This window comes from Artibeus jamaicensis, unplaced genomic scaffold (assembly GCF_021234435.1).
Source record: "Artibeus jamaicensis isolate MK-2021 breed Jamaican fruit bat unplaced genomic scaffold, CSHL_Jam_final scaffold_474, whole genome shotgun sequence".
NCBI lineage: Eukaryota > Metazoa > Chordata > Mammalia > Chiroptera > Phyllostomidae > Artibeus > Artibeus jamaicensis.
Window position 1 is genome coordinate 4,944,308 of NW_026522046.1, and position 209,040 is coordinate 5,153,347.

General features: G+C 43.1%; 3 protein-coding genes and 1 long non-coding RNA gene across 14 annotated transcripts; 3 read left to right on the forward strand and 1 right to left on the reverse strand.

Annotated features, from left to right (window-relative positions):
- The first annotated feature begins 5,357 nt into the window (after positions 1–5,357).
- Positions 5,358–9,058, forward strand: LOC128626254 (putative uncharacterized protein ENSP00000383309). The gene is made up of 3 exons (XM_053657726.1): positions 5,358–5,369; positions 7,868–8,459; positions 8,556–9,058. Exons 1-3 carry the CDS (start codon positions 5,358–5,360, stop codon positions 9,056–9,058), a joined length of 1,107 nt encoding a protein of 368 aa, XP_053513701.1.
- Positions 9,059–9,278: 220 nt separating this feature from the next.
- IGF2BP2 (insulin like growth factor 2 mRNA binding protein 2) lies at positions 9,279–158,053 on the forward strand. Of its 7 annotated transcripts, XM_053657989.1 has the most exons (18): positions 9,279–9,527; positions 11,059–11,119; positions 118,287–118,335; positions 119,336–119,387; positions 123,551–123,614; positions 125,651–125,723; positions 125,856–125,923; positions 127,801–127,935; positions 134,467–134,547; positions 136,365–136,487; positions 136,814–136,949; positions 139,888–140,016; positions 147,873–147,941; positions 148,770–148,886; positions 151,759–151,833; positions 153,188–153,319; positions 154,845–154,958; positions 156,172–158,053. In XM_053657989.1, exons 1-18 carry the CDS (start codon positions 9,350–9,352, stop codon positions 156,262–156,264), a joined length of 1,749 nt encoding a protein of 582 aa, XP_053513964.1. In that variant the 5' UTR covers positions 9,279–9,349; the 3' UTR covers positions 156,265–158,053. The 7 variants fall into 7 exon arrangements, with proteins under 7 accessions (XP_053513964.1, XP_036987204.1, XP_036987205.1 ...); XM_037131309.2 differs by having other exon boundaries at positions 125,651–125,923; XM_037131310.2 differs by having other exon boundaries at positions 125,651–125,923; positions 134,470–134,547.
- Positions 158,054–158,324: 271 nt separating this feature from the next.
- On the forward strand, positions 158,325–159,388 carry LOC128626242 (uncharacterized). Its single transcript, XR_008390163.1, has 3 exons — positions 158,325–158,409; positions 159,025–159,137; positions 159,325–159,388. It is a non-coding gene; the product is annotated as an uncharacterized LOC128626242 (long non-coding RNA).
- Positions 159,389–172,046: 12,658 nt separating this feature from the next.
- On the reverse strand, positions 172,047–208,815 carry SENP2 (SUMO specific peptidase 2). Of its 5 annotated transcripts, none has more exons than XM_037131290.2 (17): positions 208,567–208,755; positions 206,013–206,068; positions 199,741–199,874; positions 199,261–199,327; positions 197,210–197,300; positions 192,955–193,123; positions 191,122–191,225; positions 189,358–189,452; positions 188,751–188,802; positions 188,027–188,090; positions 186,007–186,225; positions 183,921–184,052; positions 181,956–182,159; positions 181,047–181,126; positions 179,019–179,103; positions 174,832–174,927; positions 172,047–173,161 (listed from the first exon to the last, which is right to left on the reverse strand). In XM_037131290.2, exons 1-17 carry the CDS (start codon positions 208,665–208,667, stop codon positions 173,042–173,044), a joined length of 1,869 nt encoding a protein of 622 aa, XP_036987185.2. In that variant the 5' UTR covers positions 208,668–208,755; the 3' UTR covers positions 172,047–173,041. The 5 variants fall into 5 exon arrangements, with proteins under 5 accessions (XP_036987185.2, XP_036987189.2, XP_036987190.2 ...); XM_037131293.2 differs by having other exon boundaries at positions 173,069–173,335; positions 186,007–186,183; positions 208,567–208,815; XM_037131294.2 differs by lacking the exon at positions 183,921–184,052.
- Between the last annotated feature and the right edge of the window lie 225 nt (positions 208,816–209,040).

Sequence of the window (209,040 nt, forward strand, 5' to 3'; positions counted from 1 at the left end):
TATGAAAAAAAGAATAAAATTTCTATGTGATATGGAGTGATTTTCAGGATATATTGTTAAGTGAAGAAATAAAAATACGAAAGAGTACCTGCAATATGCTACCTTTTTTTTTGTGAAAAGGGGGACATAATAAAAACCATACAAGCATACATTCATTTATACAAAAAGAAACACAGGAAAGATAAACTAGAAACTAATAAAACTGGCTACCCTCAGGGGTTGGTTGGGAACGAGTTGGACAAAACCACAGGAGGGGATAGAAATTGTCTGGCTATACCATGTTTTGAAACCATGTTAGTGTTTTATAGACTCAACAACAAGAAAAAGAGAAAAATAAATAAAATCAACAAAGATGAGAGAAAAACTAAAATTTAAAAAGCAAACATGAACTAATCAAATTTCAAGTGAATAACATGACCGACACTAAAGGGGGAAGTAGAACTCAAATAACTTTTGAACAGTATATTTGGATCATGTGCCTCAGGCTAAATACAAAAGAACTCAAAACTAATATTAGGTAATAGTAAGAAGTCTGGTTGAGAGTCTTCTGTTTTTGCAGAAGCATAGGTTAGCAATTCTGTGTATTCTGGGATTGAGCAAGTAAGTCCATATACTGGGGATGATGGGAGCCGGGTCTCTCAGTGTTGGAGGGAAGCTGCAAACATGACGGTGGGAAGGAGGAAAGAATGAACTCCCAGTGTTTCACTGCAGTCGAGTGTTAGTGCGAACTTGTGATTTTGAATGTAGTAATAGATAAGTACAGACAGGTATTAATCTTCATATATTTACAGACATAATCTATTTCCCAGCTCTTAATGATCATAAAAGTTTGTAACATTTTGAATCGAATAAGAATTCATTAATCCACATTGGTATAATAAATGAAGGAGAAGGAGAAGCTCTTCCTTACAGTAGAAAGCAAACTAATATGAAAGGAATAGCAACATTAGAACCACCATTTGGCAAACATAACAATAATAATCTCTGCAAGAGTCAACAGTAGATACTAAAACTAATGATTGAAATTTTGAGGAGTAACAGTGTTTACATAATTTCAAAGTAGCTCTCTGAGAGATACTTAGTAACTTTGTAATAGAGAAAACCCTGGCACACACCACCCGTTAGCAAGTGAGCCAAGTTAGTATCACCAGAGTTGGTAACAGGACAAATCAGCGTTGGTGCCTCCGAATACACTGCACAATCTCACTTCTGTGGTATTCCTACTGGAAAATCTGTAACCTAAATCTAATCAGGAGAAAACATCAAACAAACTCAAACTGAGGGGCATTCTACCAAATACGTATTGTGCTTTCATCAGCAATGTCAATGCCGTGAAAACAAGACCAGCTAAGGAACTGTCTGGACTAAAGGGGAGTAGAGACCAAACAAAAGCCAAAAACTGATTTGGGGTTTCCTTTTGCTATGACACTGACACAATTGGTGAAATCTGAGTAAGTTTGCAGATTAGGTAGTAGCGTTTATGTTTATTTCCTAGTTTTGATCATTATACTGGGATTATATAAAGTTCTCTCTCTCTTTTTTACCACACATTAACTGAAGTACTTAGGCATAAAGGGCATCCTGTCTTCAGTTTACTTTTAAACTGATGAAAGAAGCAGTGAAATGGATAAAACAAATATGGCAAAATGTCATCAGTTAGGGGGTCTGGGTAAACATTATAAAGGACTTCTTTATACTATTTTTGCAACCTTCCTATAAGTCTAACATTTTATAGGTATATATTCTATACAAAATATGTTATGTATAAGACATAGTTATATGTAATCTATATATTATATATTTACACTTAAGTGTAAATATACTTATATATTATATATAAATATATATGCATAAATATAAGTATGTACACACAAATATGAACTTTAAAATACTTTGTTTTTCTTTTAAAAAGTTCAGATTCTTGGGTTCTAGCTCTGAAGTTTGGGGTTCAGGAGTCCTACAGGTAGTCCTTGAGAAATTTGTATTTTTAAAGTTCTTTTGGTGGTTATGATACTCAATCTCATTTAGAATCATCCCCTGCCAGATACAGTAATAAAAATGCTGCTACTGAGAAGGGGGAAAAAACAACAGTTAACACCTACCACCCAGCTTTAAAAACAAAAACAAGTAGTTAGAATGAAAAATCCAGGTGTGCCTCTCCAACTCCCATTCCCTTCTCTCTCATCCTGGAGGTGACCATGACCTGAAATTTGGGGCTTTCCCATGATGACCATGATCTCAGATCTGAGGTTTGTGATTCCCATGCATGTCTTTACGCATTTATACCACACAAATATGTCCGTATCAGCCACACAATTGTTTTGCATGTTTTCAGACTTTATACAAATGGTATTGTAACACATCCTTCTACAATGTAACTTGTCATTCATAATGATGTGTTGGTTTTTAACACTGACATATGTAGCCTATTTCATGCAGAAGGGAAGAAGTGATGACTCTAGAGAACATGAATAATGTGCATACTCTGACCTGATGTATATTCAATTTGTGACTATTACACAATTTATTTTTACTTATTCTCTTGCTGATGGACATTAAGGTTCCACTTTTCGCTATCCTAGTGCCACCACGAACCTTGTCTGTTTCCTTGTACAAATGTAGAATTTCTTCAGAGGGGAAACTGCCAGGTCACAGGGGGTATGTGTTCCTTCATTTTCTCTGAAGCCATCATTTTTTTTTCCTGTATGGGATCACCCGACATCACAGGAAACAAGGCAGAGTCTATGGGTACAGATGCAGGTACGTGGCCAGATAAAGTTGGGATTTGTTGAAGTGCTCTTCTGATTGCTTCTGTTTTCTCGGTGAACCTTGTAAGGCAAGGTTATGAGCTGGCCTCTCAGATGGATGACGAGCAATAGAAGGGTGTGAGGAGAGATGGCATGATGAGAGAAGGTCATCCACAAGAAGTGAGAATGATGGCCAGGGAGCGCTAAGGGCCTCTATCTTCAATTTTACTTGATATTGACAAGTCACTCCTCAGAGTAATGGTACCTGCGTACTCTCACCAGCAGCGGATGGCTGTTTCTGATGCTCCACACCTTCTTCACCAATTCCTTTGTATTAACAGAATTTTAAATGTTTTTTTGCTGATCTGTAAATGATTCTAATTTCCCCAATTCCTCATGAGCGAAGCTTGCTGTCCACGAGTTTCATCTTCGGTGAATTAGCCCATTCATTTCCCCCCATTTTTCCAATGATTTTTTTTTTCTGGTTGATTGAAGTTCTCTTTATGCAGGTTGTATAACACATGTTTACGTTATAACTGTTCGAGTATTTTTATGGCTGCATTTATGACCATTGCTACTTTCTTATACGACCTAGAGTGTTTTTCCTAGAGTTAATGATTTCTTTGTTTTTCCATTTGCCTAGTTTTTCCTATACCTGTGATTTCCCTCCCAATTTCCAAGATGCCTGCCATTCTCTCAGAAATAATTACTATGCATGTATGTGTGTTCCCCTCCCCTTTTTGTTTCTTGAAGTTGTCCCTTTCCAAGCCAGCTGTTCTTTTCTAATCTGTGCTGGTTGCTCTCTGGATGGAGGCCCTGCTGGCATCCTGGACCTCACCTCACGTCTTCCTCGTCCCCAGCTCTGCTGGCATTTATCCTCCAGTAGTTTCCCTGAAATGGGGAAATGTTTAAACCCTTCATCTTTTGTTGTTGCTGTTGTTCTCCAGTATATTTGCTTTTTACAGAGGCATGGGTTAGTTATTCTAAAAATACACATATTCCAGGGTTGAGCAAATAAATAAACATATTGTGAATAATGGGGGGGGGAAAGGCAAAGGATTGGAGGTTTGAAATGGGCTGTATGGTACAGAGTAAGAAATGGTGCAAAAGACACTGGCCAGCAGAGGCCTGTGACTTACCCAGGGATCCACAAACCCTTGCTCTGGAACCTTTAGTTTCAGTGACTCAAAAGAATAACAGGTGACAGGAGGAGAAGGCTGTTCCACGGGGACAGGGCCCTTCTCATCTTCTTAACTGATGGTCTAGCCAGGTTTAGAATTCTAGCTTGAAAATAATTTCCATTCAGTTTTGAAGGCATTGCTCTACTACCTCCCAGATTCCTTTATGTTTTAGAAAAATACATTCCCATTCGCTTTCCAAATCATTTTTATGTGACCTATTTTCTCCTAGGTGCTTTTATAATTTGATTGAATTCTAAATTTCATCATGATATGCTTTTGCTCTGGATCTTTTGTTCTGGAACTTCAATAAACCACCTCAATCTGGAGATCCATTTTTTAATTCTGAAATTTTTTGCATTATTTTCTTAGTTCCCTTTTTCTCAAACTTTTATTTCTGAACCCACATTTGGATTGGATTTGATTTGATTATGAAGCCTATGCTATTTGATGCCACAGTATCTTTGCATGTGCTGTTCTTTCTGCCTAGGATGTATTTTCCTCTCCTATCTGAGCAAACCCTGATTTATCCTTCAAAACCCACTTCCAGCATCATTTCTTCCAGGATCCCCTCCCTGACCTTAGATTGAATGAGGTGGCCTCTCCTCTGTTCACAGTCTACTGTGGCACCTCTAAAGCTATAATTGTTCATTCATCTGCCTCCCCCACTGATCATAAACTCATTGAGAGCAGGATCATATTTATCCACTTCTGTAACCTCAGTGCCTAACATTACAAAACACCAGGAATAAATGAATGAATTCAACAGGTGAGAAAAGTAAAAATTTCCTCCTGCTGCATGTCAAGCATTGTGCAAAATAGGTACCATCATATAACAGCTTTGTTTAGTCCTTATAGCAAACCTCACATGATCATTGTTTAATCAACAACTACTACCTGAGCCCCTATTATTATGCCAGGTTTGATACTGGCCAAAGGATAAAAAAGATAAGACCCTATTTCTCCAGAAATTTACCATATAGTAGGGAAGACTTTCTTTTCTCATAGTTTCTAAAAATCAACATTTAATTCATCCATGTAAATAAAATTCATCCATGTAAATGTACACTTCAGTAGTTTTGAGTATATTCACAAAGTCATGCAACCTTCACCACTAGGCAAAATATTTTTTATCTGTACAAGTAAAGGGCTGTGTGTATCCTGGGGCCAAATCAGAGGAGGAGGCAGGAGTTTATCAGGGGAAGAAACACAGTCAAGGGAAAGGGAGCAGCACGTGTAATAGGGCAGAGCTCTGAGATGGCCCAGTATTTGGAAAACACGTAAAGTGCTTTTGCGTTAGGGGCACAGATACTGTTTACTGAATAGCAGACACAGGAAGGGTAGCTGGCTCCTGCGGAGAAGCAGAGGTGGCAGGTCACGCCGGGGTGCTGTGTGCATCTGGCAGCCAGGGTCATGTCCCCCCTCCTACGGGATGGGGTTCACAGTGAGTAAGTTGGCTGGGCTTTTGCAAACGAGGACTCTGAAGCTCAGAGAGCTGAATAAACTCAGCTAAAGTCAATTTCTCTTTTGCCAACTCAAGAAAAGGTGGCAAGGAGGTAACCCTACCACTGAATCATTTGCAGTGAGCAGGTAGCAGCTGACAACACTCAATACTGTTTTTCCAGCTCTGGCTGGTGTAGCTCAGTGGATTGAGCGCGAGCCTGCGAACCAGAGTATCGCGGTTCGATTCCCAGTCAGGGCATATGCCTAGGTTGCAGGCCAGTTCCCAGCAGGGGACACACGAGAGGCAACCACACATTGATATTTCCCTATCTCCTTCCCTTCCCCTCTAAAGATAAATAAATTAAAAAAAATACTGTTTTTTCCTGAACAGCTCTGCAAATAAGCTTCATTTTCCTTACCGTACCTTATATTACCTAGAAAGACTGGCCATAATGACCGCTAGCATTAGTTCAACAAAGACATTTCCACCATGATTTTGCAGATTCGAGAGGTTATGTTCTCGGGAGTTGCTCTGGCCAGACAGAAATGTCTTGGTCATGAAAGTCCAAGATGAAGCCTTACTATTTCATCGGCTTTTGGTTACCTAAAATGTGTTTGCTGGTCATATTTCAAGCCCTCTGTATAACCATGAGAAAACTGTTCTACTTTCCTAGGCCTCAGTCTTAGTCTTCCTACCTGCAAAGTGACATTAACAAATCTCTCCCCAGCTACCTTTCCACCATTCTGCTGAGAAGAATCATTGGGAAACCAAGAGGAACCTACTACCTTTGAAACTCTGGAGGAAAAGGTCAGTTAATATACGCTTTAAAAAGTAATATGCCTACTACAAGATTTTCTGCAAAACCTGACCTCTGTTGAACATTTATAAAATCTTGGTTCATTAGGTTTAAATTCGGTCTGGATCAAATCTCCATTTCATCTTTGGAACAGAGATCAGAGTTAGGGGAATGCAAGAGAAAGCAGGTAGAAAAATAAAGTTTCATCTGGCAGGGGGAATGACCTCTTGATTTCTGGCTTTGATTTTGAAGGTTGTCCCTACCCTCTTCTCTGTTCTAGGAGAAGGAACCGTGTGGCTGCTGCTACACAGCGGAAACTTGGGGAAACTTGTCACCCATCACCTTCACCGTTCAAACCCTTCTGCAGCACCACAGTCCGCACACCACCAGCAGGGCAAAATACACAACTTACAGCAAAGAGCAGTTATTTCTTAGGGAAAACGTTTGAAAGTAGCCTGGTGAAACAGGGTAGAAGGGTTCACCAGAGGCCACCGCTGCCAAGAAACCTGAGGTGCTTGCTGTTCACCAGAGAACCCATGCTGTCTGTGGCCTTGCAGCAGAACCAAGAAACTGACATATCTGAAAACATTTTACAACGAACACAGTTCTACCAACCTTTCAGAGAAGAAAGAGATCAATGATCCCCACCACTGTTTCTTTTAAAACTCTGAATTAGTGGAAATAAAATGAGCAAACATAAAGGTGACCATTCCAAGTAGGGTGTTTGTGTAAGAACTATTATGATAGTTACCTCCCAGCATAGTGAAATTTATGCACACATAGTAATTTTCATTTGTGATTCTCCCCTATGTTTTGGTAGGAAAGCATAATACCTAGTTTATCTATCAGTTTGGGGAGCAATGGCCATTCCCCACTTCAGGAACAGTAAAATCCAATTCCTTTTCTGGAACGAGTAAGTATGTGAATGTTGGAGACCAAACCCAGAATTCAAGCAACTGCAAATATCTAGGTGAGAATAAATACAATGTTTTCTTGTCCGGATACGTAATTATTTAAGGAGTCTCCCCCCCCCCCCCCCCGGGCCAAACTACTTTAAAGCTCATGAGTTTCTGGGGGAAGGAAAACGAACAAAACAAAGACCAAGCACTAAGCGTGTGTCCATTGTGTCTCAAAACACTGTTCAGTTATCCTTCGGGTAACCCTTACGACAATCCCGCCAGGGTTTGGTTTTTACCCTGTGTTTGTAGATAAAGATACTTAGGCTCAGAAATGCTAGAACATTCCAGGCCACACAGCTGGGGGCAGAAGGGAGGACGACCCGAGCCCTAAGCCGGTGGGCCGTGCACCTGCCCGTGTTTCCTCACGAGAATCACCTGTGGGTATTTGTGGACAATAAAATCCAGGCTCACAGGGTCGGTCTTGAAGAGATGGGGAGTGTGTTTTTCTCTCGCTTTCTTTCTTTCTTTCAAAACAGACACACAAAAACCTTACAAAAACAAAACAAAACAAAAAGTGCTCCCTCCACCCCTTCTTCAAGAAAGCCTGGGAAAGGGAGTACTTCTCAACCCAGCCAGGAGACTCGAACCTGTTCCATCACTACATTTGTGGCTTCTCCACTAACAGACGCTCCCCCCATGTCTCCCGTCAAACTCTCTCTCTCCTAAGCTCCCCCCACCAAGTCCAGATGTGGGAATCTTCCTCTGCCCCCTTCACCTCTGAATCCTGCCAATCTTTCCTGTAGTATTTCATTTCCTGGCTGGGACTAGGCTCTAACCAGCAGACTTCCAGCCGAGCCCCGGAACTCGCAAACGGTCCCCAGACTGTCTGGCTCCTTCCCTCTCCCCTCAGCTCGGGCAGCTCTCGTCCCAACCCAGCCTCTTCCGTCGGTCACGTTGTTTCCTCCGCTAGCAAGGACCTCTTTCCTCTGCGGGCCCTTCCCAACGCTCCGGGAACTTCTACACAGCCGGAGCGCCTCGGCTTCCAGCCACCCTTGCCTCCTGACGCGCTGGCTTTGGGACCGAACCCAGCCTTGCAGCGAGCGCCCGTTCTCCGGGGCGCAGCCCCTGTCCGCACCCCACCGCCACCTGGCTCCACCGCGGCCGCTCGGGAAGCCTCAGGCGCTTCCCAGAATAGAGAGCAGCGGCTCACGTCAGGCTGCAGCCCGCCGCGGAGTTCTCGGCGCACCGGGTGCGGGCGGAGGGGATGTGACTCTGCTCTGGCCTTCCGTCTCCCTACACGGGCCGGGAAACTGAGGCCCAGGACCGGAGAACCTCGGCGGGGTGCAGAGTACGCGCGGGCCCGACCAGTCCCGGGCCCCGAGCGTCCCGACTCCCGTCTGCGATCCCTCGACCACCCGCGCCGCTGAGTGGCTCGGGAGAGCTGGGCGGGGAGCGGGTCTCGGAACAGGCGCTCCGCCCGGGAACGCGCAGGGCGCCAGACCCGACTAACTCGCCGCGAGAAAGTTGTTGTCTCCCAGCCCGTCCTCGCCTCTCACCTCCGAGACACACCTTCCCGCTGGCCCTGGCGGCCGCGCTCTCACATCCGGTCCACCTTGCGCACACCCCTTTCCACGCTCTCTCGCAGCCCGTCTCCCTCCCACGCCAGTGGCTCCCAGCCGCTCCCCCGCGCCCCCTCGCGCACTCCCACCCGCGCCCCGGGCGCGCCTTCCCCGCCGCGCCCGCCGGGGAGCTGGCGCTCGGGAGCCCCGGTCCCGGGCCGCGACCCGCTTCCGCCCGCCCGGCGCAGGGCAGGAGCCCGGGGAGGCGCGCGGAGCGCTCGCAGCGCGAGGCCAGGGGCGCACAGCGCGGGGCGGGGAGGGGGCGCTCGCTCGCTCACTCTCAGCTGCGCACACGCCGGTACAAACTCTCACACAGACACGAGCGGGGTGCGCTGCCGCCGCCCGCCGCTGCTCCTCCTCCCGCCACCGCCTTGAGAGGGAGAGAGAGGGAGGCAGAGAGAGCGCTTTGTCCGCGCACCGCCGCCCGGCCCGGGACTCTGCCCCGAGGAGGGAGCCGCGCTGAGTCCCCGCCTCCGCCTGTGCCTCTGCCCCCGGGCGGGCCGGGCGGCCGCGGTGGGGGGAGCCAGGCTGAGGGTGGGGGTGGGTGGCGGGCGGGCGGAGGGCGGGGAGGGGGGGCGGAGGAGGAGGAGAGACGAGGGCAGCGGCGGAGGCGAGGAGCGCCGGGTACCGGGCCGGGGGAGCCGCGGGCTCTCGGGGAAGACGCGGATGATGAACAAGCTTTACATCGGGAACCTGAGCCCCGCCGTCACCGCCGACGACCTCCGGCAGCTCTTCGGGGACAGGAAGCTGCCCCTGGCGGGACAGGTCCTGCTCAAGTCCGGCTACGCCTTCGTGGACTACCCCGACCAGAACTGGGCCATCCGCGCCATCGAGACCCTCTCGGGTAAGCACTCCGCGCTGTCCCCCTCCCCCCGCCTCTCCCCGCTCAGGCCGGGACGGCGCCCGGAGGGAGGCCGAGCCCGCCGGGCGGCGCCCGCCGGGGGCTCCCGTGCCCGCATGCTCACTTCCACGCACCAGACCCTCAACTCCGACCGCCGCTCCCCTCCCCCCACAGCTCCGACTCACCCCTTGCCCTCGGAGCCGCAGCCCGAGGGCGACCCCTGTGCGGCTCCGAGGGTCCCCAAGGCTCGCTTGCTCTTTGGGAAGTACCCTGGGCTCTCCGAGCTGCTCTCCAGAGTTCCCCCACCCCCCATCTTTAGAGAGCCCCGTCCCCCCTCTTCACTGACCTTCCTGTTACCCCCTTTATCAGGGACCCCCAAATCCTGCCTCTCCTCGCTTGATCGGACCTCATCCCTTACCGCGCCTCGTGCTCAAGACCTCTCGCCCTCTGCAGTCCCCAGAGCCGCACTCTCCTTTCGAGCCCCCTCCCCACCTAGTCCCGCGGCCCCCCACTTTCGGCACCCCCTTGACGCCACCACTATGTGCCCCTCCGAGGTTTCGAGGCTCCCCAAACCCCATCCCCTGTACGACGGCACATTTCTCTCGGTCCTCTCCCGAACCTCAGTTCCTTCTCGCTCGTCTCTCAAGCGCTCCTATTTTTCTCTGAATTTTTTGTCCGATTTTATTGAGAAGAACTCGAGGCTGGGGGCTTTCCGCCGCCTGTCCCCCCGCCTCCCGCTCGGCCAGAAGCACCTTTTTACGAGGTGCCCTGTCTCAACTCGGTGGGGGCCCGGGCTGAGAACCGGGAAAGAGGAGACCGGGGGGCCCCGCGAGCGCGCTGGAGCCCAGACGGGAGACGGAGAGCGACACACACCCGCGCGCGCGCGCGCGCGCGCACTCACCAACTCTCCCTCTAGCACACGCACAGCCCGGAGCCGCGCTCGCCCCCAGACCACGAGCCTGCACCCCCGGAACTCCTGCCCCAGCCCCTTCCCCACCAGTGCGCGGAGTGGGGGCGGGGCGGCGGCGAGGCCAAGGTGACACCCAGAAGCCGGCGGGGACTAGGTTCTGCAGCGAACCCCAGGGGGCTTCTGCGCGTCTTCTAGGGGCCGCGGGGAGGAGAGGGCTGGGAGGGGAGCGCAGCAGAGGCTTCGGGACCCGGGTTAGCGGAATGGAGAGGTGGGGGGCCGAAAGAAGCGGGGCCGCGCCAGCCCTGCAGCTGGAGTTTCAAATGAGCTCATCCTTTCAAATTGGCGCCGCTCTTTATTAAATTTGTTTTTCCGGTAATGCCACCCACAGCTATACCTGGGGTCGGGTCCGGGCTCACACCCTTTCTTTTCCACTTCGCCCGAGACTCGGGACTCCTGTGTTTCTTCCCACTGGGAACCTAGTTGGCCCAGCTGGAGCCTGGTGGGAGACCCCTTGAGGGCACCCGAAGGCGGAGCCCGGAGCGTGGAGTTCAGTGCCCGCCGCTGCTAGACCCCCGCGGGTTTCACACCAGGAAGGTTCTGAGTGCTTTAATTTCTGTTTTAAAGGTAAAGTGGAATTGCATGGGAAAATCATGGAAGTTGATTACTCAGTCTCTAAAAAGCTCAGGTAAATACATTTTGCTTAGTTATTTTGTGATTGGGTTTACATATAAGTAAAATAATACACTCAAGTTTTTAAAAATGTGCTTTTGTAGTTTTGTAAAAATTGTTTGTTTTGTTAGTGGAGATAACAGTTTAGAAAGTTAAATATATATGTTTTACTTTCATTATATAAGGTGTTTACTGGCCTTGGAAAATAATCTGGTGCCTTATTGGGGTGGGGGGCGGGGGCTCGAATGCTAGCTGTGTTAAATTCGCAGGGGCTGTTTCACTTGTTTATCAAAACCTGCCTCCCACCCCTAGCCCCAGCACAATGGCAACGCACGCTCGTCAAGACTTCCTGTGAGCTGTTGAGAGTAAATATTTACTGTGTCAGCTAAATTGCTTAACTAAACTCCGCGATTAATTAGTTTTCTTTTTTAAGATAGCTTAATGTTGAATAATAAAATAATTTAGTAAGGGGTCAATATTTTGCATAGCACTCTAAAGAAAGAGGGTTGTTTGGATTGGATGGCAGCTAAAAGCCAGAGTTTTGTAGTCGCTCGGTCTGCTGATTGTTGCTTCTGAGCGTTTTTTGTTGTTGCTGCTGTTGCTTTTCAGATGTGTTTGGGGCTAAACAAATATCACCGTGAACTCTGTAGTTATATTTAAGTGCACTGTTGTTAATGAAGGAGTGGAAAAGGTTTGTGGAGGTTGGAATTCTCCTGTGATATGCTTACATGAGAAATATCTGTCCATGAGGAGAGAGTGAAGGAGAACATCTTTGTTTTAAAGTTTATTGTGGACTTTAAATTTGGGCCCTTTATTACTCATTCTAGATATTTTTTTCCTCCTATGTGTTGTAACTTAGTTTATATCCCAGTCACTTACATTTCTTCACCATTAGTCATGAAGTAGCTGAATTGAAGAGAGACTAAGTGAAGCCTTTGATTTACCACCTTTAAAATCTCTGATACTCAAGAGTGTTTAACCACTTACATGATTTTTTGCCAGGGTTTGAATAGATTTTAAAACAAACTATCTAAATGTAATAAATACTTAAAGGTTTGTTAAAAGGTTTTTAAAAATTGTGTGCACATTTATGGATACGTTTTATCTGAAGTAGGCAACAGAATATCTTTTGTTTGCAAATGGTTCTGTGGCATATCAGAAAACTTAGTATCTTTTTCAAAAGGTAAAAGTTATGATTTGCAGTTTCATGTGCAATATTAAGCTAGTTCTCTCTAGGAAAAGATGTAATTGTAACTGATTCGTTTTTCAATTAAGTATTCTAAATTTGCATACTTTATGTATTTTCTTTTGCTTGAGAAATTCAGGTTGTAGCTTTCTGATATCTAAAGTATTGGTTTTAAATTTAAATTATTAACCTTACAACACTTGAAAATTTGAATATATTTAACAAAGTTTGAAAAAAACCCCAAAATATTTGATGGACTATGTTTCTATAAATGCCTAATTCTGTTGGTTATATAGCTGCTTTGAGTCCTTTTAGGGGGTTATAATTAGTAAAACTCACTGCTATTTTAACTTTTGTGAGTTGGTGTCTCATTTCATGTTGTAATATAAGTGAAATACTCGTTTATCTAAAGTTATTAACATCTCTTACAACTTCACACAAACATACTACTTTTTCATTCAAAAGGCAGAGGTTATTTGTTAGCTGGAGTGTCATTTAAATAATTTTGTGATGCTTTTAGAAGAGATCAGAATTAAGAGCATGTCCCAGGTTTTTAGTGTTAATTAAATAAAGAGCAATCTAGGACTTATACAGCCCTAATAGTACATGACTTCTGTGAACACGTGGGCGATATGAAATACCTAGGAGGCAGATGAAAGTGCGCTGTGCATGATTCACTACGAGGAAGATGTCTGACATACCAAATGTATGCATAAGCTGTTGCTGTAGGGGGTTACATCATTTCTGATTGGATGGTTTTAATCTTTTTTTCCCTTTCCTTTACCAGTTTAAAATGCAGAAATTAGTTACTTGTACTGCAGGCTAAGAAGGGAGAGATAGCTAATGCCTGGTGCTGTGTGCTGAGCTCAGACCCCTGGGATGAAGCAGCTTTGTGTCCTCACGAGCAGGGCACTGCCACCGTGGTGGCTTTCAGAAAGTAGGGTGCTGCTGTGGCATCTGGAACCAAAGCTTTTACGTTACATAGTGACTGTTTGGGTGTTCGTTTGTTGCATTTCTATGAGAATTAACAAGTTAGGAGTAAATTTGTCAGTGTCAAGTCATTTCTATATGTGGTTTCTGTGTTAGTTGAAGTGAAAATGTGAAGAAAACAATTTATCTTCCTTGCTTGCTTACTTAAATAATCATTCAACTGAGTGCTCATTTTCTTTATATGGTTCTGATTTCTTTGTGTTCTCCAGAATCAGTTTTAATGTCTGCATTCTGAATAGAGTTTTTAAAAAGCCAGTGGTACTTTGGGAGGAGATGTTTTTATCTAAAGTTACGAAATTATTGGCATGACATTTACCTGCCAATTGGATCTTTTGTTAAGTGATCATTTCTAGCATCATTTTCTGTGTGCTGTTGTTGTAGTAGACAGACTACATGCCATTGTTTTCTCAGGTCACTCAGAAACAAAACTTTTTTTCTTTTGCCATATCTGTTTCATGCTTATTAAATCCAAATCATTATAATGTATGCCATGTACACACCATCTGTTTCTCTTTCTAAGTTGGTTTCAGGGTCTGTTGAATAAAAATCTTTGGATCTTTCTTTTGTATTCATATTTCTTGGTACTATATATATGAAACAAAGATTTCTTAACGAGGGACAAACTGGTAAGGTCTTTAAAGTTCTGCTGAAAGTCACGGAAATTTCCTTGATAGGAATTTCATTTCTGATGTTGATGAGAGTATAGTTTTGTATGTGTGTAGATATCTGCATCTACACACACGTGCACACACATACTGCGTAAATTGTTTGCAGCTAAGACGTTTGCTGACCCGAATGTGCTTTGTAACTAAAGTTGAATGATTCTGTGAGAAACAAAACTCTGAAAAATGCAGTTTCAGCCCACTTCTAGGAAGTAACTAAGCGGTGCTAGACATGCCTTCACTGAGATAGTGTGAACACTGCGAGGTCGTGTAGGAAAAAGCTATGAATTTGTCTTTCATGACTTAAAAATCAGTAATTGTGTTCTCTCCAATGCAAATGAATTTGGTCTCCTATAGGAATGTTAAAGGAAACAGTATCTCAATTGTATTTTGCTTGTATGTACTACATTGTGTATAGTTGAATTAAATACCAAAAAAGAAAAAAAAAGCCACCCAACCTCAAGCCTTGCAACAAAGGCTTTTGCTACATCAATTTTTGATTTTGTAGCAACAGAAAAGACTTTAAGAGGTTAAAATCACATGGTAGTCTCCTATATCAAGAATTTATTGAATTAGATGTTAATGCTTGGATTTAATTATATAGGTTCCATGTATGGATATGCCATATAGTAAGGTAAAATTTTTTCAAACTGCCAGGTTACTTTTGATTTGGCTTTGAGTTGGATATTTAGTTTCCCATTTTAAAAAAGGCAATTTTTTTCATGTGGGTCTAGGTAATGTTAGAATTACACATTTTTGTGACCTTTAAGATGTAAGTATTAAAGTTAAAATAGAAGCAATAAAGAAAAAATTACTTGATAACTCAAGTAATAGCATAGGTTTAAAATTGCACTTTATGCTTTTCAAATGACTGGTGTTTTGATGTTTTTACATTATTTAGTTAAGTATTAAAAACCATTGAAATCTACAAATAAAAATAGATTTATATACTGCCTGGTTTTTCGATTTTCCAAATTCATATCAATTTAAAACTGTTTTATAGCAGTTTATAAAAGTGTTAAATGACTAAACATGTAAACATGAGTTCTAAACGGTGATTTGGTGGTATATAATACATTTGCCAAATTGTGTTTTCAAAAGCAATAATTATTTTTGTGATTATGCCTGAGTGTAAGATGACCAGTAAAGGATGGTCTCAGAGTTGTTTTTTATGTTATCCTGTTACTATCATTTATATAGAGAAGATGAGAAGATTAGTGTATTTGTTTAATGCCTTTTATACATAATGATCTAAAATACAATATACTATCAAAGAAGAAGAAAGTTTTAAAAGGACATGAGGAAATTTATAAGTAATTGCATATCCAAATTAAATAAGTAATAAATTTATAAGTAATTGCATATCCATATTTCACTATTGTTTTGAGTAAATGTTTGTTTTTTTTTTATGGAGGTTGCTCTGATTTTTAAGCTGGGGCATATAAATAATGTTGAAATGTGCATAAAAGGAAAGCAACTTGGGCACATTTATTAAAAGTCCCAAAAGCTATGAAAGTCAGAGTTCTACAGGAACTATTTATACATATTTGATACTTTTCAACTTTATAAATACTTGCTGTTGACTGCTGAATCACTCTTCCAAGTCTGCTAATGAAATCCTCAAAAGTAGATGAGCAATCGGCCAGAGTTGTTAGAGGACATTATTTGAGCTGAGTGTGTCATCTCTGATTCAGTGGGGTGTGTGGTGGGGGATAGATGGTATTGAGAGGGGAGGGGGGGGGAGGAAATCTTTAATTGAGCAACAACAGCTCTGGATTTTAGTCCCGAATAGGCCAATGAAAATCAATAGGTGTTTGAACCTTGTGGCAAAGGGAACCAGATCCAATGATACATGCTTTGGGTGATTCATACCTTGTAGGAGGTGAACCTCGTGGAAGCCAGGGCACTGGGATCGTGGTGGCTTCCTCAGTGAGCCTGCTGCTGGAAGGACAGTCCAGTGTGAAATGGACTCTCCTTCCTTTCTGCGTGGGTGTCCCCGCTCACTAATAGAATTAGCCATATGAGCCTGTGAAGGCTCTGATAATCTCTAAGCCATTTTTTAAGTGTTAGAAAATTCAGGATTTGAAAGAACATTTTTATTTAGAAATTCTGTACTGGGGAAGGTAATATATTATTTTGCAAAACAAAAGTACTCAGAAAAATCAATTTCATTAGAAGAAGCATAGTATTAATGGTTTCTTTGATTTTAAAACAGTTAAACAATACATTTCAAAAAATTTTTAAAAATTTTATATACATACTATCAAAGTGTCTTCAGTATTCTTTTTGGTGTTAAAGAAGAGCATGTGGGGCTTGGCTAAGCCAACTTTTTAAACCAATTTCCTAAAACTTTTAGTCAAAAGCATAATCTCTTGAAAGTTACAGTTAATTTCTTAATTTGAAGGATGAGACAGTTCTGAATAAAACATGCCCAAATAATTTATTAGTTAAGGTTTATCCTTTTTACACTTAAATTCAAGTTCAAATTAGTTTGGGCAGTCCTTTAAAACACTATCATTGAAGGAAACATAATAGCAAGTAAACAGGCAATACCCACCAGTTAATAGTCTTTTCTCTCATTATCACCATTAAAATAAAAAAATCTTTTACTTTATAATTTGACTTCATGCTTACAGACTTATAATTTTCATTTGGTGACACGGACTGTATGGGTTCTATTTTGGGCAGCAAAATTGCAGAGTGCTCAAAGCATTATTTTTAAGGTTTTACTTTTCCTGTTTGGATGATGGACTTTAGTCTGGTCTTTCCATAAAATAGTGAAGAAAAATTATTTTCTTTCCGAGAAAGATTCTGTTGCTTTGGATTCCAAAGAGGAGGGGGACTATAGTAACTGCTTCCTCAGTTTGGCTTCAGTTTAATGGCATATTGAGGTGTGGAGTAAGTTGACCAGAGAAAATGAGTACTTTTGTGCTAATAGCAGACAGTGAAGTCCAAAAGCTCAGCAGCCATCCATCACTTAATGGACAAGCCTCTGGTTCTCAGTAAATAATAAGCTTGCAGTTTTGAGATATATTGTTTATTTCTGGATTCCCTGATTATTGGTCTGTTCTACACTTTATTTCTTAAAATAAGAACATTTAGTTAGAGTTTTTCCATTATGAAAACAAAGAGTTCTGATATAGGCTTTAGACTTTCTAATACTTACCTATAAGAAATGCTGTACCTAGTGACCAGGAAAATATATATGGGACCGTTGCAATAAGAATTATATCTTCAGTTTTTCTTATTATCATATAAAAAAATGAAATGTGTACAAACATGGGAGAATTTGCCTTAGGGGGGAGCTTGGATTTTAATTTTTTGTTTTAAATGTGATCAGAAAGGTGGTTTCATGATTCCATGTGTTGATGGATAGTAGCATCATCTCAGGGAGGTAGATGTATTTTTAAGTACCTGCTGCATTTTATATTTATTTATATAGTACTAATGATGTCCCAGCCTTTTCCACCCATTACTTCATTTATTTCAAATACTAATTATGTGAAGAAGATGGGACAATTAATATTACCTCCCCTTTTTCAGATGAGGAAACTCATTCTCAGAGAAATGTAATAATTCGCCTAAGACCACGTGGACTTAAGTGGTAGAAGTAGGGCTAGAACTTGGTCTTCTGCATTTCAGCCGTTTTTCACCTACATTTACTTTTCTTAAATTAAGTAAATCACCTGAAAGTGTTGTAAGATTCAAAGGGGGCCATTCAAGAGTTATGGAAATAGGTTTGTTTGTGAATGGCCCTTTGCAATGATTTTATTCTTACATCAATCTGCATGATCTGTACTTTGCTACAGTTTTTTTTAGGAAAAAAAGTAATTGGAAACAGAGGTAACTTAAAAGTTACCAGTAGTATCACCTGCTCCCATCGCCACAGCTGCCCTTAGGAGTTGAGGGTGTGCCTAACTAAGCAGGCTGGGCTTTGTTTTTACGTTGTTTTTTCAGGGTGGCTTTCCTTGTGTTATGAAATAGGACATTGCCAAGAAAGATGTTTCTTTCAACACCTGAGCCGCATGGATCACCCAGGTAGTGCTGGTAAATGAAAGTGCCACGTGGTAAATGAAAGTTTAGGGTGGGTTCTTCAGAGGTTTCACCCAGCCCATTGCCAGAGGGCAGAACTGTGTTTCGGTTGAAGTGGTTTCCTGGTGGCTACCAAGTCTTTTCTCTAGATTTGGTATCTCTCTCTGCTTTACTCTCCAGATAGAATGTAGCCTTTGGCCTCTCCTGTGGGGGACAGATGGGATAGGTATTAACAGGATAGCATCCATGAAGTTTTCTCAGAGTTCCTCATTAATGAGAGGATCACTCAAAACATAGTAAATAACTAAGCGTGTGAAGTACATTCCATTTCCCCTTAATTGTAAGCTTTTTCTGCATTTATCCTGCTGTTTCCTTTAACTTTGGTATACATTCCTCTTTATGGTAGTGGTGAGGAGAGGAAGGAAGGAATTATCAAGGGAAAAAATAGGTGAAAGAAGATTATGTCCAACACCCCATGCATTTCACTTCTTTAAGTTCCTACAGTTCAGAGTGGGGTATTGCATGTTCTTTGGGACTCTGGCTCAGGAGATGGGGAGAAGGAAGAAGGGTAACTGGCGTACGGGGCACTGCACAAGGCCTGCTACATATTTTAGCCTCACAACAGCCTGGAGGAGAGACCTGACTGTAAAGCTTCAAACTCCAAAGCCACTCCTTCCACCTGACTGAACCTGCTTTGGAGAAGCAGTGGTCGTATTACTCTGGCTGCCCACCTGTTTGGAATGCATTAGCAGCACCCTGGCAGTGAAGGAGGAAGTTTGCTAATCTGTACGTACAGTCACTCTGTATATTTTTCCTGACTCCAGTAAGAGATGAAACTTACATATATACTATCAGTATGCAGAGGAAGATAGGGCACTGAAGTTTAGTGTATTTTTAATGCAGTGTAATGGAAAGACAACTAAAAGTGCTAGTCATAATTTGAAGAACCTTTTTTGTTTAGGACCTAGAATGATACACAAAGGTTGACATGCTTTCATCTTTATCTGTGTGTTTTAAAAATGACTAGGGTTTAGAGAAGGAAAATAAGGGAGTCTTGCAAATTACCTTTAATAAAGTGGTTCATCTTACTGATATTAGAAAATTTAAAATCGTTTTGACACATGAAAAAGCGACAACACAGAAAGATTTATGTATTCCTTTTGACATAATACTAAAACATATAATGCATTGATGACCTTTAATTAGTAAATAGGATTTAAGATACAATATTAAAAATGAAACGAGTTATACAAAAGTTTTGCTTCTAAGTATAGAGGTGGTGCTTTTTTGGTAAGAAAATAATTTTATGAAATTTATTATGAGTTTAAAAATAAGGGCTTTTCTCAGTCAAGAACCTCTAATAGAGTTTAAAATATTATCAGAAAAGATACCCTCGTTACCATGTTATATCTTCTGTTCACTCTTTCTTTTCAAAAAACCAAACAAAAAATACGGATGCGAATGGTGATTGTGTGGATGGGTTAGCCTCCAACCGATTCATGAAACAGATGATAATTTGCAAAGCTCATCTGAGGATAGGCTGTTTAGTTTTTATGTATATCAAGGAGACCTTTTACTTTAGTCCCTCCTGATCTTTATGGTTTTAATAATACATATTTGAAAATGGGTGTTTTTCTTTATTATATGGATAAGGTTTTGGAGTACAATGTTTATGCATCTTTTTTCAGTCAGGGGTGGATGATGAAACAGTTTCACACTGAAAAAAATTCAGTTTAGCCTCTTCAGTTATTAAGGAAGGAAGGAGGAAGGGAAGGAGGGAAGGAGAGAGAGAGGGAAGGGGAAGGAGGCAGGCTGCCGTGGAAGCTAGGAGCCCAGGTGGCTGGCTGGGTTCGGCATGCAGCTCCAGCATTCTCTCTCAATTCCAGAGCACATGGGAAAGACTGGTACTCACTGGTGGTGTGTAGAAGCCAGTCAGGGAAACCAGTGGTGGCAGCAGGACTGGGAATCTTACACAACTTGTTCTTTTCTTTGAAATGTGAAAACTCTAGGAGTGTGTGGCTGGCCTGCCCCACAGAAGGTTTTGCATTTCTTTCTACGAGGTGCCACATTGGCCACTTCCCCTCTGTTATTCTCCTTCCCCTTTGCAGTTGGATGGTGGCGGGGCAGGGATAGAAGGTGCCTGGTGTGCAGGCCTGCCTCCGCCCCATGCCCCCTGGCTGGCTGAGTTTGGGGAAGCCTGGAGGCTTGTGTGTGCTTGCTCAGTGTGTTGGAATGTATGGGTTCTGTGGCGTACGTACGTACACTCCGCATGGGAAGCGGACATGCGCTCCTTAATGGTTGTGGGGTTGAGCTTCATAGGTTTTTGTGAATGATTGAAAATTTTGGATTTTGGATTTTTGCAGTGCTGAGGGGCTTTTGTTCTCCCTGCAGTGCAATTTGTATTTACTCTTTGTGAAGGGAAAACAAATTTTTTTCATTTTTTTTAATCATTGAAGGATAGAAAAAAATACTGTGGATGTGTAAATGATCTGGCCTCTTGCTCCTGGATTCAGCTGTACTCTTTCCCCTTTCTTTTCAAACTGATACTGATGTCTTCACATCATGGACACTGAATTTGTAAGCTTAGCTTTTTAAAAGTCCCTGAGTTGTGGCCTTGTCAGAGATGATGAACTCGAGGCTCTTTAGAAACCAAGTTTTAAGTTTGGATATTTAAACATGTTGGACTTCATCTTCCCTTTAAGAAATAAAGAACAAACTACTAGTTGATTAATATTCTTTAAATTTTTTAGTTAGCATCTTTTAAATTTACTTTTTTTTTCCACAAAAGATTTGAGATAACAAAGGTTCTGGTGGCTGAAGTGTTTGCCATGATGTCAGGGATTTAGTTTTATAAGGTACATACGTTTAAAGTGGGCTTTGTTTTAAGGGTTATTAAAGACTGGGAATAGGTGGTTGGTTCTAATATAATTCTTTATACATCTTAAGAGGTTTTCCAGGGAAGAGTTAGCTCTTTGGTTCATTGGTTTTTGTATTAATGGTTTGTATTAATGGTGTCTACTCCAACAGTGATTTCAAAACAATAATTTTGATACTAAAAATGATTTCTGGCTTTAGTTCATATATAACAATTATGGTCAAGGTATTAATATCTGCCTTAAAAATTTCCAGGCCCAAATTCTATCTTTTATTTGCCATGGTAGTGCTTTTAACAATATGTTCACATAAAGCCTTAGGATTCTGAGGAGACGCCAGATTTACGGAAAGAAGAGTGTGGACGCAGTCCGTCCAGGGGGTCCTGGCTTCTTATCCACCTTTTGGCCAGAAGACAGCTGCATTCATTCATTGCTGTTTTCTATTTTGGAGTTTGTTCTAGAATTTGGGGTTTGCTGCTTTGAAGAACAGTTTGAAACCATAACTCCTAAAGTGTGATTCTAGGCCTTGAGTCCATTCCTGGTCGTTTTCACAGATCCGAAACTCCCTCTTGAGGAAGGTTTAGACCCTGCCTCTGTTACTCCTGAACCTGCGTTCTTCGAATGGCTTTCCGTCTCCTTGGCTTCTCACTTCAGTAACAAATGTTTGCTTTGCCAACTGCACCTCAGACCACCAAATCTATGGATTTTTCTACAGTCAGCAGCATGGAGAATATTTGTGTCTCGAACTTTCCAGGGAAGGTCCTTGGCCTGTGGTTGTGCTCCAGCTCCTGCCAGAGCCAGTGAGTCAACTGCCTTTGTAGGGCGATGGGACTTCTGTTGCGGTTTCACAGGGGGAATCTTTAAAATACGGGGTCTGGCACAAATAACGCAGCTTTTTTATTGCAAAATCTTTTGTTACAAAATCATAAGCATGCAATTCTGTAACATAACACTATCATACTCAAGCACACCAAGTGACATTTTAGGTGAAATGTTCAAATTAAAATGATAAATTATTACACTCATATTATTACTCTAGCAACCATATTCAAGCAGGTGTTACATCTGCTGGACCCTGTATTTTCAACTGGTTATTATGGATGCCCAACACATCAGAAGGGGCGTGAGCCGTGATACTGTAACACACACTTGTTCAGTATCAGTCCCACATGCATGAGTCTTGCATGATACATGCATGCAGTCCCGCATGCATGATACATTCAGAAATGTATCAGTGATTTCCTAACTTGTGGCCAAGGACTCTTGGGTCCAGTCCTTAAGTTCCTTGGACTTTGGCTTCTGTATTGTTTAAAAAGTCTCTTAGGTGGTTCTAATGTAGAAGGAGGGAAGAAGGGAGGTGGGGGGTGGGAAGAGAGAGAGAGAAGGAATAAACCTCCCCCCTTAGTTCTGCTCCATGCTCCTGGGCACTCCGCTCTAGCTTCCTGCAGACCAGTCTTCAGAGACTGGTGATGTCATGTTGTGGACCCACATTCTGTAGTTAGACTGTTATAAGAGACCACCATGTTTTTACAGGGGTCCACACTCAGGTGTCTGTAGATTACATGAGTGTGGTGAGGGGGTTCTGTGGAGTATAGGACGGGGTAGCTGTCAGTCAGGGCCAGCCAGCTATTGCCAGGTGGAAATGTAAGGTCACTGTTCCCAAATCTGATTTTTCAAAAGAAGCCAAAACTCAGAGTTCTCGTGTTAAATATTGGCAACAATTCAGAGAATTTTAGGGACCCTGTGAATGCATGCCAAAGAAAATGGGTTGAATCTGGACCATGGGTTTCCAATTTGCAGTCTCTGCCACATAAGAGTGCATCTCCTACAAAATACTGATGAAGATACTCTCCATTATGTTTAGTATCATTTCCGCCTAAGGCTTCTCTCTGAGCGAGAGGGAGCAGTCCTCTTGATAAGCTGGATAAACTAGCCATGATAGCTTTCAGGTCTCAGGTGCAGCAACCATCGTTGGTCTAGTTTTCTGGAATAGTTGTTTCTCCATTCTGAAGTGCCCATAGTTTCATCTTCATGTCATGGTCTTCCTGTGTTTTTGTTATATTCCGATATCTGAAATCCTTTTGTAAAATAGAATGTACATTTACTGAATATGTGACGATCTTAAAAGTTTGTATATAGTGTTACTATTTCGTGGTATGTGTTCATGAGAAAAAAGTAAGTCCCTATTATCATAGGCATGGATATGATATAAGTCAGGTAGTCTTAAAAGCATAGAGTATACTTGGTGGGAAATTCAGTGGTGAAAAACTGCTTTTTAAACATGTTTGGAAAGTGTTTTGGTTATTGTTATACATTTTTTGTATTTAAGTTGAGGAAATTGAAGAACATACAGACTTCACTGCTTGGCTTTTGGGTTCAGTTACTACTGAACCCAAATGAAATAGTTTATTAGTAACTGCTGTAAGCACGTGTCTACAAGAGGGTAAGCTAGCAGAGCATCTTTGGAAAGGCACAGTTGCGTGGCGCACCAGAGTGCAGCGATTCCGGTTTTCTGTTGGCGCCCTTTGTGTGTGATGGATCTAAATGGTTATTGGTTCTACAGAAGTAGCCAGCTCTTTTCTTTGGACTCGCATGCCTTGAATAGTAGACATAGCTGTTCATTAAATATTTTTGAATGAATTAAGATTCAGGCCATAATAAGGTCTTAATTTACTTTTATTTCTTTCCCTCTTTTTCTCTCTTTTTTTTATTTTCAAATGGGGCAGGCAGTGGGAAGGATACTTACTAATTCAAAGATTTGGCTCCTTTATGGATGGGTTTTTTCAAACTTTTCACTAAATCTTTGGCCTCTGTGGAATAAAACCTTCATGGGCATGTTGGGTGTGAAGGTTCTTTAAACCGTGAGCTGAGCTGCGCAGAGCAGTTGCTTCGGGCTGCAAAGTGAGTTCGGAAAGCAGGGATTCAAATTTGGGGGAACCAGAATAGGTTTTGTAAGTTGGTCATTTTTAAAAATTTAAGGGTAGGTTAATCTTAGTAGGTTAATCTAATTATTAGATTCAGTATGATTACATGAAAATAAAATTTTCCCTCTAGATATTTCTTTCTGTAATCCAAATTGTATTAAAAATCTGGGAACCACAGCAGAAAAACCTATTGAAATAAACAAAAACAGCTATCCCTATTGCAAGATAATGGGTGACCACAAGAATCAGACTCAAGGTGTGTTTTTTTACATAGTAAATTAAATGTGACCAGTTTAAGCAGACAGCACTGGTAGTTATTATAAAAAGAAATGCAAGTGTAAAAATGACAGGGTTGACCAATGGATAAGATATTTTATAACCAAGGAAGTGTGACTGATCTGAAGTGTCAGTTGCAAAGCAAGATGCTGTCAGATGTTTTGTATTAGTAATCTGTTGCTGCATCGTGATCGACCTGGAACGTAGCCATTTAAAACAACAAGCCTTTATTATCTCACACATTTTCTGAGGGTCAGGTACGTGCCAGTAGTTCAGCTGGGTTGTTGTAGCTCACCATCTTTTATGACATTGTAGTCAGGTCACCATCTGGGACTGCGGTCATCTGAAGGTTCAGCTGGGGCTGGAAGATCTGTTATCAGGCTCGCTCAGGTGATTATTGGAAGGCCTCAGTTTCTCTCTCTGGCTATTGGCTGGAGGTCCCAGTGCCTCACACGTGGGCTTCGCCATAGGTCTGCTCACAGCATGACAGCACGTGTCCCTGGGAATCCCAGTGAGTGTGACACTGCTTTGCCTTGTACAACCTGGTCACCGAGTTGCACACTGGCCTTATTTTATTTCTCAGACATGAGACATTCAGTGGGAAGGGAGTAGTCAAAAGATGAGTATCAGGAGGATGGGAATCATCGGAGCCATCTAGAGTTTAAGTCAATAGGAAAAGTCAGCAAACCAGAGACTTGGTTGATTTGGGCTTATACTGAAAAGAATAATCTTCTACTAATATTTATGATCAGCACATTTGGAGTAAAACTGGAATTCCTTATAAAACTATAGTAATAACAATTATGGGTTACCAAATCCTTTTATAATCCTTACTTAATTTTCACAACCTTTTGCAGGGTGAGTAGTGCAGGTACTACTGTCCTCATTCATAGATTAGGGAGCTGAGGCCCAGATTGTTCAAAGCCCTTCCATAGGGTAGCATATTCGGCATTTAACCCAAGTTCCATTTTTATTTTTCTTGTTCACCTCTTTCCGTTCTTTCCCCTAAAGAATGACTTCAGTTACTTCCCCTTTTATAAAACACAGTTAAATTTTTTACCTTTCAGCCTTATCTGAAAGAGCTGGGTTTTTTAATTTCTAATGAAAAACTTAGAAGATTGTTCTTGTTGTATCAGTAAAGATGTTCGTCACTTTTCTGCCAGCAGCAAGAGTGCTTTTTGCTATTTTTGTAACTGGGTGAGGTCTGATTTCCCCAGAATTGTGCCATACTGTGGTTAGCAATGGTCTACAAGAGGAAAATATATTTACTTTTCTTTAAAATTACTGGTTTTCTAAGAAATATGCTATTTACTGTAGTAACTCTTTCTCAGGCAAAATGCAATGTCACTTTGATATCAAACAAGGTGAATTTTTTCCCCTATTAAAAATGTAAAAACATCAGGACCCCAGACCTTTATTCATTTATTTATTGAAGAAATTTGATAGCATGTTATAGTTTTCGATGTTAGGCATATCCATGTTGATGTTGAGTGATTCATTCTGTACAAGCATTTTGCCAAACTCTTACAAACCTATGGACTTTTTGCCTATAGGGTGTCATAAATTACTTTGACTTAAGTCAAACACAGCATTTTAATAGTCACATCTTTAAATTTTTTTGAACCTAAGTTCTTGGCTTACTTGCGTTACATATTCCCATAACCCATTGAACTTTTTCTCTTAAAGGTTCTGATAATAGCATAGTTTAGGGAAACGAAAAGTTATTTTGCTTGTTTCTTTTTGAACATGTATAGATGAGACTTATACTATGTTAGACTCTGTTAGGAATGCCTGCTTTTTAAGAAAGATAGATGCTTTTTACATTGCTTAAAAAACAGCGGGGTAGATATAGTATTAAGATTTCTCTCATCAATCAGAATGTAATGTGGATGATCTCGCTCCCACCCTCTCTCTTTCTGGGCGCTCAGAGGATAGTTGACCTCTCCATAGTGAAACATTTTGCTGTATTTTCTCACAAAATAATCAAATGGCTATATTTTATTCTTTTAAGTAGTTAAAATTTACCTCTTATGATATTGTGTATATTGACTCCTTTGTTGAATAATCAAGTACCCCTCTCCCCTTTTAAAGAAAAGGTAAATTTTAGTTCTGGTCTATTACAGTTAGCATTAATGATATTTCACTATTCAGAGAGCTGTAATCTTGATACCTTTTGGGTTTCCAGTGCCATTGACATGCAAATCATTAATAACTGGGTACTGTCCCATTATATAAGAATTTAGGATGATACCTTCATAACTTTCCCATGATAGAAAGTGGTTAGAAATTCATCCATTCAAAGGAGAGAGTTCAATTTAAGTCATGGCAGTTCAGGATTACATAACTGACAGAAAACAAAGACAGTGTTAATCAGATTAATCACAGTATAATAAAGTAGAGATACATATTTTCTTAGTACCTTTTTTTGGGGTATATATTCACCAAGAAGAATCTAATAATAAAGAGCACTGTAATTGGGGGCTGTTTTAATTTTTGATAATTAGATACTTGATTGTGTACTCGTCTCTCTTTTTTTAAGATTTTATTTATTTTTAGAGAGAGGGGAAGGGAGGAGAGGAGAGAAACATCAATGTGTGGTTGCCTCTTGTGCGCCCCCTCCTGGAGACCTGGCCCACAAACCAGGCATGTGCCCTGACTGGGAATCCAACTGGCAACCCTTTGGTTCACAGGCTGGTGCTCAATCCACTGAGCCACACCAGCCCGGGCTGATTGATTCTGTACTATTCTTTAAGGTAAAATTTAATTATGTTTTAGTTGTAAAAGAAGTAATTGTGGATGACTTATAAGATTGAGCCTAGCAAACTAAAACTGCATTTGTCAGAAATGAGATGATAATTCTAGTCTCCAGCGATTAAGTGGAAGAGGCCGCCTGGGAGCTGTGTTCCAGTGGGAGGCGCGGGGCCTGCAGTCTGCTGTCCCTGCTACATCGGCACTTCACAGGGTGCTTTCAGCGTGTCCCTTTCTGCATTTATTTCAGTTCTTCTAGCAACAACAGTGTTTTAGGTGTTTTCATCTTGAGAAAGGCTTTGACTTGTACTAATTCTCTCTGTCAGGGGTCTGTAGAGAGCTAAGCTTCACTGATTGTGCTTCAGTCTGGTTGGTGGGGTGTGTAAGCGGGATTCTCTACCTAGTTGATACCAGAATGTTGCATCTGGATTTTGAAATTAACTGCTTTGCCAGCTCTCAATTAATTACCTCAGCTGTATCAACTGCCGAATGTCAAATAAAGTCCAGATAATTTAAGAAATGTTTTTGAGACTCAGAAGGAACTCAGGTTCTATTTCAGCTTGGAAGGGCATTACTTGTGCACTTACTATTTGACTGCCCCAGTGTAGGGTACAGTAGGGTGTCTGCAGTAAGGAGCTAGCCTCTGAGAAGTCTTCTCTTCCTACTCTTTCCAAATCTGGAGAAACAAACCATAAGAAAACTGCTGCTTCTCACTCCTGCTGTCTCAGCACCAGCTTGATGTGTTACCATATTCTGGTTACTCAAGATCACTTATATGCCTGTGGTGCCTTAAGCCTGGAATGGGGTTGCTACTTAGGGAGCAAGAAACTGGTGGTCTGATCCTGACCCCCAGGGGTGCATTAGGTTTACCTTCCAGGTATATTTTTTACTCCTACCTAAGTGTTCAGCAACGCCTGTGTGTGAGGCATTGGGCTAATTGTTGTAAAGTTCAAAGGTAGATAAACCACAGAACCTGCCTTCAGCCTAAAAGTTATGTTTGTCTGTATTTCCTGATCACTCTCATAATGCCCTGGGGCAAGGTGCAGATACACCCTTGTGGGGCAGGGAGTGTGCTGCACTGGTATTGTAGAATTTGTTGTGGACAGTGGGAAAGTGGCAGCTGTGTGGTCCCCTTGAAGATCCTGCTGAAAGGCCCCTCCTGTGTGAGCTCCCCTGAAGTCCTTCTGACCTCCCCCCACCCCACCTGCCCCCAGGTTCTCATAGTTACTTCAGCTGTCATGGTCTGGCTCCATAGTCACTGTGTGCACAGCAGTCCTGTCTGATAGTCTATCTGTTCATTGTTCTAGGAAGGAAAGAAAAACTTCCTTGTGGTGTGTGCCCAGCTGTTATGTGGGAGGGGCTTACTAATGGCTGTAACTACAGTTCTCAGGGAGGGATGCATTCTGGCAGACTACATTACCTGTTTTAATTGATGGTTAAGCAGAAAATCCTTTTCTTTGGCTCACACTGTTGAAAATTGTTCCAAAAATCTTAGAGCACTCCATATCAAGGAGTAATCTAATATATTTTTAATGAAATTACTTTAGAATAACTCAGTATTCAGCCAGAGAAAGTGCAGGGCAGTGGTTCTCAGGGTGGCCCTTGGGCCATCAGCATCACCGGGCAACTTGTTAGAAATGCAGACTTTTTAAAATCCTGCCTCAGACTTAGTGAATCAGAAATCCCAGCTGGGACCCAACAATTTGTGTTTTAACAGGACCTTTAGATGATTCTAATATACTCTCAAGTTCAAGAGCCACTGGTATAGGGCAACTGTTCTGAATCCTAGATGCACATTATAATTATTTGGAGAACTTCAAAAAAGATGCAGAACCTGAGTGCACCTCCAGAAATTCTGATTCGGTCGGTCTAGGGTGGGTCCGGGGTGGGTCTAGGGTGGGTCCGGGGTGGGCCTAGGGTGGGGCCTAGTGTAGCTATTTAAGTTCCCTCATGTGGTGCTGATGTGCAGCCAGAGTTGAGAACCACTGATGGAGGGGGTAGAACAGGAATTTGGGACTTACGCCACATTATTCTCTGCAGCTCGCTCAAGAAAATAAATCCAAAATAATGCTTCTTTCTCCTACAAGTTGGATAAAGAAAAACTTATTTTTATATTTTGCTTAATCAGGTTTTACTGAGTAGGCAGTTCCCACTTTTTGTGGCATTGCATTAATAAAACCTCTCCCAAAAAGTAGGTGTTTCAAAGCCAGTGGTATTTCCCACAGGAACAATGTCATATTTGTGTGTTAACTTCCTGATCAAGGTCTTGGCATCACATAGATCATAGATGGGACACAATATAGTGTCATAAAATCAACAACAACAAATATTCTAAGTCTCCAGGGCGATTAAAATAATAAAGTTATGGCCCTGGCTGTTGTAGCTCAGTGGCTTGAGCTCGGGCCTGCGAACCACACGATCGCAGTTCGAATCCCAGTCAGGGCACATGCCTGGGTTGCAGGCCAGTTCCCAGCAGGGCACACACAAGAGACAACCATACATTGATATTTCTCTCCTTCTCTCCTTCCCTTCCCCTCTAAAGATAAATAAATAAAATATTTTTTAAAAAGATGAAAAAAAATAGTTATGCTCCAAGTCCAATAAAATCAGCATAAATGTAGTCTACAACTTAATACCTCCCCAAGGGGTCTCTGTGCTGTATAAAAAAATGCATGTGGTCATAGGAAACACAGTGTCCTGAATCTTATATAATTAGTATTAATTAACACTCTTTGCACTCAGAATTTGGAGAGGAACAGATTTGGATAGTGTAAGTCTTTTAAAATGTCCAAGGAGGTATTGAATGGAGGAAGCCTCCCCCCCCCCCCCCGCAGTAGGCTTCTTAGGAGTAAGCCTGGAGGTGAATGGAACACTGGACCCAGTCACTGTCTGCAGGTGTCAGAGGTGGTGGTAATATGGGTGTGTCTGTTGTGGAAAAGCATCTTTTGTTGAAAAGACTAATCTAAGATTTCTCCTTTTGGCTTTAGTTTTTTCAAAATTCTGCCTATCAGCAGAAATAAAGGTAAGAGAATGTGTGATCTGTATACTTCACACTTGACAAAAACCCTTAAATTAATTGTTAAATTATTAGGGCCTGCTTTTATTCTTATTATTTTATTTATTTGCTTTTAGAGAGGGGGAAGAAGGGAGGGGAAAAGAGAGGGAGAGAAGAAACATCAATGTGTGATTGCCTCTCCTTCGCACAACAGGTGACCCTTTGGTTCACAGGCCAGCACTCAATCCACTGAGCCACACCAGCTTGGGCAGAGCCTGCTTTTAAGGAGAGGGACTTCAGTTGTTTTCTTTGGAGCGGCAAAGTTGTCATAGACTTGTGAGAGCGTGGGCAAATGGTATAATGGAAGGAGCAAGGTGGACTTGTGGTCAGAAGACCCAGTCTACCTGTCTGGGTTCCTAACCTCCAGTGTGGTTCTTGACAGCATAGTTCTCTGAGCTTCCATCTCCTTTCCTGACATGAGCCTGAACACACCTAACTCACCGGGTTGTAAGGATTGGATAGGCTAATATAGATCATTGTACCCTGCATGGGAATCTTTCCATAGAAGTTTCTTTAAGTAGTTGAAATACTGCTTGGTGAAACAGACACGAGGAATTCTTTCTGTGTTTTGCCCTTCTTGCCCCAGGAGTAGAAAGCCTGCTTCGTGGTGGGTACTAAAGCACATAGAGTTCTGGGAAGCTGGGGGAGACAGGCTGGGAGTGTTGCTCACCCAGCAAATCCTTCCTGGGAAACAGATTAGTATCTGCAGTCCTGGTTGTTAGGAAAGGCCCAAGAGTGGCTGGGGTTTAGAGTGTGGTGTTGTTGCCTCACCTGTAGCCAGGCCTGCATTTGGACCCAGAATGCATTGTCAGTTGGGGATCTTGGTATGTTGCTGAGTAACTGAAGTGTTATTAGGACCAAACTATTGCAGCAAACTTTTCTTGGCAGGGATGTCCTGTTGATACTGAGCTCAGTGTGCATATAATAGTTTTATATCAGGTGCCATAAAATAACCGCAAGTTCACAGTGATTCAGATCATACTGGTACTGCACTAGAAATTCTAAGGCAATTACCATATAAATGTACTACTAGAGAAAATTATTGCCTATTATATTAAATTAGTCTCTGTGATTTTTTTTCCTAGCTTAGGAGTTCTTCACATTGCCCTCAACTCTTGTCTCAAAAATACGCTGAATTCTTTTAACTAGAAACAGTTCTTTAAGCTCTAATATGCTTGGTAATTCAAACAGAAATCAAATGAGGAATGATTAAGGAATATAGTAATCCGCTAAGAAAGTTTTTCCATAGATTCGTAGAACCCCCAGAAACCTAGATAATCCTTTAAGGATTATCTAGATCATTCTCTCCCCTGTGGAAATTCGTGCCCGGAGAAGTCAAAAGGCTCGTCCCCTGTTACACTGGACGTTAATACAGAGTCGTCCTCGTCGTTCATTGCTTTGCTTTTTCCTCACATGGCCTCTAAAATATTTCTCATAAAATTTGTTTGTTTTTTTTTAAGAGTTAAGCTTTTTTATTTTTATTTTTTTTTTAAGACAGAGAGGGAAGGAGGGATAAAGAGAGGGAGAGAATACCAATATGTAGTTGCCTCTCACATGCCCCCTACTGAGAACCTGGCCCACCAGCCAGGCATGCACCCTGACTGGGAATCGAACTGCTGACCCCTTAGTTCTTAGGCTGGTGCTCAGTCCACTGAGCCATACCAGCCAGGGCTCATAAAATTTGTTTTTAAGGGAAGCTAAGTTCAGGAACAAAACATTAAAAATTTTTCATTATTTTTAGAATTAACCAGGATGATTTTTTAATTTACTTTAAGACACATTTCGAAATTGCGCTGATATACCCTATGATCAAGCAGTTTCCTTCTGGGTATATTTGTATACTCAAAATTAATGAAATAAAGATTCAAAAAGGTATTTGTATGCACATTTTCATAGCAGCAGTATTCACAATAGTAAAAATGTGGAAGCAACTCAATTGTTCATCATCGGGAGTGATACAAACAAAATGTGGTGTATTCATACAGTGGAATATATTTATTCATCCCTTAAAAGTAAAGCTCCCTGGCTGGTGTGGCTCAGTTGGTTGGAGTGTTGTCCCATAACCTAAAGGTTGCTGGATCGATTCCCGGTCAGGGCACATTCCTAGGCTGTGGTTTCAGTCGCTGTACAGGGTGCCTATGGGAGGTGAGTAATCGATGCTCTTCTTTCGTATCAATGATTCTCTCTCTCCCTTCCTCTCGCTCTCTAAAAGCAATAAAAAAATGTCCTCAGGTGAGGATAAAAGTAAATAAAAGAAAATGAAGGAAATTCTGAAACATGCTGCAATATGGGTGAACTTTAAAGACTATGCTAAGTAAGACAAGCCAGTCAAAAAGAAAAACTGCGTGACTTCACGTGTATGAAGCACCTGGAGTAGTCAGGTTTGTGGAGGCAGAAAGTAGAATGGCGCCGCCAGGGCTTGGGGACTTGGTGTGCAGCAGGCACAGAGTTTCGGTTTGGGACGATGAAAAGTCCTGCAGATGATGGATGGCGGTGACGGTGGCACCCAGTGTGACTGTACTTACGATTACTGAGCTATATACTTAAAAGTAGTTAAATTGGTAAATTTTATGTTATTTATATTTTATAATAAAAGAGCTAGAAAAAAAGAAGTGATTTCCAAATAAAGCCAAGACTTTAAACAAAAACACCCCAGTAGGAAGGGAACTCTGGCTGCTCATTGAGGCGGGTGAGCCTGTCAGGTCTGATGGAGGGAGTGCTGACCAGGGCTCCAGTTCTGGCCCTGACAGCCAGCTCTGTGACCCTCCCCCCCCATCTGAACATTAGCTTTCGCCTCAGTGAAGTGAGGATGTTGATGGGTTCATCTTCAGTCTTCCTGCCTGCTCTAGAAGTCCGAGTCTTCAAGTCCTTAGCAGGGAAGTACGTTTTTAGGAACCACTGCCTGTGTGAGGATAAGGAGCCAGGCACATCTGCAGCGTGAGGGCAGACCAGTTCTGTAGAACGTGTTCTGACCAACGCTGGTCTGGGGCTTGTCCGAAGGTCTAGTGAGCGTTTTAACCTGTCTGCTTTGCCTGCTGCTCTCTGTGCTGGACTGGAACTCCCCAGAGCTGTTGGGCTGCGGAGCTATATGTTAGGGCCCTGAACCTGCTTTGACATCAGGCCCAGAGAAAGGAATTGTTCCTTGTAGTGCTTTTGACTGAACGATTGTGGCGTCACAAATCAGTTTCTTTATCACTGTTTCGAGGATGGGACTGTTCCTTCCAAGTTATTTTTATTTTCAGTAATCTGTTGAAAAGGTTCTCTCTTACCCGAGCTATATTTAAAAGTTGTTTCTTTTTTGGCTTTGGAGCAAGTAGTTTGGTACCACGTTAATCCTTCCCCTTCGGTTTCACAAGTAGGCTCGTGTTCACAGAGTTTTGCTTTTATTAAGCACACAGACTGATTGACAGGCTGAGGCTTACCTTTACCACACTCTGAATGCCATGTGTGGGCAGCAGCAGATACATGGGGTGAGAGGCGATATAGAGAGCCTGGCATGAAACATAGAGGCTGTTAACTAGGCTAGTTGCTCTATATGGATTATTGCCCATCTCTCAACGGCCCTGTGAGGCAAGTGGTGGCAACTTCATTCCTCATGAGAGGAGAATGAAGTTCAGGGAGATTTCCACTCTCCCAAGGCCACCAGCAGGAAAGGAAACAAACCTTAGATCCAAACTTAACATCCGTCTTACTACAACGCTTGTCTGTAGTCCTGTCTGCCATACCACTCTTCTTAATATAGTAATGCATGTAACCATGCTGTTTGAAAATTTAGAACAACTGAAAGATTATCTCTAATTCAGGAAGACTGTAATAGGATCACTAGCTGACCTGGTTTATAATTTTCCCCCCTATACTGCTGAGATCTGAACAATTTGGTAATGTTTGAGCCATGTTTGTGATAACCCTGACTAAAGAGCCAAACAGTTCCTCTTTGCTCTTGTGAGTTGGGACAATAGAATGTTCTAGCTGGGATTGAGGAGGAAGAGCTGTGAGCTACAACAAGAGGGTCTTAGGTGGTTCGGGATCTGCCCATTGGAGAGTAATGCTGCTAGTGCTTCAGGAATGCTGTGGTGTGACCAGATACTCTCCTCATTTTGTTTGCACCTATGTGGTCCGAAGTGGCAGTGGCTCTTAATCTATCTTTAACTTCTACTCCAACTCCAGTTCATTATGGGATAGGACTGGGAGTGTATTGTGTCTTCTTATTCCACTCAGACATTCAGTTAGACTTGAACAAGCCCAGAGATGAAACAAAGAGTATCACTTGGTCTTACTAAGGGAGGGTGTGTCCTCTTTGTGTGTCCCTTTCCTTCGATTATTTCCTGAGTCGAATGTGGTATCTGAGACGTAAATGGTGTTCCCCGTGTGAATGAATGGAAAGATGGAGGAACTTACAGTTTTGTTTACATTCTTTGATAACATCTGTGCTAAAAGAATGCATATGCAGTCTCTCTTCTTTTTTTTAACTTGTATTGGGGAGAATACCAAATTGAGTATTCAGGTACTCAATTCCAAAATTAGGCTTTTTTTTTCTCTACATCAGCTGTGTCAGGAGGGGATCATAATTTGATATTGTCTGAAACCGATAAAGTGATGACTTGCTTTTTAATAGGGTTGACTATAATTTGATGAGTGATTTGTCCGTGTTCATATATTCAAGCAGATGTGGAAACAGCAGTATCTTCACTAAGGTGAAATTCAGTGTGAGAAGATGCATCTGGGTTTAATGAGGTTCAAAATGAAAGAGGCAGCCATTCCCGTCTTCAAATGCTCTAATGATCCCTAGCACCTGTAGGAATACCACACCTTCCCTTATTTTCCCATCCCGGGAGAATGAACCCCCATTCTCAGAGCCTCTCTTCTCTTTCCCTCTACGTCTGCCTGTGCAAAGCTCTGAGGGGGATAAGGAGAGTTAGGAACGTGGATGCTTGTTCCTGGAACTGTTGCGTCCCTGTTAGAATTTCTGTAGAAACAGTGTTATTGGACTAATAAGTTGAATGATACTGTCAGCTTTAATGTCTAATTAGGATACTTAAGTGCATTTAAAAGTCGCCATTTTATTAAGTTTTCCATGGTTTTCTCCTCTCCCTTCTTCCTACTTTTACAGTCCTACTGGTGATGAACCTCCAGGTGGGCAAGTAGGTCCTAGCCGAGCCGGGCCCCCAGGTGATGCCGGTTCACTGTGATACACATCGGGTAGAGGCTCTGTTGTCTTTGTGTGACAGCAGCTACCAGTCCAGAGCCTGGCACAGAGCGCGTGTGTCCCCCACAGACTTGCCGGATTAGTGTGAGTTTAAGGAGGAGAAAGAGGAACTTCTACATTCCCTATTTTAATTCTTGTCAGCTTCTTGAGAACTTTCATCAGCGCCGGAAGTAGGATGTGTAATTGGATTTATTTACTGGTCTCTTTATTTACTCATTCACCAAACATGTATTGCTCACGTGTGATGTGCCAGACACTAGCAAGTCCTGAAAGCATAGCGGAGCACCGGTCCAGTTCCACCGCCTGCTCCCCTGGAGCTTACAGCCCTGTAGGAAAAAGGACTGTCGCCAGGAGAGTGCTTACCACCAGGTCTGGGGTGGAGCTGTGCTCTGGAAACTGCTGCTGCTTTAGAAATGTGTAGACTGGCTTTGAATTAACCTGTGTCTCGTGGCAGAATCTCTTCTTTCTTTGCCTTAACTATCAGTGATGAAAAAGGGACTTTTACAGTTACTCAGAATTGTCCTGCCCTGGCTGGTATAGCTCCGTGGATTGAGCACGGGCCTGTGAAGCAAAGGGTCGCTGGTTCAATTCCCAGTCAGGGCACATGCCTGGGTTGCAGGCCAGGTCCCCAGTAAGGGACACATGAGAGGCAACCACACATTGTTGTTTTTCTCCCACTCTTTCTCCTTCCCTTCCCTTCTCTGTAAAAATAAGTAAAAAAATATTTAAAAAAAAAGAACTGTCCTTAAAAATAAAATAGTGAAAAACGTTATGTGGGCAGTTTGTTTTTACACAGTCTTTGGTTAGAGAGTAATTTTTATTTACTTTCTTTTTAAATAAAGTCTGAAATAACCTTAGATATATAAAAATAACCTTTTTCAAATATACTGCTTGTATATAAATTTTCTGAGTTTTAAGGCAAACCATCAGTTTTTCTTGTGCCTGGTGATTGATTTAGTTGCATATTGCTTCTGTTCATATATCCACAATCCCCAATCTTAGATAAAATTGAGCAGATTTACTGGTGAATGATTCAGCTAGTTTCACATGGGAAAAAAATCATTAAAATCATAGGAAGAGGGTCTGGAATGAAACCTGCGATATCTCGAAGGTGTGCCTGTAGAGATAACTAGGATCAGCAAGAAGAGAAAACCCGGGTGTCTACCTCTCCACCATCACACAGAAAGATTTTTGCACAGCAAAGGAAATCATCAACAAAATGAAAAGACGGCCCATTGAATGGGAGAATGTATTTGCCAATAATACCTCTGATAAGGAGTTAATATCCAAAATTTATGAAGAACTTGAAAACTACCCCCCCCCAAAAAAAGAGAAAACAATCCAATTAAGAAATGGGCAAAGGGCCTGAGTAGACAGACATATGAGAGGATGCTCCACATCACTGGTCATCGGGGAAGGCAAGGTTACCTCACAGCTGTCAGAATGACCATCCTCACTAGATCAGCAAACAGCAAGTGCTGGTGAGGATGTGGAGAAAGGGGAACCCTACGAGTGCACTGTTGGTGGGAGTGCAGACTGGTGTAGCCACTGTGGGAAAGCATCAGGAGATACATCAAAGAATTAAAAATGGAGCTGCCTTAGGACTCAATGGTTCTGCTTCTGGGAATCTGTCTGAAGAGACCCCAAAACACTCATTTGAAAGAACATTAGCATTTCTATTGTCATTGCAGCATTACTTACAATAGCTGAGTTTTGGGAACAGCCAAGTGCCCATCAGTAGATGAGTAGATAAAAAAAAAGCTGTGGTACAGCCCTGGCTGGTGTGCTGAGTGGATCGAGCACTGGCCTGGGAACCAAAGGTTGCTGGTCCGATGCCCAGTCAGGGCACATGCCTGGGTTGCTGGCCAGGATCCCAGTAAGGGGGCACATGAGGGACGACCACACACTGATGTTTCTCTCCTCTTTCTCCCTTCCCCTCTCTCTCCCTTCCCCTCTCTCTAAAAGAAATATTTTTTAAGGGCTGTGGTACACTTACACAATGGAATACTATTTGGCTGTAAAAAAAGAAGAAGAAGAAGGAAATCTTACTTTTTGCAACTGTGGATGGACCTGGAGAGTATTATGCTAAGTGAAATAAGCCAGTCAGAGAAAGACAAACACCATATGATTTCACTTCTATGTGGAATCTAATGAACAAAGTAAACTAATAAACAAAATAGAAATAGACTCATAGACACAGAGAACAGACTGACACCCCTCTAACAATGAGTTAGAGGGGTGGGGGTGGGGGGCTGGATGAAAATGGTGAAGGGATTAGCAAAAAAAATTTATTTAAAAACTCAACTCCCAACACAGACAACGGTACGGTGACTACCAGAGGGACAGGGAGTGAGGGGAGATAGAAGAAGATGATAATGGGGGGAGAGGAAATAGTGATGGAGACTTTACTTTCGGTGGTGAACATGATATACTATACAGATGATGTGTTATAGAATTATACACCTGAAACCTATATGATTTTATTAACTAATGTCACACCAATAAATTCAATTAAAAAAATCATAGGAGGAAGAGGTAAGAAAATGATGATACAGAATCAGCAAGATAAAGGGTGATTGGGCTGGCAGCTGGGTTGGAGGAAAGTGGAATTTTTCTTCTTGATACCCTCTTTGTGATGTAAGATTTTACTTGAGCTGTTTGAAGGGATTATGTTCTTACCCATTCTCTCGAAGCTCTTTGTTATGTGTAGCCTGAATTCCTGTCAGTTTTCCACACCTGTTGCTGGCTGCTCTATAAAATGTCAAGGGGGGGGTTCATGATAAAAATAATTCTACTTAGTGGTTTTGGGGAAGCTCACTTTTGTCTGGAAACAAAAATGCTTTAAAAGTATCAAACCTGCCTGTTTAAGGGATGGGAACACACCTGGTGCGCAGAGGTTTAACCTCGATTCTCAGATGACAGCTTGAGGTGGAGGAGGGGTGAGGAGCCCGTCCAGGGTGAGCTGAGGGGCTGCTGACCTTCAGTTTGCTTTCTCTGGGTGACACAATCATTTTATCCTTCCAGGTCAGTCAACAGCCGCAGCCCTGCATTAAGATTTTTGGTCACAAGTAACAGAAGCTCACTTCATCTAGCTTAAGCAAAGGCTGGGGTGGGGCGGGAAGTGATGGCTTTTTTTCTTTCCTTTTCTTACTAAATTGCGGGATGACGTGGAAAGAGTGGGCTAGGGAGACGTTTAGAACCAGGGGCTTGAACGCAGTGGTTTGGCTCCTCCACTCTTCTTCTCCACCCGTTTGTCCTTGAGTGCTGGTTTCATGGACTTTCTTTCCATGGACAGTAGGGCCATGGTCAGTGCCAGTCTGTGGATGTCTTTACCACCTGAGGTCTGGTAGAAACCGGGTCCTCTGCCCTTCCACCATCCCTGCCCCCAGTTAAGTTAGAAAAGTCCCAGGGAAGACATCTAGTTGGCCTGGCCTAGGTCGTGTGGCTGTGACAGTTGAGATGGCCAAGGCGATGAGGTGCTCTAGGCTTGGCCTGTGTCGCAAGCCCAGGGAGGTCACTGGTGTTGCCCTGAGGGGATGGCTGTAAACTGGCAGCCATAGCAGGTTTCTGCTTTTGCAGGCCTTGTGGGGACTCCGTTTCAACAACTGGTTGCGATTCTTTCCCTAACTCATTGAAAATCTTTTGAAGTCTCTTTTTGTGGTTTTGCCAAGTTGTGGACTTTATATCCCACTAAACTTTAGGTTCCTCTTTCATTTTACTCTGTGTTTTTGTAGAACAGCACACTAGCATCCTGTGCTGTAGTGTGATCTTGAGAATTGTGGTTGGTTGACTGAATGAATACCACTGGAATAACTATATTGAGTCACGAAATCCTAAAACTGGAGCAATGAAGGAGAATCTGGATTCTATCTGCCTTCAGTAGTTTTCCAGATATTTTGGGGTCTCCTCAACACAACCCAGAAGGTGAGTAGTTCTTTGCATTTCTAAATATTGGGCCCTGTTTTAGAAATAGACATCAGTGGTCCTTGGACCTCACATTTATCTAAAGAAAAAGCTTAACTGTAATCCAAATTTCTTTGCTGTTTGGCTGAAATTATATCAGTTTAGAGTTTATCTTTTAAGAATGGGCCCATCTGTGGAGGGATCTGAAGCTCTGTCTGTCAGTATTTATCTTTGAATAATTGTTTAAGAAGCAAAATAAATTATTTGTAAGTGATGCTTGTTAAGCAGATACAATCTTTGGCAGTGTGGCATCTGTTGAAGGAAAAAAATAAAAGGAGCGCTTGGTGGTGAGAAGGACGAAGAGCTCGGTCCTGCAAACCCACAGACTAGGACTGCAGTCTCTAGCTTTGTAGCTTGGGCACGTGGCAAAAGCTCTTGTGGACTCCCATTCTTCAGCTATAAAATGTCTTAATTTGTCTACTTTATATGGTTTTTTACTGAGTATTATATGAAAGTTAAACAGTTAACCTAACAAATTTTATTGTGATAAAATACACGTAACATAAAATTTGTCACCTGAATGTCTGTAAGTGCACATACAGTTCCACGGTATTAAGTCCATTCGTGTCCTTGTGCCGCCATCACCACCGTCCCCTCCAGCTTTATCTTGCAAAACTGAAACTCTGTGCCCATTAAACAGTAACTCCCCCTTCCTCTCCACTCGGGGTCTGGCAGCCACCGTTCTACAAACAATTACCTTTTTGTAAATGGTAAGATCTCAAAAAATGTTAGCTGTTAACCCTCTAGAGCAGGGTTAGAGCAAACTCTAACCCACAGGCCAACTTTGGCCAGTAGCCTGTTTTGGTACAGGGTGCCTTTGAACTAAGAAAGGTTTTTGTATTTCTAAAGGGGTATAAAACAAAACAAAAAATAAAGAAGAAGCGACACTGTGTAGCACATAAAACCTAAAATATTTATTACAGAGTCCTTCAAGAATTTGATTTCAAAAAGTGTGTGTGTGTGCACGCACATGTGTGTACGTAATATCTATGGGACTTACATGAACATCTGCCCTAGACCATGAATCCTCAGGGGGCCATGTTGCCCCTAAGGGAGTGAAATTTGTTCTTAGTGGGTGGGGAGCAGTATGACATCTTGGATCAGGGGTGTCAAACCCATTTTCACCCGGGGCCACATCAGCCTCACGGTTGCCTTCAAAGGGCTAAATGTAATTGCAGCTCCTTAAAGTTAAGGAGTAGCTACATTTATACAGTCCTAAAATTATTTCGGCCCTTTGAAGGCAACCATGAAGCTGATGTGGCCCCTGGTGAAAATGAGTTTGACACCCCTGTCTAAGATATTACAATGATTTGGAGCCTTTCAAAGGGCCATAGTACGTAAACAGATTATGTAGTATGTCTCAGGTGTTAAAATTTCTTGGAGTGTGGCAATTAGAACAAATAATCCAGTTAGGCTTGTTAGGAGCAATAATGGAAAAAATACTTGAGAACCACAGTGCTGCCCAAGATTGAATTCTGGAAGGCAGGGCATGTGTCTTACTAGTCTCTGAATACACTAGCATTTAGGAGAGGATCTAGAACATTTTCTTCAGTGGTCGAATTTGTTATGGCGTAGTTGAATAAAAGAAACCTCTGACCTAGTTCAGTGACCCATTCAATCTAGAAATTGCTTTCACAGCAGACTCTACAGCCCTGGGAAATTGTTTTTAAATTCTTTTTTTTACCTTTAAGAAGTTTGCTTGTTAGACTCGGATTCTTTCTTTTTCTTACACTTGTTATTGACACAGTAAAATGAGTGTAGGTGTTGGAGTGCAAAGACCTTTAATCCTAAGCCTCCGTGTGATGCTCCTCACAGTCATGTCTGTGGTAAATTGAAAGCACAGGTGTATCATTACTTTACCTATAAAAATAAAGTCAGATTTAGAATATACACATTTTGATAGCAGGCCACTGAAATGTCAGGACCTTAGGTCATCCTGGTGTCACCTCACAGGCAAGGCTTGTGTCTTACGTACCTGTGTGCCCCCAAGCACATAGCAGGTGGTTAGTGACGTGTTTGTGGTACCGGCTGCACTGGTGATATTTCTGCATGTCTCATTGTACCCTGGAGTTCTTTCTCCTGGCAGTTTTTCTTTACTCCAACTTGTTCTCACTCAAAGACTCACTCTTGTAGTTACACCACCTCACTTTAGTCCCTAGTACCAGTCATCCTCCCCACTACTGTGGCAGGGTTTGATGTCGCTAAATAACAGGGGACTGTTTGAGCAACATTCACAGCATAGGGAAAGTCTCCGGGAGGTGCCTAGGGATCCAGCAGGCCAGTGTTCCTCGAACAGTTCCTGCAGCATTTCCCTAGGGATGGGGAAATGCCTAGCAAAGTGGACATAAAACTCTCTGAACATAAAACTTGTCTTCTGTTAACATATCTGTGTTTCTGGCGATGCACCCCACCATATAGTTGTTTGCTGTAATATTCAAAATATTTTAAAACTTTACATGGAATTGCTATTCCTTGAGAAGGAACTGCATTCATTCTGTACCCTGAGCCCACTAGTGTGAATCCCTGGAAGACTTATGCATGCATCATAGACAGGGGAGCATAGCTGGGCTATTGTTTGGGCACAAACAGATATTAGTCACTTTGGTCAATCAGATCTTGGAAGTTGAGATGTTTTTACATAAAGTGATAAAAACCAAGAACCAGGTGCAGAAGCAGTAGCCTATAGTTACAGGGACAAAGTGATGGGTATATGTCCTCGAGTTTCCAATCATCTGCTGGGTTGAATCTCTGGGAACTCTTTGTCCTACCCTCAAAGATGAGAACTCCATTTGCTGACCTTGGCAATCACAGCGGCCCCAGGGCTCCCCACCACCCCTCCCCTCGCCTTAAGTTCTCCCCTCTGCAGAGCCCTGTGCAGCCCTGGAAAGGCCCATCACATGTTCCTTGCTGAGGCCCAGGGGGAAACTGGGCCCTCCATGTCCATTCCAAAAAGAGGCATCAGTCTGTTTTCAGTGAGAGTCCAAATGTTCAGAAACCTACATATGTGAGGGGGCACATGTACTTGCTGTTCGTGGAGCTACAGGGTCCTCTCTTGGTTTACAACTCTCACGTGTTTCAGATCTGAATCACATATATAACAACCTTTAAGCTGACCATTTATCCTTTTATCCATAAACCTCCCTAAGTGGCCTAATTTTGCCATGACATTTTAGTGGAATTAAACTTGAACCAAAAATTATGTAATTAATTACAAGTACTAATTGAGTCAAGCCTGTAACCTGATGACAAGACCCAGAGCTGACAGGTGGTTAATCCCTACTGCGTAACTTCTTCATACGTGTCCCTTAAGATAGGATTTAGAACAACAGTCACAACCAAACTTTTGGTAAAAATCTCAAGTGAGTGCTTTTTGGTGACGGAGCTGGAAAGCCAGTGACTTCCATCTCCCACGCAACAACCTGGGGTCCTGGTCCGCCTCCATGGGGGCTGCCCTGCAGCCCACAAGTCCTGTGCTCTGACATGTTCTAGTCACCGCGTGGACACAGTTAGTCATGCAGCTATTTTCAGACAAGACCAGTAGCTCTGCCCATTAATTTACATTCTGAGCTTCTGGTGATGGAATAAAATTACTAGGAATAACCATTTTTTGATGACAACCTCCTAAGTGCCACAGGGTAGTGGAGGCTTTTTCAAAATTAATGGGTAGTCATATAACTTTCTATATAAATGAATGTGAACTTTTAAAACATGGCCCATTCTAAAAAGCCATGATGAAAAGGTTAATTCCCAGCAGAGATGGTCAATAAAATGTATTTCAAAACTGTCTGAAGCAAACACTCGGTGCCCCTGGCCTCACTGAGCGTCAGTGTGGTCAAGCAGAGAAGGAGTCGATTTGGGAGTCACGCAGACCAGTGCTGGAAATTAGCTGGGACCGTAAGCAGATTTTAAACATCTTCAACTGATTTTTTACTCATCAGAAAGAAAGGGGGGGGCTAATAATTCTCTACATCATTAAAAAGTTCTTGGCACGTGAAGGTTCTGGCACACAGAGGCGTGCTTCTAGCAGTCCTGTCCGGTAGGGCAGCACTTCCACTCTTCCCTCCCCTCAAGAGGGAAGGACTTGTCTTAACTCTACTGAGTCAGGGTTTAAATTTAGCAAGATCCCAGAGTTAGTACATATATGTTTTCAGTGGTTATGGGAAATATGTCTAATATTTGAAATGAGCTGTGCTTGATTCATATTTTTTAACAATATGTACATTCTGCCCAGTTCTAAAAAAAATTTCCGTTTGGCAGCTAATTCATTTCTTAGTCATGCGATGAACACCCAGGACCTCACCCCACAATTGCAGCCCTGGTCGGAGCTCTTCATAGAGTCCTTCCTGCTTCAAGCCCACTTTGACACGCCTCCCCCAAACAGGCACAGATGAGTGTGTGCGTGCACACGCACGATTTATGGCCCAAGTTTTGGGAACAATGTTAAAACAAACAAACAAAATTCTTAGAAAGTTGTGAGATGCCTAAAATAGTTTGATTTTTAAATGGTCTAAGAGCTTTTTCCCATAAGACTTGGTGCTTGCTGCTATAAATAGAGGCATGCAAGTGGGTCCAGAGGGTTGCTCTCTAGTCACAGCACTTAAAGGGATCATGAAGTCCTTTGTGTTAGAAATCCAAGGACTACTGTGAGCTTTTAACCTCGTTAACTCCAAACTTAAAAAACTTGAACTTCACAGAGTCAGATTGAGAACACTGGATTTTGCCTGCCGTGTACAATGTACACCCATATTGTGGGCCCGGACTTTCAGGAGAAGAAACACCTTTCGTTTTAATTTTTAAATTCATTTATTTATTTATTTATATTCAGATACTTGTTTTTTGCATTATAAAGAAATTTCAGCATTTCTTTTTTTTTAAACATATTATGGTGCAAGAAATTCCATGTAACAAATAATTACAAACCACAAGAACAGATACAAGGTATTTCAGGAACTACCCAAGATAATGTACATCCTTATTTTTCCCTCAAAAATTTGGGCCAAAAAGCATACATGGCAAAACACGGTATTTTATATGAAGAGCTTCCTAGTATCTTGTCACCTCAAACAGCCTCCCTTCATTAGGGACAGACAGATTCTCCTTTTCCCCCCAACTCCATAACACTGTTTGCATTGCTGCTAGGATTTTCCTAATGGGCTGTGATAATTGTTACAAGGGAGAGACGGGCGCATATTATCCATCTACTTTTATATTGTGTGTTTTTCCATATAAATTAGAACAGCCACATTTAAAAAAAAAACAATTGTAAGCAGCTGGAATTCATCGTTTTTCTACTTTGTGTTTGGAATAAGGTAGTATAATTTTTTTTTTAGTCTCATCTCCTTGGGCTGTTCAAGGCAACGTATGGGAAAAGAAACTCAAAATAAATAGACATGAGATTCCAAAAGTGTATACATTATTTGAATTCTAAGATTTCTCCTGAGAGTTTTCAGCCTGCACCTATCTAAAAAATTGCCTAAACATGTAGGTAAGTATCATATTTAAGCATGACAAATACGGTATAACTGAAAGGGCAGAGGACTTAGAATCCCAAAGTGAGAGCTAAGGTCTGATTTTGCCACTTACTAACTAAAGAGCCCTGAGCACAATTATCTACCTTATGAGCCTGTTTCTTCAGCTTTATAATGAAGACAGTGCATGCTCTGCCTACCTCTTAGGGAAATTTTTTTAAGCTATTATTATACATAGGTTGGTAAGTTACTCATTTAGCTAGAGTACATCATCATTCGTTGAACTAGGAACCCGGAATGCACAGCAACAGAAACAATCACATATAGAACTTGTTCTCACTTAGCTCATAGACAAATGAAGGGAATACAAAAATACACAGAAACGCAAGCATCCCACTTTGAAGACATTTTTAAATAGTGCAAAATATGCCTAGTACCAGCTGAATGCATGTGTTGAAAATGAAAATGACCTATACAGTGTGTCAAAGGTCCTTAAACTTTTTATCCATCTTTCTGTAACCTTACTCTAACCATATTTACTCTACTTAAAGAAAAAATTTGTCCCACAAGTGCTACATGAATTCACTCTTCTTTTGCTAAATAGGCAAATAGATAAAACATGATAATCCCAGTCCCCTTCATCCAGTCCCAGATGTAGCCACTTTCCCTTCCGATAGCTGTCTTTCCAATCTCTTCTCTTCCTTGACACATCCATATATAGAGAGGTATGTGTGTGTGGTGGGGCGGGGGGGGGGGGGGGAGAATACATATATTGTGTGTGTTTTTCTTTTGTCCTAAACAAATGTTGTTCTGCTAGATGGAACATTCTGCAGCTTGCTTTTTGAACTTCAGTACATCTAGGAGAACTTTGCATGACGTGGTACATTCCCTCTAAGCTCTGCTTGCTGTTCTGTACTGGTTGGCTTCACCATTCATCTATTGGTAGACAGGTTGTTTTCAGTCCCAAACAGTGCAGTGATAGACATCTTAGTATTATTCTACTTAAGCATCCATCCATATGACTGTCAGTGTTGAAAAGTGGAAGTGCTAGGTCATAAAGTACATACCTTTAAGTTTGACTGGTTAGTGGCAAATTGTCCTATCAAGTAAAATGACACTGCTTTTCACACCTCAGTTTCTTCTTCACCTCCTTGGAACCAGTTAAGCAAGGCTTTGATGAGGATGGTTATGGTGGTCTAGAGTGGACTAGTGCTTCTTAAACCTCAGCGTGTATCGGGGCGTCCAACCTTTCGCCATCTCTGGGCCACGGTAGAAGAAGAAGAGTTGTATTGGGCCACACGTTAAATACATTGTGACATATAATCACAAAAAAACCCTCATAATGGTTTAAGTAAGTTTACGACTTTGTGTTTGGCTGTACTCATAGCCATCCTGAGCTGCATGTGCCTGCAGGCTGCAGGTTGACCCTGGTAGACTAATTACCTGGGGATTTTGTTAAAGTGCAAATTATGACTCAGTACATTTGGAATGGGGCCTGAAACTTTGCAGTGAGAACAGGCTCCCAGGTGACACTGATGCTGCTGAGCAGGGACCCGCTCTGAGTAGCCAGAGGCTAAGTGGACAGACCTCACTCCAGCTTGTTTCTCCACATTGCCTGGAAGTTCCTGTTTGTGTGGGTGTGTGTGTCCACACCTTGTTTCTCGTACAGGAGTGTGTTTTCAGGGGATTCTGTATTGAGCTGTAGCCCTATAAGACTCACTCTGTAAAGTTCTATCCTGTGAACACAAATGGCAAAATGTGGATGGTTGTAGAAACTGGGTGATGGGTGGCTGTAGGTTTGTTGTACTATTTATTCTCTCTACTGTTGTGGAAATGCTCGTACCCAAATTTTGAAGGAAAACAAAAGAAAAATCCTTAGAAATTTAAGTTGCTTCTAAAGATTTTCAGTCTGGTACTGGCTGCTGTGCCTTTCCTAGATTTCGTCTGGTAGATCATTTGGCAGTATTTAATTTTAATCAGGAGTGTATTTTGACTTGTGTGAGTTTTAATGTTAATATATCCACATATTTTTAGATGTTTAAAAGTAACTGCAAAAAGAGCTTTGTTCCATATCTGCCCACCTTAGCAGCTGCAGCCAAATCCCCCATCCCAGCCTTTCTCACTCACAGAGGATCCACTGAATACGACAGGCACCGAGACTACAGCATGGTGGTGTGTGCGAGAGCGTGATAGCACCGGGGGCCGCATCAGCTTCGAGGTTGCCTTCAGAGGGCTGAAATAATTTTAGAACTGTATAAATGTAACTCCTCTTTAACTGTTAAGGAGTTGAAATTGCATTTGGCCCTTTGAAGGCAAACTTAAGGCTGATGTGGCCCCCGTTGAAAATGAATTTGACATCCCTGCTCTGGGGTTAGAATGCCCATGTTGGTTGGTTGGTGGTTAGTTACTTGAAACAGTGCTGAGCAGGATTTCGAGGTCTTCTCAGGATTCAGCAGAAGAAAAGTGCTGTGATTAATTAGCTGGCAATATCTGTCATGGCGTGCTGTATTGGAGAGCAATAGCACACATACTATGTTTTGGTTGACCCTGGTTCAATGAAAGCATTATTTTATTTTTTTTGTTATATTGATTATGCTATTACAGTTGTCCCAATCCCCCGCCAGCACACCCCTCGTCCCTCAGGCAATCCCCACTCCATTGCTCATGTCCGTAGGTCACACATAAGTTCTTTTGCTATTTTATTACCTTTACTGTCCTTCACATCCCCATTGGCTATTCTGTAACTAGTTATTTGTACTCTTTAATCCTCTCACCTCTTCTTCACCCATTCTCCCACACCCTCCTCTCATCTGTCAACCATCAAAACACTCTTTGCATCCATGATTCTGTCTTTCTTCTTCTTGTTTGGTTAGTTTGTTTTTAGATTAAGTTCTTCATATATATGCATTTATTGCCATTTTATTGTTCATAGTCTTGATCTTCTTTTCTTAAATAAGTTCTTTTACATTTGATATAATAATGGTTTAGTGATGAAGAACTTTAGTTTTTTTCTTGTTTGGGAAGTTCTTTTTCTGTCCTTTGATTCTAAATTATATTTTTGCTGGGTACAAAAATCTTGGCTGTAGATCCCTGCTTTTTACAACTCTGAATATTTCTTGCCAATCCTCCTAGCCTGCAAAGTTTCTTTTGAGAAATCAGCTGACAGTCTTATGGGAACTTCCCTGTAGGTAACTAACTGCTCTTCTTTTGCTGTTTTTAAGATTCTCTCTTTATCTTTAACCTTTTGCAATGGAATTATGATGGATATGGGCATAGGCCTGTTTGCATCCATCTTGTTTGGGACTCTCTGTCCTTTCTGGATTGCATATTAGGAAGTTTTCTTTCATTATTTTTTCAAATTGATTTCCAGTTTCTTGCCTTTTCTCTTCTTCAGGCATCCCATATGATGCAAATGTTGGAATGCTTGAAGTTGTCCCAGGAGGTTTTTTGTATTCTCTTTTCTTGTTTTTCTGATTGGTTGTTTTTTGCTTCCTTATGTTCCAAGTCATTGATTTGATTCTCAGCTTCATCCACTCTACTGTTGTTTCACTGTAAATTGTTCTTTATTTTAGTATATCTTTTAATTCCGACTCAATCTTTTTAATGCTTTTTATACTTTTTTTATGCCATCCGTATAACCAGTGTTTGAACTCTGTATCTGGTAGGTTGCTTGTCTCTATTTTGTTTATCTCTTTTTCTGGAGTTTTGATCTTTCTTTCATTTGGGCCATGTTTTGTTGTCTCCTCAATTTTGGGATCCTCCCTGTGTTTGTTTCTATATATTAGGCAGAGTTGCCATCCTCCCTGTCTTGATATTGTGGCCTAATGTAATAGGTGTTCTGTAAGGTCAAGTGGCACAGCCTGGCCTATCACCCATGCTGGGTACTCAAGGTGCACCCTTTGTGTGGGCTGAGTAAACCCTCCTCTTGTCGTTGAGTCTTGATTGCTATTAGCAGGTCAATGGGAGAAATCTACCTGGGCCAGTCAGCTGCGAGGACTGGCTGCCTTGACCACTAACCACCAGCCTCTGCCCTCTGTTGGAGGATCAGCTGTGCAGGAGCAGGGTGGTGGCGTTCCACTGTGGTCTCTCGCTGTCCACTGGGCGCGCAGGCTCTGGGGTTTCCCATGTGGTGCAGGCCAAGGTCAGCCCCCACCTGTGTTTTGCCCAGGACCACCCTGTCTGAGCTATCAACAGTTTGAAATGGCTGCTGCTAGTGCCAGGAGTGCAGCCACTTAACAAGAGGTACAGGGGCTGCACCTCTGTAGCAGGCCTGTGGCTACTTAACAAGAAGTATATAGACTCACTGAGGCAGGCTGTTGCTTGAGAGGATTTAACAAGTTGTGAAGCATGAGCCAAGATCAACTATTCATATGGAAAAGGAGCTTGGGTGGGCCCATAAATTGAGTGGGACAGAGTCTCTGGGGATCTCCAGGGTGGGGCAAACAGTGTTCATGCCCTGATGATGGAGTCTCAAACATGGTACCAGCCTGCTGCCTCTCTGGTGGCAGGGTTCAGAGTAGGGACAGTGGCCTCTTCTCTCCTTTCTCTCTGGGAGAAAACTGTTCCCCAGCTCTTGTCTTGATACCAGGCACTTCAGTTATTCCCTTTATGCCACTGGTGACTTTCAAGCTGCTACCCTGGTGTTAGAGTTCAGAGGGAGTGAGTCTGAGTAAGTCTGTATGTGGGTTCTTTAGGAGGAACTGCTTGGGACTGCAGCTGTTTTTTCCACCAACTCAATCCCCACTGGTTTTGGCAGCCAGAAGTTGTGGGGACTGATCTTCCTGGCACTGGAACCCTGGACTGGGGGTTCAGCTATGAAGCTGGGACTCCTTGCTCCTGAGATATACCTCCCGAATTTTTGTCCAGCACACATGGATGTGGCACCAGCCTGTTTCACAAGTCTGTCCCTCCTACTAGTCTGGATGGATGTGGTTTTTTAAATTCCGTAGTTGTGAGACTTTCATTCAACTCAATTTCTGATGGTTCTGAGTGATGGTTCTATATTTTAGGTGTAATTTTGATGTGGTTGTGCAAGGAGGCGAGCTGTGTTTACCCATGCCGCCATCTTGAAGTTTCTATTTAACTGATGAATGTGTCTTTTTCTCTTTTATGTTCAGAAAATTGTGGCTCTTTTATAGATTTCTTCTGCAGTCCCCATTGTTCTTTATGTAATTTCAGTAGATTTTTCTCTTTTTCTCCTTTCATGTCTGTTAATATTTGCTGAAGAATCAGAATGTGACATCAAAACAAAACAGCAAGTGAAAGGAGTTACTATATAGTAGAGAAAATGAGGCACAAAGAATGTAAATGATCTGCTTTAGGTCTGCAATCAGTGGGAGAGTTAGTACTATAATCATGAGGTATCCTGAGTCCTAGTCCAGTTCTCTTTCTACCACTCCACCCTGATAATGGGGATCTAATTATGCAGAACATTTGCATGTTGAAGCAGCTTGGGAGAGTGGGATTTATTCACCTTCTAACTGGATGTTCTTGGCCAAATCAGTTAATCCTGATGAAGAGTATAGTTTCTTCTTATGGAGGTAATTGACTATCTGTATTGACTATCTCTATTTTTACTGTGGCCACTAGGCAGCTCAGAGCCAAACTAGCAAGTCTACTGTAGCAACTCTGAAGTCCCCTTTGGCTTGCATAATTGTATCCTAATTCTATTCTCCCCCAACCTGCTGTCTTGACCTCCTAACCTGATTTCCTGTTTTCTTGCTCTGATTTTTTTTGTTTTATTGCTTTTTTTGTTTGTGTTTACTATAGCTGCAACAAATATTTATGAAACAGGTGGTATATAAATAAAGAACACCAGGATGTTTGAAAAAGTTGATATTGACCATCCCGATGAGGATGAAAATAGTGTCACAGTTCTGAGAAAATGTTGGTGGCCGTGGTACTTGCTTTCTTTTCCTCCCTGGTCCTCCTGTCTCCCTAACCAATTCATCATAGTCACCTCAAACCCCTCTCTCTGTGACTTTGACTGCACTGAGCAGTGATGGCTCATCTCTGTCTCCAGCCTCACCCAAACTCACAGATGCATGTCCTTATTTCTGCCTCCTCTCTTATTGGATGGCTCCATCTGAATGCTCAGCAGGTACCTCAACTCAACGTGTTCAAAACTGAGCATGGGCCCTTGCCAGGTAGGTCAGCTGGTTAGGCTTTGTCCTGATATGTCGAGGTTGCAGGTTTGATCCAGGTGAGGGCATATAGAAGAATCAACCAACAAATGCATAAATAAGTGGAACAACAAATTGATGTCTCTTAGTTTCTCTTTCTTCTTCTTTCTTCTTCTTCTTCTTTCTTCTTTCTTCTTTCTTCTTCTTCTCTCTCAAATCAATTTTTTAAAAAACCGAGCACAGACAGCTTCCTGGATCCCAGTTGCACCACCATCCTCCCCCTTGTGCCAGTCAGTAACCTGGTACTCACTTTCCTTTTTCCACCTCCAATCCTCTGTCTCTAATCAGTAACTAAGACCTGTTGTTTTAATTTCTCAATATTTTGGGGGGGAATCTATTCTCTCTACTCCATGACTGGATGACTCTTTGGAGTTTTTCACTTATCTTTGGCCACTTTGGGGTTTTTTACTACTGCAATAATTGCCAGTCAGCCTCCTCCTCCTTTTCTTCCCTCACTCCAGTCCATCCCTCGTCCTGTAGTCAAGGGTCCACATTTATCTTAGGCTAAGGTTCAGTTTAGTTAGGCCTTTCATACGCTCGACTTTGCTAAGCTTGTTAGTCTTGCATTTTGCTCTTCCCCAACCTTGCCTGGACTGACTGTCCCTGTCCTCTTCCTTCGGTGCACTCCAGTCTGTCTTGTGAGATCTGGCTCGTTGTCCCTTTCCCACCATCTTCAGGCTTCTTGCTTCTCAAGATCCTATACACATTCTCTATAATAGGTCTTACCATTCTGTGATGTATTGTCCCATTTCATTGGATGCTGTTGGAGGGTACAGATCATATCTGTATCTCCAGTGTGCAGCATCATATACATGACAGACATGGTACATGCTCATTAAAATGTTCGTTGAATGAAAGCATTGCAATTCTTAGAACTCCTTTAGAAACAGCATTGTTAATAGCAATCATATCAACAGCTATTACTACCATCATTTATTGATCTCCTGCATGCCCAGTACTGTTCTAAATGCTTTACATGTTTATCTCATGTAACAGCTACACAATTCTTTGCAGTAAGGACTGTTATTATGCTATTTTACAGATGGAGAAACTGAGGCATAGAACTTAACTAACTTGCTAGAGTTGACTCAGGTAATAAGTGGTGGAGCCAAGATTTCAACCCAAGCTCCCTCTTAGCCATCACATATTCTGTGTGTGAGACTTAGGTATTCATCTGTGGGAAGTTAGGACTTTGCCCAGTAGTTACTCCTTGAAGTCACTTTTACTTTCTAAGTTTGTGATTCTGCAGTGTGGAGGAAAACAAGAGGACATTTGCAACCTGGTGAATAGCATTGATATCACGTGAGCCTCATGTAACAGTCTACCTGTTTGCCTCCCTTCTGCCCTGGACCCTCCACTCTCCTCAGCTGTGCAAACTGGAATAAGGATGCTGCCATAATTCTTTACTCCTCTAGAAAGCACACCTTCTGGAACTCCTCCAGAAAATTGTGTTCAGCACTGTACGAAGGAGAGATGGAGAGTAGCAAGGAGCTCTCACCCCGGCGTATCAAAAGAGATTTGTTTTTCCCCTTAATCAGCACAGTCAGGGCTTCCTGGAAGGGAGGGCCAGAAGTGAGAAGAATTCTGAGACGGTCAATGGAGCTGAGAAAGGATTCGCCCTTGTCAGACCACTGGCAAGAGTGTGCTCCACACCGTAAATGTATGACAAAGCGCTTGTTTTTAGAGTGCTCAGTCTGCTCATTGAGTTAATGAGCAGTCACAATGTGAAAAAAATTGTAAATATTTAAGTCTAAGGAGTTACATTAAAAAATTAAGAAAGAGAATGTGGCATGAGAACATGAGGTAATAAAATGAATTGTAAGAAATTGTTGAGATGAGGCCAGTTACTTGGTGATCCATCTGTAATGATATTCGGTGTTTATTTCTGCCTTATAAATAAGCCCCTCCCTGGCCTAACTTGGTTTTTGTGTTGGGAATTTAAACTTAGCTAAAGACTGTTTTGTTTGGTTTTAACTAATTGATTTTTAGATATAAACATTGACTTTAAAATGCCTATGTTTGGTGAAATTTTCTACTTTGAAAAATTATCTTCAATATGTCTCCATTTGAGTATGTGATCTGGATTTGAACTTTACATGGGAGTAATTTATTTTATTTCCTACTTCTGCTTTTTAAATTACTTGGAAATAAAGTAGATCATTTTAGCCAAACACTCAAGTTGGCGTTACAATAGGGATGGTTCTCCCTTAACAATATAGAGAAATGGGCCTGACGTCTCTTACTAATCACAGAGCAGTAAAGGGCTCAGTTACAGGAGCTGGAGCAGCATCTGGGAGGTATAAAGATTTGGCCAGCTGTGTATGCTCCCCAGGTCCCCAGAGAAGGGATTTGGAGGTGTCTTGACATTGTCTTGCCCCTGGGTAGCAGTCCCATGTTTTGGTGCTCTTGGGAACCTGACCGGTACTGTGATGGGGCCATCAGGCCTCTTTATTCCCTGGCTGGCATTGTTTAAATCCTGGAGCGAGTGAAGCAGGAACGAGACCTTCTGCCCATTTGTGAATAGCTGGCTTGGCCAGTGACATTATTGAGAGCAGACATTTGGAAGGATAAAAGAGAAGGGAAGAAAAGGAAATGTAGGGATTACACCATTATGATGACAGTAACACCGTACACTATATAGAACAGATGTAGTACTAAAGTGCTGATGTAAGGAGAAGATAAGAATCTTTCAGAGTCAAAGGCGTGGGGAATAGATATTTGGGAAAAAAATGAATTTGAAAATCTTTCAGATACTGTGTGGAAGCATGGGGAAGACCAAACTCTGCAGGGCTGAGCCTTCTCTTTTAAGCAAATTGAATGCGTACACTGCATAAAACTCATGATGGGGGAAGTGAAGAAACACACAATATTCCTTATTCAGCAAACATTTTTGAGTATCTGCTATGAGCCAGGCATTGTTGCAGGCACTTGGGATATGACAGTGAATAAAATAGACAAAGATCTCTGCCCTTGTAGAGCAAACAATTTAGTATAGGGAAGCACAAAATAAATATGATGGAGAACCTTTTGGTTCCAAGTAATAGAAACAGAATCAGGCTAGCTTAAGCAAAAGGAATTGCTGCGGGGATGCCTCTGCTTGGCTCTGTTTGGAACAGATGCCTACTTCTGATCAATCTGTTCCGGCCACAGGGACAGGGCCCCCAGAGCCCACCCCAGGGAAGAGGAGGCATTTCCTGAGGGTCTGGGGTGCAATGTGAGCAGCTAAGCGTCTCAAAAATACGTCTATTGTAAGCTATATTTTCAGTTCTATTGTTTGTTTGTTTTCATTACCAAGAATGAGTTTTGCAATGCAAATAAACTTACAGTATTTGAAATGTACCATCTTAAAAACTCCGACTACAAAACCTATGCAAACCATAAGTAAACAGAAGGAAAAAATAAGAGCACAGGAAGAAGAGAAGTTTGAGTAATGGATTGAAATTGTTGAGAAAGAGACTCAAGCTGGAACCTTGGTTATCCAGAAGGTTTTGGGAAAGTGGAAACTTCATGTCCTTAAGCAAATGTTCTAGCAGTTTGGGGTTGCAGGCTTTCTCAAATGGATTTCTCACTTTCTGCTTCTTAAACAGAATACAGTGTATTTAATTGTAACACAGTGGTTACCTTAGGCTCTTTTCAAGCTTTGTAGGCTTGTTTGTTGCTAATTCTATGTGGCCTCAGGCTTCTTTGCTTTTTAATTTCTGTGATGCTTTTGTGGATTTTGAAAAGTCTTTCTACATTGTCATCTGTGCCGGTCTCTTTCTGCTGCTGTGACTGTGCCTGCCTCTAGGAGCTCCTCTTCCTCTCCTAATTTCTATTTGCTACTAATTAAGCCACCTCCCCTCGGGTGCCACAGGTATGGGGCAGACAGAAAACTTGAGGGTGAGTCTTGAGTCAGTTAAGTTGCCAGGTAATACAGACAAGCCACTTAACTTCTCAGAGTCTTCTTTAATCTGTAACCTTGGAATAAAGGTCCTTTTCTACAGGATCCTATCCAAAGGAGCAAATGAAGTATTTGTGAACATATTTTGCAAATATAAACCACTACTACTGCCCACACCAACATGATGGTCTCTGTTCTCTGGTTTTGCCTCTCTTACCACATCCCATTTTCCCTGAGAGAACCAGAGTGTTTCCTGTAAATCACTAGATATGTTCCCTGGGGTTGGCTGGTCCTCCTTGACCAGTCCCGAATCCTAACTCTGTGGGTGGCTGTGCTCCTGCAGAACAAAGATATAAGCTTCATTCTCGGATGTTAATTATACACCCACTGCCACATCCCTTCTTACGAGACATGGATTCTCTTGGCATTTGAGCCCAAGAGGGATACAGTCTCCCTATTCTACTTACTGAGGGATGTGGAGAAGAGAGTCATTCCCCTTCTGGGCGTGGCTGGACCTTCCGCAGTTTGTGTGGGCCTCTGCTCCACAGGGCTGACCTTTGCGGGGGTGGGGGAGTGCGGGGGTGGGAATGTCGTGGCTGCTGCTATAGGCAGTTGCACTGTGTTAGAGAGAAAATGTAAAACGGTGGCCTGTTCATTCTTGGCATGTGGGTTTTGCCGTGGCAGAGACATAGTCCTCTGGGCTCGTTCGGTTTTGTGACTGAAACAAAGTAATTTCTAATCTTTTGAGGCCCTGGTTTCTCTATCTGTAAAATGGACTTGAGAGCAAATCAAATAGTGGCCATAAAACTGAATACCCTTGTTTGGTCATGGCCTTTGTATTGACGACTTACTGGTTCTATTTTTTTTTTTTTTAAGATTTTGTTTATTTATTTTTAGAGAGAGAGGACAGGAGAGGGAAAGAGAGAGAGACAACATACATGTGTGGTTGCTTCTCACATGCCCTCAACTGGAGACCCAGCCAGGCGTGCGTCCCAACTGGGAATCGAACCAGCCACCCTTTGGTTTGCAGGCCGGTGCTCAGTCGGCTGAGCCACACCAGCCAAGGCAAGAGTCACTGGTTCTTTAGAAATGTTTGCTGTCTCTTGATAACTTTATTTTTATGGGTTCAGCCTTTTACAGATGCTTATTGATCTATCAAAAGCCTGAAAGTGGAAGTGTGATGCTCCACCACGAGGGGGCGTTGCTGCCTTAGTCACATGATCTGAACCTACAAATTGCAAATTTGAAGCTCCCTTCAATCTTCCACTTAAAATTTCTGTTATTTATTTATATATGTTAAATAAAACAAAAATACAAACACAGTAAATCACTGTAGTTAGCTAATATTAAATGTTTTTTTTTTAAGGATTTAAATTAACTTTAAAAAGTAAATACTTAACATACAGTTATCATCATTGTCTTGGTGTTTATCAAGTTAACTCGAATCGTGGAGTGAAAAGTCCGTCCTGGAGGTTTGTGGTTTGCCATCCTCCTCTCAGCGGTCTGGGCTTCGCGCCTGTGCCGGCCAGGTCTCCTCTCCCTGCTTCGTTTATGGGGGTGCCGTGGGTCTGGCCTGGGATGTTTTCATTAACAATAGAGATACTCTTGGGGAAGTTTTCCATTTTCCTCCTTCCGTTTTCTGCAGAAGGTAGAGAGCTAAATAAACATTTAGATAGTGTCATGATACCACTGAGAACATAAAAGCGACTTTGTCTCTTTCCCCTCAGCCACCAGGAAGTCCTTTCCCCATCACCTGGGGGTAAAGACAGAGCAGCCCCTTATGTGTTTTTTTTTTCACATCAGAGCATATGGATTTTCTTTTTCATAAATGACAAAAGTGTACATAAGAACTGAGGATCTGGCATTTGTCCATGTTTCAAATGATTTTTTTTTTTGTATAAATTTCTAGAAGTGGAATTACTGAGTCAAAGAATATAGATACTAGGACACTTTCTAATTATTGACAAATTGCTTTCCAAAAAGGTTGTGATAATATATACCAGCTCCAGAAGTATATGAAAGTCTTTTTTGTTTTTTGTAGTAACACTCTCCAGAATTGGATTCCATGTTGTGGCAGCCTTATTTTTTTCATATTTTAGAACTATATTTTTTTCTAGGTAGAGAATATGTTAATTGTTATTTATCAAAATGTGTTACCATCTCAGTGAGATATTATATTAGAAAATGGCTCAGCGGCCCAACAAATTTTTTAAATGTTGCATACTTGTGCCTTTCTTGGAGATTTATGTAGCACACACACATATCAAGGCTCTGAGAAGTCCTGCAGTAAAGAAGTGTTTAATTCGTGTTTCCTAATTTTATTTATTTAATTACATAATCCTTTTTCTAAAGAGTGACATCTGGTGATATCTTAGGGAAATCAGATTGTTTTGGAAGATGGTGAAGGTGGTGGGAAGTGGTCTCAGGAATTTTTTAGGGACCACTATAGTATTATAAGGATTTCATCTGAACTTTTAAGTTCTGTTGGTTTGTGATCTTAATTCTGGAAAGTAGAACCACAGTCACTTAATCAAGCAGAAGAGGCTGCCTCCGGGTATGTCTATAGAGCCCAGGACTGTTAGGCGGGCCGAAGAAGCAGGCCCTGAGCCGAGCTTCCAGGAATCCCATAGAACTGGTTGGCCAAGTGAGCCGCTGCCTCTGCCATCATCAGGTAGCTTCTGCCAAGATGGGAAACCACTGAGTCCACTCCTGTGTCTCTCGCCTAGCAGGAAGTGGGGCCGAGAAGTACAGTGTTTGGGTTCCTATTTTAGGAGGGAGGAATTTTACACCATGGTGAACTCTCACATATGGAGAGAATGTTCAAAGACTTGGGTAGCCACAACTGGCAGACCTCCAAAGGACAGGGTCGTGTGATGTGGACACCTCTGGGTATGGGTCAGAAGACTGGATTCTAACCCCGGCCTAGCCACTTATCAGTAATGTGACCTTGGGCAAATCCGTTTTCAAACTTTGGTGTCCTCATCTGTAAAGAGGGGATAGTAAATAATTCTTGTGTATACAGTCTTAGGATTGGAGTAAAGATAGAAAGAAGTAGTGAGTGTGAATGCAGCTGGAAAAACTGTAAAGTACGAAACAAGTGAACAATATTTTTCACACTCCATTTATGTCTCTAGACCAGGGGTGTGCAAAATTTTTATGTAAAGGGTCAGACAGTAACTTTTTTTTCTTTGGTCTTTGTAGGCCATCTAGACTCCTTCATACCTACTTAGCTCTCTGCAAAAGCATCCATAGGCAATATGTAAATGAATGAGCGGGGCTCATTCATTTCAGTAAAATGTCACTTATGGACATTGAAATTTGAATTTCATATATTTTTCTGTGTCATAGAATAGTTTTCTTCTGATTTTTTTTTAACCATTTAAAAAATGGAGCCTGGCTGGGTAGCTCAGTTGTGTAGTATCATCCCGATATACTAAGGTTGGGGGTTCGATCCCTGGTCAGGACACATACAAGAATCAAGCAATGAGTGTATAAATGGGTAGAACAACAAAAATCAGTGTTTTTCTGTATCATTCTTGCTCTCAAATCAATAAATTTTTAAAAATTAAATAAAAAGTAAGTGGAAAACATTCTTAGCTTGTAGACTGTATAAAAAAGGGTGGTAGGCTGGATTTGGCCTGTGGGCCACAGTTTGCTAACTCCTGTTTTAGAACATTACACTTAAAATATTTTTAAATGTAGAATTGTTTTGCCTTAATGTAGTAGCAAATACACTTTTTTCTAACTATATTATGTAAATAGAGAGTGTGCTGTCTTTATCGTTCTTCCGCTCACACTCGATAGTAGCTTCCTTGTGGATGGTGAAATAGACTTAGTGTAGTGGTCGTGACTGGGTACGTTTAGGTGAGAACTCTGGGAAGGACCGCTGCGCTGCCCAGCCAGTAGGTTCTTAGAACCTCTGTCCTCACTTCTATGCCTTTGGTTTGGGGCCCACAATCTGTGCTTCATAATCCCACCCTCATCCCTCCTTCGGAATGTTCCGATTTTAGGTTTATTGCTGCCTTGTGGACATGTTTTTCTCAAAAACCTCATTGCCACCATAGAGTCGTTACCCCATCAGAAAACCAGAACGTTTCCCTTGTCCTTGAGTCCCATAGAATTTCCTGCAGTTGACGAGCCTAAGGCCAGTTTTAACTAAACCAGCTGAGGTAAAATGTAGACAGCACAGCAGTGACAGTAGTGTGCTTCTGACCATTGACATCTAGAGACAGAGAGCAGGGAGGTGGGGGTGGCAGTGAACGTGGGGAGTGAGAAAATGTGGGAGCAAGAGGGGAAAGGAGTGATCAGAGACCGAGGAAGGGGAGGCGGTGCGTTCGCCCCCCTGGGTGCCGCATAGCAGGCGGGGATGCGGGTCACCTTTGGAGGACGGTGCATCTCCTGCGTGTGTTCATACGAGCTCTGCTTTCTTGACTGCTGCCATATAGACTAACTCCACGGTTTACCCATTCAAAGATACTATATTTAATTTTGCTTTGCCTGTATCCCTTTTATTTGGGCTTTACTAAATATAGCTGGACAGGAGGGAGGGAGAGAAGGAGAAAACAGTGTGTAGAGCAGAAGTTAAAGCACGCCAAAGCTTTGGCAGCTTTGGGACAGAAAAATAAAACTTTAAACCTGCTTTCTATTTTGAGGCCATCACGAGATGTTTTGTGCTCATGTTCATTCCTAAGTCATAAACAGGAGCAGGAGGGACTGGGACTTCAGTAAGTTATCTCTTGAAAAATATTAATTTGAAATTGAGTTAAAATTAGCAAGGGGAAGAAGGGGAAGGGAGGACTCAGCCTATTTGGAAGCAAAGTAATAAACACCTCGTGGGGGTAGAAGAGGCATGCAAATTTCCTTCCAGTTTTTGGCCTCTGCTCCTGCACAGAGCCCCATTGTCTGCAAGGAGGGGGCATGGCCGAGTGCTGTGAGAACCAGCTCGGCAAGTAAAGCCTGACATAGGTCAGCCTCTTCTTGAGCCCGTAATCTCAGAGTCAACATGATTTCTGACTAATAGGCAGTAGCCGTCATAGCCTGAACTGTTTTATCATAATCTAGTTATCACATACTGCATGCGGTAATGGCCTATTTTTGGGTGTTACCCCTACTGGGAATTGTGCAGGTGAGGATGGTCTCTAGGAAAGCTTTCTCCAGTCCTAGGAAACAATCCCCCTTCCTGAGATAAGACCTCCTTTCCAGGAAATCTGCTGGTGCTTTGCAGATCAGTGTCTCCACTTCCATCAAGGTCTTCTGACCTTTGGTGAATATTACTAGGAATGCTGACCCCTACACTTTGGCCTTCCAGGTTAGAAGCCCCTTGCCCCATAGGCTCTGTCTGTGGGTCTGCCCTAAATAGCCAGACTGTTCTGCTTCTGCCTCATGCAGGTGCAGAAACAGCAGGAGAAGCTGTCAATGTGTGTGAGGAAGCCTCAGCTGGTCGCTTCCGTTTCCGGACGCTCCACCTCGTATTAACGTTTAGGCCGTCTTGCAGCCCCGCCTTCCTAAAGCACAGCCCTGATGATGCTGCTCAAAAATCTTCCATAACCGTACACACAGAGCAAAGATCAAAAGGAAATGTGCTGAAATAGTCACCGTGGTTTTCTCCTTCAGATGAGCTGCTTCCTGGTGATAACGTTTATTTACTTTGTGGTTTTTAGTCTTTTACAATTATTTTTTACAATAAGTGTATAATAGGATTTTTTGAGAAAAAAATGTTATTTTTATAATGATTTAAAAAATAACACTTGAAAGCCGTCAGGGGCTCCCAGTGGCTCATTCTAAATCCCCACCCCCTCCACCCCTGGCATTCAAGGCCTTTGCCCTTATTGCTCCAGTCTCTCCCATCTTCCCTGCTCCTCTCTCTGTCCTGCACGCCAAGTTAAAGCAACACGAAGCTGCTCACATTCTCAGGTACATTTGCTGCTTTGTCTTTGCTTATGCCCCTTCTCCACCTATCACTCTGCCAATCTTCAACCTGATTTTACCTGCTGTAGAGAGTATTTTTCATCATGTGCTCCTTGAACAAGACTTGGGAAAACAGAAAAACCTAACAAAAATTTTAATCTCACTTCCTGAGATAACCTCTGTTAATTGTTTAATATATGTCTTTCAGAAATAGTATATTTTTGAGCTCTACAGCTGAGAGTGGTCAGTACGTTCCTAAATGTCTGTTACAATTTCATATTCTAACTTGTTGTATTTGTACCTGCCTTATCTCCATTTTGTCTTTCAAGTTTTCTTTTTTACCTAGAGGTCAGTGCCCCTGACTAAATAGTCAGGTTTTTAAAAATGTAAATTTTATTTATTTATTTTTAGACAGAGGGGACGGGAAGGAGAAAGAGTGGGAGAGAAACATCAATGTGTAGTTGCCTCTCATGTGTCTCCTACTGGGGACCTGGCCTGCAACCCAGGCATGTGCCCTGACTGGGAATTGAACCAGCGACCCTTTGCTTCACAGGCCCGTGCTCAATTCACTGATCTACACCAGCCAGGGCTTAAAGTTCTTGACTGCAGGCATAGCGATGAGAGTGACTCTTCATCTTTACAGTCTCCACAGGCTTTGAACATACTGACTCTCACATGATAAGCAGTCCAAAATCATCTAATAAATGAAACAAGGGAAGTTAACACAAGCATGCAGCCTCTTAGGCACAGCCATAGTAACAAACACACACATGATAGTGACATTATGGATATAATGCTGAATAGAACCATAAATACTAAGTCATAGGGAAAATTCAGTATGTTGGAGGTGTATCGGCAGTGGTTAAATGACCAGGGTTTTACTAAAGTAGAAGCACTTTGGCACATTATATGGGGGAGACTCAGCCTTGAAGGAAGGAAAAGCTTATTTTGAGGCATCTGTATAGACCACTGACTCTCAACCCCGGCCCACGATACAGTCACTGGAGAGCTTTTTAAACATATCTGTCAGTGCCTGGGCACATTCTTAGATCAGTTAAATTGCAGTCTAGAGTGGTGCAGAGAGGGCTTAGCTGGCTGTAAAAGCTGTTCAGGTGATTTTGTGTGCATCCAAAACTAAGAACCATATCAAGGAAGAGAAGTCTTTCTTTAAAAAAAAAACAAAACAGTGAATGTCTTGCCATGACGTTGTTGGAGAAACCAGGAGGTTGTCGTTTCGAAGATGGGAGAGTTCTGGTGGTGGCGAGAAGAGCTGGCGCAGATAAGTCTGTGTTCTCTAAAGGACTTGGATAAAATCCATCTCATCGCTTTTATTATGAAAATAGCTTTTGTGCATCTCAAATTGCCCCGACTTTGTCCTCCTCCCAGAGGCTGCTGTCTCCTAGAGCACTAACTGAAATAGAATACAGCTCATACGAGTTAGGTTATCACATTCACCTCTCTTACTAGATCAGAGCTTTTTCCAGGGACTCGACCCCTATGCAAATACTATGAAAAACATGCTTACTCTCAGATGTGGTATTTCCCACATTTGTGTCTCTCTGTCATATGTTAAAACCTAATATCTGTCCCCCCCCCAAACAAAACAGACACGTGACATTTTTTTCACGCAAGGTCTTGTGAAACCACAGAACAGGGTGGGATAGGTACCACCGGCTGTCTCATGGGAAAGGAAACCCCAGCCCCTTGCTGTAGCTGTCAAGTAGCCATGTCCCCTAGAACACACTTTCCACTGTTTGCCCCCTTAGATTTAATGCAGGAAATGTTATTTTGCTGAGTTGTGCCTTCATGTTCTGAAACATGCTTATGTGTTATGATACAGTAGGGCTTAAATCCCAACCAGAATGATTTAGTTGCAATGGAAATGTTTGAATTAATGTTTATGGTTAAAACATATAAACAAAACTTGCATAGAAATTAGTTCATTAATCGTTGCATTCCTGGGTGCAGGAAGAGTTTTGTTGAACTCTGTCAAGGGAAGGATTAATATCCGCTGCCTGTGAGGTCCTCCCAGACAACTTTTCCTTGGGAAAGCCTGGATCTTAGTGTTACTTGGTACAGGATATTTTTCTTTTGGCAAGAGCAAAACAACCAACACCACCAAGTAAAATGTGCGAAGTAGCCAGCACTTGGAATAAGGAGAGTATGTCACACTTCTTGCAGTAAAGCCGCAGTTCTTGTTCTCCGCAGTATGACACACACACCCTCCCAGTAAATGCAGTAATACGCTATCGAGGCACCGGCCTGGGATCTCAGAGTCTGCCTGCCAGGGCTCTTTTCCTCTTCCTCTTCATTTCCTCTGACACCCAACTCTGTTATGTTTAGTTCTCAACACCATTGGCTGACCAATGTTTCTTCATAGATTCTGCCCCCACCCACAAGTACGCCTTTTTGTGTGTGTACATAACCTCACTCAAAGTCACTTTTTCTGCATTTGTGTCCTTTAATAGGAATCCTAGGACCATATTTTTGGAACACCAGCCTAAGTTTCCATCATCAAAAAGAAAATACCATATTTTTCCATGTGTAATGCACACATTTGCCTAAATTTTAGATGGAAAAATAAGGGTGCGCGTTATACATGGGCAGCACTAAATTGTGGGTGTGCGTTATACATGGCGAAATACGGTAATAGTGGCCAAATGGGACAGATTTTCCTAGGATTTTAAGACAAGCTACGATAGTACCGAAATGTTTGGAGAGAAATATTATGCATTTAAATCTTTTCTTGTTCCAGAAAAATATTTGAGGTAAAGCGTAAAAATTCTTGAAATATAAGGGGGAAATATGAACAAGCCAAAAGGAAAATTAAGGTAGATTGCCAGAGTGAGGACAGATGGAAAGTTTGGTCAGAGGGATGTATATAGCATGCCACACGTTCAAAAGGTTGCATCACAAATTCAACTCTGAGCTTTCCAACAGCTAAAGGAAAAGAAACAGCTGATCCTTCTGCTCCCAAATTAGGGGAGGAAGGGAATCTTGTTCTGAGTGTTGGGTACCCCTAGTATCCTCCCAGGACAGTTTCTGTCTTGGTTGGGGTGGGGGTCTGGGAGCAGCCCCCCAGACAATTTTGAAACAGCCTGGAAGTGGAGTAACAATGTCTAGAAAAGGCAAAACCCACAGAGATAGAAAGCAGACTGGTAGTTTCCCGGGGCTCGGGAAGGGAAGGTGAGGAGTGACTGCTCATGGCACAGGGTTTCTTGTCAGGGCGGCGAAAGGGTCCTAAAGTTAGATATGATAATGGTCCCACGACCTTGTGATTATGTTAAAAAGCATTGAATTGTACACTTTAAATGGGCAAATGTTATGGTATGTCTCATAACATTTTTATTGAGATATATGGAATTACATCTCAATAAAAATGCTAAAAAAATTTTAAATTGCGATGATAAAAGATGGTAAAATAACATGCCGGAAAAAAATCAGCTCGCGAGACCAAGATTCCTGTCTCCCACAAGACGAGCCCTGAGGAGCATCGCAGCCGAGCTGCTGCTCTCGAGGGGACCGGTCATACTGGGGAGAGGTTGGACTTCAAGTTCACTACGTTTCTTTCCATTGTGAGCATTCGGTGTTTTTGACCAACTGGAAGAAGATGATGAAGTTACGAGGCGGTTGGGACAGGTATAAACACTGATAGCATATTAATAAGGCCAAGGAATTTTCGTTGTTAATATATGATATTTGTGATTTTTTAAAAAGTTTTTATGTTTTAGAGATACCTACTTGAAATACTTCTAAATAAAATGCTATTATCTCTGGGGTTAGCTTGAAAATAATGCAGTGGATAGAGTATAAACGAAACAAGATTGTCCATGTGTTGGTAACTATTAAAGGTAGGTTCATCACACTCTCTCTACTTCTGTGCAAGTTTGAAGATTTCATAATATGTTAAAACAGATTTTGTCTTATTCTGTTAACTACAAAAAAATCATTCTAGTGTTATCGCCAGGGTTCTTGCTCATGAGAAGTGGTATTACAGCCCTTGTCTCGCTTGCTGGTTTACGGGTGACCTCTGGTTGGAAGCCTGGGTGCCGGCTCGGAGTCACAGGTAGAAGTGAGCATGAAACACTAGTTGGGTTGTCTGCAGCCTTTTCAGCCTTCCCTGTGCTTCTCAGGTCCTGCTGCAGGCGTCCTGGAAGGGACAGTTACCACTCTTCAGAAAGGTGGGGGAGAATGTTCTTACCTCTTGTCTGTCTGATTTTGCCCTTTACATTTCTTTGTCTTCTAATTCCTGCTGCTCTTCAGTGGGGTTTGAGTGCTAAAGTACTTAAATTTAATCTCATCTTGAGAGGGGAACAGTTTTTTTTTTTTTTAGCAAGGTACAAAGGAATAGCATTTGTCCTTGACTTCCTATATGAACTTGAAACCCACACAGGCATAACATGCACCCACCCACCCACCTGAGACAGTGGAGAAAGGGGTGATTTTCACACTGGCACATGTTTGTGAGGAAATGCCAGCTTCTCTTTCAATACTTTTTTCAGGCACTGTTTGTTGTGGGGAGAGATCGAAACTGGGCATTTGTATTTCCTTCTCTGATTCTGAAGACTGGAACTCTCATTCTTAGAAACATTTATTGTAATGACATCCCAGGTGTTACCTTACACTGGACGTACAGGTTCATTGTGATGGAAACTCCTGTTCAGCAAACTGTGCGTCTCCTGTTTGCTGGGTGTGTCTTCTTTACAGTGGCTTGCGTGGGAGCTGAGTTCTTACACCGGGTTTGGTTCTCCCCATTACTTTACCGAAAGAACCAGCTTTGGATTTGGGGAACAAGCATGGCTTTCTTTTTTTTTAATTTTATTTATTTTATTTTTTAAAAGATTTTATTTATTTATCTTTAGAGAGGAAGGGAAGGAGAGAGGGAAAGAACGGCTTTTTTGGTGTTTACAAGCTGTTTAGGTCAAGGCAAAATAGGTGAAAGTGCTCTGAAGTGCAGTCAAGTGTTTCACCACCACAGTTTGGGGGTTTCACCTGAAACCCCCAAAGTGGTTTGAGCTGTAGAAAGTGCCAGGTGATTATGACATGGGAGTGGTTGGAGATAGGTGTTTTGCTTCATCAATGCTGTATGATACTGTTGCTGATGATGTCAAGAAAGCAACCGAGTCCCCACATAACTTAGACTTCAGTGATATAGAGTTTCAGGGCATAAGGTAGTTTTATATATTTATTATTGTGTTATTTTCCTTGTGAAAGACTGTAAACATACTTTTGCCCCACCCCATATATTTATCTTAGTTCTCCAAGTCAGGGTCTCCCTTGATCTTGTCTTGTTGGAGGTGCAGCAGTGCTTGCTAATTAAGCACAATGCCCAGGTCTACGAATGCCGCTGCCTGCTGTTCTTCAACCACGGCAGCAGCTTACCACCTACTACTGCTGCCTGTTCTGGGTACTTGGTAGCATTATCTCATTTAATCCTCAAAGCAACCCTGTGAGGTAGGTTGCCTTGTGCTCTTTTTACGGAGAAGGAAACCCAAGCTGAGCAAAGTCGGATGCCTTTTCACACAGCTAGTTAGAGGTAAATCTCAGAATCAAACCCAGGTTTTTTTTTTATTTCCAAAGCCCGTGCATTTCCTAGTAAAGCCTGTTGCTGCTTCTTGGTGTTTGGAAAATATTTGCTGAATTAATGCATCTTTTGGATGCTTGACAGATCTTTTACATATCTTCTACATTTTTGTGAATAAAATGGTTTCGAATCTGTAAAGAATATTGAAAGCATGAGAAGAGTGGAAATTTTGGACCAAACTCATGTTCTGTTGCCCAAGCACAGAAGGCCAAGGCCACCGGGCCACCATCTCCTGTTGCCATTCGGAAGCGTGTGCCTTTGCTGTTGCGTCAGGGTTTCACAAAAGCACTCTTAGTGCTTAAGGGAACTGCTCGCTTTCTCTGTGGGAATGAAAATTATTGTTCTTGGTCAGGAGGCCAGTTAGCCCAGTGGTTTTTGGAGCGTAGTGTTAATAGAGGTTAGCCCCTTCAGATACGAGCCAGTTAGCTGGGATGCACAAGTAGCTGCTGTCACAGGCAGGACCAGAGTGTGTATACGTGGATAGATCGGATCTATAAACACTAATTAAAAATTAATCAGCAAACATTTACTTAGCATTTGCCATGTGCCTGGCACTATGCTAGGAGTGCTCACGGGTTTTTTTTTTTTTTTTTAATGTGTGAGATACAGCTTCTCAGAGGTTCACACATAATTGATGAAGACATGACTCATGGAGAGAGGAAAGTATAAAAACAGGAGCCATGTCTGTGGTGGTTTTTTAATCTCCTTATACTCAGCACCTGGATTATTCCTGGCACTTCATTAGAACTTGATAAGTATTTTTTAAGTGACCGAAAATGTAGAGAAGAGAAATTAGTAGTTTTCTGGATGGTCTCATAGAAGTACTTAGTTTTGCACTAGATGCTTAAGTCTGAGTAAAATTCAGGGAAGAGGAGAGTGGGAAGCTGGGAAGGACATTTCAAGTGCAGGAAGTAGGTTGGCAATATGAGCGTGATTTACAAGCTTGCTCCAGGGATAGAGCAGACCCATTTTGCTAGGCCAGAGATATGGCTGGAGCCACGGAGTGTCATGAGTGCTGGATGGAGACATTCAGGTTTTCACCTGTAGCCGCCTGAGTGTCTGACCAGCAGAGAGATTTGATCAAAACAGGTGGTCAGGGATTGAATGGACTCATGGGTGGGGAGACTGTTTAAGAGACTGATGTTTAGGTGTTTGGGTAATGAAGACCTGAACTGGGATATTGGCTGAGGAAGCTGAAAGAAAGAGGCAGATAGATGCAAGAGGTACTGTGCAGAGAGAGCAAACAGGGCTTGGTGAGATCGTGGCTGGATGTGCAAGCCTAGCGAAGGTGAGGAGGAGGAGGAACCATCTGAGGCGGCCAGGCGATCCTGAACTGCGGAGAGAAGGGTGGCGCTCTTGTTTTATTAAGTATCCTATGGAAATCAAAAGAGGGAGATGGTTTTGAGAAGATAAAGTTTTACATTTGAGGTCTCGGGACATCAAGAGGAAATGTCTGCTTAGCAGAGGGAGAGGATCGGCTGTGTCCCTCTGTTCTATGTAGGTTGGGCGATTGCCTTCTCTGCGTACAACACAGTGGCAGAGCCCCTTAGGACCTCCCCGGGAAGTGCTGAATAATTTAATATTCCATAAGGGTTATATGAGGCTCCTCTTTCTAGATAATGTATATAATCTTTTCTTGATCTTTTCTAGTAATGTCCATCTTCCCAAGCTGGGAAGGAAGACATATACTTTGAAGCAGTTAGTGAGCTATGAGAAGCAAAAGGCACAGGGCTGGGTAGCGGGGCAGATGGTCCCTTTCCGGCACAGTGCGCCCCTGTGGGCCCTTGTCAGCCCCCCGGAGTGTCCGTGACTCAGAGCTGGCTGTGGGGACCTCGTCTCTCTGTGCTCCCTGAGGTGAGTGCTCCTGTTGGAAAGGCGATGCCAGCGACACCCGCAGCCATCAGTTTTCGAAGATGCTCTGAGAGGCACAGCATAAACAGAAAGAGGTGGAATTCCCCTCCCACGGGGTCTTTGATGCTTCAGCAGCATTTACTGATTAAAATGTACAGTGTAAGGTCTGGATTTGTCTTCTGCCACCTCTCTCAGCCCCTGCCCTCTCCCTATAGTGAATACAGAATTGAAGTGTAGTAAATAGTTTATGTAAGTCTTAGTTCTCCCTCTTTTTTAGTTTAGAAAAAGTTTTAAATGTTCTTATTATCCTTGGACTCTGGGAAATGTAACATTTTTTGAACCATAAGACGCACCTAGGTTTTAGAGGAAAATAGGGGGAAATTTTTGAAGCAAAAAAATGTAAATGTTTAATAACATAAATATCATGATATTTCACCAGTGTAAGTGTAAACAGAACTCAATAGCAGCATTAACAATCATTATTCCTCCCAAATGGACTAGGGGGGTGCATCTTATAGTCCAAAAATACAGTATATAAAGCATATTCTGATTTAATATCATTGACGAGGTTAAATTTCTCATTAAAACAAAAAATGTTTCAGCTACATTTGTGGACCACCTGCTCTCCAATATTAGAATGTGCAGAAAATGAATAGACACATTTTTAATTAATTAATTTAACTGGTTTTCTTAAGAAAGTCAGTCTACAAGTTTATTGATAGTGTTATAATTTCTTTCTTTTTATTTTTTGAATCCTCACCTGAGGACATGTTTGTTGATTTGAGAGAGACCAAGGGAAAGGATAAGGGTGGCGGGGGAGGGGGGACATCGATGTGAGAGAAAAACACTCCCCAACTGGGGATTGACCCCGCAACCTTTTGGTGTATGGGACCATCCTGCAACCACCTGAACCTCCCAGCCAGGGCTGGGTAGTAATTTCTTGAGCTTTATCAGCCCAACAGTCCTCTCCCCTGGCCCATGGCCTAGTGGTGGAGAGCAGCAGTGGTCAGATACCTTTTCATTTTCATTCTGTGGGGTCCTAAACATACACAGCATGTGTGAGAGAAAAAAGGCTCCAGGGGTTACGTAAATTATTGCCCAGCCAGGCCATGAAACCCTTCGCAGCCATTAAAATTAATGTTGTAAAAGAATCTTTAGTGTTGTGCAATATGCTAATGAAAAAGATTGCAGAACAGAAACAAACAGTGTGACCCCACTTTATAAATCTGTACAGAACTGTAATCTCATTGAATTGTTAACAGTGGTTATCTTGTCATAAAATCACTTCTGGTCTTAATTATCTCATTTTTTCCTATATTTTATAACAAAAATGTTATAAAAATGAATCAGAATTTCAAAGGGGGAAGAGTATGCACCGAATTATATGAATTTCAAAGGAAAAAGCATGCGTTCAGGTGGTGTGATAGTTTGCTTATCTTTGTTTTGGTTGGCCGAATTATTGATGGCCCACACCTTTCTCCTCTTTATTCAAAAACATTGTTTTTTTGAACAGTGGTGAAAGAATTTAAAGGCCTGGAGGACTTTAGGTGAAAGGACACCAGGTGGAATTCATGCACCAGTATCTGCGGAGGGTCTGGGTTGGAGCAGAGGGATAAGGAAGGCGGGAGGACCAGGAGATCCAGGACTGTGAGTGATGTTTCCTGAGGAGGATGCTCTCTTTCCTGTCTTGGCATCTGGTTGAAAAGTCTGGGTAGGTTGGACTTGGCAGTGGAGGAAGAGTTCCTGGATTATAAATGATCTGGGTAGAAAATTCTAGAAACCACCAGAGAGGACTAGATGCGAGAGCATGGACATTTACTGAGTTTTCTGTTAGACTTTGGCCTAAGAGCTATAGATGTGTTACTAATTCATTGAATTCTCACAACTACACTATGACTTATAGGTATTCTAGTGATTCCCATTTTATAGATGGGGAAACGGTATCTTAGAGATTTACTTGCCAAGGGCTCACGGTGTAGTAAGTGAAAGAGCCCAGACTCGAACCCAGGTGTGTCTTATTCTAAAACTTGAACCTCTAGGAGACAGCATACATGTTATGGCAGGTGGTATGGTTCCTAGGCTGGAGGAATTTTTCAGAGTGTCTCAACGTCCAGAGAGGATTATAATACATGGATTAAGGCTCAGCAGATAATAAACTCCCAGTGTCAAAGGCCAAGAGAAGTGTGGTCCCCTTATCATCAATAAGGAGCTTGGTTAGACAACGTAGTCTCTAAGGCCTCACCCTAGAGCTGCTGTATCAGAAAATCTGGAAGCGGGTCCTGCAGTCTGTGTGTTAAGTCCTCCAGGGAGCGCTGATGTGGGCTGCAGTTTCAAACACCTGGCCTAGGATATCATCCCTACTTTTAAAGAGTTTCTAGTGACATACTAAATCAGCAGAAGGACCAAAAGCCAAGATGCCAGTGTTGCTTTTGGTGTACTTTTCGTTTTTGTGGAAGATGTGTGCGTGCCTGATTCATCTCAGGAACAGGCTCTTTCCTATCTGAGCCAGGCTAGTTCATGTTCTCGGCTTGGGACCAGGGACCTTTTTGCCACATTGCAGCTTTGCTATTTGTAATAGTGCTTTTGCCTTTCAGTGAGAGATTATATCCTGACTAATTACAAGTCCAATTATAAGTCCTTTTTTTTTCTACGCTGTTTAGTAAAACAACCTTAAGGTTTTTTTTTTTTTCTCTCAGAGTTACCGGGAGAAAGAAGTAACAGTCATAAAAAAAAATGAACCTGTGTTTAGAGTGTTACTAATTTTCAGAGCTTTTCAGTAATGCACCTGGGAGTGGGGGAGTGGCCCAAGGGTCACCACAGAGATTCCGGGATGGACGATCCCAGGGTCTGAGGAGCAGGGACCCGTCTTCATCTAAAGTGATGAGCCCATTCACTAAGTGTCTGTACTTCTTGTATTGACCCTAATTGCCTGTTTGAACCATAGACTCCAGCATTCATTATAATCATTAGTGTCTAATCAGTAATTGATTATGCATTTCAATATTGCTAAGTGAATTGGATTTTCAAGTGATGACCCCCAACTTCTTGGGGTTTCTTTCCCTCCTGGCATTTCTTTGTTTTAAGGCCAAGAGTCTAATAAATAAACTAGCAGGTAATTAACCATTTACAACACAAGCTTGGCATGTACACGTTTAAGTTACATCACCATTCCCAATACAATCAAGCAGGAAATGGGAGAAGTTCTTAAATTACTATACATATTTAAAAACAACTTTCATGGCTGTAGGAGAGGTAAGAGGATCTTAAGGAATTTCGGAGATTATCAGTGACATTGGAGTTCTTTGTGTCAGGAACTTGAGGAACAGTTTTCACAAAGTGGGACTTACCAGGCTGGTTTTTCAGTTACGTCAGGACAGCCAGGCCCTCTGGCAGGGTTGCCACGGCGCAGGCTACATGGGGAGGTTGAGATGAGCGTCACAGTGTATCTCTTTTTCCAGAGTTCAGCTTTTTATCAGTGTTTTACCAAAAAGGTTCAATCAAAAAAGACCATAGCCCATGCCATCAGCAGACCCTCAGATTCTTTCCTTGCTTCTACTTTCTTCTCAGCCGGGGGACAGCTGGGATATTCTAGATCGGCTTCCAACGATTGTTACATGTTATGTCTTACTACTTCATACTGCTGGTCTAGAATTTGCTGGTTAGGAGTTTCGGGAAATGAAACAAATTCTCTACCTTGAAGGAGAGCTTCTATGTAACCTGTTATTGGAAGGAAAGTGAACTGGTATTTGAAAAGGTTGCTGTTTGACTTCCTGCAATAGTAACAGCTGCAGGCTTTGTGACATATTTTCCGTTGGCCAGTTGCTGCTTCTGGTGTTGGGGCGCAATAGTACCTGCTCACAGTCACACTGAACACAGGCAGGCAGTCACCATACACCGGGCAGTGTGTCTGTTGTGCCGGCCCATTATTCTTTCTTCTGCTTTTTTTTGCTTCTGCCAAGGACAGACTGAATAGGACCCCCTAAAAAAGTGATAGCCAGGGAACTTTTGTCAACACCTTTGGAACATCCCAACCTATTAAAGAAACTAGTCATTGTCCACATATTTTTAAATTTTAGTTTTTTAATTTTTTATTTTAGAGGGAGGGTGAAGGGGGAGAGAGAAAGGGAGAGAAACACTGATATGAGAGAGGAACATCAGTTGGCTGCTTTCCATACTTGCCCTGACCAGGGACCCAACCCGCAACCAGGCATGTGCCCCAATCAGGAATCAAACCGGTGACCTTTCGGTTTGTGAGACGATGCCCAACCAACTGAGCCACACTGGCTGGAGCTGTCCACATATTATTTTTTTAAATCCTGTAAAAACAGAGAACCTAGAACAGCGAACCTCCAAGCCCGGAGTTGGTGGCTGAACCAAAACTTAAGGAGAGTGAGAAGTGATGTCAGAATATTACTCATTACCATAGCTTTTAGATATGTTAACATCTTAAAATCCGAATTTCTTCAAAGTCAAAGAGTACCTATTTATAAATTCTTAGAAGTTTGTAAAAATTTAGAAGCTATAAGTAAGTGGGTAATTAATTTTGGAAAAATGAGAATCCTAGAAAATTCAAACGTAGTAATGCCATTGATTTGCAACTAGATAATTATTTTCAATCCTTCGTGACTAGGAAATTTTTCATTTTGCTCTTTTCTAGGTCTCTGGCCTATTTCTTGGTTTTACCTGGTTTTTGCTCTTGTTTGTTTTCGGTTTTGATTTTTTGCCCAGTCACACTTCCGAGAGAAGGCAGGCCAGGCATGAAAAAGAGCCTGCACTTGAACTGAGCACGGTCAGATGGGGCTTCTCAACTGCACACATCAGAGAGATCCTTTTCTGGTCCAGCTTCCAAACATAAGAGTCTTTTCTCTTTTTCTATAAATTATTTCAGGTAATATCACTGGGAATCCCTAGCTTCAAGAATTGATCATTTAAATAAAGGTTATGAATAGGTATCTTACCAGCATAATATGATATGTACTTTTTGTTGACTTTATCTCTACTCCTGCTGTATCTCACAGAAGTGCCACAAGGCTTATAAATCAAATTATACCTCATATCCATATTTGTGGGAGCTGGCTTTTTTTAATCCAGAAGGAAGGGACATTCAGTGCGAGTTTGGATTCTAGTGCTAGAAAGGCTAGAAACCATATCCTAGACGGTTTCTCCAGTGTCGCTCGGGAAAATAATGAGTCATCTTCAAGTAGATTGGTCCTGCTGTTACTGGGAGGATGTGGAGCTGCCCAGGTGAGAAGCAGCTCCCCCTGGGGCAGAGCAGTGCCTGCCCTTGGGCACGCAGGTGCTTGGGACCAGCAGGTTTTATGTCCGCAATGAGCAGCCAGGCGTGCTGTGGTTTCAGCAGCTCTGGAGGGTGACTTCCTATTTCTTTGGATGCCCCTCAGTGACTCAGGATGTCCTCAAGCAAAATTTGTCACACAGACTATATTTTAAGTTAAATGAAAAGTGGGCTTATTTTGGGGGGTCGGGGGTTAGATTTCTCAGTAAAGTGTCAACATTATTGTGTTTTCCAGTAGGTTTTGGAATCACTGTTTCTGAGGTCCTTAGATGGTAGGATTGATTCTCTTAAGCCTGGGGTGGTTCAGCTGTGGTTCTGCCTGAAGGAAAGTCATCGTCTCAGACCTAGGCTCTTGGCTACCTCGGGGAGCAAGGAATAGAAAGAATGGACATGGTCTTGCCAGAAAGAGAACTTTCAGGCTACCCACAGGTAGGCTGGGACATTTTCTCTGTGCACAGCCTCCCCACAGCTCATGATTTTTGTTTCCACAGAGTGGCTTTTGCAGTATTAAATGATGCCAGTGATATTTCAACCTGTTGGGAAACAGCTAAACTGTGTACTGCGGCCAGAGCCATTTGTTTGGCCAGCAACTCCAGGCTCTCATTTTTGTGGCCAGTGTTTTGTTTATGAGCGTCTTCTCCTCTATGGTTTCCGGCCTCGGTGACTAGGGGCGGGAGTTGTGGGGGCTCAGGGGGAGAGGACAGAAGCTGTTTGGACTCATTTCCTGAATCATATTAGGCATTCTTGTGTCTCTCGGTTCCATCTTGGCTGGGCAGCATTTCCCACTGGTTTGTCAGACCAGCTTTCCCAGCCGTCTCCGGGGGCGGGAAGGAAAACCACACCTTGCTCTGTCACCAGTTAACAGGCAGAGTTTTGTTCAGTAAATATTTATAGAACCTCCCTCCTAACCTCGAACCCCGCAACCTTTGTACCTCTGACAAGTGAATCCCACCCCCGCCCTCCCAAGTCTCTGGGCCTGTCTGCACACCTCAGGGGGACAGCCAGGGGGCTCTTCCGCCCACACCGGGCACCCCAGAAGCACATCCTTCCTGAACTGAGTGGATCGTGACCCTCTTTTTAGGGTTAAGAGCTAGATCGTGGGAAAGGGCTGGGGTGGATTGTCTCTCACTGTTTTCCCCTTTGATTTGTCAAGTGAAACCCTCGTGATCCGAGGAAGCGCAGAGCAGCCCACGGAGAGGAACGAGCCTCCCAACCCAGTGAGCCGCCGCCTCCCCTGGTTCTCGTGTAGCAGATCAGGGCGGCAGCCTCCACGAGCTGCTCCTTTGCTGTGGCAGAGAGAGAAGCGCTCTCCGGGGATTTGGGGAAGGAATTAGAAAGAACCTAAGTGTCCATCCATAGGCAGTTAGTTACAGAAACTAGGGTTTATCTTTGTTAAGAAATACTGTGTTGATTTTGTTCTCAATTTTTCATGCTGTGTGAAAATATGGTACAGTGAAGAAGGCAAAATATTACAGGAAGCCTGATTTCAATTCTTTAAGAACAAAGAAGGGAAAGTATCAAGTTGTTAATGGTTTCTTTTGATGCAATTATGGGAGATTTTAACTTTCTTTTGTCATTTCCTGTAGTGAACATTTATTTACCATTTGTTTTTTTTTAATGCAGACTATATCATACACAAAAGTACAGAAAACACATATGAGGTTTAATGAATGAATCTAAAGTGGATACCTGTGTAACCACTATCCAGGTCAAGAACGCTAAAAGCTGCATTACTTTTTATCATTGAAATACTGACGGCAAAACTTTTACCAAAAGCCATTTTGGCCGAGTCCCTCCCATGGCTGTGGTAGGAATAAAATAAGTTTGTGCTTATTAAATCCTAAAATATCCACCAAACATGAAGAGTTACCTCTTTCCTCTAAAGTGACAGACAGGACAGGTGCACGTCAGCAGTGTCACTGCTGACGTCCGAGGCTGCTCAGTCACACGGACATTTGCACTGGAGTGTGTCAGTCGAACCAGTTGTCCTGTCTGAACGTTCTTCCCTCCCAGGGAAGACACAGCGTCGCCCAGGAAGTGCCGGTGACTGAGTTGGTGGAAAAACCTCTTTTCTGCATTTCAGGCTGAACAGCCTCGGTTTTTGGTGACTTCCTTGGTTGTTGCGGGTGGTGGAAGAAAGTTGTGTGTGTTGTTGATTAGTTGATTTTACCAGAATTGGAACTCCACACAGTCCTTGTTTTTGCTTCGTTATTGAATTAGTCCTCTACCTTTTGATTGGGAGTTTGACTGGAAGCAGGCCGTGAACTAATCATCATTTAGCCCCTCCATCTGCTGCTGCTGCCAAGGCCTCGACGTGATTTGCGAGGCCTGTCGCAGAATGAAAATGTGGGTCCTTGTTCAAAAAATGGGAGAGGTGTTATTCAAGTCGCTAAAAACTAAAGCTTTTAAAATTTCTTTCATGTTCTCTATCCTGACTTGGTATATTTTTGTGTCATTCTAAGTAAAGGAAAATTAAAAATTTTTATTCTTATGAATGTTACTGTTCACCTTTATATTTTCCAATGCTAGTTTAAAATGCAAATATAAGAGTGTTTAGCTCATAATGCAAAATGACAAAAACCACAATATTTGTGTTTTGGGCCTCATGTATTATTCTTCCAAAGAGGGGAAATGCGGTGGCAAACTAATGCAGCTGTTTCTGTTCAACCACCAACATCCGACCTTCAGCTCACTGACGGTGAGGATAATGTAAAAGGAGCTATCTTTTCCTTTCCTTTTACATCCTTTTTAGTGTGAGTGGTTGGCCAGCTTTTGGGACAGTAACATGAGTGAGAAGGCATATTATGGGGCTCCTTGATTGATCATGTTATTTAGAATGCTATTGACTTCTTTCAACATTCAAAGGGAGTTCTGGTTCCATGGGAAAGCATGCCTTCTTACGGTGGAGGGCTGCACCTTCATTTATTCAGTCGTAGACATTACATGCTTCCCTTGTACGTGCCCCGAGTCTTGCCGACACCCTGCACATGGTGGGTTCTCATGAGTCCTGTGCTCAGAGGGCACCCTGAATGCTCTGTGCAGACGGGGTGACAAGGAATGGCAACGTGCACATCGCACCTGTCTCCTCTGCTCTCACACAGGCTCCGTGGTCCCACTTGACTGTAGTTACAAAACCCCCATTCAGAGTCAAAATGTGAAGAATTCCTTGATAACCAAGTGCCAGACCTTCTGGGTACAGGACCCTGTGTGACTGGACAGGTCTGTTGTTATTTTTGTAATCCTAATGACCGGTTCTTGTTGTCACCCTTCCCACCGCTTCCTGTTCTGGCTTAGGAGTCCACCTTATCTGCAGTCCCAGGGGCCCAGGAATATTGTTCAGGGGGAATTCCAGGTTTTCTGATAGTGACAGATAATAGTGATCTGGGGTTGGGTGCTGCTCACTATCGATACCAATTTGTTGCCTTGCGTGTTTATCAGTCAGACACGTTAGCCCGTGGAACCTGAGAAGAAAGAAATGAAGCTGAGCTATGGGAAGTTTAATAAAAATCAAAATTGATAACCAGTAGCTTCAGAATTGTACTTCTGCTGTCAGCAGGGCATTTGCTACTGTTGAGTTTGTAGAATCAGTCATCAGTGCCCTGGGAAGATGTCTGCAAACCAGTACCTTTCGGAACTTACCTCTCAGAGGACATGGGAGCATTTTTGCTCCTGCACCCGTGGTAGGACAGTTTCTCGGTAGTCAGGAACGTAAGTTCTGGTCCAGCTCTATAATAGGTGTGAGACTTCAGGCAAGTCACCAGTGGTTCTGAGCTTGGTTTCCTCACCTGTGAAAAGGAAGTGATGAACTAACTAGCTCAAAGGATATGTTTGATAATATACAGAAAATGGGTTCATTCGATATTTGGCACAGAATGGGCATTTAATTTTAACTTAGTATAAAACTGAAAAAGGACTTCAAGTGGCAGGCAGTACTGCTAAGGCTGATAGGTGAAGAAATCTGACAGTGAACGTATCAGGTTAATGTAATAGTGTGATGTGGTTCTGTGGGAAACCCAGCGTGTAGAGACTGGGCACCGAGGAGAGAAGGGGCGTGGTCTGCACTGGACTGAGTGTCCTGTGAGCAGGAACTGGATGTGTACATCGCTCACTTCAGCATCCTCGGCCCAGCACAGTGTCCAGCACAATAGTAGGGGTTCGTTGATTAAATGATGAATGAATGAATGAATAGGCAAATGTTTTATTTTTTACCATCTGTAACATCTATTCTTCTAAATTTACAAACGAACCAAGAGATTTATTTTTCAAGCCAGTGAAAATTGTGTGGGTGTATGTCTCTAAGGGTCCCCTTTGTTTTTTGACAATTGAAAATAAAAAGAAGATAGAAAAAAACTGATGAAATCTGGGGGTAGCTTATTTTTTTATGCTTTTGTTAAAAGAAACCTTTATCCTTTATTTTACTTTTTTTTTTTTGTATTTTCCTCCATTACCATTTATCCTCCTTATACCCCCTCTGCCTGCCACAATCACCACTCCTTGTACAGATGAAGCGGCATACTTTTCCATATCTGAGCACATGCGTGACCTGTGAACTGTGGCCTGGAGCCTCGGCTAGGATCAAGGCTGCATCATGGAGCTGGGCAGAAACTGTAGCTCCACGTGGTTGCTTCTCGGCCAGAGCTCCCTGGGCTCATCCCCATCATGGGCTCAGCCCCAGAGCGTCTGCTCCTGGCCAAGCTCAGCTGCTTTCCAGCAGGTGGTGGTGATTCCTGGGGAGCTGGGAGAAAGCCAGGCTTTTAGATTCAGGGGAAGATCTGTTTGCCTTTTGATAACAAAGCCTTTGGGGAGACGTTTGAGCCATAGGGCACAATTTGAAGGGCTTAAATTGAAAAGAAAATAATTGACAAAGTAATTCAAAAGCCATTTTCTAATTTATAGAAGACCAAAGGCCCTTTGTATGTGATTTTTCTGCCAGTTCTATTTAAATCCTCTGCAATTTAAACACCAGAGGATTAGTGGCCTGGAGAGGTGTTTTGGCTTTGAAAATTCTGGGATACGCTAGAGGCTTTTAACCTAGCACACTCGCACCCCTCCCTTTGTAAAAATGTGCTGCTGAGACCATCTTCCACAGGAGTTTGTTTTTTAGAACTGTTAAATTCCAGACAAGAATATATGTGTATTTGCCTCTAATGACATGCGAAAACATGTAAAATGGCAGCTTTTTAGGAGTATTTTTATTATTTGAAAATGATCTGATGCTATTAATATGTTCTTAATGTATTTTTAAACTAGATTTTGCGTAGATCCAATTGTTTTTCTAGGAGTAGAAAGGGAAGTTATTCCTCTGCTTTATCTACCCTCCCATCTTCTCAATAGTTGAGAAACTATTTAAGGATCTTTAAAAGTTAAAGAGCCTCTTAAAGCTTGACAGTCCAATGTTTAAAGTTTGTATTCGGCCTGGCTTCCTACCCACTTCTGTGACACTACATCCTCTGTGAAAGAAGCAGGAGGAATCCTACACCCTTGGTTATTGGGCGAAGGAGCAGGAAGATACGCTGATTGCTTTTTGCATGGACAGAAACACAACCGCAAAGGATAGAGGGAGGTGAAAATAATGAAACTACCCAGGAGGCTTGCATCTGGATTGCTAAAACGTCACATAATAAAACATCTCCTGGGAGGGTAGTGTAGTGACTGCAAAGACCAACAGCTGGTTCCCTGTGTGATTGCGCTTCTCCCTTCTCTGGTAAAGACCTGCTCATCCTTCAGAACCCAACTCAGGTCAGTGTCACCACTCTGTTCCAGACTCCCTGCTGCGCTCCTGGCTTCCTTGTCTGTCTTGTTTCTGTGCTTTGTGAGTAATTCTCAAGGAAGAATCACTTCCCACTTTGTTCTGTATATCTTGGTGTTTATCTTTTGCACTGGATTATGAGCCCTGGGGTCCATTTCATCTTTATGGTGTAACCCCCACTAATAAACACTCAAAGACACTGTTGAATGAACACTTAAGGTGACACCAAAATAGATACCAAGTGTTGGTAGAAATATATCATGTTAGAATTTATCATGTTTTTTGTTTATGATTTCAAAAAACAGTTCAGTAGATGGGGAAAACGATAATGGCCGACACTGGCCATGTGTGGTAAGAGACACTCATACGTTGGTGGTGAAGGTATAAACTAGTGCACCCTTTCTGGGAAACTGTTTGGAAATTTGAGGTTTAAATACGAGCACACCCTTTGACCTCGTGATTTTATTTCTCATCTGTTTTAAAGAAGGGAATAAAAACTACCCCAATGTTATAATAGAAAGCATAATCCAAAGTACAGCTGTTATATGTCAATTATACCATGAAAAAGTATTTTTAAAGGTACAGCAGCAGCCCTAACCGGCGTAGCTCAGCGGGTTGGGTGTCGTCTTGTAAAGTGAGAGGTGGGTGGTTTCGCTCCAGACACGCCTGTATTATGGGCTCTTCCCAGTAGGAGTGCGTGTAAGAGGCAACCAGTCGATGTTTCTTACACATCAGTGTTTTCTTCCTCCCACCCCCTCTCTAAGAATAAACAAATAAATAAAAATTTAAAAGGTACAGCAGCAGACCTTATTAACTTTCTGATAATTATATGATTCAAACCAAGCAGTAAGTCCCTAAGAACTTGGAAGGAGCGCTGGCTGGTGTGGCTCAGTGAATTGAGTGCCAGCCTGCGAACCAAAAGGGTCACTGGTTGGATTCCCAGTCAGGGCCATGCCTGGGTTGCTGGCCGGGTCCCCAGTAGGGGGCACGTTAGAGGCAACCACACATTGATGTTTCTCTCCCTCTCTTTCTCCTTCCTTTCCCCTCTGTAAAAATAAATAAATAAAAATATTTTTTAAAAAAGAACTTGGAATGATAATGATAACTTCTTAAAGTCCTCATTTTATGTTATCCCATATATCCAGCCCGTTGTCTCACTTATAGTAGAACTTCAGTGTATATCTCTACTGAACAAACAATGAGTAATTCCTTAAAATAAAAAGCGCCAAGTACACAGAATAATGTAACCATTATTCCTGATTCCACCACCAGGTTTTAACAACTATTATTTGACATACTTGTTTCCAATCTTATTTTCCTTTCTTTATGCTTTTAAAATGATATGAGTAATACGTGTACATAGTCTTCATGCATAGTATTTTGTAATCTGCAAAATTATATGTTATGTTCTCTTGATCAAATCAGAAGAGGTGTCACCGCCATTTTATAGAAGGGACAACTGAGGCTTGGAGCAGAGCCAGGACTTAGAACTACCACTTCTGCTTCCTGGGCCAACATCCTTTTTACTAGTGGAGGCGTTGGAGACCCTTAGGAAACAGAGAGGGCTTCATATGCTCTTTAAGGGAGTGTGTGCATCAGTTCCAGAAGGATGTAGGCAGATTAGAAGGAATTGAAAGAGGAGCCAACACTGCTGGAAGGAAGGACATAGGACAGATAAAAGGAGCTAAATATGTATAGCTTGGCCAAAGGATGATTAAAGGGGATATGATAACAGCCTCTAAGAATGTGAAGATGTAAACATCATGGAAAGAGAAAATATATTTAGAACCTATCAAAGCACTATGTAAAAAGAAATAAAAATTAATGTTAAACATTAAGAATAGCTATTTTCATGGAGAGACTTGGCTTGTAAATCGTAATCCCAAGAGAAGTATCAAAAGCCCTGTATAGGAAGTATTTACTGCTGAGCTGTCCTGCGTGCATTTGGGAAGGGCTTTTCTAGTTCTAATTTGGATGGCTGAGATCATGGTCCTTCCTAGCATGGCTTTGCCACCCAGTTCTGATTGCACGGTTTTGCATATCAGGGTCAAAAGGAAGAGTCTTATTACAGTCTCCTAGAGGCCAAACTCAGACACGTCCCCAGCGTCCTGCAGTCCAACCTTGCAGGCTCTCTGTGAAGCCTAAAAGAAACCCTGAGAGCTCAGCCATCAGGTGACTGATTCCTCTCTCCACAGTGCCCCCTGTTGGGAATTTCTGGTTGTGAGCAAGATACAGGGGAGCCTCCTTTACTATGAAATTAACAGCCATCTTGGATAAGCAGGTGGCAGCATTCCGGAGGGAGCCTAGGAGGCAATGGGGTCCGTCACTGGGTGCAGTGAGATACCGCCGTCAGATGGGTAGGAAGTGATCTTGCACATGTGTATGTGAAGTGTCCCCAAAAGGGGCACCAGAGCCCATGGGGACATAAAATGAAATCCGAGGTCAAAGCTGTAAAAGGTATCATCTTTCATTGGTGTGTAGCCGTGGATTTATGTCTGCCCCACGGGAGTCAGGCCAGGGAGATGTCCAAACTAAACAAGAATTGAGACGGCAGTCTCAAAAGGAGTGTGATGTTTGGGGTGGGCAGAGGTCTGTTGGGGCCTGTGGAAGGATCTGGGAGGCACTCGGACCTGTGAAAGTGTGGGTCGCCCCGCCTCTGAGCCCACGTGACCTCTCGTGAGGCTAGGCCCAGGGCCGTTTTAGACCTGGGGGTGTCGAAGTGGCTTCCACCGGGTGCAGGAGCAGCCAGACTTAATGATGTCGTGAGTGTGACCTGCTAAACTGACCAGGACTAGAAAGAGGTGATCCGGGCCCATGGAGCCTGTGACACAGCCACTAGGAAAACATTCTGAGAGAGAGGGCAGACACTTCACAGATCAGATTAGCATGGAGTGACCTAGTGTGCTACCAAGTCAGGGCGGAGCTAGGAGATCTGTGAACAAAGTGTATGTATCTAGTTTGTGAACTAATATTGCCACCCGCCTCCCCCCACCCCGCCGCCACCCCCTGCTGCATCTTTTCAGCTTTCTTCTTTGGTGTCACTGTTCCCAGCCCCACTTAGGTCTTTATTCAAAAATGCTTGATGAGCCCCACTTCCGTGGCAGTTAGGAGTCTGTGATGGGAAGGAGATGAACTGCAGCCATGCTGGTAGGAAGGAAAGAGAAAAAAGGTGGATTTTTAGAGGGATTGAGGAGGCTGCGTCTGTGGATTGGTGGCAGAGCCTCCAGGTTCCCAGGACAGAGAGCGTCCCCCTCCCAGAGGAGCTCCGTGGTTGGCCTGTCTTTCCTGACCCAGACTTGGCATCAGATTTACTGTAGATGTGAGAAACAATGCCGAAAAGCAAAGATAGGAGAGCCATATACTCCTTAGCCATGTGTATTTTAGGCTCTAAATTCTTTAAGGTATAATTTGCTGTGCACATAGATTCATTCCTACAGGATTTAAATGTACTTTTCAAGGGTACATGTTGTCCTAAAATACAGTTTTACCGTGACAAAGCACATAAAATGGTTTTCTTTAATAATCACGATAATTAGTATTTTTATCTGCCCTTTTAGAATAAGCACTGTTTTGTTTTGCTTTTTTAGCTTGAGAGTTTACTGTGTGTGCGTGTGCTTGGGCATAGTGGCTGCGTCGTCACTGTTACACCCGGGGTAGGCACTGCTCTTCTCTCCGTTCAGCAGAGACTCATGGGAGTCGAGGAATTGTCAGGTCCCACAGTAAGTAGCAAAACCTGAATTTGAACTCAGGCAGCCTGACTGCCAAGTTCAAATCCTTAGCCACCGTGCAGTACTGTCTCTCACAAAAGAAGGCCTCTGAGTAATGTTTTATCCTGAATCTCCTAACATTTGTCCATACAAAGTTGAGCGCACAGTTGATTTCCCTGTTGTAAGCAACACTTAAAATGACTGTCGTCCATGCTGATGCCACCCTAGGGTGGGCGCTGTGGACGAGCATCAGCACACGCCACACCTTGCTGGAAACCCGTAAAAATAATTGCCAGGTGTTAACACACACTTTTTGGAAAAGAGCGTTAACACTGGGAAGTTGAGCAAAGCCTCCTGATCTGCCCAGCATATAGCTCTTTGTGAGAAAATGTAAAATGGATGGATACAGGCACTGAACGATTAATTGCAGGATGAGTTTTGATTTTGCTCTTAGGGGCAAGTAAGGAAAATGTATATCGGATTTGGGAATCAGAAGACTATTACCTTCTGTTCAAGTTCTACTAAAGTTATCATCTCCCTGGCCCTAGGCAAGTCACTTCACTGGCTCGGAATGTGTTTCCTCGATAGGTTATGCTTTCACCTTACCAATCTTCACAGATCCATTGTTAGAATGATGCGAGGTAATGTCGTGAATGGAGATAACACACCTGAATGTGCAGGTGCTCCTTACACCTGAGGCTCTGGGCTGGGGGGGAGAGGTGCCCAGCAGAGGTGGGCAGCTGCCTGGAGGAATTTAAGAGGGTTTTCCTTGGTTACTTTAATAATAAGGAGTTGTGCACCCTCTTGTGGCGAAGTGAAGGGGTTAAGAGAGTTTTCCGAAAAATACTTGAATAATTCAGTTGTCACCAGAAATCCTTTCCCAGTAATAAATGTACACACTCTTTCTAAATAAGTCCTTAAATTGCATTATGAACAAATTGCTTCGTCTTTACCCAGTTTTGCATGCAGTGAGATATTACATTTTTTTTATCAGAATACATGTGTTAGGTTTTCCTCCGTTTCTTTCCTGTTGCTTTCATAGAGAGCCTTGCCAGGGTTTTCTCTGCTGCTGTTTTTTTTCTTAGACTACTGTATTTGCTTTGCTTTCTTTTGTGTTTCTTTCTACTTCCTTTTTTCTGCTCTGCTTTCATATCTGTTAAATTTTTTAATACATACTTAGGGCTTTCTCTTTGTGCCTGTGCTGACAAAGGGCCTCTGGCACCTAGCATATAGTAGATGCTCAGTAAATGGTGTTGAGTGGATGACACTCTTCTTCACCATTGCTCTGTTTCTCTCCTCCTCTCCACCCCCCCACACCCCCGTTTACCTATGGCCACCCCGTTTTCCTTGGCATCACTTTTCTGGAAACAAATGAAGTGACAGAGTATGACATTTCAGTCACAATATTATTTTTCTCAGTTTTTTTCTCTAGTAAAATGAGGAAGTGAGAATAGGTGATTTCTAAACTCTATACAGATAAGGAAAAAAGATCACATTCTTTGGCAGCACCTTACAAGGCTGTGAATGTCTTATGCCTCTCAGCCTGATTAATCCTCAGTTCCTACACGGATAGAGGGGGAAGCAGCAGAACTAGGGAAGGCAGAGGGAGGGAAGAAGCAGGGTGAAGGACAGGATAAGAGAACAGTCGTGGGGGAGGGATTAACAGGACAGTAGCAGCATTCCAGAAAGAAGCTGTAACATCCTGAGCTGTGTGAAATTTTTTCATAATTTATACGTGTTGCATTGTCTGTTGATGCTCACAGGGGATTAGCTGACTCAACATCCTCTATTCCCACACATTGCTTACATTAAATTTGGAGAAAAAGCTTTTTCCTTAATTGAATTATGAAGTCCTCGATCATGGAGCAGTTAGTTGGCTGTATGTGTTCTGCATTTTACTAAAAACTTTTCTTCCAGCCTGGCTGCTTAAAAGCATTTTGTTGGTTTAGAGAGCTTGTGTCCCTGTATCAGAGGGAGGCCAGAGTGCAGTGGGCAGCCCCTTGCAGTGGGGGGAGGTCTTGGATTGGCTCCTACTGTACAGTTTCAGGATTCACACCGGTGTAACCGACAAGGGCTTGATAGTGAATCAAAATGTCTGTTGAGTAACGTACTGAGAAACACTAAAAAACCAAGCCCGTACTCTCTATTTTCGTTGGCCAGTGGTCTTCCCCTGGAGAAGTCGTCACATTGCTAGTAGTGCGAGGTGGGAAGTTCATCCGTTTCATTAACTGAACAGGTCTTTTTTGATTTTCACTCTGTGCGCCAAGTACTGAGCAAAGTGCGAGAATTCAGACGGGCTTCTGGCTTTCGAGGCCTCTCACTCCCAGCCGAACCACGTGAGCAAGTACCAGAACCGAGTGCTCTGAGCCTTAAAGCCTAAGGAGGAGTTGGACCCTGACTGACTTGCCAAGAAGTCCTTGAACTCGTGGTGGTTACTCACTCACGGTTCCTTCTCTCCTGGAGAGCCATGCGGCAGCGCGTGTTCCTTTGGCTTCTCCTCTGCATCTCATGCTGTCCAGCAGCGATTTTCAAACTCTCAGTCTCTGGACCCTTTATGCTCTTGTGCACTACTGAGGACTCCAAAGAGCTTCTGGTATTTACCATGTTAAAACTAAGAAAGTTTGGAAGTATTTGTTAATTGACTTCATAACAGTAGTAAAACATTTGCATGTTAATATAAATAACACTTTATTAAAAGTAACTGTTTTACAAAGCCAAAACTTAGTGGGAAAAAAATGGTATCATTTACGCTTTTGTTTTTGCAAATCTTTTTTATATCTTGCTTAAGAGAGACTGTTTGGATTTGCATATCTGCTTTTGTGTTCAACCTGATGTAATTTATTATTTGGGTTAAAGTATTAGAAGAAAATCTGGGCTTACCCAGATATGTAGTTAGAAAAAACAAGAGTATTTTAATAGCCTTTTCAGGTAATTATGGGTATTCTTTGATATTACACCAAAACTTGACAATTACTGTATTTCGTCCTGGGTAATGTGCACTTTTTGCCCAAATTTTTGAGGGAAAAATAAGGATGTGCATTATACGTGGCAGTGCCTGAAATGCCTTGTGTCTACTCTTGTGTTTTGTAATTATTTGTTACATAAAATTTCTTGTAGCGTAAGTTCAAAAATAAATGCTAAAATTTCTCTATAATACAGAAAACAAGCATCTAAATACATACATACATACATACATACATACATAATTGGGTGAAAATTAAAACAAAAAATGTTTGTCCTGAAAGTTTGGGCCCAGAGCGTGGCTGTGCAGTAGGGGTGTGCAGTGCACATGGGAATGCGTTATACATGGCAAAATACAGTCGTAGGTGTTTTTTTGTTTTTGCTTTTGTTTTTTGGTCTTTTCCCGGAGAGAGAGGAAGGGAGGGAGAAGGAAGGAAAGAAACATCAGTCAAATTACCTTTCACATATCACCAACTGGGGACCTGACCCACAACCTAGGCACGTGCCCTGACTGGGTATCAAACCAGTGACCTTTTGGTTCACAGAACGATGCTCAATCCACTGAGCCATAATCAGCTAGGATGACAATTAGTAGTTTTTAAAGGCTAGTTGCCATATAGTATCTGAAACCGTATGAATGAACTTCATTCTGTTGTTACATTAGAATCCTGCATTTACTAATACAGGATTTTGTAACACCATACAATCTTTTACTAATGCAGGATTTTGTGACATCAACATCCTACATCGAAATTATCGGCTTACTGGACTATTTAGATCTTCCAAATACAGACATGTTGCATTGCATAGTATCAAAAAAAATTGCAGACCCAGGATGTAACCAGGCAGCACCTGTGTGAGAGCTTGGAAAAGATTGGCTTGGGGGCATGAGGGGATAACTGCCCAGGTGAGGAGAGGGCCACGCAGTTTTCCGGAGAGTGGAAAGAGTACCACTCGGCTTTGCCAGAATGGGGACCTCTGCAGCCAGATGAAAGGGAGAGCCATGCGGTTTCAGCAAAGTAAGGGTCCCCTCTTGGCCAGGTGAAGAGAGAGCCACGCAGTTTGGGGCAGAGTGAGGACCCCTGCAGTCATGTAGGAGAGAGCCACGTGGTTTCAGCAGAGTGAGGACCCCCTCTTGGTGAGGTGAAAGAGGGAGCCATGTGGTTTCGGCAGAGTGGAGACTCCCTCTTTCCCAGGTGAAAGGGTAAACCACGCAGCTTTGCCAGAATGGAGATCCCTGCAGCCAGGTGAAGAAGAAAGCCACATGCTTTTGGTGGAGTGCGGACCCCTGTAGCTTTGGTAGAAGAGGCCCACATGGCTTTGGGGTGCCCCCTTTGGCTGAGTGGCGTGGAAAGCAGGAGAGACTTTGACTGGAACTGGGTACAAAGAACTCTTGCCAGTGGACCATGAGAGGGTACCACGGTACTTTGGATTAACTAGAGATCCTGCCTGACACAGCTGATGGTGCCAGCGGCTTGAAACACAGACGTGTGCTCTTTTTCCTGATTTACGGTTGACTTTTTCATAGTAAATGGAAACTCTGGCAGGTTTTGAATCAAGAATTCAGGATTATCACATTGGCTTCTTCACCCAAGATCCCTGAGTGGCTTTTGATGAAAAAAGAGGACTTCCGCCAAGATGGAGGTGTAGGTGGGAACACTTTTCATCCTCGCACAACCAAATCTAAAAACAACAAAGTTTTATCAACAGTAAACCACACAGAAAATCGAATACGGAGTCCAGAAATAAGGGACCACTCAGCTAAACTGGTGAGAGGGGCGAAACCAGCAGCGGAGCGGGTTGGGCAAAAAAAGATCCAGGCGGTGCACAGGCAGCCGGGGGCGCATGGATCCCAGGTGCAGGCTAGCTACGGGCGGAAGCCAGGGAAGAGGCGCTGCTGGCTGTCATGCATTTGCATGCAGATAAACCAGTGAAGAGGCGAGCATTGAGACAGATCTCACAGGCCCCAGCAACTGGAGCAGGGCGGCAGACTTGCCCATTTGTGCTCGGATAAGCAGGCGGGGTGAGCAGAGAGGACCGCCATTGTCCTCCTCTGACCCCGCCCCCGCGTACAGCATCACAAACCTGCGACCTGGGTGGTCCCGCCCTGGTAAACACCAAGGCGCCTCTCCTCGTATGTAACAGGCACACACAGATAAAAACATGGCTCAAGAACAACTCAGAGCCCCAGAGCCAATAAATCTAAATAATGAAGAAATAGCCAAACTTTCAGATGCACAGTTCAAAACACTGGTGATCAGGATCCTCACAGAACTGGTTGATTTTAGTCACAAATTAGAGGAACATATGAAGACTAAACTAATTGAAATGAATGGAAATGCACAGGAAACCAATAGTAATGGAAAGGAAACTGGGACTCACATCAGAGGAGTGGACCATAAAGAGGAAAAAAATGACCAAACAGAAAAGGATGAAGAAACAAGAATTCAAAAAAATGAGGAGAGACTTAGGAACCTCCAGGACATCTTTAAACGTTCCAACATCCGAATTATAGGGGTACCAGAAGGGGAAGAGGAACAGCCACGAGTGGAACACTTATTTGAACAAATAATAAAGGAGAATTTCCCCAATCTGTCAAAGGAAATAGACTTCCAGGAAATCCAGGAAGCTCAGAGAGTCCCAAAGAAGTTGAACCCAAGGAGAAAGACACCAAGGCACATCATCATTACAATAGCCAAGATTAAAATGAAGGAGAGAATCCTAGAAGCAGCAAGAGCTAAGGGGACAGTCACCTACAAAGAAGTTCCCATCAGACTGTCAGCAGATTTCTCAAAAGAGACCTTACAGGCAAGAAGGGGCTGGAAAGAAGTATTCCAAGTCATGAAAACCAAAGACCTACAACCAAGATTGCTCTCTCCAGCAAAACTTTCATTTAGAATGGAAGGACAGATAAAGTGCTTCTCAGATAAGATCAAATTCAAGGAGTTCATCATCACCAAGCCCTTACTATATGAAATGTTAAAGGGACTTACCTAAGAAAAAGAAGATAAAAAAGATGAACAGTGAAAGTACAGCAAACTCACAGTTATTAACAACCACACCTAAAACAAAAGCAGATTAAGAGGTCAGCTAGATCAGGAGCAGAACTATAGAAATGAAGATCACATGGAGGGTTAGCAACAGGGGAGTGGGAGAAGGAGAAGGGGGGAGAAAGTACAGAAAGTAAGTAGCATAGATGGTAGGTAGAAAATAGGGGGGAGGGTAAGAATAGTAGGGGAAATATAGAATCTAAAGAACTTGACACACGTGTTCATGAACTAAAGGGGGGAGAATGGTGGGGGAGGGGTGTGCAGGGTGGAGGGGAACAGAGGAGGGGAAATAGGACAAGTATAATGGCATAATCAGTAAAATTTTAAAAAGAGAAAAAAAAATTGTTGTCATCCCTGCCATGACCAGTCTTTAAACATGGGCACCGTAAGCTCCTGATGCTAAATACACGTTTTCCAAACTGGATTTTTGCTTGACAGGTCAGATTTCATCTTTAGTAACAAATACTGTCAGTTGTTTTTCTTGAAGTGACAGGCTCACTGCATTCATTTTTAAGAATGTCAGATGCCCAGTTCTGAATAACCATAGTTGTCAGTCAAATAAAAATAGTGTCTGTGAAGAAAGGGGCCATTTAAGCGTACGGCTCCAGCAGTTACACAGTTGGCTTTCCTTGAGACATCTTACTTCAACCTGCAGGAGTGCTTCATGCATACTTCCCATTCTCTCACACAGATAATTTTCAGAAGATCGGTATTGCAAGGTCAAGATTTTGACAAATTAGTGATTTTTACTGCTTCTCAAGGACTGCTTTACTGAGAATGTGTAATAGAATATTGTGACTCTCGGTGTGGTTTGTTGCCATTGCCTTGATTCACACTAAGGTTCTAGCAGTTTTGCCCACCGTTGCTTTTTCACTACCCATGCAAATATCAACACAGTGAAAAAAGGAAGTAACATTTTGGTGGTATTAGGTAGTTTTGGCCCTATGAAACCCATGAAAAGGTCCTGGGAATCCCTAGGGTCTGCAAGTCACACTTTGGGAACTATGGGGGGGGGGGGCAAAGAAAAAACAACCAAAAATTATCTCCTAGAGAGCAGACCCCGTGTAGTACCGGCTTCCCCCACTAAGTGAGTGTTCCTGGAGTCCATCTGCATTGGTGCACCAGCTGGCGCTGGGAGAGGCTGCATTTGGCTTCAGTGAATTTTTTTGAAGGCTCTTTCAACAAACACATTTGCCCATTTCATGATGGGCAATTTACAAGCACACTTGCCTACACAGCGCTGAGTGTTCAGCAGTGTTTGACTAAAAACAGCATGACTCCCATTCCCCACCCTCCCTATTCACCCAGTGTCACCCCAAGTGACTTTTTTGTTGTTGTTGTTCCCCTGGATGAAAAAAGTCCTCAAAGGGAAGTTTTGCTGATGTGGAAGAGGTCAAACAAAAAACAGCAGGAGCAGTAAAAGGCATCAAAATGGACAAGTTAGAAAACTGTTTTGAGCAGTGGAAAAAACATCTCAATAGGTGTATTGCATCAGACAGTACTTTGAAGATGAGCAAACTTTAAACGTGAGAATAAATACACAATGTCTCATAAATAAATTCTGGTTTTTAACCTGTTGTATGAGGGCAGGAGTTCAGAGCATGACTCAGGGCCCAGATGGCCTGGGTGTGAATTCTGCGCCTACTGCTGGTTAGCTGTGTGACTTAGGGAGGGTGCCGAACCTCTCTGTGCCTGTTTCCTGTCTGTAAAATGGGCCTGACAAGAGTATCTGTCAAGTGAATTAATCTGCCTAATAGTGAAACCATCAGTGGTTATTGGTGAAAGCGCACCTAGGCCATTGATTGATTATCTGGGGAACCGTCCAAAGGCCCAGAAGCTGTCTCCTCTGGTAGTCTTCCAGAGTGCTTGGCTGGCACGCTCACCTCACCACCATGATTAGTCTTTTGTACCCTTTGGTGGCAAAACACATCTTAACTGAGTGAAACCCCATATCCTGAAGGGACAGTATATTAGCCAACAACTTAGCAGGGATTGGTTTATCTAGTTAACCTGAGAGCTCTTGCCAACTGAGTTAAGGCCCTGAAGGAATGGAGGATATTACTTGATGAAAGGACTGTGGGTGGGGGGACCCCAGAGCAGCGAGGGGGTCTATTGGACAGGCAGTGTGGAGTGAGGGCTCCCTGGGGAGGGGAGGAGTGACAGTGACTTTGCCTCTCATAACTGGGGTTGGTCCTGGGCACTGTATCTGTGTGACATGTCAACAATTGTAAGTTCCTCGCCCTACACATTCTCCGGTTCTACTGTGGTGCAGTCACCTTGGGGGCGGCTTGGAGCGGCGGCACAATAAATCTCATCAGTTTAGACCTGACTGAGGTCGAACTTGTGGCTCCTGGGAAGTAGGCAGTGCAGTACACGGAAACGAACATGAGCTCTGCAGTGAGCCTGGCGGGGCTCAGACCCCGGCTCGTATAAACTGGCTGCGTGGCCAGGGAGGGCAAAGGATTGAACCTCCCTGAGCCTTTCTGTCTTTGATCCCTTGTAAAATCGGACTGCCACTACCTCCCGAGGGGTCATAAATAGTAAAAGAGGTAACTGTTGGTAGGCACTCACTAAATGCCGGGTACCTTCCCCAGCCCACTGCGTTTATCTTGAACTCCATCACTGTTCAGTTATAATAAGGGCCTAACTACAATTCAAACATTGTCATCGCTGCTTTTTTACTTTTATTAAGAAGTTGAAGTTTTAGGAAAAGGTAGATACAGTTCTAGAAGAATTGTGATGCTGCTGCTTCTTCAGGATTTCAAGGAACATATTTCCCAGAGCATCACCCCTCATCACCATTTGTGGGGACCCGAGGTGTTCTGACCCAGATCCCCTCTGCCCCACGGTCCTCTTCTTTGCTCATCAACTCAGCCTGGGAGTAGCCCACGGACCACCCTGCAGCCCCTTGCATGCTGTGTCTGCTGCCCACGGTGAAGAGGCGGAAGGAAGCCGTGTGTGGCACAGCTGGCCCAGGGCCACCCCTCCGAGGTCCTTCCCTCCTCCTTACCACCCAGACTGATTTCCCCAGTGCCCTAATCTCCCTCGCTGCTCATAGAATCCCCACTGTTCCTGGAATGTGTTTGATTGTTTCTACAATCTGGGTGGCTGTACCTTTTTTCCATATCCCTGTCAATAAGTTTCAGAGAACCTTATGGACATTAATGAATCTGTTTTCACAACCTCCCCAGAAACAAGCCTCTTCTGTGGCTCAGATCAAAGAATCTATAACTGACACAGGGGAATCCAGCCAACTGGCCTTCCCCACACGGAAAGCAGGCCCTGTTCTCATCTTCCCTTGGCTTTTGACTTGCTGTGTGGCCTCTGTTTCCTCCTCCAGTGATAATATCTACCTCACAGGAGTGCTGTGGAGTTCCCCAACTGCTGGGAGCAGTTCCTCTTGAATGCTAAAAGACAGGTATTGGACCTAGTACAGTGCCTGGGAACACCAAGCACTTTACGGGAATCTAATCCCTGCTTTATCTTTGTGAGATAGGTGAGTGGCAGGTGTTCTTTGCCCACTTTAGACCCTAAGAAATGCATGTTTCACCATCTCATTTTAACAGTGTCTATCCACTTCCCCTTTCCAGATACACCGGAAATTGTCTACCTGAATGGAGGCTAAAGACCAATGTACTATGCAGGCTTTATATTATTGCAGCCTTCGGCTTGTGTGTCCGATTCCACTTTTGGTCAGAGGGAAAAATGCTCTTCTTGGACCCTGGGTCCCTTCCTGATCCCCTTTTTGGCTTTGATCCCTTTTGTCGATATTTTGTTTCTTTGACCTCTGCAGGATTTGGCACTAACAGTGATCATACCTTTCCAAAACTTGGCTGTGACATTATACTCCCAGAGTTCTTCCTCTGTGACTGACCCAAACTGGTCCCTCTTGTCTGCTCTTCCCCTAAATGTAGGCTGAGGTTAAGACCTTTTCTCTTAATTATGAGGTTAAGACATAATCTCGAGGTAATCACACCCATTTTTAAAGATTTTAACAAAAACTAGAGTTCAACTTCCAGTCCTGAATTTGTGACTACTTAGGTGATTATCCTGACACCATGGCGATTTCACATACTTAAGGGTGGAGTTCACTTTCTCTCCTCTCCCCTAACTACCAACCTGAAAAAAAGTGAATCTCCCCTCTGGATCAATCAAATTTTGCCAGGGGTTTCACCATCAGTTCAAACCTTGGAGTCATTTGAACTCTTTCCCTCAACCCCTACAATCTAATGTGTCCCCCAAAACAACCCCCACCCCACATTCAGGTTCGCACCTCAGGGGGCTGCCATGTTGCACCGGGCTTTCCTGCTAGGGCCCTCTGCCACCAGTCTCAACCCTCTGCAGTCGGGCTAGCCTTCTAACCCGGAAACCTTGATCTTGCTTTTGCACCACCCTCAAATTTTCCATGGCCCTCTATTGTCTTAAAACAGTTACAGTGATAATCTGTTGCTGTGCAACAGACCCAAACTAAGTGACATAAAACGACCACCAATTTTGGGACTGCCAGATCACTCTGTGGCTCAGGAATTTGGAAAGGCACCGAGGAATCAGCTTGTCTCTGTTCTGCGATGTCTGGGCCTCTGCTGGGAAGATTCAAAGGCTCGGGTGGCCTGATATTTGAGGGCTCGCTTGTTCATGTCTTTGGCGATTTGATGCTGACTGCTGTCTGGGACCTCAGCTGCAGCTTTCAGCCAGGACAGCGTTCTCTCCATGCGGTTGCTTGTGCTTCCTCACACCGTGGTGGCTGGGCTCCAAGAAACAACGTTTCTGAGAGAGGCCGGGTGTGGCCTCACTTCAGAAGCCACACACTGCCACTGTCACTGTGGTCATTAGCCTGTTTGGATTCAAAGGGAGGGAGCACAGAAGCTTGTTTCTCAGTGGAAGGGGAGTCAGTCACATCACAAGAGCACGTGGGTGATTTTGTTGCCATCGTCTTTGGGAAATACAGTCTGCCACAAAGCCCGGCCTGATGTCAAAGTTTCTTTAAAAGGTGGCCCAGCTTTTTCTTTTTCTTTTTTAGTCCTCAACCAAAGATTTTTTGAAAATTGCTTTTAGAGAGAGGGGAAGGGGGGATAAAAAAACACATCAATGTGAGAGAGACATCTGTTGGTTGCCGCCCACATGTGCTCCATCTGGGGATCAAACCCACAACCTTTTTTGTGTGTGGGGTGACGCTCCAGCCCACTGAGACCTTCGGCCAGGCCAGTGGCCCCGCTCACCTTTTAAATAGAACTCAGGAGTGCTGATCGCAGAACACTCCCAGGCACTCTCTTAAAAGACTTCTGCCCATTCTCATCTCATCTGACAATTCTGAGAGCTCACAAGTCACCTGAGTCAGAGAGGTTAAAGCAGCTTTGTCAAGGGTCACCCAGGCAGTGAATGGCTGGGCAGGGTTTGAACACACAACCCTGGCTCAGATCTCAACCTCCAGGCTATGTTGTCAACTTCTGTCAGGGCAAAAGCCCAGGTCCGGGAGAGAGGGAGAAAAGGGTAGCAGTTACAAAATCTTACTAGGACTTAGTTTGGTTAGTAGTTTAGACTCGGATCTCCTTACAGGTGCAGGTGCAGTACTGGAGGACTCCCGACTCAAGGGCAACAAGACTCTTGGTGGCTGATGGCCCAGGCCAGCTTAGTCCTTGGACCACAGATGGCGGCACTGGGCAAGGAGAGCCCAGACAGTGATGCTGGCGGCTGACTCCGTGTCTGCCTGCTTCGCCTCCTCAGGCCTTAGCCCGGCTCTCGTGCTCCTGTGCTCTCCGAGAGGCTCACCGCCTCTTCCGGCCTCTCCCCATCTGTTTGCTCCTGCCCGGTCCTCGTGCCCACTTAGGACTCCTTGGCTCCAGCACGTGTTTGCTTGGACCTTGTGCTCACTGCAGCCTCACTTAGAGTTGCAGGGGTTTATCTGTGCATAGCTTGGCTTCTAGCTTGGTCTGGCCCCTTTGGTGGCTCTAGGATTGCCCGGCCTGAACCTGCTTAGCTTACCTGGTGTTGCCTCCCAACCTCGCTCATGCTGTTTTCTCTTCAGGATGGATGCCCTTTGCTCCTGTTCTTTACCTGGATAAGGCCGACTCTTCCTTCAAGATGCAGGTCAGGTTCTACCTTCTCTCAAGGCTGGTTACAGCCCCTCCCCCGAGCTTTCAGAGTTCCCTGTACATTCTTCAAGGATGATTTTCACCCCATTCTGTGCTCATCTGTTGTTCAGTGCCCTGGCTTGCTTGGGAGCGCCAGCAGGGAGCAAACCAGGTGTTGTCCACCTTCGATATGCTCCCAGCTGGGCATATCAAAGACACTCAGACCCTCCCTGCATGGGGTCGGCGTGGTCCCTGGCACACCAGGACTTGTTCATGTCTGTAAAGGTGTGACTGGGGTGGGCGCTGCCAACAGAGACGTTAGGGTGGGAAGACTTAGAAGATGTGGCTTCTCATCTAAAAAAAAAAAAGCTACTATGTCTTCAGACAAATCACTGCCCTGGGATGCAGTGTCCTTTACTTATGAAATGAAGGGGTTTCCCAAGGGTCTTCCCAGCCCTGATACTCTGTGAGGGTAACTTGACCTGATAATCCTTTGCCTGCAGATGGCCATGGAGCCAAGCAGTAAATTCTAAATATTGAAAATAGGATCCCGTATCATCATTTCCTAAGGATAAAAATTTAGTTGCTTGCACAATTTTACATATGCCCCAGTGGGGGCTGCGGTCGATGAGATTTGGTGGGATCGTGAACACGTCCGAGGACCCTTTCCCCGAGCCACGTAAGCCTCAGCGGACCCTAATTCTCAGGACGTGTAAGTCTCCGTCCATTTTATTGTCTTCTCTCCCATTTAGCCAACAAGAAACATTTCAACAATTTTTAACTCTTAATTAGCAAAAGCAAGATAAAGGATATATCTCTTTGGGGGAGAGAGAAAATGATGCTTTTATGGCTAACAGGTTTTTTGGTAATAAAAGTCTGGTCTTGAAAACACCCTAACGTAATAGGTTCTTGTAACTCAATTATGATCACATAATTATATGTAGTAATTTGTGTATAATGTACAATAGTCCTTCCTGATCCACAGAAGGGAGTATGTTCTAGGACTGCCCAGTACCTGCCTGAAGCCATGGATGGTACTAGACCGTATAGATGCTGCGGTTTTCCCCACACTTCCATGCCTGTGATAAAGATTAACTTATAAACTAGACACAGTAAGAGGGTAACGGCAACAACTAATAGTAAGATAGAACAATTACAACAGCATACTGTAATAAAACTTATGTGAACGTGGCCTCTGTCTTCTCAAAGTCTTACTGTGCTTTTCTCACCTTCTCACTGAAAGGGAGCTCGCTGGGGCTTTTCTTTGGCAAATCTGAATGGCCAGCATCACTACTCTGGTGTTCTGGGGCCATTACTAACCAAAACAGGGGTCTCTTGAACACAAGCACTGTGGTACCGTGACAGTCAAGCTGATAACCGAGACAGCTGCTACAGGACTAAGGGTGGGAAGCAGGGGCGGGCTGGGCAGAGGGGCGACTCACTCACTGGACGAAACAGCAGGAGAGGGTGTGCGACCTCATCCCACCACACAGAATGGCACACAATTTAAAACTTAGGAATCTCCGTTTTATCTCTGGGATTTCTCATGTAATGTTTTCAGATTGCAGTTGACCATGGGTCACCAGAACCACAGAAAGTGAAACTGTGGCAGGTAGGGGCTACCTGCATGTGTGTACACACATATACATGGATTTACGCAGTTACGCGGCCTCAGGCCCGAGTTCTAGCCCCTCCAGCCCTGACGTAAAGGGGTCGTTCCTGCCGCTTCCCAGTGAGCTGTGTGTGAGTGGAGAGTCGTTTCCCGGAGTCCGTGCGCCCTTGACCAGGTTGATTATTCTTAGTCTGCTATCCCCATCTGAATCATAGGAGCCTCTCACCTCACTTCCCTGTGTCCACCCTACTGTGTGTCACCTATTCCCCAGCTCACTGTGCCTCCTCCGGTAAGCACAGAATGACATCGTATTGAAAACTTAAATCCGTCGATGTTGCCCCTCATTAGAGGTTCATTGCACAGCTGGCTGGTGAAGGGAGGCAATGCCCATTTAAGGTGCGATCCAGTTCTTATTGCATGATCCTCTTCTCTAGTTCTTTAAAATAACCTGTGAATCCCTCTTACTTCATACCTCGCTCCTGTGGCTTGTCCCGACAGTCACTGCCTCTGTGTGTGCCTCAGTTTCACCCCCTACAAAATGGGGGTCAACAAACACAGCACCTGGAAGTTTCTGAGGGCCGGCAAAGAAGCTGGTTAGTGATGAGTGCTTGGTAAATAGGAGGCAGGGTCTGTCTGCCACCCAGAAGAAAAGCACCTCACCAACAGACCCGACGGCTGCCCTGAACTTGCCAGCGGAGCGCTCTCTGTAAGCAGGAAGAGTCGGCAAGAAAGCTAACATGGGTGAATTTTCCCCAGGGTCTGCAGGTCCTGATGACAGAGGGAACTCACTGGGTGGTGTCCGTGTCCTTTCAGCGGAAGGCGAAGGAGGGAGGGGGGCGGGCAGAACGGGAGGAGGAAGACAGGTGCAGGAGAGACCTACTGGAGGTCCAGAGAGAGAAACAGCATTTTATTAGTCTGGAGGAAACCAGCATGAAAATACAGCTCTTAGAGGATAGATTTCCAATAAAATTTGTAAATCATTTGCTGAGGTAAGGAGATAGCAAAGTTTAAAGTTTTAACCATAGCAGTAATATTAAGAGAGAGGAAAAAAACCACTTGGAAGAGGAGAATGAGCTTCTCCTTTCACATGTGACATTAAATGGTGAAATTCACATACAAATAACACATACACAGCTTCCCTGGTGACCTTGGTTTTTCTCTTCTTTGACCGGACTCCCCCTGGGGTAGTTTTCCGGCCCTGTGTCTGTTGCACCTTGATGTTGCTTGGCCATTCGTACCTTCTCGCTGCCCGGTTGCTGCCTGTTTGTTTCCGACCATGCAAAGTGTAATCTCAGCCCTTTCAGGTAGCCCCCAGGTGAGCATTTCTGAAACCCTGGGCCTCGGTTTCCTGACCTGCAGAGTGAAGTTATTCTGAGATCTGAAACTGAGGTTCTTCAAAGAAAAACCTCTGAGAAGGGCCGCTGTGAGAGCTCAGTCTCTGTGTAGCTGGGTGGAACGAGGGTTTCAGCAGCGTGACTTCTGGCTGGCCATCAGTGTCCTGCCCCACCCTCCAGTGAGGCCTGCTGCGAGCATCGTGCTGGAGCCCCACCACTTCTCTGGAGGCTGCTGCAGCTCCTCCGCTCACCGAGTCTATGGCGGGCATCTCTTCCCAGCTTGCATTTGGCGACATCACACTAGTCGCTCCAAATAAGCTATGGTGAGAGTATTCACACCGTGGAAGTTGTCAAAAACCCCACAAATCATCCACTCCTCGCCCCTCACCCCAAGTTTAAGTACGTGTCAGTGGTCCGTGGATCCAGTACAGCTTGCTTCTCATTTGAGTTTGTCTCTATCAAAACTCACTCCTTTGTGCTCCAGCCTTCACTCCCCAGGCAAAGTTCCTGGTCACTTCAAGGTCATCACTGCCTGCTCCCTGCTGAGCTCACAGGAATGTCCATGCACATGCAGTAAGCACATGAGCTGGTGGTTTTGAGCCTGTGTCTACTACAGATTCTCTCGCTGCTGATGACAGCCTCTTATTAACACCTTTATTCTAGCAGACCCCGTCCTTTTGCCTTTTATCCTTTCGTTAGGTAAAGATAGGTAGGACCTTATATTTGTCACAACAAATAACTGGAACTACACGTGACCACCCTGCTCAAATTGGATAAGGCCTCTGCCGTTGTCCTGACTTAGCATTTGTCTGTCTCCCCATCAGATGTGCCCTGTTTGCCTTTGTGTAGACACAGTCCGTTCTTTCTTCTCCCCACCCAGCGTCAGCTCTGACCATCTGGATCCGTCATGGTCTACACTGAGTACTACCTGGAGGCACAGTTGGGGCCCTGGCTTCTCAAGGACTTGGTTTCTTTAACTGCAACGGGCAGCTTATTGGGAAGGTCTGGGGAGCCCAGAATAGTCCACCCGAGGGGTGGCTCTGGACTCTAAAGATGTAAGACCGTATCTGTGTTACCCCACCCCTTCTTCATCTTTTTTGTTTAAGTTTTGGGGGTTTTTTTTTTTTTAAGATTTCATTTGAAAGTGGGGGAGGGAGAAAGAGAGAGAAAGAAACATCAATATGTGGTTGCTTCTCGTGCATCCCCCACCAGGGACCAGGCATGTGCCCTGACTGGGAAGTGAACCCGCAACACTTTGGTTTGCAGGCTGGCGCTCAGTCCACTGAGCTGAGCCACATCAGCCAGGGTGTTGCTTTTTTTTTTTTAAGATTGTATTTATTGATTTTTAGAGGGAGGGGAAGAAACATCAATGTGCAGTTGCCTCTCACCTGCCCCCTACAGGGGACCTGGCCTACAACCCAGACATGTACCCTGACTGGGAATTGAACCAGTGACCCTTTGGTTCCTAGGGCTGTGCTTAATCCACTGAGCTACACCAGCTAGGGCTCTCAAGTTTTGGTCATGGACTTTGCTCTCAGTTTTCCACTCATACTTCTTTCTATCCATCTGCCTGTTCTAGGAGGCAGTTTCTGGCTTAATCTCTGCCAAAGTTACTGCTCTGGCCAAACTACATTCACATTCTCCCTTGGCACTGATCTCAATTTCAGTGTCTGTCCTAGTGCAAATGTCAGCAATTTTTTTTCTTAAGGGTCAGTTAATAAATATCTTAGGCTTTGTGGCCCATGTGGCTTCTGTCACAACTGCTCAACCCTAGCATTGTAGTGGGAAAGTAGCAATAGACAAGATGTAAACAAATGAGTGTTTCAGTCAAACTTTGTTTGCAAAAGTAGGCTTTGGGCTGGACGTAGCCCACGGGCCATAGTTTGCTGACCCCACCTGGGTCATACACCTGGGAATATCCACTCCTGGCACCTGTTCATGTAACTGACGGCTAGCTTGACTACAATGTTCATCATTGTAGCCCAGGCAGGAGATCATGTTTGGGACGCCCAGCCGGGAACCTTGCGCCTTCAGATTCGAGGGTTCCAGAGAACATTACCTGTCCCATTTGCTCTACCCACAAAGGAGCCCTGGTTCAAAACTTGGCAGAAGCACTTGTGTTCTGAAGGCCAGCACAACAGAGCAGCATCTCTCAATCTCGGCCACGCTGCTCTCATGTTTTCTGCACGTGCTCTCTCCACTGCCTGCACTGTTAGCTACTCAATATTCTCTTTTCAAAAATGATCCCCCTTGAAAAACTTTAACCTAATGCATTAAAAAGAAATTTGTGTCATTATATAAATGGAAAGCCAGTACCGTTTGCAATAAGTGGAAGGTAACCATAAAAGTAAAATACACTGAAAACAAAGTTATTAAATTCTAGCTACTGTTGCTACTTGGAAGGTTCTAAGCCCATCGCCTTTCTTTAAAAGAGGGAGGAAAGCTGTGGCCCGCTTGCTTCAGTTGGTTGGAGCATCGTCCCCTACACAGAAAGCTCATGGGTTTGGTTCCCACTTCAGGGCGTGTTCCTGGGGTTGCGGGTTCGGTCCCCACTTGGAGCGTGACCAGTCAGCATTTCTGACATCAGTGTTTCTCTCTTCTCTTTCCCTTTCTTCCTCTCTCTGAAAAATTAAAATAAATTAAAAGAGGGAGGAAGATTAGTGTTGCAAAAGTATTAAAGACTGTCCAGCCCCAAACTGAGAACTTTTTCTTGGTACAAAAAGAAATATTAGGAAATAAGTCAAATGTGGTGCATTTTTTCAAATGCTGTGTTTGCTCACCTCCTGCAGCCATTACATAAAAATCTGTGTCTCATGTGCCCCCTGAATGCACTGCCAGGATGAAAGGACTAGTGATTTGGGTGTGAGACAGACCTGTGTTTTAATTCCTTCCTCCAGGAGGAAGCCAGTGTGCGGCTCTTTTAGACACTGCAATTGGTGTTCGTAAAGCATCCCACACAATAACTGTCCCTTGCATGGGCACGATGGTCCTTGGAATCCCTGCGAATTCACAAGTTTTCACAACAGTATTTGTGAAACTTCTGTAATTGGTCTGTGAATTTCTGTAATTGCATCACGGCTGAAAGACACGGACAAGTTACATTTATTCTCTTGCCGCTGACCAGTGTGAGAATTAAATGAGATGATGTGTGTTAAATGCTTTGTAATAGTAAAGTCTGCCCCAGCTTTCATCGTGGGCAGCGCTGGGCAGCAGGTTGTGGTGTCCTGTCTCCCTAGCCTCCTGGCCTGAGTTGCTGGAAGGCGGAGACTGGGGCGGTGGGCTTCTGCCCACGTCACCCCTTGCATTTGGAGCTTGTAGGAAACTGTCAGTGAAGGGGATGGAAATGTCATTCCTGTTCATTCTCACTTCCTTCTCTCTGCCGCCCAAGACCAGGGTTTTTTACCTTGTAAATTCTAGTGGATCTTGGTGGTCCCTGCTTCAAATCCGAAAAACTCTAGGCTGTCCCCCTGGCACAGGCCTGGGGCATAACTGGGTCTCCTTGCCCTCTGTTGACATCAGGTGCTGCTTGGGTTCCTCTGTGTCACCTCCTGCAGTCACATTCTGCACCATTTGCCCTTGAGCCAGTGAATTCTCTTCCATTTCAAAGTTTCAGAGCTCACTCTCCATCTCCTGTGATCCTGCCGATTCATAGTCTTTCCCTTAGAACTTTTGTTTATAGATATTTTCACAAATTCTTAGCCATGGGGTTCTTTTCTTCCAGCCTTTTCAAACTATTTTTCTTGGCTCACAGATTAAAGTCTGTCTGTCTGTCTGATTGAACGAAGATTTCTAAAACTTCTCTGCATTTTATTCTCAGAATAAACCACTCATAGCGCAGAAAACCTTCAGAGGTTTTCTTTTTGTTGTTGTTTTTGCTTTCTGTTTTTGCCTGGACGGGTTAGTTCTGGCACATGTTTCTGTGGGAGGAATAGACATCGGTTCTGTCCTTGACGGAGGACAACCAGCAGGACTGGAGAATTCTCCACACTGAGGAGGGCTGGAGAAAGAGGCCATCTGGCCCCAGAGAAATGAAGTGGCCTGCCACGGTCACATACCCCAGTGGCGGCCCCACGCCAGCAGTCCTGATACCTGGCCTGACTTTCTGCCCACGACCTCCCAATAGGCTGGGGGGTGAGCATTGTCAAACCGTCGGGGAGAGAGAGAGCTTTCTCTCAGAGCTCTGTCTCCACCAAAAGGCTGCAAGGACCCTGGTCAGAGAGAGAGTAGTCCCTTCACGTTCAGATGATCTGGCCCGACCAAAGTGGGTTGAGTCGAGGGCCTGATTACATGGGCTTAGAGAGCAGCCACGCCTGCAGTCTGTTTACTTGTGTATAATCATCCCTGGAGCATGCAACGTGCTAGATGGTGGGATGAGCGAATCACAGGCCTTCGTAGTCTGGCTGGGCAGCAGAGATTGAAACAGAGGGTTGTGATAAATGCAGCAAACAAGGCACTAGCTCGGGGCTGTCAGGGCACTGACCCTGCCAAGCTGGGCAGACTCCCCTCAGTTAACATGAAGTTTGGATTCTGGCAAAGGATGTTAACCAGACACACCCTGGAAATGGAGAGTGCCCCTGGACCCCATTCTGATGATCACTGATGTGGTTCGGTCCCCCGTGTCCCAGCATGAGAATGTCCTCTCCTAACCAGCTCAGGAAGCTTGGAACGGGCCAAGAGTGTTACTCTCCCTGGTACTGCCCCTCTTAAACCTCCCTGAAGGGAAGTGGGGGTGAGTCCTTCATGACAAGAGGTTGGTGACATGGGCATGGTGGCCAGCCCAGCAGTCCTGGCACCTGAAGAGGGGACCAAGGCAGCCACTTCCCCAGGGAGCCATGTTCTTTGCTGTTAGAAGCATCAGGAGGCCTCTGAGTTCTGTTTTGTTTTGTTTCTGTTGGTTGTAGAAAGAAGAGGAAGGAGGAAGAGAGGCATGTTCTGTTTCAGCACCGAGCATATTCGTCAGATTGCACTACAGACTAAAGGCAAATCAGTTAAATCAGTGTTGATTGGGTAGATGTGGTGGAAAATATCAATAAGAGAATTCCAAAAATATGTTTAGGCAGAGGAATCATCATTGCAGTGAGTAAACAGGGCATTAATTTGGAGGCATTTTCAGGTAGATTAAGAAAGTAAAAGTTCTAGTATATTTGTTTTTTAAAACAACCCTGTCATTCAGTCATGTCTTCCACTAACCTAAAACTCTCTTAGTGTGTTCAATAAATCTATCTGTTGCATTCAAGGTGTGGTAAATACCTTCCGGGAACAGAAAAGTATTATAGTAGTAGTTGGTGGGATGCTTTAAGAGAAAGAGGCACTTAATGGGTTGGTGAAGTGGCCCTGGCAGCCCCGTGTGGAAGGGAGGTGAGGGATTGTAAGTAGACTGCCCCAGTGGTGGGGTGCACACAGCCACCAGGCAGACTTATACTTGCACCCACATATTCAGAGTCACGAGGCTCTCTTCTCTGAGGAGGGCAGTCCATAGGAGAGCTTCTGAAGGGAAAGTGAATGCTGGGCTATGTGTATGTGTCTCCCAGTGTTTCGCTGGTGTTCAGTGACCCTGGTGGGGTTCACCGATTCCGTTTGGGGCCTGGCGAAAGGGTCCTCACCTTCCTAATCTCGCTTCTGCCGGCCTTGCCTTCCCTGCTCCCTTACCTTCCCTGGAAGCATCTCCCCTCCTCCCCAGCCAGGTGCCCTGGCGCTGTGTCTTTGTGCGCCTCATCCTCTTCACTCAGAAGAGGCCTGTCTGGACTGCTCTGTGCTCTCAATCCTCACCTTGGTTCACCTGGCCCATCCTGCCTCCTCCTGCTTGGGAAGGACTCAGCTGAGGCATTGCCTTCCCTGGGGGCCCTGCCAGGTTTTCCTTCTGTGTGTCTGGCCACCCGCTACCCTGGGGTGTGGCACAGGCCTGTGTCGTAGCAGCAGGGCACGCAGGGTGCTGACTGCTTGCTTGGCGGTGCTCAGTCGTGAGTTCCTCATGGTGGGGAATGCACTTTTCACCTGTCTCTCTGCATCATGAGTGCTCAGCAAGGGGTTGTCAAATAAGTGGATTGAAGGAAGTTAATCAAACCTGGAGTCACCTGAGAGAATACTGAATAAAAGCAGGGAAGGATTCTGTGGGGTTTTCCAGGGTGGTTGATGTGGAGTTGGTTCTTTAACATACGGAAAACGATCGACTTCATTCATAATTAAAATGCAAGTAAGATTGTGTTTTTTACCTATAAATGGGCAGAAATCAAAATTCGGTAACTGGGTTTTCAGATGTGTGGGGAGACAACACTGTATTTGTGAGTTGACATTACTGATGTATAGTCCTGTCATCCAGTCATTTCATTCCTACAAGCTTATCTTCCAAAATGCACTCGCACATGTGCAAAATTAGATCGATAGGCAGACAGATACGCATTCCAACATTTTTGGTTTTCTGGAAGTAGTTACAAATTAAAAACATCATATGTCCCTCAGTAGGGCATCAGTTGAATTAGTTATGGTGCATTCATAAAATTGAATATTATACCACTGTCGAAAAGAATGATACAGCTCTTTGTGTGTGGATATGAAACAATCTCTAGGTGAAAAAAGCATATACAGACCATTAATAATTGTATTTTGCTGCCCTGGCTGGTGCAGCTCAGTGGATTGAGTGCGGGCTGCGAACCTAAGGGTTGCCAGTTCAATTTCCAGTCGGAGCACATTCCTGAGTTGCAGGCCAGGTCCCCAGTAGGGGGCCACATGAGAGGCAACCACACATTGATGTTTCTCTCCCACTCCTTCTCTTTCCTTTCCCCTCTCTCTAAAAATAAATAATTGTATTTTGCTTTTGTTTAGAATAGAATGACTTAAAAAACAACTGGTGTTCCCTGGCTGGTGTAGCTCAGTGGATTGAGCACAAGCCTGTGAAGCAAAGGGTCGCTGATTCGATTCCCAGTCAGGGCACATGCCTGGGTTGCAGGCCAGGTCCCCAGTAGGGGACACATGAGAGGCAACCACACATTGATGTTTCTCTCCCACTCTTTCTCTTTCCTTTCCCCTCTCTCAATCAATCAATCAGTCAATCAGTCAAAAATAAAAAAATAATAAAAAAACAGGTATAAAGAATTAGAGGGCTGCGCTCACTGGTGTGGTTCTGGGGGTTGGGCATCAACCGGGGAGCAGAAGGCTGCCATTGGATTCCTAGTCAGGGCACATGCCTGGCTTCTGGGCCAGGTTCCCAGTAGGGGGCATGCGCGAAGCAGCCAATCGATGCTTTTCTCACATCTATGTTTTTTCTCCCTTTCTTTCTCCCTCCCTTTTCCTCTGTCTAGAAATAAAGTCTTTAAAAAAAATCAGAGGGCTGAAAGATAGGTATAGAAGGGTGAATTTTCCTACCATATTTTATTTTGGTACTTTTTGAACTTTGTGCAAAGAATACATAGTACTTATTTCTAAAAAACTTGTTTTAAGAAGCCAGTGGAATGGTAGATATAAGTGTACAAATTTGCTGAGATTTTCAAAATCACTAAGAAGAGCTCCATGTGATATAAACACTTTTCATCCTGGTATCGACCACACACCCCACCCCTCTGCCATTGGAGTCTATCTTACTCACTGTTACCTAGACCATTGAAAGAGCCCTGCACAGTTCTCTAGTGGTGCTTCCACTAGATAAAGCTGAGTACTGCTGCTTTTCCAGTAAACGTGCCACACCCTAACTTTCTCTTATCTGCTACTATAAACATGTTTACTTCAAAAATATAAATACCGTCTTTACAGAGCTATTTAGATCAGGGTTGCGATAATAAGTAGAGTATCAGTACAGTACTATTTAAGCAATATTTGAATTACAGGCCAGAGCTCTGTTTCTGTGTAGTGGAAATAAGCTTTGATCCTCTAGTTTATGACGTGAATGGAATTCCTTAGAGGCAATTATGCCAGTCTCCTCATTCGGTTACATGCCAAGACCTACATATACCTATAGGAAATGGACAGGCTCCTACTTGGCTGTGTCATACCCTCCATTCATAGTAAATTTCGTGAAATATCATTATGCCTCAAAACTCACATACCTTGAGTAACTTTGGTGGTAATGAAAGTGTAAACAAAGCTTCTTGTAGTAAGATAGAAAAAGAAAGAAATGGGATAAAGTGTGGCTGTAGAGGTGGGTTTTAACACAGGTAAAGTCATAGACTCACTATTTTTGGGTTGTAAGCCAGCCAGTTATAAAATGCTATGGACTTTGCCATCTACCTTAAAAATTGTGACCCCAGCCAGCCCTTGCAGCTGACTGGCCTGGGTAAATCCCTCCCACTGATCTGCCAACAGCAACTAAGGCTCAACTACAAGAGGAGGGTGTACTTAGCCCCCAAAGAGGGTGCACTTTGAGTACCCAGCTTGGATGATAGGGAGGCTGTGCCACTGGACCCGACAGGACACCTACTACATTAGACCACACAACCAAGACAGAGTCAGAGCAGCTCTGCCTAATCTGTAGGAACAAACACAGGGAGGCTGTCAAAATGGGGAGACAAAGAAACATGGCCTAAAGGAAAGAATAGATCAAAACTCCAGAAAAAAAGAGCTAAATGAAATGGAGATAAGCAATCTATTAGATGCAGAGTTCATAACATTGGTTATAAGGATGCTCAAGGAACTGAGTGAGGACCTCAGCTGCATAAAAAAAGACCCAGTCAGAAATGAAGATTACACTAATTGAAATAAAGAACAATTTATAGGGAAACAACAGTGGAGTGGATGAAGCCGAAAATTAAATCAATGGTTTGGAACATAAGGAAGCAAAAAACAACCACACAGAACAACAAGAAGGAAAAAGAATCCAAGAAAATGAGGATAGCATAAACAGCCTCTGGGACAACTTTAAGAGGTCCAATGTTTGCCTCACAGGGGTGCCAGAAGGAGAAGAGAAAGAGCAAGAAATTGGAAATCTATCTGAAAAAATAGTGAAAGAAAAATTCCTTAATTTGGTGAAGGAAATAGACACGCAGATCCAGGAAGCACAGAGAGTCCCAAACAATATGGATGCAAAGAGGCCCACTCCGAGACACATCATAATTAAAAGGCTAAAAGGTTAAAGACAAAGAGAGACTCTTAAAAGAGAAAAGTTAGTTAACAGAAGTTCCCAGATGGGAGGAGAGAGGGGGAAGATGGGCGAAGAGGTGAGGGGATTAAGTACAAATAGGTAATTACAGAATAGCCATGTGGATGTAAAGTACAATATAGGAAATAGAGTAGCCAAAGAACTTACACACATGACCCAGGGACTTGAATAATGGTGTAGCGATTGCCTGAGGGAATAGGGCGTTGGGTGGAGAGAGGCAAAGGGGGGAAAATCAGGACAATTGTAGTAGCATAATCAATAAAATACAGGTAAAAATTTAAAAAATAAAGGCTTTGGAGATAAAAAAAAAAAAAAGAAAAGAATTGTGACCCAAAGAAAATGCAGGATTTGTTGAGATAACTTTTAAAAAATCCAGTCTTTATTCTTAGCTTTCTTCTTGTTTCTCCTTACCTTCTCTCTGTGATAGTTTTTGTTTTAGAGCCAAAATGAAGTGAATCTTAGATTCGGAAAGAGTCTTGCCTGACTGCCTGTCAACTTCTCTCAGCTGACTCATGCCCGAGGTACTGACTGGAGAGGTTAAATGACTGGCCCGATACCTGCCTTTGACAGCTTGCTGGGGGTAGTGCTGGGATTCAGACCCTGATTTCTAGTTCTCAGCTCATTGTTCCTTCCCTCTTCTTTTCTTGTTGTGTAATTAGGGGTGGGGAAGAACTATCAAGTTAGAAAATCCAGGGGATATATTTAAACTTACACATTTTAAAAATTATTGTTCTCTAAGAAAGCAAGGCCTTTTGCTTTGCTTATAGACATTAGTAAATAAAGGTGTTTGCATTTACACAGGTATCTTGCTTGAATATTAAAAATTTTGTATCTTCCTCCAAAGAACAAAAGTACTCTGAATTTAAGTGCAATTATCAAGGTGCTCTTAAATGAAGTACCTCCATTGGTTTGCTAGTCATACTTCTCAGCTTCTGAAATTATCCTGAAATAGGTCGTTAGCCGGAATCCACAGAGGCTTTAGTATAGTAGCTTCTCTCCTGGTTCAGTATGGGTTCTGTGCAGTGCCTTCTAATTGATCACCTTCTGGTGACTCATCAGGTAAAGCTGGGTTCATTCGCACAGGAAAACCAGCTGCCAGCTCTCCTGGGCACATGAGTACCAAAGCTGGGAATGAGAGAAACCAGGGGCGTTTGAGAGTGGTGTGCTTCTGTCAAAATAACCCTAATGCCTTCAGTTGTAGAGCGCACTGCAGTTTACAGAGTGCTTTCTCATAGTTCCCTGGGGTTTGGTGAGAGACCAATGAGAGAAGGGGGCAGAAGTTCACCAAAATAGCAAGGAGGCTGGGACTCTGTGAACAACTGAGGGCAGGGCACTTGCTAGATCTCTTCCCTCCCTCAGTTAACGCTGCTGAGGACCTGGCTCCTTACAAAGAAAGGAACAGGGTCCCTGAAGTATGAGGCAACCCTGGGTGCCTCCAGGGAAGGGAGAAGAGATAAGAAATGGAATCTGAAGCTGTGGTGGCACAACCCCCTCTGGTCACCTGCTAGCCAGGTAGGTTCACCTTTATTCAAGTCAGGTACTGATGGGGCCCACCCGGCCGTTGGTGCTGACTTGAGAGGAAGTGATGAAAAGTGGTTTACTGTCTTTGTAAGTCAGGGAACTCAGAACAGAGTGTGAATCAGCAGCTGGAAAGAGTCCCGTGTTTCAGCGCCAGAGATGCTAACCCTGTCACGTGCTCTCATTGTGTCCTCAGCCTTCCTGAGCAACTGCTGTGTACTCGTCACCAGGTCAGAACGTGGATGTACAGGGGTAGGGGTAGGATGTGCCTCGTTCAGGAAGGATACAGTGTTTGAATCTAGCATTTCTGTCAGCACCCCTGGAAAGATTTCTCTGTGGACGTCTAGTCTCCCCAAATTGGTTATGAATCCAATTTTTGTATTTGGAGTTATCTCCCTGCTAATTTGCCTCATTTCAGAATTGATGTAAAGGGATTGTAAGATGAATCTTCATATAGATGATGAATCCTTTCTCAAATAAGAGTAATTTATATCCCATTTTCTCACAATTCATTCATCTGTTTTTAAAGTTGCCCATTTTCAAGATTTTGCAAAGTGAATTTCCTTGTATTCAAATCATGTAACATTAGTTCTGAGAGCTAATGATTTTCCTTTTCTCCATCAGCAGTTTATGAGATATTAAAGATGTTCGTTGATTTTTTCTTTGTATCCTGTGAAGTACTTTTATGTTTTATTGGTGTTGTGTGAGAAGTTACTTTTCTGACTCCTCTTCCAATTTTGAAAAATAGCTCTTCTTACGGTCTTTTTGTTTTCTCCAGAGCACCCCATGAGGCAGCAGAGGAAACCTCAGGGGGTTCAGTGCCCAGGGGCCGACCTGGGTAACAGGGAAAGCTTTCTTACACCCCTTTGTGGGAATACAGGTGTCTCGCTGTCATTCACAGAAGTACTTGCTCGGGCTTTACCTTCTCCTGGTGCTTGGAAACAAGGGCTCAAGAGTTGCTAGTTACTACTTGCAATTACATTTTAAGGATTCTGTGCAGAAATGGGTATTAAAAGATATTTGCTTCACTTCTAACTAAAAATACAAGCTAGGAAATAGCAGAGATAGCCTTTTTCCTTGAAGATTTCATTGGATCAAGGGACCAGCTCTAAAGTTTGTTCTTTTGTTTTATTGAAATTAACTAGAAACTTCTAAGGGTTGCTGAGGTTAATATTATCTTGTGTTTTTTGTTTTGTTTTGTTTTTGTTTTTTCACTAGATGGTAAGTAGTGTAAGGACATTTTTGTTTTGTTACTACTATACCCCAGAACCTAAAACTAAGTGCTTTGCATGTAGTAGGTGTTTAGTGAACATTTGTTAAATGAATTTGGCAACGTTATTAGTTTAGTCTTAGAAATCATTCTGATCTCCAAAAATCAGATAAAATGTCCAGTATTTTCCCTCCAGGCAGAACATTTGGGTATGGGGAGGTTGGGACTGTTCACACCAGCCCAGTCCTCAGCGCGGGTGAGATAATGGTGAGTGCTGTCTGCCCTCCCACAACACGGGAAAGGAGTTCCTTTATGAGGCGTGTGATTTGGCCGGCCCTGTCCTGCCTGTCTCTGCTTACTTGAAATCTAGGAGCTACATAGGAGATGAATTTAATTCTCCTTGATTATCATCCGACTATAATGAGTAAGATCAAAGCCTTTAATAACTGCTGGAAATAGTTCCTTCTTTTCAGAAGTAAAATGCTGTCTGTTCATCACTCGTTCCCAAACGGTGAGGACTCACAGCTTCTGGCCTGAATGTTTGTTAACTGTGAAAGTATTTCTTCAGTTAATCAAGGCATGCCATTGTACTCCTTGTCTTCAGGAGGAAAACACCACCTCCACATGAGTCACCGTATGGAATCACAGGAAGCGTGTACAGTGGCTACTGTGTCAGGAAATGTCTTCCCCTGTGTTTTCCAGTCAGCGGCCTATTGTATTGAGTTGATGAGCATAACTGGAGTGAAAGAAATTGGCTTAGTTGGAGACCAGTCAGTGTCTTCAGTAGGCACTTGTTCGTACAGTTGGGAAAATATGGGGTGGAGTGCGCCAGGAAAAAGGAGCCAGCTGTCAGTAACACATGCTCCTGGAGAATTTGCTGATTGTCGGGTATGTGCTGTGTTCTAGATGCTACTTGGGCTGAGGAGGAAAAACACAATGAAAAAGACTCAAAGGTAGGCAGAAAGGGAGGGAACAGATTTGAGTGCAGTTTGGAGAACTAAAGAGAAAACAATTATTTGAACAGGAAGAGATGTTGAAAGGATGGCACAGTTGTTGCTGGCTAGGTACCTGGCTCCCTTCGCCTTTACGAAGATGATTTTGTATTTACCATGAGCCACACAAGGCAAGCATTTATATGCTCATATCAAAACTTGTATTGCATCATGCTTATATGTGTATCTGGGCTCAAATTTTGATGTGAAAATGTTCTTATCCTGGTTAGTCATAATTATAGATAATGAGTTGGAGGCCTTCTAAGAGTAATTAGTCACTTCTCTATGAGCCACAGTTTGGTTTTGGTCACTGGGATCTTCATCACAGCAGAATATAAGCATTAAAGAAAGTGCTTTCAGTTCTTCCTTGGTCTAGATCTAGAAAAGCTTGAAGCTGGCATGCAGATCCCTGGGCTCACAAGGACCGAGACTTGCCTTGCAAAATCTCACTTTTCTGAATCTAAATGCATATTTATAATGAGTCACACAACAATGTCCTAGCTTTCTGAGGACTTTGCCTCCCTGTCTCTGATTCATTCCCCCCTTCTCCATCCAGCAGCCCACATTTTGGGAGAGGTTCTCAAACTGTGCTTTTGCCCCTTGAGGCTCAGCACAGCTTTGGTTGGGGCCAGTGATAATAGCAAAGGCTTTCTCGGCTTGCAGGTCCGCTCAGCTTCCAGCCACAGGCCACGAGAGCCTGACCGTCAGGTAGGGGTCACCGGACCCTGTGGAGGAGTTTACTAGTTAATGCCTTTGTTACCCTCTCTCAGGGGCATTCATGTTTCAGTAAATTCTTTCAAGGAACAGAGAGTGAGCCACCGTGGTGAAGTTTCCAGACTGACTCTTCCTGGAGACGTTTTTGGTCTGAGAGTCTACAGCGACATTGACACAGAGGGGAAAGCTAGAAGTTCATTCCTAGCACCTGTTTTCCTAGGCTTTGCCTGAGGGGGCACATCTCGAAATTATATATATATATATTTACATATATACTATATATATATGTTATATATTATATTATATATATATATATATATATATGAGCCATACATTTTGTTATTGGGAATTGACGATTCCAGAGTGATTTTAAAAGTGGGGATTTACATTTTTATACCGCAAGTCAAAAATAGTCATTCCCTAGCTGTGAGACTCAAACGAGGAACATGTCAACTCCTTGGTTACCTATCTGAAAAATGGGGATAACGATGTCTGCTTCTAGTGGTGTGGTAAGGCTTAATGAGACGTTTAACATGCATTACCACCAATACGGTAGTGGCGGTGGTTTGGGGAAAGTTCCTGCTGAAAACACTGTGATGCGTGTTTGGGCTGCACCTCTGAAACTTCGTTAGACTTCATCAAATAAAATAATTTGGGGCGGTGGGGAAGAGAGAGTGTTCAGTGAAGCCCCTTGAGAAGTTCGGGTAAAACTAGAGCTAAGACTGTGTTTCTTTCTCTATATTGTCACAGAATGAGTTAAGGGGAGGAGCAGTGTGTGGGAACGATGGTGTGATACCTAAGGATTGTCCACAAATTGGATATGAATTTACAAAGAGAAAATTTTATATGTTGGCTTCCTTTTTAAGCAGCGAAAATACTGAGTTTCTGAAAAGTCTGGTTTCCTGCTTCACCAGGCCAGTGTTCTGTGTTCAGTGTACCGTTAAGTGTCCTGATTCCTTTTAACAGGAGACGATTTTCACCTTCATCTTACCCCTGCTTCCGAAAGACTCACAGAACACTGAGATTGGAGTGGAACTTGATGTCTTTTTATGCAAAGCCTGTTTCTTGTACCCCAACCCGGGGGAGAAATTCCTTACCAGCTTGCCCGGGAGTGGGAGCCTGACCTGACATCTTATGAACATCTCACCACCATTAATCTCGTTGGCTTTTCCCCTTCGACCTCTTCCAATAATTAAGAATCACTCCTGTTTTCCTTAGAAGGGAAATCTGGAATTGTGTTAGCAACCTTTTAAAAATCAAGGCCTTTTTTTAAGAGCTAGTAGACTCTTTGAGAGGGGATGGGAAGTGAACAGGCACAACATCTCAGACACTCGCTCATCATTTTTCTGACTCCTGTGCCATTCAAGCCGTGGACTTTGAAGAGATCCTGTCCCTGAATGCTCATAATGCAGGAGTGTGTTGGAGCTGCCTGAGGGTTTATGGTTTTGCGGACACGCATTTATAGAGCAAGGGAAGTTCCTGGGTTCATAACCTCAATTCTCCTGGCTCAAAACCTTTATAACAATCCTCCACAGTAGTATCTGATTTAATCCTTTTATGATTTGGCCCACAATGCTGCTCATATTCATGGGACTCTGATTGCATGTTTTTTTTCTCCTTAAAAAAATGAAAACTCCTTTTATTTACTTTTCAACAGTTGTGTTGAAAACATTTAACTTTACTAATAGCTATTATGCTACATTTATTTTAGATTCCATAGAGGCATGGGCAGTTCTTAAGAATTTTGTAATCAGTTTGTTTTATTGACTCATAATCATTCCCTTTGCTCTGCCTCATGTGTGTGCCGGGGTGGGGGGGGTGGCAGCAGGGTGGGTGGAAAGAAGACAAATGAACACAAGAACTTTAAGAGACAGTTGAGCAGAGAATTGGATTTGGCTATCACCAGTCATTCATTTGCTTCCCCAAGGAGCCGTAGGTCCTAGTTCAGTGTAGCACAGGATGTGTCTTGTACAGAATGTTCAGAAGTTTTAAGGGGAACTTTCAGAACTAATGAGGAATGGGTAACAGATAAAGTGCCTCAGACACATACTAATGAGGACACGGGTTGCAGTGCAATCTGACTGTAGTGCTGGAGGGAGGGGTATGGCCCAGAGCTCTGATGGTTTCGATCTCGACTCTCCCACAGTCCTTGGGGTCAGTACACTTGCCTCTCTTACAGATAATGCACAGTCCATCCATGATCTGTAATGTCCCTCCATGTGTCACCTGATGGAGCTCTGAACTGCTATGGAAACAAGTGGGACCTAGTCGAGAATCTCTCATTGAATCCCAAACATTCTTTCATAGAAATCTCTTTGCTGTCTCTGTTGCTTCTCTTGCAGTTTATCCAGGGATCCTCTGAGCCTTAGCTGACCTAATTTTTAAATGCAGCTTGAGATTCCGTGAGCTGGGTTCCCACGATTTATGTTAACTTTGTTCTTTACTCAGGCCCCCAGCATGGCCAAAGCTTGAGTTAGAGTTCTCAAGGTGGCTGATCAGACCTGTGACTGATTGAACATATGCCTGAAAACTGTGCCATTATCTTCCCCATATGCATGCTGATGTTTTACCTTTTTTAAAATATAGGTAAAATGGTTCTGCAGAATTATAGATTTCTCAACAATTGATTATGATTTTATTTCCCCAGTTGATCACCCAGTTATTTATCAGGAAACAGAGTCTCCGTATAAGTGGACCTGTGCAGTTCAAACCCACGCTGTTCAAGGGTTAACTGGATTATCCTTTTTCTGGTAGTGAGGAGCCTGAGATTCTTGCCCTTCTCCACCCAAAACATTTAGCTTAGCCTACTTGAACATGAGGACAGGAAATGCGGAGTTCCTGAATCCCAAAGCCATGGGGAAGGAGTCTGTGTATCCATACTAAAGGACATGCTCTGCTTGATTATAGGCCTTATTCTGCTTTCAGTTAAAATGAAAAAAAAAAAAAAAAATCAGCCCTCGCTGGTGAAACTGAGTGGATTGAGCACTGGCCTGTGAACCAGAGGGTTGCCAGTTCAATTCCCAGGTAGGGCACATGCCTGGGTTGTGGGCCAGGTCTCCAGTAGGAGGCACACAAGAGGCAACCACACATTGATGCTTCTCTCCCTCTCTCCCTTCCCCTCTCTCTAAAAATAAATAATTATTTTTAAATAGAAAAAAAAAACCCCTCATGTTCCCTACTGCCCTCTTTATTCTTGTTTTTAAGGTGTAACAGAGAGTATTGAAGGCTCAGACCTGGCCCGCGTATAAACTGTAGGCATGATAAACTGTTGCTGGTGAAGGAGTGGGCACACAAAGTTTGGGCAGTTTGATGGGGCAGAATTGTTATAATGACAAAGACATGGAGAAGTGGGAGTGGTAACCCTGTCATGAGATGGAATTTGGGCGTGTTCATAGGGAGCTAGTCACACAGGACAGGAGTAACTGGTTATATTTGCCTTTAGAAAGTCACTGGCAGCCAAGCGTGGGGTGGCTGGAAGAGGAAAGGGAAACACAGAACAGGAGACGGACCAGCCAGGAGAGATTGCGCAGGAGTCCGTAGCTCTGAGGACGAGAATGTCATTTACATCTACTTAGAGAAGCTTGATTTCTCTTCAAAAATAAAGGAACTGTGACACTTTTCTATTTTTTTAAAGGAACAAATAATTATTTTCTTTTTTTTTTAAAGATTTTATTTATTTATCTTTAGAGGGGAAGGGAAGGAGAGAGGGAGAGAAACATCAATGTATGGTTGCCTTTCGTGTGTCCCCTGCTGGGAACTGGCCTGCAGGGAACCTGCCTGCAACCCGGGCATGTGCCCTGACTGGGAATCGAACCGCGATTGTTTGGTTCGCAGGCCCGTGCTCAATCCACTGAGCTACACCAGCCAGGGCAATTATTTTCTTATATCCAATTACTTCCCTAAATTATTTTGTAAAAGCTTGGCTTTTTTTTTTTTTTTTGAAGCAGGGCATATTTTATGGGTTTCAAAAGGAGAAAGATCTACATTTGTTGTTAGAGACTGAGCCAAATGCCGATTGATTGATTGATTGATTGATTGATTTTTAATTTCCTTTTTTTCCCTAAAGGAAATAGGGAAAAGAACTCCATTTCCTCTCCTCTTGACTACCTGGCGAAGGAAAGACAGTTTGCCTTCCTGGGTGGCGTCCCAGTAAACAGCCAGTAGCGAGCAGTAGCAGGGCTTTGCTCAGCCCTCTGAGTTCCATGTTCTCTGTTTCTACTGTATGTGCTCGCCCCTGTGCCGCACAGGATGCTGCAAACAAGGAGCCTGTCCTGGAGGAAACCAGGGGGGTGGGCAGTGTCATCAGATAAGTAATTACAGGAAAGAGTGAGCAGCTTTGTAAAAGCTAATGAGGGCAGAAGAAACAGTTCTGCCTGGACACACCCTGGAAATGCCCGCAAGAGTGAACTAGGTTTCGAAGGGCACGTACAAGTCCCTGGCAGGCGTCCTGAGTACCCTGACAAGAAGGCGTGGCATCCAAATGATGCCTGGGTAGTTTGCAGACCTGTCCCAGAGATCCTGACCACTGCTGATCCTGAAAGATAATCTCTCAGCACAGTCTCCCAAGTGGCCTGATGGAGCTCCACTTTAATAGGTTGTACCGCAGTGATCGCCATTTCCCTCGTTTAGATCCAGGTTCCTTTTCTCCTTCTTCTCCATCCTGATCTAAGATTAGAGATGCTACACACCAGCTTTTTAGAGGTGATTGCTCCTAGAATCCTGCTCAGTGAACATTCCATTTACTTACTGAACTCATTGCCCAATGTGCGGTCTCTACATATGAGACGTTATAGGCAAACATCATGGTTTTGCACCCATTTAGTTAGGGTTTGGGATGATAGGGACTGGGCAGGATTTGACTACTTATGCACTATGAACAAGGGGTTTGCCACATCAATTAGTATTCTGTTGAATAATATTTCAAGAAGAATACCTAATCTAATTATGGAGAAAAGGTGTGTGAGTTTTCTTTTTTCATACTTAAGCAGATTCAATGTTTTATATTCATTAAAGCAGTGCTATTTGGAATTTTTAATCATTAATTTATCTAAACAAGTAAGATTAAGACATAAATGCATTCTCATTTTTTAAAAAAGCAAGTAAGACAGAAGTAGCTCAAATAAAAAGTACATGTCCCCTTTTACCAACAGAATCTGGCTTTTTCCATGCACTTACATATAACATAACTTTGTGCACTTGGAAGACGGAATCAACTTAATCTGCAATTAGCTCTTGTATCTATGCTTTCCAGAGTTCCTTATGACAGTGCACATATTTCTTCATTGTTCTTTATAACAGCTGCATGGTGTTCCACATTATGCCTGTACTATGAATTGTTCATTTCCCCATTGGTAGCAATTTAGAGTTTTTGCCATCCTTGTTATTACAAACAGAGTAGCAGTCTTTGTTCAGATCTCTTTGTGTCCATGCATGAGTTTTTTCTAGTAGAAGAATTTTCTACCAGTAAGTTCTTGCTCTGCTGCTGGAGTCAGTGTTTATTCTTGGAGATACAGTATTTTTCTTTAGAAATATTCAGTTTTCTTGCAGATTCTGATGCCTCTTCTCTAAATAATTAGGCCTCTGGCATTTTCTCTGGAGCATTCCCTGTACCACTGTGTGGAGCCGTGTCAGCAGTGTTAGGAACTCTTGCCCAAAGCAGTGTCAGAATAGAGCCTTCGTAGCATAGAGATAGAAATGAGTTCTACTTCCTCCTTCCTATCCTGATAAAAGATTAGAGGTTGTACAGACTGGCTTGTCCAGTCATTTAAGCAGCTATCCTCAAGTAGTGGGTGGGATCCATGCAATTGGTGCCTCTCTTATTCAATAAAGGTCTGGAAACACTGCAGCCCCTTACTTATTTCATTATTTCCCCATTTCCTGTATCTTGTACCCTCTTCTCTCTCCTTTTTCCTCTCCGTAGGAATGGTAGCCTTTCTTCCCAAAGCTATTGCCCAAGTGAAAGCACGGAGAAACATGAGGCTTGTGTAGCCAATGGCCACTATTTGGTGCCCTTGACACCAGCAGGAAAGAAAAAGTGGTCCTCATACTCCTCTTGCAACCCTCAAACGGATATTTTTGGAATTTCTCTGTGAAGCCCCTCCATGAAGATGATCTCTCATATTTGAATGCTGATTTCTGTTTTCTTCTCAGGACCTAAGATGTCCTCATGCATGTTAAATTTATCTAATTGTAATACTTAGTAAAAACAAGAAACCATCTAAGTCACTCAGTTATCAGACCAGCAGGATATCCTGGAAAAACAAACCCCCCAAAACCCTCTGAATAAAAAAGCAGAGGGCCCAGACGTTCGGCAGTAGGGATGGGTAAAATATACTTCAGTACGTTCAGGTTATAAGATAGAATGAGGACGCTCTCTGTCTACCAACACAGAAATATCTTTAAGATATTACTGTGAGGTAGGGAGAAAAAAAGATACAAGTGTGTGGAATATGCAAATATTTCTGCAAGAAAAGGAAAAAGTAAGATGGAGTTTTGTATTTGCTGTCATTTGTATGAAGAAACTGAAGGATGCACAAGCAGCAAGTGAAAGTGTTTATTTCTGGGGGTGAGTGGGAGTGAGACTTCAGTGTACTTTTTATAGTGTTCTAGTTTTTGAATTATGACTATTATCTGTTAATAAAAATAATAATTTTTTTAAAAAGATGTGCACTGTTAAATAAGGGGTAGACCAAACCTGATCTTGTTTAAGCACATTAGGTATGTGATTTCATCCATCATGTTTGAGGTTTGGTCCCTGTTGGAATGGGGTCAATCTTGGCACCATGCATTTTGAGGAGGAAGGTGATGACCCTGTATTAGAACGTGTATGGCGATTTAAATTCTAACCACTGTGGTAGGACATCGGAAAGGCAAATCTGCACTCCTACTGTCTAGATTGTTCTTGACGTTCTTGGATTTGTTTTTTATTTTTTCCACAAAGTAACTGAAAGCCTTAAAACATCATGGCCATGATTTACAGTGGGAATCTCTTGCTGATTTCCTCTGTGAACAGAGTGGGAAAGTGAATTCACATGAAGCCTGTTTTTAAAGTTTGTGTCCTGGAGAAGGTGTTACAGTCTGTGCTTTTATTTTTACAGGAGCAGAAAAATTCAGATTCGAAACATCCCTCCTCACCTGCAGTGGGAAGTAAGCCAGTGTCACTTCTGTTTTTACTGTCTCCCTGCTTTCTTTACTTTTTAATATGTTAACAGGGCATTTTTCTCCATCTTTTAGTTGCCTTTCGTGTTTAGGAGTTAGAGGTCCCCAGACTTGTCCCGTGGTTTTCAGTGCCCTAATGTGTGCAAGTCTGTGGTTGCGTCTGTCCCCTTCATCACGCAGAAGGGGCACTTCGCTCCCTCGGGTTCTTTCTCCTCAGGCACAAACAGGCTGAAACACGGTATGCGCGCCTGCTTTGTGATTTTTCTCTCATGACTTTGTAAAAAGATTTTTACCTTTCCAGATTACGATTACTAAAAAAATAAAATCCATGGAAAACCAAGAAAAATAGGAAGTTCTTTTAGTTTGAGCAGGGGTTTTTTGTTTCTTTAGTTTGAGTTAATTGCTATGAATAACAGTTAAGATGTATTTTCTGAGTTGTGAAACTTGATATAAGATCGCTACCTTGAAATAAGACAGAATCTGAGGAGTGGCCTTATTGCATTATTTAAAAACAAACTGCCTGTTGTTTTTTTCTTCCCCAACCCAAACGAAATCAAAATAACCATAAAGAAAAGAGAATGTTCTAATATTTTCATTACTTTAAAAAAAGCTTTTTATTACTGAAAATGTCAAACATACACACCCCATCGGTTTGGTAAAATAAGGAGATGTCTAAGAGAAAACCAAAGGAAGATGGTAAAAGTTTTCAAGGAGAAGTGAGCCTTGTACTTTATTTTGCTTCTCATTTCAAGACCAGTAGACAGGTTCCAACCATCGTGATGAGTGTACTTGCAGTGAACAGATATTTTGGGAGTCAATAAGCAAATGAAAGTCCCACGTATTTATTCAGTTCTTACTGCTTTTGTGGAAGACCTGAAATGCCAATTTAATTATGTTTGCTGTAACTCACCTGCTCAGGGTAACCACGGTCCCATTTTTGCAAGTACAGTCTTGTTTTCCCACTCCTACACTGACACTCTCTTTGCAGGTATTGGATGGACTTTTGGCTCAGTACGGGACAGTGGAGAATGTCGAACAAGGTAATGAGTGAGGAAATCAGCTAACCAAATTTCGAGAGGAATGTTGTGTTACTTCTTATAGGCTGGGTCAACTCCTGGGAGAAATAGTAAGTTCAGAACCCTTTGAAACAAGCTTCTTAGAGTATATGTTCATATATCTGTGTGTGAGAGGTATGTGTATCTTTATCCATAGCTATATAATTTGTTTTTTCAAGGAATATATAGTAACTTTTCGGGCTATTTTTTAATATTCCATAATGTGCCCTGGCTGGTGTGGCTCAGCAGATTGAGCACTGGCCTGCAAACCAGAGGGTCGCAGGTTCAATTCCCAGTCAGGCCAGGTCCCCAGTAGGGGGCGCACAAGAGGCACCACACATTGCTGTTTCTCCCCCTCCCTTCTTCCCTCCCCTGCTCTCTAAAAATAAGTAAGTCAAATCTTTAAAAACATACTCCCTCACGTGCTCAAGCACTGGACACATACCGTTGGGCTGGGATACCATGGCCCACATGGAAGCAGTCAGATTTGCACTATTACAACTCTCTTTCCTGGCTAAGAAAAATACATCTCAACATATGTTGGAGTGAGTTTTTCTTAAGAAGTAGGACTCTTGTACCAGAATCTGCTAGAGTGCTTCTAAAACTACATATTCCTAGGGTTCACCATAGACCTACAAGGTAAGGCTTTCTGGGGCAACAGTTCGTGAATCTGTTTTAAATAAGTACTTCCAAGTGGTTTTTGTGTGCACTCAAGTTTGAGAGCCACTGTCTTGGGAATAATGTTATAAATGCCTAGAAAATATATAGGGGGACCCCTCAAAATGGAATTTATTTATAAAAAATTGTGTATTCTACATGTTTAAACTTCAGCCACCCACAAAATACTCTTTATTTGATGCAATACACCTATGGAGATGTTTTGTCCGCTGCTCAAAGCAGTTTTTGAACCCATTATTCTGTTGCCTTTTAGTGCTTCTGCTGTTTTTCTTTCACCTCTTTTACATCATAAAAATGTTTCCCTTTGAAGACTTTTTTTCATCCAGGGAAACAAAAAAAAAGTCACTTGGAGTGAGAGCTGGTGAATAGGAAGGGGGGGGGGCAGAGGGTTCATGCCATATTTGGTCAAAACTGCTGAACACTCAGTGTGGTATAGGCAGGTGTGCTCAGTATAAATCACCCATCATCAAATGGACAGATGTGTTAAAAGTCTAAAAAAAAATTCACTGAAGCCAAACACAGCCTGTCACCACAGCGCCAGCTGCTACACTGGCACAGATGGTTCCTGGAACACCCACCTAGCGGGGGAGGCCTGCACTGCAAGGGGGCCCGCCTTCCGGAATGCAGTTTCGATTTTTGGGGGGTTCATCTGCTCGTATTCGTCTGCTGCCCTTATTTTTACCTTCTATAACATGAAATGCCATGGTTTTAAAAAGAAAGCAAGGAGTGCCTGTTGCTCATGTATTATGTAGCTCTTTGAGTCCCAGAAAGGTAGATGCTGAGTTCCGATATGACAGGTAGTGGTAACGTGTATAAAGATTATGTTTGTGTTGTCCTAAAAAGCAGAATGTGAATTCAGTCACTTACTGTGAGCCCTTGGAAAAGTCACTTAACCTCGCTGACTCCGTTTCCACATGTGTAAAAGGGCAAGAATAAATCCCGCACATCCTGTATCACTGAACAGTTGGCACCCAGAGTGATCTGTGTGAGGTATTTGTAGACAGTGGAGCCATGCTTAACCTGAAGGGCTAAGGTTCCCTTAGGAAAAATCACAGAGAACCTTTCTCACACATGCAGCCTGTTTTTTCTGCCAGGATAATTAACACAATAGCTTTCACATAGTGATTATTGAGATGTTCTTCACGTCATGAATATTAAAAATATCATTATTCAGTTTGCTGCTGACTGCCTGTGCCCAAAGGTGAAGGGAAAGAACTCAGAGAAGACAGGATTTAGAAAGATTCTGTTTCTCAGTTCTCGTTACGTATTTCCCTCAGTATGGAGAAGAAAACATTCTGATCAGGATTGCATGTAGTAGGCAAGATGGCCTTACAGACATGAACCCATGAAAGTTCCTAGCTAAGACCATGTTATAAATTCAAGACAACGGCGTGTGAGGAAGAACTGTGTCGGGTCCCTGGGGGCTCCCAGAGTGTGTATGCCCACTATCCACCTGCCTCACCACCGCCCGATGGGAGTGTTGAGATGCTGTTTTGTTCTGTTTCATAGTTGATTCCTGATTCAGCAAGAACACATTTTCGGTAGTTTTCAGAAACTTTATAAAGCTTTTATGTCCATGAAATAAGTTATTTGAATGGAGCTCAGTTCTTTCAAGAGTCAAAGCACTGTCTGAGTCCCTGAAGACAAATATCTCAGAAGAACAGAGAGTATGACCAAGGAGTGAGAAAATCTGAGTCTGAGAGTCCTAAGTAGGTAGCTTTATGCAGGAAGTTCAGACCCAGCCCTTTCTCCCTTTTTGGGAGTCTGCAGCCTTATCTGTAGCACTAGAAAGCAGCAAAGAGGAAACCACTGTCGCAGTCTGTGTCAGTGCTGAGGGCCGACGGCTGCGGGCTACACATCCCCTGTTTTGCTCTGTGAGCGCTGCTCTGGGTGAGTGGGTGGGGGGAAGCTAGAGCCCACCCTGGGCAGTGACATATGAATGTAGAGGCAATTCTTTGTAAGGATTACATGTTCCTGCCCCACAGCGGCGTGGCAGCTGCTTTGAAGTTAATGGATATACACTATAACAGTGGTCTTTAACCTCTTGGAGAGTTTTATAGAAATTATAAACTAGAAAAATTCATATATCCACAAATTTGAATCTTTGGGTGGGGTGGGGTGAGGCGGGCTGGGGAGGGTCAGGTTATTCCTGAAGCTCTCTTGTAGATCCAAGATTAAGAATCCCTATACTGTAGGGTTTTACTATTACTTTGAGAAGTAGCTTTATTGTGGTTTTCTTGAATTATCCTTAACTTGATGCTGTTAATGCTAGGTCTCTCAATAGCTTACATGCTTTAAAGGAAAGATTTGATTTAATTGTGTCAGCTTGTTTGGGGAAAACTGAATTGGAGTGAGAACACTCTATCATGCCTCTTTTGAACTTATTTTTAACTTCTGACTTTGGGAGAAGAAGCAAGTCATTTTGAGCTAAGATAAGCCAACTCACAAGAGTGATTTCTTATTAGCCATTCTTTGCATTTGTGATCTCCCCTTTCTCCAAGTGAGTTGGGATTATCCGTTTTCTTTATTCATTGTACACACTTACTAGGTTTAACTCACACAGCCAAGGAGTTCAAAGAGAAACAAAAGTAGTAATTCAATCTTATCAATGAACAAAGAATTAAAGTTAAAATACTTTGTTATTGCACCCTGGCTGGTGTAGCTCAGTGGATTGAGCATGGGCCTGTGAAGCAAAGGGTCGCCAGTTTGATTCCCAGTCAGGGCACATGCCTGGATTGCAGGCCAGGTCCCCAGCAGGGGACATGTGAGAGGCAACCACATATTGATGTTTCTCTCCCACTCTTTCTCCTTCCCTTCCCCTCTCTCTAAATAAATAAGTAAATATTTTTTAAAAAATACTTTATTTCTATATATATCCACTTATTTAAAACTCAATACAGATCATAACAAAATTCGTACCATAATAGTGATACAATACAATACAATAAATTGATACAAACTTTTAGGAAAGTAATTTGGAAATATACAAGTATTGTGCTTTTTTACCCATTTATTTTTTCTTCTGTGTTCGGCCTAAAAAAAATAATTCAAAAGAACTCGAATCAATGTTTCCAACAAAGGTGGTTTCCAGCAATACTTTTTTAGAATAGCAGATACGGGGAAAGACCCATTTGTCAACATTCGAGGGATCGTTAGGCAAAAATCATGTTGCAGTTAGTTATTGCAATTTTACATATGCATTAAAAATAAAAAATACAAAGATAGTGTACACAGATGTGTGCCCATGCAAAAGTGTTTACAAAATAAGTGAAAATACAGCTTTGAGTTATGTATATAATTGATTACAAATGACTGTGAATGCATGCAAATAAAGATAGAGATCAATAGAACTCTAGAGTGGGGGCAATGAATTTTTTGTGCCTCTTTTCTCTAAACTAAGTCTGTCTGCATTGAGCCAGAGTGCTGCAGCTTTTCTTCCTGTGACAGTGCAATTTTTCCCTCTTTCCTAGTGAACACAGACACAGAAACTGCCGTTGTCAACGTCACATACTCCACAAGAGAAGAAGCAAAAACGTAAGTGGCTTTGGGCTTCCTTTTACATGTTGTGGAGGGTTGTCCTGGAATTCCGATGAGTCCCACACTTACAAACCTTTTCTGAAAAGGTGCGGCTCTTTGACGTGTCCCTGGAACTCCTGGGCATTTACACCAGGATGTCTGTCTGTTGATTGTGCAGAGACTTTATCCTGAAAAAATGTTGAGCCGTGGCCTCACAACCCAAGTGGGAGGTGTGTCTGGATGTAGTCAGGAGTGGAGAGCCCCAGCTGTGTGACACTGTGTCCCCTCGATAGACTGCTTTGCCAGCCACTGGGAGCTGCTTTACCCTGGAATTTCCTCTGTGCCCCAGTGTAAAGAGGCACAGCCTGCTTTTTATCCACACTAACTGAATGGATACTGAAACTTCAGTTTTTCCTCTATGTACTATAAAAAGAGGAACCCACCTCGGTGACAGCAGCAGCGGGGAGCAGTGTCTGGGGGTGGTTGTCAAGGAGCACCGCTTGGGCTCTTCTTCCTGCCCCCCTTCCCTTCTCATCCCCGTTCACAACTGCGGTGCTTCGGTGGTGGTTAACTTTGAGCTTGGCTCTTAACAGAGATGGGACTGAGGTTTTTCAAAAAGCTAGTTCCTTTTTCGAGGAGGTTCTTAAAGTGCCTGTCTGGTCATCGTCACTAGAATATAGTTACACGTGGTCATACTTTATAAACGTGGCACACCCCTGGTTTTATATCCCAGGATTATAGATTTATTTCTTTTTCAAGGTTTCAACACACATGAAGCCACTATTTAACCCGTTTTCATGCTGATACTTTTCAAAAAGTTAATTTTGCATTGAAAAAGGCAATAATACATTCACTACTGACGTTTGCTCACATACGTAAACAGAGACTGGACCAGTGACTTGCCTTCACAGTTCTTGTCCAGCTGCTACATGGGTAGGGCCTCTGTGCATTATTACTTTGTTGCTTTTATTGAAATCAAAAGGTGCTACTTTGTAATAAATTCACGGACCTAAACATTAACACTAACATTCATTTCACATGCTGCCCGGAACATGTGGGAAAAAAATATCCCACTTCATGTGTAATTTTAAAATGCAGTAGTGGGATATCATTTATTCCCTATCAAATTAGTACATATTTTTAGTTAATATTTGAGGACTCAAGGAAACCAGTGTTCTCTTAACTGCTATAGGGTAGTAAGTGTTGAAATCTTTTCAGAAGGACACGGGGTAACACTTAATGTGAGAAAATCCTGCGTACTCTCTGATCCAGCAACTCCATCGGGAATTTACCCTGTGTGCGAAGGTGTGGTCGCAAAGATGCCCGCGGCAACACTGAATGTAGTAGCAAAAGACTGACCGTTTTATGTGTGTGTGTGTGTGTGTGTGTGTGTGTGTGTGTGTATACACACATACATATATACACACATATAAATATATATATATATATATATATATATATATATATATATATATATAAAACAATGGAAAGTCATTTGGAAGACACATGGTAAATCAATAGAATGTTAAATAGCCAGTAAAAATTAAATTGGAGTATATTGAATGACTTAGTGTTCAGTATATTAACAATTTTTCAAAGGTTAGAAGAGGAACATGTGATATTAATTTATTTGTATAAGTAATTTATATTTAAGAACTATAAGAGATATAGCTGTTAGGACTTTCATTTGTAGTGATTTGCATCTCAATAACATCTATATTACAATAAAAATAAGAGTCATAATTTCGCACTGTAATATATTAAAGAGTCTTTGGTAAGCAGGAGATTGCCTTGGGTGGAGAGAAAAGCAGAATGCGTAACTGTGGGTCAGGTCTGACCAGGCCCACAGTAGATCATGGTGAACTGTTAGCGGGCAGTGACCACTGAGAGGGCAGAGGTAGCATCTGTCGTGCTCGGCGCTGCATCCGCAGCCGGGATTAGGGGTGTTCACACCAGCAGCCAGTGCAGGAGAGTAAACGGGCCAGTCCAGCGATCTGGAGGGTCTCCTCTGACATTCCTCCCTCATGAAGCTCGCTGTGCCTTCTGCATTTCAGAGCCATCGAGAAGCTCAGCGGGCATCAGTTTGAGAACTACTCCTTCAAGATTTCCTACATCCCGGATGAAGAGGTGAGCTCCCCTTCGCCCCCTCAGCGAGCCCAGCGTGGGGACCACTCTTCCAGGGAGCAAGGCCACGCCCCTGGGGGCTCTTCTCAGGCCAGACAGATTGATTTCCCGCTTCGGATCCTGGTCCCCACCCAGTTTGTTGGTGCCATCATCGGAAAGGAGGGCTTGACCATAAAGAACATCACTAAGCAGACCCAGTCCCGGTACGTGCCTCCGGGGCTTCCTTTGCTTCCTTCCGAGGGGTCTCCTGAGAGCTGGTGGGTCCCAGCCACCCTCCCGTGGCTATTGCTTGCATCAGCAGTGGGGGGCTGTGCTGTATGGGATGGTGGCTTCTTTACACAGAACTATTAACAGACTAACAGAAAGCTGGGGGCTTTAATGAGCTTTCTTGCCAGTTGCCTAAAGATTGTACCCCAAAACACTAAAGGTTCATAAAGAAGGTACTAATGACCTCGCCGCCAAGAATTATTCTTGTAAGCAAACTAATGCTTCTTATGAATGTATCTATTTCCAAAACAGAAGAAGTATGGAGCTTTGTAGGATCCTGGAATCCATTCATTTTAGCTCTTACCTCCTCTGCTGAGTCAGAGTGCTGGGTGGTAGTCATTCTTCACGGCCACCTAGGTAGACTCACAAATAGCTACATAAAGGAAGTGGGTGAATCACTGCTATATGTAGCAAGAAATAAAGTACATTTGCTTTATATTTAGTTTTCTGTCTGTTTAGGGAGACTGAACTGGTAGTTGGAATTATAGTGATGAAAAGGCCTTTTGGAGGAGTTGTTGATTTTTGTATGTTCATATGACCACACGTGATGTAACAAAGAAAGCACAGGACTTCAACACAAACACCCATGTTCAAGTTTGACCACTCAATGGCTTTATTATCTTGAATTTTTTCCTCTCTGACCATCGATTGCTTCTTCCATAAGCTAAGATCATTGTGAAAACTAGGATAGCCGGGTAGATTGAATGCAGTAATCGTGATGAAAGCACTTAAACTGCAAAGCGCCGAATAACTGTCAAGTATTAGTTGGTTACATGCCTAGTGCATTTCATTCGGGTCATGCATTGAGTGTCTTGTAATGTGAAAGAGAAAACACCACTTTCCTTAATGCGTCTGAGTCACTCCCCCAAAACAGAAGTGTACTTGAGCTGCAGAGTCCATAATCACAGGAATGGAATAGAGATGGGAGAGAGGGGGAAGTACTCTCTGGTGACCCTTGTATTTTAAAGTCAGCCCTTTTTTCCCCCTCTAAGTCTGCTTCACTAGGAAAGTGATTTTTATTTGTATGTCTTTTTGTTCCAAAAATTGTTTCAAGTGGCTTTAAAAGTGCAACAGGTTTCAATAGAAGTGAGGTTAGTTCTCCAAGTGTGTGCCCATTTTTTTCTAGAAGTTGGCCCAAGACTTGGATCTGCGCTTCTGGGCTTTGTCACAGTCAGAGTGAAGGGGGATACAATTAATTGTGTGATTTGGAAAGTTAACAAATCAAGTAGAGCCACAACTACCCCCAAGAAGTCTGATCAAGTCATCAAGCTTTTAAACCATTAGCTTTGAGAGCCTGGGAGAAGGCAGGTTGCCAGTAGTTAGGAAACCAAAACTCAGGCAGAGAGAGGGCATGCCTCTGTTTTCTATCTACACGCAAATCTATAAAGCTCACTTGAATTTGGTGTTTGGGTTTGGATTAACATATGGCTTTTAGAGACTGCAATCAGTTCAGAGAGTGGCACTGTGCCAGTGTGCAGAATTACCCTGCTTGCTTTATTCTCCACTTCTACGATCATTTGAAAGACGACACAAAATACTTCGTTACCAAGTTGGCTGGGTGCCTTTGTCCCACAGCACGCCTGTCCGAAATATTTCCTTCTAAATGGAACTGCAAAGAACTCGAGTTTGGCGCAAGACCCCCTGCACTGCTTGCCGCCTTCCTGGAGAATGGCGCTGGGTGCAAACGGGCTGACGATGCTCCCTTGTCTGGCTGGGTCCTCGCTGTGCGTTGGCTGGCGTGGCGCTGTCTCGGGACTGACTAGGATCCTATCCCAGATGACGCTGTGCTATGGCCCCTGATTCTTTCCCACAGGGTAGACATCCACAGGAAGGAAAACTCGGGGGCCGCAGAGAAGCCTGTCACCATTCATGCCACCCCAGAGGGGACCTCTGAAGCATGCCGCATGATTCTTGAAATCATGCAGAAAGAGGCTGACGAGACCAAACTGTAAGTTTGTGTGCAATGCCCAGACCGTCCCACAGAGAATAAGAGCAGGTGCTCATTCACGGAGCCGAGACATTTTTCACAAGCTCTAACTCTGTTACTAAGCAAAGGGAGGGGGGAAAGATTATTTTTAAGAAATTTTTTTCCAAAGACAATGCAGTGGGAAACAGATCTTGTGTATTTATGATATGGCTGTTTCTCCCATGTATTTTGCCTGGTGATCCTAATGCTTTCCTCACTCACTGGTAATGCTGGTAGGGATACCAGTGTCCTGCAGTGATGGAAATGCTCTGTGTCTGCACCGTTCAGTACAGTAGCCACTTGCCACGTGGTGGTATTGAGTGCTTGAAACGTGGCTAGTGCAGCACTATTCTTTTTAACTTACTCAAATTTGAACAGCCCCCTGTATGGCTAATGCATTAGGTGGTAGTGCAGGTGTAGAAGGTACATTATCATCAAAACCATCATTTACCATTCTGGGAAAGGCTTTTGTCACTTGCTCCTTAAACCACTTATACCCTTTAAAAACTGGGTTACATTTCCATTACTAGTAGGAACTAGTATCCAAGTGGCTACTTAATTCTTCTTCCTCTTTTTCCCCCCTTTCATGTCATTCATTCACTTTCTTTTCTTTTACAAAATACTTCTTAGGATTCCTGAGTGTTGTACCAATTTGAAGAGTAAATATAGTTCTTACAAAAGCAATTTTCTTCATATTACAAATGAATTAATGGTAATGGAATAGATAATATAATAAAAAAGGCTCCATGTCAGATCAGCAGAATCCACTTACGGGCATTGGTGACAGCTTTGTAGAGAAGCACTGAGGGTAAAGTGAATATGAAATTAATTCAGAAATAATGTCAAATAAGAGTGCTCCGAAACCACAAACATGGAAGTAGTCCTAAAAAGAAAAACACTACAAAGCTATTCTCAGGTTTCTAACCTTTCACTTAGGAATTATTTACTCTATTTCAGGCTTTTGAAACTCACCCAAATTCCATGGCTTAACTTGAAGAAGCCCCTCCCTCATCCAAGTTTTGCAGACTTTACAAATAACACGCTCTTTGGCCCTTCAACCTGGGTACACGCAACTTTCAATATTCTAAATAATCAAAAAGACTGGTTTCTAAATTGGATTTTTAAGTTTTCGTGTAAAGCCAAGATGGAGTGTGAATGTCGTGGAAATGCGTGTGTCGTGTGTCCTGTGTGCCCGGCGCTGTGTGGGGGTCGGGGCTGCGGTCGTGCCTGAGACTCAGTTCCTGCTTTCACGGAGCTCGCAGTCCGCTGGGAGCGGCGTCCACTGAGCAGCCCACCAGTGTGCAGTGAAACGGCCACGAGGCGTGCCGACAGCGGGAATGACTGCTCGTTACTGGGGGCCCTAATCAAGGTTTTAGGGGGCGTGGCAGGAAGTTTGGGGGTTTCAGGGAAGGCTTCCTGTGTAGGTGACATGTACTCGGAGCCCTGGGGGTAGTGGGTAACAGGTGGAGGATGTAGGGGAAGAGGGATCCTAAACTTTCTTTTTATTTGTTTATCAAATATTACTATGTGCCAGGCACTGTTCTATGAGCCATTCAACAAAGCTGACCCCCCCCAAAAAGCAAACCACCTGCCCTCCCAAAATTACATCCCTTTATTTTAAGGCAATATAATGCATCTTTTAGATTCTTTTGATTTCAGTAACAAAACATAAGTGGCTTAAGCAGTAAGAAACCATTCCATGCCACGTAATAAGAAGTCCTAATAAGGTAGAGCAACTCCAAGGTCAGTTGAATCGTGGACTCAAAGCCCGTGACTTCTCCTTGTTCTACCTTCTTCGGGGTGTCTGATCCTTTCCTGGCCCTGACAGGATGGCTGTAGTGGTTTCAGACCTTGTGTCCCCACAGAATAATATTCAGAAGTTAACAGACAAAGCTGCTTTTTCCTATTCTTTCTTTTTTTTTTATGGTGGTAAAATCACATAACGTGCAAGTTACCATCTTAACCATTTTTAAGTGTATAGTTCAGTAGAGTTGAGTATGTTCACATTGTTGTGAATCAGGTCTCCAGAATGTTCTCATCTTGCAAAACTGAAACTCTGTGGCCATTAAACAACAACTCCCGTTTTCCACTCCCTCCATTCCCTCCCTGGTAGCCACCATTCTGCTTTCTGTTCCTATGAATTTGACTGCTGTAGAGAACTCAGATAAGTGGAATCGAACAATATTTAATATTTGTCTTTTTGTGACTGGCTGTTTTCACTCTACATGATATCCTCAGGATTCATCCATGTTGTAGCATGTGACAGGATTTCCTTCCTTTTTAAAAGGCTGCATAATGTTTCATGGTAGGCATATGCCACGTTTTGTTTGTTCATTCATCCATTGGTAATTTGGGTCGCTTTCTCCTCTCAGCCGTCGTGAAGTGCTGTTACTACCGTGGGTGTGAAGATCTCTTTGAGACCTTGCTCCCAGTTCTTTTGGATAAATACCCAGAAGGGAATTGCTGGGTCATATGCTGGGTCGATTTTAATTTTTTCGTGAAGCCTCCATACAATTTTCCATAGCAGTTGTACCATCTTACAGTCCTACCAACAGTGCACAAGGGTTTTGATTTCTCCACATTCTCACCAACAAAAAAAACTTATTTTCTGTTATTTTGATAGTAGCCATACTAATGGGAATGAGGTAGTATTTTGTATTCACAATACCTCATTGTGGTTTAAGATTTTATTTATTTATTTTAGAGAGGGGAAGGGAAAGAAAAAGAGAGGGAGAGAAACATCAGTGTGTGGTTGCCTCTCATGTGTCCCCTACTGGGGACCTGGCCTGCAACCCTGCCATGTACTCTGACTGGGAATTGAACTGGTGACCCTTTGCTTCACAGGCTGGTACTTGATCCACTGAGCCACACCAGCCAGGGCAGTCTGCATTTCTTTTACGTGATGGTGATGTTGAGCATCCTTTTTATACTTTTTGGCATTTGCAGATCATTTTTGAAGAAACATCTGTCGAGTCCTTTGTACATATTTCAAACAGATTATTTGGTTATTTTATTGTTGAGTTGTAGAAGTTCTTTACATATTCTGGATATTAGTCCCCTATCAGATATATGACTTGCCAGTATTTTCTTTCATTCCATAGACTATCTTTTCACTATTGTTTCTATTCTTTTTTAAAAATATTTTATTTATTTTTAGAGAGAGAGGAAGGGAAGGAGAAAGAGTGGGAGAGAAACATCAGTGTGTGGTTGCCTCTCATGTGTCCCCTACTGGGGACCTGGTCTGTAACCCAGGCATGTGCCCTGACTTGGAATTGAACTGGTGACCTTTTGCTTCACAGGCCTGTGCTCAATCCACTGAGCTACACCAGCTAGGGCTTGTTTCTATTCTTTGATGCAGAAAAGTTTTTAAGTTTGATATAGTCCTATTTGTTTATTTTTTATTTTTATTGATCATACCCTGGTATCATACCCAAGCAATTACTGCAGGTCCTGGTCAAGTATCTCAGTTGGTTAGAGCCCCATCCGGATTCGCCAAGGTGCGGGTTCTGTCTCTGGTCAGGACACATGTAAGAATCAACCATTGAGGCCTTGGTTGGGTAGCTTAGTTGGTTAAAGCATTGTCCCAAACTCCAAGGTTGTGGGTTTGATCTTTCTCTCTCTCAAAGTCAATGAAGAATTTTTTTTTAAAAAGAAACCATTACAAAGTCCAGTGTCATGAAACTTTCCCCATGTGTTTTCTCTAGGAATATTGTAGTTTTCAGTTTTATTTTTAGGTCTTTAAAACGTTTTGAGTTAATTTTTATATATGGAGTAAGATAAGTCCAGCCTCATTTTTTTTTTTTTGCTTATGTGTATCCAGTTTTCCCAACACTATTTGTTGAAGAAACTGTCTTTTCCCCATTGTGTTGCCTTGTCACACGTGGCAAAGATCATGTGACCATACATGTGAGGGTTTATTTCTAGGATCTCTATTCCATTGGTTTGTCTGTCTTGATGCTAGCACCTCACTGTTTTGATTACTGTAGCTTTGTAATATGTTTTGAAACGAGTTCTCCAACATTGTTCTTTATTCAAAATTGTTTCGACTATTGAAGTTCCCTTGAAATTCCATACAAATTTTAGAATGAATTTTTCTACTTCTGCAAAAAGTTGCCACTGGGATTTTGATAGGGATTGCATTGTATCTGTACATCACTTTAGGTAGGGTGGACATTGAAACAGCATTAAGTCTTCCAGTCCATGAATGTAGGATATCTTTCCATTGTTTTGTCTTTTATTTCTTCCAGCAGTGTTTTGTAGTTTCAGTTTATAAGTCTTTTACTTGGTTAGGTTTATTCCTAAATATTTTTTTTCTTTATGATGCTATTGTAAATGAAATTATTTGTTTAATTTGTCCTTCAGATTGTTCATTTTTAGTGAATAGAAACACAGTATCCCACGACATTGTTGAATTAGTGTATTCTAACAACTTTTTGTGGGATCTTTAGGATTTTTAACATAGAAGATCATGTCATCTATGAATAGAGATAATTTTACTTCTTCCTTTCTGATTTAGACACTTTTATTTCTTTTCCTTAACTTATTACTCTGGCTGGGACATCCACTACTATGTTGAATAGAAGTGGTGAGAGCAGGAGCCCTCGGTTTGTTCCTGATCTTAGAAGAAAAGCTGTCAGTCTTTCACCATTGAGTACGAAGTTCGTTGTGGAGTTTTCACAAGGATATTTATTATGTTGAGGTAGTTTTATTCTCTTCCTAGATTGTTGAGTGATTTTAACATGAAAAGGTGTTAAACTTTGTCAAATGCTTTTTTTCTATCAATTGAGGTGATCATGTGGGTTTTGTTTCTCATTTTGTTAATGTGGTGTATCACATTGATTGGTTTTTTATGTATTGAGCTACCCTGGCCTTCCAGGAGTACATCCCACTTGGTCATAGTGTGTAAACCTTCTTACATGCTTTCAGGTTCAATTCGATGGTCATTCTTCAAGTATTTTTGCATCAGCATTCTCATTAGGAATATTGGTCAGTCATTTTTTGTTTGTTTTGTTTTTGTTGAGATGTCTTGTTTGGCTTTAGTATTAGAGTAAAGCTGGCCTCATAGAAGGAGCTTGGAAGTGTTTATTTCTTTTCAGTCTTTCGGAAGAGGTGGAGAAGGATTGATTTTAGTCATCTGACCCGGGCATTTCCGCGTTGGAAGGTTTTTGATTATTTACTCAATTTCCTTACTCATCATTTGTTCAGATTTTTCTGTTCATATTTTGATCTTGGTAGTTTCTGTGTTTCCAGGAATGTATTTATTTCTTCTGGGCGGTACAATTTGTTGGCGCGTTAACCGTTCAGAGTCTTCTCTTATCATCAATCACTGCTTGTTTCCGTGGCATCAGCTGGGATGGCCTCTCTTATTTTTCACTTTCTATGAGTGTTTTCTCTCTCTTTTTCCTTAGTTCACCTAGCTGAATTGTTGATTTTGTTTACCTTTTCAGAAAACCAAACTCTTGGTTTTATTGACTTTTTCTTTCGTTTCTCTATTTTCTGTTTTGCTCATTTCTGTTCTGATCTCTATTATTGCTTTCTTCATGTTAGTTTGGGTTTTGTTTATTCTTTTTCTAATCTCTTGAGCTATAAAATTATTGATCTGAGATTTTATTTCATTTAGCTTTTTAATCATTCAGCTGTGTTTTGATTGGGGAGTTTAATCCCTTAGCATTAAAGTGAACACTAATGGGGGAGACTGAGAATTGCCACTTTGTTCACTCGTGTTTCTGTGTCTTGCAGTTTTATTGTCCCTCCTTTCCTTCCTTACGGCCGCCCTTCGTGTGTTCGTTTCTGGGTGTTTTCTCTTCTTTTTTAGTGATATGCTTTGATTCCTTTTTATTTCCTTTTGTGTGTATTCTGTAAGGGTGCGTATGTGTGTATGTATGTGTATATATCACTGCAGTTATATAAGACATCTTAAAATTATAACATTCTATTTTAAACTGGTAACAACTTAACTTCATTTATATTAGGAACTCTACTCCTTTACAGTGCCACTCTCTACTTTTTTAAATTGAATATTAGGGTGGCAATGGTTAATAAAATTATGTAGGTGTATAATTCAATAATACATCATTTGTATATTATATTATGAATTCACTACCCCAGGTCAGGTCTCCTTCCATCACCATTTATCCATTCCCCTTATACCTTCTTCTACCTGTACTTCATTATTGATGTCACGATTTAATTTTTGATAGTGTATACCCATTCACATATTTACATTTTTGGTTTTTGCCATTTAAATTTTATGCATCAAAGTTACTATAGTGCAGGTTACTGTATTTGTGTATTTTTATTAGAGAATCTTATATTTTCATATGACTTTGCGTTGCTGTGTACTGTCCTTTCATTTTAATTTAAAGGATGCCCTGTACCATTTCTTGTGGAGCTGTTCAAATAGTAATAAACTCCCTCAGCTTTTGTTTATCTGAGAAAATCTTAATTTCTCCTTCATTTTCGAAGGACAATTTGCCAGATACACTATTCCTGGTTGACAGTTTTTTCTTTTAGCAGTTTGAATATATCATCCCACTCTCTTCTGGCCTGCAAAGTTTCTGCTGAGAAATCCACCGATAATATGGAAACTCCTGGGTATGTTACTAATCACTTTTATCTTGCTGCTATCAAGATTGTTTTTGTGCCCCGGCTGGTGTGGCTCGGTGGATTGGGCACCAGCCTGGAAACCAGAAGGTCACCAGTTTAATTCCCAGTTGGGGCACACACCTGGGTTGTGGGCCGGTCCCCAGCTGGGGGCGTGTGAGAGGCATCTGATTGATGTTTCTTTCACACATTGATGTTTCTCTCCCTCTCCCTCCCTTCCCCTCTAAAAATAAATTTTTTAAAAAGTTTTTTTTAAAGGATGGTCCTTTGTTTTTGACTTCACGCGCTGGGGGTATAATGTACCTCAGTGTGGTTCTCTTTGGATTTATGCTAGTTGGAAGTTTTTGAGCTTCTTAAATCTGTATGTCTCTTTCTTTCCTTAGATTTGGAAAGTTTTCTGTCATTATTTTTTCAGATAAGCTCTTCACTCCATTCTCTTCTCCTTGTGGATTCCTGTGATATGTATACTGATCCACTTTATAGTATCTCCTAAGTCTCTTAGCCCCTCTTTGCTTTTCTGCACCTTTTTTCTCCTCTGACTTGATGATTTCAAATGACAAGTCTTCCAAATTTGTGGATATTTTATTTTGCCTGTTAATATCTGCTGTTGAACCTTTTAAATGAACATTTTAGTTCAGTTATTGTAATCTTTAGCTTTATTATTTGTTCGGTTGGTTTCTATAGTTTCTGTCTCATTGGTTCTCATTTTGTTCACATCATTTTTCTGATTTCATTTAGTTTGTATTCTCTTTTAGGTCATTGAGTTATTTTACCCTCTTCGTCAGGTAGTTCATAGGTCTGCATTTCTTTAGGGTCAGTTTCTGGGGCTTTATTTTGATTCTTTGAATAGTCCATGTTTCCCTGTTTCTTTTTATTCTTTGTAATTTTTTCACTTGGATTTAGACATATAAAAAAACAACAACCCTTCAGTCTTTGCATACTGGCTTCATTCAGGGGAAGACCTTCTCTATAATCAGCTGGGCAGCAGGTTCTAGATCTCTGAAACCTTCTTTGATCTCTTTCTCCCCCTGACTTCTGACTGTGTAACTGCAGCCCTAACATACTCTACCTCTGTTTTCAGCACCTTCCAAACTCAGAGCCAGTCTCGTCAGCACTCCACTTCAGGAGAAAGAGAAACCAATCTCTTGGGCAGCCCCCAGACAAGCCAGAGTGCTGGGCTCATGTCCAGTCTTTTTGTTTTCAATGGAAGAGCCCTGGTAGGAAGAATTGCTTCTCAGTTGCTCTTTGATATGCTATGTAGCGGAAGGAGCATGAACAGGCTCCCCAACTACCACAATTTTCCTTCCCCCTTCTCTGGAATCCCTTCTTGGTTTTATAACAGCCTGGGCACTATAGCATCTCAGCTGCTCCCTAGGGTTCTCACAGAAGTATTTCGATTTGTCTGTTGTTATTAACTTGGTGTCTCTGTGAGGGTAGGAGGACCCAAAGCTTCCTAGTCGGCCATCTGAGTAATGTCATCAACCTTTGTTCCTTTTTAAGAGCAAAGAAATCCTTCCTAAAGTCACCCAGCAGAGTTCTACTTATACCTCAATGGCCATATCTACCTCATGGACTTATTCCCAACCAATCACAGCGAGGGAGTATAATTATAATGACTTGGCTTGTGTTAATGAGAAGCCATGCACTGGGGTTAGTAAGGAGGTCCTCCTCTGAAGCCCATCACCACTTGGTACCTTAACAAAACAGCTTCTATTTGTGAGAACTGAAAAAGAAAACCAGGGTAATAGCTTTTGGGCAGCAACTGCTGTGCCCACCTTAAATGTTAAATTGTTGATTGTCTCTTTTAGAGCTGAAGAAATTCCTCTGAAAATCTTGGCCCACAATGGCTTGGTTGGAAGACTTATTGGAAAAGAAGGCAGAAATTTGAAGAAAATCGAACATGAGACTGGGACCAAGATAACGATCTCATCGTAAGCCACTCATTCAGATTCATTGTGCCCTGTGAGGGAGACTTTCGGCATTTTCATCTGCTTTTCTATAAAATGGGACTGTAATTATAAGTGATATAACCGTCTCCATAAAAACAAATACATAAATAGCTGTGAACATATTTTGCTACAGATAGGATCTAGGTCACTGCAAAGACTTGAGGTAAAATAGCAGGGATCCCGTACCACAGAATCTGATAAGGAAAGCCAGTCTTCTCCCCACCTGCGCCACCGACTTGTTTGTGATCCTCCGGGGTTTATTTTTCCTTTTGAAAATGGGAAGTTTCTCTATCTCTCCCGGTGGCCAGCCTGCAGGACTTGAGCATTTACAACCCCGAGAGAACCATCACTGTGAAGGGCCCGGTCGCAGCCTGTGCCCACGCGGAGACTGAGATCATGAAGAAGCTCCGCGAGGCCTTTGAAAACGACATGCTGGCTGTTCATGTAAGTGCCTGATGCCTCCTTCCGCTGGTTTTCACACGCGTTTTCAGGGAGGACACGATCCTCACTGAGAACAACTGTCGTTCGGACAGTGAAGAAACACCTTAAAATAGGTGGGCAGTTCTTCCTGCCTTCTCGGGGCAAGGGCATTACAATAATCAGGAGACCCACTAGTAAAATGCACTAGACAAAATAGTGTGAAACCATCAAAGTCATAACTTTGAAGATTTTAAAATGAGGAATTGCCTACGATATAATGTCAGTTAGAAAAGAATATATAAAAGAGTGTAACTAGGGTTATAGTTATATGAAGGAATATGGATCAAAATGACTGGGAGACCACCTAGAAAAATAAAAATAGCTAGTATGTTAGGAAAGTGGGATTTTTTTTTTTCACTTTCCAACTTTAAAATTAACATCTGGTTTTTATCTCCTGCTTACTCATCTGCTCTTTTAGGTGACCCAGTAAATCAGGGGTATCAGACTCATTTTCACCGGGGGCCACATCAGCCTTGTGGTTGCCTTCAAAGGGCCGAATGTAATTGTAGGACTGTGTAACTGTAATGACTCCTTAACAGTTAAGCGAGAGCTCGGCCCTGCTGCTGGGTAGAAACAAGGTGCCGGGCCGGATAAAACAAGGCGGAGGGCTGGATTCGGCCATGGGCCTTGTGTTTGCCACCACCTCAGCCCTAATACTCCTGACAGACTGGTTGCGGTTTCCTCTTCCTGTTACTGCTGTCCAGTTCCCACATGATAATAGGGAGACACCAGACTGGCATCAGAAGTCTTAAAAGTACTTGTCTGTTGGCAAGGCTCCATTCAATAAGTTTTTTTATTTTCTATGATAATGACTCTCTAACATATACTGAAGAGAAAACGATGCTGTGATAAGCCCTCACACTTCCATAATACAGCTTTGACAATTACCAGCTCCTGGCCTATTTTGTTGCATCTTGAACCGCCATCCACTTCTCTGCTCCCTGCGGAGGTCCTGCAGCAAATCCCAAACCCGGTGCCATTTCACAGAGGAGTAGGTGCTGACGAAGAGCTGTGTGGGCTAAACCTCGTCCCCTCCCTGCAGCCCTTCCCACAGTACCTGTTCCCTTCCTCAGGTCAGTGCTGTGTCCCCTGCCCTAGCAGCCCACATCACGTGGCACTCCAGAGACAGGATGGGGAGAGGACCCCAGCGTGACCTGTGTCCCCCATCCGTGTGTGTCTGTGCAAGTATCATCCAGTGATCTCATCATCATCTTTTGGCATTTGACGTCTTACAATAAACATCTCTTTCTTCAAAAGGGTCTGGTTGCTCCCATCATCATCCTCTGAGCCTGTCACTGAGATTCATTCGTCTGTCCCAAAGTCACACGTTGATAGGTGAATGACAAAAACTACTAGATTTTATATAATATATCAAATTGTGTAAAGGTTAAGGATCCAGGCTCTACTATATCAAACATTCTAAAAGAAGCAAGTTACTAGGTGACCCTAGCCACGGATTAAAAAAAATAGAAGAGGTTTGGGGAGACAGAGGGCAGGCAAGATTGGACACAGGCCAGAGTGGGTGACCACACCTCTCTGCCTTTGAAGGACTGTGTCGTCAGACCCCAGTGCCATCGCTTGTGCGGCCATTGCTAAAGCGCCAGTGGCCAAGATGAAGTTTAGTCCCTTCTGACTTCTGCCCAGAGCAAGAACCTCAGAAAGCATTTCGGAGCATCTTCCCGCATTCACAGGAAGATCATGTCTTCTCTTTCCAGAGAGCTGGGGCAGAAGTACGATGTTCAGCCCAGGCTCATCCAAAAGGATGACGAGGTTCAGGCTGTACAAGGACTTTACAAAGGGCAGTAAATTGGCAGAGTAGTCCAGTTCACAGAAAGAAGTCTGCCATCCACATTGAACGAGCACAGCGGGAGAGAGCCAGCAGGACAGCTGTTAGTGCGGGCACTCGCCCTGGCAAGGCAGTCTTCCCTCGACCGAAAGATCCTGGAATGTGAAACCAAATCTTGCCATGTGGGAAAGGAAAAGGGCAAATACAAGGAAGAAAAACCTAGAAGGTGCAGGAATAAAGTAACCTTTACACAACTTTCATGAGAAAAACTTAAAATGGGGGACCACCTAGCCTCTAGCCTATGTGAGATCCTCATGTTTAAATGTGAAACACATAGCCAGATGATCACGAAGCTGGCAGCTAAATGGTGCACAAGCCAGAGTTGTGAACCGGCCTGAATCTGGACGATGGAGGCTACATGTGTGCTGTCCTGATGAAGGGCCTGCTCTTTCCCCGGACAGAGTTAGGGAAAGACTAGTGGTCCAGCATGTTTAAAGCCTTCCAGTTCCACAAATACTTACTGAGCGCTTGCTCCATCCCAGCACTGAGCACAGCACTGAGCACCAAGTCAGGCAGTCTCTCTGTTCACGGGGAGTTGTGGTCTGCAGGGGGCGGGCACTCTTTTAGAGAAACACCGGAATGTTAGGAGAGCACAGAAAGGGCACTTGAGCCAAAACCTTTGGGGTGAGAGAAGGCTTCCTAGGTATGAAGACACATAAGCTCAGGTGAAGTGAGAGGAGAGACAAGCTTATTCCTCACAGGGCCGACAAAAGGTGTACTGCCCAAAGGTGAGAGAGGACCAGGACAGGGCAGGTTGGGGGGGAGGGGTTAGCAGGAGAGAGGCTGGGGAGTGGCCTGGGTCGCCAGGAAGAGCCTTGTTTGCTGTTAAGATGTGTAGGTACTCTCAAAAATGGCAGAGGAACTTCGAAGGAGCAGTGTGGTCAAGTTGAGGTTTGGGGAGCCCTCCCCAGCAGCAGGGTGGGGAAGGAGTCCTCAGGGCCAGGGCGGAGCTCATCAGGAGTCACTGGTGCCATCCAGACCGGAGGTGGAGGTTGACCCAGGCCAGCTGGGGCTCCGGTCTCCTCCCCTCATCTCTGTCTCCATTTCTGTTCCCAGCAACAAGCCAATCTGATCCCGGGGTTGAACCTCAGCGCACTTGGCATCTTTTCAACAGGACTGTCCGTGCTGCCTCCACCAGCAGGGCCCCGAGGAGCTCCCCCCGCTCCCCCCTACCACCCCTTCGCTGTAAGTAGCTCAGCATTCAGGGGCTTGCTCTGCTCTGGGCACCTTCAGGCAGCAGCATGGCTCTGCTGGGTCGAATCTGAGCTAGAGCTTAAACTTGGAGGCCATGCTCATAGTGACTGTAGGGAGAATCCAATGCTTCTTAGGACTCCTTCCTCTTAGAGCGGTTAATATTAGCTAACCTCCTCTAAATAGGTGCCCTTAAATGTACCATGTGTCTTATCTAGGAAGGAAACAAACCACTAGCAAATTCACTAATGATAAACCTATTTATTGTCCAAAAGGATTTGTTAGCTCAAATAAAATCTTCATGAGTGTTGTTCATTTATTAAAATATTAGGATGTCTCTTTCCCACCTATGTCTACAATGTAGATGCAATATTATATACTTTATTATACGATATTATATTTGAATAATGGGCAGTTTTTAAAAGAAAATAATCTACAGTGTTTGTTTCAAAATACTTAGCATAATGCCTGGTATTTAGTTCTCAATAACCATTTATTGCTGAATTACAATTAATAACAAATGTGAATTTTACGAGTTTTCTACTTGTTGCTCCCATTCATAAGACAAGTTGGGGTTCAAGGTACTCAACAGCTTTTTTAATTCCAAATTCTCCATACATACCGTTTATTTTTGAAGCAAAACTTTCTTTCCCCTGATGTTTATATTGTTTAAATGGGAAGAACCAGGGTGGTGAACATGACCCCGGCCACCCCTTTCTTTTGAATTGGGGGTCTCTGGCACAGGCCTTGCAGAGAGAGGGTTCCTAGGAGCATCTGTAGAGAGAGGGCGGACCCTCGGCTCCTCCACCACCAAAATGCCGGCCTGAATTGGCACCATGTCCTCAGTCGCGTGAACTCGGGCATTTCTGCAGTCTCGTTTCTATGCAGGTCTTCTGAGTCGTTTCTGAATCTTCATGTCATTTATTTAGAGTGATACCCATTTTCCCCTAAACTAAGGATAGGGCCCAGTATTGAGCTGTGGGGTGTGTGTGTGTTCGAAGGAGCTTGAGGTGAGTCAGGAGGGATTGTGGCCGCCCCAGGAGCTTGATGGCTGTGGGAGGTGCATGTTCCCGTATCTTTGCTGTGAGATTTGAGAATGACCGAGCATAGTACAATTCCATGTTGTTGAAACCCACCTCATTTCTTAGCATAAAGACTGTGTATACTGCCCTGGCTAGTGTGGTTCAGTGGATTGAGCATCAGCCTGCAGCCATAGGGTTGCCGGTTTGATTCCCAGTCAGAGCACATGCCTGAGTTGTGGGCCAGGTCCCCAGTAGGGGGTGCTCAAGAGGCAACCACACACTGATGTTTCTCTCCCTCTCTTTCTCCCTTACTTCCTCTCTGTCTAAAAATATAAAATCTTAAAAAAAAAAAAAAAAAGACTGCATATACTGCCTCGTAGGTGACATAAAGCCAGGCACCCTCTCCACCCTAACAACACAAATGGTGGGGAAAAGGTACAATAAAACAGACCATTTCTAAAAGCAATCATCTAAAACAGGGGTCATCATCTTTATTTCCCGTCTTTTTCTAATGATGTGTAACAGCTGATCACACACTAAGGCCGTTAACCACGTGTCGTGTTGTAAATGTCCAGCCAGTTATCATTTCACCGCTTCGTTTGTGGTGTCCTGTGCCATAGTAATTTAAAATAAATACACTTTGAAACAAAAGATTGCACGAAGTAAAATGTCGGTGTTTTCGACATACATTTACACGTATATTTAAATGTTTTCTCAGTGTACCTACAGTTGTGTCGTTGAAAAGTACAGATGGGATCATGTCATGCTCAGTGAATTACAAGTTATTTCCTTACTTTTTATGGGCATCTTTCCATCGCTAGACCTATTTCTCTTTAACAGCTACTTACTCTATTCCATTGAATGAATTACTCTAGTTTTCTAACCAGCACATGATTTTTAGAGATTGGGCTGTGTCTAGCTTTTCTCTGCTACAAAGAGTGTGTCAAAAGGAATATCTGTATACATGAGTCTTTGCTCAAGTGGTTGAGTATATGCAAAAGAAAATTCTCTAAGGTTGGAATTACTACATCAAAGCGTAGATGGCAATTTAAATTCTTACAGATTTCCCTTCAACAGAATTCATGCAGAGATTTTAAGAATTAAAGTAGCTAAATAAGTGATATTTCCCTGTATGAGCGAACTTCTTGCCTTTGATGTCATGCTAAGGAAGAAGCCTTCTTCCATCCCTGCGTTGTCTTACAGTGATGCTCAGTTGCTGATTTGGGGAAATTTTTGCTTATTTTATGTCTGTAACACAAAGGGAATTTATTTTGACTTATACTTTGAGACAGGGATTTATTTCTTTGTCCCCTAAATGGAGAGCCAGTTTTCCCGAGATCATTTATGGAGTAAGGCATGAATTTGTCGCTCGATCTGAGATGTCAGCTCTGTCATAACACAAAATTCCCACTTTGTGCCCCCGGACCGTCTCTCATCATTGGTTTTGTTCTGCACCGCGATGCCCGTAGTTTTATATTCTCCTCGGCAGTTTTAACAGTGGGGTTACTTATCTCTCAAAGAATGAGTTGGAAAGTGACTACCGTTTACTACGCGTGGGAAAATTAGAGAATACGTGGGCATTTTCTGCTTCTTGAAGATTTGATAAGACTATTTTGTGAAACATCTGGGCCTCTAGCATTAGTAAGCTTTTCGATTTATTAATAGGTTTTTGACATGGTTTTTGTTGATTTATAGTTTCCTATAAAAGTATTCATTCCATCTGTCTTTTTATATACATATATTGGCATAATGTTGTACAGAGCAGACGACTGCCTTTTAAGGCTCCACACTTGTGGTTATATCTCTTTTACTTCCTAACATTGTACAGTCATGGGCAAAAGTGGGTTTTTACTGGTGTGAGTATGTGAAACGTATTCTTGTGTTACTTATTGTTATATCATTTACTTGTATTATAACTGTAAACCTACTCTTACCCACTGCTGTATATTTGTGTTTTCTCTCATTTTTCTCTTAATTTGGATTTGCTGGGACTTTTTCCATTTCTTTAAGTTTCTAAGCAGTTAAGGGGTTTTTGTTGTTGTTGTTACCTTGCAATCGATTCCTGTGCTCCGTACACAGAGGATGTGATGGGAACATTCTGATCTTTGTGGCCTTGTCTTGCACGGTCAGTCTTTTTAAATCCTGGGCATTTGGAAGGGAGCACCTTCTGCCAGCGGGCTCGAAGCTGGGTTTACAGCGGCAGAGACTGGCTTCCAGTTTGTGGCTCATCAGCTCTACAGAGCATTTTTTCCTCTGTACGACTTAAACGTTCAAAGCAGTTTACTGTTCTGCCACTATGATTACTGTTTTGGCAAATTCTTTATTTCTAACAGGTTTTGTTTATTAATGTGTTTGGCCATCTTATTCTAGAAATGATCTCAAATTTCAGTCCAAATTAGCTTTTTTCCTTAATGAATACACAATTTCATGCTCCGCGGTTATTTAGAATTAATTATCTACTTTTACTGGTTTCTCTGCTCACTGCAGATAGTTTCGTCCAATACATATCCTCTCATTTTTTTTTGAGTTACTAGTTTCTGTATGTTTGGAATGCTCCCTCAAACTTTTTTTTTTAGGAATAATACATAAGTAGTATAATTTCTACACCTTTCTCTTTTGAAAATGCCTTTCTTTTCCCCTCACTCATGAGCAAAAGTCCAACTGGGTATTTAGAAATTCTAGGGTCAGAGCTCCCTTAGGATTTGAAAACAGTCCACATTTGATTTTTCAGGTAAGTGTGCAGCCAGCCTGACTCATTCTTTTGTAGGTGAGCTGTTTTTTCCCTCTGGAAGAGGTTTGCCTTTTGTGTTATTTTGCCTTTACCCTTGGAATTCAGAAATCTGAATGTGAGTCCTTCGGTCTGCGGATTCGAGTTTTTCTTTGGCTCGGGAAAATCTCCTGCCTCTGTGATCCGTCTCAGTGATGCTTCTCCTGACCCCACGGCACCGTCTCATTGTGGAGTTCCCACTTCACGGGTAACCTGTGCACTCCCTGCCTATCTGTGATTCCGTCTTTCTGTTTGGAAGGCACTGATCTTCTAAGGCACCACTTGGCCTTTCCTAAGTGTCTGTTCTGTTTATATGGTGCTGTTGAGTTTTGACTTCACTAATCACGTTTTTAGTTTCCAAGATCATTCTGGTTCTCCGGTTGGCGGTTTCTCATCGCAATCCACTCAAGCTCTGTCTTCTTGAGTCTCACCAGGAAATCAGGCGGACTTTACACAGAAATTCTCCCTCTTTCCTGAAGTAATGCACAGGGGTCATTTGCTTGCCTCATTCCCTTCTTTCATGCCATTATTCTCTACATACGTCTGAGGAATTTTAATTTTCCTTTCATGTATTTACATAAACTAAACAGAGCCCTGATACCTAAACATATTAGAGCCCTTTCAGAACATGCACCATGGGCCCCGCCTGACCAGTGAATTGGGGATGTTCCAGGTGAGCGGTGTTGGGTGCGGTGGTTAAGATCGTGGGCTGCGAAACCAGACAGAGATCTGCACTCAAGCCGTGGCTCTGCCTCTTGCTGTCTTACCAGTTTCCCTCAGCTCCGGAGATGGTCCTAGGAGAGTGCGCAGAGGTGGACAAACAGGAATGTAAGGAGGGACTCTGACAAACTAGGGTAGAACGGTGCACCTTCTGAGTCTTGGAAAGCTCTGCCCATGACCCTGACCCCTCCAGCCACATCTACCGCCCTTCCCAGGCCCACGTCCATGTCCCCAGTTCCCAGGTTGAGCGCCTGACGTCTTTGCATCTGCTTTGGTGACTGTCTTCAGATTAAAGCTACTTAAATTTTTGAACATAACTTGTATGCCTGACTCTCGGCCTCTCCCCTGCCTCTCCCCTGATTTCTTTGTGACGCAGAAGAGCACCTAAGTCATGCATCAAGTGATCATACGAAACAGCTTGAAACTGAGGACCCAACAGGTCTCCCAGGAGAAGCAGCCCAACTCTTTCTAATCCCCTCTTTAGTTTTCACAAGTGTGTTTGATACATGCTCCTCTGCCTGCCCCACAGCACAGTCAGGCATTGAGGAAAAGCAGACCCCAGTTCCTCCAAACTCAGAATGGGAAATGAACCTCGGATTAGAGTGGCCGCCCCTGGCTGCCTCTCTGTTGGCAGGGCGTGGGGCGCCCTCGGCAGCGGCAACTTCACTGTCCACCCTCCTATCCCCTTCCCCAATGTCTTAACGCTTTTGAAACACTCAAAAATAAAGTAGCTTCTCTGTCAGAAAACAGCTGGGACGCTCAAACCGAGACAGTGAGCCTGACTGCCATATGGGGGTTGGGGGTTCCACGCTGACACCATCTTCCCTGGGACCTTGGTTCATCAAATGGCTACATCCTGCTTTCCCATTAAGGAGAACATTTATTCAGTCATTGACAGGCGATTTTTCTGACTATGCTGTGTAAGCATGTTCACAAAGGCCTTTTCCACCTGGGGTTGTAGGTGCGGCGCAAGCTTGGGCGGGTGGGAACCAGAAAGTGTGCTCTGATGAGCCACGTGTTTGGTATAAGTGAGTACTCATTCATTCAGCCACACGATGCCTGATGGTAGATTTTTCCATCCCTGTGACCTTACTGGATGCCACGTAACATCCTTCAGTGGCATCCCTTGTACTTGAGGTCAAATCCATGTCTAAAACAGGCCTGCAAGGCCCTGCCTGCCTCCTGTCCCGTCCTGCTGCATGTACTCCTGCTGCTGCTCTCAGGGCCTCCTTTCCGTTTTTCAAACAGACCAACCCCTTTCCTAGCTCTGGACCTCTAAGAACTGTGCTTCGAATGTTCCCTCCCAGTGCCTTGCACGAGGCCCCACCTCCTCCCACCTCGGAGGCCACCTCCTCCGGGAGCCTTCCGGGACCACTGCAGCCAGCGCCGCCATCCCACCCCTCATCTCGCAGTGTCACTTCCTCACGTCGTCCTGTTGGGTTTTCTTTCATAGCACTTGTCTGCCTCCCCCGTAGAACGTAAGACCCATGGAGGCAGTGCGACCTTCTCTGAGTAGCTGTGTCCCAGCACCTAGAACAGTGAATGCTTCACACATAATAGGTGCTCATATACCTTTTGCCTGAATGATGATTGAATGAACCCTCAACGGTATTTATAAGATCTAAATATTATTTTAATCCATTGGTGGATGAGGCTCAGCAAGGCTGAATAAATTATTCCAACTTGTAAAGAGCTAGTGATTCAGTGTCAGGTCTTCTGAGTCTTCTGACTCCCAAAACCAGCCTGTGGACACAGATGGCAGTGCCTCAGGCAGAACGAGCTCCTGATCACTGAGTTCAGGGCTCTCTCCACACAGTTTTCCAGCTGTAGTAACTCATGAATACAAAGCAGTAGATATAAATTTAATAGTGTTTATGTTGTTATTATTTGAGCCCAGAATAGCAGCCACACTGTGGCCTGTGTATTCTTGGCCTCACATGAGTTTTTGTGAGGAAAAAGCAAATTACAATTCAAATAAGAATTATTTCTGAGATAAGGGCTGAAGAAAAGGTTTTGTCCTGTTGGGAAAAGGGCAGAAGTGTCCTTTCCCCAAGGTAGTAGAACTTTGAGCAGAAACCCTGCAGGAATTCTCCGCCCACCCCCCATGGCCCAGGACAACCTCCAGAACAGGGACCTGCACAGAGACGGGTCCATGCTCTTCTAGAAGAGCAGGACCAAGTCATCCAAACCTGGTCCTTTAGCATCGTCAAAAATGGGAGGCTACCGAGAGAAGGCTGGTCTCGTAGACCCCTCTTGTGGCCAGGAGGTGCCACTGCAGCCTCTTAAGTCACAAAAAGCAAAGGCTCCTACGGAAATGGGTTCCCTTCCATAAGCCGCCCCTCCACCTCCGGCACCTAGAGTGCCCTTGGGAGACACGCCCCACGGTGTTTATATCTCTACTCTCCAAGCTCAAAATGGGGGACAGTTTCATTTTGTCCTTAATGTGTTGTAAAGGCAAAGTTGTGACCCGAAGCTCCGTCCTGCTGGGGATTCAGGAGATGGAGGGTACTATGAGATTTGCTCCAGGGCCCCCGGGCAGAGCTGGGCCCCTCACTGCCAAGCCGCACCGTGTCTTACCACTGTTGGGGCGATCTTCCTGGAGGTGGTCCTGTGGGGCTGGCCTGGGGGTTCAGCTGGCAGTGTGTACTTGGCCATATGTAAATACCGTTGACTAGACTTTGGGACTCTGGCCAATGTATAAGAATATATAAAATCAGACATAGTCCTGTTTTACAGGACTGCAGTGAGGGTTAGAAGAGTTTTAGAATAGACACAAAGTGTCTATCGCAAACCTAGTACACAGTAGCTATTCAGTAGGAAAGCAGCTCCTTCTTAAATGTAAGTTCCCTAATAGCTCTTGTTTTCTTCCGTCCACATCAGCCTTCCCGGCCCTGCGCCCCCTTCCCCACACTCTCACACCGTACGTTTATTCATTCTCTTTCCTCCCAGCCTCTCTTTGAGTTTCTCTTTTCTCAGTCTCTCCCTTTCCTTCCGAAATGCTCTGATGGAGCTCGCTGGTCTGACTACCAAGGAGCAGGTTGCTTGTTCTGTGTACGTCTCAGGTGTTGCCCTTGTACTCTCTGACCCTGTGGGCGCGTGTGTGGGCCCCGTGCCTGGGTGTGCACTCGCTCACCGGGGTAAGTTCCCAGGAGTCCAAAGCACGGCCCAGCTGGGAGCATTCAGCCTTCGGCCCAGCCCCGTGCGCTGCGCAGGGGAAGGTGGAGCAGGGTGAGAGCGCGGCCAGGTGGCGGTGCGGAGCTGTGGTGCGCAGCAGTCTTGCCGCCCGAATTTGGTGAGCGCCCCCAGGGCACTGCTGACTGGCGCTTTCTCTCATGCTGCAGACGCACTCCGGATACTTCTCCAGCTTGTACCCCCCTCACCAGTTCAGCCCGTTCCCGCATCATCACTCCGTAAGTGCCCCTCCGGCCCCATCTGCCCCTTTTGCTCGCCTGTGAGCGCCTGTGGGCACCGGGCCCTGTGGTTCCAGGTCGTCAGGGGACGACACACCGCAGGCCATAAGCACAGCAGACGGTGCAGTGGCCCAGTGCACCAGAGGGTCCTTGAAGCGCTGGCCTGACCCGGTCCCGGTCCTGCCGATGCTTACAGTCCTGCCGGTGGCGGGAAACCGGTGCAAATGGATGGTCAGCAGGTTGGGTGGGGAGCTGCTGTTGGGCTAAAGGCCAGAGTTTTCAAAGGTCTTTGAAGCAGGTCCAGCAAAGGGACCTGCTTCTATTTCTGTGTACCCCTACAGCACAGGCCCCTGTGGCCTCGCCCATGTCCCTCCGGGCTATCGCCAGGCAGGTTTCGTGGCCACCTTGTTTTGAATCTGGCACCACTGTAGTGAAAATGTCACTCCTGGCTGTGAGACAGATGGGCAGCTTCCATTCCCTCTGACCAAGTGGCTTCAAGCCCTGCACTCAGGCCCTGTACGTTTAATTGATTTACTGCATGAAGACCAGTGAAACACTTTCATACGTGACAGAAAGCCTGTGAATAGACAACTTTCTGTGTCCAGCCAATGCAGAGAGGCCCAAGAGGAGTTTGTGTTTTGATTGTCGTGTCAGGGTTGCTTACGTTCTGGTCCCTTCTTTGAGCTTCCCACCTGCAGAGCCCTGGGCCGCAGGGAAACCCAGGCACCCTGGGTCATTTTCTGGGGCCTGGGGCCGCCCCTCCACATGGCTCAAAGTAGATGCGTGGTAACTTCCTGGAATGTCTTCTGTCTTGTCTCGCCCTTGCAGTACCCAGAGCAGGAGATTGTGAATCTCTTTATCCCGACCCAGGCTGTGGGGGCCATCATCGGGAAGAAGGGGGCGCACATTAAGCAGCTGGCCAGATTCGCCGGGGCCTCCATCAAGGTAAGGCTGCTCTCAACAGCCATCGGTAACGCCCCTTCCACTCTCTCCTCCCCACCCTTGTTCCTTCCATCAGCCTTCAGAGGACGGCAGCCCCTCTGCTCTCCGGGGGTAATCCCGCACCAGCTGAAAAATGGGCCTCCAGAACTATTCCCATCTGCTCTCATCTTTACCTCTTACTCCTTTTTTTGTTCAACTAACAACTGACAACTGAATTAGAGTATTGGTAACCAGCCCAGTTCTCCTTGGGTTGCCATTGTTCTCCCGCTGAAAGGGGAGGGATTTCCCCAAACTAAGGGAATGAGTTTAAGTGGATAATCTCGTACTGAGCAGGTTTTAGCACTTTGATGCTTTAACTGGTCTTGCTTTACAAACCCTTGAACTCTGAAAAAAAGCTGGAATGCAAACCTCTTTGAAAGCGACAGGTGATAAAACATAGGTAAACAAAGGGCTGGTGATGGGAAGCCCCAGGCCACAGAGAGACGGGGAAGGAAGGCCCCCTAGTTCAGGGAAATGGTTGTGAGCACAGGCATAGCTGCACTTACGCATCCACATCCTGCCTCCTCCAGCACACTGTGAAGAATGTCAGAGAAGCTGAAAGGGAAGGATTATTCGCCCCGGTCCTGCTCCAAGCCCAGCTATCAGCTCTGACTCATGGGCAGAATGCCGAGCACGTCCCAAGCCTCGTGAAACACTTTCGGAAACAGAGTTTCCGTTGTTACGTAAAACAGTTCGCTGCCACGGGACGGCCCGGAATTCTGCACCAGAAGTCTCATGACTTGGAGAGAAAGAGGGCTTACACTTTCTCTCCAAGAAGAGCTGGAATTTCTCCCACAGCAAGTGTGCTGGAGAAAAAACCAAAAACAAAACATTCTGAGTAATGCAAAACGAAGATCGCAGTGAGACCGTAAAAGAATTTTATTTAGGTAAATCATTAACCCTCCTTTATCCCAATGGCAAAGTGGATAGACTGGGTGAGAGCCCTCAGGTGTGTGTGGGGGGGCAGTGGGGGAGGCGGGGGGGCGGCTTTGCACCCAGCAGGCTTGTTGCAGGTGGGACCCTGGCCCAAGCCATGCGGGCCCCACCCCCATTGTGGGACTGGTGAGGAGTGGAAGACACTGGGCTGGCTGCACCCCAAGGGCCTTTCCCAGTGTTCAGTCCTGTGGTCTGGGATGCCACTCAGGAGATAGAATGAGAGGGTTTCAACTGAAAAGGGCTTGAGGGATCATCTCATTAAATCCTCCCTTTTTCCCCCTAAGGGAACATTAGAGAGGTACAGGGACTCAGCCAAGGCAGGCAGGTGGTGGGCCTGGCTCTCAGGTGTAAGTTCTGTAGGACGTTGAGCACCTGTGCTAACTGTGGCAAGAGCTGTCCATTTACCACTGTGTCCAAGGAACCAGGGTTCAGAGGGGTCAGTGGTGTAGCGAAGGCCGCAGAGCTAGTGAATGTGAATGCCAAGATTTGACCCGGTTGTCCGATTTCTGCTCCTGGGTTTTCCCACTGTGTCAGCCTGGGTGCTATACTACCAGGCTCATTCCCCACCGGTCCTCATGTCCCAGAAGGTTAAGGGGTGGCCTGTCACTTTGCTGGTGGCCTCTGTGATGGGCAGAGACAGCAGGGCTGGACCAGGAGGACAAACTGGGCTCTGTAGCCTGGTGGTGTGTGGGATGCCTGCTCCTTCCTCAGTCTCTGCCTCTGGCCAGAGCAGTAAGGAAGAGGAGAGAAGCCAAGTGTGTGTGAGAGAAGATTCCTGCTTTTTAAAATCAACCTGGTTCTTGCTAGATTCCCTTCATCCCGACAAGCTTCTGAAAGCATCTGTCTCTGCAGCAAGGGCTCACTCCAGGGAACCCCCAGCTGGCTGCCTCTCCAGGCATCCGAGGTCACAGCCATTTGATGCCAACAGGCAGGGAGACAGCTTTCTAACTAACTAACTAACTAACTAACTAACTAACTAACTAACTAACTAACGTGGGAAAGGGGTGGAGCCGAGGCTGCGAGGTGCATCCCAAGAGATGCTGTGGTTGCAGGCAAACAGCTCCCATAGCTCCCTGTGCTGCACGCACCTGGTCCGCAGGCCCCAGGACCCCACACACAGTTCTGTCAGCACTGCCGGCCGGGGTACCCGGTGCCTGGCCTTGCTGCAGCCCTGCAGTCCTGGCAGTCACCTCACCTCTCTGGGAGCCATCTGCTTCAGTTGTAAAACAGGTCTGCATTCCTGGTCCTTGGGCGCGGGTGGGGGGGTTGCCTGTGGAGTGCCGCAGTGAAACTAGAGTCTGGCGCCATGCTCAGGCCTCCGGTCTGGGCTGGTTGATGCTGGACGGTTGAGAGACGAGGGGGGTTTCTTGCAGCATCTGAGCCAGGCAGCTGTGAACTACTGGGAAGTAGACAGGACGGCAGAACCGATGGGTCGATGCGAATCGCGAATTAGCCTTTCAGCCTGGCTCCTAGCTGCGCCCACCCCAGCTCCCTGTCACAGGCAGCCGGCCTGCGAGCTGCCTCCCAATTAAGGCCTCTGTGGACTGAGCCTTCCTCCCCCCTGGGCCCTGGGTCAGTTGGCACAGTCTGTACCCCCCTTTTCCTATAGTTTTTGACTCCCTCGGTGGAAGGCAGCCAGTCCCTGCTGGTGCTCGGGGCAGGAACAGGCAGTAACTGCTGACCTGCTGCCAACGCTCCCTGGGCAGCCAAACTCCAAAAATGGGCCCTGGGCACCACAGTTGTGACTTCCCAAGCCCCAGAGTGGCGGCAGCAGGGGTCAGACGAAGCAAAGGCAGAGCCCCGCAGTCCCTTGCTAGTGCGTGTGCCAGCCACCTGGATGAGAGGGTCAGGTGGGGCTGGGGCACAGCCAGGCAGCATTGTCCTTTCCTGTGACCTGCAGATCGCCCCGGCCGAAGGCCCAGATGTCAGCGAAAGGATGGTCATCATCACAGGCCCCCCTGAAGCCCAGTTCAAGGTCAGTGCCAAAGGCTACCTGAGCCCTGAAGGTCGTAGCACAGGGCAGCCTGTTTGGGGGAACAGAAGGCTGTTCAGCAGGCAGCAGCCACCTCAGAGGCGTGTTCAAGGCTCTTCTTTGCACTTAGTAGTCTCAGACTCACCCTGGCCCGCCCCCTCCAGGCTGTTCCCTCCGCTCCGAGCTTTCCTCCCCTCTCCCCGGGGCAAGTGGGTTGTCTGTCAACACCCAGTTCAAACGACGCCGCCTCTGGCCTGCTGCTGACCCGTCGGCTGTGCTTGTGAGGAAGGCTGTTTCAGGCCCGTTTAGTCATCTGCCCTCCCAGCTGTGAGGGGAGGTGGGCACACTGGGGTTTTGTTTGGTTGGGTTTTTTGCCCTTTTCTCTCCCCAAGAAAAACTATGACTTGAGTTTTCTAACAGAAATATCTTTGAAAGGATAATCCTCATCATTAAAAATATTTAAAATTTGAGAAGCTAAAACACACGTGGAACCGTTCCAGAGCAATAACCCGCAGATAGACTTCCGCAGCCATGGAGGGGACCGGTGTGGCTGATAGGCACCCCGGCGTGGGTGAGCCGCAACAGGCCACACTGGGAGCAGGCAGGCAGAGAAGGCCGCGGACTGGATGGGCCCACGTGTGTGGAACGTCCAGGACAGGCGAGTCCAGGCCGACAAAAGAGCAGAGTAGTGCCTGCCAGGGGGTGGGGGCAGGGAGGGGCCGGACTCACTGGCCATAGTGGTTTTTATTGGGGGGGAGAGTGATGAGGGTTGTACAGTGAATACACCAAAAAACACTGAGCTGCACTCTCTAAAATGGTGCATTTTAGGTAATTTAAATGATAACTCATTTTTTAAGTTCTTTTTTGTTGTTGTTTTAAGAACAATAACCCCCTGGCTACACTGGCTCTGCAGTTAGACGATAAGCAGCAAGATCAGGCTCATCGAATCCCATCCCCGCCACCCTCACCGCAGCCCCTCAGTACCCAGGCCTGAGCATACCACGGTGGGAGGAAGTGAAGGAGTCCGGAGTGAGTTTGTGCACGCAAGCCTTTGTAGGTGCTAGGGCTGCAGAAATGACACACGGTCCACCCCTCACCACGCCCCACCCTGACATAGAGCTGCCTGGAGGTGTGAGTGTGCGCAGACCGTGAAGACCCGCGGCCACTCATGCACACCTTGCACGGCGCAGGCACGGGATGTGGCCAGAGCTGAAGTGAGGCGCACGCCCCCCCGCCCCCCCGCCCGAGTGGGGCTGGGGCTGGGGCATGCCGCCGCTGGGCTCACGATTCCAGCAGCAGCACTGCTGGCGCGGGCGGTAGGCAGCTGGGAGCTTCATCAGTCACGTCTTGCTCTCAGGCCCAGGGGCGGATCTTTGGGAAACTCAAAGAAGAAAACTTCTTTAACCCCAAAGAAGAGGTGAAGCTGGAAGCCCACATCAGAGTGCCCTCTTCCACAGCTGGCCGGGTGATTGGCAAGGGCGGCAAAACCGTAAGTGCGCTCTGAGCTGGCTTGTCTGCAGGCTGACACCCTGCCTGGCCAGACTACCCCAGGCCCCCATGGGGGGGCTCTTCAAGAACACAAATGTAATTAGCAGCACTCCAGAACCGAGGCCCAAATCCATGCTGCTGCCTGGAGCTCAGCGTGTGTGCCCTGAGCTTGGGGAGGCTGTTTCCTGCCACTTTATATCTACACAAAGCAGCCGGGAACTGACCTGGGGTGGAGTCCCACCTAGAGTGCACCCTCTTGGCAGACCATCGTCTTCAATGACTGGCAGGCTCCAGGCCCCGCCGCGTCTGGTGTCCCCCGCTCTGCTCCTCAGACGCTCCCGACGGCTGCCCCAGGCCCAGACACCCCCTCCTGCAGACTGGGCCTTCCCGATGTTTCCACACCAGGCCACCTGCTGCCAGGGAGCTACTTCAGCAGTAGGGTGGTGGGCGAGAAGGAGACAGTTTTTAACAAAATAATCAAGGTTTTTAACCTGAAGGGGGCCATACCACAGGGTAATTTGAAAAGCACCAGGGAATGAGCTCTTCGACCTTTTGAAGTAGCCGCCCGTCAGACCCAGGTGGGCAGGTGGCCGTGTTAGCAGGCAGGAATTCGGGAGCTCTCTGTGGTCCTGCGCGCACGTGTGTGTGTGTGTGTGTGTGTGTGTGTGCGTGTGCGTGTGCCCGCGCACACCCCATTTTCTTTTTACATAAAAACCCTTAGAGGAATCAAAGCCAACTTCTAGATATAACGAGACACCTTTATGCAAAAGAATCAGGTTGCTTGCGTGCACATTAGTCTCTCTTCCCAGGAATGTGGCCCACATCCACTGGCACACACCCCGAGCTCTAGGCAAGTTGAAAGCGGATAAGACCACAGGGAGTAGAATCCTGAGTCCTTCAGTGTCCAGAGACTGTCAGCTGTCCCCTCTGTGTGGGCGTGCTGAGCCCTGTGACAGGGCCAGGAGCCGGGGCGCAGGCCCTCGGGAGGTGTAGTCCCAGGGAGGCAGGGCCGGAGTGCCGGAGTGCCGGAGATGGGGTTTAGATGAGGCAAGATCGTGTGGGCAGGGGGCTTCACAAAGAGATGGACCCCGGCCCAGGAGTGGCAGAGAGAGGCACAGTAACCCCAGGGTGGGGACAGCGTAAGCAAGACTCAGGGACCAGAATGCAAACGAAGAGCAGGGACAAGAGCAGAGCATCCTTCGAAATGAAAAGTTCACTGTGTCGGCTCGGGTGGCACCGGAAGGGCACGTCCAGTCGAGGTTTTCATCCCTGGGTGACTGGGCAGCCCGGGGCACTGTGAGCATGTGTGGGAACCACAGTGATGGTATCTCCAGACTGAGGATTCAGCCCCAGAAGCAGCTCTGTGGACTCGGGCTGGACTCCGTCTCCCTGTCATGGGGCCTCCCATGACCCCATGTCACTAGCATGGCCGCATGTGACCAGGGCAGAGGTGTGCCAGCTCGAAGCACAGGTGAGCTGCTTCCAGCTTCCTTGGCCTCCACCACTCGAGTGCTCTCCCTTCACAGGTGAACGAACTGCAGAACTTAACCAGTGCAGAAGTCATCGTGCCTCGCGACCAAACACCAGATGAAAATGAGGAAGTGATCGTCAGAATCATCGGGCATTTCTTTGCTAGCCAGGTACCTGCGCCGTGAGGGTCTGGTGTTTCTCGCCAGTGTCTGTTCGTTTCTTCGTTGTCGGTGGCCTGTCGGCAGCCACAGCCCCTGCACACCCCCCAGCCCCCACCGGTGGAACCTCTCCCTGGCTCTTCGGGCACAGCCTGCAGGGCAGGGGAGGTTGTTCCATGCCTGCTCCGCACTGCTGGCCCCAGGCACGCTGGAGGAGCTGGAAGAAGAGTGTGGAACTTTGGAGTCAAGGCCAGCACTGGCTCCCTCACCTTCCTACTCAGGCTTCGGTCACAGCCTTGCTCTGCTGGGAGCCACACACCAGCAGGGGCTCACCCTTGGGGCTCCCCAGCCGGGCCAGCTGCTGCCGAAATCGCCCTTCAGTGTCAGTGCTGTCACAGGAGACCCTTGCGTCCCTTAGCTCTCGGCCACCTCCTCACTCTGACCCCACCCCCATCAGCCGCTTGTCTTCCTTCGGAAGGGCTGGTGGCTCTGCACCCTGTGGCCGAGTGCTTTTCGGCGTGTTTTAATGGTTGGGTTTTGGGATAGAACAGCACTCTTGGTCCTTGTCTCAAGCCGGCCAAGGCAGGCTAAGCTAAGCTTACACCGAAGGTCTACCTGAGCCGTTGGCTTGCCCTCCCAGGCCTGTGCCTCTGCCGGGAGGCCTGTCTCTGAGAAGCCGCACCCTGTGGTGTGTCTGAGCCACCAGGTTCCTGCAGTTCCATGTGCAGGGGTCTCCCTGCGGTGGGAACACTGGGCTGGGGTGAGGGGGTCAAGCTTGGGTTCACGTTTTCTGCAGTTGTTTGGGGTGGAGTGTGTGCTGCAGCTTATCACTGCTCCCCCGTCTCACTTACTGTTGTATTTCTGACATTCTCCCCGGTCACTTGAGACACGCAGATATGCAGCCTGGGGGCTAAAGTGCGCGTAGTTGGCAGGGGGCTTCCCGGTCACTGGTTCCTACTCCTGCTTCCTGGCCTGTCTGTCCAGCAATTCACTGGAAGCTTTTGGGGCTCCACCCCCGTATCCTTTCCCAGCAGCCTTGGGGTTGGGGAGAGGAGCTCTGCCAGGTTACTTCCAGGCAGAAAAGGCCCCCATGGAAGGGGCTCAGCGGGTGGGTGTGACGCTTTGCTGAGCCTACCACCTCCTTTCCCCAAGCCCCACCCCCTACCGCTTATCCTCAGAACCGGGTTCCTTTTTCTCCCCTGTCCCCTCCGCCCCTTTGCTGCAGACTGCACAGCGCAAGATCAGGGAAATCGTGCAACAGGTGAAGCAGCAGGAGCAGAAATATCCTCAGGGAGTCGCCTCACAGCGCAGCAAGTGAGGCTCCCACAGGCACCAGCACAACCACGGATGAATGTAGCCCTTCCAACACCTGACGGAACGAGACCAAACACAGCCAACCACATTGGGAGCAAACCAAAGACCATCCTGAGGAACGAGAAGTCTGCGGAGGCGCCGGGGACTCTGCAGAGGCCCCGAGACTCTGAGGGGCCGGGAGGGGGGCGGAGGGAGGCGGAGGTTGGCGGGGCCATCGGCCAGCCTCCTGCTGCCCCCGAGAGCCTCTGCAGGCTTCCCGGCGTCCACTTCACCATCCACTCGGATCTCTCCTTGACCCCCACCACGCTATCCCTTTTAGTTGAACTAACATAGGTGAATGTGTTCGAAGCAAAGCAAAATTCACACCCTTTTCTTTTTCTGTGGGAAATTGTCTCTGTACATGTGTGTACATATTAGAAGGCGAAAGATGTTAAGCTACGTGGCCTGTGGGTTACACAGGGTGCCTGCAGCGTTAATATATTTTAGAAATAATATATCAGATAACTCAACTAACTCCAATTTTTAATCAAGTATTAATTTCTTTTTCTTCGTAAAGAGAAAGCAGGCTTTTCTAGACTTTAAAGAATAAAGTCATTCTTTGGGAGGTCCAATGGGTTAGTAAGGAGCTCCGAGGCCCCCTCCACACGAAATTCACCCAGAGGGCAATCCCGGCAGAAAGGTACTCACCGCAGGCCTGGGTCACCTGTGTATGTCAACGGAAGGGATACCGTCTCTCTGAAGGGGAGACTCCGTCTCTCCTCATCCCTGTCTAGCTCACACGGCCATTTCTCTTTGCTTCACAAGTTTCAAACTGGTTTTTGCATACTGCTATATAATTCTCTGTCTCTCTCTGTTTCTCTCCCCGTGTCCTTTCTCCCCAACCCTCCCGCTTCTCCACGCCCGTTCTTTTTAATTCCCACATCCCTCTGTCTCAGTTCCACTCCGTCTGCACCCCCTACCCCCAGGCAAAGCAGTGCTCTGAGTATCACATCGCACAAAAGGAACAAAAGCGAAACACACAGACCAGCCTCAACTCACACTTGGTTACTCAAAAGAACAAGAGTTAATGGTACTTGTCCTAGCATTTTGGAAGAGGAAAACAGGAACCCGTCAAACCAACCAAACAAAAATTCTGCAAAGAAAGAATATATTTTGTCTTTTTACATTTTGGTGTATAAGCCATCAATTTTCAGCAAAATGATTTTCTTTCTTTTAAAAAAAAATGTGGAAGAAAATAGCAATTTACATGAGGTCGTTGGCCCAGGGCGTTAAATTTACAGATTTTTTTAACGAGAAAAACACACACAAAAAAAAACTACCTCAGGTGTTTTTTACCTCAGCACCTTGCTCTTGTGTTTCCCTTAGAGATTTTGTAAAACTAATAGTTGGAGCATTTTTTTATTTTTTTAATAAAAACGAGTTGGAGAAGATAGTAAGACACCAGCCGCCAGCCCGGAGGAGGTGACGGCCCAAGTGTGCGACAGCCGTTCCGCTCGATCGTCTTCCGCCAGCCAAGAGCCCACGTGGCCTTCTTTCGGACAAACATTGAAAATGTGTATTAAAAACCAAAAAAGTGACAAAGAAAAACAGAGAGAGAAAATGTCGGAGATGTCCTGGATTTCCATAGGGTCCGCGCCATTGGGCTTTCTGTGCTAAAGGATGAACAAGGACTGGTTTATGTGAACAAGCCGTTTGACCACCAGACTGCAATGCCCATTTCCTCTACTGCAAACAGTGTTCTGTGACAAAAACAAAAACAAACAAAAAAAAAGAAATATATCCAGCTAACAAGATCCTGGTGTCACGGTGTCTTATTTCTAACACGCCTTGCCCGCCCCCTGTCGAAGCACCGGCTGAACTCCACTCTGAGGGACTTGGGGGCAGGGAGGCACGCAGGGCTGGGAAGCTCCTCTGAGGAGGCGGGTGTCAAAGGTCTTTGGGAGAAGCTCAGCACAGTCCCCAGACTGGTGGCAGCATTGTCCACCTGGGAACTTTTTAGAAATGCAGATCCCTGGGGGTCCACCCTGAGTCAGATTCTGGGGGTGGGCCCCAGCGGTTTGTTTCAGCCAGCCCTCCAGGCGACTTCCGGTCACGCTCAAGTGTGAGAACCACAAAACCAGAGGCATGGATTGGCTGCGGATCAAGCAAGGTAAGACCAGCCCCTGTTGTAAATGAACTTGAAGCCTGGCCAGGGAAAGAGTTTATCTTTATGAAAGAAAGAGGGAGGACAGCATGCCCGACAGCTCAGGGGAAGGGGTACTTGGGCCTCCCAGACGCCCAGTTGAAAGCTTCCCAGGAGATCTGAACAGGCTGGGTGAGAACGGTGCTGCCCCTCCAGCAGGCCCGTGTGCACAGACGGTGGGGTCTAGCGGAGACGGCCGCCAGAAGTCCACATGGTCTCAGCAGTGAAGGGCTGGTGCTTGGCACCAGGCGGTCAGGCCGTTGGGGGCAACCATCGTAGCCCAGCAGGGCCAGATGGAGGGGAATTGATGGGTTCCACAGCAGCCATCTTCCCCTTCTGACAAACTCTGAGGGCTCCCAATCACTTAAAACGTGTTCCTTACTTATATCCCATCTCTACCCCTGATTTTCCCGTCATTTTCCATTTCCGTGCTGCCGCTTTTACTTTCAAGTTTGCTGGTGTGTTGGTGCCAGCCGTTCGCCTCCCTGCTGTGGTTGGCATGAATGTGGGCAGGGACATCTTGTCCCTTCATGTGACCGTTAGAAAGCCAGGTACCTACAGCTCCATCTTCTCCTCTGTTAGAGGGCTTGGGCCCACAGCCCTCATGAGAAACGCACCACAGGCTGACCACCTGAGAGAAGCCACAGGGTTCCTGACCACTGGGGTGGTTACTGAAAACTGTTCCCTGGATTGAGGTATGCATATCAGGTAAACAGCAGAAAAACAGCACATCTTTCAAGGAAGGGCTTTAAACAGAGGCTGAAGGGCTTAGTCGTGAGTCTGTCAAGATGAGGAATCAAGGCGGGAAAGACGATGGAAACTTCCAAAAATGCACCCTCTTGGCTCTACTGTTCAGGTTTCCTTCCTTGGCCTTTATTCCAGGTGGCAAAATCGGAGGTTTAAACTCTAGCACCTAAACTGCCCATTTCCAAAATCCTTGTCGCTGAACATACGAGAGAAAGGTAAGGAGGTGCTAAGGTGACCTCTGACCCACCGTGGTACCAGGCATCCAGTTGTCCTGAGGTTGCAGCAGGAGAGGGGAGCTGCACAGAGAGGTGGAAGACAGGAATAAGACCATCTGGCCTTGTTCCTAAACAAAGAAAAGCACCCACTTTCTTTCTTTAAAAAAAAAAAGGACTTTATTTTTAGAGCGAGGAGAAGAGGGAGAGAATCATCAGTCGGGACTGGGGACCAAACCTGCCACCCAGGCATGTGCCCTGACTGGGAATCAACCCAGTGTCCCTTTGCTGAGCCTCACCTGTTAGGGCTCACAGCCAGTTAGTTCTCTGAAGCCCCAAAGGCTGGATTATTTAGCCTCTGGGTACGGGCCCACTTGAGCTTCCAGAGGGCAGCGTGAGCACTGAGTATGATTTTACACAAAATACAAGGATAGTTGTCAAATGGAGACTTGGGTCAATATCAAAGCTTTTGAAATCCATTAGCCTACATGACTCAGAAAGCCACACCCCCCTGCTCCCTTGGATTGAACCCCTTAAACACCTGTGACCCATAGTGGTTTTCAGTGTGCTAACATCTCACTAGTTGTGCTCAGTAGGCCTGAACATCCCCCTGTCCTGGTGCATTTCTCCCAACTCTGCCTCAAGGCATCCCCAACATGAAACTGGGAAGGAAGGATGAGTGAGGCTGGCTGCGGGTTAGAAGGAGGTTTCAGCACAGAGGGGGAACTTACAGACATGGTAAAAAGGAGACTCAGTAGACGTCTGGAGGGGTTTCAACAAAGAACCAGAGGGAACGAAAAGACTAGGCCCAGATGGGAAGAAGGCATCCTGACAAGGCAGGGAGAGAGGGCGGGGGAACACACTGCACTTCTACGGGGAGTGGGAAGACCAATGACCTGGCTTCAAGGTGGGATCGGAATGAATCGGTGAGTAGACCGAGATGGGAAAAAGATTTGAGCCTAGTCATTCCTGCATCCCTGGGGGAGGAAGTAGGCAACAGAGGCATCCCCATGTTAACAATTATGAAGGAAGTCCACAAATGTAGGTGTTGGAGACTAGCTTAAATTGTACTTGCACGCACATCTCTCACTGTCTTCGAGCCTGATGCAGATTTCTTAGGCCTGCCACCGCTGATGTCTGATGACACAGCTAGCAAATTCCCAGTGTTTACTGTCAAGTGTTGCTGCTGCCTTTTCTTTCCTCTCAACATTCCTTTTAAGGTGCCCATGAGTTAAAAGTTCGGACTTACCACACACAGGTTAGTTTTCTATCCTGGCTCACACCAGCCACCTGCAGTCACTGCCTTTCCAGAAGCCGAGTGTTCTTCATGGCTCTCTCAGAAACAGCTGGTATGAGGAGAAAGACTCGGAGCAAAATTGCATTCCAGCTTACCCTCTATGCTTCCTACATTCTCTTGTAAAAGCAGTGACTCGGTCGTGTATCCGAAGTACTTGGTTCGTTCCCAGGAGTGAATTTTAGGGCCCTGCCTCATCTCAGATGTGGCCAACAAACATTCCCATTTGCCTCCAGTCACCTCCAGCGATCAGGACAACCAAAGGAAATTTGTGCATTTAATTTGGATCTTGTATTAGTTTCCTGAGATTGCTGTAATTACCACAAATCTGATCGATTAAAACAACAGAAACTTTTACTGTTCTGGAGCCAGAAGTCGAATCAAGGCGTCAGCAGGGACATCGTGTTCCCTCTGGAGGCTCTTCCCACCTTGGTGGCTCCAGGCTTTCTAGGCTGTGGGAGCATCGCTCCAGTCTCTCCTACCATCGTCTCTTGTACCTAAAAAACAAAACCACCCCCACAAGAACAAACAAAAAACCCTCCACAAACACAAGTTTATAAAGTAACAGAGCCTGTTCTAAAAACCATTAAAATACCATTTTCCCACAAAAATGGGTATAAAATACAAACGAAGCCTAAGCCCATTTCATTACCTCCTCCTCTGTCTCAAAACTCCCTCTGCCTTTCTCTTACAAAGCATGTGACGGCACTCATGGCCCACCCAAACGACGCAAGGTGAGTTCATCAGGATCTTTAACTGAGCCCTGGCTGGGGCGGCTCAGTGGATTGAGTGCAGGCCTTCGAACCAAAGGGTTGTTGGTTTGAGTCCCAGTCAGGGCACATGCCTGGGTTGTGGGCCAGGTCCCCAGTTGGGGGTACACAGGCAACCACACATTGATGTTTCTTTCCATCCCTTACCCTCTCAGTAAAAATAAATTTAAAATCTTTAAAAAAACTATTTTAAAAAAAAAAGATCTTTAACTTAATCACAGTGATTGCCCTAGAAATTAGCATTTATTCTTTGCCCTAGAAAATCATATGACAAATTCCAGTGATTGATACAGATTTACTTCTTGGAGGCCACCATTCAGCCCACTGTACATCCAGATTATAAGACTATAAACAAATTTAGTTTTGAAACAGGGAAATTTGAATATGAACTGAGTATTAGATGATATTATCAAATTCTTACTAATTTTGTTAGATGGTGAAAATAACAGAGGCTTTTTTGAAAGAAAGATTTTTAGAGAGAGGGAAAGGGAGGACGAAAGAGGAGAGAAACATCAATGTGTGGTTGCTCTCACATGCCCCCTACTGGAACCTACCCCACAACCCAGGCATGTGCCCTGACTGGGAATTGAACCAGTGACCCTTCGGTTCTCAGGCTAGCAACTCAGTCCGCTGAGCCTCTCAGCCATGACTGACAGAGGTTCTTAAAAAGTTATTAGTGAAACATTCTTAAGTATTCAGATACAATGACATGTCAGGGTTTTGTTTTACATACTCCAGACCTGGACTTTTGATCAAAATGGTGGCATAGGTAAACATACCTTGCCTCTTCACACAACCACATCAAAATTACAACTAAATATAGACCCATCACTCAGAACTGGCAGAAATCAAGCTGAGTGGAAGTTCCAACAACTACAAAATTAAAGAAAGCACATCCATCCAGACTGGTAGCGGGGCAGAGACAGAACAGACTGGCCCCAGACCCGCGTGTGGTGGATAAAAGTTTGGGAGGGATATCTTGGGAGCGAGGAGTCTCAGCTCCACACCAGGACCCCCAGCCCAGGGTTCCAGTGTCAGGAAGATCAGTCCCCTTAACTTCGGGCTGCAAAAGCCAGCAAGGACTGAGTCAGTGGAAGAAACTCCTGGAGTCCCAAGGGGTTTCCCTTAACCCACACATGGACTTACTCAGACTCATTCCCTCTGATATCCAGCATCAGAGTAGCTGCTTCAAAGGTGCCAGTGTCATACAAGGAGAAACTGAAATGTCCGGCATCAAGGTGAGAGCTGGGGGAGAGCTTTCTCCCAGACAAAAGGCAGGCAGAGGTCAATGTCCCTTTCCTTAACCCTCCTCCCACAGAACCGCAGGCAGGCGCCATATCTGAGACTCCATCAACCTACCTAACACTGCCCCACCCTGGAGATCCCCAGAGACTCCTCCAAGCCCCACCCAATAGGAGTTCACTCAAGCTGTTTTCCCACATGAATGGATGGTCTCCACTCATGCTTTACAACCTCTTAAATCCTCTCAAACAAGCAACAGCTGGCCTCAGTAAGCCCCAGCCCCCCACCCCCTGTACCTCTTGCTCATTGATCCGGGCCTGGCATTAGCAGCAGCCAGCCTAGCGTCACAGCTTGGCTTCACCTGGGAATCCCCAAGCCCAGCACAAGTAGCAGCCATCTCAGATTGCTTTAGAGCCAAAGCAGGGTGGTTCCAGGCAAAACACAGGTGAGGGCTCACCGGGGCCTGCACCACCCAGGGAATCCCAGAGCCTGCACACCCAGTGGACAGCTACAAACACATTGAAGCACCTTCCTCCTGCTCCTGCACAGCTGATCCTCCACAGAGGGCAGAGATTGGTGGTCACTGGCCACAGCCAGTCTTTCCAGCTGACTGGCTTGGGTAAATCCCTCTCATTGACCTGCTAACAGTGATGAAGACTGGACTACAAGAAGAGGGTGTACTCATCCCACACAAAGACTGCAGCTTGAGTACCCAGCTTGGGTGCTAGGGGAGGCTGTGTCACTGCACCCTACAGGACACCTACTACATTAGACCACACTAACAAGACACGGAGTCAAAGCAGCTCTACTTCATACATAGAAACAAATACAGGGAGGCTGCCAAAATGAGGAGACAGAGAAACATGGCCCAGCACTGGCTGGTGTGGCTTAGTGAATTGAGCACCAGCCTGTGAACCAAAGGGTCACAGGTTTGATTCTGAGTCAGGGTGCATGCTGGGTTGCAGGCCAGGTGCCCAGCTGGAGACACATGAAAGGGGGCTACACATTGATGATTCTATCCCTATCTCCAGCAGTTCCCCTCTCTCTAAAAATAAAGTCTTTAAAAATTATATGCATATAAAAAAAAGAAACATGGCTCAAATGAAAGTACAGGCCAAAACTCCAGAAAAGAGCTAAATGAAATGGAGATAAGCAATCTATCAGATGCAGAGTTCAAAACACTGGTTATAAGGGTGCTCAAAAAACTTAGTGAGGACCTCAGCAGCATAAAAAAGATTCAGTCAGAAAGAAAGGATATACTGATTGCAATAAAGAACAAGTTATAGGGAAACAACAGTAGAGTGGATGAAGCCAAGAATCAAATCAGTGATGTGGAAGATAAGGAAGCAAAAAACAACTAATCAGGACAAGAGAAGAAAAAAAGAAACCAAAAAACAAGGATAGCATAAGCAACCTGTGTGACAACTTCAAGCATTTCAACATTCACATCAAAGGGATGCCAGAAAAGAAAGAGCAAGAAATTAGAAATCCCTTTGAAACAATAATGAAAGAAAACTTCTATAATTTGTTGAAGGAAATAAACATACAAGTCCAGGAAACAGAGTGTCCCAAAGAGGCCCACTCCAAGACTCATCATAATAAAATGCCAAAGTTTAGAGAATCTTAAAAGCAGCAAAAGAAAAGCATTAGTGACCTACAGGGGAGTTTCCATAAGACTCAGCTGATTTCTCAAACTTTGCAGGCTAGAAAGATTGGCAATGAACATTCAAAGTCATGAAAAGCAGGCACCTACAGCCAAGATTGATCTACCCAGCAAAGCTATCATTTAGCATCAAAGTGCAGGTAGATCTTTCCAGACAAGAAAAAACTAAAGGAGTTCATCCTCACCCAACCATTATTAAATGAAATGCTAAAGGGGCTTATTTAAGAAAAGATCAAAACTACGAACAATAAAATGGCAATAAATACATACCTGTCAGTCAACATTTGAACCTAAAAAACAAACTAAGCAAACAAGAACAGAGACCGAATCATGGATACTGAGAGTGCTTTGATGGTTGCCAGATGGGAGGCAGGCATGGGGAAATGGTTGAAGAGGTGAGGGGATTAAGAAGTACAAATAGGTAGTTACTGAATAGCCATGGGGATGTTAAGATTAATATAGGAAATGGAGTAGCCAAAGAACCTACATGCATTGTGGGGGAGCTTTGTCCAGCAGAGCACCCCCATCCACCATGGATGAAAATAAGTCTACCAAGACATGATCTGCTTGGGGAGCAGATCTCTCGAAGGAGAAGGTCCAGGAGCCTGTTCCTCAATGGGCTTTTATTGGGTTCAATTTGCACAGGAATACAGGTAGAGCTCACCAATCATTGTCAGGCAGCAAGGATCAAACAATAGGTCACATTCAAAGAATGATGAGAACTTATTCAGAGTCAGGGTCAGTTAGCTAAGGGGCTATAAGACTGGGAAATAAACTCATTTCATAATTGGACCCTTATCAGAAATTTGAGGGTATTCTTAGCAAAGCAGGTTTCACAGGATTTTATGCATTCTTTCATAGGCCTGAGTGCCCTGGGGAACCTGCCATTTTTGCCCAGGGCTGCATCACCCTCTGGCATTGTTTCAGGCTTAAGCCAGGGAGCAGAAGTAAGGCAGCCAAGAGATTAGACTTCTCACAGACAGAATGAGGACTCAGGCTATGTCAAAGCTGAGGGGTGAGGGTCCATCACCCCGTTTGCTATAGTCCCCCAAGTCCTTCCCTGAGGGCCTCTTCATGACCATGCCTTTTTTAGGTCATCCCTCCCTTGAGGAATCTTACCCATCATTGGCTAACCAGTTATCTGCCTGGGGCTAAGCAGGGTAAGGTAAAAGACACCCAGCCTGGAAGATAAGCTTTGTCTCCTTAGTGGCTTATGGTCCCAAGGTCTCTACTCAGTCAGCTTTAGCCATGGGCGGTTACAGCTTCTGAAACCAGGCAGGGTGGTCCCCAACAACACATCACTCATGAACGTGAACAGTGGTGTGGGACTGCCTGTGGGAGTAGGGGCACTGGGTGGAAAGGGACAAAGGGGGTAAAATCAGGACATCTGTAATAGCATAGTCAGTAACATATAACTAAAAAATAAAATAAAATACTCCAAATCTTCTCCGCCCCTCTGAAAAAAATGGCGAATCAAGGTGATCCACATTTAGCCCTGACTGGTGTGTCTCCATTGGTTGGGCATCGTCCTCAAAGTGAAAGGTCACCATTCAGGGCACATGCTTGGGTTGCAGGTTAGGTCAGCCGTCCAGATGTGAACAAGAAGCAACAGATTGATGTTTCTTTCCCTTTCTCCCTCCCTTCCAAAAAACAACAAAAATTACCCACATTTAGACCTTGCCACGTAGCCTAGTAGGTTGGGCATTGACCCTGATATGACAAGGCTGTGAGTTCAATCCCCAGTCAAGGCACATACAGGAATCAACCACTGAATGTATAAATAAGTAGAACAACAAAATTGATGTTTCTCTCTTTCTTTCTCTCTTCCTCTTCTACAATCAATAAATACTAAAAATATTTTTTCAAAGATGAGTCACGCCCTGGCTGGTGTAGCTTAGTGGATTGAGCATCAGCTGCAAACCAAAGGGTCGCCAGTTCGATTTCCCATCAGGGCACATGCCTGGGTTGCAAGCCAGGTCCCCAGTAAGGGGCACATGAGAGGCAACCACACATTGGTATTTCTCTCCTCTAAAAATGAATGTGAAATTTAAAAAAAAGCTTCAAAGAAAAAAGATGAGCCACATTTAATAACTGTTGAAAGGGGGTGACAACTGTGTGTTATAAAACTTAAATCGATGGAGATTACAAATAATTATCTTGTGCCAGAAGAAATAAGTCAAAATATCAATGATTATTGTCCGTGATTTTTTTGTTATGCATAACTTTTTTTAAATTTAATATTTATGTTTTAGGATTTTTTTTAAAGATTTTATTTATTTATCTTTAGAGGGGAGAGGAAGGAGAGAGGGAGAGAAACATCAATGTATGGTTGCCTTTCATGCGTCCCCTGCTGGGAACTGGCCTGCAGGGAACCAGCCTGCAACCCCGGTATGTGCCGTGACTGGGAATGGAACTGCAATTCTCTGGTTCGCAGGCCCGCGCTCAATCCACTGAGCTACACCAGCCAGGGCTTTGTTATACATAACTTTAACTCAGAAACTTTAATTCTAAGAATTTCTCTTGAGTAACCAAAACATTGTGCAGGACACAGTTTTCAACAACACTGTACTAAGTTAATCTTGTTACAGTCATTTGCTGGAACACTATGCTGCAACTAAAATGTCAGTATTTAGACTTCTGGTAAATCGCTTCTCAGACTTTTGGCTGATTGTGTAGACTTATGGTCAAGATGGAGGCATAGGTAGACATACTTCACCCCCTTGTGCAACCAATTAAGGATCACAACCTTAAAACAAAAACACCCAGAACTGCCACAAAAAACAATCTGTATAGAAGCCTGACAACCAAGGATTTAAAGAAGCCACATTCATCCAGACAGGAGGGGCAAATATGGGAAGCTGGGGCTGAGAGGACATGACATGGTGGTGGTGAGGTGGTGGTCGGCAGAATGAGCGGCCCCCATGTGTGGTGGATAAAAATTGGGAGGGATACTTTGGGAGCGAGCGATCCCAGCCTCAGTCCAGACCATGCAGCCCAGTGTTCAGGGGCCTGGAAAACAGCCTCCTAACTTCTGGCTGTAATACCTAGTGGGGGTGGGGTGGAAGAAGACACTGCTGATCTCTCAGGAGAGTCCATTTAAAAGGCCTGCATGGTTCTAAAATGTACTTAAACGCACCCACTCCAGGAACCGCCACCAGGGCAACACCTAGAAGATGGAATGGATGCAAAGTGAAGTGAGTGGAAATGAGGCAAGTGCTGATCAAGCCTCCAGCAACAGGCAGCAGCACTGTCACCTCAACTGCTCCCTTCCCCACACAGAGCCACAAAGAAGCAGGTTGCTCCATCCTGGTGAATACCTAAGACTCCTCCCCATACAACTTAATAGGTGCACTGAGACAGGGAGTCAAAGCAGCTTTGCTTAATACACAGAAACAAACACAGGGAGGCTGCCAAATCGAGGAGACAAAGACATATGGCCCAAACAAAAGAACAGAACAAAAGCCCAGAAGAATACTAAACAAAACAGAGATAGCCAACATATCAGATGCAGAGTTCAGAACACTGGTGATAAGGATGCTCAGAGAATAAAGTAAAAGCGCAGGGGAAGAAATGAAGGCTACAGTAAGTGAAATAAAGAAAAATCCACAAGGAACCAACAGTGAAGGGAAGGAGGCCAGGGTTCAAACTAACAATTTGGAGAGGAAGAAATAAACTTTCAACCAGAACAGAATTAAGAAAAACAAAAAACAAACAAAAAAAACCACCCAAACAAAAACAAAACAGAAGCCCTGGCTGGTGTAGCTCAGTGGATTGAGCGCGGGCCTGCGAACCACACGATCGCGGTTCGATTCCCAGTCAGGGCACATGCCTGGGTTGCAGGCCGGTTCCCTGCAGGCCAGTTCCCAGCAGGGGACGCACAAAAGGCAACCATACATTGATGTTTCTCTCCCTCTCTCCTTCCCCCCCTTGCCCTCTAAAGATAAATAAATAATAAAATAAAATAAATTAAAAAAAAAAACAGAGAGAGAATAAGACTCTGGGACATCTCCAAAAGTGTCAACATCTAAATCATAGGGGTGCCAGAAGGTGAAGAGGAAAAGCAAGAAATTGAAAACTTTTATTTGGAAAAAATAACGAAAGAAAACTTCCCTAACTTGGCAAGGGAAAGAGAAAAAGGCAGAGTCACCTACAAAGGAGTTCCCATGAGACTAGCAGCTGATTTCTCAGAGACCTTGCAGGGAAGAAGGAGCTGGAAAGAAGTATTCCAACTCATGAAAGGATAGGACCTACATCCAAGATTGCTCTATCCAGCAAAGCTTTCATTTAGCATTGAAGGGCAGATAAAGTGCTTCTCAGATAAGGTCAAGTTAAAGGAATTCATCATCACCAAGCCCTTATTATGTGAAATGTTAAAGGGACTTAAATTAAGAAAAAGGTAAAAACTATGAACAGTAAAATGACAGCAAACTCACAACTATCAGCAACTGAATCTAAAAAACAAAAACAAACTAAGCAAACAACTAGAACAGGAACAAAATCATAGATATGGAGATCATTTGCAGAATTACCAGCTGGGAAAGGGAGAATGGGGGAAAAGGTACAGGAAGTAGCATAAATAGTAGGTACAAAATAGGGCGAGGTTAAGAACACTATAGGAAATGAAGGAGCCAAAGAACTTACATGTATGACCCACCGACATAAACTAAGTGGGCGATGCTGGAAGGAATGAGGGTAACAGGTGGAAGATGGCAAAGGGGGAAACTGGGAGAACTGTAATAGCATAATCAATAAAATATACTTAAAAATGTCAATATTTATTGACATGAAATTATAATCAAGATCAATTAAGTGGAAACGGTTATATGCCATATATACGTATCAGTCCATACTAATAAATACATACACAAGCATACACAACACATACTCATACACATACGCAGGAGTACATATTGAAGACCAGGATTTATATCAAACTATCAGTAAGAGTTATGAACTCTGGGTGTTAAGTTTGCAAAATTCTTCTTTACCTTTTAGCAGTTATTTTATTTTTCTACTATAAACACCTATTATAGGTAGAATTAAAGAAAATGTGGGTGAGCGAAGCAGGGGAGAACAACAGGAAAAACTGGGAGAACTCTAATAAAGCAACAATTTTAAAAATTTACAAAGAAAATGTAAGTGGGAACCACAGACTTGAGTTTACCACATGATCTTAAGGAGGCAATATGTGTGCTTGGAGGTGGGGTAGGGGAGGGTGCTCCCCGGGTATATATTTGAGGTGCATGCTCCCAAAAGTTCTGTGTTGCTTCTCGACCCTGTCCAGTGTTTCCATACAACAGCTCCACAGGTCACAGAGAAAGGCTTCACGTCCAAGTTTCAGCAGTGCTAGATTGACAGCAATACATTGTGTTTACTACGCAGCACTTGATACACATTCACTGGGTCACAGAACCCTTTATTTCTTAGAGAGAAATAATAGGACTTTTGCTTAACATACTTCAGGAAATGTCAATGTAAAACCCTGAAAAATAAGAGTTTTATACCATGTATTTCTGCTGAGCTTCTGGCCTGTTGTCCTAGATTGACTCATCTCAAAACATCTCAGCCCCACATTTATCGTATCTTTGGAGTCTCAAGCTTTAGTTTTGAACATAATCCACATCCTGCTGTCAGTTCATTTAGAGCAGTGTTTTTCAAACTAGATTTCCAACCTCTGGTGGGTTTAGAAATCCACATGGTCACAATGTACTTTATCTTAAATACCAAAATAAAATTCAGAGGGGAGCAAGTAATGCTTTGGCAAAACTCTTGTGTAAATTATTTGCATGTCTGTATTGGTCACAATATATATAAAATGCATTTATTACTGAGTCGCAATCAAAAGAACTGAAAGCCACTGAATTAAAGAGATGGATTTATTGATAGATAAAATTGACACCTATTTCAAACACCCAAACCCTTTCCTTATATATATTAGGAAAATTTAAAGAAAAAAATATCAAAGCAATACAGCCAACTAGATCCCCAACTTACAAACAAGTACCAAATGTTTGTTTAATGGGTCCTTAGAGGTTTTCTCAAAGAAACTATCATAAAGAAATTAGGCTGCCAATTAGTTCACAAAAGCCAATTTAAACAATATGGCTGAACTACAGTACTAAGGTTATTAAATTTCTCTACTTCATTTATTTGTATCACAGCTTCAGTGTATCTCATGCACACTCTCCCCACACCCACACCTTGGTCCCGGTACCACGCAACTCCTCGCAGTGCAGGCAGACACCCGCCGTGGGAAGGGCCGCCCCACGTTGTGCTTCAGCTTTCGGAGGAGTAAAGCCCAGAAGCTCTGACAGCCTTAGCAGCTGAGGTAGAATGCAGGGCTCTCCAGAACATCTCCCACGAGGCCCGAGTCTGTTTCCCTCCCACCAGCATCCTGACTCTGGTACAAGGTCAAACATGAGAAGGACTTTTTTGCTCACCAACGGTCTCTTTTTTCTATTTTAATCCATCTTTAGGAGAGACTGCCTACTAAAAAGGATCAATGGTTCACTCCACCTTTTTTTCAGAACCCCCAAACTACTATAAAATACAGGGCTATGGCAGAAGTAAGGCCTACTTGAGTGTGGTTGGTAGGGTAATATGTGTGTAATAGCTTTAGTTTTAATTTGAACATTTAGGCTAAAATGTCATATGGTGTTTGAGTGTGAATATTGTTATGTTAAAGAATTACATGCTTAGGATTTTGCCATTAGAAAGAGGCATTATTTGTGCCAGACCCCTGTATTATGTCTCACTGGTTTTAACGTTGATGATTTCAATATTGCTATGTACTATACATAATGTTGACAAAATCAATACCTGTTTTAAATCATGTGACTGCTTTTCTCATAACTGTTTAGATACAAAAATTCTATTACCAACAAGTTTCTCTGCACCAGGAGACACACACCAGTGCCTAAAGAAGCAGCACAGCCTGAACAAGCTCAGGAATTCAGGGTTAAGTAGAATGCCATTCCTAACTCACCTCCCTGTTCTCATCAGTGTCATCATGTGAGGGAGACTGTGCGGAGCTACGCTGAAGAGCACACATTAAGGGAACACCCAGTGAGAGCTGCTCTACGAAGCCCCTCAAATGCAGTACAAATACATCAACACCCAGCCTCACTCACATGGGCAGAACACAAACTGCCATTCCTGGCAGGATTTCCCCCACAGGGAACAAATGTTAACCAAGGTGCTATGGTCTCAGATGAGACCTACCACTGCACGGTGGGAACCAGGTTTTTAGTATTGGCTGCCTGGTCCCAGTATTCACTGGTCTCACTCCTGCAGCCCCAGGAAAGGAACAGCAGCTGCGGGAAGAGTTCTCTGTGCAGCCTAAGCTTGAGGGAAAGGTACTACCACTGGCTCATTCTTCGATCATCACCTGAGCACATGTCCTCTGGTTTGGCTATCAGATAGGGACAGCAGTTCCAATCCACATCGCAGGCGCCAGGGCCCACACCAAGACCCACATGTCTCAGGGAAAACTGGCCGCAACAGCACGCCTCTGTGGCCAGCAGCCTGGGGCCCTCCAGATGGCAGACATGCTGATTCATAGCTAACACGTGCCCAGTTTTCTGATTCTACCTTTTGCTTTTGTGTACCAGGCAGGACAAGTTCAGGAGTTTATTTTGGGAAAGGGTTAGAAATCATTTCAGCATATACCTTTCAGGTTCTGCCAGGCAACCTTTTATTACATCAGAAAAGCAACACTAGGCACTAGATCTTGCAAAATAAGTTCTGACGAACTCTAAACTTTCTGAAATTAAAAATGCATAACCACTGTAAAGTTTTTAATGAACAAAAATGTTAAATACAAACTTTCATATGCAAAATAGATTATCGTATAACCGGTAACCTCAGAGCCAAGTACTAAATTTTCTTCCACAAATTTCAGTAGGGATGGAGTGGGGGAGTTTAAATCCTAATGAGTACAAAACTTAATTTTAGCTTTCTATATAGAAAAAAAAAACTTTGAGGAAAAATAGCTTTAAATTGAATAGCATCTTTTGAAATAAACAGCTCAGGCCAGCCCTTACAATTCTGAAGTTTATATTCTACCAGGTCTGGGGTGAAAATGAAAATTTAGGGTTTACGGTTATTTTGAATCCAGTTTCGAGAGCAATTGCCTCATTTCCAGAAAGGAAAGTCTCTGTAGGATGACCATGGCACTCTTCTGAAGATGCCTGGATAGCCAGAGTGCCTTGGCCACAGTTCTGCTTTTCCATGACCCAGTGCCAATGCCGAGTCTCAGGCTTCCTCTGAAAAGCAATCAGAGCCCTACACTGTGGCGCTTCTCCTGGCATTTTCAAGCCTCAAAAAAAGACCTTGAGCTCCAAGTTGGCAGTTACTGCTCCAGCACTAGAGAAGTTAATTAACACTTCCTTCCTTCCTTCCTTCCTCCCCCCACTGAGTTCCTGCCCCATCTTCAGCAGGCAGTGGAAGCTTGATTAACATTCTTTTCAGAAATAAATAGTTCAAACAAGTAATTCCAAGTTAACTGTAAAAGAGCAGCAGAAACAGCCACTGCCCATTACATTTGCAAATGAGTCAGAGAATGAATACACGTGAACAAACACAGAAAAAAACAACTCATAGAATAAATCTGCATTTTACACATTCACAGGGGGGGAAATCTTTAAAATAAAGTATTAATTAGCGTTTGTTCCTATGTGGGTTGAAGAGTCCAGGGCTCTGAGCAAGCACATCCTTTCAAACACGGTTGCAGGCAGCCCTCCGCATACCAAGTCAGGGCACTAGGGTGCAGGGCCTTCATGCTTGTCAGTACCTGTGACAGAACAGGTGATGCAGGGACTTTTTAACCCACAATGCATGAGGTATATGAAAATGTCCCTCCGAGAAAGAACCACCAGCAGCTAAGGGACTGGGTAGGGCGTTCTCACAGCAACTGCTGATGAAGGATTTCCCACACCATCTTCTTCCGGAAGAGAGGCATCTGGTGCTGCAAAGAATCCACCGACAACACAGACGTTACATGTCCTTGCACAGCCTCGACAGCCTCTAGGTGCAGTCATGTGAACACAGCAGGGTGCTTATATCCCTTAGGAAAGCCTTGACTGTTTATATCCTGGCACAGACTTATGAAGCCATAAGAAAGGTTTATAATGTCTATTAGAGTGTACATTAGTATTTTTACATATTAAGGAAAATCAAAGCACGGTACAGAATTATACAAGAGTCCAACAGCCTGATAACAAAAATGCACACTGAAAATGGGAATATCCAAGTGGCAGCACAATAGACATCTTTTCTACTTAAATTAGCATATTCTGCTTTTTAATAAAAGCATGAATTCTATTTAAGTAAAGAAAAAAAAACCCAAATCCACAGATTTCTTTCTGCTCTACAAAATGTGGTAGGTACATCGCCAGTACTGTTCAAGTAGCAACTTCTCCCCTTCAAATCTCATGTCATCAGGTTCAGAAAATAACTGGCTGTTATTTAGAAGTACCAAAGAATGAGATGCTGTGCTTAATGTTTTTCTGTTTGAACTGATAATCACTATGGGGCAATTTCAAACAAGCAAATATACATGATAAATCCAAATTCACCTATAATTCAACTAGTCCTCTTTTTGATGAAACCAGAAGTTTGTGCCTTTAAAGTTGTCATGGTGTGTCATTATAAACAGCTGGCCACACCTTCCTAACAAAGTGATTTCCTACTGGAGGGACCTAGAAAGTCTTCATACGTGGATTTATGCATTTTAAATAGCTCAAAACATGTAGTAAAAAACTGTACATTTATTCTGAAACTAACCAATAAGTGTCCTTACTTTAGACTGGAATTGTATTCATTCAGCATGGGAGGGTTATTTCACATTGACCTGAAGCTCGGAAGAGGGTTGGTTACCAGTCCTACTATTTATTCAGTAAGTACAGTTTGGTAGACATCATATCAAAATGAGGTCTCTTTAAGAAAAATATTTCTAAAGGGGATCGTCCTCAGTTGTAAAACCATTGAGAATACACTATTACAAACATAAATTCTCACGAGTTCCCAACATATTTTAATGTCCACTCAAATACAGAGCAATGGAAAACCAGTAATAACTAGAACAAATGGGAAAAGCAGTATTCATAGTTACATCTAACACTTGTGGCTTAGGTTCTCACAAAGCCTTACTTTCCCTTGCTGTTACATATTCTGGCATGCCTCCTTCAGAAAAAATATCAGTAACACTCAGACAAACCAATGCACACTGGAGCGGAAAGAGAGCAAACTGACCCAATAGCTACCAGTGATTAGGGAGGACAAACCTGAGAGCAGATGCAGTGACGAGCCCTCCCCCTGTGAGAGTGGGGCTACAGCCGAGGCTTACGGCAGCTGCAGGAGCACAGCTACCGGTATTAGCATCTTCACATGTGCCAGGCCCTGTAACGTGCTCTAAGTTTATCTTGTTTAGTAACAAGTGGATGAGGAAGGGTCTTCACTCACCTGAGTAAATGTGATAGGTTTGTCCCTAGACATATAATCTGCATATTTACAAGTAAACATTCCACAATCACTCCCATTCAACTGTTGAGGAATCTCCTGAAATCACAAAAACAAGATGAGAAGTAAAGGTAAAATTTCAACAAATGCAAACTACTCTGACTTTTTCTAAATATTACTGTGGATCAACAATATTATAAAGTAAATGTTAAGTGTGGCATTACACAATTAGTCTTTATGTGGCACTAAAAATCCTAACTATGGCAGAGTGTGTGGCCCCACAGAAAATGTTTCTCAGAAGGAAAGACAAGAGTTTGACTTCCCTTCCCTGGCCAGGACAAGACTATTGCTTTGGACACCCAGAAAGCTTCTTGATAGGCTTCACCTAATTAGGATATCTTGCCTTGATTGCTCAGTTCTGTCCTGAGGCAAAAGCGCACCAAAAGCCAAAGCCAGTGGATTCCAAATACACACATTCCCCAGGCCAAACAAAGGCACTAATCTGCACCAGCCCCTCACACACTTTGGCTCAGTTCCCTTGAGCACAAGGTGATGAGAATATAAGATAGTTTGATTCCATGGCTTGGAAAACATACTCAATTTTTATTCAAAAGAAATTCAGATGATTTTTATAAAAAATTGTTTAAACATGCACACTACCCATACATATGGCAGGGCCTCTTTGTCCAAGCCCAGCATCTCTTACATGTGGGAGAGAAGTATAGACCCCAATATACAAATAAAGAGAATTTGGGGTTTTTTTCCCCTTAAACATTTTATTTATTTATTTATTTACTTACTTACTTACTTACTTTTAGGGAGGGGGAAGGGAGAAACAGAGGAAGAGAAACATCAAGGTGTGAGAGGAACATCGATTGGCAGCCTCTGGCCACACCTCTGACCAGGACCTGGCCCACAACCCGGGGGCCTGTGCCTGGACCACGACTGGCGCAAGGAACCTTCCGGTCCACAGACTGGTGCTCAATCTACTGAGCCACCAGCAAGGGCTATTTTCCTTCTTACATTTCCTAGAACACAGTATTAATCCTAACAAACTCTTCTTCTTAAAAAAAAAAAACAAAAAAAAAAGCAAACAAAAAACTTTTACTTATTTAGAGAAAAAAGAAGAGAGTGGAGTGAGGGGAAGAGAAACAGCAATGGGCTGCCTCTTGCACTCCACAGTCCAGGCATGTGCCCTGACTGGGAATCAAACCAGAAACCCTTTGTGTTGCAGGATGATGCCAAGCCAACTGAGCCACACCAGTCAGTGCCTAACACACTCTTCTTATATCTGTGCTCTCCTGAGCAAATTCCAAAGCTTACATGTCTAATTATTCCACTTAGAAACAAAAATGCTTTTGGCTAGATGGACACAGGTTAGGGTTAAAATTTATTCATGTAGCTTACTTTAAAAAGAAGCCATTAGGACTCAAAAATGCATGCATTTTTCAACCCTGAATGAGATTCAAATCTGGCAAGATCCAAAGCACAGTCACAAATAGCATACTGGACTCTTGAGGATGCATGGCATGGGACCCTTAAGAGTCCCATTATCTCATCCTTAAGAGATAATTACGGACTTCTCATCAAGATGGAGGTGTAGACATGCTTTGCCTCCTTGCGCAACCATAGAAAGAATTACAACCAGATCTCAAAATCAAGTAACACCCAGAACCATCAGAAAAATCAAACTGTACAAAGTCTAATGGAAAAGGATTTAAAGAAGCCACATTCATCTGGATGGGTAGAAGGGGCAGAGTTTGTGGAGAAGGGGCAGAAAGGTCGTGGGGCACAGAGAGGTGGTGGCAGGGACAGCACAGGCAGCATGGACGGCCTCACATTCACATGCGGTGGATAAAAGTCAAGAGGGATACCTTGGGAGTGAGCAATCCCCACCCCAGGCCAGACCACACAGCCCAGGGTTCCAGCACTGGAAAGACAAACCCTCATTAGGAAGACAAACCCCCATTACCTCTGGCTGTAAAAACCAGTGAGGCTTGGGGAGGCAAAAACAAACAAACAAACAAAAAAAACCCTGCTGATTTTTGCCACTTAAAGGGCCCACACAGACTCAGAACATACCCTACTCAAACAACACGGGAGCAGCTGGAAAGGCACCAATCATATACCAGAGGTGGGTGAGGTGACTGGAAGCCAGATGAGTGCTAAGCAGGCCTCCAGAAGCCAGGCAGCAGCAATGTCCCCTCTCTGGGTCACACACAGAGCCACTAAGCAGTGAAGTGTGTTGCCCCACCCTGGCAAATACCTAAGGCTCCACCCCACACAATTTACAGGTGCCTTTTCTACATAGGCCACACTACTAAGACAGGGAGTAAGAGCATCTCTACCTAATACACGGAAACTAACACTGGGAGGCTGCCAAATTGAGGAGGCTAAGAAATACGGCCATGGGAACAGAACAAAACCCCAGAAAAAGAACTAAATCAAATGGAGGTACGTAATCTATCAGAGTTCAAAACACTGGTGGGTAAGAATGAACTCATTGAGTATGGCAACAAAATAAAGGAAAAACGATGGTTACAGTAAGCAAAATAAAGGAAAATATATAGGGAACCAACAGTGAAAGGAGAAAGCCGAGACTGAAATCAATGATTTGGAATAAAAGGAAGAAATAAACATTCAACCAAGAAGAGAATGAAGAAACAAGAATTCAAACAAATGAAGAGAGGTTTAGGAACCTCTGGGACAACTTTAAATGTTCCAATTATCTCATTCATAGGGATGACAGAAGGAGAAGAGGAAGAGCAAGAAATTGAAAACTTACTTGAACAAATAATGAAGAACTTCCCCAATCTGGCAAAGGAAATAGACTTCCAGGAAGTCCAGGAACCTCACAGAGTCCCAAAAAAGTTGGACCCAAGGAAGCACACACCAAGGCACATCATAATTACATTACCCAAGATTAAAGACAAGGAGAGAATCTTAAAAGCAGCAAGAGGAAAGAAGATAGTTACCTACAAAGGAGTTCCCATGAGACTAGCAGCTGATTTCTCAAAAGAAACTTTGTAGGCAAGAAGGGGCTAGCAATAAGTACTCAAAATGATGAAAAGCAAGGACATACAACCAAGATTACTCTACCAAGCAAAGCTATCATTTAGAATGGGAGGGCAGATAAAGTGCTCCACAGACAACAAAAAACGAGAGGAGTTCCTCATCACAAAGCCATTATTACATGAAATGTTAAAGGGACTTAAGAAAAAGATAAAAACTATGAACATTAAAATGACAACAAGCCCTGGCTGGTGTAGCTCAGTGGATTGAGCATGGGCCTGCGAACCAAAAGATTGCGGTTCGATTCCCAGTCAGGGCGCATGCCTGGGTTGCAGGCCAGTTCCCAGCAGGGGCCAGTTCCCAGCAGGGGATGCATGAGAAACAACCATACATTGATATTTCTCTCCCTCTCTCCTTCCCTTCCCTTCTAAAGATAAATAAATAAAAATAAAAAAATAAAATGACAACAAACTCTCAACTAGGAACAACAACTGAACCTAAAAAACAAAAACAAACTAAGCTAACTAAACAAACAACTAGAACAGGAACAGAATCATAGATATGAAGATCATTTGGAATATTATCAACGGGGAGGGGGAAGAAAAAGAATGGGGGGAAATGTGCAGGGATTAAGTACATATTGGTAGGCACAAAACAGACAGGGCCATGTTAAGAATAGTATAGGAAATGGAGGAGCCAAAGAACTTACATCCATGACCCACAGATATGGACTAAGGCACTGGGATGCTGGAAGAAGGGGGGACTGGGAAAAAATTGGGATAACTGTAATAGCATAATCAATAAACTATACTTTCAAAAAAAAGAGCTAAATATACAATATTTCCAAGTAAGTTTCTTTTCTCCTACCCTGTGTCCTCTCTAGATAAATTTTGAACAAGAATTTCAAATTTTCATTAGGGCCAACCAAGAAAAGTACTGAACTTAATGAGTTATCATTTATAATTTAATCAATAAGATAAAGGCTAATAAACAAACATCTTGGTTAAAAGATTGAGAAGTGGATCATTCTTAAGATGTACATACAATACACTTCAGGAGAATGCATGCCTAAGGATGAGTGTGCGGGAGAGGGGGGGAGGGAGGAAGGTCAGTCTACGTAGTGTTCCCCTGACAGTGAATGCAACAAAGTATCTGAAACACAGATGATCATCACGTACATGTGGCTTCATGCTGTAGTCCGTCCACTCTGAAAGATTCAGATCAATATTTCTTTTGGTCTTACTTTCATCCTGTAAATACTGACTGAAAAAAAACAAACAAAGAATATATTGATGAACCCTCGTGAAGACATTATAATTACAAGAACTCTATGATGTTTAACATATGCCATTCTTAAATTCATCTCCATAAGTTTTGGTTTTAAATTTAAATTTTCAGTATGCTTATAGAAATTACACATGCTTTTTTAAAAAAAAATTAAAACATATAAATGTAAAATGCAAAGGATCTCATAATAATCACCCCAGAATTAATTAACAGTAATTATTTGCTGTGTATTCCTATTTCTCTACTCCACTCCTGTATATACAATTTAAAAACACATTTTGTTCTATAAAAAAAAAAAAAAGGACTTCATTTACAACTTTTTTCTCACTTAAAAACACATTATCCTTAATGTTATTTTCTCATGTAATGGAGGAACTACATTTTTCTTGGGGTGGAGATGAGGATGAGGTAAGGTAGGTAATGGTAAAGTACAAAGTTCAGAAAAGGTGGAATGGGGTTATCAGAAAAGGTTGTATCTGAAGCCACACCCAAAGTTCAGATACAACCACAGGAGTTAAACCCTTCATACTCTGAAAAATATTCAAGCCCTGCCTGGTGTGGCTCAGTGTGTTGGGCACCATCCAGCAGACCGAAAGGCCACCAGTTCGGTTCCCAGTCAGGGCACACACCAGGGTGCGGGCCAGGTCCCCAGTTAGGAGTGTGTGAGAGTCAGATAGATGTTTGTCTTGCACATCGATGTTTCTCTCCTTCTCCCTCTCCTCTCTCTAAAAATGAGTAAATAAAACCTTTTTAAAAATTCAAAAGTATAAATGTCATAAAAGTATAGGTTTTCAATATCCTGTTATAAGCACCATACCAGTCTTGCTGCATTACTCCCATGAGAATGTTTCTGTGCACGTGATAATACATGTATATGTGCACACAGGTGTGTACATCACTGCTTTATAAATGATCTGGTGTATTTTAGGATTTTAAAAAATTTATAATTTCTACTCAAGATAAACCATAAATGAAAATAATTAAAACACTGAAAAAGAATTGAACTAATTAGTAACTTTTCATATCATTCATTTAACAAGTTCCTTACTGAAGTATCCGTATTAGAATCATCTTAGTATGCTTACTAAAATGAAAAACAGTAACCTGCATTGGCTTCCAGTGAACAGCAGAGGTTCAAAACAGACTTGTCTTGTGGATTAGCTTCCTCACTGTGACATTCATGTCACCACTTTACACAGCTATGATTTGAAGCCAGGTTTCTACCAATTACTATTTGAAATAGTTGCCTACAAACCATATACTCTAACTTAAAAATTACCTCTGGGTTCTAAGAGATGAACTCAACCATCAAGGAAAGCACAGAGACATGAGTGGGTTTAAGAATTCAGAGAAATTGCCCTGGCTGGTGTAGCTCAGTGGACTGAGCACAGGCTGCAAGCCACAGGGTCACCAGTTCAATTCCCAGTCGGGGCACATGCCTGGGTTGTGGGCCAGGTCCCCAATGGAGGCCACCTGAGAAGCAACCACACATTGCTATTTCTCTCCCTCTGCTTCTCCCTCCTTTCCTATCTCTCTAAAAGTAAAATATTTAAAAAAAAAAAAAGAAAAAGAGAATTCAGAAAAATAATACTTATCAGCTAACAGTTCTAGAACGTTCAGAATAATGTGTCAATCCCAAATAAATCTAAATAAGACTTATTTTACAGGATTCTAATAAGACATATTTTACCTTATAACATATAACAAACTTGCTTTCAATGATGCTACTAAACAAGAAGACTTCTCAGAGAAGATCAGCTATTAGGTTGTTTTTAAACAAAAAGGTGGACGCAAGTCAAGTCCCGAACAACTGGGAAGACCGTCCTCACTACGTTTTAGACCACCCGCCACGATTAGAAGACCAATTGCCTAACAAGCGTATAACGTGGTAACAGTGAAGTCTTTTAACCTTTACTTACAGGAGAATCTCACAGATCCTGCTGCCCTTTTGTCCCATGGAATCCAGATATTTAAGACACTTTTTTCTTAGGTCTATCACCTACAATGGAAAAATGCAACATCCAGAAACAACCACAACAGGAGCGAGATTTTATATCTAAAAAGGAAAAGCATCTTTAAAATCATCAATATGTGTATCAACATGAATGGATTTCTAAGACAGTTTTTACAAAATATCACAGATGGTATGACCCTCATTTCTATAAAATGTATACCTGTATACTCTCATTCCTACATAAAGGTTTAGAAACTCAATCCCCAAAACATCAGGGGTCCTTATCAGAGTCACAAGACTTCTTTTTGCTTTTTTCTTTATACTTTTACTTCTCTACAAGTAACCTATACTAAAAAAAACTTATAAATAACACATGGGTTGTTTATAAGTTTACTAAAACTCTTTCCTGTTAAAAATGAAAGGTACTCAGCTACAGCAACTCTCTTCTATCTTTCTAAGTTGTTCGACTCAAGAACTAAGGGACCCTGTGGAGTATGCCTTTAACATTTAGTATGGCCTTTCAATAGACAGAATAGGGTAGCCTTTGTTTAAGAAAATGGTCATTATCCAGGCTCGGCTGGTGTAGCTCAGTGGATTGAGTGCCAGATTACAAACAAAAGGGTCGCTGGTTCAATTCCCAGTCAGGGCACATGCTTGGGTTGCAGGCCAGGTCCCAGTAGGGAGTATGCAAGAGGCAACCACACATTGATGCTTCTCTCCCCCTCTTCCCGCCTTCCCCTCTCTCAAAAAAAAATAAATTAAATAAATAAATAAATAAATAAATAAATAAATAAATAAATAAATAAAATCTTAAGAAAAGAAAGACAGAAGATGGTCATTATCCAAACTCCAAAAATTAACCCTCTCAACTCACCACCAGGCTCCAATGTACCTTCCGATGAATGGGCACCAGGATTAGTTCCTGTTCAAAGAGATTGACCCCTTTGGTCCATCTTTTCACTGCTTGGTAACCTCCAGACTTTAATTTGGGATAGAAGAAAGTACTGAATGCATGAAGTAGTGGATAGCCTTGTTTTCTATTTCTTTCTACCAGAAGATTCATGTAAAAATTAATGACCTGTAATACCAAGAGAGTAAACATTAGATAATATGGCAAGTATATTATCAAAAATGAATTTTTAACCTAACTGAATTAGGATTCATTAGACGATAAGAAGTCGAAAGAAGGGAAGGTACTAGAGAAGGGGATAAACTCTATGGTGGAAGATGGAAAATAAAAATGATCAGTACAAAATGGGAAGAATTAAGAGGAATGAAATTGTCCTTCTGAAGCACATTAATAAGAGTCAAGAGAAGGAACTGAAGGAGGAAGTCTGCAATAATAAAAAGGTGTATGTAACCACCCCCCCCACAAAAAAAATGCAGAAACAGTAATTGGAAGTATTTTTTACTGTATATAAATTATACGCCCTGACTGGTATAGCTCAGTGGACTGAGCATGGGCCCGTGAACCAGAGGATCGCAGTTCAATTCCCAGTCGGCACATGCCTGAGCTGCAGGCCTGTTCCCAGCAGGGAATGCATGAGACGCAACCATACATTGATATTTCTCTCCCTCTCTCCTTCCCTTCCCCTCTAAAGATAAATAAATAAAATCTATAAATAAATAAGTAAAAACTCAATTGAAAAATGTTAATTGGAAGGAGATATACCAAAACATTAATATTTTATTAATTCAATGGTAGCACTTTTGAACAATTCTTTAACTTTTCCTGTTCTCTCTAAATTTTATATAATAGATATATTATACTTACATACTAGTTTTATAAGAATGTGTCTATACGCTGCTAGTCATGGGGGGCAGCAGGAAGGAAGGCAAAGAAAGAAAATGCAGCGACTGAGCAGCTGAATAAAGGACCAACTGGAAAACTGGCAAGAACTAAGAAGCTAGCTTTAGTTAAATATGTAAGGATATAAGATGACAATTAGGCCAATTTTTGCAATTATCACTCAAATGAAATAAACAAAAAGACGTTTAGTGTATATATATGTATATAGTGATCAATATATCCCTTTATTTTAAATAATAAAATGGCTTCTGGGCCCTGGCTGGCACAGCTCAGCGGATTGAGCACGGGCCTGCGAACCAAAGGATCGTGGTTCGATTCCCAGTCAGGGCACATGCCTGGGTTGCAGGCCAGTTCCTGGCAGGGGACTCATGAGAGGCAACCCACACATTGATGTTTCTCTCCTTCTCTCCTTCCCTTCCTCTCTAAAAATAAATAAATAAAATCTTAAAAAAAAAAACAAACCCACACAAACCAATTTTCTCAAAAAAAAAAAAAAAAAAAAAGGCTTCTGTAAGAATTCATCTAAAACGAATTGCTGCTTTCTTCTACCTACCACCTGCATCCAGGGTTTATAAAAATGTCCCTGAGGCCCTGGATGGTGTAGCTCAGTGAATTAAGCACAGGCCTGCGAACCAGACAATCGCGGTTCGATTCCCAGTCAGGGCACATGCCTGGGTTGTAGTCCAGTTTCCTGCAGGCCAGTCCCCAGCAGGGGACACACGAAAGGCAACCATACATTGATGTTTCTCTCCCACTCTCCTTCCCTTCCCCTCTAAAGATAAATAAAATATTTTTAAAAAAATACTAAGAAAAAAAATGTCCCTGAAGATCAGTAAATGAAGTGGTGGATAAAATGAAGCACAATTGCAACGGAGGGAAACAATGCTAATTAAAGGCAGCAAATAATCAGTCTTTCTAAAGTTCAAGATGTTTTCTTTTTAGGTATAACAAAAGCCACTTTACCAACCCTTACGGTTGAATATCGCTTTGGTTATGGATGATGACACGGGGTGGGTGGAGACAACTTACTTCATCATTGAGCCAGTGATAGTTCCTCAGGGTCTGGATGTCTCCTCGAGTGATTCGCAATTTGAAAGCACTACTGAGGATCTCATCCTGTGGGCCATGACCTAATGCATTACTGATTTCCTTTTCCATGTCCTGAATTAGAAAGTCCAGAGGTTGCTACTTTAATATAAAACCACTATCAGGCACTAAAAGTCTGAAACTGTAAAAAGCCAATTTCACCTCTTTAACACCTGACCCTTGAGAAAAATACATTATCAAAGATCTACTGAATTAAAGTATGAAAAGACTTAAACTTAGACTACAAAGCAGTCTAAGGGTTATAAAAAACGCTAAATTATTTCTGAAAATAATTTGGTAATATTACTTATATTTAAATTTATATATACCAACTGAGATTATACCAATATTATAATTGGTATAATCTCAATTTCCTGCTACCATTTACTGATCACTATGGTACCAGATGCCTGAAGCACATCACTGATCCCTGATTGTGGGGAAAATATCACCATTTTATAGAAGACATAACACTCAGAGAATTCAGGTTACATGCTCAAAGTCATAAAATTGTTACAAGGCAGAGCCAAGACTTGAACCTAGGAGTGGCTAACTTATTAGCCTTTGCTCCTTTCAAAATACTTCATCAAAAGTATCTTCATACTTTCCTTCCAAACTTTTCATTGAACACATCAAAGTAATAAATGACACTGAAGAGGTCATACTGTCCATTTTGAACACAAGGAAAGTAAGCCAACAAGCAATTAACTGGGAAACTAGGCAGCAGCCTAAAGACTGAGTCCTTACTGAATAGACAGCTTCATCTACAGAATTATGCAGATAAATGCACATTTAAGCTGCCAGACTGAACCTATAAACCCAACAGAAATTATTTCAGCCAAATTTTAATATTGCTTCCTCCCAACTGCACATAATTTTGTGATTTTATGGCTTTCTCTCTCCACCTGCATGCCCAATGTATAACAAGTGCTCAAGAGATATTTGCTGGCCTTGGCCAGGTAGCTCAGTTGGTTAGAGCTTTCTTCCAATATGCCAGGGTTGTGGGTTTTATCTCCAGTCAGGGCACCTATAAGAATCAAAATGTGGCCCTGGCTGGTGTAGCTCAGTGGATTGAGCACGGGCCTGGGAACCAAGCAACCATGGTTCGATTCCCAGTCAAGGCACATGCCTGGGTTGGAGGCCAGTTCCCAGCAGGGGACTCACGAGAGGCAACCATACATTGATATTTCTCTCCCTCTCTCCTTCCTTTCCCCTCTAAAGATAAATAAAATCTTAAAAAAAAAAAAAAAAAGAATCAAAATGCATAAATAAGTGGAACTGATGTCCCTCTCTCTCTCAAATCAACAAACAAACAAACAAACAAAAGACAGCCCTGACTGATGTGGCTCAGTCGATTGAGCATCATCATAAAGTGAAAGGTCTGATTTCTGGTCAGGGAACATGCCTGGGCTGCAGCCAAGTCCCTGGATGGAGAATGTGCAAGAGGCCACTGCTTTTTCTCCCTCCCTTCCCCTCTCTCTAAAAATAAGTAAATAAAAACTTTTTAAAAAAGAGAGAGATTCACTGAACAGGGCTGACTACCACCTACTAAGATAACACTGAAGAAGGAGCCAAGATGTGGGCTAACCTGTAAAATGAGTTTTCAACTACCTTCGTTTTCTTGTTTTCTATACGTTTTTACTATTTTCAAATGCAATAATCAACAGAAGGGAAATTTCAGTAAACCATAATCACTTAAAACTGCAATGAATTCATTCCTCATACCTAACCCATCCTATTTAACCAAAATATTTTAAGGTTAGAAAAATACAAAGAATTCATTATATTCCAAGATATGTGACAATTGTGTCTAACCATGTTTGTTAAACAGTAGTAATCTGATCCCTCAGACCCCTTTCACAGATCATAATGATCAATGTAGCTGGTGAATGGAAAGCCCTTAGGACTGAGGTCTTTCCTACATTTATCCTTAGCCTGGAGAGACTCTTCAAAACTGCCGCTCAAGTATTGAATAACTAAGGTTATTTAAAAACATGTCTCTTATTCTGATCAACATAAGAAATAATACCTCTGTAAGTTCAAGAAGATCATCCATTCTTTTATCCCTCTCTTTGCCTGAGCAATTTTTTTCTTTTGTCTCAAGTATTGACATTTTCCTCCTGAATAAGCCATTGCTTCCACTGCCCAGGCGGAGTCGGGCTGACACTTCTTCAGACAGGTCAGGTTCCAGCTGGTGTCCTCTCCTCTGATCAAAAAAGTTTCCACATTCTATTGGCTTGTTTAATGACTGTACATATAAACATATACAACACATGAAATATAAAAATGGCATCCTCTTGAAAGAATAGAGAATTAGCAAATCCTCAAATGAGTAGATTTAGCATATTTGTTCCCACAAGAGGGACCAAAAAGTGTTCAAGCATTAAGACTCACAGAACACCTCAATTACAAAGCCATAAAACACAACACACATCATTTTCCCTGAAGGTAAAACAAGCAAATTCAGTTCTCTTATGTGAATTTTTAAAAATTTAGTTAAAAAAATTAAGTTTTAAAACAGCAAAAAATGTAACCCAAATCCCATCACTCAAAATAAACCACTGCTATCCTTATACTATGTAAAGTTGTTCTATTTCATCTTTTTTTTTAAATGTAATTATAAATTATAGAACAATGTACAAAATATAAATTAAAAAATTAACACCAATGTAATCACCATTTAGGTCAACAAGTAGAATTCTGAAAGCAACCCAGAAACTTTGATAAGATCCTTCCTTATCATGACCCTATGTAACCCTTAATATTGAATTAATCTGGTAGGCAAACTATTTTAAAATTAGGAAATTTATTTAGAAATAGAGCTTTGGACTAGAACTACACTCTCCACACACTTAGCCAATACACTTCACTCTAGCTAACTGTCAAATACACCAGTCTTAGGAAACCAGTAGCTGCTGCCCCTTCCTATGGTCGCAGACAGTAAAGCCTTCAGATTCAGCAGAGATAGAAGCAGGATGTAGTCTTCGGCCAGGTAACACATTATTACAGCCATTACCACTCCCACCCCCACCCCACCGATCCTCTCTCAAGACTCAGTCCCCCCCACTTCTTTCAGTCTTTGTTCCACAACTAATAAATGATCATTAAACACAAAAGGCTTCACTCTGAATCACTGGAAATGGGGAAATTAAAGAAGGTAATGTTCTAAGACTTAAGACTTAAGACCATGGCTTAAGACTATAACTTACCCTTAAGACTAATTGTTATGAAGAAATCTAATTGGAGAAGAGAAATTCGATCAAATGGATATAGTACACTTAACACAAAGTCCCCCACACTTTGGTATTTGTATGTAGCTAAGATGTGAAATAATCTAAAGCTTCAAGTTTACATTTAATTTAGCAATGTATTCTTTCAGATATGCCATCATTGTTAAAGATGTTGGTATTGCTATGAAAATCATTGGAGCGTTTTTTTAAAAAGATTTTATTTACTTTTTTTAGAAAGAGGGGAAGGGAGGGAGAAAGAGAGGGAAAGAAACATTGGTCAGTTGCTCCTCACATGCCAGCAATCAGGGACCTAGCTCAAAACCCAGGCATGTGCCCTAACAGGTGACCTTTTGGTAGGTGGGACAAGGCCCAACCCACTAAACTACACTGGTCACAGCTAGGACACTTCTTACTCTAATAGTTAATAGAAAAAAGCCCAATTAAGCAAAAAAATTGATACTACTTTCAAGTAAATCTAAAATCCTGACTCTAAAAAATTAGGTCTTGAGCATATATCTCTCCTAGAGATGTATGGTCTTCAAATACTCTCTACAAGAAGCCAGGTAGCACACATAAGGGCAGAGATGGAGGCAGACTGATCTCCCCTACAAACAAAGGTGGCTGTAATGCAGACAGAAATCCAGCAACTCAGAAGGAAGCTAAAGTTGTTTCTCTTCAATACCTGCTTTTTCAAAGAAAACAGAATTAGGAATCAAATTAACATGTCATCTTTCTTATTTTTCCTGGGCACCAAAGTATTATTAATAAGTCAAGTGAAAGAGTAAAAAGATATAAAATTTAGCTAGTGTTTCTACTTACACCTTCATTTTCAAGTCTGATTCCAACGGTCTTCTCTGTATCCAAATATTTCCCCTTTGAATACCTGAGGGAATAACAATAGAAATTACTGACTGGATGATTTTAACCTGGTACATGTTAGACTAGTTGTAGAAATAACATATAATTTGGAAACAAAAATTGTCTTGAGTTTACTATAGTCCTCTAAACCAAGGGTCAGCAAAATTTTTCTAAAAAGGATCAGATAGTCTGCATGTCCTGTGGTGTGTTAAATCTTTTCAACTTCCATTAGAGTTTAAAAGCAGCCATGAATAGTAAGCAAATGAATGGGCAAGGCTGTGTTCCGATAAAACTTTAGTTAAAAAACAGGCAGGGGGACCAAATTTGGCCCACCGGCTGTACTTTACCAACCAACCTATCCTATAACTGAACGATTATCCTAAAGCATGCAGAACTGCCTTCACTGTTCACATGCCAGGTGTCCACCACACCCAAACTTTTCTAAATGGCACCTGAATCTCCCAACCCCCTGGGAGATGCCAACTCCCAATGCCTAGGAGTCCAAGGCATCTCCCAAGTGACAGTGGGCATCTGACACAAAAGCTACCTATGTTCCCATGTATGCTGACCAGCTCTCAGAGTTGAGGACAGTTCACAATTCCTTAGACGTGGTTACTCATAAATACAGCTTATAAAGTAAGAAAATAATGTCAAATGAAAACTTAGAATAAACTGAACCAAGTACCTCTTTTCACTCCTTATTGAACATAGAGGCCCCCTTGTTTCAACAACTCTATCTGTGAGGACAGCAAAGAAAAAATAAAGTCTCTTCTTTATTAATCAATATATAGATACAATTTCAACTTAGTTTCCATAGTATTAAGACATTGACTTACACTGAAATGTTAGAATAATTTCCAAACAGTAGCCTCCTTACAAATCAAGTTGCTTAAAAATTCATAAATTGCTTTCTTCTTTAAATATAATCTTTAGTGTAAACTGACTGATATCTGCTCATTTGGTAAACTACAATTTAGTGGACAGCAAGTGGATAAATGCAAGGAAATTAATATAACAAATATAAGGAAATTAATTTTAGGCTTACAAAATAGGTACTACTACTATACATATAGAAGCTAGGAATAATAACCAAGTGGTATTCTATAAATCTGCTTCATCTTAAAATAACTTTTTACTAACCTACTGGTACTGGGTAAACTAGTCAATGCCCTGGGGTCTGATAAAGTGTTAAGGTTTGGTATACCAGCTTTCACAAGTATGTCATTTTTCAATCTCATATGCACATGAACTAAGTTCAGTATATTAAGATAGGGCTAAATTGGGAAACTCACATTGTTTTGGAACAAACTGAGTTGTTCTGACTCCATAAGTCTGATCTTCCCCCCAGCCTTTGGTCTTTAGTGTATCCATGTGACATCTTTGAGAACTTGGAAATACAAAAAGTGAAGACATTCAGATACAAAATTAAAATCTACCATAAATATTCATTACCTCTGACAAGTTTCTCCAGACAGGAGTTACTGATTATCCTGAATCATCAAATTACAAGAGGATGCACCCTGACCTGCGTGGCTCAGTTGGTTGGGCGCCAATGTTTCTCGCCCTCTTTCTCCCTCCCCCTCTCTCTAAAAATAAGTAAATAAAATCTTTAAATAAAATTATGAGAGGATGCAACACGGCAGCAACTGACATGAGGATAAAAGGAGTCTAATACTGATTCTAATATTTCAGCCAAGTTACTAACCTCCAATTCTATTTGTAAAACTGCATGTTCTCAATTCTCAGCAACACCTTAACTGAAAAATCGTGTGTGATGATAAAACTCAGGTTAAAAGACGGAAAATTTTACATAATACACTGAAATGGATCCTTAAACAACACATTAAAAGCAGGAATGCTAAAAGCAAAATAGGTTGACATAACAAAACCAGTAGTTCATGAAGTACTCTGCTGCTTTCAACGGTGGCTATTCAAAATGGAGAAAATATAGCATTCTGACTGACTTCACTAAGGTAATTAAAATTTTAAAAGTTCACAACCAAAATTAAAATTCCCAGACAAGCCCTGGCTGGTGTAGCTCAGTGGATTGAGCGTGGACCTGAGAACCAAAGGATGACAGTTTGATTCCCAGTCAAGGCACATGCCTGGGTTACAGGCCAGTTCCCAGCATGGGACGCACGAGAGGCAACCATACATTGATATTTCTCTCCCTCTCTCCTTCCCTTCCCCTCTAAAGATAAATAAATATTTAAAAAATTTTTTAAATTTCCAGACAAATACTCCTTTGTTATTTCTGCATTCAACAAGCTAGATAGTCTTGTGACTTTTTCACCTTTAATTTGCTGTTACATAATTTCTGGGACACCACTTGGTGTATTCTCACTTATTGAAATAATCAAATGTACCTCAATCCTGACCTCACATACTTTTTGTCCCCTTTTTACAAGTGACTATAAGGCCAGACATCTAATCCTTCTGTCATTCTCATCTACTTGCTCAAATCATTAGAGTAATTAACAAGGAGTCTTCTAAGAAAAACTTCTTAATGACCTGGGCAACTTTGATCTTATCTCTAGAGTGGAAGGTTTCCAAACATGCTTAAGATGCATCCATTAAGATGCCTCAGGAGCTTTGCATGCGCAGGCGGGGGGGGGGGGGGGGGGGGGGGGAAGGGGAGGGGGAAAGGGGGGGAGAAGGGAGGAGCCAACAGAAGAGGAGAGGAGGGAGAAAAAGAGGCAGAGAGACAGAGACTGCGGGACACGTGTACATTGGGGAGGTTGAAAAAACTCCCTGCCTCCTGATTTCAACCAGTGATTTCACTTTTCTGTATCAGTGTCAAGTAAGAATACACTTGAATAAAGAATTCGAAAGCTAACAAAATCGTATTTTGCATAAGCACTATTCTATATAATCCCTTAGTAGATACAATTTGTTCAGACAAATTACAAAGCTTGTTCTCTCAATGTTAACCTCTTTTTTCTCACAAAACCCTTCCAACCCACTGGTAAGAATAGGTAATATTCCTACCAATTTCCTCTCCAAAAATAAGAGAAAAGATGTCTGGCAAAGCACTGCTCTTGTCAGCTCATCTTTACCTGTGATGAGGTGACATCACAGGAGGGACAGGGTTTCCATGAACACCTTCTTTAAGTCGCTCCAATAACCTTCGGTACTTCTCTCTTTCCTCTTTTTGAACACCCTAAATAAAAGAAAGCATGTTGGATAACTTCTAGCACATTAAACATATAATTAAGTCATAAGCGAAGACTTAATAGGTCATAGGTGTGTTTCATTTCTCAGCACAGTGCCTTTTAAATTTCTTTAAACTAATTACTAACTTTATAAATTGGAAAGAAAATTCCCCAAATCTGGCCTTTTGAAAAACTGAATCAACAATCTATAGCTAGGAAGGGCTATTCCTTTAGATGGGCCACTCACTCCAGCTGGCATCACTCATTTACATTATCTCCTAGACCTTGAATGCATCTGAGTTTTTGACAGCAGAACTAGGTTAACCATAAAACAACTCAGCAGAGGTAATCCACTTGCATATCCAGAACATTCAGCTTCCAAAATGTAAATGGTCTCGCCAAAGTCACGAATGATGTTGTATGGCCAGATGCAACAGATACTTTTTCAGCCTTTGTGTTACTTGACCCCTCTCTTCAGCATCTCACCCTGGTGACTGCTCCTTGCCTTTCTGGACAATACATTCTCCTGATTTCTTACCTTCTCAGTCTCTACTACAGATGATTTCTTCTTCTGCCTGCCCAAAATGCCAATGGGTCCTACCCATTATCTCTTCTTATACTACACGCTCTACCTGAATAATATCTCAGCCTCCTTGATATATATAATACCAATAAGCAGAAGATTCAGGAATGTTTCTCTAACCCTGCCTTCCTCTCAAAACTCTATGGGCCAGGTCACTTTGCATGTTCCACATGCACTTTAAACAATGTCCAAAACTAAAGTCACTGTAACTTCCCCCTAAACACCCAGGGTATCTTGGTCACTGGCATATATTTATCCAAGATTGAAATCTGGACCTCAGGCTCTTCCTGCTAACTTCATAATTGCTCTTCCTGCTAACTTTATAATTCGCTTAAACAATAAATATGTCCTTGCTAATATTACCTTTTAATATTTTGAGAATATATCCTGTGTATACCCTTTATGTGCTTAGTCTCATCTCTTATTTCTCATCTAAGAGGCACTGAAGCCTACTTTATGACACCTCTCCTTAAACCCCCTCCATTCCTCCCTCTGCCTACCTCTGTTTGTTCAGTACAATTATTTATGTATAAGATCCCAGAGGACGGAACCATATTTTATTCAATTCAAACTACTGACCACAGGCACCCAAATGAGCATTTCTAAGATGAGCAAAACCAAGTGGCTAAGAAAACCACAGGTGATGGTCCTGGGGAATGCCAGATACAGGAATAATTCTAAATGCTCCTACTAAGTGAAGACTTCAAGAGGAAAGTGAAGAGAAGCTCGTTGATGAAGATATGCTAAGTGCCCTGAAAAGGGAAGGAAAGAGCAGACAAGTACACTATTCGACTTCTCTTACTTAGTCAGTTATTAGAGCGTAAAAAGAAACAAGTTAGAACAATTAAGGGACCCAAACAGAACTTATAATTTTATCTCTTCCTAACATGACTCCTTTTTATTTCTTATAGTGAAAATATTCTAGAAATTGACTAAATCACCTATCTATAGAATATCTCCAGAAGGATACATACAAGTTTCAAACAGGGTGGCAGGGCCAGGTACAGAAGTGAGACTGTGAAGTTTTACAGTCACGGTACAACCTTTTATACCTTTTAAGATTTTGTGCCATAGTACATACATTACTTACCTGCCCCCCCCCCCCCGAAATTCATAGAATAGTTTTCAGAAAAGATCAGGCTAGAAAGGCTTACCTCCTCCACAGTACAGTGGGGACGCCTCAGACCCTTGCCGCCCTCTTCAGTGATCATGTCTGTTGTGACCTGTTCCTGAGGTTTCCACGTTAGGGAACTCTCTAGATTGCTTCTGCTATGGCGGCGGCCACCTGGTCTTCTATTATAGCCTTCTGAGTTCAAAGTAAACCTGAGAGACAGAAAAGAATTTTTTTATTTATCACCAAACTGCTTAAATTGCTGGAATCTAAGCCTCAGACCATTCTGTGATTAGGTTTCCCAGATTAAGTTTGCTCCTGACAAATCAGACAACTAGCATTCACTCAAGTTAGATGCATCTCTAGAGTAGAGGGCATCCCAGAACTGCACTACAGAACATCTATTTCTAGTCACCAAGGCTGCCACATAAAAGCCTCTGCCTTCTTTTCTTCCTCAAGTTCAATTTTCTAACCCCAGCTCTGGAATTAGCTCCCTACTGCACCTACCCTTCCTACTTCTGCACTTATCCTTTACACACTTGGAATTACTGGTATGACTGATGTTTATATCCCACACAAAATTTTAAATTCCATGAAGACAGGGACTATATCCTTTTATCACTATATCTTAGCACATGATCTAAGTGGAAAGGCACTCAATATCTGCTGAATGCTAAGTTAATGAATGTAAATTAAAAGCCTGTCTCTCCTGCCATTACAAATAATGGGATGCACTGACATTATACCGTCTGGACTGATGTTTTAAAAAGGACATGCCACATATATAATATTTTTACAAAAGAAGCTGCATAATCTAGCCCTGGCTGGTGTGCCCCAGTAGACTGAGCACAGCCTGTGAATTAAAAGGTCACTAGTTCAATTCCTAGTCAGGGCACATGCCTGGGTTTCAGGCCAGGTCCCCAGTAGGGGGAATGGGGAGGTAACCAATTGAACAATGTTTCTCTCCCACATTGATGATTCTCTCCCTCTCTTTCTCCCTCCCTCCTCCTCTCTCCAAAAATAAGTAAAAATAAAATATTTAAAAAAGAAAAAGTTGCATAATCTAAAACAAATATTGAATAAACATCAGACAAAATTGAAGAACATCCTACAAATATTTTATGCAGGGTGAGGCAAAAGTAGATTTACAGTCTGAGTATATGCAACAGTTTATTCTTGTACAATTATTTATTAATGTAATTACTGTACTACTTTCCATAGGAACAACTGCACATCTACTTCTGCTCCATTCTATACCCTTTAAAAATATCCATGCTATTAAAGACAAAGACAGTCTGAGGAGTTGTTCCAGATGAAAGGAGATTAACAAGACATGAAAATTAAATGTAATACATGATCCTGCACTGAACTGTGGACCAGAAAAAAAAAACAGTAATTGCTATTATGGATAAATTTGAATAAGATTATAAAACAGCATTATATGAAATTTCTGATTTTTGTAATCTATAATTATGTAAATAAATATCCTTTCTTTTTTTAAAATTTTATTTATTTACTTTTGGAGAGAGAAGAAAGAGAAGGAGGGAAACATCAATGTGTGGTTGCCCCTCACATACCCCCAACAGGGTACCCGACCCACAACCCAGGCATGTGCCCCAACTGGGAATCAAACTAGTGACCCCTTGGTTCGTAGGTCAGTACCCAATTCACCGAGCCACACCACCCAGGGCTAAATATTCTTATTCTCAAGAAAGAAACACAAACACACTCGAGTACTTAAAATTAAAATGTCTTAAATCTAAGACTCTCAAATGGTTCAGAAAAGAATATTATGTATATACAACAGTAAATAATAAAGAAATCAGCAAAATGGTAACAACTGGTGAATCTGGGTCAAGTGAAGACAAAATACACAAAGCAAAAACTGATACAACTGGGCAAAAAAGAAGTCTACAACTACAGTAGAAAATATCAATACCCCTTGTTCATTAATCAATAAAAAAGTAGACAGAAAATCAGTAAGACCTGTAAAATACCACAAACTTGAGCTGACATTTATAACACTCTACTCAACAAATGCAAAATACACATTCTTTTCAAGTGCACACTGGATATGACCCATATAGACCATATTCTAAGCCATGAAACATGTTATAATTTAAAAGACCTGAAACCATACCAAGTATACTCTCTGACCATAATGGAATTAAACTAAATAACAGAAAGACTGTTTAGTTTATAATTATTTAGTTTAATTCTCTGGAAAGTCCCAAATATTTGGATATTAAACAACAGATGTCTTCTATACTTCAGAATCACTGGTTAAAGAGAAAGTAAAACAGAAATAAGAAAATATTTTTAAATTGAATAAAAATTAAAACCAATTATTGCAAAATGTGTGGGATGCAGCTAAAGCAATGCTTATAGAAAACAATTTTAGCATTAAATGCTTAGAGAAGTTCATCTCCAAATATTTAAATATGTATCTTCCAAATACCAGGGCATCTTTTACATAACCATAATATAATCATCACATCCAGGCACTTTAGCAGTAATGCAATATGTAACATGTAGACCTATTTAAATATTAAAAATACCCTCCACATCGATTTTTCCCTATCCTAAACCCAGTGCAGGAGCCCACACTGCACTGGTTGTTGTCGTGTATCTTTAGTCTCCTTTGAACTGAAACTGGTTTTCAGCCTTTCCTCATCTTTATACTGAAGAATACAGGCCTTAATCAGTTTTCTCATTTTTAGATTTATATTACTAACTTTGCAGGAATATGAATTAACTGATGATGTCCTTCTCAGTGCAATAAATCTGAAGGCCATGATGTCCATTTGTCCCACTGTGGGTTTGCCTTTAACTCTTCCTTTGGTTAAGGTGGTGTCAAGCAGGTTTCTTGAAAATTACTATCTTTCCCTTTGTAATTAACAAGTAATTTATGGGGAGACATTTTGCACTTATGTAAATACCACATACCTCCTCAAACTTCTACTTACTATTTTGAGCTCGATTAATTCTTGTATGTATCAATTTCTACCATGATAATTACGAAATGGTATTCTAATTCTACCATTCCCGCTACACTTACTAGTGACACCCTACTATATAAAGTATAAAGATCTTTCCCTCCCACAGGACACGCTTATCAGCATCTGTATTCCTGTCTTTATTCATTTTAATGCTTAAATTGTCCCAAATTTGGCCAGTGGAAGCCCTCCTGTGTTGTATTGACATGTCCCCAGTTTTTTTAGCACTCCTTATATTTCTGGCACAGGATGTTCCGAACACATTTTGCATTTTCTTTCCTGGTTGTACAATCAACCATTTATCCAAGTCAGGAGAGCCCTAGATTTTAGTGAGTAACCCATCCTCAAATACAAGTGGACAGCCAAGGATCACCAGGTATTTGAAAAAAGACTCTAACATGAAAGTAAGACCAAAAATAAACCAAAGGGGGGAGGGAATTTAGAGGAAGTAAAATAGAGAAGAAATTTTAAAATAATTAACAGCTTTAGAGAAATAATAAAAGATAGTACATCCTTATAATAAGAACCAGATGCCTGGAGAAAGAAAAACCATGGGGAGTAGGGAGTGCGAGGATGCTTACAACTTAAAAGCTATAAAGCACCTCCCTGACAAAAAAATCAGTAAAAGATTTTTTTAAAAGGGCGAGGACAACAACAAAAAGAGAATATGCTTAAAAATTAGATCAATCCAAAAGATCTAATATCCAAACAGTAGAAATTGTAGAAAGTAAAAACACAAAAAGGAGAAGAAAATTACTAATAAAATAAGAACAGTTCAGTGTATGAAAATTCATCAGGCTAGACACATGATTTCTGCATGAGTATACTATACTTTAAAAAAAAGTTTATGCCATGGCTGGTGTTGCTTAGTGGATTGAGCACAGGCCTAGGAACCAGAGGATCACAGTTCGATTCCCAGTCAGGGCACATGCCTGGGTTGCAGGGCAGTTCCCAGCAGAGGACCCATGAGAGGCAACCACACATTGATGTTTCTCTCCCTCTCTCCTTCTCTTCCCCTCTAAAGATAAAGAAATAAAATCTTTAAAAAAAAAGTCTAGAAGTGAATGACAATTGTTTTTCAAAAGGTTTTCAAAATCAGATGTAATGAGTATATAAAATGGCAGAAAAAGTAACAAGTTCAAGTTTCTCACTAGCTGTACGATATTGCATAAGCCACTAACCTCAGAGTACTTACTTAATGAGATTACATAATAGAGTAAGAGTAAAAATGCCTCGCTAGCAAGAGTGAGCCCCTAATAAGTGCCAAGTACCCATTTAAAGAAGGCAGAGTTGAACACTTACCCAAAGGAAGGCAGGACTCTTCGAGGCTGATCGCGAGTTACTGTCACTCTGATCTTTGGATAGTCACTTATTCCATTAGGAGATTTATTACCTATTTTTAGAATGCATTTATAATTGTGAAAAAATAAATAAATAAAAACAAAACACTATCCACAGCCCGCATTAGGAAAAAAACAACTGTGTGATCAGTCTATATCATAGAGAATTACTTGTTTTATTTTTTCAAATGATACGACCACACAGCCCAGAGGTCCAGCACAAACTCCGTAAAGTCAAGGAAAAGCAATAGTGCTTAGAAAAACAATACACATGCAGACTTTTCTAGTTTTGCTTGCTGGGACCGATAAGAGGCATGAAGAACCCAATGATTATAACCCCCCCCAATAATCTAATGAAACTGAGTAAATTTGTCGAATTATGTCTTCTCCCCAAGAAAACGTAAGTATTTTTAAGTGAAAACTTGCCATATGTTACTACATTTCATTGGAAGCTTCTAATACCTGTTAGATGGCTACTATACTTCAAAAAATGGTAACCAAATTTTCATCAGCCACATTTTCTGCTGCAGCCATTTATAGGGGCTTGGAGTCCCTGAGGATTCCAAAATGCAACAGAAAAAAACTGAAAATTTTTCATAAGTCAGTAGCAGCAAAACCTAAACTAACCTGAATCCATTTGTTTACAAAACCTGAGTAGAGCCAATGTTTAACCCCAATGAATATTTTTAAATAAGTCAATAAACACAATATATCTAAAACAGGATAAATTCACAACCCCCAAACACATTTCTAAGGATTTCATATCAGAGACTACGGACTTCTTTCTGTAAGAAACCTGCCCTAGAAATAATTGTGCTTCTCTGACTATGCTATACAAACTTACAGAAATATAGTGCCCGTACCTCAGGCACAAGATAAATCTACTATCTCTTCCATATATCAACTTCAACGGCAAATAATTTTAAACATTTATATATTCAAACAATATAAATATTATTAAATTTAATTTGTATTAATTTTTAAAATAAGATTAAAGACTTTAAACATGTGTCATCTTTAGCCCTGGCTGGTGTAGCTCAGTGGATTGAGCACGGGCCTGTGAAGCAAAGGGCCGCCAGTTCAATTCCCAATCGGGGCACATGCCTGGGTTGCAGGCTGAGTCCCCAGTAGAGGACACATGAGAGGCAACCACACATTGATGTTTCTCTCCCACTCTTTCTCCTTCCCTTCCCCTCTCTCTAAAAATAAATTTAAGACATTTTTAAAAAAGAATAGATGAAAATACTATTTAAAAAGCAAAAACAAAATGTATCATCTTTGTCCCAGGTCCCTTGGAACCAGATTCTCAGACTTGAAGATACATACACTTTCCTTTCCTTCTCTCTTCTCTGCCACCAGAGGTACTTCACTTTAACAGTTTGTTTTAGAAGCATTGCTCTAAGGTTTTTATCATTTCCTTAGCTTCTTCCACTTTTAACTTCTGAACCCACAACTTCTCTAAAAGCTTTCTCCCCTTCCGCTCAAACTTTACAAATCCACCTGCCTGGCAGAGATCACACCATTTTCAGGACTCCGACTTCTTCCTAGTCCCCCACCACAGCATCATGTACAGTACATTCAATTTAAATGTACATTACATTTAAATTCCAGGGTATGGATGACATAGAGGTTCCTAATCCATAAAACTATGAGAACTGGGAACCTAAGATTTCTCCTCAATCAGATGATGTCCCTCAAAGGCAGAGTTTTCCTATTTTTATTATTGCTATTTGTTTTGTTATCAAAGGTTTTATTATTTTGTTTCTGATAACTTAGCACAGTGCCTGCCAGAGAATATGTCTCAGGATATGTTTGTTTTGTTTTGTATTGAATGAAACTTGATCTAAGTCACATTAAGGACAGTGATAATACAAATAGAAAACACAGTAAATTCAAAGACAATTCTAAAGGAAAGCTATTTGTTTTTTAAAATCAGGTTTTCCTTTCATTTTCTCAAAACTCAGAAAAAAGAGGCAGGGAAGATGGGGAAAGAGAGCATTTGGACCACCTCACCCAGTTTGAGCATGTTGTTCCAGGGTCCAGAACCTGTCAGTTCACAAGATGAAGAGTTCGAAAATACCTTAAAATCAAGCAGAATGATCTCTGTAGTACATAATTTCACAATTTAAGTTTCTAATAGAAAACAAACCATTCTATTATTTAGCCAGCTCACAGAAAAGAAATATCATCAATAAAGCCTGAGATTTAATTTGCAAAAAACTCACAAATGATATAAAAAAAATAACAATTCCAGGGTCTTCAAACATACTTATTATTTAGTAGTTAGGCTCTTTATACATATTTTTTAAGTATGTAATGTCTTAACTTCTAATATTTTGCCCTTTATACCAAGACTAATAAAGACATGAACATTTCTGGAAAGACGACACTGTACGCAGGAATTCCTAAAATGAGAGTATTTCCCAAATTTAATTTTAATGACTAAGTACAAAACTTTGTCAGTAACCCCAACAAAGCCCTAGCCCCACTGACCTCTCCTGAATGGGCTGCATTCCGTGTTCCGTTACAAGCAGAAGTTACCATGGGCTTTGTGGTCAGCTGGAGCGGGATTCCGAGTAAGCTGGCAGCATTATAGAGACTGTTTTTCACTTGGTGAATAAAGCAATCTAGAAAGTGTAATATAGATCACATACAGATATATATCGTGTAAGTAGAAAGTATTAAACTTCTGGTAAAACATAAGATTTTATCTGTAAAAAGGTCTTTCAATTTTTACTATGAGTCCTATTTTCAGTCACTGAAATAAAAAAGGATCTGTAAAACAGTTTTTCTCCTCCCTGAATAACTGGAATTCAAGCACTGTGATTTTTAAAAAGATTTTATTTATTTATTTTAAGAGAGGGGAAGGGAGGGAGAAAGAGAGAGAAACATCAATGTATGGTTTGCCTCTCACACACCCCACACTGGGAACCTGGCCTGCAACCCAGGCATGTGCCCTGACTGGGAATCGAATCAGCAACCCGGGTCACAGACCAGGACTCCATCCACTGAACCATGCCAGTCAGGGCTCAGCACTGTGATTTTTTTTTTAGTAAAATATCTGTGAAGCTACAAAAACATGAAATAATCAGTTCAACAAATCACACACTGATTCACACAGAAAAGTCCTGAAACAAAAACTTTCAAGCAATGAGTTTTCCTGAATATACAAAAAGGAATCTATACCCAAGACACAGGGGCATAACTTAACAACATGGAGCTTATAGTTTCTATGTATGGCAGACTCCTACAGGAAATACCACTTACTCCCTGGTCGGTCCTTCCTTCCTTCCTTCCTTCCTGGGCAGGTAACAATACAGTTGTCCCAAACAACTACTTACTAAGTGCCTATTGTATCTTGGCTATACCCAGCACAGAAATTAGTGAAGTATTAAGATATATAATTCTTTTTTTTTAAGATTTTTATTTATTTATCTTTAATGAGGAAGGGAAGGAGAGAGGGAGAGAAATATCAATGTATGGTTGCCTTTCATGTGTTCCCTCCTGGGAACTGGCCTGCGACCCAGGCATATGCTCTGACTGGGAATCGAACCATGATGCTTTGGTTTGAAGGACCGTGCTCAATCCACTAAGCTACGCCAGCCAGGACAAGATATATAACTCTTAAACACCTATGATAAAACAAAGCTATCCTTCTACCAGAGATGTACTGGAAGATCTCAGACTCACCCTCCTGCCCCCCGCCAATCAAACATAAAGTTTACAAAGTAAATAGTAAATAGTCCTGGATGGTGTGGCTCAATGGATTGAACATTGGCCCATGAATCCAAAGGCTGCCAGTTCAATTTCCTGTTAGGGCACATGCCTGAGTTGTGGGCCAGGTCTCCAGTTGGGGTGTGTGAGAGGCAACCGATGGATGTACCTCTCACACATTGATGTTTCTCTCTCTTTTTCACTCCTTTACCTTCTCTCTAAAGTAAATAAATAAAATCTTTTTAAAAAATCAGGAAATAAACATGGGGGAGGGGCCCAACTTTCTTCTTTTCTAACTGTCCATTTCTTATTTCCTATATTGATTATTTATTTTCTGCAATTTCCTTTCTATGTCCTAATTAAGGTATTCTAAAGCACCAATTGAAAAGATCATCACTCCAGCAACATTCTGCTTTAGAGAAAAATAGTCTGAAGTTGAAATGATGGCTTTTAAGCAACAAGCACTCTAGAACATATAAGACAAAATACTTTACAGAAAGGGAATAACTTAAACAGCAGGGAGAAGGTATTAGCTGAGTAAAGCAGAATCCAACCTGAAGTAATCTGTAACTAGAGAATAGTTAAAAGAATGAAAGTTTGCAAATAACCTGTTTCTTATTTTAGGAATTAGAAAGAATTCTGGGTTATCCCTCTGATAGTGTTGAGCTTTACATGGGAGAAAATTAGCTTTAAAGATTGATGCTTAATCTAGACAGTCAGTCATCCAACGCCAGAGGAAAAGAGGTACTCCTCTTAACAACATAGTTAATATTAGACACTAAAAAGTAATGTATTGTTTATTTTCCTATAAATTTTGTCAAAATCTGAGTACGCCCAAGATTATTGCAAAAGTTCTCACTAAAGAGGGGTAAAAAGGCAGGGGCGGGGGTGTTACCTCATCTCTAAAATGGGGATAAGACCACTTATTTTCCTGAGACTAAACGAAGTGCATCTCATAAAATCCCATTCTTCTATAAATCTTGAGCCTGAAATTCTAAGGCCCTCCTTGTTTTCTTTTACCCCTCCTAAAAAGCAACCAAGAGTTGTACTGCTTGTTACAGTAGCCACTAGCTACATGTAAGCTACCTAAGTTTCAAGTTAAGTAAAATTAAATTCAGTTCCTAGGTCACACTAACCCCGCTTCAAGTGCTCAGAAGCCATCGCGGCACCCAGTTCGATTGGAGAGCACTACTATAAACATTTACAAATTCTGCCCCTAAGTATCACCTCTGCTACTCACTACTTCCCCTGTGGCTTAGGTTCCCTTCTAGTTTTCTACTCATGGAAATCATGGAGGGAGAGACCCTTAACATAGAAGTCTAAAATGGATAATTGCCAAAATTATTTCAAGACACTTCTATAATTTCACTGTCAATTTTTTTAACCATATACCTTTATTTATATTTTTCTGTAAAATTGACTCACTTTTGCTAAAAAAATGTATTTGAAAGGCAACTTTTTAAAAATTTCAGTTACAGTTTACATTCATTATCATTCTGTATTAGTTTCACATGCACAGCACAGTGGTGTTAAAAGTGTGTCGTTTACAGTTAGTCACCTGATATTTCAAGTAACCACCTGGCCCCACACACAGTTATTAAGATACATATTCCTTACGCTATAATTCAATTTACATCTCTGTGACTATTCTGTAACTACCAATTTGCACTTGCTTAGAGAGGGGAAGGGAAGGACAGAGGTAGGGAGAGAAGCATCACTCAGTTGCCTCCAGCATGCACCTGTCTGGGGACCAAACCCGAAACCCAGTCATGTGCCCACGGCCTATAGGATGCTGATCCAACCAACTGAGCCACACTTGCCAGGGTCAATTTGTAGATCTCAATCCCTTTGCCTTTTTCACCCAGTCCCCTAACCTCCCTCCCCTCTGGCAACAATCAATCTCTTCACTATATCTATGAGTCTGTTTCTATTTTGTTTATTTTGTTCTTTAGAGTCCACATAAGTGAAACCATACTGTATTTGTCCTCTGTGTGACTTATTTCACTTAGCATAACACCCTCTAAGTCCATCCATGCTGTCACAAATGTTAAGATTTCGTTCTTTTTTATGGCCAAGTAATATTCCATTATGTAAATATACCATAGCTTTTTTTATCCACTTGGCTACTGAGGGACACTTAGGCTACTTCCATATCTTGGCTACTATATATAATGCTGCAATGAACATAGGGGTATATATATTATTCTGAGTTAGTGCTTTGGATTCCTTTGGATATTAAAAGGTAATTGTATATTATTACTGTGAATATAAAACATTATTTCCCTTGAAAACACTGCCTTAGCCTGTGTGGGTCAGTTGGTTGGAGTGTCATTCCATAAACCAAAAAATTGTGGGTTTGATTCCAAGTCAGGGCACATACCTAGGTCCCCTAGTCAGGGGTACATGCAAGAGGCAACCGATCCATGTTTCTCTCTCACATCAATGTTTCTCTTTCTCTCTCTCTACCTCCTTCACCCTCTCTCTAAAAGCAATGCAAAAATGTGCCCTGGCTGGTGTGGATCAGTGGACTGAGTGGCAGCCTGCAAACCAGGGGGTCGCTGGTTCAATTCTTGGTAGTAGCACATGCCTAGATTGCGGGCCAGGTCCGGGGAGCCAGGGGCAGGAGGGAGGACATGAGAGGCAGCCACACATTGATGTTGCCCTCCCTCTCTTTCTCCCTCCATTCCCCTCTGTCTAAAAATAAATAAATAAAATCTTTAAAATAAATAAATAAAAAATAAAAATAAAAGCAATGAAAAAATGTTCCAGGTGAAGCATTAAAAAAAAAAAAAAAAAAAAAAAAAAAGGAAAGATGCACTGGCTGGTGTATCTCAGCAGATTGATCATAAGCCTGTGAACCAAAGAACTGTGGTTCGATTCCCAGTCAGAGCACATGCCTGGGGTTGCAGGCCAGTTCCCAGCAGGGGATACACAAGAGGCAACCATACATTGATATTTCTCTCCCCTTCTCCCTCCCTTCCCCTCTAAAGAGAAATAAGTAAAATCTTTAAAAAAAAAAGAGCCCTGGGTGGCATAGCTCAGTGGATTGAGCGCGGGCCTACGAACCAAAGGGCTGCTGGTTCAACTCCCAGTCTAGGGCACGCACATGCCTGGGTTGCAGGCCAGGTCCCCAGTAAGGAGGCATGTGGGGAGCGGCCACACATTGATGTTTTTCTCCCTCTTTCTCTCTCCTTTCCCTCTCTAAAATTAAATAAATATAATCTTAAAAAAAAAAAAGAAATGAAAACGAAACAGATTATATTCTAGTTGATGCTTGAATAACAAAGGTATGAACCATGCAGGTCTACTTACACTCCGACTTTTTCAATATTGTAAATGTGTTTTCCTCATGATTTTCTTTTCTTTAGCTTACCTTATTGTAAGATACAGCTCGTAATATATATTATAAAATAGACGCTAACTATTTGTCATTAAGACTTCCAATCAACATAAATGGTTAAATTATTCTGGGGAAGTCCAGAGTTATACATGGATTTTCAACTTCCTGGGGTAGTCAGTTCCTCTAACCCTCATGTTGTTCAAAGGTCAACTGTGTTCAGTAAGTATTAAAGACCAACTATGCATTCAACCAAGATTTTCTCCTTAAAATAATCAGAAATTTAAAACAACTGAAAAGATTACAACTTTTTAGTACATAATTCAAATGTTACTTAATATTATGAACATTGTACCTCCTAAATCATTTCCTGACTGGTATTTATCCTCTGCTTTGGGAAATATCATCCTAATGAATTTGGATATTCCTGGCATTCAAAGTGTTGCACAATTTGATCTCTTTCTCTAACTTTTTCCCCTAAGTTCTCTTCACTAGTGCCTGACTAGCACAACTTCCCAATCCCTTCCCTCTTCCTAGAAAGCTTTTCCTTCCCAATGCTCTCTGCTGACATCCTATCCATCCTTCAAGATCCATCTCACAAGCCCTGGCTGGTGTAGCTCAGTGGATTGAGCGCGATCCACCACACGATCGCGATTCGATTCCCAGTCAGGGCACATGCCTGGGTTGCAGGCCGGTTCCCTGCAGGCCAGTTCCCAGCAGGGGACGCACAAAAGGCAACCATACATTGATGTTTCTCTCCCTCTCTCCTTCCCCCCCTTCCCATCTAAAGATAAATAAATAATAAAATTAAAAAAAAAAAGATCCATCTCACATACTAGCTCCTTCATCGAATATTCACTGGGACTATTAACTAGCGAAAATTGGACAGTATTTTGTTACTACCTTTCTTATCTCATTATCATAGGATCATTGACATTGGTATCATTTATGTGCTTATCTTATATTCCCCATTATATAATCATATACCCTTATCACTGTAAAGTTTTTAAAATAGAGATCCTGCTTCTCATTTTTGTATTCCTGGAGAACCTAAGTCAGCACTTAGCAGTAAGACATGCTCAGTAAGTCCTCATTAGATTTAAATGAAATCTTAACACAGACTGCCCACTCTTCACTACCACATCTGGAGGTACATCCAAATTCACGTGCATTTTTGAAAAGAGGAAAATGGAGTATTCCACTGTGCCTTTTCCCTTTATTATAATTTTACTCTCTTCTATCAAATGATGTCTAGCCCTTCAGATTACAAGAAAGAAGTAAACAATTTGGAGCAACACATTAATGAGATTGCTTCATTCAGCGATCTGAACCAGATGACAGTTTAAAGTAGTTTTTATAATGTTTTCTCCTCAAATTAAAAAAGCAACTTTTCTTTTTAGGAAATTTAGAATTTCAGAATGTACATTTTTAAAAGGAGCTTTAAGAAAATGTATATTCAACCTATAAGGTTTATCTATCTGGAATGACATGTAATCCCCTGGGTAAAAGTGGTTACATCCAGAAAAGATAACTGAGTAGATGAAGAACAGGAAAGAGACTTACTTTCATTTCATATACTTTTTACTTTTTGAATTCTGTTACATGCATATAGTTTTCCTATTAAAATACTAATTTTTACATGGGGACGAGGTGGCAAATGGTGAAGTCGATGGACTGCTGCTAAAACACTAATTTTAAAATTAATATTCAATACCTAATCTTGGTCTTTTGGCTGGTATTTCATCAGTGTCCACTGTGGATAATGAAGTGCTAAAAAAAAAGAGAAGAAATAAAAAATGTGTATATATATATATATATATATATGTATATATATGCACGCACGCACACACACACACCCATTTCTGTAAGTAAGCGTAGTGTTTATATGACACACCTTCCTCTATCCACTTTGCCATAAAATGAGATCAAACTTAGGTTTTAAAAGAGAATGCTACTCCATAGTAGGACTTAACCCTATTGTTTTAACTATTTGAGAAAGCACAAAATTCCCTACTATATAGTAGTAATCTGTAATCTGGCTAAAGTAGGAACTTGAAACTGGCCAGAAATCACTTGGCTTAGTAGGTGAACAGAGGTAAGGGCCCAAGTTCTTCTCTCACTCAGGCAATGACTTAAAAACAACAAAAGCGGGCTTTTGGACCAAAGGATAGGTTTGGTTCCCAGTCAGGGCACATGCCTGGGTTGCAGGCCAGTTCCCAGCAGGCGACACAGGAGAGGCAACCATACATTGAATTTCTTTCCCTTTCTCCTTCCCTCCCCCTCTAAAGATAAATAAATCTTTAAAACAACAACAACAACAAATACCCTTTTGAAAGATGATACCCCCCCAACCCTGGCGGAGTAGCCCAGTTGGTTAGAGCGTCATCCCAATGTACCAAGCTTGTGGGTTCAATTCCCAGTCAGGGCACATACAAGAATCAACCAATGAATGTATAAGTAAGTGGAACAATAAATTGATGCCCCTCTCTCTCTAAAAATCAATAAATTAAAAAAAACAAGTTTTTAAAAAAGATGACATCTTGAAAGATAGTTCTCAGCCAGAAAAGCTGTTATATATTCACCTTTTTTATTTTTTTACTGACACTATTACAGATATCCTCATTTGCCCGTATCCATCCATAGTCACCTTTCTAAAGATGACTGTGATTGATCTTATTTACAAAAAATGAGCAGAATAAATCCCTATTTAGGAATTGGTATATAGGAATATACCATTCAGGTCATTATTTTAAACATCCCAACAAGACCTCCTGGCTTAATTTTGACTGAAAAATGCCTTACCTTGAGAAGAGTTGTTTTTGATTAAGGCTGTGTGGAAAAAACAGGGTTTTCATCTCCAAACTAAAGTTTCCCTGACTAGTGGGGGATTCAAAGCAAAAAGAGAGGATAGGGGAGAGCAAACTCACATTCCTTTATTTAGCAAGTATGTATCAACTATGTATCACTATGTATCGCGGAGAGCAAACTCACATTCCTTTATTTAGCAAGTATGTATCAACTATGTATCACTATGTATCGCACTAACCTCTGCACAAGGCCCTCTAAATACTATGCATATATAGTAAGCATTATTCTATTATAAAATGTTCTCAAATGATCCTTATATCAACCTTACAGAAAGGTAGAAAGGAAAATTAAGTTGAAACCTTGCTCTCTCTGGAACACATTAACAGTCTACTGCTTTTTTTAAAAAACCCTCATTGGAGGATATATTGATTTTAGAGGGAGAGGAAGGGAGAGAAACCCCACTGGGAATGGAACCCACCACCTTTTCATGTACAGGAGGATGCTTCAATCAACTAAGCCAGCCAGCCAGGGTTCAACAGTCTATTTCATCAATAATCTGCATTCTCAGATTCATACATTAATCATCTTATTCTCTCAAATTCCAAGAAACTACCCTTCAATGATCTTGAGGCTTAATAAAAAAATTTTGATCTAAAAGCTTGGGGGGCAGTGTATAGAATTGGTATGGTATTTTACTCTCTCAATTCTTAAGGAAGGGGGCTCACACTATAAATAATGGGACAAACTAAAGAATAAATGCTAAGTAAGAACAGTTTTTGATTCCCCCAAAATTTTAACTTCAAATATAGGACAGTGATCTTTTTAAAGGAATGAAGTACCTTTTCTCCCCTCATACACTAATCTAAAGCAAAGAACCAGTCTCCCTACCTCGCTCCCCAAATACACACACACACACACACACACACACACACACACACACACAGAGTTGGACAGCTGTATCAGAACAAGACAGCTACTGTCTCGGTGCTAAGAGGACAGTATATTTGCAGCCAAAACAGCCTTGGGCAAGCTAGCAATCTAATTTCCCTTAACTGCGGTTATTGCCCAGATGACATATGGGAGGTGTGCTTTGTAAGCAGTGAGCCAAAACAAATTTTTAGTTCTCAACCTAAGAGCTGCAAAGTATGATAAAGCCCCATGTATTGACAGGAGGCAGCATGGACTCCGACAAGAACATCAAGTCCTAATCATTACCTGTCACTCCAAAGACAACTAGCTCCTTCCATCATCAGGAGCAGCATCCACACAGGACGAAGGGAGATACTACGTCACCGGGACACCCGCGACCAGCACCTTTAACACCAAGGCCCAGCTACGCATTTGGGCTGAGTTTAGACTGAACCGGGCCTGCCAGGCTGGATCAGCGCACTCCGCGGAGCCTGGGATGGGGGAGGGGGACGGTGACGAACAGGCCCACACTCAGTCCCCGCCCGGCTCACCTGTTCGAGCGCCGCCTCTTCAGGAGGGCCCGGGTAGGGGGCGCCGGCCGATCACAGAAACGAAAAATGGTGCCGAGAATCCTAACCAGCCATTTGTACATACCAAGCCCAAGCAGCAGCGGCGGCCGACACACCCCGAGACACAAACCCCAGAGTTGTCGCCGCCGCTGCCGCTTTCGCCGTCTCAGCCACCACAGCCAAGGTTCAGTCGCCGACTTGTGACGCGATCTGAAGGCCCACAGATACAACGTCCCCAGGTCTATGGGAGGACCCCGCCTGCCACCGCTCTTGACGTCACCCCCTCCCACCCCACTGGAAGACATCTTCTTCCTCAATCTACGCACGCGCAACCTAGAACCCACCTTCTGCCGGAGGTTCCCAGCCCAATCATTGAAGAGACGGAAAGCGATGTGGGCGGGGTTTTCCCTTCGGCGGAGCCAATCCTGAGACGGCTCGCGGGACAAGGCCCACCGG

What these genes read in the sequence shown, in the direction of transcription:
- IGF2BP2 (XM_037131309.2), top strand. Translation starts at nt 9,350, where the DNA reads ATGATGAACAAGCTTTACATCGGGAACCTGAGCCCCGCCGTCACCGCC. An exon ending in CTCCTCACCTGCAGTGGGAA is followed by an intron (nt 118,336 to 119,335) that starts GTAAGCCAGTGT and finishes CTCTCTTTGCAG; the next exon opens with GTATTGGATGGACTTTTGGC. An exon ending in GGCATTTCTTTGCTAGCCAG is followed by an intron (nt 154,959 to 156,171) that starts GTACCTGCGCCG and finishes CCTTTGCTGCAG; the next exon opens with ACTGCACAGCGCAAGATCAG.
- SENP2 (XM_037131290.2), bottom strand. Translation starts at nt 208,667, where the DNA reads ATGTACAAATGGCTGGTTAGGATTCTCGGCACCATTTTTCGTTTCTGT. An exon ending in GAACAACATGCTCAAACTGG is followed by an intron (nt 197,301 to 199,260) that starts GTGAGGTGGTCC and finishes TTCTAAAAATAG; the next exon opens with GTAATAAATCTCCTAATGGA. An exon ending in AACCTATCACATTTACTCAG is followed by an intron (nt 173,162 to 174,831) that starts GTGAGTGAAGAC and finishes GTTCTGTCACAG; the next exon opens with GTACTGACAAGCATGAAGGC.
- LOC128626254 (XM_053657726.1), top strand. An exon ending in CCCCGAGCGTCCCGACTCCC is followed by an intron (nt 8,460 to 8,555) that starts GTCTGCGATCCC and finishes GGGAACGCGCAG; the next exon opens with GGCGCCAGACCCGACTAACT.